Genomic DNA, 268,678 nt, shown 5'->3' with positions numbered 1-268,678 from the left:
TCAATTCACCTTTCAGATAAAACAACAGCCTTTGGGGTCATTTAAAATGTATAGTGGCAACTATCATATGAGGATATTTATCATTGCCATTGCCACTGTTCTGTCTCGAGATACACACCTGAAACGTGTTTTTCTAAGGCATTTTTATAAAATCTGCTTAAATATCTTAATTTAACTAAGGCCTAGTTCTGGCTTAGGCTAAGCCACATCTGGGCCTAAAAGTTAAATTGCAGGGTATTTTTTGTAGTATACTTAGAATGAAATAAAAATAAATATTTACATTTTAGTATATTTATTTTTCACTAGGGGACGTAAGCCAAGACTTAAAAAAAAGGCTTTAAAAGTATTATTTCGTGTTAACTAATGTGTATCCGCCGCGGTGCACGGATGTGCTGTTTTCATTCAAATCAAAGCGTAAATGCACATAGAAAACAAATCCTTGTGTCGCGGCTGACACAGAATAGAGTACGCAGTTTGCGTTCAGCTCATATTCTCCAAAATGGTGCTACGGTGATGCGGAGAGACACAGAGGAGACAAATTGTTGAATAAAGTTATTTCTGTTTTCTTTGCATACAAAAAGTATTGTCGTCGCTTCATAACATTACAGTTGAATCACTGATGGCAGACTATTCTGACAATGTCTTTCACACTTTTCTGGACCTTGACAGTGTTATTTATTTGACAGTCAATGGGACAGTCACAAGCCTCCCGGTTTTCATTCAAAATACCTTAAATTGTGTTCCGAAAATGAAGAAGCTTTTATGGGTTTTGAATGACATGGGGGTAAGTGATTAATGACAAAATTTTCATTTTGGGGTGGAGGAACCCTTTATGGGGAGATGTGAGGCACGAACAACGCTGTTCAGCGTCTCCATTAATTTGTGCTAGTAGTAATTTAATGTGTATTTTTTAAAGTATTGAATCGCTATAGAAATCATGATTCATTCGATTCTTAGCGTTTTAAATCAATTACTGGCCGAACTCAATGATTCACGATTCAAAAATCCATGTTTCAAGATCAATGCATATGCTTTGTCAGGGTTTGTAATCGATGCATCTAGAAAACGTCTGTTACACCCCTAGTATGAGGTGTCAGTGTCGTTGCCATGATAACATAAACACAGACAACAACTTAAAACAGATATTAATCAACGCCACAGCTCATGATATGTGTGCATGCACATGTCTGTGTGCACTGAGTAACCACTAATCACGCTTATCTCCGAAAGTTTCTACAAATGGATGTGAAATGTGTGCTCGTTATTTTGTTGATCCACCTGGCTTGGTGTTTGATAAAATTATAAGTATTTCAACATATAACTTGTGCCAGCATTACACTGTTTTCACAACATTGCTATGAACTGTGAGCAGGCTTGTGCAAGAGCTGATGGATATTACCAAATCATGTCTGAACAGCTCAAATACTGGGAACCCTTTCCCAAACACTGTGTTGAGTTACATGGCATGGTTAAATCATCTCTCTACTGAACATGTTATCTAGACCAGGACTAGTCATAATGTTTTTTCTTTTAAGTACAAGGAAAGTTCCATATCATAAAAGAGTGGGTGGAAGAGAGATGATCTGATTGCCCTTTGGTTTATGTAAGCAGGTGATGGAAGTGACATCTATCTCCAGGAAACATGCACAAGAACTAAATGTTTTTTAAAAAGAGAGAGTTTTTAGTACACTCAGAATAACAAGAAAGAATCTGAGGATCTATTTTTTCTCAGTGTAATCACATAAGTTATGTGATTTTCTTTAGCAGCACTGTCTGAAATGGACTGTGGCTGTGTAGCGTCATTGCACTCAAAATAATCAGACCTACTGATGTCTCTGGATACCTCTATCATCCGGGACAGGTTTGAGATGTTATCTGCTATATAATGTTTATTTTGTCTACATGGCCTCTTTTCTGTTTTTTACTCTTCCAAAGACAATAAACTTTGACATTAATCTTAATCAGGATGGTTAATGATAAGGCATCGTCATGCATTCATAACCCCTAAAAGAACAATACCATAACATTCTTCAGCATTACTCATAAAAAATAGCCTAAACTTGTTCTCGTTATAAAGGTGTTACAGTCTTGATTGCGGAGTCATGTTTAATTTGCCTTTCCAATAGTACATGCCAAAATAAGGCAGTGTTGTGTCAGAAAACAGGAAACCATACAAATGCCTTTAATGACAAGTTAATCAAAAGCAAGCAGCACTCAATTCAGATTTCAGATAGCTAGGTTACTCCAACAATCATACAAATAAAAATGAATGAATAATTAAATATGATAATAATAATAATAATAAATAATAATAATCAATGCAGCATTCAAATATGTAATAAATTAGAAATTAGGTAGCCTAATAAAAATACACTAGTCCGCATTCATGACACACAATGACACAACCAGAGCAATTATTGTTTTCCTGAAAATCCATTATAAATAAAACTAGATCTCTCTCTCTCTCTCTCTCTCTCTATATATATATACAATATAATATATATATATATTGATATATATATATATATATCATTTTTATGTAAGCTGTTTACAGAGAGATGAATAGCCTACTGCTAGTGTTTAATGAATAATATCTAATAAGGGCCTTACTCCTTTGAACTGTTGTACAGACATCTATTGAATATGGCAATCAAAGCAGTTATTGTTTTCTGTGGGCGTGCCTGCAGCTCAAATACGAGATTTGCTGCAAAGATACATGTGTGACCTAACCCAGTAACATTTGCGACTTCTGACTCGCTCTGAGATGAGAACTACATTACCCAGAATGCTCTTCACCCGATCAGTGACGCGGCAGGTTAGGCTCTAGTCTCTATAATGTACAACACAAAACACCACCGTCCGTTCACAGTCTCTCTAGAAGCAGCCGGCGGACAACACCATTTTACAAGCATTATTGTTTGTTTCGACCCTCTGTGTTTCTTCCGAGACTGACTGAGAACACGTCACATTTAACGGGAAAAATATCATTTTTGTTTGAATTTTGAGGATAACTCTCAACACCTGCCTTTGTTAGCAAGTTAGCCTCGCGGGTCCTTAAAGCCTCCTCATCCTTAATTCTCTCTCTCTGTTATATTCTGGTTTGTTTTGTTTTCTTTGACCCTTTATTCAGTCAAACAGCAGTTGTAGCTAAACCCGTGCTAACGGAGCAGCTCTTTGTTCGTGGCTCGGAAAAAACACACCAGCACCGCCGTGAGTACCTCATATTTACTAGAAAATTAAACAACAGTGTTTGTGTTTTATAGAATAACACGACTGTGGCTTGTTTTTCACAGTCTTGTATCTTTTGTATGTAGGCTATCATGTTGACTTTAATCCTAAGAATCATTTTAAGTTGGTTTCGTGGTTTAGTATAAATGCTCATCTTTTTATACCTTTTTTATTTTATTGTTTGAGTCTATCAGATAAACTGTCATGGGGTTGTTCTGGTTTTCTAAAAGCGAGTTAAATGTCTGTAACAGAAGAACATTTATCGTTACAGAACTGTCATTTATATTTCTCTAGATATTCTGTCACGTACAAATACTGTGTTTTTTCTTTTGCGTCTTCTGTTTCAGAAGTGCGTGCTTCCTCGACATGTCCGAGAATAACCTGGTATTATAGCACTCTGGATTATAAGTCAAGTCTAGTTATTGACAGCAAGCCTTCGTTTTCAATGTGTTTGAGAAGACAATGGAGAGTCGTACTAATTGAGAAAGCAGTGCACTCCATACACTTTATGGGCAGAATTTGCTTTGGCTTTTGTGGGCTCGTTACAGACGTGTCATTGTTCTTTGCTGATGTATTTAAACCTATGATTTAAACTCTCGGAGTCATTTGCATGGGCAGACCGAGCATCTGGTCCGACCCAATGTGGCCTTTGTCCCGTTCCCGTGCTGACGTCAGGATGTCAATCACACCCCCACCCCCCGTTTTTGGTACCAGCCGGTGCTGCTACATCTGAATTATTTATGAGAACAATCAATGGATTAACATGCGTTAATACAACATTTACTGTCACGCCATTGTTTCTGCTATCACATTGATGCATACTGCTGAAATGGGAAACTTACAGCTGTCTAATAAATTGTTTTGAAGCTTGGAAAACTACTTAGTTTTCTTGTATTTATTGGATAGAGAAACTGTACAAAATTGATTGCTGCATTTTAGGCCTGGCCTGTAAAAACTTGCACAGCACATTTTAATCTATTTAAATACTTTAAAAGGCTTACATCGCAAAGCCAAAATAATTATTAGTGATTTTTATGAATTGTCTAAAAAAATACTTAAATTTTACATAAACATTCATCTGAATTGTATATTTGTCTTTGTTTAAAATTGAGTTATTGTTTTTGTTTACAGTTAAATTTAAAATAAAATAAGTTTGAGATCAATAACTAAAGTGATCTGGGGTTTGTTTGTGGTTTAAACAATTTAAACTTTAGATTTGTGTACTTCACCATGGGTACTTTAGTAGGAGAACTTTGATGCAGAGGATGTTTTTGCAGTTAAACTGATCTTTCTGAATGCTGGCAATACAGTGGTGTTGTTTGTGGAGTAAAGTTACTGGTAAGAGAGAATATTGTTCCTTCTGAGTTTGTTTTGCCTTGATAAATTACCAGGGAGTCATTTCCTGTAGTCGTTTCACTGCTTTCCTTTAACAAGAGCAAAGGTTACCACCGGTCGACACTTTGTGCCTTGTATTTTTTTTGCTGTATTGGTGATTTGAGTATGTTGTTTGTCTTTGTGTACACGTCACCTTATGTAACGTGTATTACATGTATTCCCTCAAGCATGGTAGCTGCACTGACTCTGCTGTAGTGTAAAATGATCTCAGTCTGTATCACTTTCAGTGTCTTAGACTGCAGGTCTAGGATTCAGTTTTAGTCTGTGCATCTTATCCAGTACAGTGGCATTAACCGCAAAAAACTGTTCCTGGATCAGTGCTTTGATGGTGAGATACATGTGAGCCCTGATCTGTTTGCAGCAGATCAGATATCTGTGAAATCGGCTGATGTCTCTGTCAGTAAGCCTGAATTTATCCCAGAGATCATCGGAGCCACGTTGTCATTCTCTGATAAAGATGGATTTTTATTATGGTTCTTATTCTGATTCTGCTTTGCTCAACGTTAGTTTGCTGTCATTATGATGAATTTTCCTACATGTTTGAGAATAGACCTTGTAAGGCAATTCAACATAGTGTAATTAAATCCTAGTGCAGTGAATCTAACTAACTTCTTGTCACCAGTCTTTTTCAGTCATGAGAAACACTTTTTGTGGGTTTCACAAGTCTTTGTAGGTTGATGAAACAAGTCGCCCACTTTTGGCCAATCAGCGCATTTTATACGTTCCAGTGATGTATATTAGTTTGAAGAATAAGCACAGTGCTCTTTTGGAAATTGTGCCATATCTCTGCATTTAAATAGTGCCCCCGGAGACCTTCCCCATATTAACTGCTGATTGTTTTTATTTAAGTGAAATTGAGTTATTGACCTAAGTGCACAGTACAGAATCATCTAGATCTATGCAACTGTCGTGTGTTTGATCAGATTTTTTATTTCTCACAAAAGTAAAGATATACATTGTCCTTCAAAAGGGTCAGTAAGATTTTTTCTTTGAAGAAATCAATACTTTTATTCAACATGGACACATTATAAATGTATTAAAAGTGAAAGTAAAGACACTTAAAATGCAACTAAAGTTTTCTATTTATTAATGAATATTTCTGTTTTTTTTTTTTAAATAAATATTTCAAATTATGTTCATTTCAATTTTCTATTCATCACAAAATCCTGAAAAAGGGTATCAAGGTTTCCACAAAAATATTAAGCAGCACAACGTGTTCAACAATGCTAATAAATATTTCTTGAGCACCAGATCATCTTATCAGAATGATTTCTGAAGGATCATGTGACACTGAAGACTGGCATAATGGCTGCTGAAAATTCAGCTTTGCCATCATAGAAATAAATGACATTTTAAAATATATCAAAATAGAAAACCGAAATCAGTCATTTTAAGGTCTAATATTATTTCATAGTATTGCTGTTTTGCTGTATTTTTGTAAAAAAAGAAAACAAAAAAAAAACACCCTTTGTGAGCATAATATATGTATTCTGAAAAAATCAAATGGACCCCAAACCTTTGGAACAGTATTGTACTAGTGAACATACAACCATTATATTCTTTAACCACTACTGTCTTCTGGCCACTTTGTTGAGTCTACACACCAAAAAAAGTTTTTTAGGATGACGTATTGTGGAAACTAGGTCAGACAGTGGGCACCTCAGAGGAAAAGGAAACAGGAAGAACTCTCTCTTTTTCTCACATGCTTGTTTGTGCTGACAGACTACTTCAATCCTTTGAGTTTGTTTGTAGTTGCAACATCTGAAAACTAAGGAAATTATGTATATTATATTTTAAATGCCTAGGCTAGAGTTGTCTTACAGTAAACTAGGAAGTGGAGTTGACAGTAAAGACTTTTACATTGTTAGCAAAACAATCATGTGACACTGAAGACTGGAGTAATGGCTTCTGAAAATACAACCTTGTCAACACATGCAATATTTCACAATATTTATAGTTTAACTGAATTTTTGATTAAATAAATGCATCCTTGGTGAGACTTCTTTTTAAAAAAACATCAAAAATCTTGCAGACCCCAAACTTTGCAATAGTAGTCTGTGTGATGGTAGTCTTCACATCTAATCGGATTGTGTATGTATTTTGATTTACTTAATCTCCGCACCTGTGTATCTGTTGAAATTTCAGCATCTAATGTACCAAATTAAACCTGATTCTGATAATCTGTCCTGCTGACTCTCACTTTCTGCACGCTTTTTGCTCCAAGCAGCTAAAATCTGAGAGGTGTGTGAAAGACGAGACTGGCCATGTGACCTGAAGGACACACCAACCCCCATCTCAGGCCTCTGTTCCCCTCAACTTCCTTTGGGGAGAGCCAGAGCTGATCACTGCGGGCCGTAAATGAGTTATTGTCATGGAGACCAAGAGGTCAGCCTCTGCCAGTCAAAGCTGAAACGGGCAGAGGGATGAGCTCTGGCATACAGAGTATCTGGTGTTTGCGTCATTAAAAGGGATCCTTTCAAACTGCTCAAAAATAAATCTAAAAACCACCTGACTGTTGTTTAAGCTGTTTTTATTAGTGTTAGCAAATGGACTGCTCTGAAATATGACAGCCAAGAGCATCCCCCACCTTATTGGATCATTGGGATCATTTGACAGTTTCTGGGAAGATTGCATTGTGGACTTCTGGGTAGCAAGTGGTTCTTTAGATGTGTGTTTGGACGGCTAGCCTTTGTTTCAGACATGCACACATCGCCCCAAGTGCATGGAGACTCAATATCATGTGTGTTCCTCTGTCGTGTTTTAGTACATATGTGTGTGTGTCTGCATGGTTAGTTCATTGTCATCATCCAGTCTGTTTGTTTCTCTTAGGTTTCAGTGCTCATGTCATTGAATAATTAAAAAGCCCCTGAAATTGAAGCTCAGCCCGTCCCCTCCTCTCTCCTGTCCTCCCTCCATCTGTCTGTTCCACCCTCGTTTAAGAAAGCGAGCCGTTTCGCTGTCGTGTTCAGCTTGAGTGTTGTTTGTAACGGTTTCTCATTCTTAGATGGTTATCTTCAGTTTTATATTGCTTCCTATCTTTGCTTGTAGTTTACTTAACAGTGATTTCATATCATAAGTTTGAAGTGTGTAAAGAGTGCATATTTAGGGGTTGTATACACAGAATGTGTTTGCAGTCCATTATGCCACTTTTCCATTGTATTTCTGTGTAAACATGTTTGACTGCGTTCATGTTTTGTCTTTCGCAGTGCCTCTTGCATGACACTTCATTCTAACAATGCAGTGATCAAGGAAAAAGTTTGACTTTTAAAATCACATTAAAAATGTTTCTATCCCACTACCGTGTCTTACGTTTTAAATACAAAAACACATTGTGTGACTGGCCTGTTATTACATTAAAAAACACGAGATGTGAGCAGTAGCATGGGGAAAAAGTAGAACTTTATTTTGAAAGTAATTTTACTTTGAGTGCCACATTTTTAGAATGCAGTGTTATGTGCAAGTCACTGCAAAAGCTGCAAGCACAGTGGTTGAAGACATCTGTCAAGCACATGTTTACATAGGAAAAGTGATGGAAGAGTAGTTGACTCATTGTTCAAGCAACCCAACAATTAATCTGAAGTCTTAAAGTTATGGTCCATGCAAAACTGAAAATTTATTCCGCCTCATTTTGTCCCAAAACTGCATGACTGACTTTCTTCTGTGAAACATAAATAAGATATTTTGAGAAATGAATTTTTTTTTTTGTCAGTAAAATGTTCAATGATTCAGCTTCAATGATTCTTCTTCTTTTGTGTTCCATAAGTAGAATAGATCAAACAGGTTTGAAACTAATATGAGAGAAAATGATGACGATATTTTCATATTTGAGTGCACTATCCCTTTAAGGAAGCACTGTGTAATAGGTTGTTTCGAGTTCACCTGACCCCGATCTGATGTCTTTTAGCAGGAGGCATTAACAGAGTCATAATTTTGCATCTTTTAATGACAGTTTTGTGTGTCCCAAGCTGTTGTTGTGTTATGGTAAGATCAACAGTTTTGACTTGTAATGAAATGTACTAGCTATTGTTAATACAGATTTGCATTCACAATTGCATTATATTTCACTTTCTTTGGAGTCAGTCTGTCAAGTGTTCAATATAAATGTCTATTGAGAAGTTATTTTCAGTCAGTACATGAGATGCCTGAGAGCCATCTAAACTGCTATAATGGAACAGTTTAGTACTAAAGGACATTCCGTTTTGCCTCACTGTGCATACATGTGTTCCTGTGTGTGCACGGGAGGGTGGGGCATTGCAGAGGTCTCTTCCTTTGTGGTATAATCGGTACCAGATGGAGGGGTGGGTGTGTGTGTGTGTGTTAATGCACACCCCTCCTTTTCCTCACCTCACAAATTAAATCGAAACACACATTCAAAAAAAATCTTCGAGAGCTGGCTGGTGAAACTGTGGTCGTATTCTTGCTGACTTAATCATGTCACCTGACCTCTGGGACGCCCCATGCTCATTTTGCACTCAGTTTGTTAGTTGTTAAGCTTGAAGCTGAGTGCTTGTTTTTTGTTGATCCTCCATTAAGCGCAAACACAGACCAAGCTGAGACTTTATAAATGGGGTTTAAGTCAGATTCCATGTGCTCTTTGTTGCTCAAAGAAAGCCTAAAGCCAATTAGCCTGCTAGTTCAGTGCTGGGTGAATGAGCATGGTGTGTGTGTGTGTGTGTGTGTGTGTGTGTGTGTGTGTGTGTGAGTGATCCAAACGGTATTCTGGAGATTAACCAACCTCATGGAGCGTGTGTTAGTAAATGAATATGGTCGGGTTAATTCTGTTTTCACCTTTTAGAAACATTTTTTTAGACACTGACAGTTGATTGGCTAGTTCAGACTCATTGATCGTCACTTTCTCAGACATCAAGGTTTGTTTAAGATTAGCCACAGACCACAGACTTTGTTCCCATGAAGCTGATAACTGATAGTCTAATCTTTAATTTCTTCATCTTTCTCAACATCCTCTTTGTAACCTGGCGCTAATGAAAGACGCTTGTTGCATGCGGCTTACTGTATCGGTTCAGAAGTAGCACAGTGGTTTAATATTTTGTGTTTGTCTAAATTCTTTGATATGCACAAAACCCAATATGATTCAGTGTTCAGTGCTGCATGACCTGCAAAAGGACCACATTACAAAAAAAAGGCGCCCACTTGCATTTCCAAAGTGTTTATGTAGGGTCGGAAGTTGTCCCTTGCCCTAGAAAAAACTGTGGTTTTAAACATTTCACAGCAGCATGTAGGAAACGTTTGATGTTTCTCTCGCTGCTTCAAAGGCCTGTTGTTCCTAGCTGAAATTATTTCTCAAGCTTTGATTTTTGTTTTTCAGCAAGTCTAAAGGGTGACTTTAGGCCACTTTTTGTCAGTGCGTACGTGTCTGTATGGTAATTAAAGGCATAATTCAACTAAAAACTCAAATTCTGTCATTACGTTCTTACCCTTATGTCATTTCAAACTTTGACTTTCCTTCTATGTAACATAAAAGGAGATATTTTGAGAAATCTGTCAGTGTTTTCTTTTTTTCCACTGGTAACCAAAATTGTTTCTTTACCAACATTCTTCAAAATTATGTCTTTTGTGTTTTGCAGAAGAAGATAAGTCATACAGGTTTGGATGAGTGAATGCTGAAAGAATTTTCTTTTTTGGGTGAACTATCCCTGCAGGATGCTTTGTTTTTCACATCGACGCATATGGTGATTGTTGTGCATGTGTGCAGGCTCCTGGATATTTGATTCATCTCACCATATCTCTTCTTCACCATCATCTTTAGCTCAAAGTTATCATTGTGATGATGCTTTACTGTCCGTTGTGCATCTTTCTTCATCAACAGTGTTATTTTTATTTGAATAGTTTTCAGTATTAAATGGTGGGAAAGTGGTGATGTGGTAAAGGTCTGGTGTTTCCGCCCGGGTGGAGGTCACGTGCTTTCTTTCAGCGGATTTACGGTGATTGACCACATGTGCAGTCCAGTTTCTCATTAGTGGTGGAATGTTTTTGTAATGTGCTCATTAGGATCCTTTGTAGTTACTTGTAAAGTGATTAATAGAATTGTTCAGCTTGTTTAAATTTAGAGTGTTCCAAGACCTATATACCCATTTTAAAACTGCTTTGAACACTGCTCAACTGATCAAAATCAAGAACTAGAACTGTCTGTTTTATAATATTAATTATGATGTGCATTTTCTGTATTTTTTAGAATATATTTGTATTGTCTGACACTCAGTTAAAACTTAATAACACTGTTAAATGTAATCTTTAGCCAATCTCAAAATGACTATCCATTTTTTTCATACTATAAGTTAGGGCTGTGCGTTATTGAAGAAAAATGTGATATGCGATAACTCATTAAATAACGCGATATTCGATATGTAATACTGTAATGCTTAAAGTGCCACATGCTCAGATGAAACAGTTTTACTCCACTGCTGCTGAGTCAGTTCTGTGAACTTCTATAACTATCTTGTCATATGTATATGGTTATTTGTATGTATCTATGTATGTATTTATGTATCAAGAGCTCCTGTAAAATCACAACAAACTCCTTGTGTCTGCGCACACTTAAGTGGTGAATAAAGCTCATTCTGATTCTAATATAACTAGCATACATGTTTCACTTTTTTGTGCGAAGAAAGCACCCCTTCAACAACGTAGTGTTTTACTCTAGAATTACATAAAAATGTCATTTTAACATTAGTGTAATCATTTTTACATGAGTTTAGGAACTGAATAATAAAAAGGAAAAATACAACACTGCGTAGTATTTACTCTATGAATTAAATATGCGCTGATTCTTATTTAAGCTACAAAAGTTATTTAGGTAAGACCAGTGAGCGATTTTCTGTCTTTTTGTTCATGACCCCAAATATTGCAAGCTGCAGCAATATGCATATTGCGATATGTACATTTGCGATATTTCAGTAATTTTGATATATTGCACAGCCCTACTTGTACATAGGGATGCATCGATCCAATACTCTGTATCGACTCCGATACTGGCATTTACTGCCGGTTCAGGTATCAGTCAGATGAGACGATCCAAATCCGATATTGTGTGTGCTTATACTATTCTATGTTATTTTTAAACTCTACAAAAGGCACAAAACCATTATAAAGCACCATAATGTTTTCATGCACTATATTTCAAGTGTTCTGAAGCTGTTCTATAGTTCAGTGTGAGGTACAGATGAATATTGAAGGCGTTAAAGTCCCCATGAAATCAAAATTTTTTTTTGGGTGTTAGTATCAATATGTTAGTCTTAAGGTTATCTATAAGCCAGTGTGCTCCAAAACAGTGACAAAATTCAGATTTAGAAGATAAAAGCATTCAAAGCTTGCAGTTCGTCAACGATTTTTTTGATGTCATCTCATAATTCAGATTCTCATCAAATCTATAGTATTAGATAAAATATAGTATATATAAAATAGTATATATATAATACACACATACACACACATATATATATATATATATACATATATATATATATATATATATATATATATATATATATATATATATATATATATACATTTTTATTAACTTTATTTTTCATTCAAATTAAGTTGTCCATTGGTTTCAGAAGTATAGAAAGTATAGATTAAAAAAAATCTGGGATCGGATCGGTATCGGCAGATACTCAGCATTTTCAGTATCATTTTGCAGTTATCCTTTCCTGAGCTTTAAAAAAGCTTAAAATGTCACAAGGACTGGAAGTTTCCTTTGACATTGTTGTGTACAAACCCAGACAGCTTTAATTCGTCTGTGGTTGGCCATGCGTACGGGTGTTCAGCGGGTGCGTATCGCTCGTCTGCTCCCTCTGCTGTGAAGCAGCTGCACACCCAACATGCTCCACTTCAAACTCCCATCACCCACATGTGGTGCTCATGTATCCCACAGACCAGATGCCCATGCTGGATGCAGATGCGTCCCTCCCCTCTGGTTCCTAACTTCTCATTTCAACTTCCTTCTCTACTTTTGGATCTATTTTAGACCACAGATGCCACTGATACGTCTCCCTAATTTCTCGGTGGGGATGGTTTAAGCTTCCACATCCTACCCACACATGAAAGGAGTTTTCCTCACTGTTGGGCTATAATTCAGACCTCCCCTGACAGCAAAGTGATGCTAGAACCTACGTTCGTGATTCAGCTGGAGTCTTAAAATTCTCATTTTAATCACAGAGGTGGGAACTTTTTTCTCCAAGAACTCTTTTTGAATCTGAGTTTTTGGTGGTTTTGGTATATTGGAAATCCTATTTTTACTGTTTTAAATGTTTGGAAGTAACTTATTTGCTAATTATTTGATATTGATGGGTTTATGTGCTCTTTTTATTTTTATTTTTTTTTTTGGGTCAAACTGTGCTTGTATGTGTGAATGCAAGATTTGTATGGGAGTTGTCTGCGTTCATAGGTTGCTTCAGGCTGTGTACCTAAACACACACACATCTCTGAAGTCTGACTTGTTTCCAGTTATATGTCAGACAAAGGCATCAGTGTACCTAAACTGTGTATGAATTTGTAGAGGAATGGTAACGGCTCATCAAGTGTTTACAGTTCACACCAGTATTATGTTCTGGGATCTGTCACTTTTCTCACAATCTGAAACCATGTTCTCTGTGAAAAATTAAGAAAAGGAGGTTTCACACGTTCACTTGGTTGTATATTCAGACAGAGTTAGCAAAAAATCTAAATCAATTATCTTTTATAGAATATTGCAGTGTTTATTATAAGTGATTTATTCGTAAACATAAGCATCCCTTAACTCGCTTAGCAGTTAGCAAAATGAGAAATATCCAAATCAATACTTGGACAAAATCAAGGTCCCACACTACATTTTCTTTTTTTTTTTTTTGTCTAGAACACGAGCTAACTAGATTTTTACATTTTCTGAGTGGTGGTGCTGCAAGGTGTTGTGGGTGACTGCAAGCGTGTTGCAATGCAGGTCACAAGATGTTAAGATTTTTTTGTTGCTGCTAAGGTGTTCTGGGTCATTGTTGGAGCCTTGAAATAAAGTCGGATTCAGTTGTAAAATTGTTGGAGCTGCATGACTTGAGGTATCATTCATGTCCATAGCACAAACAGTGCAGGATGAGTTATCGTTAACTAAAACTATTAATATGTTTAAAAAATAGAAGTAAAGCTGAAATAAAGTAAAATATAAACAGAAGTTAAAATACTAAAATGAATAAACTGAAATAGAAATAAAAAACAAAAGCACATTAAAATGAATATAGAAATAAAAAACAAAAGCACATTAAAATGAATAAAAAAAACCTACATATATATATATATATGAATAAAAAAAACCTACATATATATATTTTAACCAATATATATCATAATAATAAATGCTAAAATATGACACTATAAAGTTTTAATAAGTGAAGCATGCATTAAATTGCATCAGGTGCCAACTGAATTCAGCTAATATCCCAGAGTAAGGTTGTGGAAATAAAGCCAAGCTGCCGTGGTTACTGGGCCTTAAGCCCAACCTAAGCCATAGTAATGCATCTCTGTGTCCGCTGAAGATTTATTGTGAGCTGGCTCCGCGCTTCTCACCAGCACTGAAACAAAAGCTGAACTATATTCAGTATTTTTGATTTGTGAAAAGCCGTGGGCTGAGCGTTGGTTGTTGACATCTCAACTTTGAAACAGTTCTAGTTTTGTGTGTGACTTTTTTTTCTGCTTTGTTGATCAGGAGTTTGCATGTCTCATTCTCAGTCACAGTCCTGTTCAGGTTTAACTCTAACTCAGTCTGTCTCGCTTCTCATGGTGTCGGGTTATTTTTCAGGTCATTACAGAGAGGGAGTGCGAGACAAATCAGGACAAAAACAGCAGGGGTGTGTGTGAAACAGGGTGTGCATCTGTGCTGTACTGTATTTTGGTCCAGTTACTGACTGTAAAATAGCTCTCTGTCTGAGCTAGTAACTGTGTGTGTGTGTGTGTGTGTGTGTGTGTGTGTGTGTGTGTGTGTGTGTGTATACATGTACAGCAAGGTTATTTAGCATTGTAAAGGTAAAACTATAACCATGTGAACCTTTATGTAACGGTCTCACGAAATAGAAACTCTTCTCTGTGGTAAGATGAGATGTGCTGATATAGAGAGATTGTTAGTTATTTTACTGACGATGTGAGGAGGTTTTGTGTATGAAACTGAGAGAGATGGGAAAAACTGAAATTTCAAAGAAATCTGCATGCATGAGTGATGCATATATCTGATGACCTTCTAAAAGACAATTTTTCCTCTTATCTTCTTTCCTTTTGTTTTCTCTATCCCACTTTGCATTACTCCAAATTATTTGAATGGTTCTAGAATGACCTGTTGTGTGAAATGATGATAAAGGATGTCATCGAGTGTGTTTTGCAGTGTAAATATAGTGAGCTGGTTTGTCCTGTTTTTATATTACTATATTTTCAGGCCTGATGCTAACCAACATACACTGTCACATACAATCAACTACTGATACAGGTTCTTATTCTTTCTTTAAAAAGGTTGGCTTGCGGTTTAAAGTTACATAACACTCTTTTCTGAAGTGTACTTTTGTAAGATGGTGTGTTGTAATGCACCTTTTAAGTTTTTAATTTCCTTTTGGCTCTTTAACCTTTCTCACTTTCTAATCTCTTATTCATACTCTCTCTCTCTCTCTCTCTCTCTCTCTCTCTCTCTCTCTCTCTGTTTTAGTATAAGGGTCGTGTGTAAACGGTGTGATATCTAATAACAGGGGTCCATTGTTCGCATGTCGCTAACTCAGTTAGCTGGATTTGATTGTTGACTAGACTACTTTGCATGATCTTGGATAGTTTGGTTCTTCGAAGCTCATCCCGGAGTTGCTGTCATAGTAACAGGTCCGCAAGCTTAAACCTGATCGGGAGCAGGCTTATTTCATGTAGATAGGATTAGATCTTTTTAAGCAGAATTGATACTTAAAATCTGTCCTCTACCACGACTACTTTATTACAAGAGCATCCTACTGATCCAGGGACAATAATTTAAAATAATAATAATAAAAAATTATTTAAAGATAATAATGTTATGTAGTCTTTAACACCGCCAGTTTTACTCACTGAATGATTTATTCGTCATAAAATAATTACTTCATAATTGTATTAGAGTCTTACACACATGCTATACAGATAATGTAGAGTGGTGCATTAATTTGAGTAATGACGGCTATTATGGGAGTGGCTTGATGGAATGCAGGAGATCCAGATAACATGATCTTGACCCTTAAGAAACTTTCATTAATGCTGTCACAAATCTGTCCAAATATAAAATTAAATGAATAGCTAATTACTACATTGAAATAAAAATGTAAAGCAAATCTAAATAATTGGGAATCATGTAAAAAAATGAAATAAAAGCAGTGCACATTTCATTCATCTATTATAACATTTATGTAGTTTTCACTTGGCTGTTTCCTTATAAATGTTCAGAAATTTGTCAAGTTTTTCGTCAGGTGTCTTTTTAAATTGTATGATGTCATTACGTTGCCGTCTTGCCACCAGCCAGTCACTGCATTGCTGATCGTGGTTTCGGGTATCGATACATAGCCCCTTTTAAACCAACCCATGAACGTGCAATTATCTCAGATAACTCAATCCAGCCATACTAATCATCAACAACAGGTGCGTTCAAAGAACCAAATTTGCCAGATCCTGATTAGCGCGATGATACCATCTTGGATGTGACATTTCATCTCGGATGTAATAAGTGACGTATGAAGAACTGACCCCTGGAAGAACTGCTGTTGTTATCATGGTACAATAGTGTGACAAATAGAGTCGTTCTGTGGTGAAGGAAGGGTTGGGAGTAGTGTTGCCACTAAAAACACCTCTTTTTTTTTCCTCTGTAACATCAGCACTGACTTCCTCTTTTCTCTCCATTTGCATACTCAGAATAAAGTTAGAAATTGTGCACATTGAAACATTTTACGTTTTTTGTAAGCTGTGTCATGTGAGATAAGAGCATAAGTCAACATGTCCATCTATTGCATGTTTACGTAGAAGAACAATGGAATAGCCTTACATTGGAAAAAAAAATGTTTTAAGTGAATGGCTGCTTAAAGAGTTAGTTCACCCAAAAATGAAAATTCTGTCATTTATTACTCACCCTTGTGTCTTTCTAAACCCGTAAGACCTTTGTTCATCTTTGGAACATAAATTAAGATATTTCAATGAAATCTGAGAGCTATCTGACCCTGTATAGAGAGCAACACAACTGAAATGTTCCCGGACCCAGAAACATACCACGACGCATCTGCATGCTTTCTCCTGAACATAAACAACGCAGATTACATTCTGGTGAAAGCACGCACATGCATCTTGGTACTCTGAAAAATGGCGCAAGATGGTAGCTTGGGGAGGAGAATTGTTAAATAAATTGTTATTTTTGTTTTCTTTGCACACAAAAAGTATTCTTGTAGCTTCGCAAAATTGAAGTTGAGCCACTGATGTCACATGAACTGTTTTATCGATGTCCTTGCTACATTTCTGGGTCTGGGAACATTTCAGTTGTGTTGCTCTCTATGCAGTGTTAGATAGCTCTCAGATTTCATCAAAAATATCTTAATTTGTGTTCCAAAGATGAACAAAGGTCTTTAAGGGTGAGTAATTATTGACTGAATTTTCATTTCATTTTGAACTAACTCTTTAATTGTCTTGAAAGTCTTTTTGCACTGTTATATGAGAAGTTAACAGCTAAGGCTAACACCTGTTAGCAGTTCATGTGCTGTGGATGTCATTTAGACCACTTGCTTTGATGGTTTTATCAGGATCGTGTGTATGGGGCAGGTGTTGATTTTGTATGGCTGTTAGGAATTTGAGTGCAGTTTATGCATGTGGCCTATTAACACTCATAACCCTTGTTAAAGTATTATAGAGGGACTGTATGGCCACATTCTCCACTACACCCTTAAAATAATTGACTCAGAAGTACAGCAGTTTACGCCCGTAGCAACAGTCTGGTATGTGGGACAGGGATCGCTGTGGGAGGCTGGAGCGAGGTGTGAATAAAGAAGACTGTCTGGACGGAGGGATGGATGGAAGAGGGTGTGAATCCCAAGAGTAGCTGGAGTCGCTATTTGGGGACGAAGATGGACAAGAAGAGACAGAGCTCTTGTATACAAGTTGGCACTGTTAAAGCCAACTTGGAAAAAACATGAACCCATGTAATTAATTTTCATCATCTTTTGAAAGATTTTGTAGAGCATATAATGGGAAAAGATTAATATGGAAACTAGGGCTGGGTGATGTGGCAAAAAATTTAAATCTTTTTTTTTTTTTTTTTTTTTTTTTTTTTTACATTTGACCGATTTTTGATTGGTAACTAGTCAACTTGAAAATGTAACTACAACATGAATCAAGTAACTTTTCTTTTTTAACCCTCTATTCCAAGTGAACCACACATGAAGTTGCATATATATTCAGAAATATCAAAAGTCAAGGTAATTCAAATTCAAAATGACTTAAGGTATAACACCAGTAGACTTATTAACCATAAATGTTCTGTAAAAACAATGAACAGCAGCTTTCAGACTGTCAATCTTATGCTAACATGAAATATCAGACATAGAGTAGTAGTTTTTTATTCGATTGCACTGCTTTTCCATTATTTTTTCTATGTAAACTTGGACACGTTTGACTGTTGCGCTCACGTCTCTTGCAATGTCTCATGCATGAAACGGCATTTTAAAAACGCAGAGCTCAAGTTAAAAGAAGTTCAGCTTTTTTCCTATTCCACTGCCCGTGTCGCATCTTTGTCAACAAAAGCGCATTCAGTGTGAATGGCACCTAGCGATATGAGCGCGTCACACGTGAGCGGTTAATCATGTGCGCTGACATGCGGTTGGATCTTTCTTTTCTCTGTTATATCATTGGCATATTGTCAAAGTGTCTAATTCTAACGTTTGATAATATTTCTATTCAAAATTGCGATTCCTCGATTCCTAAAAAAATACAATCGTAACAAAACATTAAAGTCGAATGAATCGATAAAATCAGAAAAATCGCCCAGCCCTAATGGAAACATTTTACTTAATACACAGTCTGCGTGCATGTTTTTCCAAAGAAATAAGTTTGTTTGTACTGTTTGTAATCTTTAATTAAAATAATAGATAGATAATCAGTAGCCAAATAGCTACTTAGGCATTGTTTTAGCAAATTCACATGTGTTCTGGCTTCACTGTAGTATGTAACCCTTTTCACCTACCAATCAATTCTTGATGTATAAAATCATATTCAGTCCTCCATTTTAATTTTATGTTTTATCATAATGTTGTTTCATTTTACCGTTTATAATTATTTGTTTTTATAATTTTGTTTTTAATTTTTTTTTGTATTTAGTTATTTTTCCCTTTTTTTCATTTTGTATCATTTAATAATTTTTTAACTTTATTTGTTTTGTTTTGTTTCATATTTATACTTGTTGACTAACATTTCATGTTGACTTTGAGTCACTGACAGGATGAGATATTTACCGGTTGTTGTACATGCTGTTCCAGATTTCAGAACATCACATCACTGATCGGATGGAACCTCCCTCAGTAACACACGCATACGCTGTCGGTTTGCTGTACTGTCTTTCCTGACACCAGTTCCACTGATCTCACATGGTCAGCAGTGCCTGACAGGAAACATCATTCTGAATTTTCAGGGACAAAGCTGTCAAATCATAGTTTAGAGTGAGGGTCGTGATAATCATGACTCGACTCTCCTGTTGAGTGAATTATTATACCTCCATACATGGTGTAATATGAAAATTTGGCCAGGTTTCACACGAAATGTCTCCCAGTGCACCCAGTAGGGTGGACCTAGACAGTCTTAATTCATACTGTCCGTTTTCTTTATAGGTAGTTGTGAGATTTTAAAATCCCTCTCACTTGAGGAAGAGAAAATTTATTATAGACTGAAACCGTTCTGACACGTACACAGGCGACACATTGTGATGCAGGAGCAATATGTGTTTCCTGTGTTTCTGTGTTGAAAAGGTAATTGTGCAAGATCACTTGTTTAGGTGTGTTTAACAGTGATTGGTGGGATATTTTGACCGGTTTTCTAGGTGTTAAACTGCATGGGTTTGTGTCTGTCTGAATGTTTGGGTCTTTCTTTATTTGCCCTTTAGATCTTGTTAGCAACTTTAATCTCATGTCTGAGAGCACAGACTGTACTGTAAGTCAGGTTACTATGAAGAAGACTGTGGAATATAGGCCACTTAACATCACTGAAGCAGTTTTAAGTGGTGCCTGGTGAAAATGTATAATTAATTCCTTAATTAATTTACTAACCTAAATGATATTCCAACTAAAAACATAACTAAAATAGGCATTTTACAGTCTTCTTACAAGTATTCTTTCTCTGTTTTTCTCAGTTGCAGTGATGATGAGGATGATAATGGTGATGAAGAGGAGACAGAGCTGAGAGCTGAGTGTGTGTGGTTGTGTTGGCTTCACACTGGGAGCAGGAAACCCCCCCCCTCCCCCACACACACTGCATCCATGTTCTCCCCCGACCAGGAAAACATCTCCACGTCGTCAACCAAAGTGCCAGTCAAATATGGAGAACTCATTGTGCTTGGGTAAGACCTTCTGGCCTTTGACCTTGGATCAGCAGGATCCATGAAATGGATTAGTTGACTTTCATTTGCAGAACAGACTTCTATGTGATTTCCTGCGCTATATCATCACATGACTCATTGGCGTCTAAATTAACTTTTTGTGTATTAACTTCTTTGATTAGATGTTCTCATGGATTGGATTGGATTCTCATCCTGAAGTGGATTTAGGGCTCATCTCTATTGTTGTGTTGGGTTACAGCTGATATAAGTGTTGTGTTACTGCTGAACTGCAGTTTTAGCTACCTTGTGAAATAAAACCAAAATCACAATATGACTTAGTGCTATTCATTAAATTTAATTAAATCAGATTTAATTAAAATATATGTACTGTGTTCTTAAACATGTTTAAAAACAAACCCTGTTTTGCAAAGGCTCAGTTTATAGTAAATGCACCTCCATATGGACTCTGAAAGTTTCTGAAAGTTTAATTGTACATAAAAGTTTGATTGTTTTGCATTTGAAAATGAAGGAATGGAGATGGCCTTAAATCTTAGTGTAATTTAAAAAAAAAAAAAATAGAAATAAAATGACTTTTTATTTTACAGTGAAATATATCTACATTGATTAATTTGTTAATATTTAGTATATATGTTCCCCTCCCTCTATCTGTTGTTCCCAGAGTGTTTTCTGAAGGAATGCAGTAGGAGATTAGAAAATGCTGCTGCGGAAATACCCCGCTCGCTGTGCACATACATCATGTCCATGAAATTCCCTTTCCGTGCTGACTCACTGTTTGTTATTGTTGTTTTTCCCCTCCATACATCAGTTCTTGAGATCATCATAGAAAGTCTTGCTGTAAGGGTTATTAGGCTTAACTCAAGCTGAATATGTCACCTGGTGGGAAACTCCAGATGTCTTAATTGCATTGTTCTGATCTCCATATAAAAGAGCGTGTAGTTTTATAAGGAACGCCTCAAGAGAAACAAGCACAATTGTTCAGCTTGTTTAGCTTGTTTATAGAGTACATTGCGATAATGTGGGATTGCCAAAATATGTAGAGAATGCACTCAACAGCGTCAATGCATGCCTTCAGTGAACTCATGTTAAATCAATCAGAGTTTCAATAAAGTCCATTGCTGAGCATCTAAAGCCCAAACCCACACAATACCTAATGCACAATGTTGAACTACACTGCAGCCTCTGTGTCTGTGAAGAACACTTCGGTAGTGAGTAACTGGGTGGAGGACGGAGGAAACCTCCACAGAGGAAACCACAAGACATAGCAGGTGTAGTGTTCATAGTGTTCAGTGTTTATGTAGTGTACACAGGCTTCAGACTGCTCACAAAGCTGATTTGTTTTTCAAATGCTGCTTAAATCTTCAGTACTAAATGTTCACGTGGCCATTTTGTAAGTCATAATATCAGATCCATTTGTTCAGATCTGGTTTATGTTCATTGTTTTTTTTAATAATGGTAATGGACAGCATTACAGCATGAGACAGTAGGTGATGTTGTGGAACATAAGGATGGCAAACTGAAGAGGATGGCTCTGGTGCACACGAGAGAAGATACACTATCGTTCAAAAGTTTGGTGTCTGTGAGATCCTAAAAACGTATCACAGTTTCCACAAAGATGTTAAGCAGCACATTAATAAAAATAAATTCCTTTCTCATTTCACCAAATCAGCATATTACAATGATTTCTGAAGGATTATGTGATGCTGAAGTCTGGAGTAATGACTGCTGAAAGATGAACACGTATATTTTATTACATTTTTTCAATGTTTCAAAATTAAATATTTTTTTTTGTTTTACAATGCAATTTTAAATTATATTATATGTCATATATATATATATATATATATATATATATATTTTATTTTTTTTGTTATCAAATCTTGGTAAGCATAAGAAACTTTTTAAAAAATCTTAAAGATCCCAAACATTTGAGTCAGTTTTACTACATTACAAATAAAAATAGGCGTTTTCACAAATAATGTGTCAAAAGCTGCTTGTTCACCGTTCAGTATATACAGTAGTGAATGCCACGTGTGCATTAATGAGTGACCAGTCAGTTGTGGACAATGCTGCACTCGTGTATGATGTTACATGTCACATCCTCAATTACAAAAGTAACTACTTGACACATTTTCATAAATCAGATTTGAATTGACTTTCAGACCACATATGAATGTGGGAATGCCAAATTGACGTGCCAAAGTGACGTGGTGGTTGTTACTAACCCTACTCATCATGGTAATCCTGTCTCTGTGGATACTGACCACCTGCACGTGATTGCCCTGTTCATATTAGGCTCCATGAAAAAAGATGATGACATTACAAGTTATCAGCTCTTAACCGTAGAAACTTGCCATTGGTTTGTGTCAGGTTCCATATGTCATCTCACTGAAATATGTTATAAAGAGTTGATCATGAACTTTGTGTCTCTGGGATGGTTTTGTGTGGAATTTGGTTTAGGTTAGGTTTTGGTTCCAGATAACAACCTAAATGACTGTCTGCATTTCCTTAGAAAAGCTTTGGATCGAATATCTACCATACTGGCTTTGTTTTTGTGTGCTTTTGTAAGCATTTCTGTCTGTTGTTTTCACCACCTGTTGCCTGCGGCTAAATTGGTGGTGGAGTAAGTGTTGAGTGCAGGTGTTTTCAGTTAAATTTCTCTCACTCTCTTTCTGCAGGTATAATGGCTCTCTACCCAACGGGGACCGCGGCAGAAGGAAGAGCAGGTTTGCACTCTTCAAAAGACCCAAATCCAACGGCGTCAAACCCAGCACTGTACACGTAGCCTGCACTCCTCAGGCTGCCAAGGTATACACACACCCTCCACGTAGGCATTACACAGGACTATCTTAAGAGAACCAGCAGTTACAGTGTCATTTTTGGTTCTGGGGAAATTTTGAGTTAAAAAACTAGGTGGGTTTGAGCTTGAATGGAACGGGGTGTGTCCATTCACACATCTGGATTCTGTTGAGCTTATGAAGGATCTCTCTGTGGCTCCTTCGCAAACATTCACAAACAGCTTTTGGCCTGATTCCACAATGTGTTAGACTCGATTGTGCTGCCCATAACTAACTTTTGCTGGCCAAATGAATTTTTTTTCCCCACATGTGCAAATAAGTGTGTATGTGTATATATATATATATGTATGTATGTGTGTGTGTGTGTGTATGTGTGTGTATATATATATATATGTATATGTTATATATATATATATATATATATATATGTATATGTATATATATATATAATATATATATATATAAATATAAATATAAATATATAAATATATGTATTCATTTCATTTTTAAGTTGTATTTAACTTATTTTTATAATAATAATAATAGTACTTATTTACATTGAGCATTAATAATAGTAATTATTTAAATTAGTGATATTTTTTGCTGATAGATTTAAGTGTGTTTGTTTTAATTATTTTTTTATCTTATTTTATTTTTAGTTGGTGGTTAAGTGGTGATACACATGTGGTCAGAATTGTTGGAACCCTTGGTAAATATGATCAAAGAAGGATGTGAAAATAAATCTGCATTGTTAATCATTTTGATCTTTTATTTTAAAAATTCACATAAATCTAACCTTTCATTGGAAAATTACATAATGAAATAAATGTTTTTTCTTAAATACACGTTGGACACAATAACTGGTACCCCTAGAAATTCTTATTTGTAAAATATATCTGGTATACATTCCCATTCATATTCACAATTTTGAGCCTACCAGGGTGATTAGGAACATTAGGTTAGATGAAATTGGTTGCTGTTTCTTAGTGTTTTAAAGAAATATAAATATAAGGGCCAAATTCACAATTAATAACCCATCACAATAAGAAAAACCAAATAAAATATTTCTGATGTGCTGCAAAAGATAATTGAGCTTCACAAATTATAAAGTGGCTTTAAGAAAAGAGCTAGAGCAGCATTTCCACCATCAGGGCGATAATTAAGAAGTTCCAATCAACAGAAAATGTATGAATCTGCCTGGAAGAGGACGTGTGTCTATATCGTCCTAATGTGCGGTGAGAAGGAGAATTTGAGTGGACAAAGACTCTTTAAGGATAACAGCTGGAGAATTGTTGAGTTTCGGGATCAGAAAACCTTAAAAAAACAGCACCTACATCACCACGTGTTGTTCGGGAGGGCTTCAAGAAAAAAATCAAGAAAAGAAAATGCTTTCACCAAAAAAACCTGTAGCATATTCAGGTGTCAGACACGACTGGAAGTTCAAACGGGACTGGTTTATATGTTGTGATGTTAGTAAATGTTTTGCTTTTTTGGAAGTTCTTATCACGGTAGGTTTGGTGAACACAGGGATAAAAAGTACTCCATGTGAACAATGAAATATACTGCTGTATTTTTAATGTTGAGGGCCTATATTTCTGCTGGATGACCTGGACATCTTGTTTAGATGCATGGCATCACTGATTCTATCAAATACCAACAGATAAAAAAAAATCAAAAAGTGACTGACTCTGTTAGAAATCTTATAATGGGCCATGTTTGGATCTTCCAACCTGACAATAATCTAAAAACAACTCTTAAAAACTACACAAAAATGGGTCACTGGGCACAAAACCAGGCTTCTGCTATGGCCATTCCAGTTCCATGACCTGCACCTTATAGAAAATAAGTGGGGTGAACTGAAGAGGAGATTTTTAAAATAAAAGATCAAAAGGATTAACAATGCAGATTTATTTTCATAGCCTTCTTTGATCATATTTACCAAGGGTACCAACAATTCTGACCGCGTGTGTATCTTGGGCATATTTATCTTGACTTTTCAGCGTGTTATTTTAACATCTCTCTTTCTTTTTTTTTTAGGCCATAAGTAACAAGGATCAGCACAGTATTTCCTACACGTTGTCCCGTGTACAGACAGTGGTGGTGGAGTACACTCAAGACAGCAATACAGACATGTTTCAGGTAGCACCTTAATGCTGACTCAGCTGTGCTGTCCTTTAGGACTTCTTCTTGGACCGTTCAAAAGTGTCCATTAATCTCACTACTCAAAGTGTCAGCCTGAAATAATGCTGTCACTAGGCAGAAACAAGGTGGCACTAGCATCTAATTTGATTATGTATTTCCTTCACTGTTTCTATAATTGTGTACTGGGATGCAATCTTACAAATTTCTCTGCAGTGTTTGATGTTTCATCTCTTTCTGCATCTCAGATTGGCCGCTCAACTGAGAGTCCTATAGATTTTGTGGTGACCGACACGGTTCCCGGGAGTCAGAGCAACTCTGACACTCAGTCAGTTCAGAGCACCATATCTCGCTTCGCATGCCGGATCATGTGTCAGCGAACACCCCCTTATACCGCCCGCATCTATGCCGCCGGATTCGACTCCTCCAAGAACATCTTCCTAGGGGTGAGATGGCGAGAACATGTGACTTCATCTTATATAAAGGCAGTGGGTGATTTGACCTGAGAAACTAGCACAGCTCTTGAGAACCATAAACAAGGCCAAATATGTCCAAATCTATAATGACAACAGATCTGGAATACAGAAAGATTTCCTCTTTTAGAATAAATTGAATGTTGTATTATCTACCTAAAACAGTGATGTCAACATTTATTCATAGTCCTGAGCGCTAACCCTTTAATTATTCAAATAAAATGCTAATGTTTTTTGGCTCACAGGAGAAAGCAGCAAAGTGGAAGACATCGGATGGACAGATGGACGGTCTGACTACTAACGGCGTGTTGGTAATGCATCCTCGCCTTGGTTTCACAGAGGACTCCAAACCTGGTGTGTGGAGAGAGATTTCTGTGTGTGGAAACGTGTTCACCCTGAGAGAGACACGCTCTGCTCAGCAGCGAGGGAAAATGGTCAGTTCTCTGATGTTACAAATATATAAATATACATATTCTAACACAAGGACTTTTTAATATATATATTCAACCAGAAATTATTTTTATATTACATAACTATGAAGAATTGCCTATTTTTGAAAATCCATTCAGTTAGAGTGGGTTTCTTTAGATGTCATGACGCCCAGACTTATTACAGACACATACGGTTTAAATCAAAAGGTCATAAATATCAGCTAGTGTTCATGAAGCAGCATTTGTGGAAGCTGTAATACAATGTCAGATGGGATTCTGAAATTGAACCTTTGTTAAACAGTCATATGGCTCCCTGCAAGACGGGACGTTGGGGCATTCTGGTGCCGCTGACTGGTTGCTCTGGGACGCTGTTGCCAGAGTAACGGCCCAGGCGAGACAGCTTTGCCCTGTCCGGTGTAACACAAAGCTGTAAGATGATCTGGAGTTGATCTGTTAAGTGCGTCAGACAGGAGGTCCAATGAGAACTGCTCTCAACACTTTCCTCCTGTGCTCATAACAAGTCATTATCTTTAGTGGGTGTCTGGACAAATATAGGCCTGTAAAGATTCCTAGATATGCATGAGCCGTGATGTGTTTGGCCACATTTATGCTGCTTATGTATTCTTGTTGCACAACTCAAACACTCTCTCTGATACGCATGCACTCACAGTCCAGAGGCTCAGAGGCGCCCCATTAATCTGGGTTGTCACAGGCAGAACAAACACACTCCTGATTGCTGTTCATGTCCCGCTCCTGAGGAGTCCTGCTGATGGCTCAATGCTGGCTAAACATGGATCTAATGTTGCCTCAGTGCTGGGCAAACACTGCTTGACTGTGATGGTGTAGAGACGTTCGGCTTTACTGGCTCAGAACAGATCAAGTTAAAGCCCAACTGTTTAGTCTCTGGCCTGATGCTGATGAAACAGTCAAGTAGTTCAGAAGCTGGGATATTACATTTTGTCAGTGGGCACTTTTAGTGTTTAACACATGCCACCAGTGTGCACCACTAGATATAATTTTACCATTCAATTCTCAAGGCAGCAGATTCTAGTGAATTTATTTATTTTTTTATTTACATTGCCAATATAAGTTATAGATGCATTACTGTGCAAAAGTTTTTTCTTTTTAAGAAATTAATACTATTATTGAGCAATAATGCATTAAATTGATAAAAAATGACAGTAAATAATTTGTACATTATTAAAAGATTTCAAATAAATGCTGTTCTTTTGAATTTTTAAGTTTATCAAAGAATACTGAGAAAAATCTAGCACCGTTTCCAAAACATATTAGGCAGAACAACTGTTTTTAACTGTTAAAATAATGCCATATCAGCATATTAGAATGATTTCTGAAGGATCATGTGACATAATAGAAATTTATTATAAATTATTTTAACTTGTTATAATATTTATTTTTCAAATGTTACAGAATTTTTTGATCAACTTTTGAGATTACTGTTCTTGCCAATTCCTAAACTAGTGAAATATGAAATTGTTAATATTAAATATGTTTATTAAACAAAACAACATTTAAGCATTTATAATTGCAATTAAAAAAAATTTAATTATTAAATGATATTATTAATTGTTTTGTTAAACTCGTTGTTTATTGCTATTATAATTATTAATGTATTGTTTATTTTTTGTCATTTCTATTATTTCTTTTATGTGCTCATATGTATACATTACATGATATTCAAGATAACCCTGTATATAGAACGTTATGGGATCTTTAAATGTTGAAGGCAAAGAAAACAGTGATCCAGCATACACACACCCCTATGCATGCATGCTTGCTCACTCAAATACAGTGTTGTATTTGCTCTTGCACTTAGTAACCTTCACATAACACAGCTCAGACACAGACACTGTGCAATTCACACACAGTGTCCTTACAATTGTGTGTGTGTGAGAGAGAGAGAGAGAGAGAGAAAATGCAGTATGGTGAAGGTCAAACTAAAGTCTGATCAAAATATGTCAAGCATGAATTGTATCCTTACAGGGTGAATGCATGAATCATAGGGTGTGTGTGTTCTGCACATTTATGTCTGTGTGCATTGCATACTCACTAAAGACAGATGTCTTAAGCAGTAAATGGTTATATTATTATAATTTTTGACTCTTTATAATGAATGAATCATTACTATACAGCGAGTGTTGGAGCTTTACTGCCCCCTGCAGGCAAATGTTCATCTACTGATAAAATCTGCCTTTGTTTTGATTTAATCATGCTTCATTTGTGTTAAAAGCGTGAATATTAACTCTATTTGTAATTAAGTCCTCCTCTCTTTCTCTCTGTAGGTGGAGAATGAGACTCAAGAGTTAGTGGACGGGTCTCTGATTGATCTCTGCGGAGCGACTCTATTGTGGCGTACAGCTGAAGGGCTTTCCCGCACTCCCACCGTCAAACACCTGGAGGCGCTCCGGCAAGAGCTGAACGCCGCTCGTCCCCAGTGTCCTGTGGGTTTCAACACCCTCGCCTTCCCCAGCATGCGGCGGAAGGACATCGTGGACGAGAAGCAACCCTGGGTCTACCTAAACTGCGGTCACGTTCACGGCTACCACAACTGGGGCAACCGCGATGCAGAGCGAGATGGAAGGGAAGGCCGTGAGCGGGAATGTCCCATGTGCCGCGCTCGTGGGCCGTACGTGCCACTGTGGCTGGGCTGCGAGGCAGGGTTTTATCTGGATGCGGCCCCTCCTACTCACGCATTCAGTCCTTGCGGCCACGTGTGCTCAGAAAAAACAGCAGCATATTGGAGTCAAATCCCTCTTCCTCACGGAACGCACACCTTCCACGCCGCCTGTCCTTTCTGCGCCCAGCAGCTCAGCGGCGAGCAGGGATTCATCAGACTGATCTTCCAGGGGCCTGTGGACTAAACACACCTGCCTATGACCGTTTACCCCAGGAACCCAAATTGACAAACATTAGTCAAGCATTTCTTTGTTTTTCCTAGAATTTGATTTTATAAAGATGACATTTTCTGCGCTCTCAGACTGTTTTTTTCCTCCCTTTCTGGTTTGTAAGTGACCTTTATACTGCTTTTTCAAATACAGAGAAAAAACTAAAATATATATTTTCAAATAAAATTATTATAAAAGCAAAAAAAACAAAACAAACAATATTAAAAAAGGAATAGACATCTGCAGAACAGAAGAGCACATGCACACCCACATTTGAGCATTCTGATCGGGTGGCTCTGCTCGTCATTTGTAGCGGTGGGTGTGGTCGTTACAGATGGTGACGTGTACAGTGTTTATTTGCTAATTAACAGTAATACTCAGCATTAGAGAGGCAATACACCATCCATGTATGTTTATGATGAGGTTACAGAAGAGTCTGTACTCCATACAGCATTTTATAAAGCAACTACATTTAGATTCCAGATAACAGTTTTCCATATATGTCTAACTTAAAAAATACTTACTGTTTTTTATTTATACACTATCAATGTTTATCAAATATGAAAATTTATAGGTGTGTTTTTGGGGAGTTAAGTTCTATGTAGCTGTTTTTTGTTTTCTCTTTATTGTGAGTCTCTTCCATTTGTAGGCTTCTTTGTTGTATTATTATTTTTTTGCAGTTGTTGTTATTTTTTTTGTTGGTATATTATTTTTGTGTGTGTGATATTTTCTGTGATAGTGGACCAATGAGGTCATGCTCATAGAAATGTTCTCGCTGAACTCTAGAAAGCTTAAGAGGCCTAAGAATCTTCACCTCCCTTTAAGCACAGGCCAAAACCACATGCTCTGTCAGCGAGTGTTCGCAAAAAGTGTGTGTGCTCAAGTGTCTTTGTAAGGTCCCTGTTTTCAGTTTGAGCCTTTTCTGTGTAGATGACTACCCTTGTTTGGATATTTTGGGGACGCTGGGAAGTAATTTCCATCTGTATAGTGCAAAAAGCAGCACTAACCTCTGGAAAACCCTTTACCTCTTTTATAGGTCAGATTTAGTCTCTCTTAATTTGCAAATTGAGATGTGATTAGTTGTGTACCTAACAGCTACTGGGACCTTGATTCCAGTAGAAAGAGTCATTTTCTCCTTGTTAAGTTTAAAACAGATATCAAACAATATTTTCAAAATAAATGACACTCCCTGTGAGCAAGAAACTAAATAGTTAATACTTAAAATGCCATTCAAAGTTTGGGGACAGTAAGATTTCGTTTTCTTTTTTCTTTTTTTTTTTTTTAAGAGAAATTAATACTTTTATTCAGCAAGGACACATTAAATTGTTCAAATGTGACAGGAAAGACATTTGTTACAGTCTATGGTTACAACAGATTTCGATTTCAAATAAATCTTGAACTTTCTATTTATCAAAAAACTTCATAATTTCCACAAAAATATTAAGCAGGACAAATGTTTTTGACATTCACATTAAGAAATCTTTCCTGGGCACTAAGTCAGCATATTAGAAGGATTTCTGAAGGTTCGTGTAACACTGAAGACTGGAATAATGGCAGCTTAGCCATCACAGGAATAAATTACATTTAAAATATTAAAACTATGAACGTGTTATCACATAAATGCAGCTTTTGTGAGCTTAAGAGATGTCGAAAATCCTACCGGCCTCAAACTTTTGAACAGTAGTGTGTTTTTCAAAAGCCATATGACCTGTTTATTCTGTAGAAGAGGAAAGGAGATACATATAGCGGTCCCAGCTGCTCTTTTCCATACAGTGTGATAAAAGCTTAAATGTCAGTCTATTCCTCACAAATCATATTACAATAGTTCCCCATTCACTTACATTCTATGGAAAAGAGCAGCTTTGACATTCTTCTAAACATCCTTTTTTATTCTGTGGAAGAAAGTTAGTTTGAACGAGTTTGAAAGGTAGTTTTTTTTTATTATTATAATTTTTGAGTGAATTTTAGGTCCCCTCAAAGAACGAACCTCTTTGTGTATGTATATGTGTATGAGTATGCTAATATATTTGAATTTGTAATGACATTTTTGACTGTTTGATTCCATGTACATGCTGTCTTATGTACTGTGCGAATGTTAAATGTGCTGTACTGTGTTACATGTAAGAATCTGGAGAGCATTCATCGAGTCTGAAGGGTGGAGAATCCCAGGACTGTGTGTGAAGTGGATTCTCTGCCTGAGGAGTCCAAGCTCGACTTCCAGAGATCATTCAGTTCCTGCTGTTCTGAACAGCACCCAGACACAGCATACTGGTGCAGTTTTCACCTCAGGGAGTTTCCTCCATCCTGACCACCAGGGCATGTGTTCATGAAGTATTTCAGGTCCATACAGCTGATCTGGTCTGTTGTGTGTGTGTGTGGGGAGATCTAGACCACACTCTGCTTAAAGTGCTACGAGCGAATATGAAGCTTAATCATGCCACAGACATAACTCTTCACCTGTAATCCTCTTTTTTTTTCTTTTTTTTTTGAGAATGCTTCATTAGCAAAATAATTCTCCGTGTCCTCCTGTGTGTGTTTTTTCCCAAGTATTAAGCAAACACACTAGATTTGTTAGACACATTTGACTTTTTAAGGTCATCGCTCGTTTGTCTCTGTAGAGACGGCGTGTGTAAAGGGCTTTTTTCTTTTCATTTTCTGTTTATTTGTTTGAGTTCTTTGACGTCTTTTGTCACTTTGGTCTGCATGATCCTAGTGTGTGTGTGTGTGAGAGACAGAGTGCGTGTTCTGAAAAATCAGAATGCATAAAGGCAAATGCTGAGAATGTTTCTGATTTACCATTTTGTACCAACTTTAAACAAATACAATTTTAAAAAGCATATTGAAAGAGTTTGGGTGTTATTTTTTTCTTCTCATGGGTACCTGAGGATAAGACAGGCTTTTAAATTTAATTTCATTTAATTTATTTCTGTCTTAAAGGATTATGTTTCTTTTAATATAATAATGAGATATGATACATGCAAACATGTTCTGTTGGTTAGTGCCCTCTTCTGCTAAATTAATTTAGATGAACATGACTGCTAATAGGTTAACAACATAGTATGTAGAGAACAGGTTCTCAATCAGGGGCCTCAGGATGACTAAGTTCATGCAATTCATATATATATATTATTATTATATATTTGTTATATCCTATTTATTTTTAAACATAAAGTTCTTTAAGTTGCTGACGGTTTCATAAACTACTTAGACTATGAAGTTAACTATCTCTCTTTTTTTCAAGACTGCTATTTTATTTTTTATTTTTAAATTCAGTTAGGAAACAAAAAATGGTAAGATTGGTTACCACTTGGTTAACCACTAGTTAGTCAAAATTCTTAACATGGTGACTAAATTTATGCAACTGGTCCCTGGAATCAAAAAAGGATTGTGGTTTATTAATATATCATCATTTAACAAGAAAAACATAAAATTGGAAAGAATTTGATAAGTCAAGTGGTGTAAACCACACAAGATGGTTCAGTGTTTGAATCATTTTTTTATATATAGCCACGGTGTCATCTGCCTCAAGCTACTTTTAAAAATTAAAAAATTAGAAATCAGAAAGAGCTTTATTTCCAAGCGTGTTTACTAATAAAGTATTTAAAGGTGTTTAATAATAAAGAGTGTTTAATAATAAAGAGGATAGACCATAAATTATAAATAACAATAGTAATAAAAATATAAAGAAAAAGAAAATGTCCATAGACAGAAATGTGTGCTATTTACAGATGAAGGTTTGATGAGTTATTTACAGATGTGCAGCACTGAGGAGTGTTTTGCTGGGAGACTAGCAACGGTTAATGTGCTCTGGCTTCGTGTGGAAAGGTTTTCGATGGCGCTGCAAAAAAACAAACTGTCCTTTTAGTGCAGTGTAAGTTACTCAACATTAACTTCTTGTTTATTGAACGGTTGTAACAATACCACACTGCACTTATAATACTGCTTCACAGAAATGTGAGGAAAAAATATAAGTAGCTTTGTGAGAATGTAAAATAATACATTCTCACAAAGCTACTTCTATTTCTTCCTGTAGGCTACTTTTTTAGTATTATTTTTGTTGTTTTTTTTTTTATATTTAAATTTATGACTTTAAGTTTTTATATTTTAACAATAATTTTACTGCTGGAACGATGTTCCCCTTCTATACAGATCCAGGCCAATTATTTTAATTGTTTAAACATTCATTTAAAGGCTTGGTGTGTGAAAGCGGTGGGCAACAGGGCGGCCACATGGTGGCACTAGCAGAATAAGACTTTTCCTAATGTCTCGACTTCTTTTTTTCTTTGAAACTGTTTAAGATGAAGGCCCTAAAAAAAACCTTGTAGCCTGAACGAAACTTACACTTATCAGTAAGAGATTTGTATGTCAGTACAATAATTTAAATACCTCATCCTAAAATTGGAAGGGGCAGTTTGGCTGGGAGGGAAGTCTATTGCAGTTGACCCCAGATCAGATGAGGGATTTTCTGGCATTATAATCTGTCAAGTCAGAACATAGTCAAGGAAGTCTGGAACAGCAAAGCTAAGCTCAAGTTTCTCACCAAAGAGCCTTTTTTGTGTGTGTTTTGATAGGTCTGTACTTACATAAGTGGCCTCTCCGTCAGCAGAACGAGGGCAGCAGCCAAAATCAAGTCATGTGATGTCCTTCAGGGATACAGTACTACGACAGCAGAGTGTGTGCTGGATCAGTGCTGATGTGAGTACAACCCAAATTCCCACCAAACCTTTGATTATGCTTCTTATCAGACAACCCGTAAAATAAGATTAAAAACAGCACCAATTATATAATATCTTCCGTTTAAGGAGCCAACAAAGACAAAACCAAGCTGGATTCTTTTCCAAAGCATTGCCAAATCTCCCTCAAACAGGCTTCTGCTTTTCTAAGCACCTCAGGTTAATGAGAAAACTTTATAGTGCCTTAGAAAAGAAGAAAAAGAAGACAGTAACTCATTACTAACTCTTAGTTAAAAAATAATAATTTTCTCATTTATTTGCAGTTAATTTAAACTTTGTAAATAGATTAATAGCAATCTGACAGCAGATGATTCTCTCCCACTTTCTTAGTCTATTTAATCATCTTCACACCCTCTTCTTCACTTCCATTTGTTCGTCTTGATTCATCTATGAGCCCCTAAAGCAAAATGTGTGTATCAGCATGGCATTTGAGGTTAATAGTCCCCATAACCTTCATTACTGAACTGAAACAACATCATGAAAGCCCATATAGTCATGCTGAGTTAACAGTATGTGTTCGGAGGTGTTCTCAGCTGAAACCGGTATTGATTTCACTCAGATTGTTATTATTGGAGCAGCAAAATGGATTGTGCACAATGACAGTGGCATATGAATTAGGATGTTTTTGGATTTGATTTGTGGTAGATGCATTTACATGTCAACATCAATAAAATTAACCCATTACTGACAAAGCAACACAGTTCACGGAAGTGTGATGCAAAAAGAGAAAATCACTCACCTGCTCTTGTCTGGAAAATGTTAAGATACTTTCTAGGTAGTTTGTTTGATGTGCTTATGTTTCATTGTTTTTGAAGGTTTTGTTATGTTTCATGTTTCATAATTTTTTTACTTGGATATTTTGAAGCTATATTTAATTGTATTTCGCGAATAAATAAAATAAGGTACAAATAAAGCATTTTCATCTATATTACAGAAATTGTCATTTAGAACTGTTATATTTCACTAGTAATAGTAATGACTACTGAAACAACTAAAGGTCAAGAAGCATTGTGATCCACAGAGAATTGTTTTGTAATTGAATCATTACCCTTTAAATCATATTCACACTTCTAAAGAATTGAGGCTATTTGATTTTAAGAAGTAAATTTTGTGCTGTTGAACTAGCAAATTTGCCTCATGCATTCCTGTGCAAATGATTCAAGTGTTTTTCTGGTTAGACCCCTACTAACCACTAATAACTACCACCAGATTCTGAAAAACAGATGTTGTCATCACATCAGAGGAGGACGTGTCAGACCTATTTCCTGTTTTTGCTTCTAATGAATTCATCTTGTGACCCTATTACACAGTGTTCGGCAAAAAAAAAAAAACATTTCATCCCTGTATGGTTCCGTTATGATGGAAAATAAGAAAAGGATATGTAAAAGGAACTGTTTTCATTCCAGCACACTGTAGTATGAGTGGAGGATCCATCGAGAATGCTGATAACACAGATGAATATTACAGATTCTAAATTAACTGGTATTGTACAATGTTGGGTATTTCATTGTGCATGCTCATTTCCTTAATTTGTTTACATTTAAATTACTGCCGTTATCTAACGCTCACTTAAAGTTAATCTTTAAAAACACCAGTAAATGGATAACACTGTTACATGGAATCTTTAGCAAATCTTAAAATAAATACCAATTTTTCATGTATTGTACATTATAATGTTGCCTAAATTCACATTTGGTCAGAGCAGGAGCTGATTGTCAGGCTGTGACAACAATCTCTGGACCTCTTTGATCTTAAATCACCAATGTGTGTGTGTGTGTGTGTGTGTCCTGCTCCGTGTGCAGGTTATTAACAGTGAGTTTAATGCCTGGCTGCTTTCACATTAACAGACCAGTGGAACACAATAACCTCCTGCCTCCAGGGAGTCTGGAAGACCCTGTATACAGCCTTCACACACTGCTGAAATAGGAGACACTCTTTTTACTTTCTTTCCCTTCCTTGTGCGCATACTTGTTCCCTTGCATTCTTTTTTCCTACTGTAGAAAACAAGCAGGAGTGTTTAATTTACAGCGAACTTCTGCTATTGTTCTGTTCCATATTGCACTTTATTCAGTTCCACAGAACTTTCAGGATATAGACCAGGTTCTAGAACACAAAGACAGAACCGTCAGCCTTCACTGTTGCAGAACACTTATTGCTTTGCACTCTTTCTTTCACATTTTTGAGCGAGTAGAGAACACTGACCCCGAAGGGTCAGTTTGTGATGCCATAGATATAATGAGAGAAATACTGAAACAATACACAATGATGAGATTTGTGTAATGTACATACAATTTGAGGACCACTAAAGGACAGGAAGCTAATACACACAAACTACTACAAAAATAAATGTCTCTGGAATGGAATGGAAATTTTATGGTGTTTGTGGTGCCGTGTGCTGTAATCAGCACCACTAATGAAGGCTCTGAGAGTGCTAGGTATGAGACAGTCATAGGTGGAGGTGTCGGTGCTCTAGGATCCACAAGTTCCCAGACACTTTAACTTTCCTTCATGGATCTGGCCGGAATGTCGATTTTGTCTCCGTGATTGGTTATGATGATGAGGACAGTGCTAGGTGTTGGTCAGTCATGTAATTCTGCATCCAGGTGACACGACACAAAGCATCAGTGATCCAGGATCCGAAGGTTTCCGGACACTATTTTATTTTCCAACATAGAACCAGCTGGAATGTCGATTCGGTCTCCATGGTTGGCTATGATGATGACCGTCCCCTGTCAAGGCAGAGGAATAATCAGACTGTACAACACCCTGTGAAAACTTCTGTTTGCAGAATCATTTTTTTTTCATTTGTTCCTTGCTCTTACCTTTAGAGAGACGTGCTTTCCGAAGGTCACGTCACCAGACACCGTCAAGTGATCCAGCTCTAGCATGTCTGGAATGCTCTCAAATCGTGTGAGATATTCCTGAACCTGAAGGACAAAAGGAAATTGGATCAAGGCTTCATAAGTATTAGACTGTATATTATTCGTCTGTTCTTTAGGGAATCCAAAAGCTGTGATCATGAGGATGTCCTTATTTTCAAATCTTAGAGGGTTTCTGGCTGGCAGATTTGGTTGTCTTGAAACACTAGTGAGATCATTGCAACACACTGTGCAGTGTGAGAGAAACACCATGTGATTTGAATGGATCATTTGTTGGGAATGCTTCATTAGGTGCGGTACCTTGGTGAAGGAGCTGCCCAGTTTAACATGAGGAGTTGTGGGAAACTCGCGCCTCTCGCTCATGGTCAGAGACCCTGCCTCCAGGCTGTACAGGTTGGACATAACCAGTAGGAGGTCAGATGTGGTTTTGACAGGCAGGAAGCGGCTGCGAGGCACATTGATGCCCAAAGCGTTATCAAAGCACTTGATGGCAGCACCCACTGCAGTCTCCAGTTGAATGACATTCAGATCCCCATCTAGAGTCTGAGAGAGGGGGAGAAAATTCTAGCAACTATATGGACAAATTATATGGAATATTTGTACTTCACACAGTGATATTACATGTTTGAAAAACATTTATATTAAAGTTTAAAAACCTTCCAATTTTCAGTATAGTCTCAGGCTTTTATATACCCCACTGTATATAAAATTATGCCTAAAATTAAATGGAACTAGATGGAACAGATATTTTCTTCTGAATTGTTATGTACTTCCAATTAAAAATTAAAAATTAAAAATTAAAAAAAATGTAGAATGGGATTTGGTTCTATTCATGGGCTGTTGATTGGATGCAGGCAGATCTGAATGTAAAATTGCAGTTAGTTGTAAGTCAGGCATGTGTCACCAGAGAGTAGTTTGTCATTTCACTGGAGGATTGAGTTATGACATTTTGATGAAAAAAAATTAATCATATGGAATGATACCTCACGATAAGATCCATAACATGCATTTAGAAAATAGGAAGGGTGAATTTTAATTTAATGCTGACTGTAAATCCATATTTATGTTATCTGTCAAGAAGCCATGTATTATTGTTCTATGAAGCACAATAATTGATTGAGGAAGTGTGAGGCATCACTGAAAGCACTGTATAGTTGGTCTTGGTATCACAGGCAGAAAAAGTATAAGGTTGACAAAAACAGGAGCAGGAGGGATTGGATGTGAAGAAATCTAGAACAAACTCAAATTTCAGCTTTATATGTCTTGCTGGATGAGAGCCTGGGCCTTGGAGCTCTGCTGAACTGTGTACTACTCTACACACACACACAAACACACACACACTTACTTGGCTATCTAAATGAGGACATAGCATAGAACTATTGGACATACCATAGAAATACATATTGGTTTTATATAATGTGTATTATAATTATTCCACACTAACCCCTTTGCAGTTCTATACTTTGTAGACAGTGTACTTATGTGTAGACAGACAAATTACTTGTCAAACTTGGAAACTGAAAATGATGTATTGTGTTTGGTTTGGGTACAGTGCTAGAATAAGACAAATAATTTTGTTTCATATATCCAATTGAGGAGTCCCTGAATGTTCTCACAGGGAGCTTTTTTTGTCCCACTTCTGAGAATTTTTAACTGTCTCAGACACATACATATACACACACACACACACACACACACACCTTCATCTTATGGTTACCTTTCATTTCTTTAGTCTCCTGTGATGGACTGAGAACAGAAAACCCAAAAGAAATAGTTTATAAAAGTACTTTTTTGTCAGTTGTTAAGCTCTCCATCAAACTCTCTGATCACACAAGCCTTGAACTAGACCCCAAATGATCTCTACGCAGATGAGCTACTGGGTCTGGTATAAAAAGGACACTCAAACACAGTCTCAACATCAGCTTGTTATAGTGCTTCTTTAGAGACTTTTCTAAGTGGGTTTGATTCAGAAGTGAACAATCTACAAAGGAGACTGCGGAAGCGCAGTGTTACAGGGTCCCACATGGCCTGATGAATGAATCCGGGTCTCAAGTAAGGTTTTAGAAGTGATAGTGTACAGAAGGCGGTGGCCAAGGGAATAAAACCTAGATTTCTAGTGCACAGCTATAAATGGTGCTTTACAGTAAAATAAAGATAGACTGTTGGGGGAAACTAAGACTTAAGAAGGGAAATTAAAACAAGAAATGAAGAAAATCAAATGTCTGTTTCCCCAAATGACTAGCTGGCTAATCTTTTTCAAACTGCATAAAGTCAGGTTTATTTAACTGCAATACTTTGATGCATCTTAAAAGGCAACACTCAAGCTGTGGTTTCTGCAAGGTTTTAGTTTCCCTACCTTAGGGTTGACTATGATTTCCATGTCCATGGCGTTCTGTTCCTGTAGTCTCTTAATGGCAGACAGGGAGATCCATAGGTTGTTGGTGTTGAAGATCTTAAACTTGGACACTGATTTGAATTCATCTACATGAGCTTTGGGAACCTGGGCGATTTCCAGTAACCGAAGCTTACCATCATACTGAATGAGCGTACCTCCCTGGACAACACAAACACACAAAGTTCAATGACAATGCGTACAAACATAAGCCTCATTCTCTACAAATACACTTAATTTATTTATGCGTATAACCAAATATATTTACCCAAGTCATTGAATGAGTCATAAATGCAAATGACTGAATTTGGGCTAAAAGAAAAGACATGATTTCATTTCTAAGAATTTCTTCTACTACTGTCACTGATTTAAACTTAAGTAGCAAAAATAGAGAATGCCTTTATTATTTTATGTAAATGGTATATTAATATTATATTTACATGATATTTACTGTTCTTAAACATTTAAAATACACTTGGCTACAATGGTTGTTCGGTTGAAATTATTATTCCTTGTATTCCTCTTCTATGTTTTTTTGACTACTGTACGATATGCTACACAAAAAATATTCTCTCACCTTCACATCTGCTCTGGTCTTGTCTGTGACCTCCATGATGAACTCACAGCGCTTGCCGTTCGGCTGGCTCACCAGGTGGTTCAGTATATACAGGTCTACTGTTGCACCCAGGTTATCGATGTTGGAGACAAAAATGTACTCCTTCCCTTCAGCGATGAGCTGCTCCAACAGACCGGAGTTAAAAAAGCTGGCGTAAATGTCACCATGACCAGGAGGATACCACACATCTGCATTCTCTCCTGTCATAGCCATGTCCTTAGCGACCGGCAACAATGACTCCTTATTTATCCGTGGATACCTGGAGAATTCAGAAGAGAGAAAGTCTTCCGTAAATGAAATGAAATATAAATATTAGATGATAAAGTGAAATGAAGTAGTAAATAAATGTAAAATGAAAACTCAGAATATAAAAATAAAAGCTTATTGAAGTTAATAATACTTAAAAAATAAATACAAATAAATAAATAATACTTAATAAATAATACTTAATAAATAAATGTTAATAAATACAATAGTAGCATATAAATAATACTAAAATAACAATAGTCTGTAAAATAAAAAATTATTATCTCTATCATATTGGCCTAAAAATCAGAATGATCAGGAAAAAAAGCTAAAATGGATAGATAAAATAGATGCAAACAAAGTGTCGTAAAGTGTTTCCTCTTTACAGAAAGAAAAAAACATTTCAAGCTTTGTTTATATGGGCATGAAAAATAGACTGCTTATGCAAATGTGTTTTCAGAGAGGCTCTAAAATCTTCTCTCGCTCTTGCATTTCAAGCTTATTCAGGTCAATTGAAGCCAGAGAAAACATCTGACATTCTATGTAGTCTGCATCCTCGTCCTCGTCCTTTCATCACATCACATAGTCTCTTGCACAAGCTTCAGCTTTAACCGGGACTAAAAGTGCTGTCTTTTAGCATGTATTCTGTATGTAACCATATCCCCATGCGTCTTTTGTTAGCTTTGAGATCAATTTCTGCTATGACAAGTCCATCAAATATTAACATATCCCCATTATTGCTTAGAATCCTTGTCAATCTTTAACTTGTTTTTACAAAACTTTTGAAGTGTTTGCAGGCTAAGGGTCACATTATGAAGGTGAAGAAATCCAATTTTTTTTCCATCCAGCACTGTCTGTGCCAAAACCCTGAATTACAATCTATTTGTTTGATGTATGTGCTTGAGCGATGCGTCATCAACTGAGTGATCTATTATACTCTAAGTACAGAAATGTTACATTATTCCTATGTATATATCTGTGGTTTGTGTGTTTATTTGGCTATATTCAGAATACTTAAATTGAGAAGTCAGATAAATCCGAAAAAAAAAAAAAAAAAAAAAACTGGAATAAATAATGAACTATAAATAAATTGCATATCTATTTTATTTTAAAAATGCATGATTTTAGTTTAGGCTTATTAATTATAATTAGCTTCATTTGAAAATAAATGTAAGTCTATTTCATATCAGGTAAATGTGTATGTATGTATGTATGTATGTATGTATGTGTGGGTTAATACCTGCTCTGGTTGAAAGTGTGTATCTTGACTCTGTGGTGAGTGTATTTTTGTAGGATCTTCTTGGTGTCTTCATCCGTATTGAAAGAGTTCATGAGCACCAGTGGAACATCAGCATTATATGTTTTATTCAAGTGCTACAAAGACCAAAGAGAAAAATGACTAACTAAAAACATTATCAAGCAAGTTAACTCACATTTTATCTATTAACATTCTAAACAAGCTAACAATGCCCACAATGTTTCTCATTAATACTGATACTTTGGCAGGTTTATTACATTCTGCAGCACATTCTGTTTTATCTGAGAATGGACTCTAGATAATCCTAAATAACAAAAGTTATTGTTTAGACAACAACACTGTAAATGTGAGATCTTTAACACAAGAGACACAAAACACAACATTTTTGGATCAAAGTTTAACACCAGTGGAACGAACGCACTGGTCACCAGTTTCTGCAGTAATTCTCTGTATTTTCAGACAAATTACAGAAACCCCTTTGGTAAAAATGCATGTCCAAACTAATGCAAATGCTTAGAATTATTATTATTTTTTTTTTAAACAATCATACTGAGGTACAAAAAACTTCTGTAATTGAAGTATTACCCATAAATAAATTTAATTTCCCTGTGTTAAAGGGATACTACACCCCAAAATGAAAATTTTGTCATTAACCACTTAACCCCATTTTGTTCCAAACCCGTAAAAGCTTTGTTCGTCTTCGGAACACAATTTAACATATTTTGGATGAAAACCGGGAGGCCTGTGACTGTCCCATAGACTGCCATAGGGGAAGTCGTGGCCCAGTGGTTAGAGTTTGACTCCTAACCCTAAGGTTGTGGGTTCGAGTCTTGGGCCGGCAATACCACAACTGAGGTGCCCTTGAGCAAGGCACCAAACCCCCAACTGCTTACCGGGTGCCGCTCTTCTGTATCATCCGCGCCACAAGGATGCGCTGTTTTATTTCAATTCAAAGCTAAATACACATAGAAACAGTGCATTCTTGTTGCGAGGATGATACAGAAGAGCATGCGCAGCATACGGTGATATGAACAGACACAGAGGAGACTGTTGACAAAGGAATCGTTGAATAAAGTCTTATTTTTGTTTTCTTCGCATACAAAAAGTGTTACCGTCGCTTCATATAACCCAGATTGGCAGATAGAGTATTCTGACGACGACTGTCATACCTTTTATGGACCTTGACACTGTTATTTACTTCGCAGTCTACGGGACAGTCACAGGCCTCCCGGTTTTCATCCAAAATATCTTAAATTGTGTTCCGAAGATGAACAAAGCTTTTATGGGTTTGGAACGACATGGGGGTAAGTGATTAATGACAAAATTTTCATTTTAGGGTGGAGTATCCCTTTAATGGTTAATAATACTTTAACTACAAAGTTCTCACAAAATTGAGTAAAATGAGTATGCATCATCCTCTTTCAGAAACTGCTGGATGACACATTTTAGGACAGTTTCTTTTAATGAATTAAATCTCAACCTAAAGAGAAGCCAATTGGTATAAGCTGGCCTAAGGGCTTGCTAAAGGCCTGCCAACTATAGAAACAACAGCCTGTATATCTGAGAGAGAAGGAAAGATTACCCATTTACATGTACTAATGGGCCTTATTCAGTGAGTGGGATATCTGACGACATGAGGCAGGTAAACGGTCTGTTGAAGAGACACTGAGCTGAGTGTTCTTCAGCGAAGGCATCCCACAGGGCTCAGTATTCGGCCCCTATCTTTTTTCCCTCTTGCCCAGAACACAACCCTCTCTGTTTCAGTTTCAACCCAAGTTCCCTTTCAGCGCTCACTACCTATCTTTCAGTTCATGGCACTGAGAAAAAAACCCAGGACATAGCCTGTTGCTGCTGGTTTAAAATGATCGCTCTGTATAAATTAAGGAATGTGCTTGTGTTGTACAGCTGTAGATGAGGAAAGCAAGAAAAGGGAAAAAGAGAGGAACATATGTTTGTGATTTAAGACCTATGGGTGGAGGTCTATTTGCTCGCTTACAAATCTCGGACAGCTGCTGTGTTTTTCCCAGCTGGAGTGATTTATATTTCTTTGGGTTCAAATCTGAGAAGCTCTCTTTTTTGAGATGCATTTAAGAGACAATAAATGAATGTGCATTCCCTACAGATAAAAACTGAATATTAGAAAGATATTATCTCGCATATGTGCCATAACCCCCCCCCCCAGAATTTTAGTGATGTTTATATTTAAATCAAATGTGGATTGCATGATGCAAGTTATGTAGGAAGGATATTTTTTTGTTTCTATTTTGAGGCAACAAACAAACTTGTTCCAACCAAAGTGGCAGTGTTTGGCTAATTAGCATGGCCACTTTAGCCCCCGCTAAACAACTGTCATTGAGATTAACAGGAAAATATTATAGACCTTCATGTGTGAAACTATACTGTCATATGACAAACCTCAATCTGTTTGACGGTTAGATCAAGGAAAGTGTTCTCATTACGGACGCTAATAAGGCTCTTGGGCCCTTTGCAGCCCATGCTGGTTCCCAAACCTCCATTCAGCTTGACCACCACCAGCTTATTCAGACTGTCTGCTATGTTGTCTGGTAGACCCTTTGCCTTAATCTTATCATATGGCTGGATCTGAAACAAAGACAAGAGAGACAAACAACTGTCAGGACATGCTTACATTTTTTCACCATCTGGAATTTTATTTTATATAACAAGGAGTTCTGTATTATATTATACTGGAGTTCATAAATAATCCATCCAATGACAACAATGAAGTCTCTGGAATTTCATCCAGATGCTGTTGCTATTGATGTGTGTGTGTGTGAGAGTGTGTGTGTGTCATTGGATTCTTCTTCAAAAAAAAATCTGAATGAGGGGTCAAAAGTCAAACGTTGAGGTTAGTGCACTGTTATGATTGTGTCTGCAATCAATCTACCAGAATCACTAGGATCATTTTCAAATACACCAAACAAACAACACACATTGTGCAAACACAACATTTCTCATAGAGGCAGAAAAAAAGGCCCACGTTTAACCGAATAAGCAGCCCAACTGCTGGATCAATAGTACCAGTGGGTGGGAGACGGAAAGACGAGAAGAGAGAGATGATGGATGTGTTTCTGAAAGAAAAGATCCTTTCCCTTTACTTAATTCCTCTTGTTTCCCATGAGGGCGATGGGGCACCACCATGAGACATAACTGATGAGTCAGATACCAATAAAACATCACCACACATTCGCACTACAATTCAGAGCACAATACCCCATGTTATGATATTACGACAGATAAGCACAAGCATGAAAAAAGAAAAGGACTAAAAATGTAATATCTCAATCACACATAGCATTTCCATGACAAACACACAGAGAGATGGAGAACATGATGTAACCAAGGTCATAATGTTTGTCAGGGAGAAAGAGAGAAATGAGTGTGTGAGAGAAGGAAGTCAAGATAGATGTGTCTATGTAAGTGGGGGGTAAAGATGAAAAGAAAGCATGATTTCCCCCCCAACCCCGTGAAACATAAACCAAAGTGCAGTCAGTTCTGAAGATTTCACTGGTTATGTCAATTACAGTGCTAACCGCTTACAAAATGCTGAAACAAATACTTACCCCTAACCCTAAGATAAATCCTAATCTTGGTAGCACATCCTGATAATAGCATTACTGTTTGTCATGATAGTCTCCATCAATGATATATCTGAACTCTGAACTGGATCCATGAAATCTGAACATTTCTTAACAGGAAAGTGATTGAGTTGACCAATGAAATAAGCTATGGGGAGAGTTTGTGCTTTACTGGTTTAGCGAAAAATTTGAACAAAATAATATATTCTTCAGTTCACAATCTGTGACCACAGAACTGAATCCCATTCCATAGAATTCTGCCGTTAAAAAAGTGAAAAGCATCTGTAGATTCCTGGTCATCAGGCACTCAGATACAGCCATATGCAGCCTCAGTGATCAAATTAAAGGAAAATAAATGATGATTTGTCTTATATTGTATACATACTTGTGGTTTACAGTGCTCAAACATTGAGGCTGCCAGCAGAGGTTGGTTGCTAAAATCCCAGGGCTGCTCATGACTTGGAGCAAACAACAGCCGGAGAGGCAGCAGTTCTCTCAGCCGTGATTATTCACACAAAGGCATTGTCGTATTTTCAATCCCTAAATGATTCCTCCACAAACAGTTGGGAAAGTATTTTCATGTAAATTCAGCCACATTATTGTAGAATGACAGGTAGAGTTGATTCCTTGACTCTATCAAAGAATGTTATATAACGTTCACCACACAGACCATGGTGCCAGATGGCAATAACATGGTATGTAATTATTACCATATTCATATACCATGTGATTTACATGTTAATCCAATGCATTTCAGAGAAAACCAACTACTGTATTGTAATTCTGTTTGTTGTTTTGATTGACTTCAGTAGATAGATTCCAGTCTACTGTGCAGTGAAACTAGGTCATCAGTCAACCTTGGAATTAAAAACTGCCCTGAAAAATATCTTCTCAATATTGACTGCAATTTTATGACCTACAAACAGACATGCACATTCATAATGCCATCCATTAATACTCATGACTGAAAATCAATCAGTAATAGCAATGATATATGTGACTGTGTTTAATGTGATTGAGTAGCATTACAGAGAGAGAGTGTAACAATAGTGTGTAGTGGTGTAACATCTCTATCAGTCTCTTATGTTGATATAATCTGAACATCTGATAACAACTCTTTCAGGATCACTCAAACTAACCTGCACTACACTTTTGCACTAGGGCTGTAATACTATGTACTTGCTTGCATAAATTTGGTACCTTAACATTACCTGTATTGCGTGACTCCTTTAGTTTATTGTTTCTTACATTTTTGAGAAAAGTGTTTGCTAAAAAGTTCTATCAGTTTATCAAGCCTGCATTTTCTATGATTGTGTTCTCCTGCGTGTTGTTCACCTCATTGAACCTTTGAGCCTTTTTCATAAAATATACGCAGAACAAATTTCTGTGTAAATCATGCATACAGTTATTCTTGTGTAAAATGCAGTAATTTATTCAGTGTGTTGATATACATATGAATTGATTTACAATTTAGATCGAAACTTGTTTGTTCATGCCCCATGATTTTAATCTCTGATCAGGTGTTGTTGTGGTGGTGGTGGTGGTGTGGGTTCAGTCTTTTCGAGTGTCTACAGTTCCTTGTTTCTTTGTGTACTGTCGCTTATCTTGTGTGTGTGTCAAATAAAGCAGCTATCCTTTTTACATTGCTTTTGAGACCCAAAATGTTTCTAGGAGAATACACACAGTCTATTTTTAGTGCCTTTGGTTGAATAGTTGCAATGCAGTTTAGGTGGCATTATTGTGGCAATGAAAGGCATTTGACTAAACATGAGTCCAGTTCCAAACCACCATGACACCACTTCCCTTGAGGCCTTAACTAACCAGTCATCCAGAGAGCAACGGGGATTTTCTAACTACTGGTAAAGAAAAGAAAGGAAGTATGTGAGATTTGAGCTTCAAACCAAAAGCAGGATCCCAATGTTTTAAACCTGTTTTACAGGTTGAATCAGATTGTTGAAACATAATTTCTGGGTCAACTACAATCCAGTTTTATCAAACCTCTTCAAATATTCATAATCACACACACTGTATGAATAAAACCCATCAAAGATCCCACAATGTCACAAGACCAGAATTTCATTAGGCTGATTTCATTAGGCTGATGGCAGTATTTAAAGGTTCGTAGAGGTAATAAGGCATTAAAATCTGAGAATTACCTTAAAAAAACATCAATCGGTGTGCAGTGCGTTTTTTAAATCTGGATTCTGAAGTATTTACTGTGGTGAACTGAGGTGAGAAGTCTTGAACTAGATTCATTCAAACAGGAAGGACAACATTTCCCTGTGGAATGCTTCCTACAGATGCATGCTAATTCTGAAACACTTTTTATATAGGAATCATTTTTCGAACACATAGGGCTGAACAATAATGATCGCCTGGGGCCAGTCCAGCATCCTCAATACATACCTTCATCGATAATGTGTTTTTATGTCTTACAAATAGAAACTTTTTTTTTTGTGATTGAACACAGCTGTTACTAATTCTGCTGAACTATAAACACATTAATTAATGTTTCTAAATATACATAATTTTGAATTTATAGCTATAACTGAGTTACATTATATATTACTGAAAATTGCAATCATAATTAGTTGTACATTTTTAAAAAGTAAATATTGGATAACATAAAAATCTATGTATTTTCTGATGCTAATGTAAAAACATTTTATATTAAAACGGTTTACATTCTATATACAATTTATAAAAACAATTTTTTAAATTCTGGGAAAAAAAAAAAGGCTGAGCTAATTAGGTTTTTAATGTAGGCTTCGGTGGGAGAGAAAGAATGTGAAATCTCATGATGAACTCGACATAAAATCTCAAAGTCAATCAGCAACTTATCTTGGGTATAATATAATATATCTACTGGGACAACACCGGTCATTATTACAGCAAACATTAGGTGTGACGTTGTAGGATCCAGACGTTATGTGGCAACAGATAAGGACTGATTAGCCTTTATACACCCAGCAGATGTTAACTGTGAATGAGCCTTTTTTTTTTGTCAAAGACAGTTTCATAAGGACAAACACACAATGACACACCCTTAAGTTACAATGAGAGAAAGCACAGACAGCCCATCCCTAAGGTCCCAACATTCCAAATCAAATATTTTACAGCATTCACTGTACATTATGCAGAACTGGAGGAATTTCTCTTCTACGTAATAACCTCACCTTCTCCAATTATCCTAAATTTTCATGCATACATGTACACCAAGGTCTTTAAACATAACTCTTTAAGTTTGGAAGGAGTTGGAAGGAGATTGGTTTCTGTGCTTGTCTTTTAAGTGAGCTTAAAATAGGAATTTCTGGAGAAAGGATTTAATATCCTGCTTAGATAACCTGGCTATATATGCAGCAGACTGTACTGTCTAACATTTTACACACAGTTTTATAGTACAGCCTGCATGTGGTTCCTCATGGAGCTGAAAGTCTTGCGTGTGGGTTTCTGGCTCTTAGAGAACATTGCATAATCATCACAGACCCAGAGGAAAGCAGACCGGCACTGGATTCTTTATGTGAAACACACACAGCCAAATCAAATTAGGAGACACTTTTGCTCATGGCTTGTTATCCTTACACCCTCCCTTACCCACAGATGAATCAATTTCGAAGCTTTATTTATCATTTTCCTTGGACACACACAATCATTCACACTAGGTCTGTCTACAGCTAATACTGTAATTCTAACTGGACCCAAAGACTTTGGATATTTAAGTAAAAGTGTATGAATGTCATGTAAATTATTTTTATGCTGGAATGTGGGCAGCTTTTAATCACAGCTGGCTAATCCCATAGCCTGAGGCAACACTAATGCCCACACATGAGATTTAAAGCAGTGGCTCCGAGTACTGCCCGTCTGTCTGTTTTAATGCTTGAAGTATGTATAGATACATTAGGCTTTACTTTCTCTGCATAGATTCAGTTTATACTGTAGGTCTACAATCAAATTAATAATATGAGTGTAATATGAGTGAGTGCAAGAATAAGGCCTGTGTTGCCATCAATCACTTGCTTATCTTACCGAGTCCTCGGGGGGCCTGTTGATTTTTGACCACTCTACTGAAGGGCCCTTCACCTGCAGAAATCGGTGGAATAACTTCCTAAAGCCTTCAAAGTCCTTCTTAGACACCTGAGGAAGAGACCAGGCAAAAATGAATGAATTGAGGAAGGTCCTTCATGTTTCCTCCTGCTGAGAAACAAATAATTTTCAGTCATTTAAACTCAACCTGTACATATTTTGTCAGAATATGCTTCACTAGGCCTATCCAAGATATTTTTGTAACAGTGGTCAATCAGATTTTTTACATTTAAAACTTTTAAGGGCATTGGCTGTCACCTTCCTCTGTTGGATCACTGATTTGTTCTGATTCTAGTCCTAATTTTTTCAGCATAAAAAAACAACCTGCCAGCATAACTTTCTAATCTTGTTTTGTACAATCTGGCAATTAAAACTCCTAAAGGCTTCTGAAATAATTAACACCCTGCTGTGAAAGATCACTGGGTCCTCAGGCCTCTCACTGAGCACATCATTAAAAATAAAACCTGTTTGATGAAAATCCATAAAACTCCTTGTGCCTGCTGAGAATTTAAAGTTCAGTTACTTTGTACTCTAATCAAAGTGTAACCTGGAAAGAAGCTTGTGAGGCAACCGAATTGACTGAAGAGAGCAACACACTTAAGTTAACACTTAAGTAGTATTAAGTAGCATTTAACGAAATGCATTTGCCAAATAATATAGATTTAGGGTTGCCATTGAAATTGATTGATTCTCGATACAAAAGCAAAAACTACTATGTTAAGGTACACACACCTTTATTTATTTAAACTATTTTGAAAACAATTGAAAATTATAACAATATAACAATCAATATAAATTCACAAATCAGAACAGATCTGAAGGATCATGACAGTGAATCTTGAGAAATGGCTGCTGAAAATTCAGCCAAAGGAATACATTTCAAAACATACATTAAAAAAGTATAAATTGTAATTATATTTCATAATATTACTGTTTTTACTGTATTTTTCTTCAAGCATAAGTCTTCTTTTAAAAACAATTACAGACCCCAAGCTTTTAAACAGTATTAAAAAAAAAAAAACATTTACATTGCAACATTTTATTAAAAACATAATATTGTTAGTATTAAACAAGCAATATTTTTTGTTTGATTCATATTAATATTCCAATAATAAAATAGCAACAGGTTTAATAGAATATATTTCACTGCCTAATACACAGATCTGGTATTTTGACATTTGACATTAATGACTATGTTTATATTTAATTCATCAAGCATTTTGCCCAAAAAGTTCAACTGATTTGATTCGAATATTAATGTGAGAGTCAAAATCAGCCGCCTATGATTCAGGAACAGTACAGATGCCGTTGACTTGACAGACTGGTAATGTTACTTTAGATTCGATGTGTGACTGAAGTAACAGTGTTTTTGACATCCCTTACTTAAAAGGCAGCTACAATGTATGGCAGAGTGACAGTTTGTATGCATACACATGGATGTCTTCATAAAAGAAGATCTGACGATATCTCCGCATCTCCTTATCATGCTTTATTTGAGCTAGCAGGGTGTGGGTTTTAATACATCATTTGGCAGTACATGTTTGGGTGGGATCCCGGATGTCTGTGTGAAATGGAGAGGGAGGGACACTAGCGGTCGTGTGTGTCACTGTGATGGCGGCTAAGCCTGATTATTACCATATGATGCTGAGGAAACACTGGGATGGATCGCCATACAGCTCAGAGTTTTGCTATCTGACCTTCTCAAACTGACTCAAAATAAAAGAAGGGGAAAGATGAACAGAAGGAAGTGGGTTGGGGCTGAAGAGAGAAGATGCATCATGATGAAGCTAGTCTCATGGTGAGACTAATTAAACATCAGCTCAGCAGTGCAATGAACTCTCTCCTGTCACACTGGCATGTCATTCATCAGCTGCTGCACTCAGATGGCACCTAAAGAGGGCCCCTCTCCTTTTTCATCTTTGCTCCCTTCTTCATTCTAATGTGCACTGAAACTGTGAGACTATAAATAATAAGTTATGATTTCTATTTCTAATTAAAATTGCAGGCAGTAATTGTTCATCTCATTAACAAGTTCTACACATCAAGAAATCAGTATACTTTTGAAAAATGTGTTTTTTTATATGGTTTCCTCAATAAGAAATGTTTCTTTAGCACCAAATCAGCATATTAGCTTTAAGGATCATGTCACACTGAAGACTGGTGTAATGGCTGCAACAAATTCAGCTTTCCCATCACCGGAATAAGTTACATTTTAAAATATATTAAAATAGAAAATAGTTCATTTAAATCGTAATAATATTTCAAATTATTACTGTTTTTACTGTATTTTCAAAAACATTTTTAAGACCCCAAACATTTGACTGGTAGTGTACATAAATTATTCATGTAATAAAGAGGTAAATCAGTTGGCTGAATTTTAAACAATGTGTTTAATTAATTAAAAATGCTTGTATCTCACCTCAGCTTTTGCACCTTTGGCTGTGCCTAAGAGTTTTTCCAGCTCGGCGTGCATCGAGCTCTCCAGCTGCTGTCGCATCACTTCCTGAAACTGAGCCATCTCGTTGCTGTTGCTTGGTAACTCTTTACTCAGACCTACAATTAAAACCAAACAACATTAATGTTAAAGTTCTCACATTAACTTTACAATGAAAAAAACCTCCCGGTTTAGTGATTTTCCTGCAAGCAATGTGCAGCAGGCCGATGAACAACCTATCACTTCAGGTCAAAATCGATTTAATTTTCTCATAAGCATTAAAAAACAAAAACATTTTAATCTAATGTCTTGTGTCAAAATACTTGAAGCTACTGTTTTGTAGACAAATGTAAATTAAAAATAATTTCCATAAAACATAATTTCCATACTGTTATTTGATAGTTTCAATGGTATCCATGAAGACTGGAGTCGGTGTGTTCAAATACAGTTCCTTAAAAAATGCTTTAAATCAGATCGATTTGTATAAATCTTACTTGCAGTGATAAGGAAACTGTTAAGCAATATTAAAGGGATAATTCACCCAAAAATGAAAATTTGATGTTTATCTGCTTACCCCCAGGGCATCCAAGATGTAGGTGACTTTGTTTCTTCAGTAGAACACAAGGATTTTTAACTCAAACCGTTGCAGTATATCACTTATAATGTAATTATAATAATTACTAATTAATTTATTTATATTAATTAAAATTAATATAAATAATTACTTATAATGTACGTGGATGGGAATCACAGCTAAAACATACAATAAAACTAAAAAAAAAAACATACACAAACAAAAACAAATTAAACCCTGCTGCTCGTGACGATACATTGATGTGTAAGGACACAAAAACGATCTGTCTGTGCAAGAAACTGAACACTATTTATAAAGGAATTTTTTTTTTTTTTTTTTTTTTTTTTTTTTAGTGATGTTTTTGAAGATTAACGCTATTTATTTTTTTATATATTTTTTTTTAGCTTTTTTACAGATTCACGCATTTTTGGAGGTTTTAGGACTTTTATGTGTATTATAGTCTTCTTCTTGCTTTATGGACCATTAACACTCCTAAATGAGATTGGAGATAGAGTGTTAATGGTCCATTTGAGAGATGGCGGTAATGCACTTATAAGTCTGCAATCTGTTTTTGTTATGTTTGTGATGTTGATGTAGTGGAATTATATGTTTGCGATGAAGATTGATGGACTCACACACCTGGCCGCCTGCTGCTGAGAATGCGCTCAGGAGAGTTCTAACAGTTCGGCCATTGCGTGAATCAGAGGTAAAAAACAACATAAATACTGTTCAGTTTCTTGCACAGACCGATCATTTTGTGTCCTTACACATCAATGTATCGTCACAGGCCACAGGGTTTAATTTGGTTTTGTTTGTGTATGTTTTTTTTTTAGATTCAGAATCAGAAATCAGAAAGAGCTTTATTGCCAAGTATGTTTACACATACAAGGAATTTGTTTTAATGATATAAGCTTCCAGTACACAGAGACAACAACAACACACACAAGACGAAAAAAACAAAAAAAAGACAAATATTGCAAAATAAAAATAAATAAATAAATAAATAATTAAATTGTATGAACAGTTGTTCTATTGATGATAATGGAATAGAATAAAGTGAGATGCAGGGATGTACTAGGATGGAGGGGTAACAAATAAATATAAGGATATTGAACAATTTTATTGCATAAGTGGGGAACATTTAACTGTTCATGAGGTAGATTGCCTGGGGGAAGAAGTGTGTGTTTTGCTTGACTGTCCTGGTATTTGGGGCTCTGAAGCGCCGGGCAGATGGCAAAAGTTCAAAAAGGGGGTAACTTGGATGTTAGGGATCCAGAGTGATTTTCGGAGCCCTTTTCCTCACTCTGGATGTATACAGTTCTTGAAGGGTGGGCAGGGGAGCACCAATAATCCTTTCAATTCCCATCCACTTACATTATAAGAGAGATAGACTGCAACGGTTTGAGTTAAGAATCTTGGTTTGTGTTCTACTGAAGAAACAAAGTCACCTACATCTTGAATGCCCTGGGGGTAGGCAGTTAAACATCAAATTTTCATTTTTGGGTGAACTATCCCTTTAATATTTGTGCCGCTGCCTTGTGGTACACGATCAAAAGACTCCCATCCAAGAAGCCACGAATCAAGAATGTTTGCTGAGTGCAACACACACATCATCCACTGGGCTCAGGGTTAATTCGCTGTAAATCTGCCCATTTATACTGGCTGTACTGTAAAGTGTGACTCAGACTTCCCTGTTCTACCACAAACACCCACCTTTACCCTTGAGTGAGTGGGTACAATAGAGACGTTAAACTACATTCGGTTTGATATGGTTTATCCAATAGTAGATGCTGAGCTTGAAGTATGAGGAAAAGAGGAAAAGTCTAACTATATTCCTTTTTATTATAATTATTATTATTATTTGTGGGCCATTTATTTGGTATAGAGGAAGAAAGGAAAGTAGGGGAGATATAAGTGTAACAGGATTCAGACTCATATTCCCTTAAGACAACAGCTCTTATATGTCACGTGCAAGTGCGCTACCTTGTGCGCCATGGCTCTGACTACCTGCTTGAATCCTGCTCGACCACATTTAATCGGTATTAACCCATTTGTTTCATTCTTCTGCCAGTGTGCCAAAAGTTATTCATCTGCTAACATGCTTCCTGGCGTGTGACACTTAAAATCCAGTAAATGACGGTGTCCGCTGGCACTTTGAAAATGAAATCATTTCCTTTTTTCTCAGAATTCTGTTTTTCTCAGAATTGTCTAATACAGCAGCATTACCCTCACTTCTAACTTCATATAAAACTAAAGAGTGGCTTGACTTTGATTTATAGTTTATTGGGCTGTTGGTCATTTATTTAGTTATTGAACAGACACTGTTATTCACAGTGATTCACAATATAGATATGGTCCCTCTGGAGGAACCAGAGTTAAAGAAGGCAGTGAAAATGTACAGTCTGCCAACAGGATAAAAGCAAGGGTTATTTTGCATTAAAGACTGGCTGACCGTACATTGTTCCACTTACACAGCTTTTTACCAACTAATTAAATAAAAGGACATGAAATATTGATTTGTGCTTCAATAAATAAATAAATAATAAATAATACATAAAAGTATTTGAGAAGAAATAAAATGGAGTGATGTAATACTTCTAGCACAATTACACCTTAGGTGTATTTTTTAAAGGTACACTGTAAAACAAAATTGTCAGAATACCTAAACGTGCTACAAATCTAAATTAATTGGTTTATGAAAATCAAAAATATTTAAAACTAATAAAATAAAACATTTTATACTACCGAATCAACCTGACGACATTAGGTTACACCAACAAAAGTAACTTTAAGGGTGAGTTCAGGTAGAAAAAGCTATTTTTTGACAAAACGTTGGCAACTACAGTGGGGAAAATATTTATTTGATCCCGTGCTGATTTTGTAAGTTTGCCCACTTACAAAGAAATTAAGGGTCTGTCATTTTTATGGTAGATTTATTTTAATGTATAAAGACAGAATACAACCAAAAAAAAAAAATCCAGAAAAAACATATAAATTGATTTGCATTTCAGTGAGTCAAATAAGTATTTGAACCCCAAGCAAAACATGACTTAGTACTTGGTGAAGAAACCCTTGTTGGCAAGCACAGAGGTAAGACGTTTTTTTGTAGTTGGTCACCAGGTTTGCACACATCTCAGGAGGGATTTTAATCCACTCCTCTTTACAGATCCACTCTAAATCCTTAAAGGGTTAGTTCACCCAAAAATGAAAATTGGCTTGTGTATTATTCACCCCCGAGGCATCCTAGGTGTATATGGCTTTCTTCTTTCCGACGAATCCAGTCGGAGTTATTTTAAAAATTGTCCTGGCTATTCCAAGCTCTATCACTGCAGTCAGTGGGTGTTGCAGCTGAACAGTCCACAAGTCGTCAAATAAAGCGTGCGCATTCATAATAAAATGTGCCGCACCTGGCTCCGGGGGGTGAATAAAGCAATGAATAAAAAATAACCATATTTCAAACGTAATAAACACTTTTCTCTCACCTCCGTTATCTGTCATACGTGGAAGCCATTTCTGGCGGATGTCGTAGTATGTCGGTGTTGCATGATTAGTAATGAATGCAGAGAGAGAACAAAACAAAACACCAGTCATGAATTAGAAGTACAAATCGAGGATTTGCAAAGAAAAATGTTGGAGGAGACTGGTTTTCCTTTGCTAAAGTAAGGAAACTTTGCTTCCTTTGCTCTTATAAATAAACTCGCGATACTATCATATCTCAGAGGCTCGCGCCCTGCGCATACCTGCTGCATCATCCATCAGAAACGGCTTCCGTGTATGACAGATAATGGAAGTGAGAGGAAAGTGTTTATTACATTTGAAATATGGATATTCTGAAAGTCATATAAGAAAGTCATAAACACCTAGGATGACTTGAGGGTGAGTAAAACACAAGCTAATTTTAATTTTTGGGTGAACTAACCCTTTAATGTTTCTTGGCTGTCATTTGGCAACTCAAAGTTTCAGCTCCCTCCACAGATTTTCTGTAGGATTCAGGGCTGGAGACTGGCTGGGCCACTCCATGACCTTAATGTGCTTCTTCATGAGCCACTCCTTTGTTGCCTTGGCGGTATGTTTTGGGTCATTGTCATGCTGGAAGACCCATCCGTGACCCATCTTCAGTGTTCTGGCTGAGGGAAGGAGGTTCTCGTCCAAGATTTTACAGTATGGCCCCGTCCATTTGCCCCTCAATGTGGTGAAGTTGTCCTGCACCCTTAGCAGAAAAACAGCCCCAAAGCATAATGTTTCCACCTCTGTGCTTGACTGTAGGGATAGTGTTCTTGGGGTCATAGTCAGCATTTCTGTCCTTCCAAACACGGTGATGCCAAAGAGCTCAATTTTGGTTGAGCTGACATTAGGAGTAACTTCTTAAAGTGACAGGACTAATCTGTGTTCCACATGGGCACATAACAAATCTGTGGGAGCCAGAATTCTTGTTGGTTGGTAGGGGATCAAATACTTATTTCACTCACTGAAATGCAAGTCAATTTCTAACCTTTATATAATGTGTTTTTTTCTGCATTTTTTTGGGTCGATATTCTGTCCCTATCTATAACTATATCTATATCTATAACTTCTTTGTAAGTGGGTAAACTTACAAAATCAGCAGGGGATCAAATAAATATGTTCCCCACTGTAATAAACAGTGAATAAGGGAGTTTGCAGTTATATTTTTTCTTTATTTAGTCTGCTCCTTTAACTTTCATCTCAAAAAGATATGCATTTGTTTTACTATTTTATTGTTTTGCATTTGCACATTTCTTGCCGTGTTAAAAGTCTTTCAGAATGGTGCCTTTAGCAGCGTTGGATACATATTATGTACCATTTACAAATGATTCTACCAGCACATGAACGAATCATTTCTATATGTGTGCAGAAATGTGTTCTTCATTCACAGAAAATAAAACATGAAAAAAAAGAACTTTAGAGGCATAAACTCTCAAAAAGCTGCTGTAATCAAACTTTGCACATATCAAAGTTCAACCGCACACAGTGCACAGAAAGGCAACCCTAAATACAGTGGGGTCCAAAAGTCTGAAACCACTGGTGAAAATGCTCCATGCTTCAATGCTTTCATTAAAAATCAAGCATAAAATTATATTGAAAAAGTACACTTGTACGTCCCTCTTTTGCTTTGATGGCGTTAGTGCTCAAACTCAAACCCCAGAAGTTTAAAAGTGTAAAATGTAACGGTCATGTTCTCCAGCAGGATTTGAGAATGATCCAAAGAGCATATTGAGGAAGCAAGAACATCTCACCATCTGTACACTAGGAGTTCACAAGATCAATTTCACAATTGGCTTATTTGAAAGTGACCCATAAAAAAGGGAGAATCTTGTTAATAATTTACACTATCACTTAGATCATTAAGATTTTTTTTTTTTTGAAAAATTTATACTTTTATTCAGAAGGAATGCATTGAATTGATAAAAAGTGATAGTGAAGGCATTTATAATGCCTTCTATTTCTATTTAAAACAAAATATTATATTTCAAATAAATGCTGTTCTTTTACACTTTCTATAAGTTATAGATTCCAGAAAAAAAGGATCATGGTTTTCACAAAAAAACACAGGTATAATGTACATTTTAAAATAGATTTAAATAGCCTAATGTTTCACAGTAGTATGTTTTTAAATGTATTTTTGAACATATAAATGCAGTCTTTGTGAGCATAAGAAACTTTAAAAACCATTAAAGAATCTTACTAAACCCAAAACTTTGAACAGTGTATGCCACAATGTTTTCAAAATCCTAAAACCTTTTATTTATTTTCCAGGTTTAAATAAGATTTCATATCTGGGATTTTCAATGTGACTTCATAGTTCTGGACCCCACCACCCTACATCGTAACACTGCCGGCTGCTGCATACAGTCACAGAATTTACAGTATCCCCTGTAATCTGTATTTAATGTAAAATCTCTTTAAATTACAGACACTGTCAGGCCAAATGAATAGCTGTCAAGAGAACCAGACCTCTGACAGCCAAACCAAAGCGAGGAATGGACAGCCTGGAAAGGTCTGGGGTTTACAAAATCTTCTCTATAAACCCTCCCATTTCTGCAACTTTCCCAGTGTATCAGTCAGCATTGACTGAGGGGTCCATTCAGCTCTCACTCTCATCAGAATTCATTGGACAGCTTGTACATGGTGCAGTAAGACCCAGCTGATCACTAGATACCAGTAGGTATCATCTAATTAATTACGTTATATCCAGAGAACCAATACAACCTTTAAAGTACTTAATGAGTAAGTATAAAACGGCAAAACCAGGACTTATGAACGTTCTTACCTTCAATGTAAAGCGACATGGTCTCGGTGCTCTAAACACTATGAAATGCAGTGCGGTTAAATATCACAACAATAATCCTGTTTTCCCCCCCACCTAATCCAGTTCAGGTCATGGGTAAAAACAGCAACATAGATAGTGCAGTCGGAATTTGAGAGTTATTGGTAGTAGTAATAATAAGACAGAAGGTCAGCTGATCGATCCTCTCATTCTGTACAAGAGCGCTTTTCTCAGGCGTTCGTGCGCTTTTAAATGAACCATCTCTCCCTCTCTTTCTCTCCTCCCACTGACTATCGAGTAACGCAGGGTGAATAAACGGCTGTCTTGACCTTTACTCGCGTGTGCCTTTATTGCTCAAATGAGACGATGTGTTGTATTAAATTGTGGAGTGATTTTGTGCATCTCTCTGTGTGGATATGTGGGAATTATTTGTGCTCAGCCGCGTCACATTACAACCCAGCCGCGCTTCCTCGATCACGTACACCTGATACTGGTTGAGATAGTTTCTAAGATTTTAGAGTCAGTTTTGTTTACTTTATCCGGGGGAAATGAAACGTTTTTAATTTTACCATATTGTACGAAATGAAATGTTGGTGGCTACAGTGGTATTATTTAGTAGGTTATGGACTGTACGCGTTGTTGCAGTATTTTCGCCCTTGCAAGCACAGAGCAGCGACGTTCTCCTCTCTGTGGAGACGCCTGGCGTCGTGGCGAAAAAACTTCGCCTTTTAACGTGGTTTAGGAGTGAGGAACGCGGCAGAGAAAGTGGTTCCCTGGCGTTATAGTAATATAAATGCAAAGCGAATGTGAAAGTAGATTTGAAATGTCTTACTCTGAAGGCTGGAAGATGCTGTTGGGGAGCTGCTGAAGGTTGTTCCGGAACAGCGACGTGTTTTCCTCTCTGACCAACCAAATTTCTCCTCTCAGAAGCAGCACTGCGGGGTCACTGAAACACTGCGGAAGTGCTTCGCTAAAAACATTGTTTAGAAACATCCTGAACATCATACATTAAATTAAAAGAACCCAAAGCTAAATAGGCCTACTACGTCATTTTTCACCTATTCCCCCTTTTTTGAATTGTGATTCTGAATGAATACAGTTCACACTCAAATGTTATTATATTACAAGATACAGCAGAACCGGGTTTATTTATTTATTTAGTAAAAAATGCAAGGTATTACAAACATTGCAGCGGATTTAATTCCAAAGGGAAACCGTAAACTCGCAGTAACCAATGAGAGCGCTGTATTTCAGAGCGGCATTGGCAGAGTGCAGTCGGACTCTTGTTGCCATGTCCTCTTATTATAAGAGATTTGTGGATTTCCATTAAATTAAATCACTTATAAATAAAAGCTTTTTTTGCTTGGTGGCGATTTGTTAGCTTATTTTTAGAATACACTCGCTAAATTTGGGACTTCTTATACAATTATTCGTAGTACAATTACATAACCCAGTAAACCATTGTCTATCAAAAACAGCATCAAACACACCTACCTATTAACCATCATCTAAAACTAAGTCATTATTAAATATTTTCGGTATTTATTAAAATTAAAGGGACAGTTGTCTAGTAAAACACGCGAAATATTTTGTAGATATATATTAAGACATTATTTAAGAATTTTGGGCTTGTTTTTATTGTTTCGAGATTTGGCAACACAGACGGCAAGGCCACGTCTGCAACCTCACACCAATGACCTTGCAGGACAGAACGATCAGCACTCCTTTCGTATAACACATGTAATGTGTTGCAAGATATGTACAATATTCAGTATTTCTAATATTTCTAAGTAAAAATGATCCTGACTCTAAACACTACATAAGTCAATGAGTTGACTGTAATAGACAATTTTGGCCATTATTCATTGTAGACCAGAGTGTGCAAAAGTACTGTTAATATACAAAAATAATGTATCATAATAAAAAGTGCAAGAATGTATTTTAATGTCTGGGTTTTATTGCGGGATTCTACATGTAAACATCTGTTACAGTAACCACACTGCCAAAGGAATTTAATTAAAACAAGAAACATTCCTATATGTAACAGCTGAAATTTCAGTCTGGACCAATGACATAATGACACAGAAAGACCTAATCCATGTACTCTTCCAGGCTTTGTTCTTTCCAGGCTTTGGCCCTCTTTTATGCAGTTCTGGATTGGAAAGGGCAGTCTAGAAATAATTAAAATCTTGTTTTAGACTACTTTTTCTCTTTACATGAAAGCTCTGGTGGAAGACCAAAAACAAGAAAGGAAACAACCAAAGTCCCTGTTAAACAGCTGGACTAGATTCCAATTCTGAATTATGAGACAAAATCCAGCTGAACAAGTATGGGAAATTCAAGTACATACAGTTCTAGTATTTGTGTAACAGTTTCATGGAAAGAAAAAAGATTTTCAGGAGTGTTTTACAAACGTGCTTCTGGAGTTTTCTAGGCATCTTAGAGTGGGTTTCGAGTCACACACCCAGGAAAGAGACAGCGGTGTCTCTTTCCTCTACCAATTCAGCTGCTGTTGCGTCCATCTTTGCTCTTGAGAAGTCATTGATGGCCAGGCCTTCAACAATCTTCCAGGTCTTATCCTGAAATAAAAGAGAAATATCTTGGAATGGGGGCTTAAATCCAGCATTCTCTAGTTGAGCTTGATAAAGAGATGTAAATATGAATTTCATCTCAGCACTCTGAGTGTTAGGAAAAGATATCAGGCATAGATTTGGGGAATTTTTAATAACAAACCTTGATTGAAACAGGGAATGAGTAAATGAGGTCCTCAGGTACTCCATAAGGGTTTCCAGTGGAATAGACACCCATAGAGATGAACTCACCCTATAAAACAAACACATAAGCAGTACAGATCAAATCAGCAGTTCTTCATACATCTGTACAGCATTAGTCCAAATAAAGCTGTTGCCTAATCTCAGAATAAGTAGAGAACACTTGCAGCATTCATTAGACACCATTATATTATGCAATCATCATATTGCACATAAAATTACTTGTTTGTGTAGGATATCATTGTGCGTTTCTATTTAATATTGCTTGGCTTTTTAGTTCAATGAGTGGCATCACATTTTAAAAGGCAGACTGTTTTACAAATTTAGGACTTTTCCCCCCTTGGGTCTCCCCTGTTTATTATTTGATTTTGAGCCTCTGTTTGTCAAAAATGACTGGTATGTACAAAATTTACGAAAAAAGTGGAAATCCTCCACACCAGATGCATTTAAATATCTACAGAAGTAGTTCTGTAAATGACTCAGTCAATAAATGACTTATATGTTAAATTTAATAAATTAAAAATTCATAAATTATTGTTGATACAGTATATAAAAATTGTAACTCTAAATTATGATGCTAAAATACAAATTTAAGACATAAACCTAAATCATCTTTTTTTCCCATCAATAACTATTGATTTTACTGAAGAACATATAGTTCTTAAAACTTAAAATTTTAAATTCAATATAGCAATACTTTGTTTTTACATTCTTAAAAACTGTTTGAAAATAAGCAACTGTAATGACTATGGCAGAAAAAGAAAAATATCTTATATTGTGTTGGACAGTGGCAGGCCTTTGAGTCAAAAAGGTTGAGAACCACTGATCTACAGAGAAAACAATGCATATTTTAACCAATACAGAGATGCAATATTGGTCTCAAAACCAATGTGTGAAAAACCCCTAAAAAGTTGACCTCGGCAGTGCCTGTCCAGATGTCTCTCATGTGGTCACAGATGGCCTTGGCGGCTGACATAGCACTGGAGAGCTTCCTGGCTTTAATGACTGCAGCACCACGCTGCTGCACTGTCTGAGAAACAGAGAGGAAGAGTGGAATAACCACAGAAAGATTTTGATCATATCACTCCAATCAGAAGTCATATGCAAAGTATATTAAAAATGTTGCTACAACAGACCCAACTGTCTTGTTACTCAATGTCATACACATGAATGCTGATAACATGATGCTCTTTCTTACACAGTAATTGTGGAATAGTAACTAGGCCAACAGTGACCTCTACAGGAAGAGGAAGCCACAGCAGACAGCACTTACAGAAATGAAATCTCCTTTTAGCCAGGCATCGTCCTTCACTGCATCAAAGGCAGGCACGTTCTTCCCCTGCACATTCACCTTGCAGTGGTGGACGTCAGGGTACTGCGTAGATGAATGATTTCCCCAGATGATCATATTCTTCACAACGTTTGCTGAAATGCCACAACGCATTGCCACCTAGAGGACAAATTGTGTGGTACAAGTTAGTGTGAAAAATTAGGCATAAATTGAAGTATTTCACCTCTTTGTATTGGTGGGCCATCCAGCAAAGGGCTGTTTTACCTGAAAGCAAGCCCTGTTGTGATCCAGTCGTGTCAGACAGGAGAAATTCTCTTTGGGGATGGATGGGGCGGATTTGGCCGCAATCAGACAGTTAGTGTTGGCTGGGTTACCAACAACTAGAACCTGCATATTAAAACACATCGCCTTTAAATGAGCTTCACTTTATTATATTTGCTCTTATTTAGGTCAAGGTCATTGTTATTCACCTTGACTGTTTTCTTTGCATGCTTGTCAAGCGCCTCCCCCTGGGACTTAAAGATGGCAACGTTAGCCTTGAGTAGGTCCTTTCTCTCCATGCCCTCTCTTCTTGGCATGGATCCCACCAGGATGGCAGCATCCAAATCCTTAAATGCAACATCCTCTTTATCAGTGGGGATGACCTCTACAACAAAAGGCACAGACAGTGGCATTAAAATAGATGGAGGGTAAACAACACCAGCAACATCAGGGAGTCACAAGACAACACACAGAGAAACTCAGAAAATAAAGAACCTGGGTAATGTGAAAGACTGGTTGACTGTTTTTAATATATTAGGACATATTACAATACATTGTATTATGAAATCATCATAGTATTTGATTGATTGGTTGAATGTTTTTAACAGTCTTTAAATATATTAGATATTTTAATAGCACATTAATCCTACACAATCCTGTCACTATTTCCTAATTCCTAACGTCATACATACATACATACATATATATACAGTGGCTTGCTTTTGTTTATCCATCCAGTTTGGGCCTCCTGAATTTTTGGTTGCTCTTGACAGGTCACATACTGTCAACCTTCCCACATCATCCTGGGATGGGAACTACAATCCTAAGTTTAGCTGCCCTTTCAGCTGGGGATCATACAGGCAGCCAATCAGATTGCTCTGTGCTCTTGTCATTTGTGCAGTGAAAACACAGGCCTTTAAGACTGCATGGCTGGCACAAAGCCCACAGGATACAGGGCCTCATGGCACTCCATTCTGTATGTATGTATGTGTGTGTGTGTGTGTGTGTGTACCTCTCAGAAGTGGGAGAGCGCAGTCCTGCATCTCCATAACAACACCCTCCAGAACAGGCAACATGGGAGTGATGTCCAACAGCAGCAAAACGAGAGGCTGAAAGTGAGAAGGAAAGTAAACATTAGTGCATGACATAATATGGTTTTGGTTTTGCAATAATCTCATCAGCTGTCTATTGAAGACATATATGGTGCCTTTTCCTGGAATTAGCTAAACAGCATGCTAAATGATACAACAGACTTTATTGGATGTGACGGGACATTGCGTAAGCCAAATCCTGCCCCTACCTGATCTTTACCGAAGACATCTCCCTTTGCAATGCTGTAAAGCAGAGAGTATGCGATCTGCCCTGCGGCGCCGGTCACCAGGACCCTAATAGGCTCAGCCTACAGCAAAACAGGAGAGATAGAATTATAAACAATAGATATAAGTTAGCACAGAATATAAAAGTCATTTTACAACAACCACTCAGGACAGACACGCTCAGGAGGTTCACCACGTTAGAACATACAGTATAAATAGTCCTGGCAAACTCTGCCAGACCTCAGAATGACCTGCTGTGTGGGATATTTTTAAACCAGAAGACATTTATACATTTCTTCATTGAACTCATTTTCACCACTTGGCACTTCTGCAGAAATGTTCGTTTGTTGCAAATGAATGTAACTTACCTGTATTATATTCAGAATAGTCTAACCCATTATTTTTTGTTTTACACAGAATAGAGGATTAATACACCAACAGTTTGATATAAGAAATATCACATGCAAACATACAGTAAATGCTTGACTGTTTTATTCCAACAGGTGTTTTAATCATCACTATGCTAGTCTTGGTACTTGCATGTAACAGTTCAGCAAAAGATAAGTTCTGCTGTAATTCTTAAAATCTAATTAAACTTCGACACTGATTTTCAATGCCTTGGGTCACTTCGCAATTACACTGGCATATTTTGACAGTAAAACGTATTTTCATATCAATGTAAGTCTGAACAGTAATTTTTCTTACCATGTTCAGCTGGTTTTTCAGAATGACAGCTGCTCTCCCACTACTCGGGTGATCGCGGAGGTCACCCCTATTTTCCTCACGAGGCAACAAGTTGCTGGGGCACCTGCGTTTCAAGTGTCTTCTGGGAAATGTAGTTTTTAGTGGCGTTACAGGGGTTCACTTTGTTGAAATAAAAACTACAGTTCCTACAAGTCACTACAATAAATCACACACTAAAAGATCCCTCTTCCATGAGTCGTGTATGGGACGTCCGACTTATTTCAGCGAATCGGTTCTTTGGAACAGTTCATTGAAACATTGGTTCAACTTATATTTTGCATTTAAAATAAACAATACAAAAATGCATTCAATTAGCTTTTGCACTTTTATTTAATACTACATATTTCACAATGTTTTATTTATAGCCTTTTATAACTTTTATAAAAATTGATTATTTATACCTTTGTTATCCCCGACTCTCAAAAACGATTCAATAGGGTATTTAATTTGAAAGGTTTATTAATTTGAAGGTTATTGTGCGTGATAAATATAATTTGCAAACAAAAATATAGTAAAGCAGTTTATGCGAAATAACTGCAAAAATTGTTTAAGATTTCTTAGTTTAAACATTTGTGTAAGTTCAATCTGGACAGTATTAATTCAAAATAATCACAACATTCCTCGTAAAGACAATGTAATATGTTAAAAAATCGATCGGGTTTCGGAACTCATGTAAATGGGATCTCAATCCTGATCCCGACTAAAGGAACAACCCGGAAGATATTAGAGTACCGTAATGTTTGGAAAACAACGCGGGAGAAAAGTGAATGATGGAGAGTTGCGTCCGTTGCTTGGACACTCTTGAAATCATGAACATGTCAATGGTTAGCAACAGCTAACAATCCCTAAAACATATCGTGTGTAATGTTTAAAAGTTACATAAGTGAAAGAGATCGCGTTTAACTGCGACAGTTTTATTGATGCTTGTGTTTTTCTGAAGTTATAAGTTATTCATTTGTATTCATCTGGCAACAAACATTGACAGCAGCACCTGCGGCATCAATCCAGTCTTCTGGAGATCAACAGATTATTTGTGAACTAACAGTTAACCGGTAAGTCCATGAATGATGCGAGAGACAGAGTATCCTGTGCACTGGAGTATTTCAGATTGGTGAATCAAACATGTGTATGATAAATTAAATGTATTTGTTTTAGCCGTTGTACAGCGCTAACCAATGGGTGGTTAAGTAACGTTAGTATTTTCTTTTATCACCCGAAAAAGATGTTTCGGAATTCCGCGGACTTCCACCCCCTCGGACTGGTTCAGCTCACCGGATAGGGTTCACTGTTGTCGGCTTGAGTAAAGACGATTTCACGAGAGTGTAGAAATTATTAGTATTCCTATTAGTGGACATGTGTTCTGTGCCATTAGATGGACCACAGACCTATTATTAATTGTCGTATTCTAGATAACACAAGTAATTAACATTTGTTAGTTTGAGCCTAACAAGGACAGTGATATAAATTAAATAGTGAATGAAAGTTACAGTCAGAAACTATCAAAACTAGGTTAAATCTTATATCCCCTCTTTATACAAACTCATGATACCATATTTCCCCATTCTGAAAAATATTTTCAGTCAGTTAGGAGAATTGTCAGTTTATTCAAAGTTTAGTGTAACATATATAAAATGTATATGCAAGCTTAGAAAATACAGCCAAGAGTAGCTATTTGATTAACACACAGTATATCTTGTTATGATAGATGTATTTGCTGTCTCCTATGTTGAGAGGGTGATATAGGGCCTCCGTATCAGTTCAGTGCTGTAGGGACCCCTGCTTTGAGTCAGATAGATGATCTCTCTGCTGCATTTTACATGAGCTCATTACAGGCTCATTACAAACCGCCTGACAAAGGAGCTGAGGATAATGTTGCTTCCTTATGAGATGTCCACACAGAGAACAACACCAAACACTCTTCTCCAAAACACAGAGAGGAGATGGCAAGCTTTCAGTCTATGGGTGCTTTTTAATTCTGTTTAACAATTGCAGTCAGATTGCTGCATATAGTTTTTGCCAATCAATTATTTTGGAATAGAGTATCATAATAGAATATTAGATATTCTTAAAAATGTCTGAGCCTCCCTGTCATTCTTATTTTCTCTTTCTCTCTCCCTCAGGCTCTTTCATTCACACTGTATCGTGAGACTGGTGTTCAATAACAGCTTCAGTTTTCTGTAAAAAGTGAAGTGTGCTATACCTACACAATGCATATTTTTATTCTGAAATAAATTTAGTCGGATACTGAAGTAAGAATGTTTTAATTTAACTTGATTTAATCATTTTACATTATCCCGATTTAAAAGATTGTAGTACTGATGTTGAATAAAATATAATGAAATAATTGTCATCAAGAATTAATTTAAATCAGATTGTTTATGTGTTGACATTAATAAATTATATGCAATTAAATGCAAATATTAAAAATTGTATTAATTAAATATTTTAAAGTGTATTATAGACTTGATGGATTTACCTTAGGTTCATAACAGTTTTAAGTGATTTTATGCATGATATGGACTTTTTTAAACAAACTATTGTAACCTTTTGCTATTTATATATCAGACCACTTTGGAAAACATATTTAACCTTTAAATCACATAACCTTTGCTCTTAACCATGACAGGATTGTCAAACCAGTAAATACAGTTTTGAAATATTTTAATAGTGCAGTATCAGATTGCAGACTGTGAAGACTGAAATTCTAGAATAATCCAGACCTGCTTCAACAGGCCCCCAATTCAGACAACTCTCTCCATGTCAGACTGAAAATTAAACCGTAATCAGTCAAATTAAATGATTAATAACAGATGAAGCAATATTTAGTCTGATTAATTGCCTATATATTTGTTTTGCACCCCATAAATAGCAGTGAATTTTTATTCGTATGAAGCACTAATATCAAGCATTTGTGAGATGTTTTTTGTTTATTCATTTCTCAACCATTAAGACTCGTTGAGCAAAAGGTTATTCAGTACTCTTAGTTCAGATAAATAATAAGCTGACTGATTTCAGACATCTCTTTGTGGATTAAAAAGTGATATTATCTCAGCTGTCATGTTTCAGATGTTGTCCCTGATTCAGTGCACCTCTATCAACTCATGCTCTAGTGACTTTAGATGGTTTCTGCACTGTTCTCCCCCCCTTTTTTTTTTTTAAAAAAAAGTGCTGTTTTTCACAGATTTTGTGAACTTGCATTGTTCACATCATGTCAGTGGGAATGTTTGTTATTGTGTTTAAAGCACACGCTGTACCTGGTGACACAAGGATATTCATGCTCTGTGCAGAGAGGGAAAATCAAAACAATACCTGTGAGGGATTTGAGAACATCTGCACTCTGTGACCTCATCAAACTATGCCTCTGAATAAAGAGATGCACTGTGGGATGTTATAATTTAAGTGCCTGAGAGAGCTAAGAAGAGGGTGAAGGAGGAAAATATTGTGGGTTTGGATGAGAGTAATATAACCTGAGGTTAGACCAACTACATAACATTTTGGACAGTGAAGTGAGATATATTTGACGATTTAATTCTTAAGGCATTACGTTTATATATACTGTGCATACCCGAGCCAATATCTGAATATTCTGAAATATATAAAAAAAGTACACTACTATCTAAAAGTTTTGGGGTCAGATTTTTTTCTGAAAGCAATTAATACATTTATTCAGGATGGATACATTAAATTGAAATTTCAAATAAATGCTGTTTTGTTTGAACTTTCTGTTCATCAAAGAATTTCCACAAAAATATTAACTTTCAGCACTGATACTAAGAAGTGTGACAATAATGTCTGCTGAAAATTCAGCTTCGCTATTACAGTAATAAATTATATTTTAAAATATATTAAGATACAAAATACTTATTTTAAATTGTATTAATGTTTCACAATTTTGCTGTTTTTACTGCATTTTTAATCAAATACATGCAGCCTTGGTGAGCATAGGATATATGTTTTAAAAAATTATAATTAAAACTTTGAATGGTAGTGTACATAAAACATGAAAGAGAACAATGGAGTATTTTTGGCCCCATTTTTTAATATCTGTACTGTAGCATTTTTTCCGTTTCAGTGCAATGGCATTTTTACTCTTTGGTTTCAGCAAGGTCATGGCATGTAAATCCATTGTATTATAGCATCAACGCTCCATAGTTGTCGGTGTTTTTGTTTTGTTTTTAACTGAAACCACTGGTATTCACCCATAGAAATGACAGAACTGGCACTATAGCAGTATGAAAGTGCCAAGTCTTATGTGTACATGGACGTTTTGTAATCCATGTTGATTGGATTAAGATTCACATACCCTTATTTTTGTGATTTCTTAATCTTTTTATGATCTCTATATCACAATGATCTGCTTTATTCAAAGGCGGTTGTATTTGTTGGTGATCTGGTACTGACTCCCCAAAATCTTTTACCAGACGACTGTTATCTCTTTTCCATTGTCTGTAAGCAAAATCCATCTTGATAATATGCCATGTCTCAATGGGGTTACGTGAGAACTGTGATGTCCATCCATTAGATATTTTGCTTGCATTCTCATGAGTTTATTTCTTGGCATGATTTTTGAGTTTGAACTGCAGTACTGTTTTATGAACATTAGGTGCCAGTGTAGCACTAGTTTTGTAGCGTAATTCCTATAACAAACATAAATGCAAGCAAACAATATACAAGAATCACCTTAAAGAGTTTGAAACTTTATATTCCACAAATCAATGAATGGTTTCAATTTAATTGCTCTCATTTTTAACCTGCGCTTGTTTGGACTTTTGAAAGCACTACATTTAGTTCCAGGCCCTTGAAACCTGACTGGAAGTAATTGAGTGAGCGTTATTTAGCTTCTCCTCCTTCAGGGGTTTTAAAGACAGGCGTATTTCAAGTCCTCACATTGTTTTACAAATGTACAGCTGGGTTCTCCTGGCTCGTGATCATTCTAAGTGCTCTTTGATTTAGCTTCAAACAACAAAGCCCTCAGGAGTATTTACTCAAGAATGCTTTTTCAACCCCAGACTTCCCCATGCCTGTCAACTACACACTCTGTCAGCCTCAAACTTTCCCATGCCTGGCAGCCACACACACACACACACACACACACACACACACACACACACACACACTGATCAAAGTGAAAGCACACACTTCACCTGCTTATAAAGCAGCCCGCTCTCCAGCTGTCAATCACCCCACCTTTCCTCTTCAGTGTCTCATAAACACGCCATAAAATCCATTTTGAAATCAAAGTGCTGAGATATTGATGTTAACTTAATTTGACAGCACACATAATGGGCCTTTTCCCTAGCATAAGGGTACATGTTGTTTACGCAACAATAATGTAAAATACAATTAGATCAAATATAATACAATTTTTTAAAAATGTTTTTACGTCGTATATGCACAGAAAATGTTTACCCTAAAGCTTTTTTAATTGGAGGAATACATTTTTTTTTTCAGTGTGATATTTTGTTATTATTAATTATGTTTTGTTTATATGTATGTGTACACATATGTATACACATACAAAAAGGCTATAAGTATGTATATGCAAGAGCTTTGAAGAGAGCTTTAAAAATGATCTGATAATAAAAAAATGTATTAAATATTTTTTGTTATTTTTTATATATTATAAACATCATTTTATTTATATGCCTTTTTTTTATATGTGTAGTTGACAAAGTAGACATGTTTTTGTCTGTCTGCATTATAACTGACCAAAAACTCTTGAAAAAAATATTAATTATATCATATTACAAATGAAGTAACATATTACAAGGAATGTTTATACTTGCAGAGATTAATTTGTCACACACCAGATTGCAAACCAAAAATGAAACTAATAAAAACAATGAAATATATAGGCATTTTAAAACTAGAAAAACATGTTCCCTAAATGTACACTTAAATGTGTTAATTTTAACCTAAAATGTTGATTATGAATAGAAAAAAAGGAAATTGACATCTTATATTTTATTTCCTCTATATGACAATTTATAACATATTATAAATTTAAATCTAAATATAACATATTTAGATCTGTATGTTAAAAATGATGTATAATATTAAATTGATAATTAGCAGGCCTTAGAACAGTTTTGATCTAGATCACAGAATGATTAACTGGTGTAATAAGACTGGTGAACTGGCACTTGCCTAAATGAATCTGGTAAATTGTAGTTCCCTCTTCATTGCAGTGGAGGGTGCTGATGAGCCACACATGACCCACATCAATGTTGCATTGTGTTTGGTCTCTGGCTCCTGTCGTTTTTGTCTTTGTTTTTGTTGCTTGCTTCAACAATGCTCTTCTTAAGAGTCCTACACATCCACTGCTCTCATCTAAAGGAGTGAATCATTGCCTTAGGGATCAGAGTGTTGTTCAAGTCGGCCTTTCTGTTTGATTGTAGCTGTCCAGCAATCAAAACATGTTGCATTAATTCAAATCCCTTAAACTGGAAGGACAGTCCTGGCCTTCACACTCTCCTGCACAATGGTGAGAAATAGAGAGACAGTGAGCAACCTGGACCAGCTCCTGAGTTTGAGGTTTGTTTTTCTGTTCGTGTCTCTCTCAGTCAGTGTAGGGATTAGGCCTGTTGTAGTTCCCTAAGTTACCGTACAGATGTTAGCTGGGATAGCGTTGTCATGCCATCCATGGCCTCCTGTCTGGATTGATGAGCTAGCTTGCTTCCGTGTATGCAGGTGTGTGTGTGGTTTGAGATGAGTACAGTATCATTTGTCAGACAAAAAGGCTACTTGATAGTCAAGTACAACAGTTTAGACTCTTTTAGTCTTCTGTGTTTGCTTGTACCATGTTGTGCCTCTTTTTGTGCTAAAAATATAGTCATCAAAGTATATACTGATTTAGCAGAGTTGAAATGTTCAGCTCAAAGGTCTGTTTTCTGTTTAAGTAGGTCTTTATGTGTTTGTATAGACAGTGCCTGGCTGTATGGGAGTCAATAGGTTTACGCTACAACACAATGGTCTGTTTGTCTTTGTGGAAACTCTTAAACCAGACCTTGAGATGTAACATAAAGGGAGGAATTTCACCAATCACAAAGCCATAAATATGTTGAATAACTGTTTTGGCAGCAATTTTATGTGTGTATTAAAATGTATAAAATATTATATTTTACGTGAAGCTTAATGTTTTCATGACACGTATATACTTACACTGTTCAAAAAAGTTTTTAAGGAAATTAATGCTTTTATTCTGCATAGATGCATTAAATTGATTACATATTAAATACATGCTTCCTATTAATCAAAAATTCTGAAATGTTTTTTATTAGATATCTTGGTTTCCATAAAAATATGAAGCAGCAAATAATAATAACGAAATCTGCATATCAGACTGATTTCTTAAGGATCATGTGACGATGAAGACTGAGTAATGGCTGCTGAAAATCTGTAATAATATTTCACAATATTACTGTTTTTTTTTTACTGTATTTTTGATCAAATAAATGCAGCCTTTGTGAGCATAAGGACTCCTTACAAAAATATTTTTTTAAAAAGTTTAATGGTATATTTATATTAATAAAAAAGAAAAGAAGTCAATTTTACTTGTCAGACAAATTTACTTTGTTTTAAGATGTTTAAATATATTTACTAGGAAAAAGGACAAATACAGAATTAAGATTTTTTTTTTTTTGCACTCAATAGTTGTTTCCTGGGAATAAATAGTGTTGTGGAATCACTACGAAACTTACAAACATTAGCAATTTTACTGTTCCTTGGAAACACTGGTCTCAATAGAATCATTTTAGGCCATCAGAGTACTGTAATTTGCAGCAGAGGCATGACACATTCTCAAGTAAGACTCAGTCCACGTCACAAGCAATGACTCTTAGTCACACAACTGACTGGAGAGGACTGCCTCATTTAGTTTGTCAGGAGATGATGTATGAAATACGAGAGCTCTCAGAACCATTTTAATACTTTAACTGCTGCTGAAAACTCTCTGAGCTCTGGCCCTGCGGGCCCTTGCTCGGGAAAGCTGATATAGGATCTGACAAGACAGGGCTTGACACAGCAATGCACTTCCCTGCTTTTGTGTCCATTTACCTACGGCCAGCCACTTGCATTTGAGGATTTCCCCATATAAAGAGGAAGAGAGGAAACATGTGTGTGTTGACTATAATCAGTCAAATACAACATGCAGGAGCTGTGGATAGAATAGCAGGCAGTGTGTGGGTTTAACATCAAGTGGGCATCCCATTAGAATCAAAGTCATTGTGTTTGTGGAGGGGCACTTGGGTGGGTGTGTTTTGGGCATGCATGGCTGATCACTCCGGCTGCTTGTCAGATGGAGCTCCTCCAGGTGCTGGAGAATTCGGCATTGCCAGTCCAAACCAGCTTTCCTGTTCCGCCTGCTCTCTCTGTTCCTCCTCACCCGCTCACAGACTCACCTGATGAAGCTCAAACTCAAAGGTCAGAGGTCACGCAGGAAAAGCCAACCTTTATTTTAAATTGAAAATAACTTTGTGTCTCGTCTCTGTCAGGGGTGTCAGCTTTAGGGGTCATAGAGAGGGCAAGACTCTTATCCAGAATGCCAAAAACGCCTGGAGAAAAAGATAACATTTCATTACAAGTAATACTTTGATTGTCAGTGTACTCTGTGTGAATTGTGCATTGGTACTAATCAAACAAGCTGTACTTAGAAGTGTTTTCTCTTTCTTTTTTACGCATCCCGACCAGCCTGACACAGCAATATTTGCACCACCAATGGCCTGAGTTTGGGGTGGGACTACCTTTTTGTTTGACGAATAGCATACAGTATGTGGGAAATGTTTAGAAAATAAAATTGTTTAAAATTATTTTTTAGTTTGAAATAATTTCCACTCAGAAATTTAGCTAATTTACAAAGAATAATAATAAGAATAATTAATAATAATATTTTTATGTATAGTTTTTTAGCTTCATAAAAATATCTATGGCAATGAGATTTTGTCCTCTGTGTGGTCTGATGTAGAAATAACTCTGAAAGGTCTAAACAAGGTCGATCACTCTGGATGTCACCCTGAAGAAAAGAAGAGAGTGAGGGGAAAAAGAGCGAGAGAAAGGGCAGGTGTGTGCTGTGTTGCGGCCACCATGTCAACGTCTGCCTTTCTGAACTGACAGGTTGTCATTTTTTTGTGACAGCATCCTGCAGACTACCTGTAATGAGCTGCTGTGAAGTCTGCAACATTCTCCTGACCTTTCGGCGGCTCACATCATTCCCAGGTCTTCTCCTTCCACGCATCCTTGTCAAAGGTCCAAACCGCAAAACGCTGAGGGATGAACGCTGGCAGGGACATTAAAGAAAGTAAATCCAACAACAAAAACAAAGACACGGACACACTGACACCTGTCTCACCAACAACCACATTGGACACTAATAGACAGACTCCTAGAACTTCTCTCCCGTCGTTTAGCGGCTCCATGCAGTTTTGGCTTTTGTTGATGTCAACGTTTACTCACCTTTGGTCACCAGAATTTATTTCGTAAACAAACTCTAGCCTGTGTTTGAAAGTCACAGAAAAAAGCCCCCACAGTATTCAGACAAAAAAGATCCCAGACATTTCTTAAATGACAAAAAATTCCTCGGCTCTGAGAAATGTGACCCAGCCTTGTGCCCCCACTGTTTGGCTTTCTGCTCCAAGTCTCTGGGTAAACACCTGCTTAAAAGGCATTGCCCCTTTTTCTCTCCTCTGTTCTTTTCGTGGCCCTCTTTCTCCTGATCATTTTGCTCTAATGACGTTTACAGATGTACTTAGACCTCCTCGTGAGTGTTTTAGTCTCAGGTTATTACCACCCATGTTTAAGGCTATGCTAACAAGAATCGCATTACGCTTGGCCTGTCGGAATAGAAGAATTCAAATCAAAGCTCACGCAAAGCTGTCTTTATTTAACTGTTAAGTAAGAAAGCCGGCCAGGACATTCAGTTTTAAGCTCTCATAAGTGCAATCATAGAAGGTTGTGGGTATTAAATTGATGCAAACACACCCCCAGGCACACACACATAATATATATATATAAATATATAAATATATATATATATATATATATAAATATATATATATATATATATAATATATATATATATATATATATATATATATATATATATATATATATATATATGCTTGCTGTATGCAGTAACTTTTCTCAATTTGACTGATGGGTTTGGCTCGACTTATTTCCCGATTTAGAGAAAATTATGTAATGGGTGTTAAATATGATTTTTTTCCAACAAAGTATTTTTCTCAATTTTGTTGTATGTTTTACAGTTGTATGTCAGAATTATCATTGCTAATATAATGATAACGTCATCTAACCTTAAAACAGCACTGTATTGCTGTGACTATTTTCATAAAATGAAGCACAGCTGTGAGTGTAATAGCTCTTAATTTGAGTAACATACAATTCAGTCTTAATATTACCATATGTTTTTATTTCATCAAAGAAAATAGTTCCTAACTAAGAACTTGGAAAATTAACAATTGCACATTGCCAAGTAAAACTTGGTTGCTGTGTTTTGTTCCAGAATGAATCAGTGTTTTTGAATAAATTTGTTGAATAAATGATTCAATTGCACATTGACACATAAAAACATTCCCTGCATCCCAATTTGCATATCATCCACCATAAATACTATTAAAGATTACTAATTGCAAATACTATTTAGGGCAGAAATTGGGGTGCAGGAAGTTTCATTCCTGAATGAATCAGCTCACCGAAGCTGGATTAAATATAGAGTAAAAACAGTAATATTATAAAATTAATTGGAGATATTTATAGTATTAAAACCTCTTAGGAATGTGAAAGAGGAAAGGAGAGAGAGAAAAATATGTATATTAGATAGAGAGAGCTAGGGAGGAATGAAGTGGAAGAATGACCATGCAGCACTGAGTAGATAAGATGACTGGTGGCGATGGCATTGTGTGTATGCACGTGTGTGTGTGTGTGTGTGTGTGTGTGTGTGTGTGTGTGTGTTGGCATTGTGTGTATGCACTCTGTCAGCTCTACAAGAGCATGGCACAGAATCAGAAACCGTCTATCCAAACCTGCTGACATGTGCTTTCTCTCTTTCTTTCTCTCCCTCCCTCTTTACAGTTCTCCTCCTCTTTTTAACCCACCTCTTCTTGAAGAGAGGCTAGTGAATCCATGCCTAGTCGCAGTTAATGCTGCTAACTCTCGTTTGAGATTGAGAGAGCTGGCAACTCCTGTATGTGTTATATATGCCGATCTTCTCTGTCTCAAACCTTTTCTCCCTCTGTCTGAACTTTTCAACTCTTGAACTCTCAATGGCCTCGCTCTCCGTCTCTTTGACAACAATTAGAGTAGATTCTTCCTTTTCATCCCGTCGGGATCTCCTCGTTTTTCACACTTGTTCATTCCTTTCTCCTCTCATTTGACAGACAGGCAGACCTGCCCCCCGGCCACGTCACTCACGCTGCCCAACTTCATTTACGGCCCTGATTGACACCTCTTACACGCGCTCGCACACACAGACATACTGTAGATGTCTTCACACATGAATAGTATTAGCTTTACCTCATTTTGAGCAGCTTGTCTGTCAGTCACTATTATTTGCCTGCTGAATGTGAATAGAGGCCTCACTGACACACTCAGGCTGTGTGTGTGTGTGTGTGCGTGTCATGGCGCCACTCTGTCCTTGTGTCTCTTCAATGGCACCTTAATGTTACATAGCATAGCCACATATTGTCTGTCACACTTGACTTGTCTCTCCTGTTATGAGGACCTCAGAAAGTGGAGAAAAGAAATAGATGAGTGGACTGATATGATACAGTATAAATTGTATGAAGCTATGGTATTTCAACCGCTTTGTATAGCTTTTTTTTTTTCTTGTGTTTGGTTTTGTGGTGTATGTCTAAACTGTCCCTGCTTAGAAAGCCAGCTGGTTCTTTCCTGTTATGCAGTACTTTTTGAAATGTAAATTTAAGCAAGTATTTCTATAGCAGACTTTCAAAATATGCTGTGGTCAAGATCAGGTAATTAAACTTTATTAATTTTAGCTTAGTTATATTCATGATGACAAGAAAATGAGCCAGAGTTTTACCATCTTTGGAAATGTTGATTAATGCTGATTTCTGTTATTTTGTTGGAGAGGATAGAACGTTTTAGAGTGAGAAAAAACAACTAATACCAAAAACTACTTACTAAACTACTTTCTTAAGTACCACTTACTAACTTATCAAAATGTCACAAAAATATTAAAAAATTTCCAGAAGAAAAGTGAATTTTTTAAAGTAAAAAATAATAAAGAAATATGTTTGTTCTGATTTTGCTATGATTACATTTGTGCAGACTAGAAAAATTACTAGTAAAATTATTGAAAAATTACACTACCCTTCAAAAGTTTGGGGTCACATTTTTTATTTTGAAAGAAATTAATACTTATATTTACCAAGGGTGCATTAAATTGATCAGCGATGAGAGTAAAACATAATGTTACAAAGGGTTTCTATTTCAAATAGATGCTGTATTATGGTTTCTGCAAAAAATATAAAGCAGCACAACTGTTTTCAATGTTGATAATATCAAGAAATATTTCTTGAGCAGCAAATCGGCATATTAGAATGATTTCTGAAGGATCATGGGACATAAAAATGTACTGCATAACAGAACTGACCCAGCTCATGCTAATTCAACATGATCAAGATGTTGCTTTTGAACAGGTTTTTTTTACCAGTCCTAACCATCTTGGCCAAAAATATCTGTCCGACAGTACTTGGTCCCAGCTGCTCATAGTGAAACTGACTGGCCATCTAGAACAGCCTGTAACCATATATGACCAACAAGAAACCATGTGAAACAAAAGCTTGTTTAGCAGGATTCAGCAGTTTATTGTTCCAGTCAGACTGTCTTTTGAATGCTATGACGGACTTTACTCCCACCCTTTTACTTTCTCTCTCTCTCCTCCTCTGTTTATTTGCCTACTTATCACTCATATGGAGATCACTTCCTCTCTCTCTCTCCACATCATCTTCATTCCCCTGTCTTATCACTCTCCCTACAGCACTCCTGGGCATCCTCCAGTATCCCATCATGCCCTTCTGAAATCTGTGACACCATTTTGTCAGCCCATCTACTTGTATGTTTGACTTCCCCATTCACCTTTTTGTTTCTCTCTCCCGAAGTGTTTTCCATTGTTTTGTCTCTTTAATGTTAGTGCTGATGGCTGTGGCCAGACTGTGCCCTAGAGGACTCTGATAAGAGCCTCTGCCTTTTCTGTTTTCTTTTGGTTGTACTGTTTTATATTTTCACTTCAGTAACTTCAGCATGAGATACAGAGGAGAGAGAGAAAGGAAAAACTGAAACGGAGTCAACACAAAAAAAGTATACAGAATTATATTATGGTTATATACATATATTAAATATTATTTAAATATTATCAGTATTTTGCGTGACACTAGCCTGCTGTCTATGCGTGTGGTGTGTGAAACCTAATAATGTGTACTAAAATCACAGCAAGTGTCAGGAAAAGGTTGTTATGGTTTTCTAAAAGGGGAAGAGTGAGAGGGGTAAAGGTGAAATTAAAATGCATTTTTGAGGGGTGTTTGGGGGGCTGCAGTTCTTCACCTGTGGCAGTTTCTATTGTCTGTAATTTCAGCTGTCAGTCCAGGTTAGATGGGACACTTTTACTTGTGTCTGTGACTGAAGAGAGTTCTGAAATAAAAGAGAGAGAGGGAAAGTCAAGAGAGGACATGTCTGCTTTTCCCTCCCTCATCTCCTGAAATCAGCAGGTGCATCTCTCTCCACTCTCCGTTATGACCCTGGATAGGTGCGCGGGGTCACCAGGGGTCAATCACTTGCTGATGATTTTCTTTCCGTCTTTCTGCTGCAGTCAGCTAAACTCTGCGGTGGTTATCTGTGCTCTGCACGTCAATTCACCGGCCTGACCTTTTTAATTTCTTCTGACATTTTTTATTATTCAATTTGCCCTGTGTTCTCGTACGTCGCTAAGGTCCTGTTGCTTTGAAAAAAGTCAAATGAAATAGAATAAAAAAATGTAGAGTTGCTTGATTGTATTAAATAAATCATGGGCTGGCGGTGTGTGTGATAATTGACTATGAAGGGCAGAACTAAAGGTACAGTTAAAGCGAGAGTGCCATAAATGAGGAATGATAAATTTAATCTGGGCCTGATTAAATAAGCGAAAAGAGGAACAACGTCTCTTTGGGGTCGACTACTGGGCAAACAGAAAGATTGCCTGATGGACTCATCTTTTGCTCAGGTTGAATATTAATGTGAATATGTGTGTGTGAGAGAGAGAAAGAGAGGGAGAGAGCACCGATAAGACTCTGATAAAGATTCGTTTTCCCAGGGATTTAATTATGTTGCCTTTTAAATCTGAGCAGGACCAGAGGGCCAGATGCTCCCTGTCCTTGTTGTAAAACATTCCTAGTACTGTTTGACTTTAATGTTCACCTGCTTTGACAAATCTAATGTGTAATTTAGAGACTTACGGCAAACATACAAGTGCAGCATGCTTTTAGGCTTCCTTAATACCTGGCATTAACATGCATTTTCAGTGATTTTATCGCACTTGACCATATTAAAATCCAAGTGAATATATGCCCAAGACACATTGGGACTGGTTTCGGTTGAATGAAACCTCATTTGGAGTTGGTCAATAATGGATTTTAACCCAAAGTTTGTAATTGCTATATATATTTATATTGATATAATTTAAATTATATATAAATATTTTTAATATATAAACAACACTTTTTTCTTTAATGTATACATGCATGTGTGTGTATATTTATATATACATACTAAATATAAACAGTACACTCATATATGTTATGTAAACAAAAACTTTTATTTTGGATGCGATTAATCGTGATTGACAGTACTAATTATTATTATTTTTATTATTTTGAATAATGAAATACTGACTAGAACGTCCTTGTTGAAGTTGTCAAATAACCAAGCTGAGAATCCTCAGCAGTTTTATCCAAGCTTAATTTAAATACTTCTACTAATACTCTACTAATTTATTTTTGTTTGTTTTTTTCCTACATGTAATACGTTCAATGAAATTATGATGTCTATCTTTACAGGCCTTTTATGGGCACAATTTTGGACAAGCTAGATTTTAGGTCCAAGTTCAAACACTGGAGGAGACATGCACACAGTTTTTCTGGAGGTCTTGTGATGCTGCCCAAAGAAAAGAAAATAGTATTAGACTATTTATTTATTTATTTATTTATTTTTTGGATTATTCATAAACTGGTTGCCTCTGCATCACATTCCCACCATAGACACAGAAGAGGCCTGTCACAGGCAGATGATGCACTTGTCAGATTTCTCAAAGGAATACTCAAGTGTTTTTCACACATAAAAAAAAAGAACATTTACACTTTTTTATCTTTCCATAATGCTGGCCGATATCTCAATGAGATATCCTCAGCGTGAAAAAAAAGAGAACCAGAATTGCAAATGCAGATTTAATCTCATGCACTGTCACAAAAATTGTCCCTTTCTTCACAAACTATTAACATTTGACTATGTTTTCATCACCCTGTTTTTATGCGCATTTTGAAGTATCGCATCAGAAACAAGTAATGGAAATGGAAAAAAAAATCCTTAATTTGCAAAGTTTTTACGCTCACTTGTGGTGGTTTTTGACTTGTGTGAAAAAGAGTTAATACAGATAATGAAAGATGGAAACACATTTACAGAATAAATTCTGCCATGCGCATCAAAAAAAGTCATGTGCCTTTGCATAACTTGACTAACCATTGGACCAATCTTGTTACACAGCATCTCAAATATGGTTATGGTCATTCTGAGATGCCTGAGCAAAGTCTGTCGTCAAAGTATTTCTGGATAATTGCCTCCCAGAACACAACAGCATGGCATCCAGCTCCAAAAGCAATGACCACATTTATTGTGTTTCATCTGCTTGTTCTGATGCAAAAGTAATTTATTATTATTATATATACTCAGTGGCTTTTCCTACTTTTCTTAGTGATATTTAGTGCCAGTTTATCAGGAAATGACGTTCTCTTTGATTGGTTGGATGGTAACAGTGCTTATTTGCAAATGTTTTATGCGATATTCCAGTTTTGTGCATAACTATATTCGCAACTTTGGATGGAAACATAGCTATTCTCTGCATGCACACACCTGAAACAAAGCAGTGAAACAAGGAACTCTCAGCCAATTAAACAATCAATCACAATTTCTAGAAAAGCCATTTCAAAAACACTCAAGGTTGAAAAACTCAAAGCTGTGCTTCAGTGTGTGGGGTAGAGGGGTTGTGTTTGTCCCACTGGCTGACCTCTCTTTTGTTCTTCCCCAGATCAGTAAATACTGCTTCTTAATTTGCCCGCGCAGAGCACAATAAAAGCCCATTAACGCATGCAAATGTGCGGTCACTTTAGCAGCTTGCCACAGCCGGCCGGCGCTGCAGTGTTCACGATACTGTGGCATCTGCAGTACAGCATATTGGGATGTGCCTGCTGACTCTGTGAACGAGTGTGCAGGGAGCGCTGTGTCTCCAGTGAATGCCAGGAAAGGAAGTGTGCGCTGTGTTTTGATAAGCAGTTTTGCTAATTTGCCATTCAGGTCATTCTCATGTCTTAATTTGGGTGGAACAATGAGACCAATTGTCTCTTTTTGTTTCACTCCAAGGTCTTCTCCGGACTGTGTTATGAAGTGCAGCCTTGCATCACCCTGATGCCAAAAATAAAGATGAGCAATTCTGTCTCATTTTCTAGCTTATCGTGGCCGTTTTGAGACAGGGTCATCAAAAATGAGCCTTCCACCTGACTGTCCATCTTAAAGTGTGAATTGAAGCTTCTTCCCTCTGTGGAGAAATTGGGTTTCTGTCGGGAGAGAGAGAAAGAGCTGACTCGCTCTAAAAGCTAGCGAGAAGATGAAAGAATCCTCTTATGTCAGTAAACTTGTTAAGAGGCTGTGCTGGGGACAGCGTTTTCCCAGCACTTTTTTTTTGGTTTAGCGTTATTTTATGTTTGTGGTAAATTTATTTATTTATTTATTTAGGAAAGTGGCAGAATTTTTTGCCCCTCTCTCTTTCTCTTTCTCCCTCTCCCTCTCCCCCTCTGTTAGCCCAGGTCTCGAGATAAGACTTGGCATGCTCAGCGCTAACCCTGTGACACAGACAGAAAGCAGAGATGCTGCTCTTCCTTCAATATGACATTAGATTTATTTTTTTTCTGCAACCTTTAGCCATCCAAACAGGTTACATGGATGGATAGACGTCTGGACCAAGGATATATGAAAGCTGTTCGGTTTCAGTCAAACTCCATGTTTCTGCTGAAGCTGTGCCATAAGCCATGTACTACAGTGCTCGTATGGGTGTTGTAGGTTTGTGTCCGGCCTGCGACATCCCCCAGTCTCATTGTGTTTGTTTATTACTGAACACTGAAAGGGTTTACTTTTTGATATATTGAGAAATAACTGAATTAACATTTGTGATATTTCATGCCACTTTGTTAAACTGCTGTAGAAGCCCCATCCTCACATGTCTCAGCTTTTTTCATCAACTAAAAAAGTTCAGTATTAGCTTAAAGGCAAATTTTAGACTACTTTTTGTTTGTTTATTTATTTATTTGTTTTTTACTTTGGATGAAGTTTGAATGTACCAATGTAAAAAAAATTGATTATATTCATTTAACTGGTAAATTGCCTATATTAAAGGCATAGTTCACCTTCAGTTGGTCCCCATTGACTTACATAGTGTTTTTTTATATTTTTATTTTTATTTACATACTATGGAAGTCAATGGGGACCAGCAGCTGAAGGTGAAATTTCTATACATTTGTCTAAATAAATTCAAAATATAAATGATAAATGAATTTAGGCATCACAGAATTTATATTCTACAATATAAAAAATTATCATTATGAGATTTGCTAAAGATGACATGTAACGGAGTTAGGAAATTATATGTTTTTGAAAGATTAATTTTAAGTGAGGTAATATAAATGTAAAACAATAGAGGAAATGAGAGTGCACAATTAAATAATCAATATCGACCAATGCAATACATAAAAAAATCTTAACATCAGCTGATAACCAATGTTGTATCAATATATTATACATCCTAAAATGAAATTGCCTAATGCATAAATGTTTTTCTATGTAGTATGTTCTATTTAGTATTTAAAGTTAATAGTATGCACCATAAGTGACAGCCAATAGTTTTTTTGTTGTTGTTGTTTGTATGTTTGTTTTTTTAGGCATGTCATTTAATATCATCTGTAGTTGACTGGAATGAATATACAGTTCTTTTTGAATGCCATCTGTCTGAGAAAGAAGGAGTGTGTTGTAGCCCACTAGTCCAGGGAGTTGTCACAGTGTGTGTGTGTGGAGGAGACAGAGGTGTGTTCACCTTGTTGAGACGTACAGAGGTGTTCCACACTGTGCTGACACCTGGCACAGAGCTCTGGCTCAAACCCAGACACACAGCAGGAGCGAGTGTGTGTGTTTGAAGAAAACAGAGAGTGTGTGAGTGGTGTCACAGTCTGGTGTGTGTGCCAGCATGTTGTGTCAGTAAGCACCCTTGAGATGCATATGTTTATCTGTGTAGAGGATTCATCCTTTTTCATTTCCTTTAAGTTGATGTGTTTTTTGCATGTGTATGAACTCAAATCGCTCCGCTTTTTTAGTGTGGAGAAAAGGTGCCAAAAACTAGTTACAGTCTGAAAACAATCCTCCCTGTCTCTGCAGCTCTCTGAGGTCTCTGTGGTGATATGGATGGCACAGTGCAGGGCTCTTGTTGCATATCTCTGCTATTGTTTTGTCTGCCCTTCCTCTTTCTCACTGGCTTTCTCCCTGTTTGGACAGACTCCTGTTTGAGTTCGATCAGATGTCGTTCTGCCTGGCAGAGCTGCACGTGTGGTCCTTCAGGAACAGCCTGCAAGTCCCAGGTGATTAAAACACACCAAAAGTCTCTCTTTCACACATTTGGTTGCCTCTTGTATGTGTATTCCTGCTATCTTCCCTTTGCTGTCTTTTCTTCTCATTAAATGCACCTGTATGCCTCTGTCTGACTTTGTCTTGTGTAATAACGAATATTAGTTCTTTCAGAGCCAGTTAAACTGTTGTCACACACTTATGGTGGTTATTATTACACCGGAGCGGTTAGTCATTTTACTAGAGACGTTCTGTGGCCTATAATTAAATTTATGGCACTCTTAATTATAGCTTTTAAGAAGCAGTTTGTGATAAATACTTCATAACACACTACATTTCAATTTGTCGTGCCATTCTTTTTGTTCTTTAATTGTACTCTGTTGTTAAAATCCTCACATCCTCTGCTCTTTTTGTAACCTTTTTTGCACCTTTGTTCCTTCTTCACCCTTTGATTTTTCTTCTTGGCTGTTCTGATGTACTGTAAGTGTGTGTAAGAGCAATTTGTATTTTCTTTTTCTCACAGACGAGGCCAGTTATCAGTTATTTGGAAAATCCTGTGATAACATGTTGTTGTGGATTATATGCATGCATGTTTGTGTATATGCGCTTTATTGTGTTCTGCAATCTGTGTGCGAGTATTTGTATGTGATTGCAGCTCTATCGCCTGTAGCCAGCCCTCCTGACCCGTATATTGAGTGACAGAGCAAGAGAGGGAATGAAATGAATAAAAACTTTAAAAATGATGCATCAACATAGATGTATGGGTGGATGGGAATGGTGTAGTCCATGTTTATTTGTTATACCATGTCAGAGGTACACAGACCATGAAGAGTACAACTGTAAATCTAATGCAAAGTCAAACATTCCAGGTGCTCACAGCTCTCTTAGAAATCCAGTTTTCTTTGACATTGCTTAAAGGACATTTCATCTACTGCAGCCAAAAGTGCAAAACTCCTCACTATATTTTGTATTAGACAGTAGCTGTTTTTGCTAACAAACTCAGTGTTTTATTTTCTATTTAGATGATATTCCTTCCTCCTTTTTATTTCTCTTTTCACAGATGCAGATATTGGCACATACCAGCTCTATGAAAAAGGAGAACCAGGTATGCATCACCTTGTCTTTATTAAATATATCATTAAATAATTCACATTTCTTATTTCTAAAGTTTGATCCTAACTTGTTTTTTTTTCATGTGTCAGATAAAATTTTCATTATAGACCTTAGTCAGGGTAGTGGCACATTTAATTTTTGAGAGGAATGAAAATGAGGAAAGAAAAAAAAAGTATACTTCCTGTCTGAACCACAGTATTTCTGTATAAATGTCTCTTGAATCCTAATTGAAATTCACTAAATGACACTTCAGTGTAGGGGTGGGCAATCTGGCGATTTTATTTTGTGATCGATCTTAAAGACATCGATGATTTGCTTTTCAAGTGAATCGTAGAGATCCTGATCTTTATGTCTTTGTAAAAATGATAAAGCTATAGCAATAACTGCCTACTAGATAACTGTGACTGGGCAATTTATATCATGCGTCTCTATAATGTGTTTTTCATGCGTGGTGACGTTTTTGAAAACAATTCAGTGTGAGCTGTATACTTGGGAGTTCAGGTGTGCACATAAACGGTCAAATATACACAAAAATATGTCAAAATGTCTGTCTTGGCAAGTATTTACATAAAGACAGTTAGTTATGTTTTAAGTGAACATAAACAGCTGGGAGGGATATCAGACATGTGTCAGTATATTAGATCCATGCATTCAGTCTTAAAGAGACAGCAGCCTAATTAACCTACTGCTGTCTGTGTCATTAATGCTAATCAAACAAAAGAGACAGAAAAAAATCACTCACTGCTCTTGACTGAATCACTTTATAACTTTAATAAGGATCAATGTATACTGTATATTAGTCAGTTAAACTCAGGCTTTAAAGACCCTTTTGACAACAGATTGTTTGATGCAATACTGTCTCTTTTTTGTTTTTTGTTTTTATTGTGCAAATAGATAAGTCATAGGCTTGTTCCTAGATATTCCTGGATATCTCAAAATTGGAAAGATGTGGATCATGACTGTGTGTTATAACTAATATAATGATATTTTGGGAAGATCGCCCACCCCTACTTCAGTGTTTTTTACTCCTGTGATTGTTACTCAACACCAGACACACATTGAATCTTCGCTCACAAAACTCAACAGAATTGTAACACTCATCATTCACAAAGTTCTACAAATCTCCCCACCCCCTTTTAATTCCCTTTTAGTTTTTGATTTAATTATACTTTCAGCCACCAAAAAGCATGCAATACTATCAGCTATACTTTAATATTTTAATTTTTAAGATTTGCCCCTAAAATAAGCTTAGCAAAAGCCTGCAGTCACGTGTCAGCCTGCTCATCACTGTTACAGATGTTCTCTAAATGCTTCTGGGCAAAAGAAGTTCCACCAGGTTTCTTGATGAAGTTTTTAAACATGTCGCAGATTAAATATTTAATAATCCAGACCCCTCAAGAGAGGACACAGCCAGCTCTGAAACCTGAAAAGCTTATTGATTTAAACAATAACAAAATTATGTAATTTATTTTTCACTTCAGACTTAAAAGGTTTTGTTTGTTCTGTTGTTTTATCTATGAAGCACTCTTATTATCTTAGAAAACACAAATGCTTTGATGTTATAAAGACCTTCAGATGGTTAAAGTCTCATTGATTTGAAGAATCAAGAATTGAGGGGAATGCAATAATGCAGTGTTAGTTTATTTCTCATACCTACTGTTTATTAATAACAGAGATCAAAGTCTTAATGTTAAATCTGTAAAAACAGCATACGAACATTAATAAAAATCAGTTTATTTTATTGTGTGTTCATGATTGTAATGAAATCATTATGACTCACCTGATTTATGACTAAGCTGTAGTGTAGTGTATACAATATAAAGCTGCGCTATAAAATTGAATATTTGCAGAAGTTGAGGTTGTTTGATTGCGGTACCTGCTGTTTCTCACGGCCTCCAGCAGAGGGCGAAGGAGACCCATGCTTCTATGAGGAAAGGGGGCTCTTTCCACCCCTCTATCCTGTAGCAGATGTGTGTGTCTGGGGCAGGCAGTGGCAGAATGGCCCTTATCTGATTAGCAGCAGTAATCCTGGAGCTGTCCAGCAGGTCCAGGCCTCCAGCAGAGAGAGGCAGAGCTCCTGTAGAGCAAGGCAGGGAAGGGGGTCATCTGGCTGGGCCGCTGAGGGCTGGAGATCTGGGACTCTGGGGTGAGATGGGGCTTAAGGTATGGAACTATAGCACAGTGGAGAGAGAGCGTGCTGACAAAGCAGGAGTTTGGTCTTGTCCTCAGTCATTTCCGTCTGTCGGCATACCTGTCCCTCTCACTGTATGAGTCACTGTTTTTCTCTTTCTGACAAACACACACATTGGGGCGAGATGACAACTGAGTGACCATATGCTGAGAAAGACAATTGAGGGTGTGTTTACACACATATGGGTGTTGCTTAAACTATGGGCACTTTCACATTTAATATAAAAACAATTCTCTGAAATGTCTTACCATTCCTTCATTTGTTTAGCTACTTTAAAAAAAAAAATGTATTTACAGATTTTATAGTTTTAATCTAACCCAGAGACAGACTTTCAATCTTAATGAAAATTCATAGTAAAATATACTATTACATGTTAAACACTGTAATAATCCTAGTTTTTAAAAAAATATATTTTAATATCATGGTGTGAAAATGCTTTATCCCAAATTTAGTTTTAAAGATTTTACAGCTGTCCTGCAATTAAGATGTAATTTTCAATTATAACAGTTCTGTCACTAAAGTTTTATTAAAAATTAGTGTACTTGATTGCCAAGTAGACAAAAGTGTCAGTTGAGAGCAATAAGGAGCCATGAAGGAAAATGCAATTTATGTTAAATAACACTACTTTAATCGTGTGTTGTTTCCAGTAAAGGTGTTATTTTGCCAAATTATGCAAAAAGTGTGATTTGTTTAATTGTGTAATTTAGTGTGTCAAAAATTAGCATTAGCAGGATAAAGGAGTCTGCATTTTATTACAAAAATATTTCTATATTTCTACTGTGGTGGAAGTGAGTTCATGAGTTTCTGTGCTTCTGTGATGTATTTGTCGTGTGATATTGTTAGTGTGGATAAATTAAGCAGTTTAGCATGTGAAAAGTATGTTTTAATTGAGTTTACTTTCTCCCCAGAGACAAAACATCTACATATGCACATGCAACTCACTTTTGCATCCTTTCTAAAGAATAAAAAAATCATTAAAATGATTTTTTTTCTTCTTTGTGCAGCCTCTTCTACAGATCAGCATTACTACAATGAGAAACAGCAGTTTGCAGACAGTAAGTAATCCATTATCAAACAATTAACCTTCGTGTCAATGATCATATTAGCTGATTATTTAAGAACATTGGATTGCATGTTACTGAAGCAACACTCATCCGATTCCTAATTTAAATTGTGCTTCAGATGCCTGGGAAATGAAGTGCCCCATTAGTGCAAATCTGACAAATATTAAACATCACTCCATTTTCCCTCCACTTCTTTAACCCTCATGAGTCTGACGCAACATTAATGAATAAGAATGGAATGAAAAAACACTGCATAAGGCTGCAAGTCACGATGATGAAAAATGTGATGGTGATTTATCAAGCTTTTGCGCAGGAAATGTATATTTATAGCAGTTCCTCAGACCTCATTAAGGTCTTCATCAGCCGTCCCTTACAAAAAGTGTTTTTTGATGCCATGGTTCAGTGTTGTACTGAATGATAACTGCTGTATATCCATGTACCATGGATCTCCAAAGTACAATGAAGAATAGAGTGATGTTACATGGTATGTCCAAAAAAAAACCAAACTATTTTCTGGTAAGTTTTTCTGACATTTTCTCTGGCTTCACATTTAATCATTGAACAATTACAGCGTTTGTCTTTGCTTTTTAGCTTTTGTATTTGCTTTAAGACAAGTACAGCTTCATTCTGCCCCTTTTAATGTAGATTATTATAGGACTGACTCTCTTTTTCATTTGAGTTATGATGTTGTCAGATGTTCATTGCCAGCATGGCCAATGTCTTCCCACTGTAATGCCCAGTTACCTCCTACCCGCTCACCCTGCTGGTGGGGTAACTCCCGTCACCCTCGAGAGAAACACAAACACCCTTATCAGGAGAGACAGACCTGTCCCCCCCTCGCCCCCGTCCTGCTCGTCTCCCACCCTCTCTCATTCATTAGCATTCATTTATTTCGGCATCCTCTTACTCCTAAAAGGCAGGAGATGTTTCTTAATGGTGTAGAAATAATAATAAAAAAACTGATTGGATTTGATTGCGGAATCTTTAAGAAAACAAATAACAGACCTCCTCCATTTCCGTGGGTCCCTGTCCCGGATGAACGTATTAATGCATAAATGCATACGCATACTCACAGATTGAACTCAGCCGAGAATTCTATTAACGTTTCTTTCTCTCTTTTTTTCCCTTCGCTGGTTTGCTCCAGAGGGAAACAGGGACTGAGATCTAAGCGGAAATTTGGGGGGCTTTGTGAGCGGAACGAGGCATTTTGGAGTGCCGTATTTAATGTGTTTAATATGTTATGGTAACTTTGAGTTCTTCCCTCGGGTGACTGTGCTAACTCAGGGAGCGCTGATTGAATGAGACTGCGGCGTTACACTGAATTTAGCCTCTGTTGCGCTATTAGTTAATATTACGCTTTTAAATCCGTTCTGTCTAGAACATGAGAGAAATCATGAAAGTAAATATTTTAGCTAATGAAAATAAAAAAAGAAGTTTTAAACATTAAAAGAAAGGGGAAGTTTTATCTACGCTTTGCATTGTAGATTCAGGGAAAATGTTTTTTTGGAGTTTTATGGGTAAGAAATACAGAGTTTGCTTTAAAAAGGACTGAAATTTGGAATAAAACTTGAATCCAAATGGGATTTTTTTTTTTAGCTTATTTAATTAAATATTTTACAATGTATATAAATATGTACAAAATGTTCAAAATATACATTTTAACAATGTTAATAACATTGAAATTATTAATGTTAATTAAGTCTTAACATATAAAAATCCACCACACAATTGTATTACTTACTATATATTAATATTAAATATACCTTATCATTAATTATTGTTATTATTTAAAAAAAAATCTGTAATAGTTTAGACAGGGTCAAATGAAGATGAAGCTTAAAAGACATTTAAAAATGATTAGTTAAGGCTGTCCTTCAACTTGAAGCCAAATGGGACGACTTTTTTTTTTTTTTTTTTTTTTTTTTTTTTTTTTTTTTTTTTTTTACTTTTTTATTTTTTTTAATTATTTTTTTTTTTTTTCTTTTTTGTTTGTATGTGTCCCATATGTTTGTACCCAAATCATTATCAGGATTGAAATGAGTGGATTTAACTCTTGAGCTGTCAGCTCAGATTCATTTGTAGAGTGACCTCAGGTGGAGCTGTATTTCAGGGTCAATCCTCTTCACCCTAAAAAACCCCACAAACACAAAAACACATTCTTTTGGCTGTCTTTTATTACTTCTTTCTGGCCACAGATGATGTTGCATTTCATACTCACGTCCTCTTCCTCTCTATCTGTCACTCAGGTCGGGGTTACCCATGGTTCCTTAGTAACCGTCGCCCGGAGAAGCTGCGTGATGCCCTAAAGGAACTAGAGGTATTTGTTTACATTTCCTGCAGTCCGATTAACAAATAGGAGCATTCTCTGTCTCTCCCTCCTTTCATAAGGAAAGAGAAAATCCCCCGACCTCTCTCGCTCGCTCGCTCGCTCTCAGCACCTGTGTGGGTGCCTCTCTGTCATCGTGGGGGATATTTGAGGGGGATGATTGGGACTGTGAGCTGGCTCTCTCTCTCTGCCTCTGGCTCTCTCACACAAACCTAGCTTTGTTCAGTCCGACTCGGGCTCATTTTTGCTGCCTCTCCATATCTGAAACTGGAAACATCATTCTAAACCTGACCCTGAAAACGCTCAGACGCTCTACTCATTCCTACTACACATTCTCTGTCTCTCTTTCTCTCAGGAGCTGCTGCAGTCATGCCCGGTCATGAGTGTCAGATGGAGAAGCAAACAGTGCTGTCAGGTACCTTACCCAGCATGCATCAGTACCCAGCAGGCATCAGGCCTTCTTGGCATGAGTTGGCTCCTGTAGCAGAGGTCAGGCAATGAGCATATGCAGACTGTTTGTGTCAAATACTCTTGGGGAATTTATCTCTGGGATCAAAAAGATTCCCTTCCCAAGCACATCACTGTAGCCCAGTGGTTTTCCGTTCAGTGTGGATGGATTCTTCAGCCACGTGCGCACACATTTTTGGTACCTAAGTGCTTGATTTCAGCCGTTTTAAAAGGTCAGGGAGAGCAAACCTTGTTCAGTTTGTTTTTTTTTGGTGGTCAGAGATGGTTTTTCTCGCACAGCAGCAGAGACTGATTGGAAGCGGTGACCTTTATCGCCTGTTGATATGATATAGAGATAAAATTCCCCCTTATTTCAGTCTAAATGTTATAAGCCATCATTTTTTAAAGGAATATTTCACCTAAAATTTTACCATCATTTATTTTCATGTCATTCCAAACCTGTTTGACTTAATTTCTTCTGTGGAACACAAAAGAAGATATATTTCAGCTGTTTTTGTTCGTATTATGGAAAGTTACCGGGACCCAAAACTTCAAGCCATGAAAAGTGAAGACATTGTGGTGATTTAAAAGTAGTGCTGTAGATCGTTTATAATTAGTTTCTATAGTTAATCACAGTTTAAAATTGTAAACATAATTATATTTTCAAATTGAATCTCCAAACTGATGTGAAAACAATTTGGGAATATTTGATATTTACAAAAAAATATTAATGGCATAATTTTCCCTCTATTTTGCCTTAATTTTTTTTTTTTTTTTTTTTTTGGAGATAAAATGAGTGATCAGAGCCGTTACAGTATTATTTGAAATACTACATCAAATATGGTGTCCAAACTTCTAATTGGTTCTTCATTGATGTTTGAAGTTTGTGTCATCATATTTGATATAGTTTTGTGTGCATGCATTGATCAGTGTTTTGATTTGGAGCTTGAAATTTTTGACTTTCATAATGTTGATCCAAACAACTGAAACTTCCTTTAAAATATCTTCTTTCGCCTTCCACAGAAGAAAGCAAGTTTTGGCAGAATATGAGGCAATATTCATTTGTCCGTGTGAACAGTTACTTTGAATGTAATTTTCTGGATATTTATAGTCTGAAGCATTGTGACTGTGTCATTGTTTGTCAATGTGTGTGTGTAGCTGCTGTTGAGATCAGGTGTGTTGGTGACCCTTTTCCTGGGCGGAGCTCAGGTCGAACGGGTGGCTATTGACAGAACGCTGGTGGGGCGACTACCTGCTGACACCATCAGTGACGGTGAGTAAATGCACACTTGCAAGCTACCCTTCCTTTCTCTTTTCTTTTCTTTCTCTCCTCTTCTTGTCTCTTCCCCTCTCTTTGCAGTTTCGCTTACTGCTCATTTTCCCAGCATGGGCCTGGGCGGCATGCACACCCACAGGTCACGAACGCCAGTCCCTTCTGTTTCTCCCTCTTCTGTTACTCCCAAAGGAAGTTCGAAAGGCACGGACACAAGCACACACACACATGTACACATCAAGGTTCCTCCTGAATCTCAAGGGAATCTGGCATGCCTCCTTGTCTTATTTCTGGTTTGTAAAATTGGACACTATCCCAAATCTGCTAATTATTTTCTCATATCATGTATTGTTTAGAGCTTATATGGCTAATGCTCTCTGTGCCAGGTCTCTAGATACCTGACAAACCTCTCTCTCTCTTTCTCTCTCTCACTCTGTCAGCCCACCCCTTCCCTTTTCCTAGTAGTCCCCCATAGAGTGCCATTCAGGCCCCCAGAGCCCCTAATTACCAGAGTAATTATGTGTGTATGTGAGAGAGAGAGAGTGTGTGTAAGGGTGGGGGTGCCAGGAGGGCTTCTGCATCTGTCACTTATTCAGTTACTTTCACACACGCAGTCAGACCTGTTCTGGCCTTGATGAAGTTACTTTGTGAGTGCTGTAGTACAAAGAGAGAAATCAGAAACTTTGATTGGCCTTTGATTGTGAAGGACACACATTTCTTACCCACAAATAAACGGTACTGCATCTATAGCTGTTTCGTACAGTCACAGGTGTTTTTATGGACATTATGATGTATACTTATGAAAAAAAGTGAAAGTCGTGACATTTGTCAAGTATGGTAACCCATACTCGAAATTGGTGCTCTGCATTTAACCCATCCAAGTGCACACACACACAGCAGTGAGAAGTGAACACACCCGTGAACACACACCCTGAGCAGTGGGCAGCTCCAGCGACCGGGGAGCAACTGGGGGTTCAGTGCCTTGCTCAAGGGCACTTCAGCCATGGGTATTGAGGGTGGAAGAGAGCGCTGTTCATTCACTCCCTCCCACCTACAACTCCTGCCAGCACCGAGACTCGAACCTGCGACCTTCTGGTTACAAGTCCAAATCTCTAACCGTTAGGCCACAGCTGCCCCAAGATTTAAGATCCTTGAGGGAGATTTTTGTGGATATTTTGATATTGTATTATATTTTTCTAGAAATTAATATCACTGCTTGTAAGCATTTTAGACAGTGCTGTAAACATGTTTTAAAGGAATGGAGTATTAACTTACTAAGCAGATTTAGAGGAATTTATTGATTTATTCTGGTTTAACCCACTGCTCACATGTTCCAAAACCTGTTTACTAGCCCCTGGACACAAATATGGAATTTTTTTTTTGGAAGGATTATCGTGGAATCTTCCCCTTAATTTGGCCATGATTACTGAGCACTAATACATCAGTATGTTTTATGGAATTTTTGTAATCTTTTAAAAGCATGCTGAGTATTCCATGTTTTTCTTTTTTGTTTTTATTTTCCAAAGGGAAAATATGTCATTTAAATAATCAGTTTTAATTTGGTAGAGTGTAGCATTTACATCTAGCTTTTCCAAATCACTCTTGAGCCTCTTAAAGTGGCTATACTAAAAACTTTGGTTTTAAGCAAAAATGATTCTTTTAATTTCCAAAAATATATGACATTTTCTAACACACAGTACTTCAGCAGTTTAAGCTTCATTTTTCAAAATCTTTTGCAAATGTGCATGTTTTTTTTGTTACTGAAGACTTGCTAAGGTAAAACAATGGTAAAATTACAGCATTTAACACACTATTCCTTTGAAATGAGCTCCTTTTTATGCTTAGATATGAGATGATTCATAATTACTGCAGTAGCACTGATATTTCGTCTCTAATTGCTGTTAAGGTTGGAAATTCCAGTCTTGAATATCATCCTCAACTAAACCTGCTTCTCTGAATGGCTTGTATTAATTTTTCTGCCATTTAATTGGTTTCATAAACAGATTAATTTTTTAGGAAGGGAAGGTTAATTGCTAATCACAGTGTGGAGAGCTTGTCAACAGTTACACTGCAAATGTCTCTCTTTAACATGAAAGCTGCATACCCTACAGGCTTTACAGTCTCTCTTTCTCTCTCTCTTTTGTGACTCCTTATTAGTCTCTCAAACTATTGCCCTGACTCAAACACTCATGAAAATTATTCATTTTGTTTATTTCTGTGCGTTTGGGTCAGACCTTACCTATGTTGTGAGGACCAAATGTCCTCATCATGAAGGTTAGATAAAGAGTTTTGGACAATAAATATGTCATAGGTATGTATAAAAAAAGTACAAGTCAAAGGAAAGTACCCACCAGGGAAAACAAACATATTTTGAGAAATGCAAAAATTGGTTCCAGTAAATTTTGGGGACGTTATTGTTTGAAAGAAATTATCTCTAGGTATAAATGCAAAATGCTTTTCTGCAAGAGGTAAGTTAGCATTTGAATCAATCTGTAGTCAAGCTGTAGTTTTACAAGTTCATATGAGTTTTGACCTTTAACCTTTCTCTGTGGTTTTCAGCGGTGATTGGCGATCGCTTCCTGCTGTTCTCGCTGATGGAGAGGAGTCAGGTGTGTCAGGTTTACCTGAACAGGAAGAACCAGAGCTCACCTGAGCTAGCACGACACATGGAGAAACTCACAGCTACAGAGATTAAGGTTACACATGCACACACACACACACACACACACACACACACACACTCACACATATGCACATATCTTTTATGCACACATCTATTGAACACTCGCCCAAAGACATTCACATGCACACTCTTCAATGCACACGCATTAGGAAGAAAGGCAGCACAGCCTCTCCTGCTTTCAATTAAAAAGCTTTAATGAGGCTGGTCTGGCTCTTTCCACAGGGCTTTTAGCTCTAATAATTGCCTGGCTTTACTTGCTTTCTTTTACCACTGGGACAGGTAACACTGTGATTACTGGAGCTCCTCTCTAATGCACACCTGTGGGGAACATCAGGTCCAAACATACAGCACTCCTCTCTTTATAGAGAGATCATATCCTTTATGACAGTACATCTCTATAAGCCTGACAAATGTGTTCTTCCCTGTCTTTATTTTTGTTAATTAAATTACAGAAACCTTCAAAAATGTATTATTTATTTTTTTATTTAAAAGGGGAGACAGTTGGATATCATTGTCTAATGGCTGTAATGTTGTAATTGTTATGCATCAAGTAAATATAAAAAGGGGGAAAAATGCTTTTTTGAAAGCACAATATCATTTGAAATTTGAGATGCATTAACTACACAAAGCAGTTTTTCAGTGTGCTCACTACACACTGTTTTCCCACATCAAAGGTCTTGCTAGAACCAGAACAGAAGGAACCAACATCATTTCTCTATTTAGAGATAAATTAAATTTGAAAGTGAAGATTTGCATTTTTATTTATTTCTGCATTGACAGATCAAAATCAATAAATTATCAATAAATAAATGTAAAAAACATTAACAAACATTTCATTTTTACATTACATAGCCCTTAAGGTACACTACCATTCAAAAGTTTAAGTCAGTAATATATATAAATATATATATATATATATATATATATATATATATATATATATACACATATATATACAGGTGCATCTCAAAAAATTTTAATATCGTGAAAAATATCTCTTTTTTTTTTTTGTAACTTATTTCAAAAAGTGAAACTTTTATATATTCTAGATTCATTACATGTAAAGTAAAACATTTCAAAAGTTTTTTTGTTTTGATGATTACAGCTTACAGCTTATGAAAGTCAAAAATCCAGTGTCTCAAAATATTAGAATATTTCCTAAGATCAATAAAAAAAAAAGGATTTGCAAAACAGGAAAGCTCAAGTTCTTCAAAGTATGTTCATTTATGCACTCAATACTCAGTCGGGGCTCCTTAAGCACAAATTACAGCATCAGTAAAGCATCAAAATATCCCATAGATTCCATTTGGCGTTCAGGTCAGGCATGTTAGCTGGCCTATCAAGCACAGTAATATCATGGTCAGAAAACCTTTTGGAATTGGTTTTGGCACTGTGAGCAGGTGCTAAGTCCTGCTGGAAAAGGAAATCAGCTTCTCCATAAAGCTTGTCAGCAGATGGAAGCATAAAGTGATCCAAAATCTCCTGGTAGATGGCTGCATTGACTGTGGACTTGATAAAACACAATAGACCAACACCAGCAGACGTCACGGCACCCCAAATCATCACTGACTTCAGAAACTTCACAATGGACTTCGAGCAGCTTGGATTCTGTGCCTCTCCAGTCTGCCTCCAGATCTTGATTTCCAAATGAAATGCAAAATTTACTTTCATCTGAAAAGAGGACTTTGAATCACTGAGCAACAGTCCTGGGGTCTCATTTATAAAACTCTCCGTAGATTTCATCCTAAAAGTGTACATAGGCACAAAAGCTAGATTTTGCGTACGCACAAAAGTTTTCAGATTTAAAAAACCATGCGTACGCCAGAACCTGCGCAAAAATCCCTTTATAAATCCCAGTCAGGGGAAGTGCGTACGTGCATCTCCACCTCGTCTCCTCCCCGAAATTACCACATATGGAGCTTACAACGCCTTGTTTTACTATGCATAACCTCATCTAAATATCATTTCCATGCATATTCCATATTTATCACCGAGACATTAAGGAAATATGAGATGGGGACTATAATGCCATTTGTGCCATACAAATACATTTTTTATTGCTAAAAATTATCCAGTATCCTTGTTATGTTTTATAATAAATATATGAAAATATCCATAAAAACAAAATGGTTTAAAGTTGTTCTTAGATATATTTTAGAATAGAGATGATCTCATTCTTTTACAATGGCCAAAATAGTAGCATTTCAATTGTTTTAAACAATTCAAATCAATTAAATGTATGCAGTTTTGCTGATGAACATCTTTAAGCTATTTTTAGTGGAAACAGATAGGTCCATATTTACTGCAGTGTAAACACAATTGTCTGATTCGGCTTGTCACTGACAAAGTATTTTAAAAAGGAAACAAGGAAATCTTACCGTTTTCTCCTAGTTATATCCTTCAAATATACTTGTATTTTTCATTATGTTGTTGAGATGCCTTCACACGACATCAACACCTCCGTGCAGCTGCGGTTGTACAGTAAGCTAATTTCATTGGTCCTATACCGGACAATGGACTGTTCGACCACTGAATCCAGCAGTGTCCACCATAATATCGAAGTAAGTGGGCATCATTGATCAATGTTCTCGCTAAAATATTTTTCATAACATGTGATCTGGGGGGTTTTTAATGTTGATTTTTATTTTTATTTCTCGGGTATGTTTAAGAGTAAGTAAGTGGATAACCTCAACTTTCGGTTCCAAAAATGGAGGTAACTGTTCAGGGTATGTTGGTAGTCATAGCAACTCACTCTCTGAACTTAACCTGCTCCGGAGCAGGTTATGTTCCAGGGTTAGTTCACTTCAGCGAGCCTTCAGTGGGCGTGACAGATAGCGCACAGCATTATATAATATTACAATATGTAATATAGCTTATTATATATATATATATATATATATTTTTTTTTTTTTTTTTTTTTTTTTTTTTTGATATGTTAATGAGGAAGCACTAATATAAGTAATAAATAAGGTAACATTATTCTAATATGATTATTTCTTTTATTGCCATATATAAGAGTTATCTGTATAAATTATAAAACACTATGACAATGTAATGTTTAACTTATAAATATTTATTTATTTTATTTATTACATGTTATATTATCTCACACATGGATTTTCTATAATGTCTAAATTCTAAATCAAAATACATATCTGATATGACTTAATATATAATTAGCATAAAACAAAAAATATAATTCACATTCTCAAGGATTAAAGATTACATGGAAAAAAAATCACGGTCACCAATTAGGTGGCGATATGCACTAAGCATGTAAACAACTAATGAACAAAAGAAGAAGAAGAAACAGCTTGGCGCGCTTTTTTCTTAGCGTCCGTTTCCATAGTGACTCGCCGATTCGTCGCTCTGTTGAGAATGTCTTGAGTCTTAACCAGGAACATACTCTGAGTTGAATGAACTTACTCCCGAACGCATTTTTGGAACCACATACCTCGAGTAAGCAAGGTTTGGGGTTAATCAACCGAGAGTTCAGGGTTTAGTTCACGGTAAGTTAACCCTGCTTTCTGGAATACACCCCTGTAGTTTAGTTTAAAGATGAATTATTGTGCACCTATAGCACTCCTCGCTGTCATTAAAACATAGCTACCACAGGCTACCACAGGAAAATAATTTAGCCTATTGTTAATAAAATTATGTAATTATGTTTTTTTTGTAAAATTATGTAATTTCAGTGTTTATCTCCATTAATGCAAGTGGAGTATTTAATGTAAATGTATATATCAACATCAAAACAGAGTTTAAAATCGCTGTTTACTAAATTACTTTTCTTAGTCTAGGAAAAAGAGTTTGTACGCATGGTCTAGAATGTTCGTACGGCGCGTTCATATTTACGGCAAGTTTAATTTTTATAAATCATGATATTTGCGTGGAAAATTGCATATGCGTGTTTCTATGGCCATTTTGTGTGTACGCAACGTTTATAATTGAGACCCCAGTTCTTTTTCTCCTTAGCTCAGGTAGGATGCTTCTGACATTCTGACACTTTTCCTGAAGACGTCTGAGCGTGGTGACTCTTGATGCACTGACTCCAGCTTCAGTCCACTTCTTGTGAAGCTCTCCCAAGTTCTTGAATCGGCTTTGCTTGACAGTATTCTCAAGCTTGCAGTCATCCCTGTTGCTTGTGCAGCTTTTCATACCCAATTTCTTCTTTCCAACTTTTCAACTTTGCATTTAATATGCTTTGATACAACACTCTGTGAACAGCCACCCTTTTCAGTAATGACCTTCTGTGACTTATACTCTTTGTGGAGGGTGTCAATGATTGTCTTCTGGACCACTGCCAAGTCAGCAGTCTTCATCATTATTGTGGTTTCAAAGAACAAGAGATACCCGGAATCTATAATGTAGGGATGGTCATTTAATGGAACTCAAATGTAAATATTCTAATATTTTGAGATACTGGATTTTTAACTTTCATGAGCTGGAAGCTCTAATCATCAAAATTAAAGCAATTTTTTTTTTTTAAAGAAATGAATACTTTTATTTAGCAAAGATCGAATTAAATCGATTAAAAAGTCATTGTTACAAAATATTTCCATGTTAAAATAAATGCTGTACTTTTGAACAAAGAATCCTAAAATGTTTCACAGTTTCTACATAAAATATTAAGCAGCACAGCTACTTTCAACACTAAGAAATATTTTTTGGGCAAACAAATCAAAATTTAGCCTTCACAGAAAAAAAAATTGAATAGAAAACAATTATTTCATTTGTAATATTTCACAATGTTGCTGTTTTTATTGTATTTTTTTATCAAATAAAACCAGCCTTGCTGAGCATAAGATACTTCTTTTATATTTATTCATTTTTAAAGAACATTAAAAAAATTGTATTGTATATAAAAAGGTAGTGTGTATATTTCATTAGTGTTTGGATTTCCTGGCAATCAGACCCATGACCTTGGTGTTGCTAGCACTACGCTCTACTGTTTGAGCCAGAGGAACAGAAGATGTACTATCTATATTGTAAGATGTGAGCATTATTACCGCTCTGTAAAATTGGTCACAGCCGTGCAGTTTGTCGCTAGCAGAGCAGTGGTGTAGGGGTTGAAGGGTGAGGTCAAGTCCATCTCCTCCTCTTCAGAGGAAGCGAAGGTGATCGTTCCAGTCTTTATTCTCCATCCCATTCATTCTCTAGCTTTCCAAAGCAACTTGTCTAAAAAAATTCATAACGGAATTTAAGAAAAAAATAAATCATAAATATTCATTTTCTTTTTGAAAGCATTAACCTCATTTTAATGGGCCAGAGACCAAGTGTGCGGAGATCACAATTTGGATGGGTCTGATTATGGACTAAATACAATACATAAATACATCAGGCTCTTAACACCCTCCGCACCCAAACATTATCGCATTACTGGAGCGCTTTGTTGAGACGGCAGCCTGAGTATGAAAGCAATCTCTCCTGCGGTGTGGCTGGCTCCAGCAGCATGGCTCTGATAAGGGGGGACTGTATGCACCCCCCCACCAAACCCTGCCCTCCCTCCCGACACCACCCACGCCCACCACACCCCCCATCCCAGCCCGGCCGGCCCCATCCACTGCCTGCTCCACTGGACTAAGCTTTGAGCCTAATCCTCCAGAAAGAGGGTCTGATTATTGCTGACCAGCAAGCACAGGCGAGATGGGGAATCAGGTTTTGGGGGAGGGCAGAAAGAGACAGAGAGAGATGAATGTTATTTTCCCACAGTCTGTACTGGTTTACTTTGTTTTTGTTTATTTATTAATCTTATATAAATCATTTTCATGCTAGATGATACTTAACATGCACGATTAGTCTGTACGGGCACAGTCTGTGAAGGTCAAGGTTAAATGATGAACAGTTTTTGTTGTCATGAACAGACTGTGGTACATTTCTAGTCCTCCCTATTGTGCACAGATAGAGTTGTTGACATAAAGAGAGACTCCGTGTTTGCTTTCTTGATAAGGCCTTTCAGAATGAAGTATATGGAAATGACTGCTATTATGTTGCATGAATAGGCACTGAGTCTATAAGAGCCATATCGTATTTTCATGCCATTTATTCGTACTATGGGCTGCATTAAGGGTCTGGAAAAAACCCTACTTTAAAACCTCAGCCCAGAACTGCTGAAATAGCACATGATGAGCTGCTGCAGATATGAGATAGAGTTTAATGCAGCGGTGTAGAAGAAATATCGGTCCTTACTGAACTATTATTGCAGTCCCATAAACAGAAAGTGGATTTAATGCCCCTTCAAAGGAACCAGTTTTGAATACCTCAATTATTATGTCTATGTTAAGGCTAGACAGTGTTGAGTGATTAAAGCTTTTTGTGCATCACCTAAACGGCAGGTTTGTCTCAATCAGGTGTGGCTTATTTTAATGAAATTTGGTAGTCAGACTTAGTCAGCAGCGAAACACTGGCCTCCGCTTCATTAGAAACCTATAATTTTTAGTGGTTTTGGGATTGATTTGTGCTGGAAATTTGATTATTTATCTTAGAATCCGAGATATTGATTATGAGAAATAAATTCACAATTATGTCATAATTACGATAATCAAACTTGCAATTGTAAGATATAGAGCAATTACCTTTTTATTTTTCATAGTATTTTCCTGCAGAATCCAATTCTGGTTCAGTCCTACCACACTGGAAACAATACAGTACCTGTCCAAATCTGGGGTTTATGAAAGTATCTAGAGATCTTATTAGCAGTCACACAAATACCTGGTTACCTTCAAACACCTAACCAAGTGCAGAACAAATGCGGCTATTTCTAATGAATTTAATAAAAACCAAACAAAAGATAACAATGCCCTGCTTCCTAGAGCAGCTCGGGCCACATTAATAAAGCAGCATGCAGCTGTGTTGTGTTATGCAGAAGAGTTGGGGTCATGTTTTATAGATGTTTTGTGTTCTGATTCCTTTATGGTTGCTGTTCTTCCACAGGTTTCAGTGGTGGATTTACCTGGAGGAGGACGCTGCATGGAGCGCCGCGTGGGGCTGAACCGGACGCAGGACGTGGCCGTGTGCTGGTGGCCTCTCTGTAACGAGGAGGTTAGGCCTTGGTCTCCCGTCCCTAGTGCAGTGGACAGGGCCAACCTGGTGCTGCTCGCCTGCTCGGATACACCAGGGCTTACGGTAAGCAGACACTGATGTTGCTTCAGGGTTGCCCTTTTATCCCTGTCTGAACTAACAGTTTTTGGGTGATGAAATTGAATGATGTGAGAGCGACTTGAAGGTCAGATAATAACCAGGGTGTGACCTCCTAAATAATATAAATACTTTTAATAATGCCCTCGCAATGCTCTGCTGCTCAAGGTTTCGGAAAGATTGTCAATCCCTTTTTCGCCCCAGTCTTTTTGTCCCATTTTACCTTTCTTTTTTCTTTTGTCGTGCTTTACCAATCACCATTGTGTTTCTCAATGAGCCGTTGTAACTCGCAGACAGTTCACTTGAACTTTTTTTTACGTGAACAGCCAACCTTTGACCTTTCAGCCCCCTTCCTGTGTAGCTGACACCCTTTCATTGTAGTATGTATTCTGTTCTCCAGCGAGTCTGCAGTTACACAACAGCTATGCAGAGGTGCAAAAAAACAAATGTTTTCTTGATTCTAGAAATATTTTGCATATAGAATAGAGCTGCAGTATAAACACCAATCCAATGTTTTTAAAGGTACCACTTTTTTGCTTACATCACAGTGGATGAAATGTCGTCTTGTCTTGTACTTAGTATTAATAACTTAGCAAAGAGTTTTATTCTTTTAATTTATCCAGTAATGATGTTTCCTTATTTATTTATAAAGTAACTAGTATTAGAGTCTCCATCTCCAAGGTACTCTTCCTTTTTTGTCTGTGAAACTTTTTTTCTATGAGGTAAAAATGAGGTGCTCTTAGGAACCACTAATAACACTGTCTGTCCACTTCTCCATCTCTACTGTACATTCCATTGCCTGTCAGCACAGCTTAATGTTGAATGGCGATGATTTAAAAATCAGCAAGCAATGCTTAAGCTCCCAACGTTGCACTCTGGTTTTAAACATATGCAAAATCTTCACTTGCAGAGCAGGGGATGAGAGAGACGAGTAAACGGAGCTGCGTTTTCAATCGCAAATGCACTAAATGAAAACAAACAAGGGGTAGCAAACTGCTAAAAAAAAAAAAAAAAAAAAAAAAAAAAAAGGGGGCGGCATAAAGCAACGCTGGATTGCTCTGGTTGGAAATGAACCCTGGTTTTATCCTGGGCCTTCACCTATTTATTTTCCTCTCTCCCTCTTTGTCTCTCTCTTCCTCTCTCTCTCTCTCTCTCTCTCATTTTTCTACGGTTAAAAAACATTAAAGTGTCTCTCGCCTTCATCGTTTCTAATTAAAGTGTTTGTTGTCATTTTCAGATCCGTGGTGTGAAATCAAGCTAGCAGTTTATGTAAGACGCAAGCGGTGAATCAAACGGTTCGCTCGGCGCACAGACACACTTCAATCAATTCTGCCTCATATATATGTTCCCTTTGTTAAGTTTGCTATCTGCATGCTAAACCCATTTTCTGCTTAGTCTTCAGCATTTAAAAAGTACGCTTTCTTTCCCTATGTGGTCTTAATTCTTACCCCTCGCAGATAAGCACTGCCAAGAGACACATGGGGAAAAACACTCATGCACACACACTTTTTTTATGCAAATGCTTAACATTTATAATCAATTCCCCTGTTCCTGCAATTGAATGATTTTAATAAAAAATAATTTTTATATATACCCTTATTTTGAATGTTGAGTTGGTTATGTTTTCAGTAAGCATTTGATATCATTTTGTTTTTTTTTTTGCATATTGGGGTGGTAGTTGTTATGTTTTCCGTACGCATTAGATGTTGTTGAATATCCTGTTATCTCTCTCAGAACACTTCTCTTTTCATTCGTTTGATCTGCATATTTACCAGGCATCTGTACTTTATTTAAAATTGCCACATTTCTTGTGTCTTCAACCAAACACATATTATCCTTTTCACCCAATGTGGAATGAAAGCAGAAAGAGTTTTACAGTTTTCAGGCCTCTATGAAAAGTACTCCAGAATTTACACATCACCATGGAGTCAGTGACATTCAGGGACATTCACTTTTTTTAAAGGAATTTCTTGAGGAAATGTTATGACCACAATGGTCTCAAACAACCTAAATTGTCAAACTATATCCCAACAAAAGTTCTCATAATAGTGTAATGTTGTTCGCAAACATTTCTTATTGAAAACACACATTATACATGTATTTACAGTAACTTTTGATCAATTTACAACATCCTTGCTGAAGAAAAGTATACATATTTACCCCAAACTTTTGAATGTAGACACAGACACCTTTTCTGACTGAGGTATTTGTCCTGCTGAATTTATTATGCTCATTTTTTTTTTTATGTATTCCTTATTCAGTGACTCTCGGTCAGTGTTGATTTGATTTTAGAAGGCTCATGTGGAATGGTTTCAATCTCTGTCATTTTTCTGCGCATGGTTGCTGTTATGATTCCAGACCATGTTATATATGAAGAGAATAGGTCCGAGTGGAATGTGATTTCTCGGGTTAAATTCTTGGGCATGTGCAGGTGCAGTAGAGCGAATGCTTCTGTGTTGATTTCATGCCACAGCGGCCTGACAAGCATCTGAGTAGCGCACACACACACCCGCATTTACACACACCAGAAGAGCGGAGACTCAGCAGCAAGAACTTTCATAGATTGCCTTCATCATCATCTCCCTTTCTCTCTCCCTCTCTCACTGTCCCCCCTCTCTCTCGCTCTCTCTCACTGTTTGCTCTCTGAGCTGGAAAATTGGCTCAAAGAGCTCTACTGCTGTGAACAAGGCCTGCTGCTCAGCTGGACCTCTTTGGGTTTATCTTTCAAGCTGCAAAAGAAAGTCCGGAGAAGAGAAGAAAAGAAAAGAATAGTTTTGACCAGTGACTGAAACCAATAACTAACATAGACTCACTTACCACTGTTCTCTCTCTCCCTTTCTCGCTCTGCTTTGCTCCCCCCCCCAAACCTCCCCAACTCACCAAGATGCCGTTTGTCTTTGTGAAATTGAATCTGTCATTGTTTCAGCGGCAGCTGTGGGATTTGCGATGTTTGTGTGTGCGTGTGTGTGAATGCAGGTCTTAAGAAGGATCACTCTGTGAAGATGTTAAAACCTTTGTGGCGGGTGGGAGAAAGACACTCGAAATGTCCCCCAGTGCTGAGGCAAACATACTGCCTCTCAACCATCTCTCCTTTATTTCTTCACCTTTTTGTTTTTGTTTAGTGTTACTGTGGCAAAGTGCTTAGCCCTTTCTCTCTATGGCTATCCGTTACTACTAAACCGGATAAACAAGTGTGAGGATTGTGCAATTCCTTATGGCAGTTCTAGTCCACGATTTTACACTCAAGACGAAGCACAATGTTATTCAAGGCGTTTAAATGTGTGTATTGTTAGCCTGAATAGTATCTGTAGCATTGCCTAGCATGGTATTATTAGCTTCATGAGGTCACAAATTCTGGCCTGAGCTGCAAGCTGACCACTTTAAAAAGCCCTGATAAGGTGTTCAACCTAGCCCTAGCTAGTTTTTGACTAGCTTAGTGCAAGCAGGGTCAACATTGTCAGAGTATTAGCCAAAGCAGTTGGGGCGTTGGTCTTGCGCTAGCATGGTCAGTGGGGTGTTGGTTCTGAGCCCGGGCCCAGCTGTGGACAGGCCCGGAATGGGGGCCTCTGTGGCTGGGGCAGGTGTGTCTCAGCGGGGCCTGGCTCTGTGGAGATCTGGCTCTGTTCCGGATCTCCCCTCTGTGCTGTCAGCAACTCCTCTCCCGCCCTCTCACTAAACCCCTCTCACCCCCTGGGGTGCAGCGGGAGTCGGCCCAGGGGGGATTACAGCTAAAAAAAAAAGACAAAAAACTCATCCCCTGCTTTCACAGAAACCATCGGCAACCCGCTTAACTCAGTCTCCTACGCTGGCGCACACGCCACGGTTCTGTGCCAGCCCATCGCTCTCAGTCTCTCTCTCGCTGCACCAGAAATACACATACTACAGGTAAACCCCAACTTCCTGCGTGCTGCCGTCTGATAGGATACTTTTTAAGCTGTTTGTGTGCACATTTTGAGGTTAAATCTCCAAACAAATTTGCTCAACATGTGTGTTGGGCCTGTGATTTCTACTTTTGATCTCTCTCAGGGATGGAGGTGCCCATGCTGAATATTTACTTTTGCAATATGTTTGTAACTTTTGGTTTAGTTGTGGTTCTTCAAAACTGCTTGCATCTTTCTCCGTTTCTGTTTTACTTTGCTAAGGGTTGTCACTTTTTTGTATATCATTCTGAAATATAATTTAGTGACCCACTTTCTGAGAATTGTGGTGTAGCAGAGCACATGCTTTGACAGACTGAGCTGTGGCGCTCAAAGTTTTTTAAAAATATTGATTATAATTATTATAAGATGATTCATTCTCCATATTACTAAAATGACATATTATGTTTAATTTTTTAAATAATGTTTTAAAATGTTCAGCACACACTTTGAGATATGGTTCTCAAATAGGTGTCAAATTTGAATCTGGTTCATTACCTTTTTTCTCCTCATCAAAAGTTTGTTACATTTGTAATAAAATTAATATTTTATAGTTCAAGTACATGAACTGAAACAAGTATATGAACAAAATTGTATCTGTCTCTTGTGACAAATGAATAGGAAAAAAGTATGTAAACCCTTGGTTTCTGCTGAAATAACTTTCACCAAATATTTCCTGTAATTGTGAACTGGGCATGCACAGCCAATTTATAATTAAACTGAACTGGTAGATGCAAGGGTTCACATACTTTTTCTGGAAAAAATAAATACTTCAATGATTAAATGAAATTATTTTTTGCCTCCCTGTTTCTCTCTGTGTAGGTTTTGAGCTCTATCCGAACTGATGGGAACCCTATAGACTGCAGATTCAGTTTGACCCAACCCTACCATGTTCTGACCGTGGAGCTGCACCAAGAGGCCAAACACTCCACGTCTGAGCTGTACGAGGAGGCCCAGCCTCCTGAAGTCCAAACCTGTGTATATGAATGTGCTCATCGATGTCTCCAGCGTCTGTCCAGCTCTCCTCTACCCCTGACGTCCAAACCTATAATCTGTTGTCGTGACCCGTTGGAACGCTGGGTTCTCCTGGGGCTTCAGGATTGCTCTGTAGTTCTTTTTGACCCACAGACGGGCAACTCACAGTGGGCCTCCTGCTCCATGGTGCCGGCGGTATTAGCATGGCATCCTTCAGGAGCTCTGCTGATGGTGGGCGGAGGTCAAGGCGAGGTCCAGTGCTTTGATATGGGACTCTCGCCTCTTCCTCTGCAGTTAGTGAGTGAAGAACCAACTCCTGGCTCTATAGGCCCCAGCCTGCAGCTCTCTCGTCACATAAAAACCTCTCAGGGGCTAGAGGGGATGCATTGGGCCTACTGTCCAATATCCCATGGATACGATGGTCTGGAGGCGCATGACTTACTGCTACTTTGGTTTCATGGAGGGCCCCTTGCTGCACTGAGGCTAAGACTAGGCAAGTGGGACCTTTGTGTAGTTTACTTGATTGAAATCAGAGTAGATCATTTGAAGTGTAGCGCTAAAGATTCTTGAACATGATTGTATTTATATAGCTAGAAGTCATAAAACACAAACACACAACAATCCTGAAGAGAAAATTTACACTTGAGACCTAAACTACCATTCAAGAGTTTGGGATCAATAAGATAAAAAAAAAAAAAAAAAAAAAAAAAAATAAAAAAAAAAAACTATTCAGCAAGGTTTCAGTAAATTGATCAAAGATGACTGTAAGTAAATGTATAATGTTGAAATACTGTTTTTAACTATTCATCAAAAAATCATGAAGAAGGTTTCCAAAAAAATATGAAGTAGCATAACTGTTTTCAACTTTGATAATAATAAGAAATGTTTGTTTTGATTAAGATAAGTATATTTGAATGGTTTCTATAGGGTTGTTTTTGGTTTTATGGATGTTGATATTTTTGATTTGTGATGTTATGAATTAATTACATTTTACGAACAGAAGGCAGTTATTTAAAATTGTAATATTTAAAAATATTACTGTTTTTCTCTGTACTTTTGATCAAATAACTGTAACCTTGATAAAGCATAAGAGACTTCTTTCAAAAATGTTTACAAAACAATTTTACCGATCCCCAAACTTTTGAATGTTAATGTATATGAAATAATTAATTATTTTTATTCATTTAATTATTTTAACAAATAATTTTAAATAACAGGTCTATGTATAAAACTGATTACTTCACATGCATAAGAGAACATATTACACAGCTCTGATATTGGATATGTAGATTATTTTCTTCTAAGAAAATACAAAACTTTTTTTTTTTGGTGAAAATTAGTAGGTGTGGTGTAGCAGTCAGTGCACATTCTTCAACACATTAAGCTGTGGTGCTTAAATGAGTGACACGTTTGAATCTGGCCCATTACCTGATTCCCCTCTTCTTCCCAGTTGCAAGAAATATAGATATCTAGTTTTCTTGCTACTAAGAGTCCGGAATAAAAGATTTGATGTCACAATTCTTGGACACTTTGCCAAATCCAGTGATTAGTCCTTTCAGAAGTAATCATTGTAGCTACCCACTATCTTGTAAAGGACATGCATAAGGCCAGCCAATCAGATTATAGCTTGTCCGATCGAGAGAGTGTGTGGTGTTATTGTGTTATATACTTCAGAGTGTGAGTGTGCCATCAGAGATTGTGTTCATTGTAGAACTGTAGAAGCACATAGACATTTGAGGGAATGGCAGATGCAGGGGCCAAGTCTTCTGAGGTCACTCGATACCCACCCTTGGGCTGCCACCTCCAGGTGCATTCTGGGATGCATTTCTCTGATAAATCATTTACAGTGGCTTACGGACCCTCAGGGCACCAGATAAAGTTTGCCAATCAAAGCCTGCCCATGCCTAGAGTTTAATTTTGACTTTGGAAGTGAATGTGACTCCCAGCGACTCTGTCAAAGTTTTAAATGGAGAACGTCAGCAAGAGTAATAGTTTTCTATGAGAGAGAGAGGTAGAAAGCAAGGGAGGGTGGAAGGGAGAGAGAGCGAGCGAGCGACAGCAGTTCCCTCTCCTCTGATCGCGTGCCAAGGTTTTGATGAAGAAAGCAAACGCACATCCTTTCCGACTGATAATTTGGAGCAGCTATTGAGCAGCGCTTGTTTGCCCGTTTGTCTATTTATTTGTTTGTGAACGTGTTCGTTGGGCTTGTCTTGCTCACGCGCCCATATTTATTGACTTATATCTCTAGAACTGCTACATGATGAAGTGAGTGAATCGGACGCACAGAGGATGAAAGAGTTGGCAGACCTCCAGTCTTTCCAAGGAAGCAGCTCTTTCTTTTTCTTTCGCTCACCCTCCCTTCGTCTTTCCCTCTCCTCCCTGAGTTATCTCACGTGGGCATGCGCTCGGCACAGGAGAGCTGCTGTATGGAGTGGATACGGAGGGCAGCTGGCCGGCACACTCTGAGAAAGTGAAAAAAAGAGAGAGTGAGGGGGAAACAAGATTAATTTAAAGGAGAGGAAACTGCACAGAATTGCAGTTTGGAGCCCTTTAGTTGCATCACATAGGACACCCTGTTTGTTTTGGTTGTGTCTTTATGCCTATATATTTATAAAATATTTCAAATAAATAAATTAGTGGGGTCTTTTTATACCACTTACCACAATTAAGAACAAGAAAAACAACTTCAATTAGAGTCCAAATGAGTGTTTTCTATCACAATCACCATCACAAATTCTCATAAATTCTCAGTCACCTAACTGTCAAGTTTTTTCACTACACAAAACAGTTTAATTTTGAACTTTATTTATTTAAAAGACAGTAACAATTGAATTTTGTATTTTATTTAATATTTTTTAAGTAACAGTTACATTTTGTACTCCAGTTAAATTTTATTCTCCAATTAATTTTGTTCTCCAAAGTCGAAAGTATTTTTATTTTTTAACTCAATCAACAATGTAATGAAATTTATGACTTCTTATTAATGAAGGTCACCTAACTGTACTTTAAAGCTTTTTTACTGGACAGAACAGTTACTTAAAATTATCTATTTATTTTAAAAATGGTTACAATTAAATTTTGTCTGTATTTATTTAAAAATGTTCATAGAAATGTGTAAAAAAAAAAAAAAAAAACGTGTGTAAACTAACTGTTAATCTGTGCATTTTTCATCCGCAGGCTTTTCTTTTTCAATTTGGTTTGTGTCTCTCTGCAGCTCTGCAGCTCTTCTGTGTCTGTGCGGACGTCTGTCATTTCTCTCCACACTGTTAATAGTCACATTAGTTGCTCTTCGGGGGTTTGTGGGAGGCGTCCTGTTAATTTCCCACATGCAGTTTTAATTGGACCCTACCCGACCTTCTTTCCAAATTCACTTACAAAAAAATGGTGGCTGTCATTTTATTTGGCGCAAAATGGCACCTTCTTCTGCTCCCAACATCCACAGGAGATGATTTCTGTCCAAGAGGGGAGCTAAAATTGGTTTAGCAACAGAAAGAGATAACAAACATGGGTAATTTGCTTTACTTTGCTGTGTTATGTGCAGGTTCATGTATAAGACTTCAGGAATCATGAATACAGAGGGTCCTGAGGGGTTGTTTTATTGATAGGCAACATATTTCTCTGTTTGTGTGGTGTTTGTCAATAATATTATGGTGCGTGTGGTTTTCGTGGCTGTGCTAATGGTCTCCTGTTGAGAAGTGAGCAAGGTTAAGCGTAGCTGCGATTAAGTGTGCCGTTCAGAAGCAGATCCAGTATGGCTGGATTTAGCTCTGTTACATTATTAAAGCCGCCTTTACATGTGTCAACAGCCTCAGGTGATTACTGCTCATTGTGATCCCAGACACTAACGTTCACAGAAAGTTAGCAAGAGAGCAGACAGATGAGAGATAGAAATAAAAAGATGTGTCTGAGAGAGAAAGAAAAAGAACAGGAATTAAAGGAAAAGAGAGAGGGCAGCGGATACAGAAGTGTGTGTGTGTGTGTGTGTGTGTGTGTGTGTGATGCTAGGGAAAGTTTTAGTGGTTAAATATATGAAATGCTCTTGATGCACCATGAAATCTGAAACTACAGTAAATTTAGCACTCACCTGAGAATATTAAAGATAACAGCTGATAAAGTAACAACAGTAACAAAAACTATGCAGGGCCTATAATAATACAGATTTATAAAGTAGTATTATATTACTTTAAATTTAGTAAGATTTAGTAAGAAGTATTATAAATACATGTTTTTAGAAAAATATTGTCAATATACTAAATTGTTAGAAGAATAAGTATGAAATAATATTTTTATAAATATAAATTTTTTGTAATGAAAAATTGTCGTAACTGTAAGAGCAATATTGTCTACTTTTTTGTAGTATATTACTGAATTGACTAGACAACATTACATCATACATTTATTAAGTCACCACAATTTAACAATGTTCAAATCAACACATAAATGTATAGTGTTAATACAGCATTATTTGTACTTGATAGTAGTATGTTAATACCATGGTGCATATATAATTAATAAATACCTTTATATACACTACCATTCAAAAATTTGAGATCAGTCAATTGATATATTAAAATGATTTGGTAAAGATCATGAGGCACTGAAGTCTCCATTAATGGCTGCTGAAAATTCTGCTTTGCCATCACAGGAATAAATTACATTTCAAAGCATTTTCAAATAAGAAAAAAGCTTTTTTTTGGTTTTTATATTATTTTAAAGTGTTATTTTGTTTTTTGTGTTTTTTTTTTTATGTGTGTGGAGTTTTGGAGAATAAGAGACTTTTTTTTTTTCGAAAACGACAAACTTTTGAATGGTAATGTATGTCAAAGTATATCATCATGATGTAAAATTAGTGTTTATTGTCCTTCTCATCTCATTTGCCTTTAAAAATTTTATTTTATCATATAGTGGCATGATATCTGGCATCTAACACCCTGTTCTCTATAGACAACTGTATTAGTAAAAAATCCATATCAGTCGATCACTAATTTTTACATTTAGAGCAGTTTGAAGAAAACTCTTCTGTATGACCCTTTTGTGGTTAAAATAGTGTGTGATTGTCTTTTAGGTAAATGCACATTTGAGAAGCTTTGCGAACAGCTGAAGTTTCATCCATTAGCTCCATTAGCTTAGATGTCCATTCAGCTGCTCATCCCTCTCTGGTTGATTCTCTGCTGTATATGGCATTTTTTAAAGCATCCGCCATTTTTCTTAAAGGTAATTCACTAAACTAACTGTCAGCAGTATCCACACCAATGAGTATGTTTAACCTGAATCGACTGCATTTGCTGTATGTCACAGTTCAGTGGTCTCTCTCTCTCTCACACACACACACACACACACACACACACCTCAACAGTGCTACAGGGAAAGAGCACAGACTGAAGATTGATCCAAATGTCAATGGCAATCTTACAGAGTGTCGCCTCTAAAGATCTCCCACCTCATATGATCCAGAGCTTCCACATCCTCTTTCTCGCTTTCTCCATTTTGTGGAATTGTGAAAATTTCAAATATTATTTTTGTTTATAATATAACAAAAATGGGACAGTAAAGGAAAGGGATTAAGAGTCGATTACGTCTAGTATTTGATGGAAATACTGTAAATTTTGGACTTTCTAGCAGTATTTGCTTTTTAAGTCTGCTTCATTCATCATATGTGTCACTTCATAACTTTTCAATAACACCAATAACATGTTTTTATTCTATGTGCAGGTGTGTTCAATGGCACCCAGCTAGGCCCAGGTGATCTGGTACAGCACCGTCTGCGCTGTGAGGAGGTGGGTGCAGCACTGGGAATTCTGGGTAATATGGACTGGGCCATGATGGGAGCAGAGTGTTACAGGTCACTCAGCTCCATCACAGATCACCTGCTGAGAAAACCACTGGACCAGCAAACTGAAGGTAAAGACTCCAGACCTGCAGGCTTTGATTTCTGAACAGAGACTAAACCTAAACTTAATCAGTGTCAGGGAAAGTGCAGCTTAGGGTTAGGGTTTACACATTAAAATAACAGTATTTAAATCTCATTATGTGCTCTGGTGCTGAAAGCGATAGCTAATAGGAACATGGATCACAATAAAACATATATGTATGGTTCAGAATTAAAGTAAAAGTATTTTGACACTTTGCAGTTGTTAAAAGTTTGCGTTACATCATTAACATTCCTAGCTAATGTGTTGAACTAAATGAAGTCTCTGTTACCACCTTGAAGTTTGTTTTGAGAAATGCTCTAGTATAATTTGTTTGCAGATTCCACTTTGTTTGATATTTTGTATCTAATGCAATGAGAATGGTTTGGGGCCACTGCTTGTACATATATGATCCTGTTGAGTATGATCACAGGTCAGTTGGAAGCTGCACTTGGGATGTTTTATGCCCCCTGCAGACCCCTCTCAAACATTGTCATACTGGAGTACAGAGACCCCATCAGCCGATACGCCCGCCGATTCTTCCATCACCTGCTCAGGTGCACACATAACACACACTCTACATACAGTACACACCACCTCCTGCATCTCATTGATTCGTCTTCAGTTGAAAACAATAATTAAATAAAAATCAGCAGTCAGTTGGGTGTTTAGAAATGGCTTTGCAATGCTTCTGACTTCTCTCTTCCAGACACCAGAGGTTTGAAAAAGCCTTCTTGCTGGCTGTAGATATCGGTGCAAGAGATCTGTTCATGGTGAGCACACACTTTAAGACATGCACATACAATGGCAACAAAACAATACAACAAATATCTCAGTTTAGTTGATTTTTCAATAACTTGATATTAACACATTTGCATGTTGATGGTTCTCTGATGTCAGTTAGTGGTCACATGAAATGCAGATAAATATTTTTTTTTTATATTCTGTCTTTTTTAATGAGTGTTTTATTTTATTTTTTTAGTAAGTTTTTTTAGTTTTATTTATTTGTTTTTTTTATTTTAATTTTACATTTTTATTTAATTATTCAATTTTTATAAACTCACGAACTTCACAGAGTTCACAAACCCTAGATTAGGGTTACCTTCAAAGTATGGGATCAGTAATATTTTATTTTAAAGAAATTACTTTATTCAGCAAGAACACATTAAATTAAGCTACAGTAAAGACATTTGTAATGTTACAAAAATTGTTGAACTTTTTATTCATCGAATAATCCTAAAACAAATGTATCAGAAATATTGAGCAGCAATACTGTTTTCAACATTGATAATAATAAGATTGATACTTGAGCACCAAATCAACAAATCAGAATGATTTCTGGATCATGTTAACACCGAAGACCTGAGTAATGGTAGCTGAAAATTCAGCTTTGCCATCTCATGAATAAATTACTTAAAAAAATACATTGAAATAGAAAACAGTTTTGAAATTGTAAAAATATTTCAGAGTATTTCAGATTTTTTTTTACTGTTTTTGATCAAATAAATGCATCCTTGGTGAACATAAGAGACCTATTTCAAAAACATTATAAAACTCTTACCATCCCAAACTTTTGAATAGTTATGTACATTTTGTACATATGAAAATGTTCAAAAATACAGGCAGAAAGCATGTTTTAAGTAATTTAATTAAGTCTTTATTAGTTAGCATAATCATAACTTTTTATGTATTTGAAAATAAATTAATCTGTGATCAGGTATAAAACAAAAATATGTTTTAAAATGACTAAAATGAGCTTAAATGCTTTGCCATTTTCTATAACAATAGTTTAGTTATGGGTGGGTTACACATTCAGAGACCTTTGATTTGGCTCTGTTTTGGACTGAGAGGCTCTGGGCAGGTGCAGCTCGGGGTTTGAGGCCCCTGGCCATGTCACTTCCCCTCTCTCCTATAACATAACAAGAATCCCAGAGACTCCGGAGAGCAACAGTTGCTAAGAGAAAGAGGGAGGGGTGTGGAAGAAAAAGAGCGAGGGAGTCTGTCTTTCACAGCTCTCGTGGCCGGTACACTATCTTTTCTCTCCCTCTCCTTTCTCACTCCTTTAAATGGTCTTGTGTGTGTGACCCCTTTTCTAGGCCTCCTCTCTCCATGCCCGAGTGACACCTTCCCTATTAGCGTTCACACCGGCCGCTCTTTCTCTCTGTCCTTTTTTCATGCAGTTCCTCTCTCTCCCTCCTTCTTTCACGCCGATCGCACTCGTTCCAATTCATTCCCCACTAAGTGCTGCTGCTGAGGGCCCCAATTGAAAAGGTGGAGCTCGAGCCACACAAGCCTGAAAGGGCAGAGAAGAGAGGGAGGGAGGGAGAGAGAAGGGCAAAGGAAACCTGGATCTGTTATTCTTGGGACATGCACTGGGAAAACGCAAAAGAGAAAGGATGAGAGAGACGAAAGTGGCAAATTATGAATGGCCCATGAATATCAGTCCTTGTGAATCAACAAAGAGCAGAGAGAGAGCGAGCGAGCTAAAGGCAGAGAAACTGAGAGAGAAGGAGCTAAAGGCAGTGGCGTTTCACCCCGCGGTTTTGGCTCTTGGCTAATTAGCCACAGAAGTTAAATTAAACCACCCACAGGAGAGAGGGAGAGAAAGAAAGCAAGAGAAAGGCAGAGAACGAGCGGGGGTCCTTGCTCCATCTGATCTAGTCCCCTCCATGTCACAAAGGTCAGCTGAAACAAAACGGACGGAGCCCCACGTAAGAGCACCCAGTATGAGCCGGGCTCGAGTCTCCATTGTCTCCGAACCAACAATGGAGCACCGAAAGAATTTCTCTTTCTTTTCTTTTGTAAGGAGCCTTTTGTGAAGTGAAGCACTTTGGTGTTGGAAGAAATTGGAGGGGTTGGAGTCACCCAAAGGGGTAGAGAGGAAGGAAGAGGGAGGGCAGGGTTGCCCCTCCACTCGTTCGCTGGAGTTTTTTGCATAATTGTAACATTCTATAGTTGTAATTATCCTCTGATGTGAACCCTGATAGCGGCTGCGCTAATTCATTAGCTGTATTTCGAAGACTTTTCTCATTCCTCTGCTTTTGTTTTTTCTTTTTGATCCACCGATTAATTAATTAGATCATAATTGTGATCATATGCTTTCTTTGTTGGTTAATGGTGCGTGTGTTTGTTGGAAACAGAGGGGGCCAGTGTTAATTTCAACGATTAGACATGATGTGCGGCACTGAGCTGATATTGGCTGGTTTCTGTGTTGAGATGGATAATGAACTGTAAGACCCTCTCGTGTATCTGATAAACACCTTCCTCTAACACTCACGTGGATTACAGGTGTGATCCTCCAGAATTGTTTTCGCACATGTGTGTGAGTGTGAGTGTAAATGCGCAGTTGCGCATGTAATGGTTCTCTCTCTTGCTCTGCTCTACTGGTCCATGTTAATTTTAGACTCTTTTCTGACGTCGAGCGAATATCAAGCATCATCGCTGGACCAGCTGTTTATCCTGTCTCCATATGCCTCTCCAGTCAAAAATAACACTAAAAGGCCGTTTATCTGCGTTTGAGCTCTTAAAGCTCTTAAATAAATAAGATTAGACCAGATCCTGTGTCCTGTGTAAGCTGTGGTGAATAAGAGGTATAATATCTGATTTATGTACAGAATTATTGTCATCCCTCTTAGATGTCTGGATTTAGTCGCTTTTTCTCCGTCTGGCTCTCTGTTTCTTGGCCTTCCTCTTTTTTTCAATCTGTCTGTCTTTCTGGCTCAGAAAGTATTATGTTCTGCTAAGCTAAAATAGAGGTCTTCAGATGCAATGCTAATATCCAGTGTTTGCCGCTCTTTCGTTTTCTTTCTCTATCTCTATTGTTGCATCTGATTTTTCCTCTTATACATGTGGTTATAGAAATGTAGACGTTTTTAAAATACACGTCTTATGAACTAGGTTTTTTTAATGAGTCGCTCAAAAATATTCATGAAAACGTCTCAAATCAGATTTGAATCAGATTCACTGAATCATTTAGAGCTGTTACTGAGTTGGCAGTTGACTAAGTAAATCAGGAGTACATTTTTTTCAGTTATGTCCAATTTAAACTGGGCAGAGAATCATTACTTTTAATTAAATATTCACAACAGAGTTTTGTTGCTAAAAAAAAATCATTGTTTAGCATAAAGAGCTGAGTTTGTAATTTTTAATTGATTGGAAGATTAAAATTTGTTTGGGAATAAAACTGTGAGGTTTAATCCTAAACTCGGTATTTGACTTTTTTTAAATAGGTAAAATATTATACAATCATAATTGAGTGATTCTGTATTTTCTCTAGTAAAAAGGCATTTGGCTCCTAAATGTTAATTTGGACTTTTTAATGTCTGGGAGCCTGTGATTGTTTTGTTTAAAAAGAAGAATCATTGTTTGAATCGTGAGGTTATTGGCTCTCGTCCCTGAGCTTGTGAGGAGCTAAATCAAGTCCTGTTTGAAGTTTGTAAGTCACTCTTATCCCCCTCCCCTCATTTGATCAGACTTGCAGAGGCCGGTTGACAATACAGGCATTAGTGCTCTGCAGGTCTGACTGTGCTGCATTCACCCTCCCTGCATCTCGCTGCAGCTCTGACTGATGTCCCTGAAGCGGAAGGATGGGTTTAGCGTTTAAACGGACAGAAAGAGAGAGGATCTTATTAGTTCGGAGTCAGCACTGAGCTCCTCGCCCAACTTTCACTTTAATTTACCCATGAATGGGCCCCTTCAAGATGGTCAAATGTAGCCTGTCAATTACATTATTATAAGTTCTTCCACCGTGTCTGAACATCTGAGGATCTTCTCGACTGATACATAAGGATATTCGGTTCACTGAGAAAGTTTTGCACCACATGGTACAATATACATACTACATCAGATTTGTTTCACATAGCTCTGGCTCTTAAATTTTATTGGATGAGTGATGATTGAATGATTGAAATTAATGGTATACATAGAAAATCTGACCAAATATGAATTATCTTAAGCAGACAAGTTTTCAAGTGTACCAAAATTATTTTACTTTATTTTTTTCTTTTATTTTTTCAAAGACTTATTACACTCCTGGTAACTGATTGATGAGCTATTACTAGGCAGTATTGGTTTGGTATTTTGGTTTTTAATTAATGCAATTATTTGCCAACATATTTGCTGTTGCTTCATTTTGTGAAAGCAATAAGCCTTTCTACAGTGAATTTACCACTGTGTTGGTTAGTTTATTCTGGAATTAACTGCTTGTTAAAACTATTTTATGATTTTTTTTTTTCAAAGATTTCTGTCAGTAAAGCACATCTAGTGTCATTGTTCACACACAGATGTTCTCTGAGCAGTCGGATGTGCTTTATCTTTGTTGTACGTCTCAATCCGGCATCCATTTTTGTGGGACTAATGGTGTGACATTTAAAAACATGTTTGTGGGTTAATGGAGGTCTCCTGACTGCATGTGGCTCTATAATAGATATATTATAGTCTATTCTCTGGGATGAGAGGGCTCATATTTAAGAGAGAGAAAGAGCAAGAGTGAGTGTGTGGATGTGTGTGCGTCACACACCCACCTGCTCGTAATGACAATAGTTTAAACTCTATTCCGACATGAAGAGCATCGCTCCTGCTTTTTAAAAGATGACACATGCCTTTCCCCACATCTTTGTGCTTTTTGAAACCAGTATGATTGCATCCGGTCAGAGTTCAGGGAGAAAGAGAAAAGGAGGGAGGACAACATAAAGGCGACTGAACAAATGAGCAAGACTGATTTTTGAAAGTTTGATACTTTTATCTGTTTTTCCCCCTCTGAAACTTCAAACAGGTTATTTAATGTATTCTCTCTCTCTCTTTTTCTCCTGCAGCCTCTCTTTGCTCCTTCTCTCTCTTCGAGCAGAGCGCAAAAATGAAAAAGGGAAAAAACTGAAGTATTGTCATGTGAGCTGAGATTAATTTTAGATTGCTCTGCTGTTCTGCTTTACCTTCAAAGGACCTCCATTACGTGGCAGCAGATAAGGGTGAGTTGGTGTTAGCTGCTGTAGCCAAGAAGAAGGCTAATGAAATAGACGCAGAGGCACAAACATCGGCACCAGGTGAGAGAATTATTCACATTATGTTAGTTACCAAAAAATGCTTCAAAATATCCTATTGAGGTGTGATGATTAGTGTTTACAAGTGCAAAATGATCACTCATAAACTCTTATTATCTGCATGTTTTCATTTACTCTATTAGAAAAATTCAAATAAATGCTGCAAGGTAAAATCACCTTGGTCACCAGAAGTTTTCAAACAGGTTTTCCTGGCCACATCCCCTTCATCTTCCATTGAATATGCAAACATATTGAGCTATAATATGTACAATTATTTTGACACAGAAAATGGCTTATTTCAGCTTTGAAATTGTCCATTTTTTCCATCTCCAGTCGATGCATGTGGCGTGCCGCAGCAGAATTTACTCTAGCTCTGAAAAAGCACATACACTGTTCATTTCATTCAGTCTTTCATGATATGACGTAAGGCACATGTGACTCTGGTGATGGCACCTCTGGGAAATTAAAAAAAGTCATTAGGTTTCGTCATTTTTAATCTCTTATGTAATTATATTTGACTATTTGAAGGTTTTTTTTTGGAGTGCTCTGTGCAGATATAGAGAGAGTTTGATTCATTCACGTTGTTAATTGGCTGAATAGGATGGGTTTAAAGTCCATTGACCTCAGCTCTGATATTCTGTTTCCTGCTGACCTGATGAGGACGTCCCTTGTGCTGTTCAACATACATTTCCTGGGCCAGCAGAATGGGCATAGTTCAAATGAAAGAGAGCAGTAGAAAGAAAGGAAAAGCGAGAGGGGGATGAGGGACGGACAGAAGTGGTTTGGCTAACAGGTGTACAGATGAGACAAGGGAGGTGTTTAGCTTCTAATAAGGGGGTGAAAACTTGAGGGTATGTGTGTGTGTGTGTGTTTGGGTGAAACTCTCTCACCCCTGCCCATAAGCCTCTTAAATTATGTGTCCTTGATGATTTCCCTGCTCTCTCACCCCGAGCGGTAAAGACCTTAGCCTTGGAAGGACAAGTACGCTTAAGAGTGTGAATGTAAAAGGAACAGATGTCAGTGAAAAATAGTCAGTTTGGGGGCATATTTACCGCGCAGTTAATAGTTAAAATGTTGCAATTATAAGTCATTGCCTGAATTTTTTTTTAATAGTGCACGATACCCCTTTTCTCTCTTTTTCTTTTCTGTCAGCTCTATGTACGTTTTCGGGTCAATAGCTTCTTTGAGGTGCTGATATTGTGTGTTTGTGTGTAGGGATTATTGTGGAATAGGAATATTTTGAGGAAATTCTGTAGGGCAGTGTGGGGGGATCATGATAGGGATTCAGCATTGTGCTGTGCATTAAAAAGACAAGGTGTCTTGTTTACATTTGGCCAGCCTCAAGCAAATGTCTCACACTGTCAGCCAACCATGACTCTTAAGGATACACACAAGCACACACACCCCAGAAATTCAAATATGACTTCACACAAGATATTCACACATTATATGGCCATTCTCATAAATAAAACAAAGCTCAAAGTGTAAAACAGCTTTAATGGTATTGATCTGCTGTAGCTGCTTCTTGATGATTATTAACTGACAGTTTAGCAAGTGTTGTCCATGTAGTCCCTTAAATCAATATAATAAATGTCATCAAGTTAATTACATGATACACTACATAAAATAACTTGCAATTGACTATTTCATCACACGAAAATTGGATTTTCAAGTAAATTTTGCATAAGCCTCTCACAGGCCTACAATCTGTGTGCACTATTTTAATATCTAAAAAAATTATATATGTGTGTGTGTATGTGTGTATATATATATATATATATATATATATATATATATACACTTGCATTTCATACAAATAAAAAACTATTATTTTAAAACAGCTCCAAAGGTCTGGGAACATGATTAAATGTAATTAATATAATTGCAGAATTTTTATGGTGTCATTTTCCTGAAACTATTTCTACTCCATGAATGAATGAAATGAATGTCCCTAATCATTGAAATTTTTGAAAAGTACCCCCCCCCCCCCATTTTTCTGGATCTCCCTGCATAGACTTTATGTAGTCTCTCTCTCTGTCTGTCTCTCTTTCCATCCTTCCACCGTTGCTTTGTTGTCACAGAAGAGGATCAGTGTTCACTGTCTTACTGAGGAGTGTGTTGATTTGGTGAGAGAGTCAATTGTAAAGGAGGACTCTGAGAAGAGCGTATGAAAGGGATCATCTTATAGCTCACGAGACGCAGATGCGCACACTGCTGTGCTGTAGGGTGTTCCCTGAGATCAAGTCTCACTTATGGTCTCTTGTTATGTGTAACCTTCACTGTCTCTGTCTGGGAGAGTCGTGTATAAGACACCCATGTATTACACAATATGTCATGTTCTGTCTCTCGCTCGCTCTCTCTGCTTCATACAGAAGAGCTTCTACATTTCAAAGATTCTACATGTTAAACACTTTCCCTCGGGGCATGGTGGGATTTTGTGTGTGATTTTCAGATGAGTGTCAGTCAGCGTACAAAGGGCAGAGTGGAGTCAAACTACCATCAACCATCAGCGAGAGGCATGTTCACGACCCCAAACACTGGAGCACTGCATCAAGGTGTGTGTGTTTTTAAAAATCAATATTTATATGGTCACACTTTATTTTAATGTCCAATTCTTGCCATTAACAAACCATTAACTATGACTTTTGCCTGAATAAACTCCTAATTTGCTGCTTATTAACAGTTAGTAAGGTAGTTGTTAAGTTTAGGATTTAAGGATGCAGAATATGGATGCAGAATATGGTCATGTGGAATATGTGCTTTATAAGTACCAATGAAGTCAATATGTAAATATTATTTTAAATAAGCAACTATTTATTACTGAGAAATGGTCCCTATACTAAAGTGTTACCAATGCCAAAAACTGGTCTATCTTGCAGCATGGATAGTTAGTTTTGTATATTTTTTTGTTTAAGCAACTATTTTTTTCACTTTGAAAAGTTCATTGACAATAACTTTCTGAAAAGAATGATTTTGTCAGGTATTGAACTGATCCATTTGTCAAGGTCAATCATTCAGTGATTAACAATGTAAATTTGGGTCTGTTCCTCACACAAGATGATCATATGGCTTCAGAAGACGTGGAATATATTGTGTACGTTTTGTGCACTAAAATTATGGCACTTTTTTGGCCCTTTTGGAGATTAACAGATGTAGTAACTTCAGTCATTATATGGTAAATAACTATGTGAAGATTCTTAGAAGCATACAGCTTTGAGAGATGTAAATAATGACTAAATTTTATTTCTTGGGTGAACTATACATTTAAACTCATTTCAACCATATATTCTGAGCAAACACCCAAACTCACTCTTCTAGTATGTGTAGTTCAAGTTTGACCTGGAGCATCACAAGGAGTGTGTAGAGTTTATACGTGTGTGTGTGTGTGTGTGTGTGTGTGTGTGTGTGTATATTACAAGAGGGTTGTCCTATTGTCTTATTCTCTCTCTCTCTGCTTCCATTGCTGTTGATGGAGGGACCATTGACTCTGTGCTGACCATTGACTCTTTCTTTCTGTCCCACTTAAGCTCCCTCGATCTCCTTCAAATCCTGCCTCTCCCTTCAGCCAGTTCCGAGTGGACGGTCCAAAGAGGATGGGGTGGGATTAAATGGTTTTTAAAACATAAAATAAGGAGTTTTGGGTAATTTGGCAGCTGGAATCCCAGTTTTCAGGCCTTTACTGCTACACGGCCACATACAAGACATCAGAGGGAGATGCTCCCACCCAGATAAATAGCAGTCGAGAGAGAGCAGAAAGCCTCTTCTCATTTTTCCTTTTTGTATTTGTTTTTTGGATTTTTAAAAAAATTCTATTTAACCAGACTAATCTGGTCTCCGATGAAGTTTTATTGTTTCTTATACCGAGCCAATAAGGCTTAGAGACACTGATTCGAGCTTCATGCCTGCGTTGTGCTGGCAAAGAAAAAAAAGATCGGGAGAGTGAGCAAGAGGAGGAGTACAATGACTTGGTGGCATCACCATCGGTTGTGCTAAATCCAGCCCTGCACAGGGAGAGAGGCAAAGATGCGGATATCTGGAAAACATTCCAACACACATCTGTTGACATATCCTTTCATTCTCTCACACACACACTCAGAAAGACACGCTCCAGCTCTTGGACTCGTGACACTTTTTGCATCTGAGTGCATGTGTAGCGATGTGTATGTGTTTGTTCGCTTGTTTGTATGGTGTGGGCTGCGCCCCGTAGGCCTCTTTTTTTCCTCCTCCCTCGATTCCTTGTAAGCGCCATGCATCACTAAAGGAAATAGAAAAAGCACAGAAATTGGACCCCGTCTCCATCGCCAGCTGCCGCAGAAAACCCAAATCGCACAGCCCACAATACGTCTGATAACATTCACACGGTCTTACACGCTTGCTGGATTTGACGGCACGGCGTACGGTGGCAGCGTGTTTTTTGGAATACCCATGAATCACTGGGAAAGGCCTGACTCCCACACGTAGCTTCTCCCTGTTGAGGGTCGGACCTGATGTGTGTGTGTAGAAGAGATTCAGATCCGTCTGCTGTGAATGCTAGTACACATTGATATTAGCGTGAACAGGATAGTAATGCCGGATCCTGTGAGGCATTCATCTTTCTGAATGCAGACAGCCAGAATATTTCCATACAGCATGGACAGTTAGCAGTGCACATGTAAAACTGCTCTTAAGTCTGACCGTACGGGGTTAGAGAGATTTCTTTAGTCAGTCATATATGAAAAACATGATTCCAGTCTCTTTTGTCTGCATCAGGACTGGAGAAACGTCAACCTCTGAGGCTACGGACGAGTTCTTGAATGCCCCGACAAGTAGTCACGCCTGGCCCTGGAAACACACAGGTGTGTTCTTTTAAATACAAGTCCGTTTGAGTAAATACAGTTCTCAAAGTAGATATAAAAGTAACAGGGTTGAATGACTTCATTGTTCTCAGTATTGGGATCAAGGCGTACAGCTTGTTTTTCATGTTGAGCTTTATGGTTATAATTTATATTGACTGTGTGTTTTACACAGAGCTCTACAGCTGTAGATAATTCCCTCATTAATGCCCTGAGAGTGATATCTTCCCTTCTGTTTTGCCCTCTCAAAAATAGGTTCAAGTTGACTGCCTTTTTTCTGCTTGTATTGTACTTAGCTAATCATCCTAAAACATGAATGTTTTATTCTTTTCTGTCCACAGAATAATTAAACTTTTTCCCATACATATTTATTGGACAGTACAGACTGTAGGCTATTACAGACATTTACATCAGAATTTTAATACATGCATAATCCTGAATGCTAATGGCACAGTCATAATTTACCATGGAGAAACCCTCCTCCAGATGAGCTGCAGAGGATGCTTGAACTCAACACTTCCACCCACTCGTACATACAGTACATTTACGGCAGATTACTGAGTGATTGGCGCGCATCTGTTCACCTGATTCAGGTGTGGTTGCAGAAAGGTGGCGCTGTGACATGCAAGCAGATTGGTTGAAGTAGAGCTTAAAACTTTTTAGGACACTTTTATGTGTTTTCACTTATTAAGTAAGTTTTGCTTATTAATAATGTTTTTCTCTCTTTAGAAATCAACCTTGTTGACCGGAACACCCAGGTAATGATTTACATGTCTATAATAATATGGTGTATTTCTTACTGTGTTGATAACTTTTTGTATGAGCAACATTTACTGTCCTGTAATTGATGCATGTCGACAAATCAGTTCTGCCAGGTGTAAACCGAAAATTGAGCAGAATATTTTTATTATATATGAATATTCTTTAGTCAAATTTTCACTTCTAAAATATTTTATTGTATTACATTTTTAATGAAATGTATAATATCTATTACTGCAGTTTTTGCTGATAGTTGTAATAATGATATTCATATTTTGTGACTTATAGGTGCCTGAGGAGGGGAAACTGAAAGTTATTCATTTTGGTTTAGTGTAAATAAACATTTATTTGTGCAATGAAAAGTACTTTTTTACAATGGAATAAAATTTTATTTTATTTTTTTTACTAAAATAACCAGTGCAACAGATTAAATGTGCTTAAACTATAAAAACTACTTTTAAATAAAAATTTTTTTGCTATTGTTTTGATTCTGTTTTCATTAATTTTAAGCTTGATGCACAGTGTTTGTTAAAGAATTTCTTGTCACATAATTTGTCGCACTCTATTTTAGAAAAGGGGTCGTAAAATCCTGTTTATGGCCAGTACTGCACAGTCTTGAGTAGAAAAAACATTCTAACCTACTTTTCCACGGCTCTTTCTGTTACATATATTCCCTAACCATTCTAGTTCGTGCCAGTCACTATCACACAATCAGAATGGATGTTTGAGAGCCTGTGCAAACAGCTTCTTTTTTTATTTTAGTAACACTTCACTTTCTTTGAGAATGGTGGCACAGAGGCCACACTACTATCCCTGTCCTTGATCACAGGATCAGTGGTGCGTCTTGTGGGCTGGGTTTAATTCTCCACCTGTTTGGTGTATGAGATTACATGCAGAAGAAATGCAGAGGGATACGCAGCGCGTGTCTCTAAAGAGGAGGCTGCCGTTTTCCCCCCACAGTCTTCATACACAGCGGCCGTGTCAGAACTGTCGCCGGCCTGCTCTCCGAACTTAATCTGACAGCACCCAGCCATCCATAATCCCTCACTGTATCGTAATCTATTTACTCTGCATTCTAAGAGGATTTTCTTTTTTTAAAAAAAGTATATATACAAGATATATAAATATGAATTGATGCTGGAAATGGAGGAAGGGTCAGGAGAGGAAGAGTTTGTGTTGTCACCTCTGTTCTCCTTCTATTGCCTATTCTTTGCACGTTTTAAGGAAAAATCTGTTAAATTCTGTCATCACTATGATTTTAAAGCATATTTTCAACATTTCTTTACATGTAATTGTCTATTTTACTATATGTTGTATACTCTGTAAAAACAGAGGTTCTTTAGTGACGTCCTTTAACATCTATCTATGTGTTCTTTAGATTATGAAAAGGTTCTTCACACTAAGAAAAAAAAAATTCTCTTTTAAAAACTGTTTACTTGAAGGTTCTGTGAAATCCCCCTTTTGGAACCTTTATTTTTAGGAGTGTATATGTTATATTTAGTGTCTGTGCATTTGATTTGTGCATCAATTATGATAATCGATCAGACAACTCACCATTATTAATGTGTTAATCTGATTATCTAGCGGTTTTCAAGAGGCATCTGTCTTATTTGAATTATATTCATATTGTTTTTTAATTAGTCTGGCCTCCAGTCACTGATTGTGTGCCAGGAACCATTTTCAACAGCTCAGACTAAAGCTTACAAACTTATAATCACACAGGATTATTGAAGAGATCACAGTTTTTCTGTGAATGACAACCTTGTAATCCTGTGTTGAGTCAAACTAAGAAAATGTTTTGGATCAAACAGTCTTTTTGGCAAAAATGTTAAGATTTGATTGGCACATAATTGGGTTTGATAGATGATGAGCTTCTTTCATAACATCCAGAAGCATTGTTAACTTCTTTTCATGAGTTATGTATGTTAAGAGAGCTTAGATGATCTGATCATGTTTGTGTATTTTGCAGCTTATGAGGTCGCGTTTATGCTGCTTCTATTATCTTTTAATATAAAAAATAAAAAAACTTTTAACTGAAGGTGCCAGTGCATGAGTAAAAGTTTAGTGTTCATGACTCTAGTGCTCTTTACAGTTGATCAGAGATCTTGACATCTAATTCAAGCAGCTGTCATACACCACATAGCCTACTGATCAGCTATCCACGTTTAGTGCTCAGTTCCTGGCTGGCTGTGTAAGCAGAGGGCGAACTGGTTTTCACTGTGGGATCAGCGACTGCGCGCGAGGCCTCAGGGTTCAGACGGTGAGGTGATGTCACAGTCTGGTCACTCGATATGAGAAAAATGAACTGGACAAACTGTTCTTTGCTCAATTAAGAGTTAATTAACTGCTCCCATTTTAACTGCTGCTATTAAGATCAATTATGTCACCACTCGGATTAGATTGCACTGTTTAGTCAACTAACAGTCGAGTGGTAAAACAGCCTATACATTAACGGAGAGATCCTGTTCCTGCCTCTGTCACAGTAAAACTTTTTGTTTATAGTTGTTTCTTTCATATAAAGAAAGTCAATCAATTTCACAATTTTCCATTTTATTTTATTTTCATTTCTTTCATTTTTTTTTAAACTCAAGGAGTCAAGTGGTGAAACCAGGTATAGGCTATTGATCCTAAGTTGCGTCTTATTTCTTGGGGGTGAATAAGATATTCAAAAATGTTTTCGAACCTTTTTAAAGGTCATTTCTGTTCAAATATGTTATATATTTTTTTTCTGCAATAAATATCAAAGAGTTTAAGCAAATTAGTTACTCCACTTGAACCGAGCAAAACGCGCCATTCACATAAAAGGCCAAAATACTTAAAAAATAACAATAATTAATTGTTGTAAATTTCTTCACTGCTCATTTTGTTTTTAAAATAAATCTTGTATGTTTATCTACGCATAGTTACACCGCTTGGATATTTCTGGCTTCTGGCCCACAAAAATACATTAATAATAATAATAATAATAATAATAATAATAATAGGCTAATTAAGTAATAAAATGCAAACATTATTTAGAAGAGCTGTGACTGTATACAATTTTTTAACGAATTAATTTCGCTAATACAACAAACCAGGTAGGCTAAATCGTTAATAAATTGACCCAAATAACTTAAAAAGTTATAGTTTAATATGGGCTACAGTCTGTAGCCTACCTTAACTGTGCATGTGGTCAGCTACTGGGTTGAAGATAAAGCTATATATGAGCTCAGCAAGTGTCCATCCTGACAGCCATAATGCGTCTGTCATCTGTTCCTAAGACCTCAGCGTCAATACTGTAGGAATAAATCCCTCTGGTGCTTTTCCCACCCTCAGCGTTTCTGTAACTCACAGAGGCCTGGAGTCAGCATCTCACCATCTCAGCAAACCCTTCGCTCATCACACTTCCGTTTTCCCATTAATGGTTTTGGCCCGTAATCTCTTTTACAGTTTTCACATGTAATAATATGGTGGCAATTGTGGACGAGCCGTCCCACTCGGCTGACATTTGGACATATGAGCATATCAGCAAGGCAAGAGTGGATTGCCTCGTGCAGCAGCCTAGAAGCGTACTATCCGCCTCATGAACTGAGAAAAAGGAAAAAAAAAAAATTCTTGCAGGGCAGTTAGCTTCTCATGCTTTTTGGTGTAATAATTTGCTTTCTTTAATTGTATTCGTTTAGTTTGAATAATTCAAGCACGTTTTATTTTAATAACAGGACCAAATTAATAAACAAATAGGCTACATAAATAAATAATATGCCTAATAATAGGCTAATGACAGTTAAAAATAATCTAAAAAGCTTTCTCAGTAGCCTAAATTGTATTGGAGTTGTGGCCTGTAACTCAAACTTCTGTCAAAGGCAGATGCCCTCCAGGTGAAAACTGATTAAACAATATCTTCTGGTTGAGTAAATGACAATATAATAGCCGAGCTAGTTCTCAGAACGGAAGTGTAGAATGAAAGCACGGCTTTTTTTTTGTGACAAAATGTAGACTACGCGAAATATCCGACCAGTTTTTTGTATTATCTTAATCGTTATGTGTAATAGCTATATAGCCTACTTTTTACTATTTTTATTAATTAAAAAGTTTAAGATTAATAAGTATGAGAAGAAAGTTCCTCTTACCTGTATCCATAACATTCAACTCGACTTGAATTTAAAATAATGGTTTTTCATGCAAGGCTTTACATTTCAAAAATAATTATATTTCAGAATATGAATACAATTGTGGCTATAAACGCTGGCATTTGATGGGTGCTTAAATCACTGATGACGTAAGAGGCTGTTATTAAAGGTTTGACTTTTTTAGAAACCCCGTGAAATAGCCTAGGTATTATAAATATGTAGCCTATTAGCCGGACATCTTATTTTCCGCCTTGCCAACAAGTGTAGACTATGTAAGGACGAAATATCTGAAGACTGGAGCGTGATTTATTCCGGTAGCATTTCATCAAAATAAATAAATAAATAAATAGTTGGCTGTTACTATTAGAGTGTAAAATAAATGACAGACTCTTTGAGTTAATGGACATGGATTCACCTCGCCAGAATTATATGCCAGCTTCAGTTGAAAGTGTTAGAACGAACAGGCCCTATAATGTTTTCTCTCTCACCCCTCGGGCTGAAGCAGGTGCTCCACGCGAGGGCGTGTCCGAGCTCCTCCAATTATTCCCCAGGAAGACAGGACGCAAATGTTTGTTTGATGCAAATCGTACAAATCCATTCATGTTTATGTAGTGTCGCTGAGCTGCGGTGGCGCCTCAATGCGGGCACAGTAAAACAAATACGCGCGATGTTCTCCCGAGCGAGGTGTTGATTCAGCTGCCAGGCCAACACATCAATAATTAGCACACAACAACACTGAAGCTGATTAAAGTCGTGCGAATGGGTTGTTATTTTCTTATTAGCAATATGCTGTCGGATGATATTGTTCTGAAAACATGCGGAACATGATATTCATTCAACTTTGAGTAGGTGCAAAGTAGCCTTAATCTTCCAATGCGCATGTATTTGTCATACAGCATTTTAATCAAAATTAATATAAAACAGAGGCTAACAGAGGTTTGTCATAAATTAGGACGCACAAAATACAGGCCTTCCTGTGTGTTGACAGGCGTATAAACCATTTACCTGTGCACATTCTTTATATCCGCTGCTTAATCGAGCAAAAAGAAACTTCTTCTGTTCGAACACGCTCATCTAAACAGCTTTGCCGAGCCCTTGTTTTTCTCCAGCTATTTCTTTAATGGCCCGGTGCCTGACGGCTGCCTCCCTCCCGCTTTTGACCCATTAACCCAGACCCACCCACGTCATTACCGAATCAGAAGAGGAGATATCGCTCCGGGTTATTTTGGCGAAACACTCTTGTGCCCCAGAGCGCGCGGAGATTCTGCTGGGAAGCAATTATCGCGAGCGCATTCAATTACGAACTGATCAGATGCGTTAATAAATATTTAAGAAATTTTGCGTTGCCGTGGCCTTTACCAGTTTGCACAAAAGACCTTCAAACGATTGTAGGTTTTCTAAAGACCAAATGAATATAATTCAAGTCCACGGTTTGAGTTTTAATCAGTTTTTACACCCCTGCACACACACATTTACAGCATCCACAGCCATAGCAAATAACCGGTTTATTAAGGAGGAGCAAAAACTTAATCCTTTCCACATAACGAAAAATTCAATCAGTGGCATGCGATTTCACACACGCCCTTTAAAATCCTCACAGTCCAATGAGTTTAGTGCAGATAATCATTCAGCTCTCGATATGGTGCACAGGTTAAAAAATAAAAAGTTGTATTAGGCATGTAAAATTCGTTCTAAATCCAGACTTAATTCAGCATCTCACCAAATAAATAAAATTGAGGTGCGTTTATTGTATTTGTAATTTATTTATTCGTTCGTTGAGAGTTGAAAACATTTGCAACACGAAAGTAAATTCTGGATGTTCAAATTTGACATACCCCAGTCAGAAGTCATGTGAAATTTTGGTAGTTAACTGATCTTTATTACGGACATGAATGTATGATCTGCGCCTGCAGTACATTCACCATTTCACTGGCATTTGGGAATTCTTCCTTAAGTCCACATTTCGTCATAACATTTTTTTCTTCTTCTCGGTTAGAGCAATTAAGTCAAGTGCTGTTAAATGCATCCAACAATTTTAATCATGCCCGTGCTCCTTCACCGCAACAAATCTTCAAATGCTAGTTTACCTAATAGAATATCACAGCCAAATATCCCCCGGCTCTAAAATGTCCAACATATAATTAAGAATCTTTTTTTTTTTTTTTTCCGAAATTTCCACACGGTGTTCTCAATATAAAATCCTATTTATTTATTTTTTCAGGGTAACAAAAATTGGTTTTCAGTATATCAAATAAGTCCAGCGGCCAATTCTTGATCTTTGGATTATTTGGGAAAAGATTTACATAAAGTCGTTTCAAAGTCTTATTAAACCATTTGAAATCCAGTAACACCAACTAAATATGGTCAATGTAACTGACCCAAATACATATGTACACAATTCAGCTCCGTTAAGCTGACTAGAATCTGTCATCCTAAAAAATAACCATATTTAGAAAAAGAAACAGCTGTACAGGGTTTGAGAGGTGGAGGTAAAGCGGTCGCTGAGCGTTCAGTGTCCCGTAAACGGTAATCCAGATCAGGCAGGAGAGAGACGCGAGTCCGGCAGAACACTTCAGAACCAGAACTCTGGGTCGTCGAGGAAATCTAATCAAGTCTCTTCATGAACAAAAAAAGGGGGAAAACTAGCTTTCATTTCCCTCCACAACTTTGCCGCTTTCCCCCTTTTTTTCTCTACAAAAAAAGGGGGGGGGGGGGGGTAACTTTTAAAAATGTGAGGAACATCTAACTATTTTGTTAAAATTTTAAAGTCCATATATATTTTCTTCTTTAAACTCAGCACACTATTAAAACGGAGAGATGGTGAAAATGGAGGGCATTTAAAAAAAAAAAAAAAAAAAAAGAATCAGATCACAAGACTTGGAACCTCCAGGACGCTTGGTCTTTGTAGTCCAAACAGTCTGAAGTGTTGAAGTTCAGCTTCCAGGAGGAGGCCGTTTGCTCCTTGTAATCCAGGCAGTCAGAAGAATTGAAGGCCAGGCCAGTGCCACTGTATGCCTGGTGATGATGGTGGTGGTGATGTCCTGAGGACTGACTGATGTGGTGGTGGGGGTGCGTGGGCATGGACGACGCCGTCATGGGGCTGAGCTGATGAGGGTGGTGGTGAGAGTGCATGGGGGCCAGATAGGAGCCACAGTCCACTCCGCTGAAGTAAGAACTGGAAGGAGTCGGGTAGCCCTGGCTGTAGCCGGTGGTCTGGTTGTATGGCATGGGGTAGGAGGAGCCGGCCGTGCCTGAGACAGAGCGCTGCATGCAGGAGGCGTTTGAGGGAGCGACGGGCTCAGGCAGAGAGACAGAAGGGGGTGCAGAGCCTGGGGAAATGGCAGGGCTCCAGATTGATGAGACAGTACTGATAGAGGTAGAGGTGCTATTGATGCCTGTGTTATTGGTTGAGGAAGAGGAGGAGGAGGAAGAGCCAGCGCTGGAGACAGCAGGAGGGGTAAACTGGCCGCTGCTCTCTGAGCCCGTGCTCTCCCGGGTGGGTGAGGATTTCTTCTTTGCGGGCCGAGCTTTTGTGCTGCTGCCACTCTGCTGCTGCTGACGACATTTAGCACGACGGTTCTTAAACCACACCTGCAGGACAGAGAGAGGAAATGAACACTTAAAATACGCTTTGAAATTCTGGTCGAACAACAGCTTAAAAAAAAACAAAAACAAAAGACAAAAATACGATAGCACAGAGTCCATTACACCCGGTACACAAACACGCATGCACACAGAGCTCCATTAAATGATTATGGAGACCTTCCGTGCATGTCTGAAGGACATGTTGGAGAGCCATTGTGCAATATCAGAGTGGAAAATAGCTAGTTATTAGCAGATCCTGGCTTTAATTTGCATGCAGGGCCTTTCTGCTTTACTGTGTGGATCTAATTTCAGTGCTTGTAGACGGCTGGGTGATAGCAACCTATTGAGTTTCTCCGCAGAGATGGTAATTCAATAGTGGAAGGAGGGTCTGACCGTGTAAAGCGTTTTGTTTCATGTGCTTATTAAGAGCAAATAAAATTGCTTGGGAAATTGACAGAGGGCTGCTCCTTTAGGCCTAGGATCACTTTAGAAAAAGCATTATTTGCATGAAAAATCCACAGTAGTAGACTGTGGGAATTTTACATTTCCTAATCTCTGATATTTACATCAACTTTAATGTAGAGTAAGCCTTTTATTCATAGTGATCATCCGTGTACAGTTCCTTTATATATTTGGTCTAAATTAGCCACATTTCTTCAGTGTGGTTAAATCAGTTCGGTATGCACAAACAAATGCACCAAACACTACTTTGGTTTGGAGAGTTCAAATTATTCTAGCATAATTATTACATTCTGTCATGCTGCATAATGAATTAAAATAAAAAATAAAAAATAAATATAATGGAGAAATCACCTGGCACTTAACCCTAGTTATGAAATGGCTGTATATCTAGGCTGAGAATCAAAATGTTAAAACACACCCATAAGTCTATAAAAATAACTGCAACAACTGTAATAATAATTATTACAAACTACTACGAACTTTTATGAAAATCAGTAGGGGGAGCAGCTGAGCATAACGTACATTTTGGAATGTTTTTGGAAAGTTGTAATAGGGTACTTAGACTAAATGGTTATTTAGAGAAAATGCCCATTTTGATTTTTTATTTTCAAACATTCAGTGGTTACATGTACCTGAACTCTGGACTCGGGAAGGTTGATCTTCAGTGCCACCTCCTCTCTCATAAATATGTCCGGGTAACGAGTTTTGGCAAAGAGCGCTTCGAGAATGTCAAGCTGTGAGCGCGTAAACGTCGTTCTTTCCCGCCTCTGCTTTCTGGGCGTTGCTGCAAATAATAATAAGAAGCAAACATGTAATAATAGTATTTACAATAGCAATACCTCAAGAGTTGAGATGTGTATGAAAGAAAAAAAAAATCTGTTTAGATGTGAAATAGCAAATAGCTTCTGGACATTTTAAAGTAGGCCTACTATTTTCGGAAATAAAGAAATAATAGGTTTACCTCAAAGCGGTTTTAAAATTATAGCGGTCTTTACAGAGGCTTTGTGGATTATCTTTTACAAACATGTTGCAACGACTATGCAATGAGCTCGTTAAAGTTATATTTAAACATCGAGAGAGAGAGAGAAAATAAATCACACAATAGGCTGTCAAGACTATTTTTTTCCCTTGGATGAAGTGCCTGAAACAATTTCTAACAACTTTAAAAAAAGGCCGCATATAACGCTGCGTTAAAACCGTTTATAATGCACGTAAAAGGTGTTATGCACGTACCTGGGTATCCGACGGACGGGTGCAGGAGGTCCATGGCTGCGCCGCTCAGCCCCAGGCCGTTCATGGCGTAGGGGGGCTGTTTGAGGTATGACATCATGCTAGAGGCAGTCACGGGTCCCCCCAGATCTTGCCAATAGTTCGATTTCCCCCGATGTTGCAGTTTGACGAAGGACGGGCCCAATTTAAGTTACTGAAATGCGATTGCAATAATACAAATAATATTATTAGCTGATATGCGTAACCACATGAAAATATGCAAAATGCTAAGTGAATTAAATACAAATCGAGAAAAAAAAAAGTTGTGTGGTTGCATCCTCTGAAAAATTATTAGAGACGAGGAAATATAAAGTATGAAAGTATTAAAATACCTTTAAGAATTTCTCTATTAGCCTACCTTTTTCGATGTTAATAATAATAATAATAATAATAATAATAATGACGAATCTTGTTTCTCTTTTGTAATAATAATAATAATAATAATAATAATAATAATAATAATAATAATAATAATAAGAAGAAGAAGAAGAAGAAGAAGAAGAAGAAGAAGAAGAATGGCACAATGGTGAAAACTGCATACCAGCATACCATACGCGAATTAAAAGTATAATTGTATTCCTAAATATTTCTATAATTTTGCATGTCTAGCCTATAATTTTATATTTGTAATCGTATTTCAGATACAATTCAAAGTTTGAATATTCCCCACTTTCTGATATTTCCTATAGGCTACATAAACATAGCCTACTTAAAATATTTTGCAAACATTAGCTACATTTACTTTACATTATTTTTTAAATCACCGATTTAAAATTTTAAAAACCAAAGGCCACATTTGTGCGGTTTTAAAGTAGGCTACTTATCAACAGAATTACAAAACGTGCAGACTTAAACAGTTTCCAGGGTCACTGAATTTAGCTCTGTGTAAAAATGCAATTGGAATAATCTTATTATTTACAGTAATGTTCAACAAAATTATTTTAAATAATTAACATCTTAGAACAGATAGCAGCCTATAGGTTATATTGAGAGTTAGGCTACTTTTAGAATAATTTATAACTAGGCTATATATTATTATTACACACACACACACAAATAAAAAAGAAAAAGAGGTAAAGAAAAAAATATTAATCTTTATTAACGCTTTGTATTAGTTTTGTTGGTCATTCAATTTTTAACCAAATTTAGGAGCTGGCTGGTTATCTAGGGGAAATGAATGTGGATGGGCCCCGTGCTGAGAGAACCGAACCGCTTAGAGTTGTGTGTATTCCAATCTATTCCGTGCTTATTCTTTACTCTGTAAAGACTGGTTAGAAAGAACACATCTACGTGCAAATTAACTCAATTACAATGCAGATTAGACCTCTGGGGAAACACCTTCATTTCTTTGCCTTATCACCAAAATAAATTAACAAAAACCAAAACACGCCTCTCCAATTACTCTCCAAGTGAGCTGCTTTACACTGCGGTGACGAGCTGATCTTTGCAAAACTACTAGCGGTCACTATTTTTAGATTTAATTCATTTCGAAACATTTACTTCTAAGCGATTATGACAATTAACAGACTGTTTACTGCGTGACTTAAAAACAATACTGACGTCGGTACAGAATAAGACGAAACAAAAATAGGCTAATAATAATAAAAAACTTTTACACAATTACCAAATTTATCTACGTAGAAAAACAAATATTTAGCTAATATTAAAACAAGAAATTGTAACACTGAAACTTGTATTAGTTCCGTTTTGTGAAAGTGTTGAACGTTAACAATAAAATTAGTGGGGGGAAAAACTCAATTTAATTTTAAATACGTTTTTTTTTTTTTTTTTTTTTTTTTAGAAGAATCCTTCGTTCTTCTCTTCTTATGTTTTTGCAGTATTATGAGACGATAAAAAATATCCACCAAGGCAAACCGACCTCGAAACCTCACCAAATAAATGTCGTCTAAAACTCTCCTCAAAGCTGCAGATATGCAGCAATGTTGATATGGCGCACGTGTCTGGCCTTTAGCTGGACTTCTTGTAGTCTATTCAGAGTGTGTTCCCGGGGTTTAAAACCAAATACGATAAACTCATCTGCTTTAGCTTTCTCGTTCGTGTCTGTCACTAGTTTAAGGTGATTGCTAATGTAGACGGATGGAGATTGATCACCTTCTCCTAACCCTGCCTCTCTAAGAGCGTAGGACACCTGCAGATCCGCCCACTCCAGCCAATCGCTGCGCAGTCTCTGCTTGATTGACAACTGTACCAGCCAGTCTATGGGTAGAACATCCTTGAAGCCCCACCCCGCGCTGACTAAAGACATCAAGAACATGCACCGTGCAAATAAATCTTTAGAATTTCGAAAAGACCTAAAATATAAAGAAAAGTGTAGACAACACAGATTTAACATTTAATAAAACTGAAGACAGTTGGAAAATATATTACAATAGGATTAGAAAAGTCGTTTTAAAATTAAGGTAGGCTAGAGTAGGCTAGGCTTTAAAAATATTTTAACCATTTAAATTATAAATATTTTACTGAAAGACTTTAGAACTGCAATGTAGACCGAAGCATTTAATTAGGAAGTCCTGTCATATCTAAAAACAAAACAGGCATATTCTCTAAATGCTTAATTACAATTATGACCGTTTTGCGTCTTGAAATGTAGGCTAGCTATTTTATTTAGAAGTAGCCTATAGCATAACTCCAGGAAAAAAAAAACGGACACATTATCGCATATAAATAGTAGGCGAGCTAGCCTATTAATAATTAATCTAAAAGCTAAATTTATCCACGTGGATTAAACAGTGTAATATAATTAAAGTCATCCAAAATCTAAGTAGTAAAGGACATCAAGGCTTTTTCTCAAATGTCTGACATCACGCAAAAAAAAAAAAAAAAAAAAAAAAACCACAAATTCACACAAAATAGCCTACCGTTTGATTCAGATTTTAAGACTCCCTTTAGCGATCGATTCATGTGGTCCATCGATTTGAAGCGGTGTAAAAATGCAGCAAAAAAGTTTAATTTATCCACTTTATCTATTTTCATTTTTATTGTTACCCCGCCTCATGAATATTAATGAGTGGCTAATCCCCACTTAGAATTACATTTCAGAATAGTGTGCGTAAAGTTTAATAGGCACACGGAGAGGAAACGTGAAAGGGAGTGAAGAAAAACTCGGCCCTTCCAGAAAAGAAACGAAATCAGCACATAGAGAGAGTCTGAGCTTCAGAGAATCAAAGAAAGCACCTTTCAAGCCTCACTTTTCCCAAAGAAATGCCAATAAAATACGGTAACAGAATATCACGGAGGGCGCGGTGTTTCCTTAACTGTTTCTGAAAGGCTCAGAAGATCTTAATAAGGCTTCGCTCGGTCCTTTTGTTGATCTCACAAAATCAACTCATTCTAATTGAGGCCTGAGCTGAAAGCGACCTAATGTTCAAAGCAAGTGACCGCCGGAGGAACGAAATTACATTTTTACTATATGGGGCATCCAATCAAAGACCGGGCGGCTTTCCACGTTCTTCTATAGATCAACAAAGTCATCGACAAAAGTACTCGTGGGAGTAACAGAGATGATGCTGTAAGCCGTCAATAGACGCGGAAAAACTAAAAGGAAAGTTACTGGATACTGCTTAGAAGAACGGTGACAGGGAATGCGCATATTAAATGTTTATACTGGCTGTTCAGAGCACAAGTGTTGGCCCCAGGCCCCCCAAAAAGGCAGATTCCACCTGCCCTAAAACTATTTCCATGGATAATAACAACAATAAAATGTGATCCTCAAACACGCACACAATAGAAATATACAACTCCTGCATTTTGTCCGTTTGCTGGTTTATTCTCTCGACCCTGATGTTGCTAAGACCCCGTGATAAACCCAGAACAAGTATCAAGTTATCAGGTTGCAAGAAGCTTTTGTAATAAGAGTATTTTGTCTAATCCCAAATTGCAGTCGAATTTTCTAAATGCTGAGCTCGTAAATCTCGGGATTAGAGGAGGCGAGAAGAGGAGGGGGAAAAGTTTGGTTTCTTTAGCCGGCAGGATGGGAGAGGGTCGGCGATGTTGTCGGTCCTTATTAAAACGATGATGCATAAAATACAATATTGAAGCTCGTAAAGAAGGCTCGGTACCGATTCCCCCGGTGTATTTTAGGACGAGGAAAGGATTTTCGGGGGTCGAGGGGGTCCGTGAAGTCTAAGAGCTCAACACCTGAAGTCAGGCCGTGGACTTCAAAGCAGCTGGATCCACAGCACGCGCTCTGGGACTCGCGCGGAGATGCTCTAGCCTACACTTCGCTACGCCGTTTTGGAGAGCTCTTTTTTGCCTCTATCAGAATATCTATTTTTAAAAGCTTTTTTTAAATTAGTTTTTTTTTCACTTAATGTACGGTGTTGGTTTGAGCCTGAAAACAATAGTTTGGCAAAACGGACAACAATCAGGTAAGAGAATTAATTGTGCATTTTGACAATGCCACTGTGAATGTGTGAACTAGAACGACCCAGAGGACGTTTAATTTTGTTTCAGTCTTTATATCTGTGTGTGTGTGCAATGCAGAGAAAATGTCAAAGGCAGGCTATCTAAACTTTCTGATAGTTGCGTAGCTGAAACAGAACATTAAATGAGTTCTAATATAAACACAAATTCATGACGCATTTTAATCATGAAATAGAATTTATATATTTATTCATTAAAAAAGATTACTTTTATCAGATAGGCCTAGTCGTAGTTAGTAGTGCAATAAAAAACAGTTTCTTTAAAAGTATCCTATTCCAAAAGTAAAATATTAATATTCCATCCCGCGTTTCACTGGGACAAATCAGATGTATAGAAACACATCTTGTATTAAATTAGGCATCTAAATGGACTGCACAACAGTTCAAAGCGGTCATTTAGATATGAACACCACGCTACCGTCTCATCGGGATTACACGGACCTCACAGGTCTAATGCATCAAATTATGACATGCGTTTGAAGCGACTCGCAGGCTCAAACTCTCCGATTAGTAAAGCCAACAAACAAACGTCCTTTCCGCCGCTGTGAAATGGTTTGTGAGCGCCAATAAGTGTCTCCTATTCAGAAGATTACAGTCATCTGTGATAACTGCAAAATAATAAAAACAAAAACAAAACGCCCGGGGGGAAACGGAGGAAGGCTACACTTGGACCCAACCATCAGCAGTTTAATGTGAAAGTATTAGAAGGACTAAGGGAGGACGTCAGCTGTCAAAACTTATTTTGCTCGTTAAATGGAGGATGCGAGGCTGCGGTGATGGCTGTTTGGCTGAGAGTGAAGTGTCTGAGGAAAAACAGATGCTTTGGACGGAGTGATTCTGCCTTAATCTGCCTCTGAGGAACGACCTCAAACAAAAAATCGCAAACGTTCATTTAGAAATAACCGTAAAACGCAAGGGAATTTTCTCAGTCCCTCTTGAGTGCCTGTAAATTGTTTTATAAATTGAAAAAAAAAAGAAAAAAAAGAAAGAAAATAAAATCTGTAGTGTTTCGTCATATAGCGACTTCATAAGGTTATATTTAAAGAAACGATTGTTTGAAACATCAGTCCAGTCAGAACTCCAGAAAAACATCATGAATTCAAGTGATTATTAAATCAGTAGGCCAAAAATAATAAAGACAGGAAAATCTATGTAATAATGACAGGAAACTACTCGGACAATATAAATAAAAACGAACAGAACCGCATAAACTACGTAATGAAATAGGCTAAGTGTGTTTTTAAAATTAAATTAATTCTAAGTTCATTCAGTATCAGCTTAAAAAAAAAAAAATGGCACACAACATTTGCTGTAGGAACACAAGGCCAAATCCATTAGTAACACCCAAAACCACACGAACTGTTTGATTCGAGTATGAAATCATCTGGATTTTATTGAACAGTGATATTTATAGTACAATGGAATAAATAAACCGGTGATGCTCATACAATAAAGACGTGAAACTGAAATATGCGGACAAGAAAAGCCTCCCTTCTAATTATACAATAAATATTAAAGTCCTTGAGCAAATGTACAGGATTGTGAAGATGGTTACTTTAAAAACGTCTCAAACAGTAATAAAAGCAAACAGCAATAAATTACACTGATCGTGACTGCTTTTTCAAGATTTTTAAAGCCTCCAACAGTAAAATGAAATGTACAACATGACCGTTTATTTTTTTTATATGCACTCGCAGTATTTCACTCTTCTCACTAAAGCAAGCTCTAAAATGTTTAGTAAACATATGAAACTTTAAAAAAACACTAAATATATTTTTTAACCGCAACAAGTCCCCCTTCTCAAATATTCTACACTTAGAAAGTTGAGTAATTAAAACATTTCAGCTCTTGTTAGAGAAGAACATGTTGACAGATTTTCTTAAAACTGAAATGTGATATGATTTTGAAACCCAATCCTATTCACAAACAAACAATGTCCCAGGTTAAATGTTGTACCGAAACTTTGAGTAATAATTTCCTGTAAGAAAGAGAAACACATTCGGAAGGCTGTCAATGCCTTAGTGTTCAGATTAATCTGTATTATAATGGATTTAACCATTTAGTCACAAAGTTTTGGATATTGTACAGCTTTGAATCTCCTCAAATATTAATTCCTTAAGTACCTTGTTTGTGAAATCCAACAAATCAAACCTAATAATAATAATACAGTTTTTGTATTTGTGTATGTGAAATAATAAATTTCAGGTACTAATAAAACAGGATGCATCTCAAGGCATTCAGCAGTTCTTAAGCCCTTAGTGATAACAAAAAGATCTACATATGAAGATTTAAAACAACAATAATAAGGTGTATGCTGTGGTCTCTATGACACAAATACATTTCCAGATTTTGTAGTGTAAATGTCATCTTGCTCCTTTTTTTTGCTTGGGAAATGACCGTCACTGAAGAACGCACTTCTCCTCTTTCTTTGCCATCTTGCCTTTGTTCTGTTCCAGGGTTCTCTCCAGGTGCTCGTCTTCCTCCTCAGCCCTGCCGACACACACACACAGGACACACAGGATCAAAGGTCACGGACAGGGACACAGGAGAATGCCACCTGCACCTCCACCACCTATGACCTGTACTTCAGAGTCATTTTAGCTCTTGAAATATTCACAAGGCCTCTCTGCCTCACTCCCACAAAACACCAAAAACACACTTGGTGGCAAAGAGAAGCAGGGTGACTGCAAACTCTGGCCTTTAAAACCCTCTCTGAACCACGCTATAGGGCCTGGAGGACTAATCTTGGCGCCGACAATCCCACAATGCCTTGCGGCTGGAGGACTTACTCTTTCTCCTGGGCGTCTAGGTCTCGGACCAGCGCATCACGTTTGTTGACCAGTATGACCAGCTCATCCAGCAGCAGCTGCTCTCGGCGCTTTTGCGCCTCTGTCTTCTGCCAGTCTGGAACGTGGAAAGGAAACATGGAAGAAAGTTAGAGAAAAAGCTCGGACTGATCATTAATCACCTTACAGCACCTTCCAACATAATCTAGGAAACAAGACTTAAGTTCATCCAAAAAACAACAGTTCTTTCATCATTTACTCACCCTCATTTCATTCTAAACTATCAATATTCTGATTGTTAAAAATATCTGGGGTTTTTTTTGTGTCTGTATTTTTTTTATGTACTTGGATTGAAAGTTGTTTTGGTCAAAAGTTGTTTTAGACACCAATGAATTTCAAAAGTTTGTGTTCCACAGAAGAAACAAAGTCATACGGGTTAAGAAATGATATGAGGGTGTGGAAATGATGAAAGAATGTAATTTTTGGTTGAATTATCCCTTTAAAAGACATAAATGTCATATACTGGCTTTTAGTGAGAAAGACATCACTGTCCCATGATAAAATATTCAGATAATGTAGCCGTCCTGTTGTGGAGTTCTTGTGAAGCTGTACCAGGGCACCCACAGGTCCCTGTAGCCACACGGTGGAATTCAGACAGAAAGGATCTGATAATGTGAGTGAATGCAAGGACAGTACATTGAGTAAACCAACTGCTTTCAGACACCTCAAATCAGCTCTCAAAGAGATGCGCTGATGCCATTTCTAAGACCCAATTGCAAAAAATCTATCCATAAATACAACAGAATTTAGATTTTTACTACTTTAACACAGAGTTCCGTAATCTGGAAAAAAGCACTTAAATGTTTTATTCCATATGTGATTTTTGAATACAAATGACTTAATAGGGAAGGTCTCTGCGAGGTGACCCGCTCCTGTCCCACTGCCAGCCACGGGTCTGAAATATCAGCCAGGCAGACGAGATCAGGCCTTACTGATACCAGTGCAGATTAGGGCCCTGCTCACAGCCAAGGGGAAGTTATCTTACCGGGCCTATTCTTCAGCCCGCTGTAAGAACAGACTGTACTAGTGTCTTTACACTGCTTTATTAGCGCTCCCTCATGCACACAGACTCACAAAAACATGCACACAAAAATCTAATTCTCTTTTTATAGAGAGACACACAGTCAACCTTCTGAAAATCTATCCTTAAAATAAGTGTACTTCATTAAAAATATATATATTTCTGCTGAGGTTGTGTGAAATTGCAGTGTGGTGCTGAGAGCGTGTTGGTCCCAAAAGGCCTGCTCCTTGCTCCCGTTTAACCTCTGCGCCTTTGAAGTGAAGCGCAGTGGCAAAATGAACACAGTTCCAATATTTGAAAGTTATTTGGCCTCCAGCAGCTAAATGAAAGTCTTTGGTGTTCTGACATTAGGCTTCAGAGAGGCTAATGCTAAATATTTGAGAGGATTTGTCTCAGCTTTAACGAGTTTGCAGAATTTGAACAAGCTGCAGGAAGGAAAATGAAAAAAGGGGATGTTGTTCTTTAAAAAGCAATTTAGTGAAAAACAAACAAATATGGAGTTCAGTTTTCTGTTATGCTAGCAATGCAACACGGGCCGGTCGTTTCCTGTGTTTCCAACTGTTCTGACTGGATTTAACATCCTACAGGCCGGAGTGTTTATCCTGCATCGCTCTCCATACGTTCTGTCTTTCATGACCCTCCTCTTTAATTCGCTCTGTCGTTTCTGCTACCCCTCCGTCAAAAACGACAATGCCTACTTCACAAAGACCTGCCTGGAGGGAAGGCTACAACCAACAAAAACTTCTCTTGCATGTCCCAAAAGAGGTAGAGAGAGAGAAAAAGCCCCTCAACTCTTTACCTCCTCCTCCTGTTCCCCTTCAGCATTCTCAGCCAAAAAGCCACAGATCCTCCCCTGCACCTCCGGCAGAGGCCGCATGCAGCTGTCAATCAAACAGGAGCGGCACCGCCCCCCTCATTAAGAAGGTAAACAATGAATATGGACGCAGAGGGACACGGCAGAGTAAACGAGCGATCGCGACTCGCCAAAAACCACTAACGGAAGCTGCTGCCTCCTTCTTCTTCTCCTTTTTCCTCTTTCGAAGAAGAGATGGATGAAGACTATTTGGAGGAGGTGGTGGTGGTTGTGGGGGGTTCAATCCTTTTTGGATTACTCCCCTCTTTCTCTCTCTCTCATCGCCCTGGGCAATCACGTTAAAACTCACATGGTTGGTGCTTATTCAGATAACCCTAACAATGCACACCAATGGTAACCATGTGAGCACTCACAACCCACAGAAGAATGCGCTGGTTCAAATCCCCATGACCCTCCTCCACAGCAAAATTTATTCAAGAGTGCAACCTGCTCGGCAGCTTCAGGAGGCACAGAGCTTCTTCTGAGAGTTCTGCTGAAAGATCACTAAACACAAACTTCACACATATGCTCTACTTGCTTTAGCGAATGGACACATGAAGAAAACTTTTGGACAGAATGGAGGGTTTTTTTTTGGTTAGAACTTTTTTCGGAGGAAATGAGAAGAAATAAGTAGTGTTGGAGGAATCCAGGGAAAAATGCATGATCTTATTACAGCAGATTTGGCCGAGCACTGGGCAGGCTGGGAGCTCCGGCGTAAGATGGAGCTGGAGAGAAGCCAGCTGGGAATGAGACAAAGACCAACATGGAAAACCATGACAAGGAGGATGACGGGACAACAGTCTCAGGATTTTCACCACGCTATTCCATCTCCCATCTGTTTTATCAGATACAAATAAAGTGACAAACCAAATAAACAATGTCTTTGAATAAACATTTGAATCGCTAATCTGCATCTTGTTTTTGTGCATGCATATGAGTGATGTAACTAATTTGGGTTTTGAGAAATGGAAAAAAAAAAAATTCAACTACGCAAGGTTAAAATGCCCATGACAACCTGTAAATCATTTCAGTAAAATTTTACAGAACATTTTCCGTGATATCAACTACTGCCTACTATCAGAATATTATTGTAATAAAAAAATACATTAAAAAGAAAAACAGAAAAGATTCTGGTGCCATTTCTAAATGCACGAAACACAGCCGACTACACAAATACAAACCTCTATTAGGTGCAGTGATATAAAAGTGGACATTGGGAGTCAAATGCAGAAAGTGACGGCTAAATGGAAATGAACACAGATTTCAGTGAATAGTGTAGAATGAGAAAGTGTCGTCTCGCCTTATCTCCTGTTCCAGTCAACTAGCAATCTTGAAAGAGTTTGCAACATCATCAAAGCCGGCCATTTGATAGGATTCTCACACTGCACCCAATCAATCTGAGGAATACGGCAGCCCAGACATGTAACAAAGCTCAAATAGATTTACAAATGGGGTTGTAGGGGGATAAGCCCTTGCACAGGATTACATATTGATTTTAAACATATAAAAAAGCTTATCATATAAAACCGTAACAACAAAACTGGGGGACCTATGCAGAAATCCCTCTGCAAAAAGGAGCGTCCACTTTCAAATATAACGCCCGGGAGTGCACCGCATTTGAGGAAAGAAAGAAATAGGGAGAGGGGAGGGGGAAAAAAGACGAATTTGAGAGAAAGCGTGTGTGCATGGCAGGCAGATAAAAAGGGCAAAAAGGATCAATTTAGAGGCAGAGAAATAGGAGTCATGGCATATTGTGGAAGGCCTCGCCACTTTTCTTTGCCTCCCCACAGCGGAGCGCAGACTGAAGGGGTTATCGTTTAGCTGACATTAACACTCACCCTGTTTGCTCTACACCTTTAACCGAATCCTTCCCGTCTTTTCAACCTGCCTTTATAATTTCTGAAATATCTCCTTTCCCTTTCTGGTGTCCACAGGCTTCAGATCTAATAGTGTGTAATGCAACAGACAACAAGTGTACCTGAATTTAAGTCAGTGAGTTATGATATCTACAGTATTAATATTTCTTGAAAAAAAAAAAAAAAAGAGCAAACTGATCCAACTGACAAAGGTTGTTCCATATGGCATGCTAGTTAGGAATGGGCTAATTCAGATTTGATTAACTGTCTGTCTGTTTGTCTGTCAAAATAAATAAATCAATGAAACAAGGTTTTCAACGTTTGTCTTCAGAAGCTTTGCCTTTCTAGTTAAAAATGAGTTGCATCAAAATGCAAATTTTAATTCTGCATCCTGTTTGCCACCTTAATTGCAAAACAAAACATTGAGGACACTTAGAATGGAGACATCAAATAGTTCTAGACATTTTGTTAAAAAAAGACATGTAAAATGCTCTAAATGCTACTCAAACATGACATCTATACAAGGCTTCAGTATTACTCATCTCCAGGTCACATTGACTGTAGATTCTCCTCTGCGCTGTCGTGGGGTCGAGAAGGGTGAGTATTTTTCTCTATCAGTGAGAGAGTGTGCACTGATACGAGAGAAAGTGTGTGTGTGTGTGCGTGCGCATCTGAACGCCTCAGCCGCTACACTTCCAATGTCATCAGCTGACCAAGCAAATCAGCAATTACCTGTCTGCATTGGCTGGGCGCGGAAGCCCGTCGGGGCTCCAAATAAGAAACTGATGCACGAACCTCCTCACCAGCAGCTCAGAACTATCTCTGACTCGCTTCAGAAACACCCTGACTCTGAATGCCAAGTGCTGAGCCTCATGGGAGAGAGAGAGAGAGGGAGCAAGGCAGATAAAGTGAGAGAGAGAGAAAATAACTGCGAGTGATAATTCAACAGGTAGCAGTGTGTGGACTGATAGGGTTGTTACAAGCAGCAGAGACTGAATTACCAGTGCCGTGGACGGACCCTGTCACCCTTGCACACCCAGACCAATATTTGGAACTCACTCCATGTTCACTGATAAGTGGACACAAGGCTGAGGCACTTCAACATCTGAACCTTATTAGCTTAAATTCCAGCTATCAGGCTCAGCATTTAGCGTTCAGTATCGCGGCAGCTCTCAGTGTGGAGGAATCGTTCAGAAACAAGACAGAAGCATGTCAAAATATTGAGATGAACCGTGTTGATCTGTCTCGGTGAAGCCCTGGAGGTGAGAAAGCGTGTGGCGAATACGGGGAGCGTCACAATACGGATATGCTCTCTGCTTGGCTATTCATGTCCACTGTCAACCTCTCCGAGCTAATTAGAATTGATTTATGATGGATCAGGTAGCTTATCAGGTGCAGAAAGAAATTACCATGGCTAGCCAAGGGGTGAGAGGGTCATCATCGAATTGTAAAATCAATTTGCATTGATTGTAAAAGGTTCATTTTGAGAGAGAGGACAGAGTCAAAGGGATTAAACTTAACCAGACAACTTTGATACCACACAATAGGCTTTATTTTTTTTTTACTTTCCTTACCAGTCTGTATAACATGCATTCAAAAAGCTTATAAATGTGAGTGCGTACTTTGATGCCCCGAGGCACATCACAGAGATTTAATATTGACGTGGAAGTGACATCTGCACTATGGCTGTAATACCTGTGGTTTTCAGAGTAAATCATACATATTGTGTCCAATCCAAGGGTTAATTTGTAAGATCTACATTAATAAAAGAAGCTAAAAGAATTGGCAGCATTATCAAATCAGGGCTGGGTGGGCGGAGTCACATCTGAGGTGTCAAAGAGCAGGTTTAATTAAGCAGAGAGGATCTTTGTCTTTCACAGAGCGCCTTTCAAATTCAACCCCAAATCCCTCTTTCAGTCCCTCTTACCTTCAATCGCCAGCATTGCCCTTAATTCTCGGTTCAGCAGCTCAAAGCGTCTCTCCAGATCGTGTTCCTTCTCCCTGGGCAAGTTGTAAAAGTTCATCAATATGTTAATTACTAAATCATTAAACACTTAAAGAAACCTTTAATAAACATTGATTCGTGAACTAGCCAACACCTTCCCTACCTCACATTAATCTACTGCAAATAAGCGATACACAAACAGGAACAGAGGGGGCCGAGAGCGGCGAAACGGCGGTGGGGGGGGAATCAGGCGGGCGGGCGGTTGGAGTATCACACGGCAAATTAAATTTGGCCACTTTCAAATGTATTGGAAATGAGCTAACTCTGTCCCTAATAGAATTTGTCCTTCACAGCCTGTTCGGTGACTAAAAAGAAATGAAAGAAAGAGAAATTATCAAGGCCCTTTTAATTGAGCACTTAAAAAGCCCTTTTCCAGTGATATAATGTGATTAGAATACTTCAATCTGTCATTTGTGAGAGCTTTGAAACTCTCTCTCTTTCTTCTTCTTCTCTCTCTCTCGCTCTTTATGCAGAATGAACAGCTGCCCAGATTTCTGTACGTCTCACTCTCACTTTTAAAGAAAAGGATGAAAGGTTTAAAAAATGAACATTATCATCTTTTGAGGCAAAAAATAACTGCGAAAGTAGTTAAAAAAAGAGGGTAAATATGTGGGTTATTGTCATAATGGCTTCCTCTTTTAGGTGAATGAAGTCATTTTTTTCCATTCTTTTTTTTTTGGGTCGATCCAATTCTCATAATGGGTGGAATAATACAGTCTTTGAAATCACATTATTGCAGACGCGTCTGTTCTGATATGCCGTTTTGTCCGCTTTACGGTGGAGGGCCACCAGGGGAGGGGTGGAAGTGAATGAGGGGCCCGACCTTCTGACTGGGCTCAGGTCTCCTGGGAAAATCATTTCAAGTGTGGGTCTCAACATATTATAGGTGTGTGTGCTCAGAGACCACCGCTTCCATTGGTAAGGGTTGGAGAAAGAGAGAAAGGGTAAACATGAACTCACAGCAGAGAGAGCTGGTTCTGTCGGCGGATCAGAGCATTCTTCTTGTTGACCAACGTAAACCATTCCTGCATCATGGACTCTTCCTCTTCTTTATTATTGCCTGGAGACACACATACACAAAAAACCTGAGCATGTAAAACCTTATTATAATGTTACTGCCATATTAAAAAACATTGCTGTGGTGCAGGGGTTTGATAACTAGGTCTGGGGACCCCCAGTGGGTGCTAGAAGGCCTGCTTTAAAAAATACAATTAAAACACAAATATCTTAAAACAAAGTAAATTATTCTAAAATAAAATATATTTAAAAAAAAAAGAACTTAACATTTTACCATTTCGTTCCGGTTTCTAAACACTGGTTAGAAATCATGAGATTAAATAAAAAATTATTTTTGTTCAGTCATCAAAAATTCCCTGTAATTACTATAGACACGCAAAATATCATCTTCAAACACCTCGCCAAAAATTAGACAATAAGCCAAGTTCCTCTTAGTTACAACAAATCTCCACTTTAAACCTCAATAAAACAATTTAATCTCTAATGTCTCAACCGTTCTTTAAACAGACACCTTAACTGAAAGAAACACACCAACAAACACACACAGACTTTTGACCGACTTTCTCTGGCACAGATAAGTTAAGCACTTTTCTCACACCTCCAACGAGTATAAAGTGCATCAAATGAGATTATCTGACAGGCTTTTCTCAACAGCGCAGACCGACACGCACGTTAGGAAGCCATCCAGATGTGTGTTCACTACCTACATATTAGACACTTCACAAGGTACTGCCATTGTCAGTAAAACAGAGATGGCTCTGGATTAGAGCAGGATTAATGCAGGCTGGTTACTTTCCTCTGCTGACTGGGATTAAAGCCTCAACTCTGGTTCTTTGTGAAGCCTCAGAGCTTCAGATCCGATGTACATCCAAAAGCACATGTCCTGTGCCCGAGGCCTACATGTGTGGATGCCGAACTTACATAGTCAGAAACAACAGGTGGGGGCCCGCCCATTGCTCAAAGGCCGGATGCGTGACAGTTAAGAAACTCAATTACTCTTATAATTCTCATAGTAAAATTGAGCTATTAAAATTCAATGACTCACGAATGTAACTGACTATCTGGAGTCCAATGTACATGCTTTTTTTTTTTTTTAAAGAAATTAATACTTCTATTCAGCAAGGATGCAATAAATTGAGCAAAATTGACAGCAAATACTTAAGTGACAAAAAAATCTATTTAAAATAAATGCTGTTCTTTTGAACTTTATATATCATGGTTTCCACAAAAACCATGTGTTTAACATTGATAAAAAAAAATGCTGCTTGAGCACCAAACCAGCTTATAAGTATGATTTCTGAAGTATCATGTGACACTGAGGACAGAAGTAACAGCTGCTGAAAATTCAGCTTTATTACAGCAAATAATGAATACATTTTAAAACATATTCTATTACAAACCAGTTATTTTAAATGGTAATACTATTTTACAATATCGATTTTTGTACTGTAATTTTGATCAAAGAAAAGCAGCTGTGGTGAGCATAAGAAACTTCTTTCAAAAACATAAAAAATTCTTACCCACCTCAAACGATCAAATTTCGAAATTTTATTTGTCCTAATTAGGTATTTTATTTGAGCTGAGAAGGTCTCAAAGTAAAGCAGACGCCGTGGGGTAAACGTGGTAAACCAGTTAAGTGGGTTCAGGAAAAATGACTCAGATGTCAGTATTCTGAGCATTTTTGTGACACTAATTATGTCTTTGAAGAGGGATGAAAGAGGAGAAAAGATGAAAGATCCTTTAAGCTTATGTAATCACATCACCTACTCTATGCTCCTGTGATACCTGTCTATTCCTGACAGCATCAACAACAGAATTAGCATCTGTACACAAACACAATCGCACACGCTTTTTACAAATGTGAGGACTTAAAGATCAACTTTTGGAGAGAATTACAGTGTCACACCATTATATAAAAATGTGCGAATGAGTGATCTTGGATGCCCTTGATATGCATTTAACTTTCTTCAGATAACAGTCAAACACAAAGACAATTATACTTAATATTTACAGTCATATTATACTGTCAAATGAGGCTATTAAACCAAAAAGGTATGAGAAACCTTTCTTTAGTCAGGACTATATTTGATTATAGCAAGTGTTTTATTGCTTATTGCTATTTTTTAGCAAAACATTATTGAAGGGTATCTTCTGACTGGAAGATATAGTTACTATTCAATAAAATAATTGGTACAGTGAAATGAAATGGCGAATGTGATAGGTGCTACTATATTGTGGATTTGAGCACAACTAGAATGCTGTACTGACCAATCAGAAGCCAGGACTGGATCTGTTTCAAAAACAAGCAGTATTACAGTGTGTGCGTCTGTCTGTGTGCACAGAGCCATTACGAGGACGAGGTGGGGGTGACAAAGGGCGGATCTTCAATAAGAGTCTGATGTGGGAACTTGTGCCTCGCATCTTTTTTCCATCATGCTGTTGCTTGGCACCATGTGACTGTGACGCTGGTCATGTGAGAGAGACAAATCTGCTAGCCACAACAAAGCCAGCAGCAGCCCCCGGTGGGATGACGGCCCTGTCAGTCACCCCCACCAAAACACCCCAGCCCTCCACCAGGGGAGCCGCTCTCATGTCTGCCAGTGCCAGATGTGTGAAATTTTGTATTTGACGACAACGCAGAGTAGAAGGGACGGGAAAAAAGAGGGGGTCCGGGATTTAGGAATCAAGCCTGGATTATTGTAGTCAACTTTTAAATAGTGCAGCTCGGAAGGGATAAAGTGTGCAGTGACAGGTCATTGTAGCGTCGCACAGTCAAATGAAACAAGCAAATAATAAATGGTAATATTAAGCTTGTGTGACATTGTAAGGGAATGACGGATTAGCAGCCGCAACCTGGAGGCCAATGCCTGAGCTTCAGCACTGACAGAGCCCTGACAGCATGAAAGAAGCCCTCGCTTTACCACTAAAACAAATAACACGCACACAAACACACTCTTCCATACGCATTCTACAGTGCCAACACTTAAACTATGACCTTTGACGGGGACGACCCAAATAACTGATGCCCTGAAACTGCAAAAAGAACCAAGTGAAAACAAACTAACAGACTTATAGTTTTTTTCTTTTTAATTTAGATTTATCTGATTTAAGATCATGTAAATCACCAGCGTTATTTTAGTATCAGTGAAATACTATTATGGTGTTTATTAATATTTAATATTTTTCATTTTTGTTTTCCATCTTTATTTTAATTAAGTTTTAGTTACTTTCTTGTGTGCTTTGGTCATTCTTAGTAGCTAAATGTTTTATTTGTAATTTTATTTCAGTTTTAGTTTTAGATATTTTTGCACATCAAGGTAAACTAAATTAAAATGAGAAATATTGCCTTGGCAACTAGCTGAAATCATGTTTTTATATACAATTTTATTTCAGTTAACAGATTTTTTTTATTTCAAGTACCAACAATGTTTTTATAATGGTTTTAATTTTAGTTTCAGTTTTAGTTTATTATAATTACCCTCAAGAACACAGTTAAAAATGCCAACATATACAGTTTACACAGACAACACATTTTACAATTTAAAATAAATCAAAATATTTCCACACTACTATAGTGTCACAGATATATTCAATGTAGTAAATATTTAGCCCAAAAATATGGAACTTTGATTTCTGGCTGCATCTCTTTGGAGTATATATATCTGTACTTAATTAATACAATATTATATTAAAATGTTTTTATGCAGTTCTATATAGTATAACTAGAAGACTTTTATATTACACAGAAATTGGCATTTGTAAAATACAAATAATTAAAATTTGCAAATAAATACCACTTTTTAAATTGTATAAATACAATATTATATTAAAATGGTTTTGTGCAGTTCTACATAATATAATCTAAATAGAAAACTTTTACATTACACAGAAAATGGCATTTGTAAAACACAAATAATAACTAAAATTAGCAAATAACACTTTTTAAATTATATAAACAATTGTAATTATTTATCTCCATTTCATTAACTTTTTTGTTTCACATGATTTTAATTTATTTTTCTTCCGAGCACTGAATAAAATCGAACTAAAAATGAATAGAACATGCTTCTCTAGCCTGGCTGACCTTTCCCAATAGTATTCACTTTGGAATGAAGAAAGGTAGTACAAAACTCAAGAGAGGCCGTCACACAAGCACGAGGGTCCAGGCTCGTCTGGTAGGCCCGAGGGCCTGTGTCCATGGCGGAGTGATCTGGCCTCAATAGCCAAAACAGATTAAGATAGTCATCTCAGCCACTGTTGCATTCAAAACAGATAGCATTAATGAAATCCTCACACATTTCACAATCTGCTAACATTTACTGATTATTTACGGCTACAGCACACACACAGACAAAACAAACCACAAGTCACTCAAATGTGAAGTTTCATGATTATTTTTAGGTTACATCAGTTATATATATATACACACACACACACACACACCTGTTAAATTACAAATACACTCCAAATAGCTCCCGACGTGGCTGCCGTGATTCCAAAATATCAATTAAATATCCAAGCTGCTTTAGCGATGGTTATAAAAACCACACCTTGATAATTGGAAAACATTAGTGTACATGATCTTTCCAAAAGTTGCCAGAATGCCTAAATAAGATTGTTTTTCATTTTCAAGGCATGTAATTAGGCCAAATGCGGTGAATAGAAAATTAATCATGTGAATTGAAGGTTCTATTTTTGTTTTGTTTTTTTTTAAATTAGAACCTTATTTAGATATTTACAGAATGATAAAAACCAAATAACTCTGAAGTAAACCTCCGCAACAGGGGGATTGTTTTGCTTGGCATTTTGTTTAATTACAAAATTCCCCTTCATTTGATTTAGATAAAAATCTTTCTAAAGCATTAAGAAACCAGAACAATTACAAATTAATCCTGAGTCCTGCTAAGAGCTGGGTGTCTTTACTGAAGAAAAAAATAAAAACAGGCTGGGGGTGGAGAGAAGCGGCCATAAAGAAAAGAAAAAGAAAAGAAATATATTAAACCCTGTGATCACAGCAAGCTCTTCTCATTTCTTATCCACCCGTTTTCTGTTTAATCCAATACCCAGTAATCCAATTTGTCTATCGGAGTTTGAAGGGGAAGATCTCCACTCCTCTGCCACTCAGTCACTTTTTGAACATTTACTATTTATTTTAAGTGGGCTGACTCTCCTTGCTTGTTCATTCTGTGCGTCTGACTGCCGTTTCCCTCTTTTTTTGTTGTCAGGAGTTAAAATGCATGAAAAAGAGAGGGAGAGACCAAAAAAAAAAGTAAAAAAAAAAAAAGAGGAAAAAGAACAAGATGAACAAGGTTTTGTGCGACTGAGAGGAAGCTCATTAAGGCCCAGTCAGGGAGTCTTTCTGAATATGCATGAAGGCAATAATCAGATCTTCACTCGTCACTGAAGGAGAGAGCGGTGAGTACAAAAGGATTGATTTAATTACTTTGAGTGTGTCTGCAATGTGGAGAAGTCTTGTTAGCGTGGGCTGAAAGGGCCGTGCTCGCCTTGCGCCGCTCTGATGGAAGGTAGTTTAGCTTGAACCACAATACCTAATCTCAGGATAAAGCCCCAGCCATTGTGCTCTAAGACGCCTATCACTAGTTTCAAAATGGACCAAACACATTTTCTCTTGTTTAAGCCAACCTAGTTAACCGCTAACCTTTTCCCCTGTTTGCTATTTATCCGGGCATCAGCCTCTTTAGGTGACCAAGACACTGAAAAAGCAAAAAGAGGCATATAGAAAATCTTTAAAAGATTAAAAGGTTAATTAATCTGACATTAAAATAAAAGCACTTTAAAATATCTAAAACTGAATAAAAAAAAATGATGTTAAATCTTTTCAGGAAACATTATCACTTATGATCATATGATGACAAACTGACATATTTACACTAATGGAATATGAGCACCCAAAGCGCATTACAATTTAATTCCTGTCCCCGTCACTAGGTTTTCAATTGCCACCGGTATTATTGACCTTCAGTTGCTTGCTTTGCGGCTTATGAGGAAGGATTCATAAGCAGAGCGGCCTTACATCGGGGATAGAAGAACCGCAGGAGGAAAACAGGATCGCTTAAGTCGCCCTTAATGACAGAAAAGTCTTGGCTATACATACACCGTTATCATACATCCTTTCATGTAATTGTTTGAACGTTCAGTGAGGGGCTGACAGAAGATAGGCTGTACCTTAATACTCGTCTCTCACCCGCCCCTCAGCGCTGTTAACACAAACAACTCCTCTGCAAACACTGCAGTCCCCCAGCTAATAGCAGACACCTCTCACTTTATGTCGAGTTTGGCAGGGGCAAAGCAAACAAATGGCAGATAATACATTTTTTCCTTTTTGTCCATATACACAAATTGGATTGTAGTTTTCTCCTTTTATGTAATATTTAAGCAACTCTACCACAATTATGGTTCTATTACTTTAAAGCATTTTTTGACATGGAGAATAACAGTGGAGACTATATGAATTTTAGCCTGGCTGTCTGAGTTAAGAACTGTGAATCACAAATATGTCCATCTCTGTCCACAGCCCACTACTCTATTAAACTGTGTTTTGTATTCCCCCCTTCTTTTTAATCAATAAACATTATCACAGACTGATCAGCTAGTGTTGGCCGTTTCTTGCTCCTTAATCCCTGGGCCGCCTGTCTACTATCGCAGCTTCACGATGAGCGTAACAGCCAAGACAGCCAGTTTACATTACAAAACAACAATTACAGCCCTCTTCACAAAAGCACTTGCGACAAATAATAATGCAAAATGACAGAAGGGTTGAAAACAGATGAAAAGACGCTCAATGGATAAAACAGTTTGAGATTTTGTCTTCACATTTATGCATTTGACAGATGCTTTTATCCAAAGCATCTTCCGCTGCTTTCAAGGTATATATTTGATCAAGTTCCCGGGAATGAAACCCAGGATTTTGCAATTGCTAGCACCATGCTCTACTCATTGAGCTACAGGAACAGTAAAAGATTTGATAAATTTATTTAATACTGTATAGTCCAATCAAATGCACATTTGTTATATATATATGGTCAGGGCATATCAAATAAATGCACAGTAATTTGTTGGAATATATGCAACAAATAAACCTCTGAATTTAGAATAAGGACCGCAATAAAAAATATAAATACTAAGGGGTAGACACTGAAAGTGCCAGTAATTCAAATGTAATGAATATAAATCAACAGTTGTCACCAAGTAAGGGTAACTAGACAATTAAAAATCAATTTAATAATAATAATAATATTATTATTAATAATATATAAATATAAACAAATAAATATATATATTGCATATAAGTTATTGCTAATTAAGTTATAGAATAGATATAATAAAACAGAATTTTAAAGATTCACGAACCAAGTTAACCCTAAAATGCAAGCGTGGACCATTGAACCATAAAAACAGATTTTATAATACGACCTTCAGGGTGAAACACTGCAGCCAGAGGTCCTTTCCTCCTTTCTTTCTTATTTTGACAAATACTATCATTTCATTCTATCACCCACTTTAAGCCTGCTTTTGGGAGCGCTGAACACAGGGGCAGAATCAAGGGCCTTTGGAAAAAGCCGAGTACTTCAGGTAATTAAAGCTGGGTGAGTGGCAGACGAGAGCGGTAAAAAAAAGATCACCTGGTGAAGCCCTCCGAAAAGGTGTTTCATTAAAAGCCTTTTACCATACAAGCACGGCACAATGTGTGGACACCGTATTTTACCACTTGTGCTCAACAGGCCCTCAGAGCAGCGGCTCGGATGAGAGCAGAAACCTATCCCGGTTAATAATCTCATAACAAAAGCTAAAAGACATCATCCTATTAAGTAGTGGTCCCCAGCGCTAATGCGAGGTACTGCCCTGTGCCTCTGTATAGAGAACGCAGCTATTAAAAAGGAGTGTGTGAACAGCCGGCAGGAGACTCCATCAGACCCGGGCCCTCTTTCACCCTTTATCTGTCCCCTCTTGTTTGGGAGCCTGTCAGTGATATCATGAAGCTGGAGGAAATCGTTGCCGACATTTGTCAAAAATGTTTCATTTTGGGTGTTGTGTTTTAATAGAAACGTGCGAAACGAGAAGATGGAAGTCAACGTCATTTCTGTTTTGCGATTTAGATATCGTTCGATTCTTGGCTATAACTCGGAAGAGGAATGCTAGTGACACCTCCCCCTTTCCCTCCAGCACCTCCAACTCCTTGTTGCACATTTTACCTTTTTTCTTCTTTCCTCTGTCCTTTCTTTCTCGGGGGGAATATTAAATGAGTGAGCTGGCTGAAAGGCACTGAGTCGCTGACACAAAAAGCGTTAAAAATTCTCATTTGGTTGTCTTTATTTTGCTAGCGCCATGTGGTCCTTGAAGATGTTGAAAACACGGGAAGCAGAGGAAAGATCAGAGCCGGCTCATTAGCATTGGGACAGAACTGGAGAGGCAGCGGTGTATAGTGGGCCCTACTCCAGAGCTCCAGTGAGAGCGGTTGGTGGTAAGCTCCCTGTTTCATTGTGCTTTTGTCTTTCCTCCGGGTCTACCTCACAGCGGGGAGCAACACTAGCCCCAGGTTACACAAGGGAATTATGGGAAAAAATGATTTTGACCAAGGTGGAGAGGACTTAGACATTGTACAACGTAGGCTTCGTGTGCAAAGATGATGTTCTTGGCGAAATGGGAGAGAAGGTAGAAATTAAGATTCTTCATCATATTCTCATTTAATCCATTCTAGGCAGTTTAATCTACTCACAGTCTGGAAAGACCAACAGTGTTCTCTGAAAATCATCAGTATAAACCTGCAATAGTTATGCAAAAAATATTAGACTTTAGCTATGCATGCAATTTAAAAAGACTGTTTATTAGTGAATCATCCTACACATTTTAGCCCAAGGGTTTGTTAGTGATGACAGCATCAACACCGGCAGACTAAATGCCTCATGTTTTGACGGAAAGAGGAAAACATCAGTTCTAACCCATCTCCATCTCACCCCTGCCTTCCCCAGTCATAGTGAAATGGATAAAGGTCTAGTTGGATGGGTTTATCGGGTAAATCCTGCTGGTTGGCCTGCTATCTTGGATGATGACCCTGAAGAATGTCAACAGCTCATTTCCCCAAAGCTGGAAGGAGTCACTATGGAAGTCATAATCTGCTCCTCCGCAAAGCCCTTGATTCAAATGCCGAATCTCTCCATCTTTTCAAATATATATTAACAGGAATCGTCCACTCCTGTGCACCCATAACACTTCTTATAAGTTCTGAGAAGGAAATCAAATTGCTATTGGTATCAAATAGACCAGCTTTCAATTTTATAGAATTGTCTTTAATTTAATGCCTTTACATTGTGGTTACATTAATAGACTCGAGGAGGTCTGACTACAAACACTGGTCTCTTTAAAAAATGACTTGTAATATTCTTAGTAAAAAATACTAATATTTTTAGAGTTTCTGACTGTACATTAAAGTAAATCATGGTGCTAGAAAAGGAATGCTGATGAAATATATAAATTAGACGTTAGACGGATAAAATACGCATAACTGATCAAATTTTCACCTACTATAATTGCTTGCTTCTGACTGGTTCATATACTTGAATACTTCTTGCCCAACATATTCATGCTCACACCCTGCATCTTCTGTTCCTACCAACAGGATGATAGCAACACCACAAGACACCAGAGTGATTTTTTTGGCCATGTTGTCGGGGGTCGGCTGGTTGACACTAGCTGGCCACCAAAAAGAGCCCAGGACCAGATGTTACCGAAATGATCAACAACCAAAGCAACAATAGCTTTGGGGGAGGGAGAGAGCAGCATAAATTAATGGCTGATTTCTCTGGCTTTGATGGAATTAGCAGTACTTCTTTTCTCAATGTGCCATGTGAATGTCCTTGCGTTAAACGTTTTTTTTTTTCCCTATTCTCTTTCTCTCTCTCTCCCCCCTTTTTGACAAGTAAGGCCACCCAGCAGAAAGCAACTGATGCAAAACCCCCAAGTAATCCCTGTGTTTATCTCTCCACTGTGGTAAGTCTGAACACAGACCCCATTATCTCACGGATTTGAGCAAACTTTCATTTATTTGTCGGCCTTGGGTATTCTCTTTCTTCAACTTCGATGCCTGAGTTTAGGATCCCCTGATTCCCCTATTCCAATGTAAACAGATTTGCATAGTGTCACAATGCATCTAGCTGAGGTACTGATTAGCTGACAGAGGGGAGGTCTGTTTGCGAGGGTTGGGGGACCCCAGTAGACATGTACATGTAAAAAGGTGCCTTCCAGGAGGGAGCAGTGAGCACATACATATGTATCTGTGATTGCATGAAGCTTCTCAAAATCTCCACACAGCCAGATGTAAAAGGGCTGCTTGGATTCCTGCCCCCATCTCTTGCTCTCAAACCAAAACTAACGGTGTCAACTGCACCTGATTTAACTACTAAAATCGACACAAATGGACAATTTCTTCTGAATTTTCCCATCCAAAAAACGTGATTTATAAGCATTATATGCCAAATAAAAGACATTTAGATGACATGAATTAAAAGGATAAGGTTACCAAAAAAATGAAAATTCTGTCACCATTAAATCGTCTTCATGTTGTCCCAAACCTGCACAACTTTCTTCTTTGAAGCACAAAATGATATAGTGAAGAAATGTTGTTGTTCATACAATGAAAGTCAATCCGGACATTTATCGACATTGTATGCACAAAAACAGTTCTTATAAATATCTTTGTGTGTTCCACATTTTAGGGCGAATTATCCCTTTCAGCATTTAAATGTATTTGGTGTTTATTTAAATGATGTATCGTAATAATATGCTGCGCAAACATAATAATGATAAAGAGGACTTTATACAGTAGATGCTTTTGACAGTCATCTGAAAGGCTGCAAATCTTGTGGGCCAGCAGGTGTCAATCATTTGAAGCTACAATAACAAACTACCAGTACATATAAGCTATAGTAGATATTTAAACTAGCATCAACAAAAGATGCCAGTCCTGGCCCATTTGAAATGCAAGTATTTTGGTACGACATTAGTGCATTTTAAGGACAGGTTGTAGCCATTTAGGACTATCTCTGTTATCTCATTGACTTAGGACCTGCTCTAGCTCTCTGTTTACATACATGAGGTGTGAAATTCTGGGGGGTTATCAGAGTTTAAGCAACACTCCATTTAGATTCACGCCAAACCCTGAGAGATGCTGAAATGGCTACCTGTAGAGATAACAAATTAGCACAAGCAGCAAGGACCCGTCAACACCTGCAGAATGTTTTTCTTACTAATATATGATTTGCTTTTATTTGCTTAATCCGCTTTCCAAGTAAACGTCTAAGCAAACGATTGCAGAGGGTGAAACACATCTGCTGGCCCCGAGATGTTCAGCCTTTCAGATGACTGTCAAAAGCATTTAAAAGTTGTTGTAAGCATTATTTAACAGACAAACTGGCTTGTGATATAATAATATTAGTGTAGCATGTAAATGTAGAAGATATTTTGAAGAATGTCTCAACTCTACAATGACACATTCATTGTATGGGGAAAAACACGTTCCACATGTTCCACAGAATAATTTATAATTAAAGTAATTTATACAGTTTTAGAACAGCATGAGGTTGAGTAAACGAATTGTCATTTTTGGGTGAATTATTCCTTTTAGGCCAAAAGGTACAAGGAGAGAGAAGAAAGAATGTGGCAAGGCTTGGATTGAAGCAAAATGGGCTAGATGAGTGTGGAGGTGCTACTCCCTCTGCGTTGTAGTCATTTCCCTCCTGCAGTGTGCCTTTGCATAATTTGCCCCTCCTCCCCCATTAGAGCGGTCGACTTGTCTCCTCGGGCCATGTGTTAGAACAAATTTGAGCAGTGTCATATTGCACGTATTTCAACAAGGCCAATATGGTTCCCGCCCAATTTGCTTAATGAATTAAGCTGAGGAGAGTAATGGATGTGCTAACACTATTAGCCGGCCTCCACACATCTGCATTGTGGATTCTGGCGTTTTCTTTTCTCCCCCCATAACCCTCCCATTTTTTCCCCCCTCTCTTTCTCTCCTCAGGTTTGCTTAAGGACAAACTAATAATGAGTCTCCTACCTACAGTATCTATAAAAGTCGCTTCCCTCGCTATCTTTCTATCTCTACTAAGCGGCTAACAGCAGAACAATAGCATTTAAATGGTCATTTCCATTAGCTTAAATGAGCTGTTTTTTGGGTGTCGTTAGCGTGTTTTAGCATGCTAAAGGTGGGCTGGGGAGAGCAGCCGTGTGCTGATAAGGTTCAGGTAGTACGTTAGAGGAATGTGTAGCCTAGAGAGGCCCATACAAAGGGAAATTAACAACAACTGAGCTAGCATAGCAGGGCTGTTAGCACGTGAATGCCCCTAATTACAGGCCAACCCCACGTCATTACATTTAATTGTAAAGTGTGTCTTAATCAGTTTCCATATGAAAAGGTCTATTAATTAAGTGCATGACTGAAATTCAATTATGTTGTCAGGAGACAATTTGTAAACCAAATAATGATCAATTATGCAAACAGAGTCCAGTGCACCCAAAACTGTTTTGCTAAGCCTTTTTCTAGTTGAGAACTTCTAGGAAAAATCTAATTGAGTTAAATAAAAAAATTCAATTTTAGCAACCACACATACTGAATGACATTCAAAAGCGCAACTTAAAGAAATATTTTAACTGTAAAAACTGTCTGTGTGTTCACAAACCCAAATATGTATGTCAAAGAAACTTTAATTAAAAAATAATGCACATGCTCGTGAAAAAGTGGGGTGTTGCGCCCATGGGATGCAAGTTCAAATCCAGCCTGTTTCAAACAAATCCAATCCCATCTCCTCTCTACTGTCCTCTACACTAAAGACAAAATCCCATAAAAAAGAAAAAAGGACAGTAACGCACACCAGTGCCACAAAACACAACAAAAAAACTAAACTAAAAAAAAAAAAACGCCCAGCACAAGCAGGACCCCGTCAACACCTGCAGAATGTTTTTTCTTACTAATATATGATTTGCTTATTATTTGCTTAATCCGCTTTCCAAGTAAACGTCTAAGCAAACGATTGCAGAGGGTGAAACACATCTGCTGGCCCCGAGATGTTCAGCCTTTCAGAGACTGTCAAAAGCATTTAAAAGTTGTTGTAACGCATTATTTAACAGACAAACTGGCTTGTGATATAATAATATTAGTGTAGCATGTAAATGTAGAAGATATTTTGAAGAATGTCTCAACTCTACAATGACACATTCATTGCATGGGGAAAAAACACGTTCCACATGTTCCACAGAAATAATTTATAATTAAAGTAATTTATACAATTTTAGAACAGCACGAGGTTGAGTACACGAATTGTCATTTTTGGGTGAATTATTCCTTTTAGGCCAAAAGGTACAAGGAGAGAGAAGAAAGAATGTGGCAAGGCTTTGGATTGAAGCAAAATGGGCTAGATGAGTGTGGAGGTGCTACTCCCTCTGCGTTGTAGTCATTTCCCTCCTGCAGTGTGCCTTTGCATAATTTGCCCCTCCTCCCCCATTAGAGCGGTCGACTTGTCTCCTCGGGCCATGTGTTAGAACAAATTTGAGCAGTGTCATATTGCACGTATTTCAACAAGGCCAATATGGTTCCCGCCCAATTTGCTTAATGAATTAAGCTGAGGAGAGTAATGGATGTGCTAACACTATTAGCCGGCCTCCACACATCTGCATTGTGGATTCTGGCGTTTTCTTTTCTCCCCCCATAACCCTCCCATTTTTCCCCCTCTCTTTCTCTCCTCAGGTTTGCTTAAGGACAAACTAATAATGAGTCTCCTACCTACAGTATCTATAAAAGTCGCTTCCCTCGCTATCTTTCTATCTCTACTAAGCGGCTAACAGCAGAACAATAGCATTTAAATGGTCATTTCCATTAGCTTAAATGAGCTGTTTTGGGTGTCGTTAGCGTGTTTTAGCATGCTAAAGGTGGGCTGGGGAGAGCAGCCGTGTGCTGATAAGGTTCAGGTAGTACGTTAGAGGAATGTGTAGCCTAGAGAGGCCCATACAAAGGGAAATTAACAACAACTGAGCTAGCATAGCAGGGCTGTTAGCACGTGAATGCCCCTAATTACAGGCCAACCCCACGTCATTACATTTAATTGTAAAGTGTGTCTTAATCAGTTTCCATATGAAAAGGTCTATTAATTAAGTGCATGACTGAAATTCAATTATGTTGTCAGGAGACAATTTGTAAACCAAATAATGATCAATTATGCAAACAGAGTCCAGTGCACCCAAACTGTTTTGCTAAGCCTTTTTCTAGTTGAGAACTTCTAGGAAAAATCTAATTGAGTTAAATAAAAAACAAATTTAGCAACCACACATACTGAATGACATTCAAAAGCGCAACTTAAAGAAATATTTTAACTGTAAAAACTGTCTGTGTGTTCACAAACCCAAATATGTATGTCAAAGAAACTTTAATTAAAAAATAATGCACATGCTCGTGAAAAAGTGGGGTGTTGCGCCCATGGGATGCAAGTTCAAATCCAGCCTGTTTCAAACAAATCCAATCCCATCTCCTCTCTACTGTCCTCTACACTAAAGACAAAAATCCCATAAAAAAGAAAAAAGGACAGTAACGCACACCAGTGCCACAAAAACACAACAAAAAACTAAACTAAAAAAAAAAAAAAGCCCAGCAGATCATTGAGGTCTTGGCTGGTGTTGTGGAAAGCGGCTCTCTGTTTTTCTGTGCGTATGGAGCCGCAGTGGCACGGCACTAGCTGCTCTTGGCTGGGTCTCACTGGAATGGCAGTCAAAGGGGGGGGGAAGATGAAAAGGCCTCAAGATGCTTCAATAAAGGGGAGATTATAATAAGCGCCATCATTGTGCCCCTTTTGAAAATGTTAATCAGGCATATCACTGCCTGCCTGCAATGCCACATGTAGCAGCGTTTAACTTAACTTCACACCAACAATTTAGAGGACAGCAAGGCCACTGCAAAACACATGGGGGGGGGATGAAAGAGAGGGAAAAGGAAAACAAACAGGGATGGAGAGGGAGCGCTACAACGGCAACTGGTCATAATTTCTGTGTCGTTATAAAAATCTAAATTACATGTCTCTCAATGCAGGCCATATCTCCCGCAACCAACAAACCCTTCCCCCTGACACCCCCTCCGCAGACACTATCCACCCCGTGCGTTTTATCTTAAGATTCTCAGACAATGCCTGGAGGATCCCCTTCTCTAATCTTCCTTAAAATCCCCTTTCATCCAACTGTTAAAGAATGTTTGAAAGCCTGACACCAGACCAAAAAAAAAAACCCTCTTCACATCTGGGAAAAGCTTTCGGAGGGAGGGCTTGCTGGTTGGGGGTTTGAATGTGAAGTCAATGTAACTTAACTAATTAAATTGTTTTTGCCTCTCGAACATTCAAACAGCCTTGGAGATTAAAAAGGGCTGATGTGAGGCATTTTCCTTCTCGCTTCCAGAGACCATTGCAATAAACTGGACAAATGCAAGAGTAGTGCTAATGTCTTACAACATGCATTAATTGAGGCTAAAGGTCTAACCTGTTTATATTAGGTAGCGAGAATACATGACTTCACAAAGGCGATCTATGCTGCATGCGTAACGGTCCGGTGAGAATTAAAACCAGCGGGAAGAACAAAGGCCGCAAAAGCCAGCAGTTGAAAATGGACCATTCTGATGTTAACCAGCTCTTGAAGTCGAGCACATAGTCCAGCACTAAACCTGAATAGGCGGTCACCTCCTGATCCAGCGCTGGCCTTTGGTTGTGCTGATAAAAGCCATCCTTATGAGGCGAATTCCTGCGTTTGTCTCAGGCTTACTTTTCCGCTACTCACGGCGCACGCTTAGCAGGAAGGCTAAACGAGGTCTTTGGTCTTTAAAATTAGAGTGGACAAGCTATCGAACTAGCATGCAAATCCCATGGAGGAGAAAGAATAGGACAGAGGGAGAAAGGGGAAAAAAGAAAATTGAAAGAGAGACAACAGAAGAAAGAGAACAGCAGAGAGGGAGAGAAAAAGAGTTTGCGATTACGCCGATAGAGCCCGGTGCGTGCCGATTTCGAGAGACATCACAAAACCAGTCTCGTCCCCAGAACCGGGGCGAGTATTATGCTCTAAACACTTTTCCTTCTCTTACTGTGGAAAGATTATACTGGTTATCCTATTAATGCAGCTGAAATGCCATTCTAGTGTCTTTAAGCTCTTGCGTAGGAGGTCAAGAGGACTATGCCACCGCTTACAAGCATGCTGTGGATGTAATCTTCCCAAAGTTACAATAATTAATGTTAAGCTTCTTTAGCAATACGTTTCTGAAAGAACTTGCCTGATAATATACTTAAAGCTGTGTTAGCTGTTAGCTGTTGTCTGAGCTCGGAGACCATTTCCCCATGCGACTCACGTAGCCAAGCTTAAATCTTTAGTCAAACTAAGGGGCTGGTTACAAGCATGTTGCCTTAGCCACACAAGCAATTCCATTTCAGTCTTGGCGGAGCTGAGATCTATAAACGCAGACACTCAAGCAATTATTTCTGCATGGCCAACACTGCCTTGGAATGTGGGCACGGTGAATTAATGTGGGAAAACTGAGGGGGGAAAAGCCTGACATTTTGAGACTGAAATATAAAAAGGTGCACATCTGTTAAGAAGCCCGGAAGAGGACGGCCACGTCTCTGTGAATAAAACAAACATAACGGGCCTCTTCTGACACCACTGTGCGTCTGTTTTTGCGGCACAGACTACTGTGATGGCTTGTCTGTAAACTGCATTAAGCTGATGATATCCGTCTTGTATGAATTTCTGTGACCGCGGCGGAGAAAAAGAGAACGGATTAGCATGCAATAAAACCTGTGTCAATCTTATCAGACTCAAGTGCAATTTTTAAACATATGTTAATCTCACCTAAAACTCATTCTTTTCCTCTGTGCTTTTTTAAAAAATCTCTTATCGAGAACTCTGTAGGTGTGTGGGCTTTAGAGCGCCTTTAAATGCCATTATTTTCATAATTGCATTCATTGTTGCAGGTTATAAAGCAATTTGAAAATCATATGTGTGCATAAATGCATGCTGAGCAGATGTCAGGGAGATGCATTCAGAGGCTTGCTGAATATCAAAAGCCGTGCAGATAACATTTACACACATTTCAATGCTGCATGCTCAAAAAATTCTATGTGATTCGGGACGGTATTGTGCTCGGACAGAATGGCGAACCACGCGAATAGTTCTCCTCTCTCGCTTTTGATTTCGCCAAACGTTCAAAATTGATATGTTTAGAAAATCGGGTGACAATAACATATTTAGACGTAATTCCGGGATGTGGCTAACTGAAGTAATGGTTGAGCTGCTGGTGAGTGTGCGTGTGTGCTCCCTCTGGTGTGGGAATAACAAGTTCATTAGGCAGGAGCCACCGCAGGCCTTTGCGTTCCCCCCGAGCACTCTGCGTTCCGTTTACAGCCTCCTAGCCCATCAGCGCCTGCATCATTAGGGCTCTGCCATAATTAAGAGCTGTTAGAAAGTGAATTCTCCAACTGCAGATTAGAAAATTAAACTATTTACTGATTACATATTAATAGAAGACAACAATGGCAGTCGCCATAAGCTTGGAAGGCAACCAAGGAATACATCTGTGTACTTAATTACCATAAACAATGGTTGCATGGAAATAGAGTTTTATACGCATTCCCTTCTGTAATACGCCTGATATCAGAAGACACTTGACAATTCGTGTTCAATTATCTTCATTCTTTAATGTGCTGTGAACTGCACACAGTAAATAAATTAACCAGCCCAATTACTGTGAATTCATCTGGGAAACAAACGCAAAAAACCAGCAGACTAAGGCAGAGCGTATAATGAGAGGGGGAGGGGGTATCAGGGATCACAAGTAGTTCTTAATACAGTTTTTATATGTACTGTATATAAATATAACTTTATATGTGTGCGTACAGATATGCATGCACATATTTATTTAGCTTTTGCTTATTTGTTTGCAGTCATCATTGTATGCATGTTGTGAATATATATTCTAAACATGTGACCCTGGCCCACAAAACCAGATCATGTTCCATGAAGATATTTTCCTAACATAAATATATCAAAACTTAGTTTTTGATTAGTAATATGCATTGCTAGGGACTTCATTTAGACAACTTTAAAGGTAATTTTCTAAATATTTTGATTTTTTTTTTTTTTACCATCATATTATTGATTTTTTTATAGTTGTTTTTTGTCGAAATATTGTCCTACCCCAACAAACCATACATCAATGAAAAACTTATTTATTCAGCTTTCAGATGTTTTCAGAAATCTCAATTTCATAAAAAAGACCCTTATGACTGATTTTGTGGTCCAGGGTCACATACATATTCTCTTTCTCTGTCTACATACACACACACACACACTCCATAACAGTTATATATTACTATTATATTGGGCGCAACCACAATTCATATTCATATGTCATATATATTTTTCTGAATAATTTCTAGTGACATAAAAAATAATTACATGCTATCAAAACTGAGATATATGTAGTTAAAAAACAATATACAATATTTATTTATAATACTTGTAGTAATGCAGTGCAACACAGCTTAGCATGATTATATTCAATATGTGTATTCTGAGCATAACATATGCCATCTTTTTTGTGTGTATTTATCCATAGAAGCTGTTTATGGCAGACTATGTTGTCTGTGAACCTGACAGCGGCGTGAGTGCACCTGTTTGCAGTGTTGAAATGCGTGCACTAGCTCAGACAGGTAAGCACATTAAGGTGAGACTTAATGTGGTCTGGTGTGTAACTGCGGCTCTTATATTTCTGTGTGTGAGTGTGTAAATCTTGCCGAAATGTCTGGTTTGGTTCTCCACCTGCTAGGGCATTCAACCCATTTATCATTCAGAGCGAGAAAAAAAACTCCTTCAAACGGACACAGCGGCTTTGACTTCAACAGGGTCCAGGTGAGTGTGAAGAGAGTGAGCGAGGGAGGGATGGATGGAAGGTTGGGCAAACACAAAACTCTGATAGTCATGATATCATCCTCAATGTGATGGAGAAGCATAAAAATTCAACCGTCTACTTTCCCCTCCTTTTTTCAATCCCCGCTTCCCGACACTGCCCTTGAGAGAAATGATTGTTTTGTATCAGCATCTGGATGGAAGGAAGCTTTTCTTAAATTTTAGTTATTGGAGTCTCAGAACGGCGCTCCATGTTTTAACAAAGGCTCCGCAGCCCTTTTCCCCTGCTATACACACCCGAAAGATCCCACATCCTTTCATATGTGTATATGCAATGAGAAGAGAGAGCGATATAGGGAGAGAGAGAGAGAGAGAGAGAGGGAGGAGGAGAGCAAGTGCATGTATCTATTAATATGTGTCTTTCATTATTTCAACATTTCCTTTTCGGTCCAGCCCCCAAACTGCAGCCCTCCCCGTTTCACTTCCTCCCCTCTTCACCCTTTACCTCTCTGCCATATCCCCCTCTCTCCCTCCTTCTCTCTCTCTTCTACAGCATATCATTGAAGGCCAGATATGGGGTTCTGTTGCGCATGGCTGCACGGTACTGTTCAATAGTGGCTGGCTGGCGGACGCTATCAGCACTAGTTATCAGCTCCCATGAAGTCTCTCTTATCACGGCAGCCCAGAGAGCCTCCCTGCATCCTCACCGCCCCTTTTCATATCCCCGCTGCCGCCCCAACACCCCGGCTTCAAAGATTCACACTTCCCAAACTCCATAAGAGTTTGTGAACGCTCAATTTGCCAAAACTGTTTACAGTGTAATTGGGCGGCGTACCTGTGTCCATGAGATAGCGCAGACGCTTCTCCACACGCGAGGCCCGCGTGTCGATCTGCCTCTGCTCGCTCTCCAGCGCCGCCAGTTCTCCCACCACGTACTGACTGGTGTCTTTGAACGCTTTCTGCTGGGCAAGAACAAACGAGAGGAAGGGGGAGAGATGAGAGGTTCCAAATGAAGCATCACATCCTGGGTTTATATAGCTTTTTAATACCAGGGAAACAGTGGTCATAATGATGATATTGCTTTAATTAAGCAAATTAAATGTTCCTTTTTCTGCCTTTTTTTTTTTTTTTTTTTTTTTAAATTACTTACCGCTGTCAATTTTTAAAAGTAATAAAAATGACATACAAACATTCCTAAATTATGCTAATTACTAAGATGAGGTTAAAAAAAAGAAAGATAAATAAATGAATAAAAAGATTAGATATATTAACATAAAATAAAAGTATTGTGTTAAAAGTGGAGTACATGTATATAAAATCAAATCAAATCAAATCAAATCAAAAAGAACTTCTCAGAGCTACTGTACCATAATGTTTTTCGACTATGTTTAAAGCTTTATTGTTTATTCTATATTTATTGCCTTAATTCCTGGCATAATATCTGCTTCTGCAGTTACGGACTGTAGATTTAAATGCCGAGGTACGACTATGTGCATGAATTTATTACATTAACATATTATACATGTATGATAAAAGTATTCTACTGTATGATAATTTTTCTGACACTGTTTGAAGATTTATTTAAATTTATTTATTGCCTTAGTTCCTGCTTTAATAATATCTGTTTCTGTATATAATAACTGTAGCTTTAAATGCTGAGGTTTGACTTCATATGTAAAGCCTCAGGCAGGAGGGTGCACTTACACACCAATATAAACACGCTAAATGACCTCAGAGAGAATCCAGTATTACAGCAGTCTGGCGACTGACACACAGAGAAACAAAATTGAAATATACGGGAGAGGTGGGTCAGTGCCTCAGGGCCTATCAGCAGGGATCTAAGAGATCTACGCAGCACATGCGTGTGCTCAGATTCACTCATGTACACATTTGGAAACAGGCTCCCTTTCTCTCACACACGTGGCCCTGGTGGCAGCAGCACCCTCTGGCTCGTGGGAAACACTGGAGTGAGGGATGAGACAGTGATTAAGGAGAAATAGAGTAATTAAACTGCACGCTTATTTCTGAGTGTGTGATAGTGACAAGCACTCCCACCCCCTCTTTATTCCACTCGTTTATCGCCCCCCTTGGTCCTCTCCTCCTTCCAACTATTCTGAGATAGAGGGGGAGGGGAAAAAAAGAGTACTAATTTAAATTCACATCCTAAAGATTGCTGCAAAAATATACATATATTTCGTGCTGATGCACCTTATTTCATAATAGGAACGAGGGAAATGGGGAAGAAAGTTTTTTTTCCATCGAAGACAGCACTTTTTCTGCCTGAGTCCTCCTGCTGTCCATCAAACTCCACCTTCCTCTTCCTTGCTGCTCTATCAAATATTTCTCCCACAAATCAATTTTACACATGATCAGCCCCCTCCCCTCTGCTCTCGCCTCTCTGCCATAATTAAGTGTTGAAATTTCCATATATATTATATTAATGCAAACATCATTCGCTGGGTAATTCAGCTTGAGCTGGGTAATGGGCAAGTTCAACACCCATTAACCCCTACACAGAGAGGGGCAAAGCTGGTCTCTACTGACCTTCCCTCTCTCTCTTTCTGTGTCTCTATCTATCTCACTCTTCCCAGGGTATGTTTCTCTATGCTCTGGCCCTATATATGGTGCCACAATAATGAAAATGTCATTAGATCAGCCTACATGGAGAGAATGAACGAAGATGGGACAAGAAAAGATAATTATATAATTCTAAACTATTATATATATATTTATATATATATATTACATTTGAACTATTTAAAAATGTAAACATTCAGAACAAATTAAAAGGGTTCAGAGAAAAAGACATACAGGAGGAGTGAAAGAGGTATATCTATTACTCTGTCCATTTCTTTTTTCATAATCTTACAATTATCAGGAAACTGCAGTCTAATTTGGCTGGTCTCTTCAGCTTTAGGGAAGAACAGATTGACATCAGTGTTAAAAAAAAAAAACCTCTCTGGTCCTCAGACAGATGTGAGTGACTGTGCAGGTTTGACGTCCAACTATGACCTGGTGTCACAGACAACATCAGTAAGAAAGAACAGCTCTGACTGAGAATTGAAATATGCATTTAAGTACTTCATCTTCAGTTGGCTTTCGTCCTTCTGTCTCTGTCAAAGCTCCTCTCTCCTCGGCTGCCCGCTTTAGATCTTCAGGCACTGATCTCTGCCTTTTAACCTCTAAAACGAGAGAAAGCGAGACATTAAACGTTGATAGAGTTCATTCTCACCTGGGCACAATTCACAAACTCACTATAACTGAATATGAAGACATTTTTCTTTATCAGATGAACATTTAAACCATTCAGACAGATCTGACATCTTCATTAAAGTGTATAGAAACACCTTATACAGCTGTTCTTAAACTGTTAGCATTCTTGAGACACTTCAGTGAAGACTTCAAGATAGTCTTCACATTAAGCCTAATTAACTAGAAAAATAAACCTGACTGCAACAGGCTTATGCATTAAATACATTCATTTAATGATTACTGATTTGTTCTATTTTGTTAGATGAATAAAAATGATTTATGCAGTCAGTGACAACGAAAGTAAAGGACCTCACCTGGCCTGGTCTCTACATATTGGCTGAATGATTTGAGCTGTGTTTTCCTAACTGCAGACTCCTTGTGGAAGACAACGGGACTGCGCAGACGTTCTGTAGCCCTGCGAAGACGCTCTGCATGCAGTTCATCAACATTATTCTATAAAAACATTAAAAAAAGAGGGAGGGATGGGGGGGCAGAAGAGTAAAAGAGTAGTTAACTTAAAAGTAGAGCAGAGTCATTTGAATAAAAGTTGCTTCTGATGCCGGTCGACATTAAAGAAAAGAACAAATTAGACACACATGGCCAAGAAATGTTTAACGATGGAGCGCCGCGCCTGAAGAACGGCCGAGGAAAGGTTCTGCAGCATTTGGTACATCTCCGAGTCCCACATTAACTCACAAGCACAAAGGAAATAAGGCAATTAAGTCTACTTTCAACAAAACCTGAGCCAGAAAATGTATTCAGATTATGCAAATTAAAAGCACTATTGTCTTGGAAGCGAACACGTGTTAGCAGCTTCCAATCACCTCAATATTGAAATGTGTTATTATGTGCTGGGCCCAATAAGTCAAGCAGACTGGAAAGCGAAACGGCAGCGTTCAGAATAACATTTGCAACGTCAATAATAATAGGAAACGTCTAATAAAGTTCGCAATTAGCGAACACGTTCCACTGCTTGAGACTGAGAGGGAGAAACATTGTTAGTGCAGACGCTAGCTCACTGGTGTGTGTACGGAAACCGCACAGCTAATAAAGACAAGCGTGTACAAACAGACACTCACACACTGCCTCTGGCCTGTTTATTCTTAAATTATAACTTTTGAAAACAAAGCTGCAATTAGCATGTCCCTAGAGAACAACAAATTTAGCCTGCTCTCAGAGATGTTCAGCATCTCTATGTGTGAATATTAACAGTTATAGCTGTTTATCCAACTGACCCAACATGTTTAAACGAACAATATCAGCTGTCAAAAGCCCTAATTTGTAGCTCCTCTTCAGCCATCTTGACAGATTGTAACTTAACTTTCAGAGATTCCTACAGGCCGGATGAGGCACATACTTGTACATGGGTCAGTGACATATCAAAGCAAGTCCCACTCTATATTAAGTGGCCTTAACTACTATGTACTTACATAAAAAAATAAGTACTTAATTATTGTGTTTATATTGTATTGCAAAACACTTTTGCTGCTATTGAGGTGGGATACAGGTAAGTTTAGGGACAGGTTTGGTGGTATGGGTACGATTCAGAGTGGGTTAAGGTGTAAGGGATGGGTCAACAGTGTAATTATAAATGTAATTACAGAAATTAATTAAATGCAATTTTTTTTTAAATATAAGGACATGTAAAAATATGCATGTACACAATAAGTGCACTGCATCAAAAGATAAATTTTAATGTAAGCACATAGTTAAGGCCACTTAATATAAAGTGGGTCCTAAAAGCATTTATGATAAAGAAACATGTATCAAGACAACTACATGAGTTAACATGAACAAATAAATAACGCTTCTACAGCCTTTATTAATATTAGTTAATCTCAACATTTTACTGACAGTTAAAGCACTGTGAACTAACATTAAGAAAGGTTAATAAATGCTGTAAAAATATATTGCATGTTGTTAGTTAATGTTTTAGTTTGTTAGTTAATGCATTAATATTAACAAATGAGACCTTATAGCAAAGTGCTCTGAAAGTTTTAAAAATACTTTTTGTAAATATCATGAATAATTAATTCATAAATTTGACTAAGAGTCAAACCCCATTTTACAACATTTAACCCCCCTCTCAAACACACACACACACACACACACACACACACACACACACACACACAAAAACCAAAATCAGTTTGAAGTCAGAAATGAAAAAGCATGTTTCTCATAGAATAGGTCTATTCAAATCATTGTATGTATACATTTTTTGAAAAAAAAAAAAAAGAAAAATGGTTGTTGATAGACAGGACAGAGTGGGGGAAATGAGCAATACATCACAAAAGAGAATAGGTCTATTCAAACATATGTTGGAAATCTGGGGGTGTAAAAGAAAAATGAAATTTCACCATTCACGCACTGCAGTTATGACAAAAAAACCAAAGGCGTGAGCGTGTTACATGTTAAAACGACACATTCAACAGCCTGGATCTCTAGAGACAGCTCAACAAAGCCCTTTAACCCCGTCTGATTCCTCTCATGTTAAAGTCCAAAGAAAACAAACAGGATTCAAACCCAAAGCCCCGCTAGAATCCTCGTTTCCCGAAGGACCCGAGGCCTCCAACCCTCGCTAACAACCCCTTCCTTGAAACACCTGCCCCCATGGCCCCTCGGTACCCCTGGCTGGGGCAGATATCAGGGCTATCCCCACATCCCGATCGGTGCTTTTTAATCTGTTATCGTCCCGATCATTATTGTGGTGCTGGGTATTATTTTGGCAGAGGTGTGTGTGTGTGTTTCTGGGATGCGTGACTAATGTTGCGGTCTGCTGCTCATTGCAGGCAGTTATCGTGTGCCACCATGGCAGCAGGCTCACAATGCATAGAGACAATTGCTAATGAGACACAACCGGGAGCATTGGGGGACTGCAATGTGTGTGCTGGGGTGGTGGGGGGGCATTCTGTCCCGCACCGTTCTACTGCAGCCTCAAGGAGTTGTGGGATGGGAGAATCCTCCGAGGATGGAGCATTTTTTTCTTTTCCATTTTTGGTCATACTTCACCATTCAAAAGTTTGGGGTCAGCTACATTTTTTTTTTTTTTTAAAGAAATTATTACTTTTTCAGCAAGGGTGAATTAAACTGATCAAAAGTTTATAATATAATATTACAAAAATACATTTATAATATTACAAAAGATTTATATTTCAAATAAATGCTGTTCATCAAAAACTCCTGACAGAAGAAAAAACTATTTGTTTTTGTTTTAAATATATTATTGTAGTAGCACTGTTTTTTTCATTGTTGATAAGAGATATATGTTTCTTAAGCACCAAATTGGCAAATTAGAATGATGTCTTCATCATGTGACACTGATGCTGAAAATTCAGCTTTGCCACCACAGGAATAAATTACATTTTAAAATATATTAAAATAAACAAGTTATTTTAAATTATAATAACATATCATAATATTACTGTTTTTACTGCATATTTTTTTTAATCAAATAAATGCAGCCTTAGTGAGAGTAAGGACTTTACAAAGCCATTAATCAAATGTAGTAACCCCAAACTTTCAAAAAGAAGTGCATGTGAAAGAAAATGCAGAAAATTAATGTTTTTGTTTTTCTCTCAAAAATTGTAACGAATTAAACATAAAATTATTGAATTGCATGTATAAATGCAATATGCTACTATTAGTTCATTATTACCAATAATATAATTGGGTAGATCTTATTCTTCTCTGACCCAAATCAATTGCTTTTTGAGCAACAATTTAGCAACACCTTCATCAGGTCTGTAAATCAGTCTCTGGAATCTAACCTGTTTTTAGCTAGGCCTTGGGAAATCTCAGCCAATCATTTCACACCTGCTGCAGTGCACTGAATGAGGCCTGTCGACCCAAACAAACACATCACTGCAGTTATTGTGCAAAGACCCTGCTAACATCTGCTCACAGGAAATCCCCTCTGTCAGCAGAGAGAAAGAGAGAGAGGGAGAAAGGGGCGAACAGGTGCAGGAAGGTAGTCACCAGCATCTCTGAACATGCCCTGCAGTCACCACCTGGGGGCTCTGAATACAACAGCCAGATAGGAGGTCATCACACACACATGTACATATAAACACCAAGCAGTCAGCGGTACACAGGTATGCATGTTCTTACACACACAACACTGGTATTTAATAAACACGGCAAATCAATCTAATGCATGCCAGCGTCGTGAGCCACATGCTGCTGTCGATACTTCCAACGCTCTCTTCTCTGTCAGAAAAGGTCAGGTGTGACATGAGGTGATGACTATAATGTCATTCTGACTTGTTCATGTGCACTGGCTTAATATATATAAACACATGATGTTCCTCAGACGAAAAATAAGAGAGAGCTTTTTACCTCACCCAAGGAAATTATAGATCCAAGCAAATCATTTCATATTGTTAAACGACCATCAAACGGTCCTTCACGATACTGCTGGGTTTGCTGGAGCATCGTGTAAGGGAAATGTCCAGGATGGAGGGGAGAGGGGCACCGATGTTGTTGTTGATAACAACAACAACAACAAATACAAATAAAACTTCCAAATCTCCTTTTGGAATGTTTAGATGGGTATATTTTTGCATTTTATGCAAAAAATGTACTTGGGGCTTTTTTGTGAGAGTCATGTTGTTGCCAGAGCTTTACTAAAGTATTCTGGGTTGTTGTTTACAAGCCACATGTCTCTATTATATTGGCTTGGGTCTCTACTTCAATGTAGAACTATGGGAGTTTTTGCTTATTCTATCCTAAAATGTAGGTCTTTTAAGCTACAAGCCACACAATTTGAAATAACACTCACGTCTATAGCTGAAACAGTGTGGAATGTGTTACTCAACAAAGTTTAATACTTATGATTTACTTTGTTCACAATGAATGATAAGTATGAGGAGTAATAACTGTAAAAACAATTTGAGATGTTTAGAGCCGGTGTTTGTAAATGGGGCTACCTGCATGCCGCCCGATTCAGGGCTGAGGGGTGAAGTGCTGGATGCCGTCAGCGATGAGGAAGATGATGAAGATGAAGGAGAGCTGCCACCCTGTGGCCGAATCTCTGTGAGCTTCTTGAGCTTCAGGTCCACATGCCTGCTGTTCATCACACCTAAAGAGAGCGAGAGAAAGGAAGAGAGGAAGAGTTATATGCAGTAGGCCACTCGTCTCCAAGACACAGATAAGCGGAGAACATGACAATGTTTGCCCTTAAGCAAACCGGCCCTCTCAAGCTCATACACACACACACACACACACACACACACACACACACACACACACAGGAGAGATAGCAAGATGCTGAGAGCTTGATACCTGAATGTCTCCCTTGACACTCACATACACCTCATGTGAATTAAAAGAGCTCTACTGAGATTGTACAGTTGTTCCCAATGCTACCTTAAATTTTTGTATGCTGAGCAAATACCACTTCTTTTGGCTGCACTCCACAGAAGTATAAAACATATAATATACACTACTGTTCAAAAGTATCCTATACTTACCAAGCCTTTATTTATTTGATAAAAATAAATGTTACAGATTGTAATGTTTTAAATGTATTTATTGTCACATTTCATCAATGTCCTTGTTGGGGAAAAAGCTCTAATCTTAAAAAAAAAAAAAAAAAAAAAATCTTACTGACCCCAAACTTCTGAAAGGTAGTGTTTTTTAATGTATACATTTCTTGTTGGTAGTTTTTTTTATTATTTTATGAATATTTCAGTATTTTGTAAATATTTTTCAGATTAATAAATGTATTGTTTATAAACCATACATATTAATATAACAATAAATGACAAATAATTTGACACATTCAAAATACATAATTTATCATTTATTTACAGATTATGTAAAAAATTACATGATTAAATAATTTTACATTATATTTAATAATGAATATAATTATTATAAGGTATTACTACTTTAAATATAATTAAATTAGTAATAAATATTAACATTAGTAATCTTTAAAGGACAACATTATTATTACTTTTTTTAGTTGTTCTCTTGAAAAACTCTAGAACATGCCTTGTTGAGACCACAAAGCAAGAAAAAAAAATATTGCATGGCCTTTGTAAGCCTGTGTATGTGCCACAATGAAGTTTGTACTGTACTTGTGAATTAACCCTCTTGGGAATTAATCAGTGCTGTATATTTCCACACAAGATTTCTCACAGCTTCAGCTGCATACTGAGGAAAAAAATAATCAATTGACACTTGGATAGACTCCACTTTAAACTCCATCCATTAATTTAGCTCTTATTCAAGAAGCTCTAGCTCTTCCCAATCTGTTTTCTTTTTTCCCATCAGTGAGGGAACAATGTCAGATGAGCAGCCAAACATGCTTAGAGGGAACAGTGCTTGTGATTCCTTGAAAGTCCTAACATCTCTTTCTCTTTAAATGAACAATGAGTTCTAATTTACGGTTCATATGCAAACCTGTCTTTCAAATGTGTTGGTGTCTTTTTTTATGTCTGCCTTTATATATTCCAAGTCTGCCTTCTCTAATAACCTTTCACTAGCAGGTTTAGCCTTGCCCTCTCTCTCTCACTCTTTCTCTCATCTGGGCTAGAGATGAAAGTGGGGTGAGGAAGCTTTTCATGTGGGTCCTGTTCTCGTCTCCCAGCATCCCTCTCTCTCTCCCTAAAAAAAACACCACAGGAGTCATTTATCAGGCCTCAGCACAACCTGGATAAAGGTGCAGGTGTGTGTGCATTGCCCAACAGTTTTCCCAAACACAAGAACCACATCCTCAAACTAATTAAAGTGTGCACCGTGATGGGTATCTATATGATGTTTTTTTTTTTTTGGATTTGTTATTTTTTTTTTGGCAGTCAGTTTTTTTTTTTTTTTAGACAATAACAAAACTTAAAAAGTCCAACTGTACACATAAAATCCTGTTTACTGATTGACAGATATATAATTCTCATGGAAATCAGAGGATGTCCCTTCCTTTCAGAAATGGGTAGTAGAACTAACTAGAGCGGCTGGATTCGAAAAAAACTTCTAAGCAGACGGACAAGCTAAACTATAAAAAAATGGTCCAAGTACTTAACCTATTTGGAAATATGTGAGAAATATGCTGATTGTGACAATGTAAATGTGATGTGTTATAAGAATGATTTTTATTTATTCATTGTATTTCATTTATTTAGTTTTCACATCATTATATTCTGAAGGATGTTTTAATTGTGTTTAATTATAGCCAATCTGTGACCTTTAAAGTCAAAGTTGGGGAGTAGTTTGGGATGGGTTTGTCAATGGGGCAAAATGTTGATTCTGTACAGAGTTACCATCTATTCTTAAATTTGCCTGATAATCAATAAAACTGTTAATTACTAAAAAAGGTCCAACTGTGCCATGGAGAAAAGTGTAATTCTTTGAAAGCTGAAATGTGCTAAAAAAAAACGAATTTCATTATGTTAGAGAAAAGGATTCTGTGTAATAATACATAGACCTTCTTTTCACAATAACAGAGAAAAACACAAACTAAACAAAGAAACAAACAACGTAGATACTACACAAAAGTAAACAAAAGAGAAAGAATAATTCAGGTTTCCTCCAGATATCTCATAAGACTTCTTTAGAAAGACAAAAAACTAATTATTAACAACTTCACATCTCTTTGGCAGATATAATTCTGTTTGTCTTGAGAATATGTTCAAATACTTTTTAATTAAACTAAGGCATAACACATTAAAAACATCAAAAAAATAAAAAAAGTAATAAATAAAATAAATAAAAAAATTCAATCTCACAGACAGAAAAGTCATTAACAGGCACAAACCCCACTTAAGAAACCTCATTTTTTTCTTAATGTTTAGTTGAATTAAAAGATAAACGAATTCTAAAAGGTGTTTAAAATAGGAATTAATGTGACAAAAAAGAAATGCAAACTTATAGGGCTGCACAATTTTGTTGAAAAAAATTTAAATGCGATATGTCGGATTAAAAACACACCTGGTGTGCTTGTTTATAAGGATGCACAACATGGTCAAACTTTTGTGATTATACATTAATAAGAAAACAACAATAATTGTTTTTATTATTATATTATTATTAAAAGCAAACTAAAGAAATATTACTACTGTAATTTTATTGCAATTCCATTATTTCACTTATTATAGTTCAACTGTAAAATTGCAAAACCAATATTGCTGAGCACTTCATAAATACTTATGCACTTCCCATTTAAAGCTTAGGAAGATTTTTTCCATGCATTCCCAAAACGTTATAATCAAACCAATGCATTTACTGTGAATTGAGCCACTCAAAAACACAGACAACACTGCATCCTGTAGAAGTGCACAGTGCAGAATTTCACTATGAAACATGCAGTGCATGTATCTGATAATCACATTAAACCAATTTTGGTTTGATTTTGATTAATCATGCAGCCCTACTAATTAAGGGTTGTAATGGCATGATAAAAGGTCAAAGGTTAACAAAAGAAAAACAATCAAAAACAGACGAAGTAGAAGTAGTTATACACAGATAAATCACTGCACACTAACGCACAAACTCAGGTATGAAGTGTTGCGCGCGCACACACGTTCACACACACGCAGAGGACATGCAGTGTTGGGTTACCCAGAGCGGCCAGGTCACTAGCAGAGTTAGTAAAATCATCCTCCATTAGACATGAAGACGACAGTTCCTCCTCAGGGTTAGTATGAGTGACATCAACAGCATGAGGAGCCGCCGCCGCTGCCGCCTCAATATCACTCCTGCTCTCTTCATCCTCACCTTCCACACTCATCCCATCCACCACGTCTACGAGCAAACAAACAAACAAACAAACAGGGACGCCCCAAAAAAAAAGAGAGAAGAGGAGGTTAGTGAAGCGTTGAGTGTTAGTTCAGTATTTCAGCGGGAAAGGAAACTTTGCATGCAAGTAAAGAGTCAGAAAAGCATTTGTTTAGACCCATTTAGACAGTATTTCCTTAACAAAAAAGTTTGTTGCTGTCACGTTGGGGTGCGTGTGTTTGAGCTGAGAGAAATCAGGCAGATGGCTGAGAGTGTCTGGCAGAGAGCTGAGCTTTATGTGTGTGTGTGTGTTGCATGGCAGATTTGGCCTTGACGGCAAAATCTCCTCCAGAGTTCCTCTTCCGCATCCACAGATCTGAATCCCACAGAGCCCTTGACAATACACACTCAATCCAAACACATCGATCTCATTCAGTTATATGGTAACCAGAGCAGAGCCGCACACACACGTGGCAGTTCGAACTTAAATAAGAGACAGAACAAAGAGGAAAAAGTGCAATTGCACTTATGTCCTAATTGCAATTTTTCTGATTAATGTTAAAATATTGTGCTAAAATTATATATTATTTATTATACAATATTGTGCTATTTAAAATGCAAAAAAAAAAATCCTGGGGTCGGTTGCAACCGTAAACTAGTCTTGAGAACTAGTTTGAGTAACTAGCAGTTAATCAAGTGATTATCAGTCTAACGTCTCAGATTCAAATGAGATTAATCTACATTTTTATGTAACTGATATTATGATCAGTCTTGCAGACAAAAATTGTGTGTCTTAAATTTCTAGACTAGTCTAAGCAGTTTATGCAACCGGCCACTGGTTTGCTGTGCTTGTTTGTACAGCTGCACAATTTGTCTCAAAATGTTGTGTTTATATATCAATACGACTATAAAGTAATAATAATAACAATAATAATTGTTGTGTTTTTTTTTTTTTTAGAATTTTATTTTATGGTAATATTATTAATATTTTTTTTTTTAATATTAGCATGCATATTACTAGCATACTGGGTGTTTATTAGTACTTATAAACCTACCCAATAACTAAACTTTACAACTACTCTACCTTAATAACTATTAATAAGAAACAAATAAGGAGTTTGTTCAGGGAAACGATTAGTTAATAGCGCAAATGTGTTCTCTAATCTACAGTGTTACCAAAATATTAAACTAAGAAATATTACTATTGGAATATTTCACTGTAACATAAAAAATAATGTATTTAAGAAAAACAATGTAATTATTTTATTGTACAATACGACCGTAAAATTACAACATGAATTAATTTCTATACCATTTAATTTCTTCATTTTCAACGGTTAAACCATTAAGCTTTTATTTTCAGACAAAAACTTTCAGTTGGGAAAAAAAAAACTGCATGATATATGACTTTCATACAGTGCATGTCGTCTATCCCTCACAGTCTCGTTTTCATCTGTTAAATTAAATATGACGTCTAATCTGATTAAGGTCTATATGCACGTTATACAAGTTGCTTCACTCTGAAACACAAACTGCATTTTGTATTTATGTAATTAATATATGCACGTTATACAAGTTGCTTCACTCTGAAACACAAACTCTATGAAAATGCTACATGATGTCCCTAAAGAAATACCCCAACAACTAGCAAAAAAGAGCAAAAGAAAGAGACGGTATGGTTTTTTTTTCCCTTTCTCCTCAATGCTTTTTTAAAAATGTACTTTCATTGATACGGTAACACATACACGGGGCAGTGCTAAGCTAATTAACAACGCATACAGCTGGAGTTGGTAAAAGTTTTGCTCTACTCAGCTCGAGCTCTCTCAGAATTAGAGGTGAGTGTTTTTGTGTGTGTAAGTGTGTGTGTTGGTGGGATTATGCGTTCTGCACGATAGGCCTTGTGCATCAAGCCTATAGCATTTCCCTCCAACCTGATTTTTAATGAGTTCTATAATTAGTAGAGTTCAACAGCCCGAAAGGCCAAATAAACCGTTTTTTTACTGTCTTTCTTCCTCTCCCTCCCTCTGACCCGTTTTTCCCTTCGCTCTGTCCGTACACGGGTTTGTCCATCTCTGTGGGCCGCGAGAGGTGTTCTGCAGCATTTCTGAGCCTTGTTAAACGCGTGATTGCAGAGGAGGGAACACTATTAGTCGGACAGGGAGAGGATGAAGAGAAAATGGAGGGCGTCAAAGAGTGTGAGATGAAAGAGATAAAAGGAGAGGAATATTGTGTCTCCCCTTGAGCTTTGAAATGGTACACACGGACATGAGCCGGCATAAAATTAGGCACAGCAGCTAGCCCGCTATGTTAACACCTCACGTATTAAACAAAACCCTGACGCGCCGCTAACACCCCTCTTGCTCGGCGTGCACGCACACTTTTAATTATACGCAGCGGCTAGCCACGACGCTAACACCCCTTGGCGTAAACACGTTTAATAACACGCCACAGCTGCCCGCTATGCTAATGCGCCACTGTTTCCGCACGGGCCTCCCAGAGGTTAGGGCTACAGTAACGTGTCGTCTCATTGTCCTGTAATGTGAAATAAAAGGAGAAATGGTGGCTGATGATAACACTGGACGCGGCGGGAAAGCCGAGCTGAAGGAGACGTGGTCCATAGGAGTCCTCCATGGACAATGAGACGCTGATTACCCAGCATGGGTGTGTGTTATAATGACGGTGATGATGACTTGGACTGTGTGGACTGGTGTGTATGTGTGCATGTTGGGGCACAGGGCAACGTTGGCTGTCGGCAGAGTTTTCCTGATGTATTTCCGAAGGATTATGTGGGAAGCGACTGCCTGAACAAATGGAAGTGAAGCCCTCTGTGAACACCTCAAATTAGAGTTCAGAGTATGTGGGTGTGTTGGTGTGTTTCTTAATGTAATGCTCCTTTGGGCCTTGAAAGCAGACGTGTTGGTTGCCATTATGAAGTGAGCAACAAAATCGCTTTTTAAGGGCTGAAAGCCACTAATGGACACACACTCACGCACATACGGCCTGCTCTTAATGGGCACATGTATGCGCACACACACACACACACACACACACACACACACACACACACTGAAGCTTCATGAACAAATTACAAATCTCAAAAGCCAAACACTAGTACTTGGCCTTAATGTTCTGAACATTTTCACAATGTTCTTGGGGAGCCTAAAATGCAATGACAGAATATATGTGCAAATTCAGCATCTAAATCAGTGTTTGGCATTAGCATGCTAAGTTAAAAATGCAATACTTTACTTAAGGGTTAGAGTGAATGAATTTAAATTTTGTTTAGTGTTACTGCAAGCCGAAACTATTAAAAATCATGTTAGTAAATTGAAATAAAGCTAAAATACAATTATATAGATATAAATATTGGATAAAAAAAACTAAAAACCTTCAGTATTAAAACAAAAATAAAACAAAGTTAATATATATATATATATCCTTCAGTATTAAAACAAAAATAAAACAAAGTTAATATATATATATATATTTTTTTTTTTACTCATGCTGCCTCTCCCCTAATTATCATCGTCACCCCGTCCCTTAATCGCCACCCTTCGCCAGGCTCCAGACAGGAGTGGGTGCATGAGAGAGGAGGGGCGCTGTAAGAGCCAGGGCTGGCGGCGTGTGATGGGGCACACCTGGCGGACGCAAATGGAGCCTCATCACCGCCGCTGTTTAAATGCCGAGCGCGCCTCTCCTCGAGAGACCGGGTCTCTTCCCCGTGCATGCACGCTGGTGTCCTCGTGGGTCCAGGAAGGGTGTGTAGAGGGACTCCCGCACCACTAGAGACGTGAGCTGCCGGACCCATGGTCCGGACGAGGACCGCACCCGTTAAACGGCCATTGGGCCAGGACGCCGGGCCGTCTAGTCCTTTCAAGCTCCGTGGGCAATGAGAAGGATGCAGCCGCTGGAAGAAGCCGCCGGCCCTTGCACCCCGGACCGAAAAAGGGGAGCGCGTGCGACTGCCGGACTCCGCCCCTTACATGGACCCTTCCTTCCTGAACACTGCCTGCCCCTTCACATACACATATATATATATATATATATATATATATATATATATATATATATATAAGTTAATATATATATATATATATTTTTTTTTTACTCATGCAAATGTAAATTAATAAGATTAAAAAACTAACTAAAAGTCAAAAAACTGTATAAAATGTATTACTGAAAATGCAAAATACCACAAAATAGCCTCAAAATGTACATAGCACACACAAACATTGGGAAAATTGTGCACATTGCACAATGCTTTTAGGCTCTGAATGAATTATAATCAACATTCTCTTGCTTCATACCATCTCCCAACAAGCAAGATGCAATGTGTTATGGAATTACCTTATTTATGAAGGATGTGAAGCCATGTTTAGACTTCCGGCAAAGCAAGGTATGTACCCTTGGAAGCATGTCTACATAGGGTCTCAGTATGTTTTGATACAGAGCTTATGTCTGTGGTATTTCAAAGCGAACGCATGTAGATTTGTGTGCGCGTTTGCATGCTTATGAGAAAATGTGCATGAATGCATGTATGCGTTTATGCATTGTGAGTGTATGTGCGTGTTCGGCCTATAAAAGCCCCCCTGCACTCACCTCCAGCTGTCTTTGACCTTCCTTTTAAGTTGTTCCCAGCTGCACTACAGGCTATAGAGGTGGAGTCAGTAAAGAGAGGCAGTTCAGCCATCTTTACTCCAGATCGAGCCTCCGCTATCAGCTGCCTGGCTCTCTCTCGCAGCTGCCTGCGCCGTTCTTCATCACGCTCCTGACACACACACACAGAGAAGCAGAGGGAGAGGGGGTTATTGAACGGGTGCCATCTCAAGTAATTGACAGAAATGCCATTTTCACTCCTCTCTCTCCCATCAGATCATACTGATAGCAGCTTTTTTTACCAGTCAGGATGGAGGGTTTCTGGCACAGAGGAAGAGAGCAAGAGAGATTCACTGCATGGTTTATTTGTCATTGATTCTGTATAGGTCCAGACATAATAAACCTGAGATATTTGCTGGTGTGTCATTTTTTTTGGCCTGACTATGTGTTTAAGAGTGTTTTGTGTGCATCAACAAGAGTTAGAGACAGAGATGTATGCATCAACTACTTAAACATGAATAGACAGATGAGGAAACAGTGATTGGGAAATGTCACTCGATCCAAACTTGAATTACATTTAATTGCAACATCTAATCACAAGAAAAAGCGCCTGACATGTAAAACCTTTCTAATAAAAAAAACTGCTAATTAATAAAACATTATTGAAATTAGAATTGTAATTATTTCAAAAGAAAGACTGATTCATTGAACTATGTTGGTAATGGCAGAATTAGTGACCACAGTTGGGTAACAATGCTTCTGAGAAAATGCATAATACTGGATGGTTATTATAACCTAACAATTGTATGTAATATTCACAAAATTGTAGTACCACTACCACAACATTAGAATTAAGACAGGTTTGCTTAGCATGACGGATAGCCTGGCTCCACAGAGAGCCACAGGAACACACACACATGTACATATTTTCAAGGTGGCAACCGGTTTCTGGAGCAGAAGAGCAGAAAGTGAATTATCCCAACTGGTTACAAAAGTGTAAAGTTAATTAACCCTATTTCACCTGTTTCTGTGGACACTGTTTGTCTGAAGCCATTGTTCAGAAGGACAATAAGCAGAGAGATGAGGAAATCCCAGGAGCACTTTTCAGGGGTCCAGCCCGGGGGCCCCTTAGTCTCAGGGTAATTTGAACATGCAAGACAAAGCTAAGGCCAGGTTACACCTGAAAACACAGGAGCTCCCCTGGCAAAGCTGAATTGGGCATGTTTAGAATGAGTGCGTGTCTGCTATGTTCTCGCAAAATGAATACATCTGCTCTAATTGGAGGATGACTTGGAATAGCCAATAATGTGAAAGCGAATAAATTAAGCAATCAACAAAAAAAAACAGAACCACATGTTTCTGTGAGCGTATCTACCTCTACTGTATAATAATGCATGTTTTGTTTCAGCTGTAAGGCTTTTGCCCTGTGCTCCTTGTACAATTTAACGTAATATAATTGTCATTCTTTCTGCAGCTGAAGTCTAAAACGGCAAATGATCTGCTCAACCTTGCAGGTATCATCACACACAACCTTCGACACACTGTTTTACATTCAGCAATTCAGGGCTAGGCTAGCCATTAGCACAGAAAATGAGATTCCTTGTGTGTGTGAGCCAAAGGGCAGGATTAGCACCAGGCCCAGTGTAAACTGCTTTTAGGCAACTCTGGAAATGTTCTGTAATACTGTAGTCAAGGAAAATTAACAAGAGATGAAGAGCAGCAGCAGACAGAGGAAAGGAAAGATGCGTCAATCCACACAGACTGTGCTGGAACATTTATCAGAAGCTTGAATTGGGCAAATCTGTAAAGGGGCAGACAGACGCTTTATGAAGTTGGAAATGTATGGTATACCTGGAATAAATGCTGATTCACACTAAATGGATGATAACACTGATGCTGCGAAAAGGACAGAAATTTGAATGCAGCTCTGTAAGTTTTTGCTTAACTTTCCAAACAAAATAAATAAACTTTTCACATCATATTACATTTTCATTAAAATTCAGGCCTGTACTTTCATCATATTTCACAAACGAAAACTAATTTAATTGCACTGGACTGAAAAAAAAAATATATTTTTTTTGGAAAACTTTACAATAAGGTTTTGGATGTATATTAATTAATTAATACAATAACATAAAATAATAATAAGCAATACTAAACTAAATTATTGTTCATTTATACATGAACTCCTATATTGTTTACAATTTAAATGTATAAATAACATTAAACTAGACTAATAAATGCTGTAAAAAACAATATATTAATTTCTGAAAAATCTTTAATTACGGTTAAGGTAGTAAAAGCTATCTGACTGATTATTACAACATAACGATACAAAAATAACTATTGTTGAAGAATTTAACATTATTTTAATGTAATTTTTTGTGATTTGTATTAATGTTTTTAAAAAAATCAGGCCAATAAAGCACTTTAATTTTTTGAAAATGTAATGTAAAGTTATGAAAGTGTGAAGTCAAAATGCTTGGATGAAAACAATCACTGAGAGATACAACTGGACTCTCCAAATGAATCAGCCTTGCACACTGTGCAGAATAACCACTGCGGAACGATCCATTTCTACAGCAGCAATGAGGTGTGAAACTGTCTGTCCTCTTATGAAGAGATTTCTTTAATGACTCTCTCTTCAAATGGACTTCAAGTGGCTCTTCTTCAGCTACACTGAAGCTTGACCGTTCAGTCTGGACTCTCCAACTGGGCTGTGTTTGGAGTGAGAGAAAGAGGGAGAAAAAGGAAGAGGAAGAGAGGGGAGAGAGATCAGTGGCCCATCCAACCTCCCAGCTGCAGATCTCCAAGGATAATGAGGGGATCCACAAGAACGAGTGAAGAAAAAGAAAGAAAAACATCAGGGGTGGCAGAAACGATGACAAAGTCATAGTTAAAGGTGGAGAAGAAAGCATGGTGTGTGGGAAGACTTCACTCCATCTTTTGCAAAGTAAAAAGGGAGGGAGAGAGCCGCAAAAGCAGATAATGGAGGGCTGTCGCCCTCATTCTGGACAGGAGATCCAGGGAGCGAGGGGGTGGGCGGCAGAGCTGAGCCCCAGACAGAAGCACTCACAGTAGGCATGGGGTCCGGGTGGCTGCCCCAGTCTGGCTGCTCTTTTGGAGGGGGCTGGAGGGTGGGTGGGGGCTGCGAGGGTGCAGCGAGCCATGGAAGGAGTCACTCGGCTGGGCACACACACAGGCTCAGGGCCCTGGCGCTAACACAGCCGTGCCAGCCAGCCAGAGACGGTGCCAGCCAGTGAAGCACAAACAGATATATTTGTCATGACACACTGAGTGTGCAGAGAAGGGGAGGGCCACGTGCGCGCACACACTCACACATACACACACATAGCACAAGCAAGCAGTGCAGAAGAGAGGGTTTGGATCTTTAACCCATCCAAAAGACACACACACAACCGTGTGTACGGATGGGAATCATTAGTAATTTATCAATTCTGGTTCTAATTCCATCAATAATTCTTCTTCGTTTTGAGGAAAAAGAATGGAATATGATTGGAAAACAATTCTTTTAACGTGTTTTATTTTACATTTATTTAGACAATGCAGTATAGATTTTTTTCTTATATCAGCCATTTATCTATCAGCCATTAAAAATATTTTTTAAATTTTTATTTAAATATTAGCTTCTCTTAAATTTATGTGTAATTCTTTATTCTATTTATTTTCTTTATATTTAATTGTACAATACAATATAGAATTATACAAATACAATACAATATATATAATACAATATATACATAAATTATATTGTAATATAGAAAATCATATGCTTACAGGTGTGTTTGCAGACTTTTAAAACTGCAAAGATTCACCTGAAAGTTGATTGCTGACAGAAAATAAGACAATGGTGTGAAAATCAACAAGACTGTGATGACGTCACCGGTTATAATTAAGAACCGGTTTTTGATTCCCAGCCCTACTTATATAAACTCAGCCAAACGGTAGACAAACAACCAAACCCAAATATTCAGCGTGCTTACTAAAGCAATCAAATATGAAAGCAATGTTTGAGACACATTCAAGAAAATGAAAACACTGCCACGTCTCGGGCTCATCAATCCTCTTTCTCCATCCTTTAGAAAGTGACCTGTGAAATAAAGAGACTTCCTTGTCCTCTTCACCTCCCTCTCTCTGCACTGTCTATCAAACCCTCCTCTCTTTTATTCTTCCTTCTCTCCCATTTCTGTCCTCTTTAAATGGAAAATACAGATCGTCTATGATCTGTCCCCTGGCTTCGTGGTCTGTAATGAGAAAACTTCACCTTGTGTCCCCGGCCATTCTAAAGGAAGCATTCGGCTGCTCCCGTTCACAAATCCAATTATATGTAGTCAAGAGAGAGAGAGGGAGAAAGAAAGAGTGCGAGCGTACAGAAGGGAAAGCGTTGGGTGGACAGACAGGGCAGCTTTTCCTCTGTAATGTGGCCTCTGCTTAGTGTTGAGGTGTCAACTTAAAATGCAAGTAGTTGAGCATCAGCTAATCCTACAGCAGCCTGCTTTAGCCCCCAGCCAAAAAAGAGTGAGAGAGAGCAAGCGCAAGAGAGGGAGATGCCACCGTGGCCTTATCGCTGGGCTGCAGATGTGGTTCCTGGATCAATGCACATACACCACGATCAATGCATTTGATAAAGAATTAAGAAGAAAACTGTACATGCTATCAAAGGCCGTTGTACATGGCATAATTATGCTTCTGCATGTGTGTAGATGATACTGGTGCAACACGGTGCGGTGCGAGGGTGAACAGATAAATAGGGAGATAGAGATAGATGTCTTGCGGGCTACACAGACTGCCCTTAGCACCCGGTTCACACACACAAAAAAAAACCCTGTCAAACAGTTACCAACCCATTTCGCAGGATGGAAGGATAAAGGCTGTTGGCCAGATTTGTCCTCAGAAAGACATCTGGCATTTAATGCACAACTCATGAGGGCATTTGAGACATTCCCATTACACTTAGTGGGCACGAACAAAAATGACAATGTCAAGAGCAAAATTAATACCAAACAAAACATGCTTATTTTAATATACGACTGCACAGAGCCAGAGGCAAGATGTTACAGAGATGGAGGGAGAGCTGTGTGTCAATATTACTCACACACAAACTGATAAATGTGGGCAGTTGGAAAGACAAACCCTTGATGCGGGTGAAAGAATAGTAGATGAACAGGTTGAGCAGGCGCTTTGTGTGCGAGTAGGAAGAAAACTTTGTCCTTTACATGACAGCATAATTACCCGGTAGAAAGAGCCATTCACTGCAAGCTGTGCTTTACAGAGTACAAACAACACACACCTGCTTCAGTCAACATGAAAGCCAGGTCGCTTCCGTAATGTGACGTGTTTCCGAGTGAAAGAAGATCATTTGTGAGAAAAAAAAAATAAGGCTGATCAGGAATTGGTTGGATTGAGAGATAAGGGGATGGGTTTGAAAAATAACAGGGATTGGTGACATCAACTGAAATTTATGACATTACTGACTTTTTTAATGATCACCAATGAATTGTTCACAATAAAAACTGTAACAAGTATTAAAGTGAACATGAAATCGACAGATTGCTCCTCCACTTACTTATGAAACTAAATTTTAAGTGATGCCAGCAGAAATGTAATAAGTAATTTTAGAGGAAAGGCAAACTATTTTGGAATAACTTTTTTTTACTCCAAAAATATGTCTTTATAACCTGCAATCAGATATATTCTAATACAGAAAGAGTAATATTGTGAAATATTGCAACTTCAAATTTACATTTTCTGTTTTTATATATTTTTAAATGGAATTTTCAGCAGCCATTACTCTAGTCTTCATTGTCACAAGATCCTTCAGAAATACTTCCAATATACTGATTTAGTGCACAAGAAATATTTTTATTATTAATGTCAAAAACAGTTGTGCAGATTTATATTTTGGTGCAAACTGTGATTTTTTTTAATCAGCATTTTTTGATCACTAGAAAGTTCAAAAGAACAGCATTTATTTGAATGAATGAAAATATTTTATTTCAACACTCTTTAATATGAAACAAATGTTTAACCAACTAGTTGTGCACTGTTTTAGCAAACTCTTATTCACCCCGGCTCCATTCTGGTATGTACCGCCCTCTTTTCACCAACCAAACAACATCAAGCCCAATAATCAAGAATCAAATTTTCACTACATCATTGAATATCTAGCTCTGCTCAGAAATACATCAGATTACGGATGTAAAATAGGTTGCGGACAGCAATGCACATTCAAGAAAGTAAATAAGGTCAATTTTTAAATGTATTGTTAACTTTAAAAAGTTTGATCTCTTTCAGTCTTCAGCAAGACTTGGAGCATGACCATTAAAAATGTATTAATGCGACAGAAAATCAACAAGTTATTGAAAAACGCTGTATTAATGCTTGTACTTACTTTCTTTAATTAAAGTGTTCAGACAGACACACAAATGCTCTTAGTACTCTCTCTCTCTCTCTCTAAACAAACACTTTTCAGTCCGACTGAAATAACTGGATTAAACAATTGCAATTTCATATCAAAATGAACTTAAACTTTATGCTTTTATCCTTCATATTTTATTCATAGGAGACTGACTTATGAATTAGGTTAAAAACTGAAGGGCGGTAGAAAAGAGAGAGAAAGGAATGAGGTAGTGGAAGAGAAGAAAGGAGAGGTTGTTGTGGTGGAAAGAGAGAGAGACAAGGGGAAAAAAAAAAGAGGAGACAGCCCCACTGAGAAATGACTGTGTGTGCGTAATGCCGGAGAGAGCAGTGGCTTGATCACAACTCATGAAGAGATTGGAGGGGCGTCTCTCTCTCTCTCTCTCTGTCTAACAGTTTCTCTGTTCCAACCAACCGCTTTGATCTCCACACACAGCCCTTCAACTACCTTCTATCCATTCTGTTTCATTAGACGAGAATCCACCGGAAAAAGAAAGGTTTCCAAACTAAAAAGACAATCGGAATGCGGCGCGAGAGAGCCTGTGTAGTCACGTCAGCATGGTAAAATGCATATGGAAGGCGCTGCCACGGTTCCTTTGAAAGTCTGAGGGAATCGTTTGAGGGCGTCAGACCCGAAGAACAGAGAACAGGAGGACGACTGTGGCCTAATTGGCCCAATTAACTCTGAGTCTCTGGTGCTTGCTGGGACAATTGGTCTTCCCCGGGCTTTCCCACTGACTCTCACGCATCAGAGGCGGCCCGACGCTAACGACTGTGGACTACAGAGAGAAAGAGCGATAGATCACTGCAGTACGTGGCATGTTAGTACTGACAACAGATTTACATAGAAAAAGCAGCACATTTTATTACACGTTTGACATCGGAGTTAAACGAGGCTGAAAAACGAGCGTGATAGAGGCAGCGGTTTGGCTCAAAACACACACACACAAGCGCACAGGGAGGCTGCCACGAGTTCAAAGGTTTGCTCCGTCTCTCTCTGAGTGGGAGGGTCACGGGCGGCTCTGAAAAGTCACCGCACTGTCACACAGAGAGGACGGAGAAGAGAGTCAGGAGGGTGAAGCAGGGCCTCGTCGGTAAAAATCAAACACAGTCCAATTAAACTAATCATAACGAGCCAGTGAACACGAGGAAGCTCACCTGGAATCTTTTCCCTCTCTTTTCCCTCCCCCTCTCCTGCTCTCTTTCTCTCTCTCTCGCCGTACCCTCCATAATTACCCTGGCCAAAGCGCTGTGAAATTACTGCACTGATCAACTAATGCTTGAGAAAATCTGAAGAAACGCACTGTCCCCTTTTTCTGCCTACCTCCCTCCTTTTTATGATTTAAAGGACTACATAAATAAAAATTATTTCCCCTCACTATCGCTTCCTCTCCCCCGCTTTCTCTTTATCGAGGACTGAAAAAGAGGAAAAGGAAAAAGAAGGGAGATTCTCTTCACTTTATTTTAAAGGTCTTGTCTATGAAAGAGTGAAATTAAGTGAGGATGACATGTTATGGGTTCAGTATAAGTGCAATGGTGCAAACCAGTGTTGTTATTGTTAACTAAAACTATTAAAATCATTCTTCATTAATTGAAATAAAGCTGAAATAAACTAAAATATAAAAGCTGGATAAAGTTTTAAATTAAAGTACTAAAATTACTAAAACTATTATATAATAACTATATTATTTACAAATTTTAAAATTTTAAAATTTATTTACAAAAATTAAACCACACAATGACTCAAATTTAAAGGGGTCATATTATGTTGCTAAAAAGAACATTATTTTGTGTATTTGGTGTAATGAAATGTGTTTATGTGGTTTAAGGTTTAAAAAAAACACATTATTTTTCATATACTGTACATTATTGTTTCTCCTCTATGCCCCGCCTTCTGAAACGAGTCGATTTTTACAAGGCTCATCGCTCTGAAAAGCGAGGTGTGCTCTGATTGGCCAGCTATCCAGTGTGTTGTGATTGGTCGAATGCCTCAAGTGTGAGATGGAAATGTTACGCCTCTTAACATATTGTGATGCCACCTGGCCGGAGCGACGAGACAAAAACATAAATTATAAACGTGATATAAACATGATTTCTATTTGTGTTTTCTTTTGGAAGGCAAAAACAAAGTAGTTTCGCTTTCTCGACGGAACAACGTCACACACCGCTACCTTGAGTGAGCGGAGGCCTAGAGTGAGCTGCAGTCTAGAGTGAGCCGCGACCAGCTTGAGTGAGCAGAGGCGGGTGGCTTGAGAATGGTGCGGCAGGCGGATTCTATGAAGGAGCGTGCCTTGGTCTTGCAGCAACCACATGTGACGACCCCGGGCTAGGCTTCGTCCACGGTGAAAGCCCATTCTGTGATCCACAGTACAAAGTTGATGTATTTCCTCAGTGACCAGCACAGATCAGCTCCAGGCACGATGAAGCGGATATAAATATATATATATATATATTTAATAAAAAAACATAAATGAGATTCATACTGGATCTTTTAAAACTTCTGGAATCACTCTGTGTTACTAGCCTAATATTTGCCTTTGTTAAAAAATGAGGATGAGATTGACTTATTTTGCTGTAGTCAACACTATAACACAAATGTTGTCAATAGCACATAACTTAAACCCGGAACATTATTATAAGAATGTATGTGTATACTAGCATCAAGGGGGTGTTGTGCCACTGTGCTTTTTCTAATTGTTCATTAATTAGCGATTTGCTTTCACCATGAGAGCAACTCAGTGGTTTGGTTCTAATGGATTGTGAAGGCCACCTACCCATAGTACAATGACCACTCCTAAACAATTTGTACCGTTATCCTACTATCAAAGTCCTAAACACACACATATACACAGAGTTAGCAAAGAGTAGGAAAGCAGGAGACAGAAAGTGAAGCAGAGAGAAAGAGAGAGAGAGAGAGACAGTGGTGGCAAAGATCAACACAAGAGAGCCAATGCACCACAATGGAGCACAATTAACATGGCATGTAAAAGAACAAGAGAAACACACACACACACACACACACACACACACACACTCACACAGAGCAGTTCTAATGAGAGGGGTGGGCTCATTTGATGGGCCCGCTGAAACACACCACTAACCGAGGACAATGACTGGCCCGCTGGCCATCCTACACACTCTCACACACAATAAAGTCTGTATGCTAACTGTTAACAATATTGTACACATGGAGAATTAGTTCTTTATTTAAATGACCCCTTTTTGACAAACATTTATCCAGTTGAAAGTTGGGGCAGGATATTGAAGGGCTAGTTGCACCAAGACTGCATTTATTCAATTAAAATCACAGTAAACACCTTAATATCAAGCTGAATATTAACATTAAGACGATTCAAATCTTCCCTGTTTTTCTATATATCATCTAAATGAGAGGATCATTTAGCTGCTGGCAGTAAAAAAAAAAAAAAACACAGTATTTCGGCCCATACTAAAGTGCGCAGCTGAAAAACTCACTACACCCCAATGACTTCACTCTCTCTCTTTCTCATCCATCCTCGCTTTCACCCCTCCATCTCTATCTCTGCTTTGAAAGAATGGAGCAAGTCTTAATTTAATTAAAATATTCCCTCTGCATGCTAAAGCGTAAAGTCTCTTCTTAGTGGAGGAGCTTCATGCAGAGGCCAGTGATAAGATAACAGAGCCTACTAATCAAAACAAGACATCAACTAATCTAATCTAAATCACTAACAATTACCAGCGTGCCAAGCCACGCTCCCTTTTGATCAATGTTTTCTATTAAAAAGTGAAACAATTCAATATTCCGGCACGCTAATGCACTGAAGCCTCATTAGCACATCGTCCTTGGGATGGAGGCATTGCGAACGCCCACACAGACGCTAATTCGTGGTTAATTTACAGGACGAGGACCATCTCCCCTTCATCAGAGCGCAGAGGACTTTTGCAGGCGAGAGAGACTATGAGAAAAGAATATATTTTTCTTAAAAAAAAAAAAAAAAATTTTTTATTTATGACAGCATCACACTGAGGTGCCTTCTTGTTCCCGTTCTTTGCTTTCTTATGCATTTCATTCAAGGGCATCTCATTTCCTTTTAAAATTCATACAGCAAAACGTCTGAATAAATCCGCCACACACCAGATATTTCATCATGTCCTGAAAACCCCTCCTCCGTGGTTCTGTATGTTTATGCCATTGCGTTCACACTATTCTTCCTTCTAAAACAGGATGTCAGGAGAACTGAAATGCTATTCGGATGTGGCCCGAGCCTTTCGACATCAAGTGTCAGCCATCCTGCAGTACTGAGCTCAGTAGAGCATGTTTATTTAGCGTCTGATGTTCTCTGACTGGTCACTTCCTACATCACTACCTGGAGTCCTTGAGTAGCCCTTAAAGACCTGTCCTGTGTGAAATGAGAGACTCTAGCATGCAGGCTCTTGGCTAAAGAATCATATTACTCTCTATTACTTCCTGTCTGATGGACAGGAGTTGGGAATAGTGGTAAGAACTTATGTAAGTGTGTTCTGATTACCTGTATATACACCACCATTCAAAAGTTTAAATTAATACTTTTAATCAGCAAAGACACATTAAATTAAATTAAATTAAATGGAATCATATTGTAAAGTATTTCCAAGAAATGTTTTTTGAGCACCAAATAATCTCACTAGAGTAATGGCTGTATATGTTGATATCTAAGCTAAAATGTCTATGTGTGTGTGTGTGTGTGTGTGAACTCACATCAATAATCTGTGGAGTGTGTGTAGGTGACTGTGCATTATTGGTGCTTTTGTTTCCAGCCTTCATGGCAGCATCTCTACGGGCCTGTTCCAATAGCAGCCTGGCCCTCTCCTTCAGCTCCTCTTGACGTGACAGGACCTTCTGCAATCCACAGAAAGAGGTTTTGTTAAATTTTGAGAGTAACAAAGTTTTACTTTTTTATAACCACTTTGCATAAGCATGATCTGTTTCACCTTCTCTTCACTGGTGTTAGACACTGGGGCGGGTATGACTTCCTGAAAAAACATGGAAAAAAAACATAACATAAGAACAAATCTGTTGATGCCCTATCAGCCTATATGTTGTGAGAGTCAGATTAGCATCTCTTCCTAACACTATCAAGCTTTGCGCTCTCATTACGGGCTCCAGCAGGCAGCTGATTGGCTGATTGGTATGGCGGTGATTCTGATGGCTGAGAGAAGATAGAGGGACGTTTTCTCCTGATCACTGTTACGGGTGAGAACGGGTGTAAAAGAACCAAACGAAGCGCCAAAAAAAAAAAAGGTGGTGCCAAGTAACTGTCGCCATGGTAACGCACCTCTCATGTCACAGCTGAGGCCTTGATGACATGTCAAAACAAAATCAGGACAAATCTAAGCCGGAAAGTTATTCAGTGGAAGGAATGACAGTGATACATGGCGAGAGTGTGATAAAAGTGGGTTGTGCCGCAATACCTGCAAGTGTGTGTGTGTATGTGTGTGTGAGTATGCTGTATAGATGAGGAGAGGCTCTCATGCGGAACATGCTATAACCCGTGTCAGTATTAGAGCTGCAGGCGGGACGGCCAGAACATAATGACATGCCACTCCGAGTGACACGCGGGTGCTGTCTGTGCCGATCAGGCGTCTCACAAAATGGCAAAAATATCAAACATGTAAAAAGCTTCAAACAGTTTTATGTGCTTTGATTTTATATGGCAGCTTTTCCCATTTAAGCTGTAACTGCTGTTCTGTTGGGAGTGTTCAGGGCATTATTCATTTAACATTCATTTAACAGGAGTTTGTTGCCTAAAATTGTGTGTCTGTGTATTTATGTTTGCTTGCTTGTTTTGGACTATTAGTCCTGTGTGGTTTGGCCATTTTGAATGCTCAACAGGATTCTCGCACTTTTTGACCAATGAATTTCCATAATGTTTCCATGACTTTTCCAGTCGTTTGTGACGTTTAAGTCATTTTTACATAAAGAATAACATATAGAATCGTAGATGGATAGAAAGAATGACAGAACAGTAGAATGATAAAACAGATAGAATGATAGAATGACAGAACTATAGATACAATAATATAATGACAGAACAAAACAACAGTATGACAGACAGACAGACAGACAGATAGATAGATAGATAGATAGATAGATAGATAGATAGATAGATAGATAGATAGACAGATAGATAGATAGATAGATGGATAGATAATTTTGTGTGTGTTGACATTTACCTGTGTGAGTTTAGCAGGTGTGTGTGTGTGGTTGGTCTGGGCACTGCTGTCTGAGGTGCTGTCAGATTCAGAGTGGCGCAAACTCGCTCTCTTCTTCTTGATAAGATCAGTGTCTCTGTTATACGTGAAGCCCAGTTTGTGTGTGCTTGTTAGAGAAGACCCAGTCTGCCACATGGGCGACACAGATTCAGTTTGTCTTTCACCAGGGCGTGGGGTCTCGTGCTGCTCCCTGGAGTCTCTGGTGTCAGCAGCGGTCAACCCAACTGACCGCCCTCTCTCCTTTTCTCTCTCCAGCCTGTGAGACAGATCACCCATGTCCAGTGTATCGGCTTTGAGGAGTTTTTTCTGTTCTGCAGCGGGAGGTTGGTTGGTGGAGGTCTCCAGGCTGGTTCTGGTGCTTTGGGCGGGTCGTGGGTGAGGTTCAGTGACCGTTGTAGCTACTGGAGAGTCTTGGTCTGCTGTAGTCGCCCGTAAAGATGGAGCTACATCTTTTAGAACTTCCCCTGGGGAGGCAGATAGAGAACCACATCCCCCAACTGTCATGACAGACTTCACTTCCTGCTCTTCTTTAACACCATGCCCACCATTGGTTGCTGCAGCACCCTGATTGGTGGGCTCTCGTTGAATGTCGTTAAGTTCTGCGTAGAACTTGTCTTGGTCGATAGAACTGTTTGTATCCGTTTCAAAATCTCCAACTTTGTATGTGCTCCGACTGCTGTTGGCTTCGATCTGCACAACATTGAGTTCCTCTCCGCTGAAATGTGCCCGGATCTGATATAGGTACGTCATCACCGTCAGCTTATCCGGGATCGCCAGTAGAACCATGTCAGACGGCTCCAGAAGTCGAGAGATTCCCAGACTGGCGAAGCCATCATATGCCTGCATACATAAAAAAACATGTGATCTTTAAAATAAAGCATAGAAAATAAAGGACGGCAAAAAATAAAACAGTACATAAAACAAGAACTGGTGTACAAAAAAGAAGGACTGATTAAAGAGAAAAAAATGTATGATTTCATTTCAGTTGTGTCAATTCTTCGCAGAACCATTAACACTGTTGCTGAAGGGTAAATAGCCGAATATAGGGTGCAAAATGTACTTTATTTTTCTAAACTAAACCAAACTAAACTAGAATTGATCTGTCAAACCAAATGCATCAAAATTCATCAAAACTAAAATAAGTCTGGGTCAGACAATAATTCTTAAAAAATTAAAAAAAAAAAAAAATCTGGGTGAGACAATTGTTCTACAAAATAAATAAATAAACAAACAAATAAATGATAAATAAATGAATAAACAATAGAATATGTGATAGAACATGACAGAATGATTGACAGACAGAAAATAGATGAGATAAATAATCTTCAAAATAAAATTGGCCAAATCATTTATCAATTAAAATTAAATTATATTAAATTAAAAGTGAATATAGTCTATAGGGCTTTATAAATAAATTAAATTAAAATAAATTAACACTGCTTTTTCAAAAAAAGAAAAAAAAAGACCTTTATAGATTTATTAATCAAAACCAATTACTACTCATATTTGGAGTATAGTGGGTGTTAATTAAAGTTAAAAAGGGTGGGTTTTGTAGGGTGTCGGAGGAAAGGTAAAGGTGAAATAAATATGAAGTGAGATGGGTAGTGTATTCGTTGAAAGCTAAGGAGGAAATGGTAGCATAAAGGTGAAAGGGACAAACAGGGTGGAGGGTGAAGGCTGAAAATGAATGGTAGGGTGTAGGGTGAAAGGGTAAACTAAAGGGTGTGATGGAAGGCCAAGCTATAGGATTAAGGGAAAAGGGGAATGCCAGGGTAAAGGGTAAACGGGAAGAAGAGGGTTTGTAGGGTGATGGGGGGGAGAGGCAGTTAGGGTGTAGGGTGCATGCAGGAATTAGATTTGGGATAAGACAAGCTGGGATCAGTAGGATGCGGCAGGCGGTGACAGCTAATGTCAAGGATGGTTCTCCATGATAAGAGAGCACGATACCAAGAAACACTAAACTAATCCTGCCTCAGTCTTATCGCATACATCTCCAACTCGCCCTCCTTCCATCTCTCTCACTTTCTCTCTCTCTTTCTCCCCCTTTCCGTCACTCTCCCTCTCTCTCGGCAGTGAGTATAATTGCACTGATTTGTCCGGTTGAGGAGAACAGGCAGATAATCAAACAGCCAAACTCAATCCCTGATCAGGAGATAGAGGGAGAGACAGAAACGGAAGGAAGAAGTGAAAGTAAACTGGCTGACATTATCGCCGTAATCCACCGAACGAATGAAAGAAAAGTTACTTTCTCTTTCTCTAAAGAATTTGAGAATACAACAGTATAAAGAAAAGCCTACAAATTAGCCTTCTGTCTCGCCCCTGATTAGATTTATCAGAGCCGCTATCAGAGCCGAGCTGATGGCCGAGAGAGTTTCACCCTGTTGATGAGTGTTGACTATTGTCTCAACCTCTGTCGCTTATCCATCTACTGACTTTATCAGGTTTGTCCCCTTTATTGGCGTGAGTGAGAGAGAGAAAGCAAAAGAAAGGGAAGGAAGGGATAATCAAAGGTAAGCCGATTCTCAATTTACAATTAATCACATCTTTCTCTTTTTCCTGTTTGCTGGAGGCTAACAATAGCGATGGTGATGCAGACCTTTGCAGAGCGAGGGAAATGTAAGGTACAGACAGCTGAATAGAAAAAAAGGGGAACGAATAAGGGTGGGAAAACAAAAAAGTCTGCAGTTATGTGTTGTTTAGGTATTAACTCTAAAGAAAAAGTGTACAAATGGTGGAATGAACTAATCTAAAGTGTCTGATGGAGATTCTTAAACTACATTCACAATGCAGCTGAATGTGGCACAAATTGAAATATTTTTTCATGTGAAAAAAATAAAGGTTTTTGACAGGACAGTATTTTTGCTTTTTTAGAAGCTAAGCAAGGCGACGTTTTTTGGATTAAAAATACAGTAAAAACAGTAAAACTATGAATTATTATTACAATTCAAAATAATGTGCTTTCAATTTTAAAGTGCTCCTATCTTGGATTTTGGAAAATTACCTTTCATGCAGTGTGTAACACAGCTCTAAGTGAATGAAAACACCCTGCAAAGTTTTAAATCTGAAAGTGCACTGTGTATAAAGTTATTGTCTCTCAAAAGAAAGAGTCGACTGAATCATTGAAACGATTCGTTTTTAAAACGAATCCCAAGCCATTCTTGTTGATGTCAACGTGAAACATTTGCATATTGCTTGCCCACCTCTTGGTCTTTTTGTGTTGGTCTGAATGAAAATGCAAATTAATTCTTTGCCACTAGGTGGCACTTTTGGAGCGGTAAAATAGCTTTAAAATAGTTTCCCCGGTAACGGCTGTAAAAAGCAGCACTGCACTCATAAACACAGCTTTTATTATGAAATGGAAATGAAATTGACCAATCAGATCAATCACCGCAGATTAGCGTCACGCAAAGGAGGGGTTTGGAAAAATGAATCGTTGAGCAAATCTTTTGGGAGTCCTTGAGCAAGTAAGGTAAAAATAAATGCATATTATAAGACAATAAAAGTGTTTTTTGACCTTGCATGCATGTCAACCTGTTGTTGGGGACTCCCAAAACCAAAATATGAAGCTTTCATTACCCATAATAGGGGGACTTTTAAAAAAAAAATACATACACATATTATTAAAAAAAATATTATAAACATCTTTACTGTCAACTTTGAACAATTTAATGCATCTTCACTGAATAAAAAAGTTAAGAAAAAGAAAACCTACCTACCCCAAACTTTAGATTGGTTGTCAATAAAACACATATAATAATAAGTCCATTATAATTATTATTTTCTATAAAATTACATATAAAGAGTGTATGTATCAATGTCTAATACAGAGAGCATTAAGCTGCCTGGGAGAGGGAAAAAAAGGGAAACAAGAAAGGTGTCTCTCAGTCTCATTCTCTAGTCTTCAAAACAACAAATCATGCTTGATTAAAATAAATACACCATGTAAACAGCAGTCTGTGTGACCAAACAAGACGTTCAGATGATAAAAGCCCAAAAACAAGCTTCTGATGTACTGCGTTAATAACTATAAAAACCATTTATTCAACTAACAGAAGTGTTCTGTTTGCTCTCTCTGTGTATAAATGATGCAGCAGCACTAATAACCTGTGTGAACTGTGCAATTGTGTGTTTAAGACTTTCCCTTCCTGCTTCCGTCAGTCAGTCCCTCCCCCGCGCTAAATGGACAATGAAAAGCGTTTTGTTTTGTGAATGACATCGCTGAATGATTGACAGGTATCCATCGCTGTCAGTCACAAACACAGCCAGAGGGGCTTTACCCCGTCCGCACATTTATCGAGGAACACAAGAACACATACACGCATGCGCACATGTGCACACACAGATCAGATATCATGGGAAATTACTGCTAGTCTCTCTCTAGACACACACAGAGAAAATAATTCTTTTCACTGCCTGTATGACCAAACCGTCCTCTCCTCTCCCCTCTGCTATTGATTGCTCTTATCTGTCATATTTCAGTGGAGATTATTGCAATCACGGCTGGGCCAGAGAGGATCCACTGATTCTATCACATGGAAATGAATGCAGTTTATATAAATGTGTGTGTTTGGGCTGTATAGAGAGTACTCTTAACCTCCTCAGCTTGGGATAGTCATTTATCGTTGAAAGAGAGCGAGAGGACGCACTCTTCGCTGTGTCGGAGAGAGAAAACCTGCGTATATGATAGTCCCAGTATGAGAGAGAGCAGGAAATGAACTCAGGAAGCAACTGCAGGTATTGAGTGTAGGGATAAAGTGATGACAGATGAAAGGAATGGAGGGAAAGGAGAGAGCGAGGAGCACATTAAATACACCTAATAAAGTCTAAATGGAGTTAATCTGAGGGCTGAAATAAGAGTTAATCTGCAGCTCTCCAGAATACAGTGATCGTTCAATGGAGCGGAATTACAGAGGAATTAAGTTTATACATCCACAAATCCGAATAGATTCCAAACAAATCCAGGAAGCAACTCCTCAGCAAATATACACTTGCTTCATATCGTGTGCTGCTGTACATTGTGTGTGTGTGTTTTGAGAGAGAGGAAGAGAGATGCTTGGAGTAATCCTTGTTGGCACAGCCACCTGGCGCTTTATTTAAACAGGCATTTGAGAGCTGACAGCAATATCCACACCTTCCTCGCTCTCTCTCAAAGCTTCGTTGTGCACATCCCACTGAAAATTCCTGAATGGATGGGAAAAAGTAAAATGTAAAACAATAACGAGAAAAGGAGGAAAGAAAGTGACTAAAAAAGTGAAAGAAAAAAGAGGAAAGAGAGTGGTGCAAAGCAACAGATTATATCTTTTATTTTTAAGATTCCATCCTGCTTGTGAAGATCAAATGAAATTTTAATATATAGCCTATATATTAGTTTTAATATTTTTTTTAAAATGTAATTTATTCCTGTGATGGCAAAGCTGAATTTTCAGCAGCTATTACAACAGTTTTCAGTGTCACATGATCCTTCAGAAATCATGCTAATATGCTGACTGGGTGCAGATCAATTGTGTCCATATAAAACTACTGCTAAAAAAAGAAAAGAAAAAGGAATAATAATAACAATATTTCAAAAGTCTACACAGACTTGGGTCGAGGTGTAGTGATTATACTCAATAACTCCTTAACTAAAAAACAACAACAGAACTTATAGGAATAGTTCTCCCAAAAATGAAAATTCTGTCATTAATTACTCATCCTCATATCATTCCAAACCTGTAAGACCTTCGTTCATCTTTGGAGCACAAATTAAAATATTTTTGATGCATTCCGAGAGCTCTGTAATGACTACAGACCTGTCGCTCTCACGTCTGTGGTCATGAAGTCATTTAAGCAACTGGTCCTGGCCTACCTGAAGGACATCACTGGATCCTTGCTGGATCCTCTCCAGTTCGCCTACAGGGCAAACAGGTCTGTAGATGACGCAGTCGACATGGGACTGCATTACATCCTGCAACACCTTGACAAAACTGGGAATTATGCAAGGATCTTATTTGTGGACTTCCTGACAGACAGGCAGCAGCTAGTGAGGCTGGGCAAACTCACATCCAGGACTATCACAATCAGCAATGGAGCTCCTCGGGGATGTGTTATCTTCCCACTGCCCCTCTACACAACCTCCAAGATCGTTACATCTCCAGAGTGAGGAAAAGGGCTAAGAAAATCACTCTGGACCCCTCACACCCACTCTCTCTTTGAACTGTTGCCCTCTGGCCGGCGCTACAGAGCACTGAGCACCAGAACAGCCAGACGCATGAACATTTTTTTTCCCACAGGCCATATCCCACCTGAACAACACATAACACACCTCAGCACTGCACATCTTTAAATAACTGATCAAACCTTCATCTGTAAATAGAAAATATGATAACCCATCAATCTGTCTATGGACATTTTTCCTTTTTCTGTATATTTTATTACTATCATTATTTATAATTTATTGTCCACTCTCATTTTATGTATGTCTGCACTTTGCTTAAATTGTCTGTACCGGAAGCTCCTAACACCAAGACAAATTCCTTGTGTGTGTGAACACACTTGGCAATAAAGCTCTTTCTGATTCTGATTTTCTCTTTCCTGCTCTCTCTGTAGAGAAGCCTGTAAAGTTTATCTATAGCATGTTTATGAATTATGATGCTATCTTACGACTCCCAGCTGACTTACTCCATCCACACAAACACACACACTCTTTCCATCAGTGTCGGCAGGGGGAGCCGCATTCTGAAAGTGGCAATTAGAGAACACTGGGTGGGAGTGAATCAGATTTATAACAAAATAAATCACCTACGAGGAGGATTACTGATGCACAAACAAACAAAGAGTGGAAGAGAGTGTGTAGCATTTACCTTTTTGTTGTTTTCTTTAATATCTTGAGGATTGAGAGCCTTGTAGTCACTAGGAGGGAGGAAAGAACGGCGAGAGAGAGAGAGGGTTAGCTTTAAATATGCCTCTCATGTAATGGCTGTAATATGCAATTTCACAGCTCTGCAATCAACACAACTAATAGAGTGTGTGTGAGATGCAACAAAATTAGACACACACACACAAACTTTTACTCAACCACTCAACACATTTAACGTTTCATCTCTCACTCTCCACCCTGCACACTGTGTGCCTGGGGTTTTTCCTCTTCAGCAGGGGAAACAGTAGTGGGCTATTAGAATAATATTCATAAGTTAATATTGTGCTGGTTTTATTGTATGTTTTTTTGGATGGAATTTGGGAGGTATATCGCAATAATAATAATATACTGCATTCTTGGTTACATCAACAGAAAAATCATAGCAGAGAGAAAAAATTTACTATTTTTGGAATAATGGTCATTGATCATCATACAAAATAAGATAATTCATGAAGCAAACAGCAGGTTGTCTCTTATCTTGTGTGAAAATGTTGTCTTGGCACATGTTAAATCAATGCAAATGTTTTGTAAAAAATATCCAAGATAATAAATCAGTCAATATCTTCCTTAAATAAATTTGCGGCCATATTCCTGGTACTTTAGTGTATGCTAAACCCAGAGGGTGGTTGGCCGTGGCGCTGTCAGCACTGTGATGAATCTGCTGTAAGTGTAGTAATTAAGGAGGATTTGAGTCATTCCTGATGAGACCAGACACAGAAATGTTCAGAAATAAGACAGAGGGATTAAAAACTCTCCATCAGAAACCATATTAGACCCCCCACACAAAGTGAGATTCTCACAGAGGGGGAGAGAGAGAGGTGAATTAAGTGAGTTGTGTATACATAGAGTTTAGGGCTGTCGCTATTAATTATATAGAGGTTGATGAGTCATCTGGGGTCTCATTTATAAAACTCTCCGTAGATTTCATCCTAAAAGTGCACGTATGCACAAAAGCTAGATTTTGCGTACGCACAAAATTCTTCAGATTTATAAAACCATGTGGATGCTAGAACCTGAGCAAAAATCCCTTTATAAATCTCAGCCAGGGGAAGATGTGCATACGTGCATCTCCACCCCGATTCCTCCTCGAAATCACCATATATGGAGCTTACAATGCCTAGCTTTGCTATGCATAGCCTCATCTGCATATCATTTCCATGCATATTCCCATCCACGTGACACCATATTTAACACAGTTGAAGGTACAAGACATCAAGGAAATATGAGATATGGAGTATAAATGCCATTTTTGCCATACACAATTTTTATTGCTAAAAATCATCCAGTATTCTTGTTATGTTTTAGCATAAATATATAAAAATACTTTATATTACTTTAATAATACTTTAAAAATACTGTTTACAATAGTTCTCAGATAAATATTTTAGAATAGAGTTGATCTTATTATTTTCCACTGGACAAATAGTATTTCGACTGTTTTAAACAATTCAAATAAAATTTTATTTATGCAGTTTTACTGATAAGATCTTTTAGCTATTTTTAGTGTATATTTATTGCAGTGTAAATAGAATTGTCTGACTCAGCGCGTCACTCACAAAGTAGCCTATTTTAAAAAGAAAACATGCAAATTACCATTTTCTTCAAGTTGTGTCCTTCAAATACAGTGGAATTTTTCATAATGTTGTGGAGATGCTTTCACACGGCATCAACACCTCCGTGCAGCTGTGCTTGTACAGTAAGATATTATCACTGGACCTATTCAAACCAGACAATACAGACCGTTCCACCGAATCCAGCAGTGTCCACCACAGTATCGAAGTGCGCATCACTGGTCATTGTTCCCACTAAAATATTTTCTTAAAACATGAGATATGCAGTTTAGTTTGAAGATGAATTATTTTGCACCTACAGCACTCCCCGCTGTCATTAAAACAGCATACCATAGGACTAAACATGCTTAAATTCGTATAATTTTTTACTTCTGCGTAATTACTTTATGTAATTTCAGTGATTATCATCATTAATGAGTGGAATAGTTAATGTAAATGTGTATATCGAAATGAAAACAGTTTTTAAAATCGTTGTTTTCTTCATTACTTTTCTCACTCCAGGAAAAAGAGTGCGTACGCATGGTCTAGAATGTCCATACATTGCATACATATTTACGCCGTTTATTTTTTATAAATCCTGATATGTGTGTGGAAAATTGCGTACGCATATTGTATGCCCATTTTGTGCATACGCAACGTTTTTAAATGAGACCCCTGATGATTATTTTGATCAAAGGTAACAGCTGAAAATTGCTTAACAATAAAATGAACAATCAAGAATAAATAACCTGTGAATCTCCAGTGTCATAAGGCTAATTCAAAAAGTTACTATTTGTAATTTTTTTTTTGGTCACTGTGATTAAGAGATCAAATGAGCAGAGGGATTTTTTTTAATGCTACTGCAGCATGTCAAAGTGAATTTTCCACATGGCAGGTAAAATTAGTTTCATGTCAAAGGAAATTTACCCAAGATTAAAAAAATATATATTATTCAATTAATTGCCAGTGTACAGAACCATTTAATTGAAATGGTTTCACCATGTCACCATGTGAAACATAAAAGACGATATGACAATTTTCATTTTCGGGTGAGCTATCTCTAACGTGGGGTAAGTTGTGACAGCACCCCATGTGCTTAACATGGGTACTGCTGACTGAACCACCTCCAGAAACACTTCCTGTGTGTTAAGTCTTATGTATAAATGTGTATTTTCATAATTGTGCACGGCTTACATTAAGGCAGGTCTGAAGTGGTGTAACAGGGCACAGAATGCCAGTCCATTCCTCCAGGAAGTGGTGAAGTTGGTGATTTTGACACCTCTGTAGTTTTTGGTGACCTCACGGCACCAGGCCAACAGGGACTGACTTGCATTCGGCCTCCCACCAAGAACAGGACTAGGAATTGGACTGGGCTATAGGAAAGGAGAAAGAGAGGAAAGGGTGTAGAAAAGAGAGATGAATATGTACTACTGACATTCAAATTATTTACAAAATTAATGACATGTCAGCTTTGACTTGGAAATGAACAGACATCTGAATCAACACATCTCACAGTCTATTTATCAATCAAAATACTAATTGAAATAATTAAACATAAGAAAGAAAAAGAAGCTTCTTTTTATTTTCATTATACACAAAAGGAATGTGTAGCAAAATGAATGCCGAAAGGGGAAACACAACTCATAATTATATGGAAACATGAACTGTACACCAAATTACACACAACTCATTTAGCCCAAGCCTTGACCATTTTTCAAATACGCACTAATTTTCTTTATCCCACACACACATACAACCCTCTTATTGTCCCTCTTTTCTTCAAAAGTCCTTAAATTCCAATCAAGAACATCAGATCCAACCCATCTCTCTCTAATTAGCTTTGTAAGCTCAGCCTTGTTAAAAGTTGCCTCTGTTGAAACCCTCTTTCTAATTTGAACACACACACACAGAGAAAAATGCACACAAAAGACTTGCATGCTTGTTCTAATGAGAGCTTTGGTCTGTAAGGAGTGTATGACCATGGATAATGTAAACACATGATTAATAAAGACCAGCCTTTGAAGCTGTATCAGTCTGGATTAAGAGTCCAACTAAACGGAGGAACGAGAATTCTAATCCCGCAAATCCAGGAACACAAAGCAGCAGAACCCCTTCGCACCAGGAGTCTGGCCACTTTCGGACATAATCCCGTTAAAAATGGAGCCGCCGCGTTACGGATATGGTATCGCTCAGAATTCATATTCTGTGGTGCATGTGCTCGCATTTTCCCCCTCACAATAACTTTTTAATAACGATAATCAAATAGCCTGAGACAAAACTTGCAGCTATCTGATGAATGCAGCCCTGATAGATTCCACATCTAAATACAAATCTAACATGTTATAAAAGAGTGCTCATCCTGCAGAAATACATTATCATAGGACAGGTATCTGTATGGATCTGTGTGTGCAAAGGAAGAGAGACGCTGCCTTTCCCCTGATAAGAGCGCTATACATCAGCTGGCCAACATTTCATGCATGTACGGCAGCTTAACAACACCCCCTTTTGGACAGAATCTGCTACGGCAGGAGGTTTCAAGGACGCACAGACCTAAAAAAAAATGCTTGTGAGGGGCCCAGAGCAAACTTATGTAAATCACAGACCAAAACTCAAAAACTAGAAAAAGAACAATGATATTATAAAGGGAAGCGTGACATCCTAAAGGTGTGGTTTGAGAAGACTGGCTAGTCACCAAAGCCGTAACTTCCTTTAAATTCTTCAAGTGCTTGCCTCTTAGATTATCATAATTAAATGCTAAAATCCGAACGAATGCCACCGAGGGCAAGTGTGTTATTTGTGCGTTTATACGTCTGTCTGAACAATTTGAAAGGTTAAGGTTGTCTTGAAAGAGCAGGAGGGAAAAGTCAAGTGAGGGGCCCTTGGGGCTCCGAGAGCCTTTCTGCTCTAGAGACACATGCACACACACAAACAGATTGATAACAATGCTCAAGATGCTGCCACAACAGTAAACACCCAACAATGAAGGACAATAGTTGTATAATGTTATGAAATGTATTTTTACATTCATGTACATTCACATTTAATGTAGAACATTAATGTTCTAATTAATGATGTGACCTCAAACTAGAATTCAAGTGTCTTGCTTTAATCGTTTTATTATAAAAAAGCCTGTTCCCCTTAGTAAAGGGTCTCATATTCAATCAGAGATCAACTACAGTGATTCACCCAGAGCAGAAACTAAGTGTGATGAACTGAACGGACTACACAAGCATTCCCTGCATACGCTCACATGCTACAGTACATGGGGGTGGGGAAGAACACATTAAGCTCCACACGAATACAAACCCGCAACCACTTTTCCATGTCACTTTTCCGGCATGCATGATAAGAGAGCTGCAAGTTCCTGAGGCAGTTTTTGCTCCTTTTAAGAGATGTTTGAAGTAGCTGTCTAATTTCAGTTCAATAATTACCTGGGATTACCGGCCAGGTGCTATTAAAGCAATTAGAAGACAACAGCCGTTTAGGAGCACTTGGCTCTTTAGGCTAACAGTACCCTGTGGCACCTTTGTGGCAGGAGGAAAACAGTAACACTGACACACCAAGACACGTTTTAACTCCCAGGAACCATGGCTGTTATTTAATTCATCCTCCACCTCTGTGACTTGGGTTGATTCTAAAGCATCTATCTGTTTTACAGTCAAAGACTAAAATGACACATTTGCTAAAATGCCATATGTGTGCCACTGAACTGTTCCCTGTAAACTGTGATGTTCAAATATATAATATAACTGCTGAACTGTTCTATTCAGATATACTGAACTGTTGCATTGCAAACGCAAACTGATAAAAATATAAACCAATGACTTGATGTAAATTTATTAAACTGAAAACTGAATGCTTCAGATATAAACAGCTGAAAAGTTTCAAAAACATTTTTAAATATAAACTTCAAAACTGTTCTCTTTTAAACTATGCTGTTCAAATATTAACTACTTAATATATAAACCGATCTGTTCTTTTTAAAAAAAAAACAACAGCTGAACTTTACTATTGTAAACTGTTTAAATGCAAAATGCTGAACTGTTTGATTGTAAACTATACTGTTTGTATATTAATTACTGAATTAAGTAAACTAAATTGTTGTTTAAACAAACTGTTGAACTGCACGGTTGTAAACGGTTTCAAAAACTGCTTGCTTTTTTAATGTAAACATTTAAACTGTTCTGATGTAAACCATTTTTCAAATATAAACTACTGAATTGTTTAAATAAACATTGTAAAGTGCATAATTCTTTCGAATGTAAACTGTTCTAATGTAAGCTATACTGTTTCACTGTAAAATACAGGGTTCAGGGGTAAACTACTGAACACTTCTCCTGTCAATCACTGAACTCTTCCACAACAAAACATCAGAATTTCTTTCTAATTACGAACTGATACATATATATATATATATATATAAAAATCATTCCATTTTGGGTTTTTAAAAACAATAATTGTAAAATCCAATGCCATTAATAATAATAGTGAAATATTGTATAATGTGCATTCACAAAATAACAGTGATTTCGGTAAGATGATCAAGCAGTACTTCATTGTTCAAAGTGAGAAAAAAAAAAAAAAAAAAAACAGTTCTCTGGAAACAGCGTAAAGTTCTTCCTTCATTCACAAGCTCACGGCACTGAGTGCACGTTCTTACTAAACTGCATGTATCTACTGAAACAACACTGACAGGAATTTCTGGTGTCACAGAGCGCGTGTACTTATCAAAAGCTGCGCTGTCTTGCCCGGAGCAGCGGTCGAGGGGGAAGGGGGTGGGGGGGTTGTGGGGATAGGAGGAGAAAAATAAACGATTGGCAGCGGCGTGTTTCTGTGCTGGAGGACAGGATTACAGTGCCGTTTCTTCCCACAAACAGAACATATTAAAATGAAGCTGCATTCATCACTATCCAACACACACACACACACACACACACACACACAAAGGGAAGAAAAAACAAAACAGCAAAAAAAAAAAATTCATGCAGCACATTTCAACCTCTGCCAAAAATAAGATGGAGACAGAAAAGATATTCATTATTCATGATGGCAGCAAATGTACACACACACCTGACACATGGTGGAGGACGGGGCGAGGAGGGAGGAGAAGGTAAAAAGAGATGAGGAGGGGGAAAACTTAATCTGTGTTGAATGAGACGAGGAAAGATGAAGGTTGAGAGAGAAGATGGGGAGAAAGAGTTTGGCAGAAGAACTAGGAGAGGTCATGTGATCACAATGCTCTTATGCTCAAAGCTGATGATAAAAACTCTTAATCGACTGTCATTCATTACACATTTCATTAATATGCTCTTAAAAAATGACGTTCATGCAGTCACACTAAACATTTTAACCTAGAGACATCTAGGGCCAAAACATTTTGTGAAATTCAACAGAAAGCAAGACAAAAAAAAAAGTTTTTTAAACTGATGCAATCACACACACAAACAAAAAGGTACCAAAACAAGGTCAGCACTCTCATAACTCTCTTAAACACAGCATACAATGGTCTTAGAGAGTTGACCCACTGAATCAGTTCAGATTTGGGACTGTCATCTGATTCATCAAGTGGCGCTGCAATTAGTTCAATTATTTACTGTCTTGTACCAACGTGTTAGTTTCCTGTAATAGCTTTTCAATTATTGAACTAAACCTTAAATCTAAAGGCTGATTTATACTTCTGCGTCGGACCTATGCGTCAGTTTTTTCATTTATACTTCTGCGTCGACGTGCAGTACACATGCAGACTGCTAGTCTGCAGTGTGCACGGGCATGTTGCTTGTGTTACCTGCAGTACCACGACAAAAGCCAAAGAAGTAGCAGCTCATCAGAGAAGCATTATAGCCAAGACGGCTGCAAATCAAAATCAAATCATTAAATTATAATTTAAAACTACAAAAAGGAGACAACAACGGAACAAGAGAAGATGGCATTCTCCACAAGGACTTATACCACGGCAGATCAACATTATTTGTCGTGGACAACAAGTGATGTATAATGCTGTGTAGTATAATAAATGATAAGACACTTTTTCTTTGCATTGTTTTATTTTATATTATATAAGAAGGTGTAATATTAAAATATATTATAGTGCACATAAACACACACAAAACTCAAGCACATACGGAGGGAGAGATTGTAGCAGACCAATCACAGCGCTTGCTGTCCGCGTAGAATTGAAATGCTGTTAGATTTTTGGAGAGGTGCGCGTCAGGCTCCGCCGTACTACACATAGCCTACAGCGCAGGTTCGACGCAGAAGTATAAATTGGGCTTTAAACCTGCATCTCTGTATCTGGCTTTCCTTTTGTTTCTGATTATCTTGGACATTCAATTGTGAACGATTCATTGAACAGCTTTGAACCAAATCAAAAGCTCAATTATAAAAATGATAACTCTTATGGAACATGATGCCACAGAAACGCATAAAGTAATATCAAATTACTATTATAATTAAACAGTGTCATTTTAAAATGGCAAACACTGAAGCCCACATGGAAATTCAATCACAAAGCAGTGGCCTCTCCAATATGCAAGGTTTTGAAGTTGAAGAGAAGAGAATTGTGCTATCTGACAAAGATCAATAAAAGGAAGGATTCAGGAAGTCGTCAACACAATACAATCTTCCAGATCAGAAATGTATGAATTTAGCATAAAAAAAAAAACTTTAAAAGTATTCATATCTTTTGCTTCCTTAAAGACAAAGAAAGATGTTTTCATCTCTACTCAAACGACCACACTTTCATATGAATTTCATCATTTCACATTACAAACTTACCAAGTTTTCTTACAGAAACGAGCGAAGTTCATTTGCCTAAGCTTGAGGCTGAGGGGGAGTTTTTTGGGCCTTGTACAAAAACACAAAATATGCGAGCATGACTAAATCACATTTCTGGGGCCTGTTTCCCATGCTAAGCTACACGGCTTTAAAAATTTAAACACAACAGCACTTGCTAAAACATAAGGAAATTTGGGAGGATACGAGCGAGAGCAAATCTCCCGCACGCGCTCGTGTGCTATACATGTGTAATGTGGTGTAATCTAACATTAGAGGAGGTGAAAACACTGCCGAAGAGGCATAGCCTAAAACTCTGAACTGTGTAAATGAGCTTTATCTAGTGAGGCCTGCACACGCGCGCACACAAAAAACAGTATTGAAAAGCAAAAAAGGCGACTGGCAAGCTGTTACCTCTCTGATGAGGGGAGGCAGGCATTCACGAAACATACCGAACGACTCAAATCACTGTAACGCTAAACATCATCAGCATGCGAACATTTCTGGCAAAGAACACCAAATTTAACAACAACCTTCAAATTACCGCCACGCTAAACAAACCCTAAAAAACATGTGATTTACTGAGGCGAATGTAGACATGAGAAATAAAGGCAAACAAATGTTCAAAAGACTTTTTTTTAGTGTTAAAAAGCGATGTTGTTAGTTAAAGCAGGGATGAGAGGGTGTGTAGAGCAGGAAAAACTAAATCTATACAGCGTTAATCTGCTTTAGACAACACTCCTCTACAAAACAAATTACAGGAGGCGAAGTTCAGCGATCTGCTCTGATAAAGCTGTCATTTATCAATGAATTCGCAATGCACACGGAAACTCATTAAGAGCAGAGCGGCAGTAATACTGCGAGAAGAAGAAGAAGGGAGAGAGGGATGAGGAGAGGAAGAGAGAGAAACATCAGGTGTACTCTGCCGTCAGATCGTTGTCCACCGCGGTACGGTCTCGTTGGCAGATGAGAGCCCTGATAAGCGAAAGCAATTAAAACGAATATAATTACAAAGTCACCCCTATCTGAACAAGGCCTTGATCAAAACACGCCCACGTCAATACGTTGGCCGGAGTGTGAAGCGGGATCGATGAAGTCAGGAAAAAAAGGCTTTTACTGTGGCATGTTTCACACCATCAAACAGCATCAAGCATCAGAGATGAGACGAGACACACACTTAAGCTAATGAAAGACAAGAAAACGCAGAATGATAAACTCTCTGACAAATGCCATGTTTTCTTCACATTAAATGCAGTGATTCACAACCACATGTACGCCGAAGGGGATTTTGAACCCACACAAAAGAAAAATCAATTAAAATAATAGTAATTAATGCCTTCACTTTTTACAGGCTTGTTTCTGAGGAAACAAAAATGGGTGTGTAATGTAGCCAAGACAGTTCACAAAAAAACTCATGATTTATGATTTACTCAAGCTTTTATTTCACACCTGTGTAATATCTTTTTTTCCTGTAGAAGACTAAAGAAAATATGTGTTGTTTTGTTCATGCAATGAACATTTGGTTACCAACATTGTTCAAAATAAATTATTTTTGTGTTTTGTGATAGCAGAACCATGAATTCATTAACAATCACTACCACTCAAACTTTTGGGGTCTGTAAGCTTTTTTTAAACATTTTAAAAAGAACTGTCTTATGCTCTGCAAGGCTGCATTTATTTGGTCAAAAATACAGTAAAAATTGTAATATTGTGAAATATTAAAATTGTAAAAAACTATTTACTATTTTAATACATTTTAAAATATAATTAATTAAGGTGATGGCAAAGTCTTCAGTGTGACATGATCCTTCAGAAATCATTGTAATATGCTGATTTTGTGCTTAAGAAACATTTCTTTATATTATTAATGTCAAACAGTTGTGCTGCTTAATATTTTTGTGGAAACAGTGATACATTTCTTTTGATGAATAGATTATTTAAAATACAAACACTCTGTAATAATGTAAAAGCCTTTATTTTTACTTTTGATCCATTTAGGACAGGTTTTAGGACAACTTGAATGGTTTTGATCCATTTCAAATGTTGACTACTGTATGTGTGTGTATATATATATATATAATACATATATATAGATATATATATATATATATATATATATATATATATATATATATATATATATATATATATATATATATATATATATATATATATATATATATATATATATATACACACTGCCGTTCAAAAGTTTGGGATCAGTAAGATTTTTGAGTCCCTTGTGCTCATCCAGGCTGTATTTATTTGATCAAAAATACAGAAAAAAAACTGTAATATTGTTAAATATTATTTCAATTTATAATATTGGGTTTCTTTTTTAATATTCTTTAAAATATAATTGATTTCTGTGATCAAAGCTGAATTTTCAACATCATTACTCCAGTCTTCAGTGTCACATGATCCTTCAGAAATCATTCTAATAAGCTGATTTTTTATCAGTGCACGAAACAGTTGTGCTGCTTCATGTTTTTTTTTTTTTTTTTTTTTTTTTTGTAAACTGATTTTTTTCTGGATTCTTTTATGAATAAAAAGTTAAAAAGAACAGCATTTATTTAAAATTAAAATCTTTTCTAACAATATGAGTCTTTATTTATTTTATCCATTTTGAATAATGCTGTTTTTTAATTTTAATTTTATATTCATAAAAGAATCCTGAAAAAAGTATCTCAGTGTCACATGATAATTAAGAAGTAATTGTAATATGCTGTTTTTGTGATTGATAGTGAATCAGCATATTAGAATGATTTCTGAAGGATCATGTGACACTGAAGACTGGAGTAATGATGCTGGAAATTCAGTTTTGAATCACAGGAATAAATTACATTTTAAAGTATATTAAAATAGAAACTGTTATTTTAAATTGCAATAATATTTCACAAAATAACAGGTTTTTTTCTGTATTTTTGATCAAATAAATACAGTCTCAATGAGTACAAATACAGCCTATGATTATTACACACACACACACACACACATATATACAAAATAACAGGTATTTTTATGTATTTTTTATAAAATCCAGTATGCCAAGGTTAAACCAAATACAACAGGGAGTCTTTTACATGTAAAACTTGTAAAGGTACAGTAAAAGTGAGTCTACAGCCCAGAGAAAACGTGGAAAATAGTAATTTAAAACGAAATTATGATGCTAAACTAACTTTTACATTATGAATGGACTCAAAAATATTAAATAAATAAAAAATAATGACAATGTCAAGTTTGGCCTCTTTAAGAGCTCCACATTCCATCAAGGGGTATAGTGTGTGTGTGATGGTTTTAGAGGTTGAGAGGCAGTGGGGGCCAGTGATCAGGGGCCGTTATTGATCAGTGCTGGGTGGTATGCAGAGGACTGTGGGTAAAAGGTTCTCCCAGTTGAAACGGGTTTAAGGCCACACACCTTCAGGAGAAGAGAGACCAAGAGAAGATTAATCTAAAGTTACTCTCTCCATCTCCACCATGTCATTCAAACTGCCCTTGGCCTTAAAACCTCTAACTCGCGCACACACAGCCCTCATCAGCTCACACACACACACACTCCTGATCCTCGTGTACACAAAAGAACACACAAAAGCTCACTCCCATACACATACAATCATCAAACGCGCACACACCTGCCTCGTTCACATCAAACATGCAGAATAAGGTGATTTGGCCAATCTGCAGCCGGCCAACTTCCCCACTCCAACAGGTATTCTTTCTAGAGATTACACTAAAGATTTGTTTTCATTTCTCTGCAGCCTTTTTTCTCATTCTCTCCCTCTCATGCTCCCTCTCTCTTTCTCTGAAGCCAGAAGTGTAATCCCTGGCAGATAAAACTAAGGACTTACAACAGGAAGATTACCGAGAGCTTTGTAGCCTGTGTGTAGCAAGTCAACGTGGGTATTGGAGAGCTCTTCAAGTGCTTAACTCATGAACTGAGCTCACACACATACACACACACGCAGTAGAGGAGGATAATGATAGTGGTATTACAGTAACAGGCTCAAAACACTCAAACACACCTGGCCCGACGGCTCGAGGACTCTCTAAGCAGTGAAATGCTAACTGCCGTGCTGTGAACTGCTACAGATCCGATGATGGGTATGCGGAGGCCATTTAAGAAGTAAATGAGGTCCGTCCAAAACTTTCTGGATGGGGAACAAGTTCTACGTTTGCCCAAAATCTGATCAGGGTGCAATGAGCCAAAACACACACCTGGGCAAAGTTATCTTGAGGTAAAGCAGTACACTGATGCTTGTGACATTCTTAGAGCACAAACATCCTTCACAGATGCTTCGAGGAGGAAGATGAACTCACTCTCTCCTTCACTGCCCAAATAGCCCTCACTTTATTTATATTTTCATCAAATGGAGAGATTTCACAGATAAAAGCTCTAAGAGTTTCTCTCTCTCTGTCCTGAGGCCTTAAGGTCTTAAAGCGTCTCAGATTCTCAGGTTCTGTCCTGTATCACTCAGCGGTAGAGGGCCGGCTGAGGGAGATTATTCTGGTAGAGTTTCACAGATTATGAGGGCAGTATTGGGGTCTTACTGCCCCTCTGTCAGTAGGGGTTTCATGGCCTCTCTTAGGCTCTCTGAGGGGACGGGCGGTCCATGCGCAGGACCGGATCCGGGCCTCAAGCAGGGCTTAACTGTGTTCTCCTTGCCTTGGCCCAGGGTTCAGAGGGGTAACTGGACCGGGGTGAAATAGGGAGCAGGAAAAATGAGCTTGGCAGCATTTTTTTGTAAGCTGAAGGCGCCTTTTTGAAACGACTAAGAAAAGTGGTGTCATTTAGAGTAAAGGCAGAGGAAAAAGTATTGTTACATCAAGTTAGTTCACAAGAAAAAAAAATTATGATAATTAAAAAAAAATCACAACAAAATAATCATAAGCAGAAAAATATGAAAAACATCTGATATGATAAATACATATGATAAATTATGCTTTTTATATAAAATATATTTACACACATTTACAGTATATATACTGTAAAATGTATGTATTCTTAACATACTTATACGTAACAACTTTAAAATTATTTAGAAATAAAAATGTATAGATAATACTTTTTATTTAAAATATCATACATGTGTATGTACACATACTGTACATATAAATTATAAATTATGTTTTTATATGAAATTTATATCTTTCAATATATATAAACAAATGTATATCTTTGAATATATATAAACACACACCTGAGACAACTGAGGGACTCATATGCAACTATTACAGAAGGTTCAAATGCTCACTGATGCTCCAGAAGGAAAAACCTTGCATTAGGAGCCAGGACGGGTGAAAACCTTGACAGAATGGAGATGTGTACATTTTTCCTATTTTGCCAAAATACATTAGGCAAAAATACATCTTATTTTACCTAATTCATTTAGTACCACCCTTCAGAGGCTAAAGAAGATAGTTACATGTTTCCCAGAAGACAAAATAAGTTAAATTTACCCTGATCTTCAAATTCAAAGTTTAACGGTTCAGGGCAAACAAGGGACTATATGTATGTATATACACACACACACACACACACACACACACACACTTAAAGTATAGCAAATACTGATAAACAGATATTTATTTTTATATTTTTTTTTTTTTTTTTTTATGCAAAATATATAAATTTTAGACAACAACTTTTAAAGTGCTCTTTAATTCCTTAAACGTCTCATCCCTGTTTGAAACACTGAAACGAGGGATGCTACAGTACATCAGAAAAAAAGAAGCAGAAGCACCAAAATGACCATGTGGAGTCAAAACCCACCAGTGTTCACACAAACTAATTAAAAACGCCACTGCCATCTGCGAACTCAATTAAATAATGTTAATTTACTTTAATTTCAATTTATCTATGTTGCAGTCTGAATCACACCGAGAGAGTGGAAAACAAAGAAGTATAATGAAAGAGTGTAACCTGGCCCTGTCCCTCCCACTGTGGGCTCTCAGGTCATGAACACCATCATTTAATTTGGTCTTGTGATTAGTTCTACTAACTCAGAACCTTTTCATAAACTTAGAAAAACTGAGAAAATGGAAGGTTACTCTGCTAAATTATTTAGTCATGATTTCTTTAGGGGCAAAAAGAGAGATAAAGTAAAACCGCAGTGAAAAGTTAACATGATCGCACAAAGTTACTAACATCTTTCTCAAAACTTTGGTGAGTTTTTAGCCTTGGTTGTGAGAGAACTAGCCCTAAAGATGGCCCCGCCTCACCCCGTAGGGCTTTATGTAAATCTAAAGAGCTTTGCAGTGACTGCGTTTGCCGTTTCTTTATATTAAAATACAGACCATAATTTATGAAGCGTGAACTGATGAAAATCCTCAGGTCAGTGCGTCCCTGTGTGGAAGACTGCTGTTAAACGACAGAGAGGAGAGAGGGGTGAGCAGGGAGGTGTAAAATCGCTTCGCTGGAAAAGACAAACGACGAAATTGGACTGAGGGAGATAAAAAGAGGAGAAAAAGATGTACTAGTGAATCAGAACATCCCTTTCTACTTTCGCAGCCCAAGACATCCTATTCCACTCTTCCTTGATTCATCCAGATTAATTCTTCACCCATTTCAAAAACAGCATCCTCAAATGCTAATATATCAAAGTTCTTGAGAGCCAAGTACGTTTGTCTAGATTTTTCCATCCCTGAAAATCGAATGTGAAAATTACTCAAACTTACAGCTACTTGACAAAAGAACCCTGAAGGTAAGCCGAGGCAAAATCATGTCATGTTAAAAAAAAACATTGTTAAATACATAATATTATAATGTACTGTATAAAAAATGGATAGTCATTGAGTTATTCAATTATTTCTGTTTTTAACTTTACGTGAAATTTCAGGAAATTGGCTGATAAAACTTTATACTACAGCAGCCATTTAAGTGTACTTCTCTATGACAAAGCTTAAAGATCAGGCCGTGTTAGCGAAATGACGATAAACCAAAGGGAGCGCCCTTTAGTAAATATTCAAAACTATTCCAGATTGTGTTTACAAGACCATGATGACATTACCATGTGCCCCACAGATTCGCTCAGTGAATGCGAAGGGCTGCTCTAATCCATGAACTATGGCAATTTCAACATTTCCATTTCTTTTGTGTTTTCATAGATTATCACAGCGTCCTATTCATTTGTTTTTCCAACCTGCATCTTCTGCCTCACCTCAGGTCTTCAAGCATGCAAAAGGGGGTTCTTTTAGCAACAAAATAAACATACATAACAACGCCTTTGGGCTTCCCTGTACCTTCACTCTGAATATGCAGCCATAGTGCATGTGTCTCCAGCTAATCCCATTTGACTATTCATGCTAAGGTCATCTTATACGCCATACTCAGAGGAAACAACCTCAGCATACAGCAAGAGAATGAAATCATAATCCTTACGAAATGCGTGTGGGATAGAGATCGAGAGAGCACATGATCAGAATAAATGGGGTTCTGCTGGAAATATGACATCCTCAAACAAAAACCAAATACTGAAGTCATTCTGACGGACCAATCACTGTGGGTTTAATCGGACTGATGTGGTGTGAGTCTAATGGTGTACTCACTGGGCAATTCGAAGCACAAATCCAACGTATCCATGAGTTGAAGCTTGGACACCACTTGCTGTTTCTGAGGAAAATTTGCTTATTTGCCTGATGTGTGTGTGTGTGTGTGTCCTCACAGGCCACTGAATTTGGGTAATTAAATGTTTAAGTTGGGCAGGACTTCTCAGGCGCGAACACACACACAAGTGCTGCACTGTGATAAAACCCTTGCTATAATTAAATATGGACTACATTATAACGCACACACTCGCAGGCGTAAATAAAAACACTCGGCCTGTAGGGATTTAATTTGACCATGTATAAGCCCCTCTGCAGCGGCCCGACGCCTCGCTCTCATTCACACTCGGTGGGCTTGCCTTCGCCCCCTACACTCCACACCCTCAGCCAGTGAGGGACCGCAGAGCCAGTTAATTAGACTCACTAAAGCATTGAGTGAAGAGAATCATAATGCATATATAACGATTCTACAGAGAAGCTAACACATGCCTGTATTCAAATGCTCGGAGTGAAGCATGCAGGAAGAGGACAGAAAGAAGATGAGAGGGATGAAGTGAGTGCTCCTGGATATCAAAAAGAGAAGGTGAAGGGGAACATGAGAAATGTGGCACTTTTGGAAAAAATGTGTGACTGAAATAAAAACCCTGTAAAGATGACAATGATACTTGGCCTTCTCCTGTAGGATATACCAGAATGACAAAACCAAATTATGATTCACTTTCCATTAAAAACATGTGATCTGGAGCTTTGAAAGAAATCAAGTCCCAACACCCAATGTTCTAAAGTTTGGCATCAATAAGAATTTTTTTATTATTATTATTTTGAAAGAAATTCATACTGTTATTCAGAAAGGACACATTAAATCAATCAAAAGTGACTTTTTTTCCTATACATCAAAGATTCCCAAAAAAAACATCACGGTTTTCACAAAAATATTAAGCAGCACAAATGTTTTCACACTGATAATAGTTTTTTCAAACTACCATATGCATTTTTTTTTACATTTCAGTTTTGAGTGTGATCATTATATGTGAAAAGAAAAAAACAACAGTTGAATACAATAGTTTGGGTTTTGTTGTTAATTATAACCTTTAATATTATAGTTATGTACCAAATGAGAAGATTCCCTGTAGAGTTTAAACTAGCATTAGTTGGGAGAGATTTTCATCCTTAAGAAAGCCAAACTACATGTATCTGTATCGATAATGGCATCAGCAGATGTTATTATGAATAATGAGTTATCGGTAGAGAAATTTAATATCAGTGCATCCCTAGTAACTAATATAAAGTCTACAAAAATATAGGCACCCCAAAGACTAGCATTCATCTACCAAAAAAGATCAATTCTGTAGCTGTGTTCCAAACCTAATGAGCTGCGTAACAGCATATGAAGGCATCACAGGTAAATTCCCAAAACAAAGCTTTTACCAATAAGTTCCTGGCTTGTAAGCAACCCATTTTACAAAAATCTAAGGCTGCGTTGCATCACAATCCCAGAATGCATTGTGAAAAGCTCAGGAAAAATTTAAGATAGCCAATGAGGTGAAAAATACAAAATACCAAATTCAATACCAAAAGTCTAAAGACAGAAAAACTATTTTAGTCTATTTATTAGTCTAAAATATTTTAGTTGATTTTGTTTTTGATACTAATTACAGCAATTATTGTCAGCACAACAACACACTAACATCATACTCTATTGGAAATAAGAGTCATAATGTGGTGAGGAAGATTTACCTTGGGTGAGGACGAGGTCAACTCTCTACCAATGACAGCTGAGACAGAAGAGGGTGCCAGAGCCAGTGGAGTGGGTGTTCCTTCAGGAGCTGAGGTCTTTGGTACAGGGCCTCCAGGGGCCACAGCAGGGTTGGGTCCAGCAATGGGAGGCAGAGGGGCCCGGTGTTTGGTGCTCTTCTCTGAGATGCTGCTGTCTACCTCGGATGTGACCACACCAGAGGATCTGGCCTCATAGAATGGGTTTGATCTAAGAGTGGGAGAACAAACCACCATATCAGCAAAATAACAATTTGGGGAATCACAGTAGAAATGGGACATTTGTGTTTTTGTACACACTACAGGTAATTGTCAATTTACCATACTTTTTAATTTAGCCAGTTTAAAACATTTAGATTTTCTGCATCTTTCTACTTGTATGTATATTACGCTGACAAATGTGTGTGTGTTGTTGTCTTCAGGTAAAGGAGGCAACAGCAAACATTATTAGCCAATAAAACGCTCTACTGACTAAGAGAAGGACCAGGTGCTCCAGAGGTCACACCTCATGAACTTTCACCTATGGCCTCGTCGGAGAGCTCACTGACAGGCGGACATCAATACACACTGCTGTGTAAAGACCCATCACTCATCACAGGCACACACATGTACATGAATACACACACACACACAATGAGGAGACAGAGCTGAGAAAAGACTGAACAGGTATTCAGCTGAAAGACAAGGTTAAAGACACAAAGTATCCCAAGCTCCCAAGCTTACGGACAAAGACCGAGAGCGAAAGAGCGAGAGAGAGAGAGTGAGAAAGGAGAGAGGAAAAAGCTGACAGCAATGCAAATAAGTTGAGAAAAGAAAGAAGTGGAAAGTGCAGTCAAAACAAATGGAGGTGGAAGAGAGGACGAGAGACAAAGAGAGAGAATGAGAGTGAAAGCAAAGCAGAAAGAGAAGGTAGAGGGATCTGAGAACAGTAGGCAATTTTTTTTTTAAATATGTCTAATGTATTGTGTACGTAAAAATGATAATTGAAAAATTATTATTTTAAAAGGGTAATTTCTAGATTATTTCTGTAAAGAAAAACACATTTAAAACATTGAAACATTTAAGGATCAATAACTTTTGTTAAATATAAATATACAGCTCGCATTTAGCATAAATATATAATTCAAAACTTTAAGCTCAGCATGCTCCATTTTTAAAGAATCCATACTTTTTTTTGGGAAGGATGCATTGATCACAACACTAAAGTCATTTATAATGTTACAACAGATTTTAAATAAATGCTTATCCTTAGAATTTTTTTATTCATTAAAGAAATCTAAAAATGCATTGCAGTTTTCACAAAATATTAAGCAGCACAACTGTTTTTAGCACTAAAAATAGGAAGAAATGAGCAGCAAACCAGCATTATTAGAATGATTTCTGTAGGATCATGTGACAGTGAAGACTGGAGTAATGGCTTATGAAAAATCAGCTTTGCCATCACAGGAATCATTTATTTTTTAAAATATTTAAATAGATAAGTTATTGAGTTGTTTTAAATTGTAACAATATTCCATAATATTATTGCTTATACTGCATCTTTGATCAAATAAAAACAGTCTGTGTGAGCATAATAAAATCTTACAGACCTCAAATAGTAGTATATGTGTGTGTGTGTGTGTGTATATATATGTATGTATAGATACATATATATATAGATAGATAGATATATAGATATGTGCTGTAATAGAAAGTGACAGATATTTAACACTGGAAAAAATAAGCATTTCAGCTTTAAAAAGTTACCCTCCTCTGCTCTCCTGTTCGCTACATAACGTCAGGTTTGGAAACGTGCGTCCCTGCTGGAGCACTGTGAGTGAGTGCGAGAAATGCAGAGATGAACAGACAAGGCCAAAGAATGTGGGGAACAACAGAAGCCTTGTTCCTGTTGAAAGAACTCGCTCACCACTTTCTTCTCCTCCGACAAGTGCTTTTCTCCTTCGCTCAAACACGCGCGCACACACACACTCATGCACTACTAATGAACAGTAGAAGAGCAAACAGAGATTTTGTGTTCCAGAACTGTTTTAATAACTCAAATATAACCACTTAAAATGTTCTGCTCTAACCCACAGCCCATCCCAGAATTCCTTGACTCACTCATCTAGCTCCTCCTCCTCTGTCTTGGTTGTGTTGGCGTACAGGTATTTGCTCATGTCCACCGGCCGGACATTCTTCCTCTTGTTGCTTCTGGGTGGAGAAACTTTAGGCTGGGGTTCGGGTTCAGGTTCATCAAATGGGTTGCCAAGTTTAGAAGAATCAATTTCTGTGTCAGCCTCAGCGAATGGGTTTGAGGCATAAGAGGTGTTCTGATCATATACAGGCTGCTGATCTTTGATAGTGGACCGCACATGGGGCTTAGGAGATGGTTCTAGAAATACACAAACAAACAAAAAATGCACATCCACACCTGTATTATATAAATTAAACCTACCCTTACAGTACTATTAAATGTCTACACATGAAGAGAAACTATAATTGAAATAAAAATTATATGAATAAAATCATGATCATACTCAACAGTTACAGCTTCTGTAATAATTTCTGTATACTTTCAGTAAAATACATACATGGATCTGTCGTTCACAATAAGGTCTTTTACATGCATTTAGAAAATAAATTTTCATTTCATGCCAGTTTAATGACTGACTAGTCAATTAGATGTTTTTGAAAATAGTTTTGCACATCCCTGTTATCAAATACATTTACATAATTAAATATCTTAAGATCACTTTTTCAAAATTCAGCTGAAGTAAACATTCCCTTTTCACTTAATACATCATCATGCATCTCCGATTTTGTTAATGAGTACAACCTGCCCTGTTGATAAAAGGGCAAAAGGGTCATACCAAGGGTCAATGGTCACTTCTTACCGTCCTCATCTGGGTCACCAAAGGGGTTAAGGTCAACCGGGTCATTAGGTTCATCGAAGGGGTTAGAGCTCATGTTGCTCTGCTCTTGGTCCTGCTGATCCAGGAAGTTCAACTTACTGATCAGCTCTAAACCATCAATATCCATCCACAGCGATAACAGAACAGGAAGGAAGAGAGAAGAGAACATCACTCATCAGTCCAAAACAATCAGCGAGGACAACCGTTGAATTATCGGGTGAAGCTTTGAATGAAAGCAAAACTGTGGCAAAAACAACAAATAAATCAATTGTTGGCATCTGCATTTTGAAGTGAACCACACCAAGATCCTTCAGGTCCAAAGAGGAGTATGTTCCAGAAGAGCTGATGCAGGGTTTCATTCTGAACTTTTACTCACAACAAGAGCCAGTGGGCCAAAAAAAAAAAAGTGTGCAGGGTGACAGAGTGAAGTGCTCTCTAGGGTGATAAGAAGGTGTGACGTCTCTGTTCGCTCCACCACCATTTCACCCTGACCCATATTAGGCCATCAGAGTACTCATGACCAGTGGTGTCTTTAAGGACATGTGTTCCAGGTTCATCAACTCCATGGTTACAGAAACAAAGCTTTTCAGGGGTAGTTGGGTTCACTACAAACTGCAGAATGTGGAACGAGGACACAAGATCACAAATGAAGAATGCTAAAAATGGGTCATACAGCATGTGGAAATAAAAAATAAAACCAATGAACGGATGCTCTATAACACAGCATAACCACAGGGATGGAAAAAAAGAGGAAGATAGGAGATGGTGAATGAAAGTGAGAGTGAGAAAGTGAGAGAGTGTGAATAAAAGAATGAAAGAAGGTGAAAGCTGAAAGACCTTCAGAAGAGGAGGCAGGTTTATTTGCTTGCTTTAGGCAGTCATCTGGATCTCCATCTATAGAGCTGAGAGCATTCAGCTGCCTCACAATCTCTGCAAACAGCACAACATACAATCAATAAACACACACACACACACACACACACGCTTGCACACACGCTAACCTGTATAATGCAAAGAGAGGTATGCAATACATACAGACAATATCTGTGTGTGTGTGTTGAGGTGTGTCTTTCTGAAAAGAGCCAGAACTGCGTCTTCGCTCTAACAAACTGAAAAACAGATCAGACGTCATCTCTATGGCAACAAAGGGATTCCTAAACCCATACGATGAATAAACAACTCAAGCATTTCCATAGGAGCTCCATACATTCACTTACAAAGGGATAAAAGCACATGGGCTTAATGTTAAGACTCCACCATCTGGGGTGGTAACGGGAGGATGGATTATATCACAATGTATCACACACACACAATCATGCACACATAGACATATGCACATGCATACACAAACATACACTCAACATACACTCATAGGACATGTATTGAGTGGACATTCCTTATCATACACAGACATTAAGCAGTGCACTGTGTATGAAAGCCTAGAAAAAGCAGCTAATAAACTATGACCAAAAACAAAACAAATGTAAACAAGCACAGCAATAAGTCTCAATATGCATAAGTAAATGGACACTTGTGCACATACAGACAGAGACTAAACCACAAAAGAAAAAAGGTAACTGTCACTCAAATGACACTAAACTGAGACTGGACAGAAATCCTGAAGAGAACACCAAAGATGACATGCTAAAATTTACCAGGGACCAAAAATCCCCACACATCTATTCTTGTTCTTTAATAACAATCTATATATACATGTATATGGCTTATACACTACATACAAAGGTATCATGCAGCCCTCAGAAACCATCTAGAAAATAAACTCTAGAAAAAAATAGAATAGAATAGAATAGAACAGAAAAGAATAGAACCAAACAGAATAGAATAAAAACAAGGAAAAGAACAGAAACAACAGAATAAGAAAGAAAAAAGAACAGAAGAAAATAGAATGAAACAAACAATAAAACACAATCATGAAACATAATACAAATAAAATGAGAAACAAAACAAACAGAATAAAATAAATAATAATAATAATAATAATATATAAAACTGAAAAAAACAAAAAAACAGAAAAGAGATTTAATAAAAAAGAAACATAGAAAATATAATTTTATTTTATAAAATAGAACCAACCAAGGAACAGAACACAACAAGAAAATAACAAAAGAATAGAATAACTATGAAAAAAAGAAACCATTAATTCTATTAAAATAATGGAGAAATCAAAATAAAATAGAACAGATCAAGAAACAGAACCGATAACAAACAGACATTACAAACTACTGCAGCCCTGTGGTGGTCTTATGTATGTAGAGAAACATCAGATTCACCTGCAAAGGATCTTCAGATGAAATTGAGCAAGTCTCACCTGTGATCTTGGCGGCCTTCTCCTCCTGGTTCACTCTGTTCTCTTCATCTTCCTCATTCTCTTCCTCAAAATCATCCAGATTACCAATATCAGCCTGCTTCATGCTCATCAGACTGGCCAGACTCTGCATATCTTCATCACTACACACAGAACGAGAAAGAAATAAAAGCATTCGTAGATGAGACACAGTACCCAGTTTTTGCATTTTCTGCACTCATTTTGAGGCAAAATGGATTTAAAATGGATTTAAATACAGTAAAACTGAGAATGGATTGAGAACTGTTCACTTTTTTCAGATAACACCTTCCCCAGATTTGAATAAAACACTGACAACTGTTAGTAAAGAGTGAATATGGCCTTCCATTCACTGTGCTGTTGTGTAAAAGCATTTGTTACACTGAAGGAGATGGACGGAAGACGAGAAGAAAGCCAGGTTGACAGAGAGAGTGAGCGAAAGATGAACGTGTAAACGAAATGCCCTTCATGGTCCTGCTCATAAGAGGCAGTGCAATACGGACATGCATTCCAGCCAGGGCATTCACAAGCACGGCGAGATAACGCTCCAAGATTAACTCCCTCTCTCCCTCCCAATGTCCCTGTCTTCTCCTTCTCTCTGTCTATCTCACACTTCTTTATGAATGCGGTCCATTCTTTCTTTGGCAGGCATGGAGCTTATTTGAACTTAAGTAATGGGGTTTATTTGTGTGCTGTTGACATCATTCCCATGGGTTAAGAGCGGTTACACTTCCGCCGCATAACCTCTGTCACACACGCCACAAAAGCCACACCAACACACGTATCTCGTATAGCGCAACGGTGAAATCACATACACTCATACACGCTTCTTGCTTCCTTTATTTAGAGGCAGGCAGAGATCAGAAAGAAAAAAAAAAGAGGGAAATGTGGATATTGCAAGACGAGTGAAGGAAAGATATTTACACTCTCAGGGCCAGTGGCTGGAAATATTCCATCTGACTTCTGTTTGTTGTGAGGCGCATGTCAAAAAGCAACAGCTCACGTCTGGGGCGACAGGGTTTGATTTCTTTTAGTGTATGCCAGGAGAACGTGAGACACAGCTTTAAATGCGTGTTTCCTGATATTTTCTGAACAACTGAACAATTTGCATTCTGGCACGCAAAGAGAATAGAAATAATAGAAAACATTCAATTGGAAATAATTATTTTTATACATCTATTCTATTTACTATAATAATAGAAATAAATATTCATTTATAGTAATCGAAATTTGACAAACTAAACGAAGATCACTCAAAGTGGCAATCGGAGAATCATATTACAGTACTGTATATCTTGGAATGCATGTTCTTAAAGCATGAACACTCTGTAGTGAATACTACCGCTCCATACTACATCTGGCATGTTGGCCATGTGGCCTACTACATTAGTCATTAGCCTCAATGGATAGTAATGCGTCCATTGAAAGCACACCTACAAAAAATCTGAGTATTTAAGCCACAGTCACACTAGACTTTGAGCATGATGTCGTGATGTGACATCATGCTCCACAGCATCTTTTTAAAAATCTTTTACTCCACTTTCCTGCAGCAATGCAGTTTTAAATTTATGTTCGTTTAATTCCACTATGAGGTCATGCTTTGATGTATCGATCTGCTGTTGGTCACATGCTTTCACATGATACGAATTCACAAGTCAGAGCTCACCAAGCCTACTTTAAACTTAGGAACACAGCAAAATGTGAAACTTTTCGCACGAGCTTGCGTTTCCAGACTGACGCATTCACATGAATATGAATGGAAGTCAAGGGAAACAAAAAGTGCAGTGTGACCACCCCTTTAGCTATACTACTCCTGACATATGTGACCCCGGACCACAAAACCAGTCATAAGGGTACATTTTTCGAAATTGAGATTTATACATCATCTGAAAGCTGAATAAATAAGCTTTCAATTGATATATGGTTTGTTAAGATGGGACAATATTTGGCAGAGATACAACTATTTGAAAATTTGGAATTTGAGGGTGCAAAAAAATCTAAATATTGAGAAAATCGCCTTTAAAGTTGTCCAAATGAAGTTCTTAGCAATGCATATTACTAATCAAAAATTAAGTTTTGATATTTTTCTGGTAGGAAATTTACAAAATATCTTAATGGTACATGATCTTTACTAATGATCATGATCTTTACTTTACTATCCTAATGATTTTTGGCATAAAAGAAAAATCAATCATTTTGACCCATACAATGTATTTTTGGCTATTGCTACAAACATATCCCAGTGACTTAAGACTGGTTTTGTGGTCCAGGGTCACATATTGCTTTTTGCATACTCTTAGTAGAGAAGTAGGAATATTCGTACTAAACAAGTGCATATTTGTACTAAATGAATAGCATCAGGCTTTCTCTATAAAACTCTACCTGTCAAAATCTTAAAGATCCTGTTTTTTTTTGGGGGGGGGGGGGGGGGGGGGGGGGGGGGTCATTTTTGTCAAGTTCTTCAATAAAAGAAATACATTATATATATCAAAGATAAAGCTCTTATATTATTTAGCCAAATAATAAATTAATTATACCCATTCAGATCAATTGGCAGAAGGAATGAGCATATATATGTGTGTAAAAGGCCTCTAATTCCCACACTGGCAAGAACATTCCAGAGAATGAAAGAGAGAACAACCTCACTGGGGTGCATATGAAGACAGGATGAAATCATAGAGGGAGAGGAAGAAAGGAAGGGATGAGGGGGGAGAGATCCAGGGAAAGAAATTCTGGGAATGTCAGGTATTATCACTCCCTGTCACTGAGGCAAAAAAAGAAAGAAATGCACAGAGAGAAAAGGAATAAGAGTGTAATTTGAAGTGGCAGCATTCCTTCAGGTTGGGTGTAATCAGCTGGTTTTAGATGGTGTAGTGGGCTGCTCTTACGTGGCTTTACCCTCTCGCAGAAAGATGCAGGACAGGGAGAACTGCAATGTTGCTGAAACCACTTTCTTGGACAGCGGCTTGAACTTGAGTTTGACGTCTGTCTGAGTGGGCATGGCACTGGCGTACTGCTTCATGTTAATGCAGCTGGTGGCCAGCGCTTTCCGACGACCCGACGGAGATTCCTAAAATAACACACACACACAAAAAACAGAGAGATGCTTATATACTTCTTAAGCTGCAAAAATAAAAATTGAAATAATTTACTACAATTGCTAACAACACAATACAAAAAGCCCACAGATAAACTGACATCAGTATGTTTTTAACAGTTTCAAACTCTAAGAATTTGCATATAACATAATAGCCCTATGGTGCTTTACTAAGGAAAAAAAACAATCAAAAAGAATGAATGAATGTTGCTAATCCTTACACATACGGGTAAAATCATCACCTGTTTTAACATGTTCAAAGCCAACACACACACTCACACCGGGGGAAACCGGCACTCCTGGAACATGTGCATACAAGTTTATATAGACAGTCTCAATGGAGTATAATAAACTCTGAACAGAATGATAAAAATTACAGCAAATAGAGTGACACTGAATTCTCTATGGTGAGATAAAGCTTCACTTTGATAACATCATGTCAACAACTTTTCAAACAAAGAAAGGTCACATTGAAAGTAAAAAGCCATTAATTTGCCTAAATCATTTTAATAACCAAACCAGGTATTAGTTCATCACCTCTAAGACCAGCAGAGTAAACATACCCATTCATAATGGTCAATGGCGCCCCCTGTAGGTAAAAGAACTGGAATATTCTAAACGGATTAGAAATGAAAGCTGAACAGACCATTACATTACTCTGCTATCCTAAAAAAAATAATAATAATGGTTTTTAAAAAATGATGATAGGAAAAGGGTTTGACACCAGCCATGTGCCAAAATGACTTTAGGGCGACAACATCTAAGAAAAACGGAACAAAACAAAACACTGGCCCACCTACACACTTTCACAATTTGCCAGATAGGTCGGAAACACAGTTGAAGACATTTCCTGACCTGCCTCCTCTTATTTAATAAAGCCAAATAAATATCATCACTTTTATTGTTTGTTCTTGAGGCATTTTCTCAGCTTGCTGACTAAGTATCAGCAATTTCCTCCCGGATGAAAGTACCACGCTCAACCTGTGAAACATGTTTTGACACCATCATACAGTGCAGGGATAGGCAATACAGAAACATATAAATAAACATCTCTCACTATTCTTCAGCCCTTTGATGATACTCCATACATTTATAAATATGGCTTAAATAAAAAAAAATAATAATAATAATTAGAGGAACATTTTAATAAAACAGCCAGTATATTTAATGATAAATTCAAGAAGTAAAATACTGTAAAAGTTAAAGATCATCAGTTTCCCCATTTAATTTCACCAATATTAATACCTATTAATAAATAGAAATATTGCAAAATTAATCAACAAATTGTTACGAAAACATTTGCCACTAATACATTCATTTGTTAACATCTAAATACAAATTAAATTACAGAAAGAGAAAGGGAGGGAAAGAGAAAACTATTTAGAAAACGAATAATTTGTTCTAATCATATAAAAGCTATTTTAATCTACCAATTAAATATTTTTCATAATTGAATCATTTAATTAGTATATACAAAACAAATGTTTAATACAGAGCATTCTTTTATGAACGTATTTGAGTGAAAACTATTCACTGAAATACAGTCATGAACTGGTTAAAGAATCAGTTCACCTAAACTGACAGTTCGAACACTGGAAATGACTCAAACAAGAAACATAATGGTCTAATTATTTCTTTTTTAATTTTTACACATTTACACTATGTGCAAGTTTCTTCTCTCGCTGTAAGCCATTATTTGGCCTTCTTTTCAGCAAGCACCTTTCACTTCAAGCTTTCTCTATGGGCGAGATATATTTTTCTGTCTTTTATGCTCTCTTCACTTTTATCTCATCAGGCCTGTTGCGCAGAATAATCCAAAACAAAATGAGCAGAGAGAGAAATGAAGGCCCTGTGTATAACCTCTCAAAGAGCCTGCATTCATACACCTGCCTGTGTGCATATGTGGAGCGACTTCATATAGATCTCCAGATAGAAATCTCACTCGCAGGCGCATGAGTGCGTGTTTGCATGTATCAGTGGTCCCGCAGGTAAAGAGGAGCCCTTATCAGAGCAGTCTCAGGAAGACTGAAATGCAGAGAGCTCAAGAGTGACTATTTTCGCCTCAGAAATGCCTCAATACAGCTCCATACACAGGACACAAGGTCAGCACTCACTAACCCTTCTTCCAGTTTGCTGAAGGTGATTAATCTGAGCGAACGGCACCGACGAAGAACACCCCACGAGCCAGCGGCTGAAACACAGACAAAGATGTAAAGCGCCCGAGCGCTGACCCAATCAAAACAAGAGTGCCGCCTGCCAATCTCGCACCCAGACAAATTACCCACAATCTCCCACTCCAGTTGGGACGGGAGACGGTCCTTTGCGACTCCTTCAGTAAATGAAAATGATAAAAGGGAGAAGAAAACCTGCATCTAAGATTCAAAACCGCTCGCCGACGAAGCCACTTGACATTTGTGTTGACATTTGAACCCCTGTTGAATCGGTCGGAAATACAGCATGTCATCCCTGAAGAATCCAGCGCTCCAAAGCGTGTCTTATCGCTGAGATTATGCACTGGCATTATACCGAGCTAATAGTGCATGTAGGTCCTTTATGAATGAATTTCAAAATGCATCAAACACTTAAGAAGGATTTAGTCCTTCTCCGAAAAAATACTTAAGAATATGCAAATATGCGGGGAAGAATTAGGTTTAACAGATTTGACGAGCGCAAACAATGAGGGTGTTCTTTTCCCTGGCTGCTGGTGTCAATCAAAACCCCAGATTACCGTCCAGGGTTATGACAATGTGTAAAATGAAAAGAGACAATAAGGCACTTTTAATTTATCACAGGGATATGACTATCAATACACAGCTTTTGTACCCACAGAATTGCTAAATACCTGGCGGAGAGTGGAGATGAATGTGCCAGGGTGGCTGAATGCTGCCCCCTGCTGCTCCCTTAAGGAGCATATCACCCTACACACACACACACACACACACACACACACACACACACACACACCAACATAGACTCTTCTCTTTCTGAGAGAAGAGTGTCAAACTGAAGTGTTTAAAAACTGAATAATAAACATAATACATTTTTAGTCAATTTTGACTACATATTGTGGAAAACGTTAACTGTACGTATGCTTTATTAAAGTTTTGTGCATATCCTGCAAAATATCTTTAAACCACCATCACCATTTAATCCCAAAGCAGACACATTTAAACCAAAATGTCATGATTACAATATAAGCATTATATTAGTTGCCTAAAGTTGTTATTGGGAATTGAAATGAAACAAATAAAATTAAAGACTAGACACTAAATGTAAACTTAAAAATGTAGGAAATTATATTGCCTTGGCAATAAGTAAATCAGTCAGTAAAATTATAAAGTACTAAAATTAATAAACAAAATATTTAAATTTTAAATAAAGCTAAATAGAAATATTAACAACGAATAAAACTGACAAATTAAACTTACTCAAATTTAAATAAAAATATAAAAAGCTAATTTAAAATATTAATAAAATATTATGATGCTATACTATGACAGTATATAAATCCTACTAAAACAACACTGCTGCATACTATATGTGCAGTTCAATGTCTACATTGCAATTCTGTATACAAATTCAAAATGGCAAGCCTATAGAAATTATATATACATTTACAACTAAAACTATTTACAACAATGAAAATGTTTTTTGCCCAACTCCAGTTGACATGTTTGGCATTTTCTGAAAGCACAACACCATTAACTGTAAAACAAGATGTTCTGCAGTAATAAGCGATTAGAAACATTACTCTGGATGACATCCATGGTGCCATGGCATGTTTGGGTTGTCTACAGTTTTCCCAAAGTATCATGGAAATATTTGCCTGTGACCTGTGCTTAAATGTTTGTTTTGTTAACACGATGATAATCCAACACCATGACTGAGAGGACAGCATACATAATACTTCAAATGACGACTATATTCAAGATTTCCCATCTGCGTGTATGAGTGTGTGTTGTGTATTTGTGTGTCCCTGTTAGAGGAGAACACCACCAAACCCCTGCAGGCTCTCACACCTAAAGTGAACCTCTAACTTCCTTTGACTGACATTTCCAGAAAGCCTGAGGAAGAAAGGGGTGCGACCGAGAGCTACATCCACTTTAGGGTGTGTATGTGTGTAGTGTTTAGGTGGGTGGAAGTCCCAGCTGTCCCAGTATTGATCCACAGCTGGTGCCAGTATGGGGGGTGTGGGTCAGGGCTGTGGGGTTTCCTTCCCAACACACAGACACACACACAGAGCAGAAGAAGAGGATGAAGAGAAAGAGTGATGCTAGGTTAAAAAAAAGGACAACTTCTGATTCCGAATCAAGTCAGAATTTGTATAGTATTTTAACTTTTGTCTGTTTCATTCCCAAATATTGGCTCACAGAACCGGTTCTCGGTTCCCAACCCGAGATGATCCCTGAGGGGATCAGAAATGTAGCTCTACAAAAAAAGATGTATCAACACTGAGGGTGTTTGAAAGAAATGGGCCACAATAGGCTTTTCCATCAATAAATGCCAGTTGCGAGTTTCTGCATGAACGCGGAGCCGAATATAAATATATAAAGGAAGAGACAAAGAGGGAGAGGACGGATGACACATTTTCAGTTGGCATCACCCAAGGCATATTTCTGTCTGTCATCACTCATCTGTTGTGATTCAAATGTGATTTCCCCAAATTGTCATTGAGTGGCGCTCACACACACAGATTAGGGGTAGTGTCATTATTTGTGGGAATTGTTATTGAGGGTAGGGCCGGTGGCTGGGGGATTGCCATTGTTCCAGCTGAACATAAAAGACGAGCAAAGCCAACAGACCAAGACTTATGGAAATCAAAAATAATACCAGCCACCAATATAATAAAAGAGCCCAAAACAATACCAGCCTATTATAAAAGAGAGGATGAGAAGATGCCAGCTTAATACCTTCAGAGAGAGACAGAGAGAGAGTGAAATCACAAAAAGCTGTGCTCAAATACTGGAGATGTTGTTTCTGCAGCATACCCACGCTGGGACACCGCCTGGTGCCTATGAACGCACAAAACAACAACAGAAAATAAATCTCTATCCACAACCCACCAAACCCTGTGACCTACAGTCTCTTTCAGGCTCTCTGATGAAGGACAAGCATCCGCTGCCAAAATGACTCTTAAACATCACATACACCAGGCCCGTGAAAGATCAGAAAACTCAACTTAAGAGTGTGTTAAGTTTTCGTATAAAAAAGACTTTAGCAGTCTGCCTATTTCTTTCTCTCTCTCTGTGTTTATTGGTATGACAATATTACATTTGTATGCAAAGATAGTTGCAAACAGAAAAGTAAAAATGGAGCAAACTGAGTAAATAAGCAATTAAAATAAAGTAAGGATAAGTAAAATAATTAAGTATTTTAAAAAGCAATCTAATAATAAAGTAACACTTTAGAATAGGGACCAATTCTCACTATTATCTAGTTGCTTATTAGCATGCATATTACTAGCATATTGGCTGTTTATTAGTACTTATGACTGTGGTAGGACCCTTGCTGTCTATGGAGGGTCACTCAGAGAGCTCCCAGATTTCATCAAAAATATCTTAATTTGTGTTTTAAAGATGAATAAATATCTTATGGGCTTAGAACAACATTATGGTGGGTAATTAATTACAGAATTTTCATATTTGGGTGAACTATCCCTTTAATAGTTAGTTAATAGTGAGAACTGGTCTTTAAAATAAAGTGTGACCAATAATGAAATAATAAAGTAATGAGTAAAAATAAAAAATAAAAAAATATAAAATGGCCACATTTTAAAGTCACAAAGCCTGTTCCAAAAATTATTATTATTTATTTATTTTTTGCTCTGTCCCCCTCTCTTCCATCCTCTCAGTTATAAACTGTGGGCCAAAAAAAAAAAATACTGCTCTGTAAACACCTCCAACACTGCAGCATTCCAGCACACACACAATGTACACCAGAGAGACAGGTAAGCACACATACACACACCAGAGAGACAGATTTATTGGATTAACACCCAACATCCCATTTTTAAAGCTGCCAGCTCATCAGTTTCCCCCTCATATGACCACACACACACACACACACACACAGCTGTAATTATATCGACAGCACTAACTTAAATTAATGCTCAGTGAGTCCATCACTGGTATAAAGGAGACCGTTATCAGTACTGGGAGGAAAAACGCTGTGTGTGTGTACCTTCTGAGAGAGCGGACAGTTACCCTGTTTGACAGAAGAAATCCATCATAATCAGTTATTTTAAGTGCAGCACTTGCAGACTTTAGCCCATGAACTAACCACTGGATAACACTATTTTAGAGCCGATAAGGGGAATTACAGATGTGTGTGTTAGTGCCAGAGAGCCAATTGCCACAACACTAAAGCCAGTGACAGTTAAATTCTACAACAGGTTTATCATGACAAGCTAAGCTCACTGTCAGGTTAGGAGATGAAAAATGGATGGGAGGAAAAAAAAAAAAAATAAAAAAAAATCACAATATGCATTGCAGAGTAAATTGACAAAGCGACTTTGGTTTTGTTCAACACACAACATTCAGAGTCTTTAATAATCAATCTGCGAGCGCTCCGAGTCTGAAGGAATCTCAGGATCAGAGCTGCAGTAAGAGCTTCTGTCATGCTGTCGTAAAGTAGGTTCTATGGCAGTAGCGTCCCACAGGCTTTGAGGGTCGTATCTGTGTTGGCTCTTGAGTTTTAAGCCGTTTAATACTGACATAATAGGTTTAATCCATCACACAGAGTCTATGGTTTTAAAAGAGTTTAAGTAACAGAAGATACTTTACAGAGTACCTGCCTGAATCAAATTATGCTCAAACAGACCGTTAATTAAACCGACGTCATCCCTCTTTTCTTTTCTTGCATATACACTACTATTCAAAAGTTGTTGCTTTTTTAAATCTTCATTTTCACCAAGGCTGCATTTATTTGAACAAAAATACAGTAAAATTGTAAGTGTTTTATATTTAAATAAATCTTTAAAAAAAAAATATTCCTTTGATTGCAAAGCTGAATTTTCAGCAGCCATTACATTTCAGAACATATTACAAATTCAACTCACACACCCAAATTCATGTGAAAGATTACAGGTTCTCTCTCCTTCTGTTTTTTATTTTACTATTCCCATTTTCGTGTTTTCAGATGTCCATACAAGATACTGGATGAGCGTTGTTTGTTTGCATTGTGCTTATCATGCTAGGCGTCCGTTCTTCATGAACCAAAACTAGCAAAGCAAAACAAAACAAAAGTAGACAGACTCAAGTAATGGTAGCTGAAAACCAAAAAAAAAAAACACACAGAGGGATTAAACGCTTTAAAAATCGCTTTTTTCAACTGCATTGACCGAAACATGCAACGGCCATGAATCACTCGCAGATGTTTAATACACTCCAGTGCTTTAACCCTAAAAGAGCGGATTACATTTGAGAAAGTATGCAAAGAGAGATCAGACGTTTTAGACCACATTAGCATTATGTTTGCAGTGTTGATATCATTGAATCTAACAATACTAATGATCTGACTGGTATCCGACCATAACCACGCAGATGGGGATGGGGATGGTATTGTAAGTGCAGTCTGAGATAGCAATCTGGAGAAAGAGAAAGGGGGGGAACACCTATAGGTCAAGCTTGTGGATAAATATTTGGCTTTGAGGAATATTTTTCAGAGCCACTAAGATCTGTCTCCATCAGCAGGCACCATCTTAAGAAGAAAGAGAAAAATAAATACGGCAGAGATGCGGGGGAAGAGATAGAGATGGGGGGACATACGCAGAATGAAGGGGGATAAAAAGAAATGGGAAGGCAGGCAGGTGAGGAAGGATGGACAACAGTCTTAAAAAAATTGAAAGAAAAAACTGTGGACAAAGAATGAAGGAGCGCGCTCATATGATGTTACAGCTCTAAGCCCAAATAATAACAAAGCAGTACAGAAATGCAGCACACACACACACACACACACACACACACACACACACACACACACACACACACACACACACACACACACACAAAGTGTCCTGAGAGAGTCTGTGTGCAGCAGTGTGACCTCAGAACTGAGAAACAGATTAACACATGTGTGCATGTTTATTCCTGCTTCCATCTCACAGTAGAGGGGCAAAACAAAGAGTGTTTCTGTTTTGGATATCTTTGCTTGTGTATGTGTGTGAGGTGGGATTAGAGTCGACTGTGACCTTGCCTTACATCTGATCTCCATCCCGGTTAAGAATCCTGTTAATCTGACAGTCAAACACACATATACAGACTCCGAAATGAACTCTCACAACGGCCGATGCTAAGTGAATTGAAAACATTTACCAGCCATAAAAAAATAGTTCATAGCAGAATTTTAGTACAAAAAAGGGGGGAAAACTTGTAGTTTTATATACACACTACTGTTCAGTTGTTTTTTGTTTTTTTTAAATAAATACTTTTAAGCAGCAAGGATGCATTAAATTGATCAAAATTGAGAGTAAAGACATTTATAATGTTACAGAAGATTTCGATTTCAAATCTTTTGAATAACCTTCTCATAAAAGAACTCTGAAAAAATTATCACCGCTTCCACAAAAATATTATGCCGTTTTCAACAATGATATTAATAAGAAATGTTTCTTGAGTACCAAATCAGCATATTAGATTGATTTCTGAAAGATCATGTGACATTGATGACTGCAGTAATGGATGCTGAAAATTCACATTACATTATAAAATATATTAAAATAGCAAAACAAATATTTGAAAATGTAATATGTAACAACATTACCAGTACATTTGATCAAATAAATTCAGTCTTTCTTTAAAAACATTAAACCATACCGACCCCAAACTTTTGATTATTAGTGTATAAAATACAAAACACTGAAAATACAACTTGCTTATCCCCTTTTAAACTTCTAGAGCACTTGAGCATGGTATACACACACACACACACACACACAGAATTCTGTATACATACACACACATACCATGAAAGATCAATATCTGTACCTAATGCTCTCAGTGTCGCTGTTGGTTGCTCATATTGCATAAACAAAGTTTGTTTTACTCTCCATCAACAAGAAACCAGCAGACTTTCTTTAAAGGTCCAGAAGAACGTTGGAATTGAGCGATGGCCACTTAATCCTGGAAAACTGTTAAAATCATACTTTTCTGTTAAAATTAATAGGGCCGTTTAAAATTTAAAAAAAAAAAAAAAAAAAAAAAAAAAAAACTTTAGCATCCCTATTTTTACATCTAAGATTACCTCATTCAACAACACTATATTCAAATTAATATTTAAAAGCACTAAACATCTAATGAAAATGTTAAAAGAAATCTTTAGTAAAACTCAAAATATACATTTTATTCTGTACATTATAATGTTATAATGCCTGAATTTACTTGGAGAATTTAAAACAATTTGATTTAGTTTTTAAGCATTTTATTCTTAATTTATGTAGACAATTTTTTAAATCTACTATTTATTAGTTAGCATTCACAACATGAAATCAAATGTTGGCGCATCCCTGGATTTGACCAAAATGAAAATTAGACTCAAACATCAACTACAGAACAGCTTGAGCACACTAAATGGGGACAAATTCACTTAAAATAAAATAAAATAAATCCCCTATAAGAGCGCACAGGTTAATATCCCATTTAAAGTGAAATCCATGCGCGTCTGAGGCTCTGATCTGACAAAATTACACAAAGCAAAGCAGCAATAAAAGTTGAGAGCCAGTTATATTCAGTTCAGATTAATCCCTAGAGAGACACACACAAACTTTTCTATTTCATTCTCCACACCAGCTTTGCTCAGCATGCCTGGCTGGGTGTCTGAATTATTCTGTGTGGTCTCCAGAGAAGCGCAGGACCAGGGGCAGCGCGAGGACCAGTAGCCCACGTAATGTGCTCCTGACGCAGACGCAGCCGCGGCGAGGACCCCTGGGCAGAGGACAACTGATGTGGAAATTACTTTAAATGTTTTGGACGAAGTCCACAAAAGGCAGCAGATCACCAGAAAGAGAGAGAGAGAGAAAGAGAAAGAAAAGAATAAAAAAAGAATGATGGAACGATAGAGCAGAAGCAAGATCAATCAATGTTTGAACAACAGGAAGTGAATCATTCTGGTTTGACAAAGTGTCTTTCTTATTCTATCTTGAAATGTACACATTTATTTTCACATTGTTTCATCTTTCCTCTTATTCCTGCTTTCTAATCCAGGACATGTAAACATAACCTATTTGTAGTCAGTCACGTGCTGCTCTCTAGTGGCTGGAGGAGGAAATGAGCAAGAAATAGTTCCTCCAATATGAAAATTTTAGGACTCTTCAACACTTTTCCATACAGCAACAGTACACAGAGTAAATGATGACAGAATTTTGGAATACTCCTTGTACAACTCTGCTTTTCCATTATCCATTTTTCCATTATGCACCTTATAAGAAACTTCTCAGATAAGTCCAGAATAAGACTACATTCTTGCTAGTCTGCAATTTTGAAAATGGAAAACAACAATTTCCACAAATGCAAAACTACAGAAACAAACTACAGACACAACTCTGCAGGTTTAAACCCAGAGTTAAACCGAACACAAAACTGATATAAGGAATAAAGACTGAAATGGCTGGAAATGCTGCCACTGTTCTCTCTCAAACACACACACACATATACACACAGTGTGCCAAATAGGGCAGCTCAAGGGGCTTTGAAGTCAGTCTGTCTTGGAATGCTCTCTTCTCCTCTCCGGGCTTTATACTCCTCTCTTTCTATCCCTCTCTCATTCTACCTTCTGTTTTCCTTCGTTTCTCACAGCAGGCAGGAGCACGGCAGAATGAACCAGTGTGTAGAGCAAAAATGGTTTTTTTTTTTCGATTGTCAAAAAAAAATTACGCGTCATGATGATAATTGCACAATTGCACAAACATGCTACAGATGAAAATATGTTACTGACTGTATTTCTGCTAATAGATTTTTATATGTGTGAAAAAAAAAACATAAGTTTTACCTCAAAATGTCTCATTTTCAAACTCAAAGTCAAAACTGGTTGGTTACCAACATTCTTCAAAATATCTTTTGTATTCCACAGAAGAAAGAAATACATAGAAGCCTGGAACAGAAATACGAGGAACTATCCATTAATTGTTCAAACATTTTTCCTAAATTTTTTATATGTGTGTTTTAAATTTTGTTTTGTGTTTGTTTTGTGTTTTTTATGACTTTTTCTGTCATTTTGTACTATTTTTGTAATTTAATTTTTCTTTTTGTTTTATTTTTGTTTTTTAGTTTGTTATGTTAACTAAAAAAAAAAACTAAACAACTGCAAGTTATGAACTAAACAACTGCAAAAATGCGGACAGAGAGAGTCTGTGGGAGATGGGAGTGTTTATGTTTGTGGAAGGAGGAATTCAGTAAGTTTGTGGGAACCTGGTGTATGTGGATCTCTTCTAATCTCAATGCTGGTGTCAGATGACAGGCATGTCTTTGATCCGTCTGTTATTAGTGAGGTGTGTATGGACAAGAGGAATTCAGATATTACGCTTTGTGTTCTCACTCTCCCCTCAACCATTCCCCATCTGCCTGCACATAACCCAAACACAAAGGAACACCATTTCATCTATTAATCTCAAATCACAAATATAGTCATCGTACACACAGAAATGTGTGTTTATGCTGATTAAGACATCTCAAGTGTGTGTAAAAGTCTCTAATGAGAACTGATACATTACCGAGCGCTTGCCAGCAGAGACATTTACAATGGACCTGTGATGGGAGTTTATTATTGTGTTGATGTTTGTGCATGTGTCTGCTGAGAGGACAGATGGATAGGACAGCCCTGTCTGGACCAATGCCCATGTTTGTGGATCCAAACAGCCTCTCTCCAGAGACACAGACAGATGCCATCTTAAGAATGGAAAACTAGTGTAGCGCAAAATATATACTGCATAACAGTTTAAAAAAAATAACAAAATAAAAAAGATTCTTCTGCAATTGTAAAAATACTTCAAATTGTAGTATTCTATATTGTTCTCATATTGCCAATTATTTGAAAGTTTTGGGTCTGTTTTTGAAAGTCTGTTATGCTCAACAAAGCTGCATTTATTCCATCAAAATACTGTAAAAAAATAACATTTTGAAATAGTAATACTATATTAATATATTTTAAAATCTAACTCATTCCTGTGATGGCAAGGCTGAATTTTAATTACTCCAGTCTTCAGTGTCACATGATCCTTCAGAAATCATTCTGATATGCTGATTCGGTGCTCACCGAACTGTTGTGCTGCTTAATATTTTTGTGGACATGTATGCTTTTTTTTTTTGGATTTTTTTATAAACGTGATGAAAGTTCAAATGAAAATATAACAAAACAAGAATAAATTTACTGTCACTTTTGATCAATTGAATGCATATTTGCTGAATAAAAGTGTTAAAAAAAAATCTCCCTCACACAAACCTTTTGAACGGTAGTGTAATTAACTAATATGCCATTCTGAATATGTGAAAGTGGGTAATTGAAATAAAGGTATAATGAAACTGGAGCAAAGTGATGATGGATGAACATAAAAACATGTATTTTTAGCTTATGATATTCTTCTGCAGCAAAGGAAACCACAACTCAGACAAGACCACTGAACAGCTTGTGATGTTTACTTATCTCTAATCAGAGGCCTGCTAAAAGAGAGAAAGCAGCAATATCATACAAAGATAACATCCCTAATTGCCGTGTTTTGCTCCACACGTGTCCCCAGATACTCCCTCAGCATTTATTACAGCTGAGTTTTAAGTCTCAAATTATGTTTTTTCCTTCAGAGCCCTGTGTCTGTCTTTAAGGATGCAGAGAGATTCCAATCACTGTGAAGTATCTACTCTTTCAGTATAAAAGAGCCGTCAAAAGTAGTCATCAAGGCCCTGAAAGGCTCATTTTAATTTTTTCCTGTCATGAAATTGTGGTCCAACAAGCCACAAGATAACAAGCCGACCAGACGCCGAGCTCTGCCAGAATGGTGATTATTCACTCCCCCCACCTACAATCCCTGCCAGCCCTGAGACTCAAACCCATCCCTGTAGGTATGGTGGTTTGATTATCTATCCATTTGGGTACGGTTACCCCAATCAGTTCAATACAAGAGCTTCTGTATAGCCACTTGGCAGGGTGAATTAGTTGTATTTGCATTAAAATTGTGTGTATTGCTGAAATAACAGCTAGATCAGGTTCTGAAAAAAACAGCCAGACAATTAACCTGATTTTACACTAAGACACGAAACAAATTAATCCAAATACTGAGCATGACAGTTCAGCCAAACTAAATAAGGGTTTGTCAAACTACATAAACAACTAAGGTTGAACAGGCACTAAGTGACAAACATTTTCTGCTTCAAATCAGTCATTCTTCATTCTTGCACTGTGAAACTGCCACATTAGTGTGATTACTGTATTTGAGCACTAGGTGTCAGGCTGCACATACACAGCAGAACTCACCAGAACAACAAGAGTGTAATAAAAGCACTCACATTTTCAATGACAAAGGTCCACTCTTTGTCTTCAAACTCCTCTGCGTGGGGATCCTGAAAAAAACAGAATGTGGAAATGAATTAATGTCACACAAACTGAGACGAGGCTCATTAAAGAAGTCTCAGAATAAAGCCTGTTTTTAGTGTCTTTTGTAGCAGAGATACTGGATGATGTATCAATCAATCTCCATTTACTGATCAACAATAGGAATCAAAGCAATATCTGCATTTCTTGAGGGAAATTAAATGTAAAACATACAGAGGATGTAGACTCATTTCCATAAATGACTCATCCAAAGCTTCATCTGGCTATATCAGTATTATAATGGACTATTGCAGTGCAATAGGTCACAGACAAAGTGATCTGTCTCATACAAGTCACACTTCTCTCACACTGATCTCTGTTGAGAGCAAAGCTAAATCAGGTTTATTAGTATGGTAAATGTGCACATGAAATACACACAGGTTCACTTGACCTGCTGTTCTGTTGTTCTAGAACTGTCCCGGTCAGCTGACCTCAGGGTTGGCGGTACACAAATGAAACATTCATGAACTCATGAATGCCAAACTGACCCACTGCAATGAACTCTGGGAGATGTAGTTGTACATGACACTGATAAGTGTGTGTTAGTGTGGTTTGGTGAAGACGGGGCTGATAAGGAAAATGTTTGTTTGTGTGACCTTTGTAAACACAATGTGGAGACTGTTAGAGGATATTCACCACCAGGTCAGACAGTAGTCGCTTGGTTATATCTTTAACTTGCATTTTTTGTGTGTGTGTTTTTTTTTATATCAGTTTTTTTTCGCCTCCTGTGGAAATAAATCAAAGCTTGATTGAATTGTTGAGTTGTATTTTGATCTTAATTTTGTGTGTTTGTTGTATTAATTGATTTATTTTTAAATTTTTATGTATATTTATTTGTGTTATAGATGTATTTCCTCTATGGTTGCACATGGGTCTAACAATCCAGGATGTAACGTCTCACTTCACTTGTGCCAGATCTGCTGACCGACATCTCAAAAAGACTGAAATACCGAGCACAGACTTCCTGCTGCTGTGTCAGTTTCTGTTGCACACACACTTGAGAACAGGGTAAAAAATTTGGACTGTGGCAGTTAAATTAGAGTGGAATCAGGATGTCTAGACACCAGCAGACCTGCAGATCCCAACCAATCAGCTTCTGGGAAAAAGCCAACTGCTGCAACATAAGCCTACTTGGCCCCTAAATGAGAGTTTTTTATGTGTGTGTAAATGCATGTGTTTACCTTAAATAGTGTGACAGTGATCTCTATGTTCTCTGGGACAGGCCACACCACCACTCCTCTATAGGGATTCTTGATGCCAGGCTGCCAGCTATGAGACTACAAAGAAAAAATGCATGAAAAAGTTGTATTATAGACTCATTAAAACTAACAGATTTACTCATACAAAATAAAAAATATAAAGAAAATATATACAATAATCTAGTCATTGCTACATTAAAAAACACTGGGAAATTATTTTCTTACTCAGTATTTCTGTCTTGTTCGCGGGTTTGAATTAAACATATTTTTCTTACATCACTGGCAGAACTTTTTAAATGTTTGAAGCATGGAGCATAAAACAAGACTATAATTACGTAATTTTCTACAATTAGTTTTTTTTTTAGCTGGAAAGCATTTTTTTGCAGTGAATCTGAAGTGGCAAGTTGCTACATAAAGCTTTATTGATTCATTAAAGTTAATGTGCATAATTTTTGAGCCAATATCAGTACCAGAAGGAACTGTGCCATCCCAAACTCACATCATTAGCTCAATCGTTAAATGCATTTAAATGCACATTTAAAAGTTGATTTCAGTTAGACTACAACTAAAAATTTCACAAACACTTCAGTCAAACTGCTCTTACTATACTAGTCTGGTTTTAAGTCAAGCCAGGCTTACAGACCTAGATAATATAATTGTAGCTCAACATTGTCTAGCATGTTGTATACATGCTAATTGGGCTACAACTTTCTTCAGCGTTGTGCTTGCTCCAAAATTTGATCTGTGATGTGTATTTAATCCATCAAATTATATATTAATGGGGTCATATGATGCGATTTCAAGTTTTCCTTTTTCTTTGGAGTGTTACAAGCTGTTCGTGAATAGATAAGATCCATAAAGTTGCAAAGAATGAGTCTCAACCCCAAAGAGATATTCTTAATAAAAGTTAAGACTCGTCCACACCCTCTTAAAACACCTTGTTTAAACATGCCTCCACATCTCTACATCACTGTGTGGGAAGATTTGCATAACGCCAGCCAAATGTTCATGCAAAGAAAGAAGGCATGACTTTTATTCTCGCTGTAGTATTGTTGCTGCTGCCATGTCGAGGAGACGCTGTGTGTTTCCTTGTGAAAGCAAAACTACTTTGTTTGGGCTTCCAAAAGAGGACACAACTAGAAATCAGTGGTTAAGTTATATTTACAACACTATTCCAGAACAGTTCAAACCAAATATTCAGGTGTGTGCAACGCATTTTACGGAGGATGAGGACTGTTTCCTGTTAGAGTAACCTACAATGCCGGTGTTCTGACCAATAATGCTGACTCACAGCCAGTAAGTACGTTTTCATATTTAAAGAATTAGCCAATGATGATTCAAACGCGAGTTTTGAGCAGTGTAGAGTAGAGCTTGTTTTCGTGTGGTTGTCGTTTCTCTGATCACAAATGCAGATATGTTTTTATGTTTACGCGGCACGATGCAACACGTAAAAAGACAGTATAAGTCATTATAATCAGTAATTATGTCCCCACTGGATGCTATAAAACCTCGTTTGTAATGGGTTTTATTGGTTTTGTCTCATCGCACCAGGACATGGGATCACAGTATGGTAAGGGGTGTAACATTTCCGTCACACGTTTGAGGTATTCGGCCAATCACAACGCACTGGATAGCTGGCCAATCAGAGCACACCTCGCATTTCAGAACAATGATCTTTGTAAAAATCAACGCGTTTCAGAAAGGCGGGGCATAGAGGAGAAAAATAATGTACAGTATGTGGAAAATAATGTGTTTTTGAACCTTAAACCGCATAAACATTTCTTTGCACCAAATACACAAAATATTATTTTTTAGCAATGTCATATGACCCCTTTAAGAATGTAGCTCAACTATAGTAACCTACTAGTTACTGCACATGTAAACATACTTAAGGCATTGTTTGCAACTGCATTTGAAAAAAAAAGATAGAAAGAAATGTAAATTTAAAAAAAGAAAAGTAATATTACCCACCTTGGATGATTTCCTTCGGCTCCTGCGTGTCCAGACAACAACTAGCTTGTCCGGTTGCCTAAAAAAAAAACCACAAGATAAAAAAATTAAACAATAAGCACTAATGATGACATAAAACAAGCACAATATCTAAAAGAAATGCTACCAAATCTTTAGATTTCAGTTCCGCTGTGAACAAACTACAGCAAAATCAAGTCTAAATCACATGAGGCCCAACAGAGAACAAGATCAGATAAGAAATAAGAGAGAAAGATGCAGATCAGCCTCCTCAGCAAAGAGCTCAAAGTCCAACTGATGCTGCAAATCAATTCATACACATACCACATACAGCCTAACCCAGTAGTAAAGTAACTCACTGCTTTGCTTTTGAGAGGCAAGGGTGTGTGCACTAGATGTATGTGTAAATGGAGTTCAATTCATCCCACACACTAAAGCACAAATACACCTTACAGTACAACATTCACAATACACATCAAAGTGAAGACTCACGGATAGACCTACAGGTTTAAAGATAAACGGACTGTTAGTATAGAAGGAAAAAGGTTTCAGGACATCGAAGCATGACTGAGAGACAGAACACACACAGGAACCAGGACTCGCAATCTTGAATTGGATTACCAGCAGTAAGAGGCTTGACAGCAATCTGACAGGTGTGTGTTTATGCATGGGTGCTGTGTGCGTCTCATTTTCAGAACATAACTGTCCTCATATAAACCGTTCCAAACATGGTAGAGCAGACAGAAGGATAAACGATCTCCTGCTGCTTGTCTGGATTATTCTTGATTACTATATGTATCCGTTTCCAAGGAACAGAGAAATGTCTGTGCCCCCGAAAAAATGATTTTCTGTGGAGAATCACCACTGATATAGAGCATTTCATCCAATGACTAGACTTAAACTGTGTCCGGGAAACTAGCAAAACAGCATCACAGAAACCATGCACAGATGCTCCATTGTGTCTCTACATTTCTAGAACACACACACACTGCCTCCTGCCCTACAGCATCATGCTGTATTTGACATGGATCACTGAAGACAATCTGTTTTCAGTCATCTCTTGCTCTGAAATAGCAAAACTCTTTCTCTTTATCCTCTCTTCTATATTTCCATTCCTACTTGGACTTGTGCGTTTCCCCTTGGCTAGCTGACATGCTCTACTACAATTCTCTTTTCACACGATCTTATCAATGTTTTTCATAATGGCTTTATGTTTCCTTATGGATGGGTCACAATGTTTCTTGAAAGAACTCTTATTCACAAGGCTACATAAATTGATCAAAAGTGACAGTAAAGACACTTATAAATGTTACAAAAGATTTCAGTTTCAAATAAATTATGTTCTTTTTAATTCTTCCCATTCATCAAATAGTCATTAAATATATAATAGGCTATATATGATTACATAATAAGTATCAATGTATCATTATGTATATTATTCATTCTAACTGAATTTACTGGTTTCATTTTTTTTTTTTTATATATCGCATTTGATATATATATCAAATGCGAAACCATCTGAACCCTAAACACAAGCAGTATATGTTCAACAGAACTACATTATGTGTTTCCTGCTGCAATCCCCCCAGCAATCCTGCCAGAAACAGAAAGAATCACACCTGTAACTCATTTTGTGGTTCATTTCTTATATTTCATATGTACACTCTGTGTTCCATAGGGTACAGTTCATTTCTCAGACCCATTACCACACAGATCCTTAAAGTCGGTCAGTTGTTTTAGCTCAGATTTGTGGCTACAGGTCATGCAGCTCTTGATACATTAAGATTTAATTTGCCTGCCAAAGTCTTTTGACTGCGCTTTCAAAGTCCATCTTAACTACTGTTCTCTACAAAAACCCTAATATGACATTTTTCCATTATTGTCATTCTTTGTAAATCTGGCAGGTGTCTGCTGATAGAAACCTGTCAACAACTGAAGTGTGAATAATGAAGCCAAGACTGTCAAACCCTGCTCTGGGAATTTAAGACAGACAGGCTGCAGGTCTGCATTTGTGTTCAGACATTTTATTACAACAAGAACTATATAAGACTTCCAAACATAGCATGCAATGATGTTGATGTTTTTTTTTTGTGGTGTTGATGTTTTTTTTTTTGAATGAATTATGAGTTTAGTGTTTAGCAGCACTTGTTAGGCCTAATGATGTACAGATTGTACAACTGTAGGTGTCTAAATGTTGTTTGAATTACAGTAGCAAGCCTTCAGAGACATGTTTATCACTTGAGTAAATTTAAGCAGCCCTTGAACTACACTACTGGTAAAAAGTCTGGTGTCAATAAGATTTTATTTAATGTCTCAAGTTGACCAATGTTTTTAGTTGATAAAAATATTGTTATTTTAGCATTTAGTTGATAATACAGTAAATCCAGCAACATTATAAAATAGTATTTTAATTTAAAATAAGATATTTTTAATAATCTAATTAAAATAAAAAAACAGCTGCTAAGCCAATTAAATGTTTAAGAATTTAAAATATTGATTTAAAAGAATTAGCAGAACTAAAACTTTAGGAATACCTGATCTAAAATAGGCTTAGTTCTAAAGGTCTTAACAATTTGGAAACTGGGCTTGTCTGCAGGATTAAAATGGAGCTGAATGTTTTCTGTCTAGCTAGTAAACATAGATCTACAACATTTATTAATAGACAATAAAAAAAAAAACATAAAAACAGTGGAAAATGCTGTGGGTGTGAGAGAGAGTTTTATACTCATCTTGAGCTATTCTTACTTTAAATTGAATTTAAAAGGTATGAAAAGTGGGATATAGTGTGAAAGCAGCTTGAATGTGTGCTCTGCATTTAACCCATCCGAAGTGCACACACACAGAGCAGTGAACACACACACACACTGTGAACACACACCCGGAGCAGTGGGCAGCCATTTTATGCTGCGGCGCCCGGGGAGCAGTTGGGGGTTCAGTGCCTTGCTCAAGGTGCACCTAAGTCATGGTATTGAAGGTGGAGAGAGAACTGTACATGCACTCCACCCACCCACAATTCCTGCCTTATTGATGTGTTTTTGAGAGAGAGTTTTATACTCATCTTGAGCTATTCTTACTCTATTACAGAAAGACAAAGGCAAAAGTCTTTAAAATACATCAATGCTACAAAACTAATCGTCTCTGAGATGCACGGTACCTCAAGATGCCATTTACACTTCTGATTACAGCAAAACAAAAGCTGCAGATTTGAGGAGTGCTGACATAAATAAATAAAGAGAAAAGGAGTGACAAAGTGGGTCATCGCACAGCAGGAGATATTATCAGCAGGAAGAGGAGTAGGGTAGAGAGGGCACACACACAGACTGGCAAACCCAGGAGGAAAATCCTTCACTGGGCAGCAGAAACACAGGTGTCCCAACACAAACGCTAAAGCTCACACACAGAGAAAACCAGAGCGCACAAGAAAGAGGGCGGCATGTCTTTATGCTTTGTATTAACATCACAAGTGTTCCACCAAAATATTCAGCTGGTAATATGCATCTCCTGTGACCACTTGTGATCAGATTGAGAGGATCTATTTGATGGCTTCTTTATACGTTAAAAACCTTTGTTTAAGGATGGATTGGCATTTAAACTATGTTATGTGGTTACATGCATTTTAACTACCTACATACAGTAGGTGTTTTTTGTTTGCTTTAAAATGTCTGAATCATTTAGAGAACCAGGCAAGTCCCTCTGTAACTGAATCGGACTTAAGGCATGTATAGAGTGATTACTGACTCAATGAATCACATGTGATGATTGAAGTGAATCACTAATCATTGCTTGTATGAACTGCTGTCCACTGTTTTCAAATCAATTTATTTACTAAGGCCTTTTTGTTTCTGGCTAAATTAAGTTAACAAACCACAAGGGATTGTGTAAAAATACATTATGATAACTAACAGTTCATTCAGGGATATGTGTTTTCTAAAAATATCATATATTTATGCATAATGTCTATTAAAAAGTCATTTATGGAGCAATGCTCTTGTAATCTGTGAGCTTACAGCCTCTCACTCCACAGGGAAAGGGAAGGAGAGGAAGTGATGAGACGCCACGAGAGGAGGAGCAGACAGACTAAACCACATCCTGACTCAGAACGGATGGACATAAAAATAATGATAATACAGATTTCCGCAACCATCTCTAGGCTATGAACAGCTCCATCAATAAAAAGGAAGGAACATTTGTGACAGACGCACACAGTAATGCTGTAAATCAGAAAGCCCCCTCTGATTTGATCTCTGTATGTCTGAAACAACAAAGAGAGCAAGACAAAGAGAGAGCAGCTAGTGGAACAGAGTGATATTAAGATTAACACGCTAAAGAGCCTGTAACGGGAGATCAGGAACACACAATACGGTACTGCCACACAATACGCCTAAGAGAGAGATGCAGACGAGAAGGTTATTGATTCGGCTATCTGTGTAGCCATGTTTTTAAATTATTTATTAGAATAAAGTGAAAGAGAGTAAACATGTCTTAGAAACATCTCTTGTACACATTTAAAAAAAAAAAAAATGAAAGCCTTAGCAATGTCTTGAAATTGACCATCATGAAATTCACTGTATTCCTATAAGAAACAGTTCACCCAAGAAGTGTCCTACAAAACATGAATTATAACTATGACTTACAGACTTATTGTATGAGTTATTCATTCCAGGATATCCAAGCATTTTCAAAGTCAAGAAATTCTTAAGACTATTTCAGATATTCTTTATACTTAATGTTGGCATCAAATGAAAATTCACCCCCTTTTTTCTAACTGCATCTTATTGTAAACTATTCATCATGTATGCATTTCAAATTTTCACGTCGTAATTCCACCCCTTTCTTACAATCGACTGTAAGCATGCATTTAGATGTGCCTAAATCCAGTTCATCAACAGATGGACTGACTTCCCACCCTGCATTTTCAATAATTCATTTCATTTGGACGTACATGTCAATACAGAAGAAAAGAGCTCACTTCTTCCATTTCATCATGGCTTTAAAACACTTTTTTTGCCCACACATTTTTACAGCTTAAATTATATAGATCTGAATTTGCAAATTTGGAATTGAATGTCAGATTAATATATTATTTAAACTGTTAGTTTCAGCAGATATTTATTATATCTTTCCCAACTTGCAATAAATGTTTGCAGCTCAATCTGCTGCCTTCTAATTTTTAGAAATATTTCAGAAACATATTACCTTAGATTTATCTGACTTAATTTATTACATGTACAGTAGTTCCTTCTAAACATAGCATAGCTAACTGAGTGGCAGATCTTTCATAGAGACACACAGGTCCTTCAGCACTATATCGTAATGGAAATATTTCTTTAAGTTTACGAGTCAGTTATAAAACCTGTTTTATAGAAGCCATTATGAAAAATTGCAATCAGTGATGCAATCATCCAATGAACCAACACACAAACAAAGAGAAAAAGAGAAAATCAGTGAGGGTCGATTGGTACCCTTATAAGGAAATAAACCAAAAATGTGCCTGCACTAAATAAACTGGTGTTATAAAAATTCTATGCACAGTTTCATTGAAATCATTACTGGATGCTTTTTTAACATTAGAAAAAAATTAAATTTAAAAATAATTTCAGTGACCCAAAATTACTCTTGTTCCTTTGCTTCTTAACACCACTGAAGATAATTCAATTATGTAATATTATATTATATATATATATATAGTACAGACCAAAAGTTTGGAAAAATTACTATTTTTAATGTTTTTGAAAGAAGTTTCTTCTGCTCATCAAGCCTGCATTTATTTGATCAAAAATACAGAAAAAAAATGTAATATTTTGATATATTGTAATATATTATTACAATTTAAAATAATTGTTTTTAATTTTATTATACTTTAAATTATCATTTATTTCTGTCATAATTTTTAGGATCATTATCACATGATCCTTTAGAAATCATTCTAATATGATGATTCATTATCAAAGTTGGAAACAGTTCTGCTGCTTAATATTTTTTCAGAACGTGATACTTTTTTAGGATACTTTGATGAATAAAAAGTAAAGTAAAAAATAAAAATAAAAAAAAGAAGCTATGTTTTTAAAATATAAATATTTTGTAATAATATACACTACTGGTCAGTAATTTGTGGTCAGTAATTTTTTTTTCTTTCTTTTTTTTAAATAAAATCAATACTTTTATTCAGCAAGGATGTGTTAAATTGATAAAAAGTGATAGTAAAGAAAATATATTATTAGAATATATATTATTAGAATTTTTTATTTTATTTTGAATAAATGCAGTTGTTTTTAACCTTTTATTCATCAAATATATTAGACACAGCAGAACTGTTTCCAACACTCATAATAAATCAGAATATTAGAATGATTTCTAAATGATCATGTGATAGACTGGATGTTACATGTGACACTGAAGGCTGGAGTAATGATGCTGAAAATTCAGCTTTGCATCACAGGAATAATTTTTTTTTTTTTAAGTATATTCAAATAGAAAACTATTATTTTAAGTCACAGGTATTATTTTTTAATATTACTGTTTTTTCTGTATTTTTGATCAAATAAATGCAGGCTTGATGAGCAGAAGAGACTTCTTTCAAAAACATTAAAAATAGTAATGTTTCCAAACTTTTGGTCTGTACTGTATATACACACACACACACACACACACACACACACACACACACACCATCATGATATAGAGCAGTTAGAAAATGGTTGTGTAAAAAAAATAAAATAAAACACATGACACTGCATATACTGCAAACTGAGCTGTATAAGATCACTGAAGGCTACAAACTAATGATTTCCTCCAAGTCATTTCAAGTTGCTGAAAATCTCCCCTTATCTGGTCCTGCTAGCAAGAAAGGCTTTAATTTGAGTCAGAGAGCACACAAACATACACACCCAGTGTCATGAGGCACATGAAAGGACTTGGAGTCCATTAACTCAAACTGACTGATACATAAAGCCATGAATCCTTCATTATAAGGGCTGACTGCATCCAGATGACATGAACCCAAACACAAGCACTGAGAGAAAGAAAAAAGAAACACTATTCATCTCAGTAGCTATATTTCCATCCACCTACTTTTAGGATTTTAACACATTTAAAAAAATAAAAAATAAAAACTATGATGGAAACATATTTACCAAAATAAATTAATCGATGTTCAGTTATGTGACTTTGTCTCAACAGATCATGTGATTGGATAACTGAACTAACCAGCACACGATCTCATTGCACACCATCTCAAATGTTATTTTAATAATTCTGAAATGTCTGAGCTAAAGTCCATCATCAAAATGATTTGTTATAATTAATCACCTCCCATAACTGCCATCCCACATCCCATAACATCAGACATCCAAAAGCAAGACAACATGACAACGTTTTTATTGCATGTTGTCTGCAGGATCTGAGGCGCAACTCATTTATTATGGGGAAAAAATTAGCTACTGGCTTCCCTAGTTGCAGCAGCTTTTATTTTTATTATTGATACTTTACGCCAGTTTCCCAGGAAGTGAAATTTTATTCTCTTGACTTGAACGCAACAGTGCTTTACTTGCAAATGATTTATGCAATATTTTACTTTTATGCACAAGTTAAATTCAATTAAGATTAAATGGAAACATGGCTACCGTGAGGTGCATTGATCAATGAAACCTAAGCTATACATCATGACTCCCCCGATTCCCTGATCACTTACATGACCTCATTAAACCTTCAGTCTGCTCAGCATGTGTAATCAAACACACACAGATCAGCATCTTCACAGCCTACACGGCATCAGTCATTTCCTCACATCCACATGAAGCAAAGGCCCAGGGATGGGTTGATACCAGTGAGGCACTAAACAAATGATTAAAGGGGTCATATGATGCTGCTAAAAAGAACATTATTTTGTGTATTTGGTGTAATGAAATGTGTTTATGTGGTTTAAGGTTCAAAAAACTCTGAAAAGCGAGGTGTGCTGTGATTGGCCAGCTATCCAGCGCGTTGTGATTGCCCGAATGCCTGAAGTGTGTGACGGAAATGTTACGCCTCTTAACATATTGTGATGCCTTGTCCAGCCAGAGCAACGAGACAAAAACATAAAACCCATTATAAATGTGATAAAAACATGATTTCTAGTCGTGTTTTCTTTTGGAAGGCAAAAACAAAGTAGTTTTGCTTTCTCAACAAAACAGCGTCACAAACCATGGCCTTGAGTGAGCGGAGGCCAGAGGCCTAGAGTGAGCCGCGGCCGGCTTGAGTGAGCAGAGGTGGGCGGCTTGAGAACGGCGTGCCAGGTGGATTCTACGAAGGAGCGTACCTTGGTCTTGCAGCAACCACATGTGACGACCCCAGGCTGGACTCCGCTTCGTCCACGGTGAATCGGATTCAGCAATCCACAGTGCAAAGTTGATGCATTTCCTCAGCGATCAGCACGGATCAGCTCCAGGCATGGCGAATCGGATATCGTCCTCTTTTGGAAGGCCAAACAAAGTAGTTTCGCTTTCACAGTGAAACACACAGCGTCTATACAACATGGCCGCGGTGGCAACAACAATACTACAACGAGAATAAAAGGTACCCTTCTTTCTTTGCGTGAACATCTGGGCGGCGTTATGCAAATCTTCCCACATACTGATGTAGCGATGTGGGGGTGTGTTAGAACGAGCCGTTTCAGGCGGGCGTGGACGAGTCTCAACTTTTATAAAGAATATCTCTTTGGATTTGAGACTTTAGACTTTGCAACTTCACAGATCTTCTTTATTCACCGAGAGATTGTAACACTCCAAAGAGAAAGGAAAATTTGAAATCGCACCATATGACCCCTTTAAAGGAACATTCTGGATCAATACAACTTAAACTCCATCGACAGCATCCGCAGCATAATGCCAATTACTGCAAAGATAATTTAGGAACATTACAGTAATCCATTTAAAATCACATTAAAATACACTCTATTTTAAAAGTACATAAATTACACACAAGACTACTGTGACAGAATCACTTACTTTGATTATTTTATTACTGGTCATTTTCTGTACTAATCAACCTTGGGGTAAAACTTATGTTGAGTAACTTGCTTTGAGCTCTTCTTTAAATGACAAAAACAACCTGCCAAGAGCCAGCATCCATTCATATGAGAAATGACAAATGAGGGTCTGTTTCATTCACCCTGAATGGCTTAACTCACAGTGACAGGGAGTGAGGCATCTGTGTGTGTTGTGGACAAGAGGGTGATTTATTGTGACAGACAGCAATCTGAGCATTAAATTGCCATTTTTCAGGCCAAAGGCAGGACTCGATGCTAAAAGATATTTTGCACTCATTCCATAACATAATTCTAAAAATAACATTAAATAAACAATATAAAAAAGTATGTTTTTTTTACCCAGGTAACCTTGTATTTGAATGATTAAGATTATTTACGATGGTCTTCATTTAAGGTTGTTGACCATCAGGCAGTCCTTATTGTCAAGCCCTGCTAAAGGTGGAGAAACCAAAAAAAGAGGAGAGAACAGAAAATTGGAGGGGAGAAATAATAATTTCTTATATTGAATAGATGGATGAATACATGGACAACACAGCTGGAAAAAGAGAATCTGCTTTTACTGACAAGAGAAAGTGTGTGTATTCAAGTCTGCACTCCATCTCACTAAACGGCTTGCTCAGAAGCATTCACTATAGCAAAAATGCTCTGTGTTGTTTTGCATTCGCTCTAATAAAGTAACACATAATCTAAGCTAAGGATGCACCTAAATTAAAACTGTTAACTAGGGCTGTGCAAAAAATCGAATACGATTTTCATGCGCATCTCTTCAGTAAAGACGCTCCTGTGATTAGTAGTATATCTCCAGCACGTGCGTTAAGATCAGGGTTGCCAGGTTTTTCACAACAAATCCTGCCCAGTTGCTTCTCAAAACTAGTCCAAAACTAGCCCAATCGCGTTTCCAGGAGGTTCCCCGATAAAAAATTGCATCTCGGGGTTAAAATATACCTTTTTGGCAGGGTTGCCCTGGTAATATTCACATTTTAGGGGCTAAATATCACGTTATTGGTATTGGGGTCGCTTCAATCCGCGGACATGAAAAACAACCGCAGACTTGGCAACACTGGTTCAAGGTGGAGCGGCATTTACTACACAGAGCCGTAGTCCACCGACAAGCTACACAAAATCGCTTTCAAAATCGACAAAGAATCGCCTGCGATTTTAAAATCGATTTTGTGTAGATTGTCAGTGAATTACGGCTCTGTGTAGTAAATGCCGCTCCACCTGAACCAGTGTTGCCAAGTCTGCGGTTGTTTTTCATGTCCGCGGGTTGAAGCGACCCCAATACCAATAACGTGATATTTAGCCCCTAAAATGTGAATATTACCAGGGAAACCCTGACAAAAAACTTATATTTTAACCCCGGGATGCAATTTTTATCGGGGAACCTCCTGGAAACGCGATTGGGCTAGTTTTGGACTAGTTTTGAGAAGCAACTGGGCAGGATTTGTTGTGAAAACCTGGCAACCCTGATCTGAACGCACGTGCTGAAGATATACTACTAATCACAGGAGAGTTTTTACTGAAGAGATGCGCATGAAAATCGTATTCGATTTTTTGCACAGCCCTACTGTTAACTGAAGCCGAACAAATTAAAACACTGGTCTGAAGGCAGAATACTGAACGTTTTTTTGTATGTATTTTGCCAATTTTTTTCACCATTGCATAAAATAAATAACCAAAATGTGCTTTTTACTGTTTTGCCTTGCTTTACAAAGAAAAAAATCAATTACAAAACAACAATTAAATAATACTTAACTAACACTGTACATTTTTTTTTTACATTCAAGCAGATTTTATACCAACAAAGCACAATTTAACTTCAAATTAAAAATAATATTCAAATAATATAAAAAAATAAAATAAATAAAATAATATAATAACATAAAATAATATAATAAAATAATATTTTTTTGTCATTTTTGAGACCCCCTTTTTGAATCAGGCATGTATTTTTTACGGTACAAATAAATGCAGCCTTGCTGAGCAGAAGATAATTCTTTCAAAACATTAGAATATACTACAGATCCCAATTTGAACACTATGTGTGAATGTCATAAAAAATTATTAATAGAGCTGTTGTAATTATTATTATCGTTATTAATGTCTTACTTTTTATTTTTTTTTACAGAACAACAGTAAAATTAAAATACTAACATTTCTGAATGCTGATGAAGTTCTTGCTTTTTCTCAGCTTTTATTTAGGCAGAATCCCGAAGACCTCAGCGCTTCTTTTTGTTGACAACAGCAGATTTATAAATGATGTTTGTCGCACGTATCGTATTGTAACATGCCTTTAAAAAAAAAAAAATCATAAAAATGTGACTGAGCAACTGACGAGTAACACTGTTTCAGCACAGATTTTCCTCGCACTCTGGATTTGAACCCTGTCCCTGGCTATAAGCAGATAGCTCTGCAAGCTCATGCAGCGCTGTCAGAATACGAGCAATTTGTGCATGTATTAGAAAACACAAAATTCCGCTGATTGTTTACTAATTGTTTAAGGTCATTCCGCGATTTCAATAATCATACAGTAACCAGCAACAACCACCCCTTACACTTCTTATCGGAAACATGAGATGCAATACTAAGCAGTCTATCAATGTTAGTGCTTCTCATGATTTTGCGCCTTTCTCGGACAGTTTTAAATGCTTCCACACTGCCGACATGTGTGCTGCATTAGTGCACACCTCTTTCTGATCGCATCACGTCATTGTTCGGTACTATTTATTTGGTCTTTTCGCTTATTCGGTTGCCGAACATTTGGTGCATCCCTAATCTAAACCCAGTTTAGCACTCTGGATCACATTTGAGTTGAACGATTCTGTTGAACCTTGAGCCTACAGACAGAGGTATTAAAGGGCTCACATCAGAGCAGATCAGAAAGTGCAAGAGTACAATGGAGTACTAAAACGTGTATCTCTGGTCAATTTCCCTCTGCTTATATGTAAAACTATTTCACATTCTAAGCCACATTCTCTCTCCCCCTCTCTTCAATCATCTTCTCCTTTTCTCAATCCCTCTTGAAAAAAACAAGAAAATGGCATGAAAAAAGGCGTGGAAGTGAAGAAAGTCTAAAAGTCTTGGGTTTGATGTTTATCTATCTTTCACTGAATGTTTTTAAGTTGAAACTGAAAATATGGAGTGCGCTGTAAGTCACTATGCAGTTCTTGTATATACATCCAAGTTCATTCCAGACTCAGTGTCAATGTGCCCCTGAGTCAAATATAATTCACCAATAAAGATGAGATTCTTGGCAGCCTTGAAATATATGAAGCTAAGTGAAATCCCACATGAAGCATGCTGGGATTTTAAAGTTCCGAGTTTAGGCTTGGCTGCTGTAACACTTTGAAGGATTTTGCTTCCTCATTCCAGTCGGACTGACCCGTGGCACCAGGCCTGAATGCAAAAGCAGCTGGCTGCCCCGGCCAATACTCTAAAGCAGCCACACATTACTGCTGCAAAACTCGACAGCAAGGGTTTCTTTTGATACTAAAGACCCCTTGCAAAGGAACCTCATTCTTAAAACATAAAGGAAGCTATATATTTTCATGTATAAAGACCCATTTATATTGTGTGAGAAAAATGTGTAATATTATAAAGCCAGTGTTTCCAAAAGTAAACAAATATTATCTCGCAAATTGTACACAATTTTAGAGTTAGATGTTTAAACCAAAAAAAAAATGTCAAGCTTATTTATATAAAACTTTGACACATCAAAGCAAAAGTTCAAATCATCATTTCAAAGAATTCACATACCTGCAACAAACATAAGTTAAAGGAGAAACTCGCACAAAACAAGCAAAAATTATGTGTAAATGTATGTATATTGCAGGAAAGATGAAGATTTTTTGTGATGTTTAAGATGTCTCTTAAGCACAACAAGAACATATTTATTTGACCATAAATACAGTAAAAACAGAACAGTAATACTGTGAAGTATTATTATAATTTAAAATACATTTTCCATTTTAATATTTATAAAATATAATTAACTCCTGGGACAGGAAAGCTGAATTTTCAGCAGCCATTACTCCAGCCAATCATTCTAATATGCTTATTTGATGGTCAAGAAACATTGCGGTAACACTTAAGTAGCCTACAGGAAACAATTATATTATTTTTCCAAACTGGTTGCTTATTAGCATGCATGTTACTAGTATATTGGCTATGTATTAGTACTTATGAAGCACATATTCTACATGACCATATTCTAATCCTACCCAATACCTAAACTTGAGAATTACCTTACTAAGCAGTAATTAGTGGTTTATTGAGGCAAATTTCATAGTTAATAAATAGTGAGAATTGGGCCTTTCAATAAAGTGTGACCAACATTTCTTATCATTATTATCATTGTTAAAACCATTTTTGTTGAAAGAATAATTTTTAAATACACAGTTATATCATTTATTTGAAATAGAAAACTCTTCTGACAATTAGGCTTGGGCGATGTCTACAAAATTGGCATCGGACGAAGTTAGGGGGTGTGCCCGAAGCGTGAATCCATATTCAGAAAGGCACAGAAAACAAATAACAATTGCTAACATTAGCTGGTTACATTACAGTACTTAAAATTTCACTTACCACAAACAGAGAGTTAGGAGAGATGACTGAGGATGATTTTCCTCCCATCTCATATTTATTCCCTTTAGGGGTTCCGTACTACATGTCATTTTCTTTCTGATCACGGTACTGGAAAAAAAGGGCGGATTGGGGGTGGTATGAGGGGAGGGGGGAATCACGATGCCGGCTCAACATCATGATATCTATCAGCCATTGGTGATAGACGATGGCATCGTCTATCGGCTCAACCCTAGTGACAATATAAATGTTAAATGTCATTTTAATACATCCTTGCTTAATAACTTCAGCAATTCTCCACATTATTTAAACACCACCACAGCCATGCTGTAGAGGCGTGGGAATCGGCAGGATTATACAACAGCACTTTACACCAGAGACGCTGAAAGATTCAACTAATAAACATTTGATGTTGCCAAGGGACAAGGGAACTGCAAAGGCCAACATTCTAGAAGGCACTGAATCAACAGGCGGGGATACCTAAGCAGGCCGTGGCGTGTCCCGTATCCTAGCAGCATGCTTCTGGAACACTGCCCAAGGTGCTGGCTGTGGCCTGACTGGACGTTGCTCCTGCAGTATGTGTCTGGCGGAGCTGTTGTGCTTGGCTTATCTGGCTACGGATAAATCATATCACAGGATGGTCTCTGGATATCAATGATCTAATGATATATGCACACACAAACACAACACTGGGGAAGTTAATGACTGAAATACTAGAACCCATATTTCAGCTGAGGAATCAGAGCTGATGGCCATGCCAAATCTCCTACATGAACCTATTCCATCCACTTTAACATTCACAGAATGCTGTATTTTCATCTTTCATACACCCTACAACAACATTATCCATATGGGATCAGAACCAGTGAAGGTGTTATGCTAGGTTAAAACTTGTAAACTGATTTTTTTATTCAAATTATTTCTTTATTTGATTGCTGGCTCACACATCCTTTCATTGCTCCCACGAACACATTTTCCTTCTCCCCTGCATTCCAGAACAAATGCTTGTGGTTTTCTACATAAAAAGTGGAGAATCTGAGTTTTTACTCAAGTTTAGAGAGCCGTTTCCACTTGAGACCAAATCTGGAAAACTTTCCATCAGAACAATGGCGCACTGGACAGATGAAGCACAAAGCACAGAGATCACGTAGCAGTCACACACACGCAAGCAGCTGAGGCACTAACCTCTCCCTGGTATAAACGCCTTTGAGCTTCTTGCCAGTAGGTGAATAATGCCCTTTCATCAGCACCAGCGCCAATCTGACTCTGCATTGGTCCACAAATCACCATGCAGACAACAGTCTGCGCATCCAAAACACACATGTAAGAAGAGGGAAGGAATGTTTTCTGGTCTTAAAACCATTTAAGAAATGAAGAGTTTGGTTCCCAAAATGCTATAAATCCATTTTGACTAATATGAGTAAAAATGTGTTTTCTTTACCAAGAAAGTAGCAAGATGAAAACCACTATTTTCTGTTTCAAACATTCACATAGCATCTTTAGGTTATAATAACATTAAAAAAATCAAATCCTGATTTTGATTTTCAAAGATTTATTATAAAATTGTATTTTTTTCCTAAAATGCAATAAATCCACTGAATCAATATAAAGGTTATTTTTCATATTGAAACTGCTGAAAATACACAAAATGGATTTACCATTTTGTGTATTTTCAGCAGTTTAATTTTGATGTTATTTTTAATTTTTAAATTGTTGTCTTATACACAGGCATAGGACTAAAAATAAATTAATTCAGTCATCGCTCCCAAAATGAATTCAACGGGTCATCTTGTTAATGCAATAAATTAATTACAGCAATAAAAGAAAATTTCATCATGAACAACATTACTGCTATACGCTGTATTAACAAAAACATAAATGGCATTAATAAAAACACTTACACTGACAAGCTATGCAATATCGCGTTTATAATCGAATGCGTCTCATCTGATTATGAACACGATATTGCATAGCTTGTCAGTGATCTACGGCTCTATGTATCCATCTGAAAGCATGTGATGGAGATTTACTATTAATCACAGAACTGGCTTTACTGACGAGATGCGCATGACAATCACATGCGATTTATCGTGTTTGTTTGTTGATCACAAATTACAAAGTAGATGAGAAAAAAACTAGGATGCCGGGTGTATTCAAAGCACCGACATTACTGTCTTGACATTACTACCGGAATGGTGCACTGTGATTGGATTAGCGGATATATCACATTCAGCAGAGAAGGGAGACTGGCGTTTGTCGCAGTTTAGAAAGAAAGGGAAAAAACACGACAGAATAACTATGCGGATATCGCATTTAACGCAAAATTTAATATTGATTTTTCAATACAGACCAGATACAATACTAATTTTAGCGGAAACGCTATTTTTTTAAAATGGCGTTTATCACGTTTTGGAACCAAACTCTTCTAATATTGTTTTTCCACAGAAAGGCATTTAGTTCACAGCAGTGCCCTTAGCAGCCCACATTTATGGCTGGGTAGTGGGTATCATTCAAAAATTTTTGATACCGATACCTTGACTTCGATACCGGTTCCTGAATGATACTTTTTTTGATACCAGTTTTATGAAATAAATTTTAACAAGATTTTAAAAAATAAAATAAAACTTTGGTTTTATTTTTCAGTTTGTTGATGTTTATTCAGACTCAAAGACTCATCTCCTGAGCCACCGCAGAAAGGAACAAAATGTAACCAACACAATAAATCAGTACAAATATTATTAATAAAGTTCAAATACTTTTTAATTTACACTAGTGCGTGTTTGTTTTAAAATGCATAGCTCAGACAGAATCATAATTTCTATTTATTTTCCACTGATTTACTGATGAGCATTAGCAGCTTCCAGCGCTGTCAGTCTGTGTTCTCTCTTCAACAACCGCTGTTCTGAAATTAAATATTTCAGCAACATTACATGGCCAAAACACACATTAGACAGCAATCGGAAGTTAACACAAACACTCAATGGTGATTTAAAGTGAGTAAAAGCAGAATATAAATCTTATTTATTGTCTTATAAATATTGTTTGTTTATCTCATTATGTAACCCCTTAGGTATCGAAGTTTGGTACCGAACGACAAGACGTTTTTCGATACTCGATGGTATCAAGGTAATTCGGTCGGTGCCTAAAAAGTATCAAACTCGATAGCCAGCCCTACCCACATTAGTGCATTTCTACCATATCGTTACCTGAAACATTCACATCTGAATCACCTCAGGGGTGTGTGTTTGTCAAACCCGAGAGTGAAACACTCAATTAGACATGCCTCCAGGCCCCAGAAACAATCCTGCCGCACCTGAAGTCCTCAGACTTTGAGCTGAGTAAATATGAGTCATGTTTCCCCTGTGGAGAACTGAACGTTTTGCCATCCGCCATGACTGCAGAACTAAACTCTTTTTGGAAATCTACAAGAGACTCTAAACTCCAACACTCCGAAGGCAACATAGGAGAGAAAACAGATAACTTGAGAAATTGCTGGGTCCTTGACCCCTAATACAGCATAATCCACAACCTGACCTTAACCTCTGAGCAGCATTCCACTGTGAACATACTTTGCAGCAAGGATGTAACCAAAACCGGGACAAATGTAAAATTTTAAAGTCATGATGAAACGGAAGAAGCCACAGATATTTTCTTTCGTATTCTGATATAAATTCAAAAGAAACAGATTATAGAGGTTCTATCCATCAGTTGCTGATTGGATGAAGGCAGATCTGAAACCAAGCTTGCAGTCGATGATACAAAAGGGGTTTTTGTGGACAAAATGATTGCAGAAACCAGCATAAGTCACCAGAGAAAAGTCTGTTGTTTCATCAGAAGAATGAGTTTTGATTCACACGGGTGAATTGTTTAAAGTAAGGTCGATAATATGCATTTAAACAGATCTTTAAAAAAAGGCATCCACAGAAAGACTCATTTTCTTCCCCAAAAATTTAAAGGGGTGACCATAAAGCCTTTACTTTATTTTTTGACAAATTTTGTTTTAGGACATACAAACAGAAAACGGAAATCAAAATATCTACCAAAAGACACTTGGGTTCACAGAGAAAAAAAAAAGAGCAGAAAGAGAAAGATTACAGTTACATGAGGTCTTACAAGAAATCAAGAAGCGCATGGAACAGATAGAAGTTGAGGCGCTTTGGAAGTCTAGCCATTGCTTGTTTGATATTATAACAATCCCATTTCCTCCAATAATTTTCCCCTTTATTCTTGTATAAACGGAGGGAGAAGGTCATTTTTTCCATATATCATATTTGACTGACAATACTTAGAAGATCCATATCAAGAGGGCTTCTCTTAAGCCAACATTTAGTAACTGCTTTCTTACATGCAACTAAAAAAAATCTTTAAAAGATAACTATCACATTTATTCAAACCCTCCGTTGTGACCCCTAGAAACATGGAAATGACACATCTATGTTAAAGCCTAGATATTAATTGCCCTGCCCTTCCCCAATATAATAACATATGTTTAACATCTCACTACATCCAATTTGATCTACATCCTATCTGCTGAAATATGCGAAGGAGACCTCAGGCTTCATTGCAGCTAATCTCATACAACTCATCGTGCATGATTCCTAAACAGAGAGAAGAGAAAATAAAAGGGCTGATGTGGAAAAGTATAGTTGCATATTGCCAGCCTCTCCCTACACACAGGGACTCCCGGAGGAATGGATAAATCATTGCTGTTAGATACGTCACTGGCCAACTCAGCATTCCAAAAGCTGGTGCTCGTGCTCACATACACACATACACACATACACACATACACACAAGCTGGGCTGGATATGAGTAGCGGCACGCGGGAGACATGCAAGCAGTGACAACTCACCATTTCTTTGTGCATTCCACCACGAGTTCCTGGTAAGAGGCGACAAACTGGAATTTGGAAGCATGTTTCCCAACACGCTGCAGTCTCTTCCACACTGAAGCCATGGTTTTGCCCTCTTTTTAGAGCTGACAGTTTGTTTAAAATACTGTCTCGTTCTGATGCCACCCCCTCACAAATCCTTTCCTTGGAAAAGTTCTCAAAAGTATCCGTCCAAAATCAGCTTTTGTGCATTCACTGATGTTTAAGGGGTTTAAAATCAGGTAGAGGAAAGGAAAAAACACGTAGATCCCTTGCCATCAAAACATTAGTGTGGATGATCGCAGATCAGCATGATGGCACGACATGTTAAATCCACCAGGGTGATTGACAGCTCTCGCAGAGCTCATTCCGTGCAGCAAATCCCTCAAAATAAATGTAAGCAGTGCATGGTAATCCAATATTCCTCCTTTCAATGTGTCAATAAACCTACAGAGACAAAGAGGGAGGCGGTTAGATCTTAGTGATAAAGGTTGTTGCACCAAAAGATATCCACTAACTCATTTGTCAATCTTTGATTATCAAATTTTTGCATTAAATATCTGTTAGTTTTGGCTTAATAATTTGACCAAAACCATCCCTAATTTAAGCACTAATGCATACCTATCAATTATCTATGCAAGGCAATGGAAAGCGATGGTATCAGGAAACAGAGTTCATAGGTTTTATACCTTTTTTGTATGATTTTTTAAATACTTTTTCAAAATCAAAGTTTGCAATGATGTCATTCACCTTGCAGGTAGCTGGATTGGTTCATGCTTTGTCATTTTTTTTATGAAACTTATTTTTTATTCCCTATGGGGAAAATTATTGAAAAAACAAAGCTGAGGAAAAAGTGGGTGTTCTAGCAAAAGGATGGCATGTAATAGATTTTGCCTAATGAAATAATGTTTTTAAAAAAAAAAATCATTTATATTTGTATTATGTGTTTTTTTTTAAAAAGGCTGTGAAGTATGTAGTTAGGGGGCTAAACAGTACTATACACCATTTAGCCTTTATTATATTGAAAGTTGTGCCAATATTCTGTACAACAGCACGTTGACTATTGTGTTATTCCATAAATATCAAGAAAGCTGACAACCAGATTGTTTGTTTGTTTGTTTTTGTTCCATGCTGTCAGACTTTACATAGTAACGTTATAGGTTAAAAGTTTAAAAGTTGTCCTGGACTGTCTTAAATAACAACTGTTGCTGTTCAAACATTCACGAGATCAGTTTTATATTGATGCAAGGCTTCTTCAAAAACCTCACATACTACAAACTGATAAACTGTCCGTGCTGTCAAACTGACTAAAGAGACTTAAAATAGACTTTCTCAGGTTACTAGTTAAAGATCCTCTTTAAAGTCCAGTGTTTATGTTTATATATATATATATATATATATATATATATATATATATATATATATATATATATATATATATATTACCTGTTTAGCAAGATATGTTAACAGATCATTAATAATCGATAATGAAACCATTGCAACTACAGAGACCCTTTCACAGATATTATTCATAAACCTCCTGGTTTTGGTCGCATTCCTGCACTCACCGCGTGAATAATGCAGCAGCAATAGCGGCTGAACGCGCCCGATGCGGCGGGAGGCGCGTGGCTGCATTCAGTCCGCTAGCGAGCTAAAGAGCCGCTCCGGCTGGAGATTCCCATAGAGCTCCGCTAGCAGCCTAGGCTAACCTTAGCCAGGCAGGCTATCCCAGGGTAAAGAGCGGCAGCGAAACAGAAATCCCTTGGATACTGAGACGTATACCGCCAACGACCAAATTGAGGAGCTTGAAGCCGAGAAGCAGTGGCGGTTTTCCCGGTCGAAAGGAGGAAATTCCAGCGCTGTTTTCGTATTCACACACAAACTCAACGCATCAAGACTCCATCATTTTCCTCCCCAATCCCACATTCAGTCAAACATCTGTGCGGAGTCGCCGAGAAACGCCCCCACGCGTCTCTCATTGGCTGATGAGCTGCAAATGTTTACATATTCATGACACTTCTTAAAGCTTTTGTTGCCAGTGAGCGCTCCTATTGGTCGATAGGGACATCTTTCAAAGATCTTTAACCCGCCTGTGTGAGCAAGCACAGTTGAATAGGAACGTAAGTAATGTAAACCGTCTTCTATGTGTTAGGTATAAAGTGTATTAAATATGAGTGTTGTGACTAAAAGAAAGAAGAAATTTGCAAAATCTGATAGGCTGAGGCAATTTTGTTATCTGGAATATTTATTATTATGGTAGGACAATTTTTGAATAATTAAAAATTCTAGAACGAAACAAAAACGATACAAGAGATATTTTAACTATGATTATGAAAGAGATATTTTAGAACAATATATTTTTAATTTAATGTAGGCCTAATATTTATTGTACTTTTTATTTTATATTTTATTTTATTTCAAAGCAAATCTGTCAGGTCAGTAATGTGCTTTGAAATAAATAATAATTTAATAAAAAAAAATTAAAACTGGAAAAATTAAGTGAGAGAAACATGGAGAGAGTTTGTGAAAGAGACACTCTAATTCCACTGCCAAATGGCAAGCAGTTCATTACAGTAATTTTTTTCTGTCTGTATAATCTGAAGAAAAAACACATAGGCCATTGTCTAAACAGATTAGATTTATTTATTTATTATTTAAATGTAAAATCTTTTTTTTTTTTTTTAGTTTTAAAGTTCTGGGGTGGGTGTGGGGGGTGGGGGGTTGTTTATCAGAAGTCTTTTGATGAGTGCACAGCAGTACTTAATATTACAGAGAGACACACGTGTCAAAAAATGCTTTGAAGCTGCCAGCATTCTTGAAAAGACACATATGTCTGTGAGTATTTGGAGGGAGGTGCTCACACAGATTCTTTCTGCCATTTCCCCAGCATCTTAATCCTTATCTTTTGAGTGCATGAGACGGGTTTCCTCCCTGATAAACGGGTGTGTGTGTGTGTGTGTGTATCGGAAGATGTGAAGATCTGGGCACACAGGGCAGAGGGGGGTGTGATCTCTACTCAAAAGCAGTCACAGTGTCTACAGAGAGTTGTAACATCATGACTGCAGTGTCACAGTGCGGAGAGCACTTTGAAAGACAGCCAATCAGACACCTTTGCCATGTGTCAGACAGAGACTCAATGAGTCTGTAGATCAGATCCTGCTTTTTATGGGCTGCCAACACTTTAGGACATGTGTTAGGCAACATTAAACCTCTCAGGCCACTGCTCTGGAAACTCAGGAGCTGCCAACACCATCTTGTAACAGATAAGATGTTAAAGAAGCTCTGAACTGATCATTTTTTTTCTATGATAAAACAGGCATTTTGTATGAAAAATGTAGCCAGTGATTTTACAATACAATAACAATACATTACTACTAAAAATACCTTTTTCCACAATTTAATCAATGAAATCTTCACAAAGCCAGATTTGACTTTGTGGGAGATGTGAGTCTGCAGTTTGTCCGTGTATCGACTTTACTTTCTCTCTCTTCCTGTGTGTGTCCCAGAGGTAATGTGAGTGCGTTTGCTGGCAGTGAGATAAGCACGCTTACTGTAAGTGAATCACTCCCTCATGCACTGGCACAGACACATAGGCACAACCGTGGGTGAAGACCAAGAAAGGAGAGAACAGTGATGTCACACACAATGGAAGCTTTGGCAAGCTTTGGGAGCTTTCTGCAGAAAGAAACAGTCATGCGCCTTATTATGTCTAATTAAACGCTCTATACAGTTTCTTCTGAACCCTATGTGCATCATTATGATAAAATCAATGTTCAACAATGAGATTCAGTGTCCTTAATAAGACAGTTTAAAGTGTGTATGGTTAACATCTGTTGATCAGGTCAGTATTATTACTTGTTTTAATTTGTGTATGTGTGTGTGTGCACTGAATTTTAATCTCTGTGTTGAAGACAGAGCTGTTGGGTAGAAGATTCTGTAAATAACTCCAGCTGAATGTCCTCTTTAAATAAACACAAGGAAGTGCAGACTGCAACCTCAACATACAAATGATGGTTTATTCAACAATATTTACCGAAGAGGATAAACGTACAAGACTTTGAAAACATCACAAACATTAACAAAGATGTGAACTCTATAAGAATAAAGTTAATGCTAAATATTGTGACATTTGACTTTATGGAGGATCACTTAATAGTGATTATGCATGCAAGGCTATGCCATCCCTAGTAAAAAAAATAATAATATATTTAAAATATATTTTTCAAACTAAGTATAATTCAAATCTATTAACATATTTACTGGCATATAGCTCAAGACTTACTGATATAAAAAATATGATTAAACTTTTCTTAATTTTTAGACACACTTATATGTGTTTTAAGGTCACTATATTGATGAGGGTTATATTATCTTTGATAATAAAAATCTTTAAATGCAAGATATTTAAAGCGTACCTAAAGTATACTTGCAATAGTTCCACTTTAGCACAATCAATTATACTTCAGCATATCTTTAGTTGAACCTCCATACAATTAAAGTGCATTAAGTACAAAATTAGTTGTTCCAACTGAGCAACCTTTAAGTATACCAGTTTAGTATACTAAAAGTACAATTAAAGGGTATTATTAAGTACATAAATATGTAAATTTATTTGTATAGTATACTTAGCATGAAATATGTTTATTTCAAATAGTATATTTATTTTTCACTATAAGCAAAAAAAAAAAACAGTAATTACTGACATATTTGTATTCTATTGAATTTTATAGTAATAATAATAATATTAATAATACATTTAATAAAATTATATTTTGTCTTTGTCATTTTATTAATAGTAATTTATAAATATTTATTAAAATAAATTATTTTATCTGAATAAAGCAGTTAGTCATAAATGGATCTGAATAGGCATTAACACTGGCTAAAGATTGATTTGATTCCTAATGTTTTGCTGTCTGTAAGTAGGTGAGAATGTGACACCACCTCCTGCTGTTTGGCACTTCAGGTCACACAGGCCTCTTGAGACTGACAAA

At 37.5% G+C, this 268,678-nt stretch overlaps 6 protein-coding genes across 17 annotated transcripts; 2 read left to right on the top strand and 4 right to left on the bottom strand.

Moving 5' to 3' along the window:
- Window positions 1-2,810: 2,810 nt before the first annotated feature.
- LOC109108183 (E3 ubiquitin-protein ligase pellino homolog 1) lies at window positions 2,811-29,020 on the top strand. The gene is made up of 7 exons (XM_042742273.1): window positions 2,811-3,210; window positions 19,985-20,191; window positions 22,867-22,996; window positions 25,024-25,125; window positions 25,374-25,571; window positions 25,844-26,032; window positions 28,333-29,020. Exons 2-7 carry the CDS (start codon window positions 20,112-20,114, stop codon window positions 28,909-28,911), a joined length of 1,278 nt encoding a protein of 425 aa, XP_042598207.1. The 5' UTR covers window positions 2,811-3,210; window positions 19,985-20,111; the 3' UTR covers window positions 28,912-29,020.
- Window positions 29,021-35,712: 6,692 nt separating this feature from the next.
- On the bottom strand, window positions 35,713-59,017 carry LOC109108182 (UTP--glucose-1-phosphate uridylyltransferase). 2 transcript variants are annotated; one of them, XM_042742272.1, is made up of 10 exons: window positions 58,865-59,017; window positions 51,158-51,291; window positions 48,682-48,789; window positions 43,475-43,660; window positions 41,042-41,175; window positions 39,517-39,814; window positions 38,904-39,101; window positions 36,848-37,090; window positions 36,491-36,595; window positions 35,713-36,397 (listed from the first exon to the last, which is right to left on the bottom strand). In XM_042742272.1, exons 2-10 carry the CDS (start codon window positions 51,254-51,256, stop codon window positions 36,290-36,292), a joined length of 1,479 nt encoding a protein of 492 aa, XP_042598206.1. In that variant the 5' UTR covers window positions 51,257-51,291; window positions 58,865-59,017; the 3' UTR covers window positions 35,713-36,289. The 2 variants fall into 2 exon arrangements, with proteins under 2 accessions (XP_042598206.1, XP_042598205.1); XM_042742271.1 differs by lacking the exon at window positions 58,865-59,017 and adding an exon at window positions 58,036-58,276.
- Window positions 59,018-59,969: 952 nt separating this feature from the next.
- Window positions 59,970-64,529, bottom strand: LOC109108490 (malate dehydrogenase, cytoplasmic-like). Of its 2 annotated transcripts, XM_042742269.1 has the most exons (10): window positions 64,377-64,529; window positions 63,656-63,754; window positions 63,368-63,464; window positions 62,565-62,740; window positions 62,359-62,481; window positions 62,077-62,253; window positions 61,720-61,833; window positions 60,766-60,855; window positions 60,447-60,611; window positions 59,970-60,203 (listed from the first exon to the last, which is right to left on the bottom strand). In XM_042742269.1, exons 1-9 carry the CDS (start codon window positions 64,377-64,379, stop codon window positions 60,489-60,491), a joined length of 1,002 nt encoding a protein of 333 aa, XP_042598203.1. In that variant the 5' UTR covers window positions 64,380-64,529; the 3' UTR covers window positions 59,970-60,203; window positions 60,447-60,488. The 2 variants fall into 2 exon arrangements, with proteins under 2 accessions (XP_042598203.1, XP_042598202.1); XM_042742268.1 differs by having other exon boundaries at window positions 59,970-60,611.
- A 601-nt stretch (window positions 64,530-65,130) lies between these two features.
- Window positions 65,131-124,441, top strand: LOC109092574 (WD repeat containing planar cell polarity effector). 6 transcript variants are annotated; one of them, XM_042742266.1, is made up of 20 exons: window positions 65,131-65,239; window positions 65,401-65,467; window positions 73,548-73,710; window positions 83,232-83,314; window positions 84,361-84,405; window positions 87,609-87,659; window positions 89,915-89,985; window positions 90,350-90,409; window positions 91,600-91,714; window positions 94,274-94,410; window positions 101,331-101,522; window positions 106,274-106,919; window positions 112,139-112,327; window positions 112,769-112,892; window positions 113,045-113,108; window positions 118,274-118,376; window positions 120,826-120,928; window positions 123,123-123,208; window positions 123,935-123,963; window positions 124,253-124,441. In XM_042742266.1, the coding sequence occupies exons 4-20, from the start codon at window positions 83,254-83,256 to the stop codon at window positions 124,298-124,300; spliced, it is 2,124 nt and encodes a 707-aa protein (XP_042598200.1). In that variant the 5' UTR covers window positions 65,131-65,239; window positions 65,401-65,467; window positions 73,548-73,710; window positions 83,232-83,253; the 3' UTR covers window positions 124,301-124,441. The 6 variants fall into 6 exon arrangements, with proteins under 6 accessions (XP_042598200.1, XP_042598199.1, XP_042598198.1 ...); XM_042742264.1 differs by adding an exon at window positions 73,378-73,473 and having other exon boundaries at window positions 65,154-65,467; XM_042742265.1 differs by lacking the exon at window positions 73,548-73,710.
- Window positions 124,442-129,927: 5,486 nt separating this feature from the next.
- On the bottom strand, window positions 129,928-133,585 carry LOC109092575 (homeobox protein OTX1 B). Its single transcript, XM_019106336.2, has 3 exons — window positions 133,354-133,585; window positions 132,753-132,904; window positions 129,928-131,664 (listed from the first exon to the last, which is right to left on the bottom strand). The coding sequence occupies exons 1-3, from the start codon at window positions 133,448-133,450 to the stop codon at window positions 130,942-130,944; spliced, it is 972 nt and encodes a 323-aa protein (XP_018961881.2). The 5' UTR covers window positions 133,451-133,585; the 3' UTR covers window positions 129,928-130,941.
- A 5,613-nt stretch (window positions 133,586-139,198) lies between these two features.
- On the bottom strand, window positions 139,199-265,654 carry LOC109072985 (EH domain-binding protein 1-like). 5 transcript variants are annotated; one of them, XM_042742256.1, is made up of 26 exons: window positions 265,253-265,654; window positions 263,667-264,131; window positions 245,212-245,269; window positions 243,223-243,318; window positions 241,957-242,010; window positions 228,258-228,439; window positions 225,355-225,494; window positions 223,863-223,955; window positions 223,008-223,133; window positions 222,235-222,505; window positions 220,099-220,345; window positions 205,243-205,421; window positions 202,443-202,491; window positions 195,565-196,443; window positions 194,323-194,364; window positions 194,090-194,230; window positions 182,938-183,106; window positions 178,183-178,365; window positions 174,552-174,703; window positions 169,938-170,076; window positions 169,453-169,553; window positions 167,207-167,333; window positions 147,373-147,472; window positions 146,335-146,408; window positions 140,621-140,735; window positions 139,199-140,321 (listed from the first exon to the last, which is right to left on the bottom strand). In XM_042742256.1, the coding sequence occupies exons 2-26, from the start codon at window positions 263,768-263,770 to the stop codon at window positions 140,231-140,233; spliced, it is 3,912 nt and encodes a 1,303-aa protein (XP_042598190.1). In that variant the 5' UTR covers window positions 263,771-264,131; window positions 265,253-265,654; the 3' UTR covers window positions 139,199-140,230. The 5 variants fall into 5 exon arrangements, with proteins under 5 accessions (XP_042598190.1, XP_042598191.1, XP_042598193.1 ...); XM_042742257.1 differs by having other exon boundaries at window positions 167,207-167,330; XM_042742259.1 differs by lacking the exon at window positions 178,183-178,365.
- Window positions 265,655-268,678: the final 3,024 nt, after the last annotated feature.

The sequence above is a fragment of the Cyprinus carpio genome, chromosome B17 (assembly GCF_018340385.1).
Source record: "Cyprinus carpio isolate SPL01 chromosome B17, ASM1834038v1, whole genome shotgun sequence".
NCBI classification, from domain to species: Eukaryota; Metazoa; Chordata; class Actinopteri; order Cypriniformes; family Cyprinidae; genus Cyprinus; species Cyprinus carpio.
This window is presented reverse-complemented; position numbering and strand designations above follow the sequence as displayed.

Excerpts from the sequence above, each read along its gene's own strand:
- LOC109108183 (XM_042742273.1), top strand. The coding sequence starts at position 20,112 with ATGTTCTCCCCCGACCAGGAAAACATCTCCACGTCGTCAACCAAAGTG. Across the intron at positions 20,192-22,866 it reads GGAGAACTCATTGTGCTTGG|GTATAATGGCTCTCTACCCA; the intron begins GTAAGACCTTCT and ends CTCTTTCTGCAG. Across the intron at positions 25,126-25,373 it reads GCAATACAGACATGTTTCAG|ATTGGCCGCTCAACTGAGAG; the intron begins GTAGCACCTTAA and ends TCTGCATCTCAG.
- LOC109092574 (XM_042742262.1), top strand. The coding sequence starts at position 70,897 with ATGGTGAGAAATAGAGAGACAGTGAGCAACCTGGACCAGCTCCTGAGT. Across the intron at positions 106,920-112,138 it reads TGCACTGAGGCTAAGACTAG|GTGTGTTCAATGGCACCCAG; the intron begins GCAAGTGGGACC and ends TTCTATGTGCAG. Across the intron at positions 120,929-123,122 it reads CACTGGAGCACTGCATCAAG|GACTGGAGAAACGTCAACCT; the intron begins GTGTGTGTGTTT and ends TGTCTGCATCAG.
- LOC109092575 (XM_019106336.2), bottom strand. The coding sequence starts at position 133,450 with ATGATGTCATACCTCAAACAGCCCCCCTACGCCATGAACGGCCTGGGG. Across the intron at positions 132,905-133,353 it reads CCCGTCCGTCGGATACCCAG|CAACGCCCAGAAAGCAGAGG; the intron begins GTACGTGCATAA and ends TATTATTTGCAG. Across the intron at positions 131,665-132,752 it reads TTCCCGAGTCCAGAGTTCAG|GTGTGGTTTAAGAACCGTCG; the intron begins GTACATGTAACC and ends TCTGTCCTGCAG.
- LOC109108182 (XM_042742271.1), bottom strand. Across the intron at positions 48,790-51,157 it reads CCAAAGGTGCAAAAGCTGAG|GTGTCTAAGAAGGACTTTGA; the intron begins GTGAGATACAAG and ends TCTCTTCCTCAG. Across the intron at positions 43,661-48,681 it reads ACAGGCCCCCCGAGGACTCG|ATCCAGCCATATGATAAGAT; the intron begins GTAAGATAAGCA and ends TCTTTGTTTCAG.
- LOC109072985 (XM_042742256.1), bottom strand. The coding sequence starts at position 263,770 with ATGGCTTCAGTGTGGAAGAGACTGCAGCGTGTTGGGAAACATGCTTCC. Across the intron at positions 242,011-243,222 it reads TCACTGTCACACTATTTAAG|GATCCCCACGCAGAGGAGTT; the intron begins GTAAACACATGC and ends TGTTTTTTTCAG. Across the intron at positions 225,495-228,257 it reads CTGCGAGAGGGTAAAGCCAC|TGATGAAGATATGCAGAGTC; the intron begins GTAAGAGCAGCC and ends TTCTGTGTGTAG.
- LOC109108490 (XM_042742268.1), bottom strand. Across the intron at positions 62,741-63,367 it reads CGCTCTCCCACTTCTGAGAG|AGGTCATCCCCACTGATAAA; the intron begins GTACACACACAC and ends CTTTTGTTGTAG. Across the intron at positions 61,834-62,076 it reads TAAAAGGAGATTTCATTTCT|ACAGTGCAGCAGCGTGGTGC; the intron begins GTAAGTGCTGTC and ends TCTGTTTCTCAG.